This window comes from Molossus molossus, unplaced genomic scaffold (assembly GCF_014108415.1).
Source record: "Molossus molossus isolate mMolMol1 unplaced genomic scaffold, mMolMol1.p scaffold_m16_p_13, whole genome shotgun sequence".
Lineage (NCBI taxonomy): Eukaryota > Metazoa > Chordata > Mammalia > Chiroptera > Molossidae > Molossus > Molossus molossus.
This window is the reverse complement of record NW_023425348.1, coordinates 64,172,541-64,460,898: the sequence shown is the minus strand read 5'-3', so window position 1 is coordinate 64,460,898 and position 288,358 is coordinate 64,172,541. Positions and strand designations below refer to the sequence as shown.

At 39.4% G+C, this 288,358-nt stretch overlaps 2 protein-coding genes across 3 annotated transcripts; both read right to left on the bottom strand.

The window, feature by feature from the left end:
- Nucleotides 1–79,488: 79,488 nt before the first annotated feature.
- SLC17A6 (solute carrier family 17 member 6) lies at nucleotides 79,489–116,451 on the bottom strand. The gene is made up of 12 exons (XM_036258562.1): nucleotides 116,043–116,451; nucleotides 113,135–113,387; nucleotides 111,487–111,605; nucleotides 96,696–96,810; nucleotides 95,170–95,257; nucleotides 94,360–94,446; nucleotides 91,329–91,471; nucleotides 86,224–86,373; nucleotides 82,106–82,238; nucleotides 81,598–81,708; nucleotides 80,983–81,110; nucleotides 79,489–80,268 (listed from the first exon to the last, which is right to left on the bottom strand). The coding sequence occupies exons 1-12, from the start codon at nucleotides 116,126–116,128 to the stop codon at nucleotides 79,933–79,935; spliced, it is 1,749 nt and encodes a 582-aa protein (XP_036114455.1). The 5' UTR covers nucleotides 116,129–116,451; the 3' UTR covers nucleotides 79,489–79,932.
- Nucleotides 116,452–134,368: 17,917 nt separating this feature from the next.
- Nucleotides 134,369–213,187, bottom strand: ANO5 (anoctamin 5). 2 transcript variants are annotated; one of them, XM_036260119.1, is made up of 22 exons: nucleotides 212,789–213,187; nucleotides 203,621–203,667; nucleotides 196,758–196,808; nucleotides 194,688–194,729; nucleotides 191,812–191,925; nucleotides 186,219–186,287; nucleotides 184,820–185,104; nucleotides 179,178–179,291; nucleotides 176,104–176,219; nucleotides 170,994–171,128; nucleotides 170,524–170,629; nucleotides 170,358–170,418; nucleotides 159,524–159,675; nucleotides 157,379–157,453; nucleotides 155,336–155,558; nucleotides 153,307–153,476; nucleotides 152,542–152,639; nucleotides 145,988–146,118; nucleotides 143,447–143,652; nucleotides 140,454–140,632; nucleotides 138,922–139,027; nucleotides 134,369–135,927 (listed from the first exon to the last, which is right to left on the bottom strand). In XM_036260119.1, exons 1-22 carry the CDS (start codon nucleotides 212,826–212,828, stop codon nucleotides 135,715–135,717), a joined length of 2,733 nt encoding a protein of 910 aa, XP_036116012.1. In that variant the 5' UTR covers nucleotides 212,829–213,187; the 3' UTR covers nucleotides 134,369–135,714. The 2 variants fall into 2 exon arrangements, with proteins under 2 accessions (XP_036116012.1, XP_036116013.1); XM_036260120.1 differs by having other exon boundaries at nucleotides 196,758–196,805.
- Between the last annotated feature and the right edge of the window lie 75,171 nt (nucleotides 213,188–288,358).

The window sequence follows — 288,358 nt, the reverse complement described above, 5'->3', positions numbered from 1 at the left end:
CGATTCTTTTATTTACTTCGTCTTCCTTCTCTGCATTACATCTTGCGTTCCTCAAGCTGTCCTTAGAAAATCAAAATGCTCACATTTCCTTGGAAGATCTCAAGCCAACTCAAATTGTAAAGTCATTGTTGTTGCAGCATATTCACAAAGCTACGATTTGGAAGCAGCCCAAGTGCCTATCAGTAGGTGAGTGGATAAAAAAGTAGTGGTACATTTACACATTGGACTACGACTCAGCCACAAAATGAAGGAAATCTTACTTTTTGTGACAGCATGGACAGACTTGGAGAGTATTATCCTAAGTGAAATAAGCCAGTCAGAGAAAGATAAGTGCCATGTGATTTTACTTATATGTTGAATCTAATAAACAAAATAAGCTAACAAACAAAATAGAATCAGACTGATAGATACAGAGAACAGACTGACAGTTGTCAGAGGGGACGGGGGCTTGGGAACTAGGTGAAATAGGTGAAGAAATTAAGCAAAAAAAGAAAAAACCTCATAGACATAGACAGCATGGAGAATACCAGAGGAAAAAGGGAGTTGGGGGAGGTTGAAGGGGGTAAAGGAGAGATAAATGGTGATGGAAGGAGACTAGACTTGGCGTGGTGAATACACAATACAGCACACAAATGATATATTATAAAATTGTGTACCTAAGCCCCATCCGGTTTGGCTCAGCAGTTAGAGTGTTGGCCAGCAGACCAATGAGTCTCAGGTTTGATTCTGGTCAAAGGCAAATAACTCAGTTGCAGTCCATCCCTGGCCCTGGTTGGGGTCATGTGGGAGGCAACCAGTTGATGTGTCTCTCTCACATCAATGTTTCTCTCTCTCCCCCTTTTGCCCTTCCTCCCACTCTATCTGAAGATAAATAGAAAAAAATATATATCCTCAGGTGAGGATTAAAAAAAAATTATGTATCTGAAACCTATATAATTTTATTAACCAATGTCACCCCAATGAATTCAATAAAAGTTTTTTAAAAAGAAACTGTTATTCCTGGAACTCATTTAAATACAGTGAGCCTAAGTATTTCTGGACAAAACCAAACCAAAATGAAATATAAACATGAAGTTGACATCATAGTGGCCCAGATAATCATGGTCAAACTCTTCTATCACAAAGTCTGTCTTTCACCCAGACATGTTCCTCAGACTTATCAAATATACACGGGGCACTCACCCAGTGGAGAGAGACCGGGGGGTTGGGGGTGGGGGGGTGGAGTGTCAGGGTGAAATAAGGTTAACTGCAAATACAAAAGCCAACAAACAGTGGCTTCAAAAAGTAAAGGATTTATTTGGCTTGTACAAACAAAAAAAGCCAAGGGTGGTGTTACAGTGCAATGACGCCATCGGAGATTTCCCTAATGTCCCATACTTAACATGTAGGTTTTCAGCATCGAGCTGTTTTTCTCTTAGGCACATCAGGTGAACTACATGAACAGCATGCATTTAACTCCTGGGGTAATTCTTGAACTCTCCCTTCAAAGTTATTTAAAATTTCCTTAAGAGCCCATACTGATCGTGTATCTCATGTCCTGTTGGTATTTAGCCACAGAGGACTTCTGCCCAGTTGGGCTGCATTTTAGCCCCAGAACACCGAAGGCTGCCACCAGCCTTTGGCATGTTTTTGGCCTGGGCATCTCATGAGTGACATTTCCCACTATCAGGCAAGGACGAGGCACCAGGCTCTTTCATAGTCATTTGACCTTCCTGGTAGAATGCTCGTTAGAATGTTTATACTCCATTGACTAATATGTTTATTATGTTGAAATTCAGATGGTCACAACTGATCTCATTTTGGGTCACAACCTTTTTGCTTTCTCAGATAAACCAAGAATGGTTTTCCCTATTCAAGGATAATGGTTACAATGAATGAATGTCTTGTGACTCATCCCCTTGATACAAACACCACTAGGTGGGAATACGTCAGCCCTAAATTTGGGGCCCCTGGAGGGGAGTAGGTAAGAGGAAGAAGCACAGTGAGACTACTTCCCTCAGCCTCAGAATTTGGCAGCTACTTACATTTCAAGAACATGTATTTCTTATTCAGAAAACAAGATGGTGTTCCTACACCATCCAGGGTGGCTGCATCAGCTTTACACAGAATCAAAAATCTGTGTCTACCACGATCATAACTCATTTCTCTGGCCTAACAGGTGGCTGCTGACCCTCTTGGCCACACCTTAGGAGGACTGGGAAGGAGCTGCCTTTCCAGAAACCTGCAGCCCGTTCCCACCTATGTCACTTTGGTAATCATGTCGTCACGTGGTCACCTCTCGTTGCAAAATAATTTGGGGACCGAAATATTTTAGTAGAACAGTTTTGCTTCTATTAGTAATGAAGAAGGAGAGAATAGTGGTAGGGTAGACAAGTAGCAACATCTGTCATGTGATAAACTGGAACGTGAGATTTTGCTAACTTTGATAAATTACCACTGCCTCCACTCATTAGCTATGGTCACATTTCGAATTATTATTATATATTTTTTTTTACTGAATCCAATGAATGGACTTTAAATCCCACTCAAGTTTTAAAGTTGAGACAAAAGTCTCATATTGATTCTGTTATACTCGTCATTTTCCTCAGATCCTGAACGCCATTCCTCACCATTAGGTCCCCTGCCATTATGCCCAAAGTCTTCAGTCACAACACACTGACATTCATAGCAGTCAAATGGTTAAAACCATAGTTCCTAGAAAATTCACCTGTAGGTGATTAGCTAAAGCAATCTGAAAAAGTAAGATATTTCACTGCCTGCCACATAACATTTCTCCAGCCCCAGCCCCTGTAAAAATAAAATATCTTTAATGGAAGCCAACTCATTACCCCATAAAATTACTACAACACATGTGCTTGAAAATGTAAGACAGATATTCTTAACTTGGCATTCCATAGTAAACCACAGAAATGCTCTCCAAGAAATGATTTCATTTTGTTGGTTTTATATTTAAAGTCACATTTTTGGCAGTCGATCTCAGACACAAAACTTTGAGAGCGAACTGGTCTACGGGATAGAACTCAGACTTTCGGTTGCTCGTTTGTTTAAAGAGTTTACCTGTACTGTGTACCTGACACATCGATCTGGGAACCTGGCTCTGTGCTTTCGAACGGGAGTCCTCTCGCTGGCTTTCCTCCTGCCCTCCGCACTCAGTCTAGTTTATTACTTTAGCATACGTGTGTGGAGTTATAAAACAGTCTGGATCTGAATCGCTACTCCCGCATTTTATAGTAGTATGACTCTGGACAAATTACATCACCCCCTTTGCCTCAGTTTACCCATATATAAAGAATCACAATAACATCTACTGCATAAAGCTGCTATGAGGATTAAATGAGTTAATATGTTAAAGTTCTTAGAATAGTGCCCAGACTGTAGTGCTACAGAAGGTGCTATCTATTATGACTATCACCCAGCCGGATGGCAGGACGTGACCTAAATTAATTAGCCAGCAAAATGACTGCCCAAAGCAAGCCTTTCAAGACCAGAATAAAAGAACTCTGTAGAAATATATGCAGAAGGGAAGAGAGATTGATAGAATAAGGGACCTAGGAAGCTGACTGATCACGGAAAGTTGCTTGGGATTGAAATTCATTACTTCCGCTTGATGCTTAGGGATTACAAAATTTTACAGACCAGAAGAACTTCAGAGTTTTTTAATACAGTTTCATTACTTTACAAAAACAACAACAACAACAACAGGTATGTGAGTTAATACAAGGCTACGTAAGTAACTAGTGGAGAGCTGGTACTGTAATCCAAGTTTCCTGATGCAGTGATCTTTCTCCACATGGAGGCAAGAACATCTCTTCATTCCCACGGAGGCGAGCATGGAAAGAGGAAAAGTAACAAATACCAGCGATATTCTGCTTACAAAGAGGCCCATCGGAACTTGGGAATGTTTACGCAACACATCTCAGGATTTTAGAAGTCCTTGTGCTTGGATCTCTATACCCATTTATTCAGCTAATTCTTTATCTCCATTTTGTATGGTGAAATTTGTAACGTTTCAAAAATAGTGTGCGTGCAGCTTGAAATCTTCAAGATAGGCCAAAAATGTCCGTTAGGGTCTACCATGTGGAGGCCAAACTGACAACCGTATCTTGTTCCCGTTCTCGTCTCTGCTCCTGGAATGCAACCACTGATTTGAGAATGAATTCCAGCACCACGATACAAAAGTGTAGGACATTTTCATGTCCCAAAGTTCCTAACTCATCTCATTTCGCCCTCCAGCAACGCCCTCATCCTCGCTTGGCCGACGAGGAAATCAGGGCTTAGAAGGGATTCAGCGCCTCTCTTTCCAGATCACATACTGGGGCAAAGGGAAGCCTGCTTTTAAAAAAAAGCAGGTTTTCTGAGTCATTCCTTCTTTTATTTGGTTATTCTACCAATATTAATGTATGAGTTCTGTATGTACTGAGGATACAATGGTTAAAAAAAAAAGGTCACTCAAGGTTCTTGCTGTTACGAAGTTTCCCTTTTATCTAGATCAGTTCATTTTCACTCTAACACACAGTACAACTAGACATTGTCATCAAGGAGCTTACAAACTTCTCAGAAAAGCAAAATATACCTAAGCGATCAGTATAGAGAAATACAAGTATGTCTAAGATAAAGATATAAAACTAATGATAAATGCGCTGAGGTGACTACAGTAGCAACCAGATGATTGTAAGAGGGGGATGACTGGGAAAGACCTCTGGAGAAAGTCCCCCCTCACTCTGTCCCTCCCCGCCCCTGGCCCCAGGCCCTCTATACGTCCTAGGCACAGTCTCATCAGACGAGGGTCATCTATTTGTGAGTTTGTATATTCACAAAACACACATATGACACTCTTCGGGTAGTTTATAATAATGTGGCAATGGCCAAGATAAAGACCCTAAAAAGAAAAGAAATATCTGTCATCTTTCGGGGGGACAGAAGGAAGCTGTGTGGCAACAGAAGACGGAATGAGGAGGAAAAGGGGAGGAGAGCAGGTTGAAAGGCAGACAAGAGTCAGGTCCTCTAGAGTTCTGGAGAGCACAGTAAGGGTTTTAATCAAGATTTACACAGAATCGCCATATCCCTTCTTTGAAAAGTACAGCAAGAATAGAATTTTTAGATACTCCTTCTTTCTGAAGTTATGGGTGTTTCATGACATCCACAGCAAAGAGCACCTCAAATGTTCTCTAGCTCCTCTAAGCCTTTCTGGAGCTAAGACCCACATCATAATTTTGAGGATCCTAAATTATCCATCTGATGAAACACTGAGGACAACACATCCTTCTTACAGTCATACACGCCCATAGGATGGGATATGAGCAGAAAAGCTGTGGTTAAAAAAAAAAAATGGTTTTAAGAAAAATGGAATGGAAAAAGAGAAAGTCAATACCCAGATTTCTAAGCATAAAAACAATTCTGCCTTAAGGTAATTTTCAAATATCCAGAACCAAATGGCGAACAGAAGGTCAAACTATCACTGTTTACCTTCACGGTTTGTTTAATATTTATGAAATTGTCTAAATCCTTAACATATAGGAAAAACAATTGTTCCCTACTTTATTTCAATAATATAATACTTATTTTTACTCATCTATTTCAAAACTTTTATTTTAGTTATGTATGTACAAGTCTGTCTTCCCCAATGGATTTTAAGTTCCTGAAGGAGAAAAACAACTTCACAATCCCTTTTATATTCCCTCGTCATCTAACAGTTTTATGAATATAACAGAAGCTCAGTACCTTTTTGATAAATTAATGACTCCTTAATTGCTATTTGACACTGTCAGACAGAGATGCATCCTAAGATTTCATTTTTTAATAATTGCATCACATGGAGTGCACATTACGTTACTTGATTCCAGCGGTGTGACAAAATTTTATATAAAGGGACACTTTTCCTTTGGCTTTTGAATAACTGCAGTTCGTTACCTATCATAGAACTCTGACTGCTGCCTAAGTTCCCCAGCCAGTGTTTCCTCCAGTCATTTCCTAGAAACAACTATAGTTGCTATACGTGTAAAAAATGTACCCTTCTCCAGAGTATTATTCAAACATTAGTTTCCTTAAAAAAAAAAAAAAAAAAGAGCCCTGGCCGGTTTGGCTCAGCGGTTAGAGCGTCGGCCTGCGGTCCCGAGAGACCCGGGTTCGGTTCCCGCTGAGGGCATGTACCTCGGTTGCAGTTTGTCCCCAGCCCTGGTCAGTCATGCGGGTGGCAGCCACTCGATGTGTCCCTTCACATCGATGTTTCTCTCTCTCTCTCTGTTCCTCTCTCCCCCTCCTACTCTACCTGAACAAAACAAAAAAAAAAAAGAAATCAGCTTCTGGCACCCAAGTTTGCTTTTGATGTTCTTCCTTTGCACTGCCGGAGCAATCTGGCTTCTATAACTAAGCTTCTGCGGCTCGGTCTTACTCTGGTAGGCACACAGTACCTATCTGGTTGATGGACTAAGAAGCAGTCAGTGACATCCAACTCCCTCCCACCTCCAAGCTCTTACCAGGAAGCGAATCAACAAAAAAACGCCTGCTCTATATCTCTGATACAATAAATAAATATAGATGCATGTTGTAAAGTCGCATACATTGTGCTAAGAGCATTCACACATATTATTTCATTTTGTTTCATCCTCAAGACATGTCCCTCCAAATCCAGGGACCCTTTCCCATTCTTCTCTGTTGCCGTCTCCAGCCTGCAGCAATGGAAACTGAGACTCAAGATGATAAATCAGGAGGACTCCTGGAATGAGTGTGTTTTAAAATTACTCAATATACTTACTCACTGGGTCTAAAAATTCCTTGCGAGCAAGGGGGATTGTTTATTTAGGGTAGTCTCTTTCGTCTCCTACTGGCATGGCCCAATAAAAAGGCAATTGAATCTAAGGCAGGAGGATCATATTTTTTTAAGCTGGATTTTCACAAGTAAGGCTAGAAATGGAAGAAAAAACAGCTTGTTTTCCAGCCAAATAAAAACTTTCTTGCGATATTTCTTTTCCTCAACTCTTCTGCTTAATCAAGATCTGCTGGAAAAAAAAACAAAACAAAACCATTAATTAAAACCAGGTTCTCTTGCAGACTGGTATTTTGAGTTTCTCTTTTGTTTCTTCATTAAGAGCTCCAAAGTCAGCTGTACTTTTTGAATTCAAAATGTAATATATGACCATGTTTATTCATGGACATTTTAACAAGCAAACTTGATTCATATTCTTGCAGCAGCTGAGTGATCTGTGTGAATGAGGACTAGCTCCCACCATCAATTTCTGAGGATTTATACCTGTCAGAGGGAAACTGCAAATGACTTCATGTCTGGAAGAATGTCAGTGTCCAGGCTAACATTATCCACCAGTAAGCAATCTCAGGCCCTCTCCTCAGTCCCAACTGAAATAAAAATGGAAAAAAAAAAAAATTCTTGTTCTGCTTCTGAATGTACCCCATTTCCAGAGGGAAAAAATGACTAAATTAGTAAAGTCTCCACTGGGTATATTTTAAAGTGTGTGTTCACTGTTATTTAAATATTGCTGTGCCCTTGGAAAGCTAATATTCTTTACAAACTTCTGTGAAAGTGCAGGTTTAGATTTTTGTCATGACTGGGTTATTTGATGTTTAATAAGGTGGAACAAAAAGGTTTTTGTCGGTTTTAAGCCGATGAAGATAGAAAAGCTGCTTCCCCCTTTCCTGATTCAGTACGTGGTCGCTGTCACACACAGAGAAATGAATCCAGCCTCTGACATCTGGACTCCAGTGCCCACGGGCGGGTCAACGAGCAAACAGGAGCAAATGCGCGATTCACCTGGAACTTGTCGATGTAGGTCTTATGTTGAATTTGTTTCTAGAATTCCTTCTGAAAGGTGAGCCAGTCATTCTGGGGAAATTATTTGGGATCTAAATGATGAAAATAGCATATTGCTGTTAGTTTAGCTTTTGGTTTGAAAGGTATCCTTGGGTGCCTGAGAAATAGAAAAGCAGCCGAGTCCCAGTCTCTGAGGGTTCAGGTTCTTTAGCTCTAAAGCCAGCGCGAAGCCCAGGGATCACACTGCTGGGCAGTCTCATTACAGGTAACTCCCTAGTCACAGTGGCCATTTGTATTTTTTCTTGGAGTCATTTTTTTTTTTTTTTAAATAAAGCTTCTCAGAGATGTTTTTATTGTTTGTGTCAGGCGTTTTATCAGGCAAGCAACATTCTCTGGCTCCCCTAAAACATCTTGGTGTAAAGATGCACAGTCACATGTCACTTGAACTCGAATAGCTGTAACCAGACCATGAAATCCCTCCATCACGGAATCATAGACTTTCACAACCTTTGGGGAACATCTAGCCCAATTTTTCATTTTAAGCAGGAAAACTGGAGACCAGGGAGGTTCGAGGACTTTTCTGAGATCAGAGAATGTATTAGTGGGTTAGAAACCACGTTTTCTGCCTCCCAGACTCGTTTCTAAACTCATTTGCCCTCAGACGTTCTCCTTGCCATTCTGGTGTGCCGCTTTGACAGGCTGGCCTCTCCTAGGCTCTGTTGTCAGCTACCTTCTCCTGGTTTAAGACACTGGGAGGCACTGGTGGAGGACTGGGAGGTGGGAGAAAAGGGGAAGCAAAGAGGGTCTTAACAATATCCATGAACGGAGATACCGTAGTATTTCATCTTCCGCCCAAGAGAATGATACAATCAAAATGTAACCATTGCTCACGGGATGAAACACTTCGATGCTGTAATGGGCTGTAGAGGTCACATAAATGAATGAAGCAGGCCCCGTGGGCACCATCGAGAGCCTCAGCCCACCTAACAGGACAGGCGAGCACACAGGTCCACACGGCTACTGCCACGTGCAAACACTGAAGTATGCTGCCAATTTTCTGTTGGTTTTTGTTTTTGTTTTAATGCAAATAAGACATCCAGAATTGTGTGTGAAACTCTCTTATTTTTAAATACGAGACAGCAGTTGATTTTTTATTTTTTACACTCTATGGGCCAAATACAACTTAACTGTGGGAGGAACCTAGCCAAGAGTTTGTGGTCCTGGCTTTCGGACAACTGCGTTTAGGTATTCACAGTGAAGTGCAGGGTGACAGCAACTACCTGGGTCTTCTCCTCCCTGCCCCCCACAGGACAGCTGGTTATTTCAAATGATCATTTTATCTCAGCACAGTTGCTTAAATATTCCACTACACTGGGCATATTTAAACATAGACCAACCACGATCCTATATGGTTTGTGAGACATACAGGGTAGCATTTGATAAAGAACGTGAAACTGAATTGCTAAAAAGCAAACAGACCCCGTTGTAAGTACATGGCATACCTTCAGTTGTTATCTACAAATAAACCCCGGTAATGAGGTTTGGGGTTCCTCTCGATTGCATGTTGGTGATGAAGTCTCTGTGGAACTGACACAAACCCATTAAGCATGCTCACTCCTGCCACCGGTGGCTGTTAATTTGACAGGACACTGTCACATTAAGTAGAACAAACATGTTTTCGCCCAGCCAGCCATCCAGAACCGACATGGCTGTTACTCTAACAACTGGATATTGATTGGAATCACTCACCCCTCCCGACCCTCCACTGGGAGGCGTGAGCTGCTGAGGACCTGATTCTTTGGCACACATGAGTAGCATGTTAAGGATAGCTACAAATTTCCAGCCATTTAGCTCCTTGTCATGTTCAGCCTCAGACGCTGTCTGGTTCTCATTTTCATCGGTGGGACAGAGGCCCTGAATAAATCATGGCGTTTGTTAATTTTATGGATCTACACATTCGTTTAAGAGGGATGTTGCTTTTAGCATTTACAGCTTTTTAAATGCAAAACATCCAAAGGCACTAAAAAAGGATTCTATAAAAAGGTCCAAAAAGAGACTCAGAGATTTAAAATCCTGTGAATTTATTTATTTTTTAATCCTCACCAAAGGATACGTTTCTATTTATCTTCAGATAGAGTGGAGGGGGGGAGCGAGAGAGAGAGAGAGAGAAAGAGAGAGAGCAAGAAACATTGATGTGAGAGACACACATCAGTTGGTTGCCTTCCGCATGACTCCAACCAGGGCCGGTACCGAACCACAACTGAGATACGTGCTCTTGACCGGAATCCAACCCGCAACTCTGTGGTCCCTGGGCTGGTACTCTAACAGCTAAGCCAAACCAGCCAGGGCTAAAATCCCTTGAATTTCAAAAGGGAGGATAGACTCTAAACTCTTCTTCATCTATGTAATTATGAAACATCTACTTAGTTTTCAAATGACCAACCCATTTGCCAGATATAATTTTAAAGCCTTCGCTAAGGCAGATTCACTGGAATAGAACTGATACTTAACCCATTTTTAATTTTTGGTGATTGTAAACCTACTTATTGCTATATGTACCTAACATTTAGCAGAACTGGATTTTCAACCAATAATTGATTTATTATCGATAGAATTTAAACTGCTGGGCTCTCATTTACCTGTGCCTCTGTGTCAATCTGAGTTTATTTGGTGCCTGCTCTGTGCATTGAATTCCACGTTCATCGTGGGATCTCCTGGTTGAAAGGACCTTTGAGTCCATTGTCTGCTGAGGAACTTTCTTAAGCGGGAATTTGATATTTGCTTGGATGCCTCTAGTGATGGTAAACTCATTATCACCCTAGAAAATTCTATTAAAAAGTTGCTGTTGCATTTGACAAAAAGATGATGGCATAAAGCTTCCACTCATTGGTCCCAGACCCTCTGGTCACACAGTATAGGTCAAACTCCTTTTCTATACGTAATTAATTAAAACATCTAAAAATAGTGACGATGTTTCGCTTCTGTCTTCTCCAAGCTAAACATATAAATCTTTAAAACTGTTTCTCCTGTAGCAGGAGTCTGCAAACTGGTGTGAGGGCCTCATTCAGCCTGCCGCTTATTCTTGTAAATAAACTGTCATTACATCATGTTCATTCATTTACGTATTGACTGTGGCTTCTCTCATGCTACCGTGCAGAAGTGAGTAGTTGTGGCAGAGACAGTATGGCCCACAAAGTCTAAAATATTTCATTATCTGAATACACACACACACACACACTTATATGGTGTTTATTGGCTCCTGTCCTCTGTCCTACACGATGGCATGTCGAGCTCCTTCATTGTCTTTGTTCTTTCAGTTTTTCACTTTCCAAGACTATGACACCCCAACATTGAGAAGCATGTGGAACTTTTTCAAAAGATTCTTTCTATGAATGCAGACAGAAATCCATTGGCTTACCCAAATTCTCCAACTTGAAGCACCAAGAAATTCTCAGTTAAGCTTAGCCTGACTTGCGGAAGAAAAATATAAATTTTTGTAGGTTTTCTCCCAATCTATTCTTATTTTAATGTTTCACTGCTGCTTTAAAATGTGCTTTTGAGTACGTCCCTATTCTAGCACAGCACTGTTGCAGACACTGTCTGAAGTGCTAAATAAAACATGGTCCTTCCAGAAAGGAGCCCATGTCTGGTTGTTTGGAGGAACTATTTAGGAAGTAATGTGTTAGTTTTGTTTGTTTCTTTATCTCCCTGCAATAGATTAAGTCCCTTCAGCCCCAAAGAGGCAGGAGATTCGTCTGCTTGATTTTTTTTAAGTTTTTTTCTTTTCTTTATTGATTTGAGAGAGAGAGGAAGGGAGAAGTAAGGAGAGATAGAAACATCGATGAGAGAGAACATCGATTGCCCGCTTCCTGCATGCCCCCCACTGGGGATTGGGCCCACAACCTAGGCATGTGCCCTGACCAGGAATCAAACTGGTGACCTCTTGGTCTATGGGTTGACGCTCAACCACTGAGCCACACTGGCCAGGCTTGTCTGCTTGTTGTACAATATTTCCAGAGTACCCAGAACAGTGCCTGATGTATGGTGGATGCTCAGGAAATACTGGTTTTCTGAGGGTACTAATTAGAAGAGGAAGACAAAATATCAAAATTTAACTAAGTATTAAATTATGTGACAAAGAGTATAAAACATAGAAACTGTAGGTAGAGATAGCCAACATGGTCTGGACATGGAGCGAAATGGAAATTTAAATCTAACTTCTTTAAAAGTAGAAATCCTGTTTACAGTCTTCAGGTTAATATTTCTCACTACATGGGAATCTTCTAGTTCCCATCTTAAAAACAAGAGATTCTTGATACCCACGATTGGCCAGAATCAGAATCTTTGGAAACCAAGCCCAGAAATATGCACTTTCGGCAAACAGGATAAGTGAATCTCTTGAACCTTAAAATTTGGAAACTACCTCTCTCAGCAGAAGGTGACAACCTCTTTTTGGACATCTTTAGTGATGAAGAAACCACCATCACAGGCCAACTTCTATTCTTGTTAGCTTTAGTTGTTGGAACAAAATATTTATCAAACTGCAATCTACCTCCTATAATTCCAGCCGTTGGTTCCAGTTGCATCCTTTAAGGTCCTATGGAACAATTCTATTTCTTCTCTTCCACATGAGAGTCCTTCAAATGCGTGAAAATTCCTATAAAATTTCTTCACTAAGCTAAACTTTTATCAGATGCTTTTATTTTTGTTGTTATTGTTCACTGGCAGAACTACTTGGTGTCTATCCAGGATTCTCAATCCGTGTTGCCAGAGGAACCTGGTATCCACCACAGAAAGTAAGTGGCTCAGGAGTCCACAGATAAATCTCTTTTTCCCACTCCAAGCAAAACAGTTTACCACAGCCCCACTCCTTGTCCACACCTGAAACCACACTATGTGCCTCCCAGTCTAGCCCTTGACGATGAAGCTCAGCAGACACATTGGAAAGGGGCAAGGGGAGCCTTGCCCCATAGATCATGGGTCCCAATCGCCACACTATTCATGGAACTATTATTCTGATAAGTTCCATATTTCTAACATCTGTCTTAAAATGTGTCTCCCAGAACAGACTAGTATAGTGATTGAGCTATGCAAGTCACAGCATCAGACATAGCTACTAACTCTGCAACCCTGCGTGAACATTGTTTAACCTTTCGTAGCCTCTGCTTGTTAGTTCAATAAAACAGAGGGGTAGAACCAGTGGTCATGTGTATAAAGTATTTAACATAGAACCTGGCATATGGTGAGTTTTCAATAAATGTTGATTGCTATTACTACCCTCCAGGTAGAACGAGACCATTCCTTCCCAGAAATCCTGTGAGTGCTATACTTTTTAATTTACATTCTTGTCTCCTCTTGCAGATGGTGAACTTCTCAGGGAGGGACCCTTTCTGACTTATCTCCAGCTACAGCTACTAAAGGGCCACTGGGGAGAGCTCAAATAATCCAATACTCTCTAAATACGTTTTCAAACTTTCCAATACTTTGCTTATTGCCAACATTCTACTTTGTGCTTCTGAAGTAGACCAATCCCAATACACACAACTCTGTGGGCAGCCAATATTAAAAAGCCACCATCACACCAACCCAGTTTCGGGTAATTGTCTTAAATCCAGCTTCCCAGCCCTCGCTCTTACTCTATTCTGAGTCTGTAACCCTACACTTGATCCTCCGGCCTGGTTATAAGGTTTAATTCTGCACTTGCTTTATGGACATAAGAACGAGGTTCCTGATTGTTTCTGCCTCTAACCTCTGGGAGTAGCTACCCTGCCTACCTCAGTTGCAGTTCCTAGAGCCCAGATGCTTCGACATCTGGCCAACACTCCAGCCATGACCGCTCAGAGAAGAGTAAAGCAGATAAGAGAGATGCCATGTTACAGGATTGGTATACACCAGTCTGGTCCGACTGCTTCATTTTGGTTTCAACTATTCCACTCTGCAGGTAGAGAGCAAAAGTAACACATCATTCATATTTCATTGCAGTATCAGTGATGAAGTGTCGATAGTGGCTGGCTCAACAAGACGTGGGATTATGTGAGTAAAGCCCTGAGGATTTCATCAGCACCAGCTCTAGAAATCAGAAGAAATGATGATAGTATCATGTCTTCAATGCAAACCACAGGTGCTGAGTTTGACCTCCTCTGTCTTTGTGGAGGTAACCCAACACCCAATCAATCTCAGAACGGGGGTGTGAGGCTCTGCAGGGAAGAGGTTGGTGCAATTCAGCTGAGTGGGAAGGTTGATGGAAAGTGACTCTGGCATTGCCGAGTTCAAATGGAATTAAGGATTCATGAGAGTGCGCAGGCAGGCAGGCATAGAGCCCTGGGTGAACACGGAATGAGTCACAAGGGACAACCGGCTGGGCTTCGAATCCCAAATAAGCAAGGGATTGCTTTTTGATGATGCCAAACTATAAATATCATCACCTCAGAAAACCAGGTTCTCCTTTGACGTCAGGAATGAGCAACGAACACTATGAGGCCAAACGCGTTTGTTACATAGGCAGGCATAACATTTGCATAAATAACACTGCTGGTCTGAATCCATTCTTGAAAGAATTTTTAAGAAATATATTTTTTAAGCTGTTATTTTAATGGTCTTTTCATGATTAAAAATCACAGGTGTAATTCAAACCAATTCAGTTTCTCTGGGAAAATTACCGGGCAATAAAACTACACGCATTTTCTTAGGCCCTACTCGGAGTCTGGTTATGTGATCACTGGTGTTTAGGTATCACATGTTGTAGAAATGACAGTATATTTCAGGTCTGATTGTGACACATCTCTAGCTCCTTATACTCTTTCCAATTGTGTTCTTCAATTGAGGACAGAAAACAGGCAATAGCATTTATATTTTGTCAGAATTTTCTTAAAAGCACTGAAAAGAATGTGTCTGGAGTCCTTGGGTGTTAAATCTTCAACGCCGCTGTGCTTGTCACACAGAGCTCTTGCAGAATCTCTCACTGCGGGATTTAATGAATTAGTGCAGACCTTGTTCACAACCAAGGAAGGTCTCAAGTGCTGGATCCTTGTGATCTGTCCAAATCCCGAGGGCAGGTGGGCCCCACTTTCAGTCGAGCAGTACCCAGATACCCTGCCAAAATAGAGGAAGCTGAAATCCTGCTGTAATCCAATACTGTTCTGTATTCACCGTGTGCACAGGAGGAGGTGACATGCGTTAACACGGAGCCAAGCATGTAAATGCCTCACGGACATAGAGAAACACATGCCCACATGCACTGCAATACTGTAGTCTCACCATTGCAAGCTTTTAATACAACGTGTCAAACAAAGGGAAACGAAGACCTAATTTAGAGGAAGTAAGTTATGCATGTAGGAGCCTGGCTCAACATGGCTCCATATACTCTAATGTTTGGAAGCTGATTAAACAGAAGCAGGTCTGAGCTCTGGGCTACGTGACCGGAATCCCATTAAAGCAGACTCTGTGCATCATCTGGGAAGAACTCACCTCCTTCCTCTCGTCTCGTCCAGTTTCTGGCTGGTGTTTCCGTGCTTATTTGTGAACTAAATGGGAAAAGGCAGATCTGCCGGCTACTTTGTGTTCCTATCGTTACAAACATCTACTAGAAAAAAAAATATTCCAGCACCTAACCAGACAAATGCAAATAAAACTTTATCTATTTGATTAATCACAGCAATATCACAGAACATTCATCTTTTATTAAACAGAATCGTTAGCTTTCCGGAATTCTCTGAGAATTTTCTTTGTCTCCTCCATTTATACGGTAATGTGAAGGAAAGCTATGTGATATAAATCTAACACTGCACTTGCCCGTCGATGTAATTTACACCATGTAAACTTCACAACTCCCTTCCAATACTTTAAAATTACACTGTAGGCTCCTCACCTGGGATTTTTATTGAATAAATGAAATACTCTCTGACTTTAAACTTGAGTATATATATTTTCTCTTCTCTGAAAAGAATTACAGCATGAAATGCACGACACTGACATATTTTTATTCTTTCAATCTTTTCCCACAATATCCCTATACTTTAGAACCAGGTTTCGGCTGCACTAAAATCCATCTGTAACTGTGATATATACTTTATACATATATTCCTTTTTTTTCCTTAGAATAAAAGCACATGAAAAGTGACTTGGAATCTGTGGATGAAAATAATAGAAAAACAAACATCTGAGGAAGAGCATGGAATATCAGAACAAGATGTAGACAAAAGAAGTCTCTCCTTCAGGAAGCTGTGCATAGGTTCAAGCCCGATAGGCCATCAATCTAGCTTCAGTCCATCTTCCTGGGCTCCCCTCTTGTCTATGTCCCTTCCACTCACCTACCTTTCTAGACCTATGGTTCCCGACTCCCTGACTACAGGTACTATCTGACTTTGACCATTGGTTCCCTTCATCTTCCCACCTCTGCATTCCTTCTCTACCTGCTAAGAGCTACTTGGTCTTCCAGACTCAACTCAGATGTCATGTACACTTTCTGTTGAAAGTCTCCTCCTTGCACAGCTCAAAACAATGTCAGTCCCTGGCATTGTTGGCACAATTTATCTCTAAATTCCTTAGCCCCTAGTACAGTAACTGGCCTACGCAGTGAATGAATGGCTATGTTATCCAATCAATTATCAATGAACAAAACCTGAAAACGTTCTTTGGCTTCAGAGACCTCCTCTTCTGAATCACTTTGCCATTTAAATTATTCTTGCCCTAATTTTCCAGTGAACCCTCACTGGTGATTCAAGCCCTAGACCTGTCCTATCAATGTCTACATTTTCCCATCAACAATCACACCGTATTTTCTCTGAGACCTTCTGACATGATTTAAGCCTAATTTAAGTAGAGAGCGCCAGATCTAATATGAGCCAGGAGACTACATTCTGTTCCCAAATAGTTTACTAACTTACTGTAAAGCCTGAGCAAATTTTTATTCCTTTCTAGGTCTCTGTATGCTCAGTTGTAAAATTAGGGGGTCCATGGAGGGCCTTAGGTACCCCTCAACTTCGGAAAGCACTGTAGTTGACAATGTTTATAAGAGTTGCACCCCCTATAGGAATAATTGCAGTTTAATAATTGCAGAGGCTTAATTTATTCAACAAATACTTAACTGTGCCTGCCTCTTGCCAGGCATTTTTCTAAGATCTGGGACTATAACAGTCAGCAAAACACCAGTGCCATCCGCAGAGCTTACCTTCTGGTGGAGTCGGAAAAGAGATGATAACTTATCTATGTTTATGTATCTATTAAAGCAGGTGGGGATAAGCAGCAAGTGCTGTGGAAGGAAAAACTTAAAAGAAAGATTTATATGGAAAGGGACTATTGTTGGGGTCAAATTAGAAGAACAGAAGGCTTATGAGTTTATATAGTATGTCCAGTGATGGCCTCACCTATGAAGGGACAAGTGAGTTGAAAGGGAGAAGAGAGAGAGAGAAAGAGACAGACAGAGAGAGAGAGAGAGAGAGAGAGAGAGAGAGAGAGAGAGGTGTTCCAGTTAAGAGACAGCCATTGCAAAAAAACAAAACAAAAAACCCGGGGTGAGAGTGTGACTGGCTTGTTCAAAGAAGAGAAAAAGGTCCAACAATGCAACAGAAGTAGAGACAGGATGAGACACAATGTTGAAGGGGGTGGATGAAAGGAAACAGATCATTGGGGCCTTGTTGGCAACGGTAACTGGCTTTGTGGGTGATCAGAAACTGTTAGAGGGATAAAGGTAAAGAGTGAGAAGATCTGATTCAACATTTTGGGTCGGTTGAGAAGAGATGGGAGACAGTCAGTGAAGCACATAGCTAAAAAACTATTATAATAATCCACATACGAAACTGCAGGTGGCCCTGGCTAAGTAGCTCAGCTGGTCAGAGCATTGTCCTGATGAGCCAAGGTTGCAGGTTTGATCCTTGATCAGGACACATACAAGAATCAGCCAATAAATGCATAAATAAGTGGAACAACAAATCGATGTTTCTCTCTCTCTCTCTCTCGCTCAAATTAATACATTTAAAAATTTTTTAAACTGCAGGTGAACTTGAGCAGAAGCAGTAGAGATGGTGAGAAGCTTTCAGATTCCATATTTATTTTAAAAGCAGAGCTGAGAGAATTTTTCCACTGATTAGTCTTATGCAGAGTGGGACAAAAAGGCATTACAGATTACAGAGTTTGTGGCCTCAGCCGGTGGACAGACAGGGTTGGCGCTCAGAGAAAATTGCAGGAACAACAGAAGAAGCAGGTTCAGTCTGGCAGGAATACTCAGGAGTTCAGATTTCGGCAAGGTATATTTGTAATGCCTCTTCAAGTAGATATGTCAAGTAAAGAGTTAAGTAACAGCCTGGAATTCAGGAACGAAGTCTGAGTTAGTGACACACATTTTGGAATGATCCAGAGAGAGATGGTTTGAAAGATATGGGAATGGGTGAGACTAGCAAGGAGATAAATATAGATAGGAAAGAGAAGTGCCCAAATACTAGGACCCAGAGAACTCTAAGGCTAAGAGATTGAGGTGTGTAGGGACACCAGCAGAAGAGATGGAGAAGGAGTGATCAGTGTGGTGAGAGAGCCAAGAGACATGTCCCGGAAGCCAAATGAAAATGTTTTAAAACTGTCAAATACAGCTAAGGGGTAACATGTTGTAGAACTGGAATCCACTCTCAATTATTGGGAGTCTATTTCTCGCTGTGGTCATTTTATTTCCTGTGTCAACCTGAAACACCATATTCTCATAGTGGTCTGTGCGAATTCATGTGTCCTGGAGTTATGCTGTACAAAGCCCAAGAAGATGCATGTGACAGTCTGAGTCAACTATAAAGGGCTTTCTGCAAAGCCCCTTAAATCAGCTTTGCTAAGTGGCTGGAGAATGATCGGCAGGTCTGTTTCAGATGCACACAAGTACTTCCAGTTCACCTCACTGGACTCCCTCCCCATCCCGCACTTTGTCATTCTGAATGCAGAGAATGGCATAGTCTCCTTGCTCTTCTTCTGACAAGTAAGTGGGCTTTGTACAAAAAATGGCACTAGTTATTGATACTACTATTGTGTTATAACTGTTGACTGCTTACATTTATTAGGTGATTAACAATTACTAGTTATTATTTTAAACATTTTACATATATAATTTTGTTAAATCCTCATGCTACCCCCTGAGTTTGGTATTAATATCATCTTGATTCTCAAATGTGGGCATTAACAGCCTTACAGAAGTGGCTTATCTGAGGTCACAGTAAGTAGTGGAAGATTCTGTCTTTAAACCCAAAAGTCTATCTGTGGGGCTCTAAGGCAAGAAATAAGAGAGAGAACATTGAGTTCTTTTAAGTGTCCTGTTCCTTGTATAATACATGTACTTTGAACTCTCTGTTATCAACTGTTCCTTTTTGTGATTCCCAATAACGTTGGGTTATCTGGAACCAAGCCCAGAATTTTCCTGATGTTTGACGTGCAGGCAGTAGCTGAATTTGCTATCCTCTTAGACTATTATCTATTGATAAAACAAGGTGTCTCATGGTCAAGCTGACCAATAACTAGCCATGAGCCATTTGAGTGATAGTCTTCCATTCCTTCAGGCCTATAAAACTGACCCCAAAAAGGGTTATTAGCTAACATTTCTGCAATGTCATCACTACATGATCACTAGTCTCCAAGTTCACTTTCTTTGGTCATACTCCAAAAGTTAGATACCAGACTTCCAATAACTGGGCAGCAGTTGAATGTATTACCATCTTTGTTATAACAAGTATTAACTTGGTAAGAAATAATGTAACATTTTTTGTATAAGTGACTGGTGGCTGAGATGGCTTCTTTAAAAAATTCATAAATCTGAAATGTCACATCATTTGTTAGAGAAAAGAATAATTCAAATGTCTTTGTAGACAAAAGACCTTTTTTCAAAAACAAATGTCTGTGCTATTAAAAGAAACTGATTTAAAGCTCCTCTCTGCTCCCCAAATAGACATACATCCACATAAATTTAGGTTATTTGTTTGCCTCCTCGTTCACTGAAAAAAATATTCTTGCAAAATCTTATTTCATGAGAAATATGGTGAAATGACACTAAATCTCTATGGTTAATGGATACCAGAATGCTTACATGGACCGTTTCCATTATTCTTGATGCTTTTCCATTCCCTATGACAACCTTGATCACTTCAGGTAAATCTGTGATGTGTCAGGGAAGAGAAGAAACATCTGACTCATTCTCAGCAATAAAAGTATGCCTTGGAACTGGATTTACTAACCACCATGATGGGCTGTGCTAAGTCATCCGCAGCCTTTTCTGCCTTCTCCTGCTCCTCACCCAGAACCTTCCATGTGCCTTCAGAAGTAGCCACACTGAGATCAGGCATGTGGCCTCTAGCTGTGATTTAGTGTGTGTGTGTGTGTGTGTGTGTGTGTGTGTGTGTGTACATGAGCATGAGGGCCCCTAAATCCTACAAGGAACATGCCTAAGTTCCCTACTTCATCAGCAGAAGAGTCTACCTAAAAGAGTTTCCTGATGCAATTTAAATCTGGGCTCTGACCTCACCTCTCCTTTCTCGATGGCATAGGTAAAAAATATACCAGGCTTGAAATCAGATACAGTCAGGTTCAAATTCACATTGTACATTCTCACTCCTGAGCCATCTTAGGAAATCACTTACACTCTCTGAGTTTGGGTATTCTGACTCCATCAAGGGGGACAAATGGACCTGTAACCTGTGAAATGTATTTGCATTTAGCAAGCACACACATGGTCAGCCTCAGCCCTTTAATTTGGACATCGGTAAAGCTTGAAGAGGAGTATCTTCAGTTACTTTCTTTAACATTAGCATGCTGTCCTAGAAAATAAAGTATCAAGCTGCTCTATATAAAGTGAGAGAATTTAACTCACAGCCAGTTCTGAATTTAGAAACTACGTCACAATCAGGTTAAAGCAGTCACCTAAAATACTTTATCCAGCTTTTGCCAACGGGAGAGTCTCAGGAGACGCCAATGATAAGATGCGTGTGCTCTTGTGCTTCGAAAGGCCTTTCACAACTGCTGAGAGTGAATGAATAATCACAACAGCGAATGTTTCTCGAGGGCGTATTGTAGTAATCTACTGTGACATAATGCATTGCCCCCAAACTTACGGCAACAAATATCATCTCACGCAGTTTTGAGGGTCAGGAGTCCAGAAGCTGGGGCGGGTGTTTCTGGCTCAGTGTCTCTCCTGGGGTTGAGTGAAGATGATTGCCAAGCCGATCACCTGAAGGCCAGAAAAGCTGCTTATAAGCTGCCGCACATGGTTACTGGCAGCCAGATTCAGTTCCTCGTTGGCTGTTTACCGAAGGCCTTCACTTCTCACCATGTCCCTCTCCATTCGGGAGCTTACATGTCCTAGCAACCTGGCAGCCGGCTTCCACGTGACCAAGCGAGCAACTGAGACACAATATCATGGAAATGACACATCATCACTTCTTCTATAATCTGTTCGTTGGAAGTCAGTCACTAAGTCCACCCTAGTATTGAAGAGATGGAAATTGAGCTCTACCTCTTGAAGACAGGACTATGAAAAAATTTTAGACTCACCAGCCGAAGTGGCTCAGTGGTTGAGCGTGGACCCGTGCACCAAGAGGGCGCCAGTTTGATTCCCAGACAGGGCACATGCCCAGGTTGTGGGTCCAATCCCAGTGGGGGGCATGCAGGAGGCCGCCAGTAGATGTTCTCTCTCATCAATGTTTCTATCTCTCTCTTCTTCTCCCTTCCTCTCTCTCTAAAATCAATAAAGAAAAAATTTTTTTAAATTTGTAGACATATCTTAAACCTACCACACTTAACATGCCAAACACTATTTTAAATATGCAATGTAAATTATTTCTACCTAGTTTGCACCATAACCCTGTAAGTTTAGAAATTATTGTATCTCCCATTTTATAGATGAGATAACTGAGGCTTAATAAGTTTAAGATACTTAGGGTTGTGGTCGTGCTGGGATTTCAAAACAGGCAGTGTGAATGTAAAGCCAAAACAGTTGGTTCATAATAATAATAATAATAATAATAATTTCCTTCAGTAAAAATCTTAATAATTTTAAATTGATAATCTATATAGACTATTTGACAATGCTTTAATAAATAGAAGTTTAGATTAAGCAGAATCTGGTGATACCAAATAATTAAAAATTGACTGCTTATGAATTAAGATGACTTGTGACAGGTAAATATGTCTGCAATATTTTGCTGTAGGGAGTTGTACTTCATTCTCAAGCACCGTTAGTTGCAGAATACTTAAAAAAATATACTCAAATTTAAGGTTTTGGCCATTTATTCATTTTATTCAACCAGAATGGTTAAACATGCTAAGAAATGCCTAGAAATCTGGTGTGAAATCATCTTAGTATCTTTTTCATCCTCTTCTATTTTTGTATGTCCTCAAATTTATTTGTAATATCTCATAAACCTGAGGGGTAGAAGCTGAGCCCTGTTGAATAATAACTTACACTATTATCTAAGAGCTTCTTTTCTGCCAACAATGTTTTCAGTTTAATTTATTAGGGGATAAAATTGCAGTTGTTAAGCAAGTCAAACCAGAAGGGAGAAGAGTCAATGATCCAGATCACTGCTTCCGTAACAGGCAAGGAAAAAATGTCAGCGAAATAGTAAGTAAATAAATAATAGATGAGAGGTGGAGGGGAGAAGGAAGAAAGGAAGTAGAGTGAACAAATGAATGAATGAACAAAAGCATGAATAAAGAAATGTGTGTGGAACATAAAAGAGGGAAAAGAATGGTGTAGAATAATAGTGTCACAGTTTTGTGCGAAAACCTTCCACAGATCTCCATTGTCTACAACAAGGATAGACAAACTATTGCCTACTGTCTGGCTCCAGCTGCCTGTCCCCAAGAGGGCTGGCATCGGAGCGTGACAGTCAGGGCGTCCCAGGAGCCTGGAGAGTAAGTTCCTCAGTTCTAAAGGACGACCTTGGAGGAGACACAGCACACAACCCTTCCCCTCTCCAATCACCCTATACCGTTTTAGACAGTGCACTTTGAATTCTGATATGTCAATAAAGGGAGATAGTCTAATTAAAAGATACTAAACCCAAATCTCAACATTTATCTGAAAGCTAAAGATAATATACATGTTTACCAAAAGTATTATAATGAGGATTAAATGACATAAAGCAAGTAAAGCCTCTAGCATGATATCAGAGAGTATCAGCTGTATTGTTGTTGTTATTATTATTAATCATATTTCAGGCTCTAGAAACTCATTATTTCAGCAAATGATCAAAAGTTAAAAATGAATGTGTAGTTTAAAAGATATTAAAAGTCAGGGGTCATGGCTATTGAGATTATTAAGCATGCTCAATAAATGGCCCTTCTATGATCATTCCAGGATCTGAACAAATGAAAAATAAGGCCAAGGAGTGGCAGACAGGTATCCAAGTACCACAGTTTGACAGATAAGAGCAGGGCCAGTAATGCATGTCCCAGAGGATGAGGCAGGCTTCTTTACCCAGCCACGGCCACACTGAACTGGGGCAAACTTCCTACCCTGTTCTTTACAGGGACAAAACTAGCCCCTGGAGAAGCAGAGCAGGAAGACTGTACCCCAAAATAGAAGGGAATGGCTGTTCTGAGTATCCTTATGCTCCATTCATTTGTCTCAAGTGTATTAATCAAACTCATTCTTCTTCCTCTACATCAGAGTAAGGAAGAGGCAGACCAGGTGGAAAGTTATGGTAACTGGGCTCCTTTTACATGGCAGGAAACATCTAGAATCAAAGAGAAGTATTTTTTATCATTTCATAGAGAAATTCTGACGGTTCCAAACCTTGGTCAAGTTTCATCTGGCAAGAACACTGGGCTTGGGAACAGAGACCCAAAAGATCCATTTGAAAGTTCTTAAACTCTCTAGGTATGATATGGTATATACTCTAGACAAACAGTGTGTTTTAGTAATGCATTTTAATTTTTTGCAACATATTTTTGTCAGGAAGTTTGCTATCTTTTTAAAGCCCAAATAATTGCTGTATAAACAATACCTAAATACATAACCAGGGAACTTATTGCATCAACAATGACCACAATCAGGGAAAGCCCTACACATGTAACGTGAAGATCTGATTTTCAGTCCAAATTCATCCATTTCCTAGCTAAATATCTTTGACCAGTCACTTAAACTAAATCTCAGTTATCACATTTTTTAAAATGCAGTTGTCAAGTTGCCTAAGAGGTTTCATATGATGTTGACCAGATCACTAAAAGATACATGCAAAGCACATCGAAGGTACTACACATGCAGGGATGGCATCTCCAAGGGCTTCAAATGTAATTTAATTTAACGGAAAAACAAAAGGACCTTGTACTTGGGAAGCGTAGGCAGAGGAAAAGACACCATCCGTTTTTAACAATATGTGACAGCAAAGCAAAAAGAGAAAAGAAAAAAAGAGATTCTGTTTTCTCCCACTCATAAATCCATTACTTTTTCACTGTGGGCTCAGCCTTGAAGAGATTGTACATAAAGACGAGGTTTTCATTTTGCAGTCCAAGGGACAAATATTTCAGAATCAACCTGTTACTAAACAATTGGATATTTCATATAGATGTTATGCCACTGTACTTATTCTGTTTAAAAAGTCAGGCTGAATCTACCATGAGTATCTCCTTGTAAATGCTTTTCATTCGAAAATGAAACAAAAGATGTACTGCTGCTAAGAGCTTCAAGGTCTAGAATGCCTCTGTGCTCCTTATTATAATTCCTTTCTTCAAAATAGGCGTTTTGTATCCCTGAAGGACAAGCCTAGTGTTCACTCCATTCTAGGAATTGATTAATGTCTCAGGATGTGATGTATATTTAAGCCAGACTCATGGCCTATTAGCAATTCACAAACCATGACAGTGCACAGTTTTGTGCTCAACTCCATTATGCATTTAAAAAAATGCTTTAAAATCGGCCTCCATGTCCAGAATGGTAAATAAACACGTCAACAAATTGCATGTGTGTTGCGGGAAGGGAGGTAGAAGGTTATGCATTTATCATAGCCTTAGGCTGTTCCGTGACAAATTAAATATCACTCTGGCCACTGAGGTCCTTACCAAGCAGTTGGTCAGAATGAGCTATTGATAGATTGAACCTCGTTTATTGGTGACAAGTTAGCAGCTCACCCAGACATAAATTGTATTCCCCACACTAGAAAGAAAATTACACTATGCTAAAAGTAAGACTCTCTTTTCTACAAGACTGCAGTCTGATAATTTCCTTAGAAGACAAAGAGATTTTATGGCAAAAGAAAAGTCACAAGACATAAGTCAAAAGCAGGGAAGAGGGACGGTGGGGATATTACCTTAATTCTACTGCCGGTACCTGGGAGGGTGGTTCAGATGAAGTGAACATACATATTCTCTTTATATAGATGTATCCTGTTTCTTGAAGGTGCATTCTTTCCCTCTCCTTTTTGGAACCTTAACACGTTCCAGAAAGTGGAAAGAAAAGTAGCCCCCAGGCAAAAGGCTCACAGATTTGCCAGGAATCTTACCCCCAAGAGATAAGTGACTAGATTATAGTTTTCAGCTGGATTTAGTCATAGGCAAACCTTATTTTTTTCTTAATCTAAAGGTGTGCAATTGGGCTCAAAAAGTAAATGGTCTCTTTTTGTCCTGTAATGGGTATAGACATGCTTTGAGATGAACCAGTTATCCTACAAGATTCTACAACTCAGTTAAGAGGTTCATCTCTTCAAGCTTTAGCTTATAAAATAAGGTGTCTTATTTTATGTTACATATACTTTATCACAATAAATAAACTAAAAAGAAACAAGGTATTTTCTCCCAGAGAGACTCACACGTATTAAGTAGAAAGGAGAAAGAATTTCTGTGACTAGGTCATAGAATTAAAGACTTTCAAAAATTGAAAGGGACCTCAGGAAAATCTAGCCGCTACAGAAATTTTCAGAATGCAATTCTACAATTGTTACAGCTTTTACAAGAAGAGAGAGTTTCAACATCACAGTGGTTATTAGTTCTGCTCACCACCATCCTGCCTTCCTCTCCTCTGGGCACCATCTATATCTCTTATAGTTGACTAGGGTGATTTGACTAGTTCTGGTCAATGAATTGTGCATGAAAACTATATGTATCATATTTGGGCTGTAACATTTAATGGCTGATTTGAGACCCTCTTAAACTTCCTGATCTCTTTCTGGCAAAATGAATTGCAATTTTCATGATGATGTCTACTCCAGCAGCTGGTATCCCTGAGTGACTGTGAAGAAAAGAGTCCCTCTAAACTGTCATTAAACATATTGGATGAGAGAGAGAAACTTTCCTATTTTAAAATCTATGCGATTTGGATGCATATTTTCCTCTCAGCATAACCTAGTCTATCCTCACTGATACAATGGTTCAGATAAGTTTGAGGAACACAGATTAACACAGAAATGGTCAAGGCTTTAAAATGTTAATAAAAAATATGAGTCTTCAAGAGAGGAATTATATTGGAAACATTTTTCCTACCTATTTGACAACAGAAGTTTTTGCTTTGTTTTATTTAGTTATTGTGTGCTGTGTGTCATGACCATGACAAAGATCTCAGTGTTGCACAGAGCAGTTAGGAAATACCTTTGGTCCAATCTCTGCAGTTTACAAGAGTCCGGCAAAACCCCAAGGAATGAAGGTCTTCTCCAGGTGGCGTGGTCAGTTAGAGGCAGACATGGGAGCTGATGCCCAATGTCCATGCCCTGGATTGGGCAAACTGAGGAAGCAGCACAAGTGAATCAAATGTTTGCTAGTGTTCTAACCTTGCACCTGAGTCATTAAAGAGCCAGTCCAATAGAAGCACCCATACCACCTTATTACAATACCATACAAATGAAAATCAACCCACAGTTAGCATTGGTCCACAGATCATTACAAGGAAGAAACCCGTAAGAGAAGCTCAAAAGTTTCCCAACCAAGGCAAAAGCTTAAATTAACATTTTTGGAGATGTGAGGGGAGAAAACATCTTCTGAAGTAGGACTCTCCAGGCCTCTGCAAAGAATTAATTTTCTTACTAAAAACCAACAGTGTGAACCTCAAGGACATATTGCCTGCCTTTTCCTTGGGGAGAGCTTTGGCCAAAATGAGATTTCCGCCTGACACGAGAGGACAGTATCTAATTCACGGAACTTGTTAAGCCATGGAAGCTACCTCTCTGCTTTGAAACCATTAATTCTGACTGGTGCTGGAGGACCTAGCAGCATTTTTTTCTCCCCAACAAAATCGCAGTAGTTGGAGTGATAGCTTTGAAGTTGTGGGAGCAAAGATCTCCTGAAACCTCATTTGGATTTAACCACAGCATTAGAGGAAAAGAGGAAAGGCTGTTTGACCCACCTCCCTCTTCCCCCCAAAAAACCCAAAAGTGAACTGCTGCATGGATATTGCTAGGAATTGATTAACAAATGCTATGATAATTTTTTTTTTTAAGTTACCTTTTCAGCAACTCCACACTTAGTCTCTGGGCTTCACCAAGGCACTTTGTTTCACAGATTGGGAAAGGTGGTCAAAGGTATGCTGTGTCCTTCCGGAAACACAGTCCCCAAATGCAGGCTCTCGGTGGCTGCTTCGAAATTACTCGAATTGTATTGGGTTCTTCACTGGAGTGAAATGAGATTTTTAGTTAAAAGTAATGCAGTGTAATTGGAACATAAATAATGTTTTAAACGTTTTGGTGCAGGTCTGAAAACTGGCACGTGAATAATTTTGAGTCACGCCCCAGGGTGTAGACTGGTAGGCACAGGTGGGGAGCATGAATTCCACATCGTGCCTCGAGGGGGCCAGACACAATGCTGGGCAGACAAACCTCTGCTTTGTCCGAGAGCCCGGACAGAAAGCCTTCTTTGTACGTGCCGCTCACCCCGCGTGCACAAGCCCGCAGCCTCTCTCCGCTGCAGAAGCAGGAGCAGCCCAGCTCAGCAGAGCTCTCAGCCACAGCACACAAAGGACCGCAGTGCCTAGCCCGAGGGCGCCTTCCGAACAAACAGGCGGTGAAGTTTGGTAAACAGAATTTGGAGAAATCATGAATTGGAAGCTGCTGTAACAGCTTCCTTGGAGAACCGAATCCAGAGGGAGGCATCTGTTAAAAGACAGAACCAAATAGTAAACCAAGCCCCGAAGCTCAGGGACCCTCCTTCACCTGCCACTCATTTGCATAGCCCACTGCTCCAGAAACAGCACATCTGTGCGTGGCATGAGGGCTACTTGTGAAATAGCAGGCAGGCACTACACAATGACTCAGCATCATTGTCTGCCTGCAACACAAAAAAGTGATTTAAAAGATCTGATTGGAGCCTCTTTTTTGGCTCCTCAGTTGTCTGAACCTTACAAAGAGGTTCATCCCTAAGTAAAAAAAAATACTAATAATAAAATAAAAAACAAAGACTGTCATCCTACCTTCCTTCTTTCATTTTCTCTTAGTCTCTGATTTGATAAATACATTGCCAGAAAAATATTCTGGATTTATCAGCTTATTCTTTCCAGAGCTGTGGCTTCTAAACAGATCATAAAAATCATAATACAAAAAGAACGAATCTCTGCTGGTGGGCTTTCTAGATTTCTACCATTGATTGATAAGGAAGAAGGAAGGCCTGACCACTAACTTCAAGCTGAGAGCACAGGGTGTTCACGAGTTCCATTCTCTCTCTCATTCGTCCATTGACTTAACAAACGTGTTATCCATGCCCACAAGCAGAGCACTGCGCTCATGACTGACCCAGGTACACAGACCCTGATTTTAAAAAGACAGACATGTACACAAATATCTGTAAAACAAAGCAGAAGCACATAACATATATGATAGAGGTGGCAGCAACATACTACAGGATACAGAAGGGCATATAAATAATTCTCCTAGGGAGACACAGAACAGATTTAAGCCTGGAAACAAGAGCACTCAATTCGTGTGTGGGGAGGTGAGTGCAGACTTACTGGGCAGAGAAAACAGCATGAGTGGTGGACAAAAGGTGTCGTATGTAGCATTTCCATTAAAAGGAAAAATCTTCAAGCATGGATTGCCTCTATTTGGTATACGCTCTTCCTCCTTCACAATACTATTTTTTTAAGTTGCCCATTCTCACTATTTTTACTCCTTGATTTACTCTTCTACCCCCAGTACTCTGCCTTCCACCCAAACATGTACTGCAAGTACCCCTGCCCAGATTATCAAGGACACATCCAAAGATGCCACTGATATAACTAGTATTTGGCACAGATGATTTCTTCTTGATACCCATTGTTTTGGTGGTTTGAAGGACGTCAGTTTCTCCTGGTCTCCTTCTTACCTCTGTAGCTTCTTGTGTCCCACTTTCTTTTTTGAGCACTGATTTCTCTGCCCATAATTTATATTAGTGATTACCAAACAGGGCATTATGAATCCCTAATTACCAGATACAATGAAAAAAAGGGTTTTGATAGGTGGCCTCGAAGATGACCCCCTCCCCAATGATTTCCGCCTCATGGCATGCATATTCTTGCATAATTCCCTCCTCTGGAGTGTGGAGTAATAGACTGTACTTACTTGTAATGAACAGAATACTGAAAATGTGATATGATATCATTTCTGAGATTGGGCTATAAAAGGACTGTGGCTTTCATCTTGAAAGAGTTCGTATTGCTCTCTCTTGGATTGTTCAACCAAGAGAAGACAGCTGCCGTGTCATCAGGCAGCCATGTGGAGAGGACCAAGTGACAAGGGACAGAGGCCTGCCACAACCCATGTAAGTGAGCTTGAAAGAGGACACTCTGTCAATCAAGCCTACAGATGAGACCATGGGCATGGCCGACAAGTAGACTGCAACCTGAGAGACCCCGAGCCAGAGGCACCCAACAAAGCCTCACCCCAATTTCTGAGCCACTGAAACTGTGAAATAATAAATGTTTGTATTTAAAGCTGCTAAATGTTGGAGTGATTTGTCACACAGCAATGGATAACTAATATAAGAACCCTAACTATTGGCCCTTACTACTCACCCACAACTTTTTGCCCCCATTTCAGGCCCTTCCTACTGCCCCCAGCCTCCATTCATAGCCCCGTTTCTCCATGACTACCAGAAACATGTTATCAGAACAGGTCCCTTGTGATCTCTCCTGTAAATTGATTTTTCTTATACACTTTTACTTGCACAACTATTTCCACTGCTAAAAATTGGTTTGAAAGCCAATGCTCTACCAGGTTTTTGTGTTTCCCTTCACCCATTCTTGCTTTGAAAATGATGCCTATGTCTCTATCAGCAATCACACTCCCTATTTTTATAGTTCCTGAAAGCACATTTCTAGACTTACTTCAAAACTCAACTGACCATTGGCTATCTCTACTTGAATGTTCCACAGGTATCGGGAAGTGAAAATGTCCAAAACTGAACTCATTTTTTTTTTCTCGCAAAATACACTTTTATTCTATAGACCCCACTGGAATAAATGGCACTTCCTTAGAAAACCGAGACCATCCAGAACCGATGGCCATCACCCACACCATCCTTAATTTCTCTCACTACTAACTGTTCTTTCAATAACCACTTAAAATCCCATCAAATTCACTTCCTTAATATGCCTTGGATCTATATCCTGTTTCTCCATGATTACTCTCTTACTTCATGCCACTATGATTTCTCCTTGATCATTTCAATACCCCGATAATGTAATCTGCCCACATTCACACAACACAGAAGTTGGTATCAGGTCTTCCTTCAGGCTGCCTCATTTGAATCTCACTTCTGTTACATATTCACTGGGTGGTATGGGCCCATGAGCTACCATCCCTTAGCACAGCATTCCGCAACCTTCATGAACTTGCAAATATCTCCAGCTTCATCTCTCTCTATTCTTCCCTACAGAACCTTAAACACCAATCAAAATAAGCTACTTAACCTTCTTCAACTGGGTCAACTTCTCTCTGTCATTGCAAATGCTGCCCTTTCTACTATAAATACCCTTTTTACTCTACTGACTTGGCTAACTCTCACCCATACATCCGGATTTAGCCAATGATATTAAGTTTTCCAGGGAACATTGTCAGCCACCACAGACACCCCAGGCAGCACGCACGTACACACGCATCAACATACCTCTGCGTGTAGGTAGACCCTCCCATGAGAACCCATAGCTCTCTGTGCACATTTTTATGTCTAATATGCAGGAAATTGTAACTGCTCGTGGACATTTTTCTGTCTCTCTCCACCAGACATGAGCTGTATGCTCCAGCAATGTGCAGGAACATATGTAACACTGTAGACCCTCAATAAATATTTAAACAATAAATAAAAGAAGGCTCTAATCTACCATGTCCTTTTTTTCTTTTACAGAGTGTATGAACTTTCTGTATCAGGTTCCCATCAGTGACTTTTATAGCACTGGCTTGATAGACTGTGGCAATAACTAGGGGGATTTTTAGTAAAGGTCAAACAAGAACATGGTTTCTGGACAACGAGAAACTCAGAGAAGCACCAGAGACTGTGTACCCACGTGTTCAACCTGGCTTGAGGGAGTGAAGTCATAACAATCTCTTCAAGCCTGTCTATTCTGTAGCTTCAGGCAAATGCATACCAGAGTAGAGTCTATTTTTAACTTCCCAATCCCACAAAATTCCACAATAGTTATTATGAAATTGACAGGTTTTGAGTTCATCAAGCAAAATCTTCAGACCAACACCTCCAGTGAGGTAGGTTTTGTCTCATCTTTCAGCAACTCTCCAAGTATTCAGGTGCCTTGGGTTGGGGCCCCATTAGTCAGTGTATTGATTTCCAATTGGTGGGAGGGTCAAGGTCTGAATCATTTCAGTAAGTGCCAAGAAAGGTAAGTGAAGAGACCAAAGAGTTTCCTGTCTTTATAGATTTAATCAAGTAACTGCTAAGTTTCTGGTTCTTAAAAATACAAAAGAATGAGGAAGTTATGCTTTTTTTCTGCCTATACAGTTTTCTCTTTTGAAATACCCCGAAGAAGTAAAATAACTGTGGGGAATGACAAGTACTGCAGATAGAAAGGGGAGACAGTCTCAAGAACTCAATAACAACCAGAACGAATGAGCAGTGAGTGTATTACTAACGAGATCTTCTACTGAACCCACTCATTTCATAAAGGTTCTAATACGTGAGATGAGCAAAGATAGTTTCCTCAAACAGAACCAGGAAAGAGAAATGAAAAGTATAGGTACAAAACCAATTAAGAGGATAAAGAAAGAAAGGACTCTTTCTATTTCTGACAGAGACAAAGAGAATCATTTTTCAGGAATGCATTTTCATTACTCAAGAAAGGCGGCATTGATCAGGCTAAGATTGAAAGAGAGTATTTTTATTCTTGGTAAGGTACATATATTGAAATTTTGGCATTTCCTTTGGCACCAATAATTTTCCCAGAGATGTTGGCTGGAAGTTTCTATGCTTCTGCAGAAATAGGAAATAGAAGCAATAAACAAGTGATTGGAATATCTAATGTAAAAAAAATAGTACTTATAAATAGTGGTGACGAATAATAGCCTAATGCGTTAACCTAAGAAAAGAGATGCCAATTTCAGTTAACAACTGAGAAGTTATGTGTTCTGTGAATGTGAGCCCAATCAGTACAGGCAAGGCTACACAGTTCAATTCCACTTACCTGGCACCCCCAAAACACTCTAGTCCTGGCTGGGTGGCTCACGTGGTTGAATGTCAGCCCATACACTAAACGGTTGTAGGTTGGATACCCCGTCAGGGTTCATATCTAGGTTGCAAGTTTGATCCTGGGTTGAGGCGCCTATGGGAGGCAACCAATCAATGTTTCTCTCTCACATTGATGCTGAAGTATTTAACAGGAAGTACTCTGACTGTATTTTTAAATGCTTTGAAAAGTAGGACTGATTGATGAATAATTGCAGGTGGATGGATATGCCATCAGGCCAGTATGGTAGTCTTAACAGCAGAGTGTAGGTGAGATGTACAAAGAGGTTTACTGTAAAAGGCTTCTGGCTTTACTGTTTGAAAATTGTTATAACAAGATGTTGGGGGGAAAATCAGTCTCTCAAAATAAGTTACCATATCTTTCCTCCATCAACCAACTGCTATCAAGCTTCAGCCCCAATGCTGTACCAAATTATTCTCATCAAGACCACCAACCTCGATATTGCTATGTGTAGAGGGCACTGTTCTAGCTCTCGCTATTTTAAATATTTTATATTTCAGAGAAGGTGGCTCTCAACGTAAATGCTCATCAAATACTTCTTTGAAGGGAGTATTACCTCAACTTTAAGTACTGGCCTGGTTTTCTTCACAACCACTGATCCCGTTTCCTTTTCCTGAGCAGAAAACTATTAAATGTTAACTCTTTTGAGCTGTCCGTGACCTGGAGCCTTGCTAGTCTTAGTGTGAATCAGCAACACTGGTGTTACCTGGGAGTTAGTTAGAAATGCAGAATCTCAGGCTCCACCCCTGACCTACTGACTGAGAATTCCTATTTTAACAAGACGGTGATTCACATGCATATTAAAGAATGGGAAGCACTAGCTTCTAGCTTAGCTGTCTGAACAGCATCGGTCACAGACCCCACCGTTTCCTGATTTACCATCTATGTATGAGTCCTCTCTCCAAGTCTCTGCCAAAGGCTCCTTATCTTCTTTCCACCACATGTAATTGGAGTTCTGTCCCCAGTGTTCTGATGTTCTTCTACCCTTTGAGACAAGTCTCTCTCCCACCTCCATTTTGGAAATCTTGTCCACCTAAGTGTTGAAACTTCCAAACCTTGAACTCTATTTTCTCTGGAAGCTCAGGCCCATACATTCAATCGCCTGTTGGCAATTTCTCTCTGAACTGTCCTAAGCTACCTCAGGCGCATTATAACAGATACGGAGTTAATCTTCTCTTTCACTGTAGCACCCCATGTTTCAGTTAACGGTGCCACTTTCCATCCAGCCCTCTGAGAGGGGAGTCACACCAGATTCCCTTCTCTTCCACTCTGTATAATGACCAGGTACTGTTCACCCAGCTGTCTAACTATCCCTGAGATAGGTAGGTCCCTGTCTCTCCCTTCCCACTGCCCTTCCCATTCCACACCTAGGCTACTGGAACTCCTCATAATAGAGAAGGCTTGGGGAAGCACTTCTTCATTCAACTTTGCCAAAGTGGTTGACCTAAAACTGAAATTTTATACCTCTTCTTCGTGTTTAAAATCAATAATCCTCATGCTCAGTGTGAAATACAAATAACTTAGCTCATCCTTGCAAATGAGAAAGACGTACAGTAACTGAAATGTTCTCTTACATCCCTGTGCTTCCTCTTACTGAGAAGCGGTGTTTTAAGAGTGGTGAAGACCATGTGATCTGGAGTTAAGTGACCAGGTTTCAAATCCCAGCTCTGCACTTATACCAGTTACGCAACCTGGTTATGTTAAACAATGTCTCTCAGGCCAGTTTAATCATGGAATGGGAATAGCAAATGGGATTTATGTGTGTATGTGTTACATACCTGTGTGAATAAGTGTTTAACGGATGCTAAGTATGTAATGTGCTGGCATGGCTATCATTCTATTACCCGAAATGCCTTTACCCCATACTCTTCTGGTGACTAAGAAGGCTTTAATAGTCTCCTTAGCTTCACTGATCTTTAAATAGGCGTCCTCCTGGCCCTAGAGCCTTGGCCTTTTTTTTTTTTTTCTTTTTTTTTAGAGCATTCACTTTAGAACACTTGTCATTGTAAATCCTTTCTCTGTCCATCTGAGATGTGGATCTATCTCCCTGCCTCTTGTCAGTTTTACAACTCAGAAATATCGTTCCCAAGGACTTGGGAGCAATCCCCTTGCAATGGAAGTAACAAGGCAGATAGTGTCTCCCTATCTCCCAGCCTCTGTGGGAGAGCAGGTGCCCAGCTTTGATGAGCACCTTGCTACAAGGTGCAAAAACCATATTCTGCCATGAAGATGTGAGAAGTCCGTTACTCATCTTTCAGAAGTCAGCTTAAAGGTTACCTTTCTAAAAAAGACTGAATGACCTCCAGGCCGACTTGCCACCCAAAGATTTGGTTGCCTTTCTTCTGAACTTCCACCACACTTGGTACATACCAAAATAAAGTGTTTTTTTTTTGTTTATATATCACATCTCCAAGACTGGGTAGGGATTCCTTAATATGCAAGTATGTCTTGCATCTCCATTTTTACAGATTCTAGAAGAACCTGTTGTCCATAATGAGCATCAATCAATGGTGGTGAATGCATGATTATCAAATGAACAAAGATATCGAATCCAGATCTTGCCATAACATGATGCTGAACAAAATATGGCCAACAGGCTACTTACTGCCTATTTAGTGTCGGAAGTATCTGAGGCAATCATGGAGAACACATTCTTCGATAGATGTAACACAGACACACAAATCTATACTGAGCAAGTGGTCAGATAATATCCCTCTCACTCCTGGACTGTATCTCATTTTATGTCATCTACTAGTTTCTAGAATTTTGGGATCTCAAATGTCTTCATATTCACTAAGATAAACATTTAGCTTGAGAATCATTTATATGTTAAACAATTTTTTAAAATTTTGGATACATAATAATCTTGTTTCTTAGCTCAGTTGTTTAAGCTATACATTGAGTGATCTGAATGTTAAGAGTATTGTGAGTTTCATGCCGGCCTTGATAGTGTTTTCCTAAAAAGGAAGACAATGACCTCACAATTTTATGCACAAAGGCTTGTACATACCAGATTGAGACAGACTTCAAGGTTTATAGAGCAATATTTTCATAATAATACTAAGATGTTATATGCCTTTTTTTCTGTATTGAAATTTGCACTAATGGTGCAAAAAATGGTAGGTAAGACACTTAACATGCCTTGGTATGAATCAAGGCACTGCCATCAAACTCGACTAGTTAGTGGTCAATGTAGTCTTCAACACTACGCAGACACAAGCTACAAAAACAACAAAAAAATACAAACAAAAATGTCTCTTAAAAAATAAAATAAATAGTCCAGCTGGTGTGGCTCAGTGGTTGAGTGTTGACCCATGCACCATGAGGTCACCGGTTGGATTCCCAGTCAGGACACATGCCCATGTTGTGGGCCCGATCCCCATTGTGCAGCATGCAGGAGGCGGCCAATTAAGGTTCTCTCTCATCGATGTGTCTATTTATCTCTCCCTCTCACTTCTCTCTCTCGAATCAATAAAGAAAAAATGTTTTTAAATTAATAAATAAAAAATAAAAATGTCTCTTAAGAATATCCTTGATGAGAGCTAGTAACTAAAATATATAAAGAACTCACAGAACTCAACAAGAACAACAACAAAAGTACAATGCGATTTAAATCATGGACAAAGGGCCCTGGCCAGTTTGGCTCAGCCATTAGAGCATCAACCTGCGGACCAGAGAGACCCGGGTTTGGTTCCCACTAAGGGCACGTACCTCAGTTGCAGTTTGTCCCAGGCCCCAGTTGGGATTGTATGGGTGGTAACCACTTGATGTGTCTCTCTCACATCAATGTTTCTCTCTGTCTCTCTTCCTCCCTTTCTCCCTCCTGCTCTATCTGAAGATAAATGCAAAAATGCCTTCGGGTGAAGATAAAAAATAATAATAATAATAAAATGGACAAAGGACCTGAATAGATACTTTTCCAAGGAAGACTATACAGACACAGTGATTCTCAAAGTATGGTCTGAGGAGTCCCAGAAGCGGTGGTGTGCTGGAGCAATTTCAATCATCTATAGCACCAATTTTCAAATTTTCAAGAATTTTACGTCAGTTTTTAAGTCTACCATCACTAAAAATCAAATTATAAAAATTTACTATTAGATTATATTAAAATAAAGGTGAAAACTTATCACTTTCTAAATATTTTACTGTTTATAGGCCCTTGAGGTTATTTAGCGCTATTATATGTACAGTGTGGAAATTTTATGTGATGATGTGCTGCTGAGCATTTCTTCCCAAACCTGCATTATCAGCCATGTTGAGATTATTTACACCAGGGAAATTGGCAAATAACACAAATTGGGCTTTTCTTCCTTCCCCGGTGAGTTGGTTATCATAATGTTTAAGAGCATACCACTTTCTGAGAGTTCCCAGAACTCTTTCAGGTGGTCTACCAAGTCGTCCCATAATGTGAGAGACTATATTTTCTTCTTACATGTTAACTGAAACATTTTAAAACAGATTGAATGCAGAAGCAGACAAGTCTAACTGTAAACTAGATATTAAAGTAATTTTTTTAAATGTAAAAACTAAGTCCTTCTTACTAATTGTTTTCACAAAAAAGGTATTAAAATGTAAACCTTCTATTTTAAATGTATAATTAAGAATTTTTTATTCTTAGCTTTAAATTCTAATGTGATAATTGTTTAAGAGTTTCAAGGAACCTGAGATCAAAACTTTGAGGACCACTGATTTCATAGTGTACTGAATAAATCTCTTAGAGTGCTTTTATGACTTAGTGTAATCAAACTACGAATGTAGGTCTGTATTCTGATGCCTTTCTGACCTTGGGAAATTAATTCTTGACCTTTTTAAATCTTTATTTCTCAATTTGCAAAGGCATTGCTAGACAAGAGGATCTCAATGCACCATATTTAGCTCTTAGATTCTGTACCTATGAAAATTATAAATGAGCTTTGCGTAGTTTGAAGGCAGTAGAAATGTTTTGCGTTGTCATCTTTTTACCTTGAAACCACATCATCCCTGTCGGTTTTAATAATGTTTTCCGCCTAAGCTCCTGACCCAAAGGGATTTAACATTCAGTTGCGTCACTGTAATTACAGAAGTCACTACTCCTAGTTTTCCAAACCGTAGAGCAGCCTTGGATTAAACTATGACATGCAGCAGACACAAAAACGCAATGCAGACCAATAAAATGCCACGGTTGCAGGTCTATCCATCAGGTAGAAAATGAAATGCCTAAAGCAGGCACTGAGACTGAATTTAATAAAGCAAATTATTATTGCCCAGGCCCTGCTTTGCATCTCCACACAGCAGCAGAGTAAAATGTGCTTGCCTGAGTATTCTATATTTTCTGTGCAAACACCACAAATTAGCATGTGCTCGGTGTCCTTAAGAATGTGTGAATTAGCCTTCTTCATTCCAAGCAAGCCCGCACCGGCTTTGCCTCCGCAATCACTGCGGCAAACGCAAAGGATGTATGAAATAAAAGGCCTGGCCACTGCGCGGAGGCTGCAGCCTTCACTTTCACATCACATCTGCGCCTCCTTCCCCCTGGCGCACCCGCAGCCAGAGCGGAATGTGAATTCCAGTCCCAGGCTGCTGGGGATTCAATTTCCAGACCCCCCCCCCCCCCCCCCCAACGCCAAACAAATCACCAGAGAAAGCAACCGTCCCGGGAGCAAAGCTGCGCCAGACGTGAAAAGGCCGAGAGTGCGCACGGGTGAGCGCGCACGGCTGGGCTCATGTGTTGGGCGCGCACGGGTGAGCGCGCACAGGTGGGCGCGTGTGTGTTGGGCGCGCGTGTGTTGGGCGCGCACCGGTGGGCGCGCAAAGCGGGGCTGAGCCCCCTGAGACCTGGCCTGGGAAGGGGTGAAGGGGGCCTGGCCTGGGAAGGGGTGAGCAATCTGGAGCTGCGCTAACATGGCTGCCAACATCACTGCTGCTGGGAAGGGGGTTGCGCTGGGCCAAGGACTGGATGCCCTCCCCAAGCCTCCCAGTGTGCCCTGGGTCCACACAGCCTTACAGCTACCGCCTCCCAGCAGCAGCCTAGGCGCTTCCTGACTCCCCGCACTTGGGGCACTTCTCAAAAGGCCAAGGAATGGTGATCGCCATGCCTTCATTTAATTCTGCAGAGGGTCACCTCAGCACCACCCTCCTCGATGCCACACGTGCGGCAAGGCATCGCCATGGCAACCTCCCTTTCTGGGCTCTCTCATTATTGAACAGCTGAGACACAGAGCGTCCCTGAACTTGTTACTGCACAAGTTAATGCAGTCCGCCGAGGGCTTAGTTTCCTAACTATTGTTCTTTGTGCGGCTGACTGCTTTCTGAAGCTGGAAGAACATATCCTATGTTTCATGTTCTCCCACCTCGCTTGGGCCAAACATGTCAGTGAATCTGATCTTTCTTCTTCACAACAGAATACACTGGAAAGAGAAGGATTCAACTCCAACCCCAATTTACTGACATTAACCTTGGAACCATTTTAAAATCTAGAGGCTTCTGTGTCAAGAGATATAAACCAGTAATACTTATGCAGAATTATTATAGATTATATATAAATAATTATATGACTACCTTCTCTCCCTTTCCCACCTATAGTTAATGTTTGAAGGTACACTATTCTCTCTAGGAATGGCTCATCAGAATGCCCAGTGACATGGCATTTCAGGGGAGTTAACTGATAAACAATTATTCCTTCTAATGTGAGTAATTGAAAATAATGTGTCCAGTCCAGCTAGTGTGGCTCAGTGGTTGAGTGTGGACCCATGCACCAAAAGGTTGCCAGTTCAATTCCTAGTCAGGACACATGCCCAGGTTGTGGGCCAAATCCCCAGTGGGGGGCATGCAGGAGGTGGCCAATTGATGTTCTCTCTCATCGTTGTTCCTATCTCTCTCTCTCACCTCCTCTCTCTCTAAAACCAATAAAGGAAAAAAAATTTTTAAGAAAATTATGAGTCCAAAAACAAAAGTGTGTGTTCTCATTAATTAAAAAATGCAAATTAAAATAGCAAAAGTATGCTGCTTAGTAAGGATTTTGTTTATTTTTAATAATAGCCAGTGCTGACAAGAGGGGGCAAAGCATTCATATATGGCTCGTGAGTTAGCCAATTGCTACAGTCTTCCTGGAGACAATTTTTATTTTCAAGAAATAATTAGAGATCTCGACATATACACCCAAATACACTGCTACAAATGTAACAAAGAATAAAGAAATTATTATCATGAGCTATTGAGTATCTTACACATGAAATGAGAGGATATGTAATTCCTTGAAAGATACTTTTAATGATTTGTTGCTGAGTGAAAAGTAGATATTAAATAGTGATTCATTTGATCCTATTTTTATTTCAAATGTATTTAAAAAGGAAACTGCTAACAATGGTTATCTCTAGGTGGTGGAATTCATTGTGTTCCTTTTTATTTGACAGTGACAAGCATTATTTTATATAACAATAAAAAACAAAACACATTCTTTGTGTGTGTGTCAACAGGTCTTATGTGTTTTATAACTAAGTGAATATACATATTTATAATATAATAGTATAATTATTATAAATAATCTACACAGATTATAATTGAATATATTTTCCTCAAAGGAAAGTATGTGGACTTAAATAGAGAAAATAGGTTGGAAACACTCTGATTATTTGGTTTTTCTTTTCAGATATCCTAGTATTTTGTTTTTGCATTTGGTTTGGAAATAAATTAAAAAAAAATTTTTTTTTTACATTCTCCCAAAGGGAACAAAAATGAGTTTCCACCGAAAACATAATGGTATTAAGGAATACTCAAAAACCTTTTAGTGTCATAGACCTTTTAGTGTCATTAAGGATTGAGACTTTCATTTTGCTCTCCGTCTCTGGCTATGGAGTGCACATTGAAAAGCGGTTGTTGGTTTAAAGTGGAAATTCATGAGTGATGCTGAGAGGACAGGCTCCGGGGCCAGGTGCTGCTTAAAGGGGCCCCTTCAAAACCACCCTCTCCGCGGTCCCTGCTCCAGGCCCAAGCGGAGCAGCAGGGAACGGCCTGTCATCTCATCCCACGGCACTACTTGGTCCTTTGGGGAAACTGCTCTCTTCCCACCCTGGTGAGAGTGAGCCTGGCAAGTAGCTTGTGAGAAACCCTAACTCAAGTCACCTCGTTGCTGGGGAAGGTTCAAGAAGAACCCGGACCCAATGGTCGCAATAAAATCGGCCTCTATAAAGCTTAACTGCTTCCTGTGAATTGTCCCAAAAAAAGATATTTCATAGACCTGGGCAAAGATACAGCTATAAGAATGCCTGTTTCTGTAGTATTTTTTGTGAAGTTTTGGAATCCACATAAATGCCCAAGTGTCAGAAAAATCCTGTTACAGCTGGATGATAAAACTGCATGCAGCCATTAAAATGGAAGATGGAGAAGAATATTCAGTGATGCAGGAAAGTGCTCGCAGTGTTAAAAGGAAGAGAAAGGCATGCTATATGTGAAGGTACTATGTGACCTCGAGTTTAGAAACAACTTCATATTACACACAATACTCTATGTATTACATACATAATTAAAGCTCCAAAATTATGGATTGCCAGTTATTTTTCTTTTAAAATCTCTTATTAATCCATTAATAATAAGCTATTAGTGGTTAAGTAATTGTTAATATGGTATTAATTAGAGAAAGTATGTTTTTGTTTATTTTATATCCTCTCCTAAAGATATTTTTCCATTCATCTTCAGATAGAGTGGGAGGGAGAGAGAGAGAGAAACTTGAATGCGAGAGAAATACATCGATTGATTGCCCCCTGCATGACCCTGACCCACAGTCAGGAACTGAACCAAAACCAAGGCACATGCCCTTGACTGGAATCGAACCCACGACTCTTTGATCCTTAGGCTGACACTCTAATCACTGAGCCAAATGGGCCAGGGTGAAAGTATGTTGTATTAGAAGCCAGGAAATGGTACTATAAGCTCTGATGACTTTTAGGTATGCATTTTGCAGGCACTGGGAAACATTTCAAAGTGTACATTTTATGTCCGGGGGGCGTGGCTCAGTGGTTGAGCATCAACCCGTGCACCTAGAGGTTGCCAGTTCAATTCCTGGTCAGGACACATGTCCAGGTTGTGGGCTAAATCCCTAGTGAGGGGCATGCAGGAGGTGACCAACTGATGTTCTCTCTCATTGATATTTCTCTCTCACACACTTCCCCTCTCCCTAAAATCAATAAAGGAAAAAAGTTTTTTAAAAAGTGTACATTTTATCAGCTCAGCAATTAAAGGATGATACATCACCTGGGTCACATTACCCATCCAAAATTCATTCATCTGGACTAAGGTTCTGAACTCTGTCTTTCTCTACAACCTAATTGTTAGAGCAGATAAACATCATTCACCTGAGGACATCTGCTTACAACACTGAAAAAATTCAATCAAGATAAAGGTTGTCCAGGCTCTGAATGAGCACATTCTATGTCCTCCCTGAGTATATGCAGGCTCCGAATTCTGGTCTGGTTTTCCCTCCTTTATAAGTGAAGAAATGGCGGGCCACATGACTCTCTAAATGACAGTCTGTAAGACCTACCCTATCAGGGTGTATGGCCAAGCTTCTCGGGCTTGGATAGCCTTGTCCCTCACAACCACTGCAGCCTCAAGTCTCAACATACCTTTCCGACCTCTGTGCTCAGCCAGAGAGAGACTCCATCAGCTAACACAAATGGAGTCGTATTACATATAGGACATTGTTCTAATTCTCCCAGAAAACCTATGGCACAAGAATTACTCTATTATTTTTCTTCCCATTTTACAGATAAAAAAACTGAGGCACAGAAACATTAAACAATCTCATCATCCACAGTTAATAAGCATTAGGTTATAAACCCAGGAAGTCTGGCTTCAGCTCTTAACTGTGATATCATCACCCAGATATATAGCTTGCTAAGTAAGTCCTTCATTTTAATAAATCTCTGCCTTAGCCCTGGCTTTTCCCTCTGTGTAGAAGGCCCTTCCACTTTGTCACATTCTGACTCTCCTTTCAAAATGCAGAGGTACTAAATCTCCTCTGAAAAGTCTTCGTCAATCATTTTAGGATTTCCCTCTATGCTCCCATAGGTACCTCAGTTACAGAACTCAACATACCACTGACAGACATATTTATTTGGCTCTTTCCACGAACATTAATCAAAGCCAGAGTTTCCATTTTTGTTCATCTTTATACCTCTACTGCCCCCACATAGGATCTGACACGTAAGAGGCTTAGTGACTGATGTATATATATGAATGATTATGAGGAGTACCATATAGTTCTGCTTGCCCAAAACCATGGTCTCCAGTGTCCCACCGTGACAGCCACCTGCCACCCCTCCAGTGCAGGGGGCGCTAGGTAGATGAACACTGGACTAATAGCCAGAAGACCACTGTGATCCAGCCTTGCTCCTAAAGTGCAGTCTTTGCCTTGCTGGGCTCTTAAATGTGGACCTCTCCTTAGGGAGAGAAGGGAGAGTGTTAAGAAGACCTATTAAGATACTATCAGGTATTAATTTTGACGATTTGCCAGCTATTCTATTAGGAAAGAAGGTCCCTTTTGGGGTGGGACAGAGGATGGCTAAATGCGATAAAGGGCTACGGGCTCAGCACGTGGTCAGTACGTGCACATCTCGATGAGGCTCTGTACTCAGGAGCCTGGAAATATCACCAGGTCTGTCCACTTCGGACAGTTCACACTTCCCCTACCTCACAACTTTCACCGAGGCAGGAGGGAAACTCACGGTCTCTCCGTGTCAACATTTCTTTAGTAGTAAGAGATTACTCTTGCAGGTTTCGGTCAGGCTGCTCGTGGTACTGCGTGAGGCAGGGGATGGTCACTAATAGTTGTGCATTAAAGTCGATGCATAATGAATATTTAACATAAAAGTGTGTTTCTGTTGCATCCATCTCAGTATCTGCATCACCTTGCTGCTGTGCCTGCACCTTTGTTAAGTTATGTCAAATTTCTTTTGAAACAAACCTGGGAATAAATCAATAGGTAAGATGAAAATAAACACAGCGCTGATTCACTTTGAGGGTCTGGTTAGAACTTTGTTTTGGGCTTCTAAGTTTATTTGCGACTACATTTTCCAGGGAAGGTAGGATATCCTCACATATACCAAAACAAAGGCTTTGAAGGGTCAACATCCCAGGATCCTCTTATCCACTCTTTTGGAGGGAAATAAAACCAATTTCACCCCGAAGTGTTTTCAACATTCTAATTATACATACATATTGAGGTTTGGCTGTTTAGATGTTCATTTGACCATCATGGAAAATTTTGGTTCATGTTATAGCACTATTGAATTTTTAACTCAGGTTTCTTTTTTTTTTTTAAGTTTTGCAAAGTTCTCATAGCTATCTAGTGACTCCTTGTGGAGTTTTCTCTCTACATGTAACAATTCACTAAAACGTTATGAAATCACAGAATCTCAGAGTTGAAGGAGTCATAGAAGTATTTAATACTAATTTCCACCCAGTTAGCAATAACCATGAAAGAGGGTTGAAACCTCTCAATTGAAAAGAAGGCATCTTTTGGACTACTGCCTCTACGCTTCTCTTATAGTAATAGATTCACAAACCGTGTTGCAGTTTTCCTGGTATTTTGCCACAGAGGTAACCATTTCAACAGGGCTTAAAATGAAAGAAAAAAGGGAAGAGAATTATTTCACATTGGCCAAGGTTGGGGATTTCCAATGTGACTCTGTGGGGGAACTAGATCCTCAAAACAATTGGAAAACAATGCTTGCTTTGACTGCTTGATTTTCCCCACTGCCAACCCTAGGACCCCCATGATTACGACTTTATGCCAGACATATAATATAGAGTCATATTTTCAGCTAAAAATTATATCTAGTTCATGTGACATGATGTCCTATGTAAACATTTCATGGCATTACACACACATACATATCATTACTTTGTTTTTTATTAATAGTCAACAATCTTTTTAGTAGGCATTTGTCATTTAGGTCTGAACACTCAGTCTCTTGCCCTGTGAGCACTCTACTTGTGTTTCGTGGAACTTTCTTCCAGGCTGTGTGTAGTCTGGATGGTTAAGTGGCCTACTCTCTACTCTTGAAGCTTCAGTACAGTCAGGTGGTCATCAAAGACAACCAAACTGTTTCTCCTGGACACTGTATCTTAAGTAGGGAAGCAGAAACCCAAGAAGCCCATTTGAGACTGACGATGCACAGAGGTGCCCTACGAGATTCTCCAGCTATAAGGCCATCTCCTCGCACTATAGCGCTAGCCTGGATCTTGGCTAGTTCCAAGCCTGGTTTTATCATTTCTTGGCATCCCTAATATCCTTCTAATAGAGTCACCTTTAAAAACATTATCCAGATTCTAAACTCGATTGTGGTGATGGTGGCACAACTCTGTAAATATACTAAAAACTATTGAATCATCTATTTCAGTGGGTAAATTATTTGGCACATGAATTATATCCCAATGAAGCTCTTGCCATCCCCCCTACCCCCGTCCTGCCACCACCACAGAGTCAGCTAGAGTTGGTTTCCTTTGCTTGAAATATAACAAGATCTAGGTGATAAAATCCTCCTGTCAAAATGCAAATATCAAAGCTATAAAGGGTTACACACTCTTGTCTCCTTAACATTGAGTTTACCAAGAAGTCAGGAGCACTAGTTTTGATGGGGGTTGAACCATCTAGCACATATATACTAGTCCAAGGGGGCAGGCAACGAAGAGGCACCATGTGGGAGAGATTTTCAGTGTCCGCACTAGCACAGGGCATTGAGTCGTGGTGATAGTGAAGGCGGAGTTGGGCAAGTGTGCTGTGGTCATCCACACGGGGAATTAATGTTTTTGTCACTTGTAAATATTTGTCTTAAATCATAAACCGAATTATCACATTTATTACTCCCTTCTTGCAAATCAGCTCAGCAATTAAAGGATGATACATCGCAATACCCGTTGATGAATAAAGGAGTCAATCATTCAGTAGTTTGGAAAACTAAAATGTTTTTTTCCCCAAATTCTAATAAATTCAGTTTAGTGTCTGATAGAATGTGTAGGTTAAACAAATAATCTGTATCTACATCATAAATGTTATTTAAAAAATCATATTATAAAATATGCAAAAAATCCCTCCACTAAATATAAGTTAATTTCTCCTTGACAAAATAAGTTTTGATATTCTGATCATTGAGGACATCCTAGGCCCTCATTGCTGGCCACCGGTAGGCATGCTTCAGCATCATTTAACAAAGAGATCTAGTGAGCAGCGTATCACATGCCAAGGAATTCGTTATATAGTGATGTCCTTGTTGTTATTCCAAATATTGATCCAACCATATTTCTAAATTTAGAGGGGGAAAAGGCTTACTTTGAAAGAAGCTGTAGAAATCACATTCAGTACTTTTTCTAGATATCTTAATCTTCTGATACTGTCGCCTTGATTGACTGACTTTGACAAGCATGTCACCAATATTAATGTTGTCCTAGGCAAAAGCTCATCTCCCGCTCGGCAGCGAAGCCAATGACCTCCTGCCCAATCAGACCCAATGTACTTGTCACAGTTCTATCAGCCATGTCCTAACTCTAGGTTTTGTATCTTGACTTGATATTCTATTTCGCCCCCTCACATTTTATAACATTTCAGACGCTATCCCTGGCATTTAGGGTTTTCTCTGTGGTGCTCCTGTCTTTTGACATTTCCTGTTGCCTACAGGGGGGACACTACTTCAGTCCCCAGTGGACTTTTCTTTTCCTGGGCCACTCACTGGCTTCCTCCAGGAGAGTGCGGGGGGATGTACTAGAAGGCAGGGGTTTGACAAGATGGCTATTCCTCGCTGCCGTAGAAATCTATGACCAGTTCTCTATGACAGAACCCAGGTGATTCTTGGTTAAATTTGAATGACAGGCAATTAGCAGTGAACTTTATGGGGAAAAACTGTCCTCAACTGAACTTGCAAACTTTGAATATTTCTGTGTGGGCATAGACAAGACACTTATCTTTTGTGTCTTGATGTCACTATCTATAAAATTGAGAACAAGAACAGCATTCTCCTAAAAATATAGATGCTTAGATTAACTCATATGTGAAGAGTTATAACAGAGCTATAACGGCCTCTGTATACTAAAATGATGGCTCTCTCCTGTTTTATTGGGGGGAACACCAGGAGGTCTTAATGGGATTTTAGTATGCAGTGTGCATATGTGTGTAATGCCATGAAATACTTACATAGCACATTATGTCACATGAACTAGATATAATTTTTAGCAGAAAATGTGACTCTATATAATATGTCTGACAAAGTCATAATCATGGGGGTCTTAGGGTTGGGAGTGGGGAAAATCAAGCAGTCAAAGCAAGCATGATTTTCCATTTCTCATTTTTCCACATGCTTGTTCCTCAATCATTCCCCTTTCTTTGAAAAGGCAAGCCATAGAAAGTATCAAATATCAAGAAATATATATGGAAGAAGTTTTTAAACTTGAGCCAATGCTTGTCTCAGAAAATCATTGCTCACTTTTGGGAGCAGAATGCTCCATTTTAGTTCAAGGAGCTCTTAATTTCCATACCAGGATAGTTTTAAAACCAGTGTGCTCACATACCAAGATTAGCCTCTAAAAGCAACGATTCCCCTTACATTTCTTTCTTCAAATGAACTGCAAGTTAAAATAAGATGGTTTTACTCAGATGGAGATTAAGATGCTAATATTTCCAAAGAGAATGAATCTATAGTTTAGTATAAATACGTAACATGTACATTTTTCATTTTTAATAGCCTTTTAAATGTTGACATAGAACATTCACACCACACTCATTCATAGTAATGATGCCTAATTTAAAACATATTTTCCATTAGAGAAATGATTGTATATGGAAAAGGAAATAACTCCCTGAGTCCCTCTGTGTATATCGAAAGCGAAATCTGGAGCCATTATATAGTTTATACTTAAGTTTTGATTAAAAGATACCATAAAAATCCTATGAGAGCTCAACCCAGGGTAGAGGATTTGATTTGAACATATTGAAAAAAGATTGGTGCCCAAATACCAGCTTTAAGTATCTGTTCTAACTGAACGATATAATAAACAATCCGCATGAATGTAAAAACCAGCAACTTCCCAAATAACGGTCACATCTGTTTTCCAGGCAAATTCAAATCCCCTATCTCTAAATTTAGTGAATAATTCATTTTGGAGCTGGAAGAGAATGTGCTCCAATTCCCTCATATCATACTTGAGGAAATTGAGGCACAGAGCGACTTCTCCTTAACAACCCCTCCTAATCCTTCCAGGCTCAGCCTGAGATCAACTCCTCCGAAAAGCTTGCACCGATTCCCACCACCACAAAAAATAAAGAAAATGAGGCGCCCTGTTCTACACTCACAGATTTCTCCGCAGTTTCCCTTCACCGTCTGAGGCATGACTTGTAATTATACAATTATCAGGTCTCTTTGGCTTAGACTGTGTTCTCACAAGCGAAAGCTCCAGAGGTTCTGTGAGCTGGATGCTCCCCGGCCCGCCCGTGCCAAGCAGAGAGCAGGCCCAGTGAATATTTAACGAAGCAACGTTCAAGCGATACATTAGGACACAGATATATGTATTGCTTCGTTTATGAAGTGAAAAAGACTAGCTGGTCTGTAAAGTTTAAACCAGCTCAACAAGATTTACGAATGCTCAGTGAAATCTGATGTTCTTCCCACTGTGCCACAAGCATCAGACGAGACGAATCTCGGGGCTGTTCATAGTTTGCTCCGTGCACTGTTTCTGCGGCTTTGGACAAATTTATTCGCCTATTGATGCTCAATTTGTTTGATGGGAAAATGATACTAGAAATCTCTTCCAACACATTTATTTTTAAATTAATTTTTTAAGTGGTGGTAAAATATATGTAATACAAAATGTATCTTTTTTTTTCATCCTCACCCAAGGACATTTTTCCATTTTTTGTTCAGATGTGGGGGGGAGGGGGGAGGAGAGAGAGAGAGGGAGAGAGAGAGAAACATCAACATGAAAGGGACACATCGAGTGGCTGCCACTGAACAACCAACCAGGGCCGGGGACAAACTGTAACCGAGGTACGTGCCCTTAGCGGGAACTGAACCTGGGTCTCTCTGGACCGCTGGCCGACGCTCTAACCGCTGAGCCAAACTGGCCAGGGCCAAAATTTATCTTTTTAGCCATTTTGAGTGTTCAGCTCAGTGATATTAAATACATTCACATTGTTGTGTAACCATTACCACCATGTAACACCAGACATTTTTAAACTTCTCAAGGTTTTTTGTTTATGCTTCCACTTTGACATTTTCCTTCTCCTTCAAACTTCCATCTCATTGACCCTTTCTCACCATCCATCACTGACCTTGTATCAGTTATCAATTGCTATGTAACAGGCCATTTATTCTAGGTAGCTCTTCTGGTCTATTCTGGGCTCAGATGACCTTAGCTGGGCTTGCTCGTGAGTTTGCAGTCAATGTCCAGTTGACTGGGGCTTGGCTGGACTTGGACGGCCTCAGTCACAGACCTACCAGTGGCTTGGCTGTCGGCAGGTGTGACAAGAAGGGCGGCATCGTGTGGTTTTCATCCTCCCAGTAGGACCATCCAAGCTTACTCACAGAGTGGTGATGGCGGACTCCCGAGACACCGAGAGATCCAGCCCCGGTGCCCAGATGCTTTCCAAGCCTCTGTCTATGCCACATTTGCTCATGTTCGACTACTCAAAGCAGGTCAAGTGGCTGTAATCTGTGTAGCAGAAACTACTAAGGAATGTGTCAGGTAGCCCAGGATAAATTGTGGGACATTACTGCAAAAATATATCACACCCTTGTTAAACAAACTGCATTTTATACTCTTATCATTATGATCCTTGCTTTCTAAACATTACCAACATTTCCCCCCAACCCCAATTTTTCCTCCAAAGTACTCAACTAGAAAAATATCCAAACTCTGGTCAAACCCAACAGTATGCCTATTCCAACCTATATTGGAGTCTGCCTATTCCACCATATATTATATGTCACTGAAGAACACCACCCAAACATCCTGAAATCTCTCATTCATAATTTATGACTACCAATCTCATCTGGGCACTGAATATTACTTATCAGTCCCACTTATTTTTCTGATTAATTCACTTTGTAATTCTCCTAGATGATAATCTTACTTCATAATATACATCACAAACACACATGTAGAGAGAGAATATAAATCAAAGAATCACTCGTCTTCCTAATAACAACTTTGATATCCTGCATCTATTGGCATATTCATGACCTCCCTTCTAGATGCCATTTAAATTGACATCTCCAGGTTTAATCTATCTGTCATGCTCCCTTCCCATATATCCGGTTGTTGACTTGGCATTGCACCTAGATGTCTGCTAAGCAGATCAAACATAACATGCCCAGCCAGAACACTGGATTCTGTTTGTTTCTTCATCATCACTCTCCAACACATTAACCTCATCTCTCTCCTAATTTTTCTTTATTTATGATGGCTCTCTCTCCTTGTTTAAATTGTTTATTTCAGAGAGAAAGGAAGAGGGAGAGAGAGATAGAAACATACATGAGAGAGAAACATCAATTGGCTGCCTCCTGTACTCCCCCTACTGGGGATCAATCCCACAACCCAGGCATGTTCCCTGACTGAGAATTGAACCGGTGACCTCTTGGTGCATGAGACAATGCTCAATCCACAGAGCCACCCCAGCTGGGCTATTTTTGATGGTTCTTAATGTTGGTCAAGTCAGTAACTGGAATTCATTCTTGTTTTTTGGTACCCCTTCACAAATTCATTACCAACTTCCCGTCCCCTTGCTCTGCCCCTTCTTCTTATGCCTCAATCACTCTGACCTGTGTTCTACTGCTTGATCACACCAGGCCTGTTTCTGCCTCATGCCTTTGGTCCTTTCGATTTTCTCTACCTTGGATGCTGGTCACGTGTTGAGGTGTTGTTGTAATTCAGGCCTCTCCTCAAATGTCTTCTGGCCATCCTCTCTAATGTTGTTTCTCCCCCACTCCCACACATAGTCTAGCCATACTTCTGCTCACTCTCCATCACACCACCCTGCTTTTCCCTCATAGACTTTCTATTACTGGAAGTTCTTTCTTTATGTGTCTGTTCCACCAGAATATAAAATCCACAAGTGTTAAGAACTCATCTTGTTCACTGTTTTATTCACAGCTTATAGGACAAAGCTTTAAAAATAATAGGTGTTCAATAAATACTTGCCTAATAAAGAGAATAACTAAGTCTTTTACATTGCATGGTTTCTGTGAGAAATTTCTTTAGATGCATTTTATTTATTTATTTTATTTTATTTTATTTTTTGAGATGATTTAACTTTTTATTTATTTTATTTTATTATTTTATTTTTTTTTATTTTTCCACATCTTTATTGTTGGATGTAAAAGGTATTACAGATGTTCCACATTTTTCCCCCATTGACCCCCTCCTCCCCACTCCTGCCCCCCTCCCACCTTTTCCCAAACTATTGTCCGTGTCCATTGGTTATGCATATAAGTTCTTTGGTTTATTTCTTCCCACCCCCCCCCCCAACCCCTTTCCCTTTGAGGTTTGTCAGTCTAGCAATGAATTTGTGCTTCTTAATCCCTTCACCTTTTTCATCTATTCCCCCAACCCCTTTCCCAACTGGCAACCAACAAAATGTTCTCTGTATCTATGAGAATGTTCCTGTTCTTCCTGTTCATTTTGTTTGTAGATTCCATTGTTGATAGATATGTATTCATTGCCATTTTGTTTGTTCATACATTTTATCTTTTTCTTTAAAAAGACCCTTCATCATTTCATATAATAACGGTTTGGTAGTGATGAACTCCTTTAACTTTTTCTTGTCTGGGAAAGTTTTTATATGGCCATCGATTCTAAATGACAGCTTTGCAGGATAGAGTAATCTTGGTTGTAGGTTCTTGCTTTTCATCACTCTGAATATTTCTTGCCACTCCCTTCTGGCCTGCAAAGTTTCTTTTGAGAAATCAGCTGACAGCCTAATGGGAACTCCCTTGTAAGTAACTAGCTGCCTTTCTCTTGCTGCTTTTAGGATTCTCTCTTTGTCTTGAACCTTTTGCATTTTGATGATGATGTGTCTTGGTGTGGGCCTCTTGGGGTTCATCTTGTTTGGGACTCTCTGTGCTTCCTGGACTTGTATGTCTGTTTCCTTCACCAAGTTAGGAAAGTTTTCTGCCATTATTGTTTCAAACAGGTTTTCGATTTCTTGTTCTCTCTCTTCTCCTTCCGGCACCCCCAAGATGCGAATGTTGGCACGCTTGAAGTTGTCCCAGAGGCTCCTTACACTATCCTCATTTTTTTGGATTCTTTTTTCTTTTTGCTGTTCTGGTTGGGCGTTTTTTGCTTCCTTATATTCCAAATCGATGGTTTGCTCCTTGGATTTACGTACTCTATTATTGAAGCTATGTAAATTATTCTTTATTTCAGTTAAAGCCTCCTTCGTTTCTAACTGTGCAGCGATCATTTCTGACTGGTACTTTTTTATGTTCTTGAGGCCCTCACTGAGTTCATTGAGCATCCTTATAAGCAGTATTTTGAACTCAGCATCTGTTAGGTTGCTTATCTCCATTTTGCTTAGTTCTTTTCTTGGGGTTTTGTTCTGTTCTTTCATTTGGGACCTGTTTCTTTGTATCCTCATTTTGGCTGCCTCCCTGTGTTTGTTTCTGTGTATTACTTAATGAGAGGTATGGGGCTCGCTGAGACCCGATGCTGCTCATTTGAAAGAATTTAGGAAAAACCTGAAGCAGGATCAAGACCGGCCAATCCTATGGTTAAGCAAGTAGCAACAGCTTGGGTGGGCTTGAAAGTTGTGTGGGGCGGGGTGGGGCGGGGCCTCAGGGAGTCAGCAGGGCGGGGCTACCAGTGTGAGCCAGGTTGCTGGAGTCCCAGATATGGCGACTGTCTGCCGCCCCAGGGAAGGGCTCACCAAAGGAACAAAGGCCTCTTACAGCACGTTTGTCCCCAAGAAAGCCCCCTCTCCAGCCCTCGCTCCAGTGCCAAACAGCTCAGTTCTTCCTGTATGTCTCTGGCACCCCTGGAGCTGCCTCCCCTCCGAGCTTAGAGGGAGAGAGTCCGATCAGTCCGTGCGCGGGCCCTTTAGGGATCTGCCTGGGGCTCCAGCCAGGTCAGCTTCCCTGAGCCTCAGTTTCTGCTGGTTTTTCCAGCCAGAAGTTATGGGGATTCTCTTCCTGGCACTGGAAACCTGAGCGGGGCACCTGGTGTGGAACGGGGACCCCTCAGTCCTCAGGAAGGACCTTCCCAGCCGCGGGAGCCTCCTGATTTTTATCCGCCACACTTGGGTGTGGGACTAGCCCGTTGCACCACCGCCACCCCTCGCGCCACCGCCCCTCCTACCGGTCTGGATGTAGCTGCTTTTTTTTTGTTTTTTTTTATCCTCCCCCGAGGACATTTTTCCATATTTTGTTCAGATAGAGTGGGAGGTAGAGAGAGAGAGAGAGAAACATCGACGTGAAGGGACACATCGAGTGGCTGCCACCCGCACGACCAGCCAGGGCCGGGGACAAACTGCAACCGAGGTACGTGCCCTTAGCGGGAACCGAACCCGGGTCTCTCCGGACCGCAGGCCGACGCTCTAAGCGCTGAGCCAAACCGGCCAGGGCTGCTGCTTTTTTTTTTTTTTAATTCCGTAGTTGTAGGACTTCCATTCAGCTTGATTTCAGGCGGTTTTGGATGATGGTTGTTCTGTAGTTTTGTTGTAACTTGGATGTGGTTGTGGGAGAACGCAATACTGCGTTTCCCTACGCCGCCATCTTGACCGGAAGTCCTCTTTAGATGCATTTTAAACACTCTGGAATATAGTAGTCACTCTATAAATGTCTTTCATAAAAACACAAATATGTGTTTTTATCCTGTCTCCTTAGCATCTAGCAGTATCTAAAAATAGTATGCATATAATAATTATTTTTTGTATGAAACCAATGATTCCACCATAAATAGCACTAACTTTGGTTAGTACATATTTCATGGAATATTTCAACCAAGGTTCTTTTTGGTGACAAGTAACAGAAATCTGCTTACATTAACATATATATGAGGAAGAATCATTAAAAGGAAAAAAATTGTTATCATACATCTGTGCCCAGAATGTACAGCCATGACCTCTCAGGTGCTTAGAACCAGGAACTAAACCATCTCCACATTCTGTGGCTACTTCCTCTCAGGTAGCAAGACAGCTTTGTTTGCACCATTCTCTCTCTGCAGATCAGTGCTCTCTAGTTTTTCGAGTAATGGCTATCCCAAATCCAGCTTTAGATTAGTTCACAGTCCTGGTGACCAAAAGAGAGTAAACTAGTGTCCGAGAATTGAATTTTCAAATCCTTGCAGAGAAAATCTGATTGACCCACACTGGGTCAAGTACTTACCTCTGCTCAAACATGTATAATCAGGAGTTGTGGTCACATATTATCAGATGAGTCTGAAAGTCTACACCTCTGTGTGTGTGGAAGGGAAGGGAGAATAGAGTTCTAAGAAAAAGTGGAGAAATAAATGTGGAAGGAACAAATACCCTACCATGCATCTACCTCTCAAGGTGCATAAGTTCAATTTACAGAGAAGTGGAGATTCTACCTCCAGTGGTAGCTTTAACCTTCAGGTCTACACTGGGAGAACAGACTTGGCTCAGACATGTGTGGAGGGTTTACCTTAGTTTCAATGACGAGTGGGAATTCACACTCCAGAGGCCTGAGAGTGAGCCAGTGTGTGATCTGTGTAAATTATAAGTCAGATACACAGAGCTCTCACAAGATGGGGGCAAGAAGTCTTGTCTGATAATGCTAAGGGAGCAAATGTAATTGGCATTTGGATAAGGATACACGTGTTCCCAGGAAGAAGCATTCTGAAGCAAGCTACAGGGTAAAGATTGAAACTGAGATGCAAATAAACACCACTTTCATCTTTGACCTCCAGAGACACTTGATTTATTAAGAGCACAGGAAAACAAAATGATTTGATTCCTGGTGTTAGCATAGGCATTGCAGTAGTCATGCAAGGAAAGGAAAGTGGACATGTTTTAATCCATTTTGCCTTAGCCCTCCCCAGGCAAGCCTACAGGTTTCTCGTGCATAAGAGAGAAGCGTTAATTGAATTTTAGGATATAAATCTCCTGCCTGCCACCTCCCACTCTGTGACTCTCTCATGAAGAATGAACACCATTTAAATTCAGAGAAAGACACACAAGAGAGAGAAAGGTGACAACTGAACTGATTTCTTTGAACATGGAAAAAAGCCAGAAAGGTAAAGAGAAAATGTAACTGAACGCTGCCTTGTATTGTGGACTATCCAGATCAAAATGAAAATAGTTGTTATGTTTCATACATCTAGCTTCATTTTAAGAACAATCAGGGAAAAATACAGTAGTGCCCCTTTATCCTTTGGGGACCATGGATAGTACCGAATCCTACATATGCTATGTTTTTTCCTAAACAAACATACTTATGATAAAGTTAAATTTATAAATTAGCATGCTAGGAGATTACCAACAACTAATAATAAAAGAAAACAATATACTGTAATAAAAGTTATGTGAATGGACGCGCACTCTCTCTCTGTCCTGCAATTATCTTATTACACTGTACTCACCCTTGTTCTTCTTGTGATGATGTGAGATGATAAAATGCCAAACTTATTCCTAAATCTGTGGAACCATCCCTTACTAGCAGCAAATGGCTCATTTCAGGGGATCCCTTGCTGAAAGCTTCATATAGACTCAATGCTTTCTGGTGTAACCCATTTCTGTTCATCTGAAAACATTTTCTATTGGACTTGCACCCCACATTTAATGCCTTTTCTATGTTAATTAAGGCATTTATCACACACTCTGGCCATAACTTTTGAAGTCTGAAGTGCAACAGCAAAACTAACAAATTTCTTTTTGCTTCTTCACAGTTTCAAGGATAGATTTGTTCTCACCACAGATCTTAACTGTTATCAGCATGCCATTGTTTTTCTTTATTAAATAAAGGACTTTCACCTTTTCCTTTGAAGGAAGCACTTTTTGGTTCTGTTTGGAACATCCAAATTGCCAACATGACTACTCTTGCACTTTGGGGTCATCGTTAAGTAAAATAAAGGTTACTTGAACTCAAATACTAGGATACCTCAAGAATCCATGGCTACTAAGTGACTAATGGGTACATGATGCTCGTTCCAGGTGAGACCACAGCTTTCATCGGGCTACTCAGAACATGGCACAGCCTCGAACTTATAAATTGTTTATTTCTGAAACTTTCCATTTATTATTTTTGGACCATGGTTGAGCACAGGCAACTAAAACTACGGAAAGCAAATCCCAGGAGAGGAGAGACTACTGTAATTAAGAAGGTATAAATGTTTGATATGCCAAGACGTTTTCTGCTCTGAGCAAGTAAAATAGTTATACAGAGAACACAGTATTTACACTTATTCCTCAGATTTCAAACATTTTTTTCATGACCATTTGTTAAGACCTGAGCTTGTGGACCAGGAAAAAAAAATAAAAGATACACACTAGACTCTGTCTGTTATTAACTGTTGTGCCATCTAGCCAAATTCATTGCCTTAAGTATGCTAGCCATTTTGAAGGGTCCATATATCAGCTGGTTGCTAGCAAGAACAGTTTTATTTTATTTTGTTACACATTCAACTTCTCAAATGATACTGTTCAGGACCTTTCAAATTCTAGGTTCTGTTCTAGAAATTTAGGCTATAATAAAGCAAAAACTAAATTAAGAAGAATAGTTAATCAGGACTTTGCAGAGTACTTTGTTTCACTGAGCAGTTTTTCTAGATATTAGTTAATTTTCTGTGTCAACATGGCTAGGCTATGATGTTTAATTGTTTCCTCAAATGCCCGTCTGGATATTACGGGAAAGGTATTCTGTAGCTATGATTTAATGTTTACAATTAGTTGACTTCAAGTAAAGGAGATTACTCTTGATAATGTAAGTGGGACGCATCCGATCAGTTGAAGGTCTTAAGAGCAAAAACCAAGGTTTTCTGAGAACGAAGAAATTCTGCCTTCAGCCTGGAACATAGACGTCCTTCCTGGACTCCCGGGGCACCATCTTCGCCTACGACGTTCAGACTGAAGGTCGCAACATCAGCTAACTCTTCCTGAGTGTCCAAGCTGCTGTCCTGCACTGCAGGTTATGAATTTGCCAGCCTCCCAAATCATGGGAGCCAATTCCTTAAAATGTCTCTCTCTCTCTCTTTTCTTCCATATAAGGCTTTCTATTTACTTTATAGCTCATTTAGTCTTTGTAACCAGAGACAGAGCCAGATAGTATGAGGCCTGAAGGTAGTCAATATCAATTATCATCAATTAGGCGGCCCTTCTTAAGAAAAACAAAATTAGATACTAAATTTGGAGGCAATCTGTACAAATGATGCCTTAAAATTTACCCTTTATTAGTGTTATAGGAAATCCACCTCTTTTCATAACAACCTATGCGATAAGTACTATTATTTTAACTGACATGAGGGAAACAAGATTTGGAAGAGTGACTTGTCCCATGTCTTCAAGCTCAGGATAGACAATGTGAAATTCTAGGGTAGATTATAAATCACGTATGAGGTTTAAGTTTCTTTGTGGTAAGTATACTAGGTAATAATGCAAGCAGGCAGTTTCTATTCTTTTGTTGAAGAGAGGAAAATCTGAGGAGTCTGTGCCTTCCAATTTGATATGTCTTTTAAATTTCTAGCTCCAAAATGTACCACCACAATCCCTGACCAGACACAGAGCATAGAAAAAGAATGTTCATGTGCTCTTGAAACACACATGGTGTTGACACATTTGGATTTATGGGCACAAAATGATAATAGTGCATTAAAAAACTGAAGCAAAATAAAGTGGTTTTAGTACTATGGGAATGAAAATACATTTCCTTTTCTCTTATTCTTCATCCCCAACCAAATGTTATACATTATATTCAAGATACTTTGCTCTAAAACAAATGCTATTGTACCTACAATAAGCTTTAAACAAATCTTGATATTTTTGCCATATTTGCTTTGAAACTTTAAAATAACATATTTCAGAGAGAAGTAAAACTACTATTATATCCCCGCCTCAATCACATTTTTCTTCAACTCCATAACTGTTTGTTGAATCATTGAATAAGTGAACAAATGAATAAATACACTTGCCATCTATTTTACCCCTTTTCTTTCATCCTCTGCTCTACAAAAACACCAACATATGAGCACACCTGCAGATCAGAGTGAAGAAAGTTGAGGTAGATGTTCTGATCCACCCAGAACATCAAAGAAAACTATTGGGAAATACATTCATTTATTGTAAAGCCATACTGAAAAATCTCAAATCAACTCACATTTTGCCCCATTCATTCATCCGTCTATGATCAGTTTGCACGTGATAAATGCATGTCTTTTAAAAATTGCTATCAGAATCTATCCCCGCTCCATTTTTAGAATCATAGCATCACTTCTCTTTCATTTCTAGTGAGATCTATATTTTGAAATGAGGACTAATATCTCTAAAGTTCATGAAAAACCAGCATCCATACGTGAAAGTCACTTTTAGCATGAAAGGTGTGATATTTAAACTCTGTTGGAACGAGGAAGATGACATGGACATAGGTAACAGAATCACATCAAAGTTTTATGACCTACAACATCTAAAGAGCTCCTGCCTTTGAGTTATACTCTGGCTTTCATGTTCACGGAGGAATTGCTTGCCATCTCTTGCTGGCCCTGAACACTGGGGAGATAGAAGAAACAGCTATTCAGCACATCACCAGCGTTCAGAATTCTTCTGTTCAGTGAAGGGAAGTGAAATTCTGACTTAGAGCTGAAAATAGACATTTATCAACTTAAATGTCAATAATTGTCAATAGCTCAGACTCTAAGCCAGGCTTGGTTTAATATCCTGGTTTTTCGCCTGACTAGCCTTATGAAGCCTGAGCAAGTGACCTTTTCTTCATAACTTAGTTTCCTCATCTGTGATATGGAGATAATGATAGTAACTAGCTCATTAGGCCGACATTTAACTGTCTATTGCATCTAATGTTCTTTGCATTGTGCTCCAAAGGTACATACCTTTAAAAAGTATTTTTTAAGAACCAGAAACTGAGCTGCCTCTCCAACTCCCTCGCCCTTCTAGCAACTCTATCTTCACAGTCAAAGTCACTTTAGGAGCCACCAAGTGAAGATATTATGACTTCACCTGGTGGCCACAGTTGGTGGTATAGGGTGGGTATCTGATCAGTCCTTTCCTGAGAGTTTTGGCACTAGAACTCAGAGAAGAAGACTCTCTTTGAGTAACTTCTGCCCCAGGTTTACAACTCAGGAGCTGACTTCTTGGGAGGCCATTATGATCACGGTAATGAAATACTGGTGTTCAGTGGAAGGAAGTACAACTTCCACATGCAAAAGGAAAGAGATATGAGGAGCAATAGTGTCCTAAACATTTGAATATCAGTTGGTTTTGAGATACAGCCCCATCCCTACATTCTGTAAGGCCTTCATGTTTTATAGCATATCTCAATAACCCTCCAATACATTGCCCTTTATAGTTAAACTGGTTGAAGTTGCATTTTTATCTTTTCCTAATAATGGCAGCACTTTACACCTATCTCATTTACTTTTCAATAATGCTGAGAGATAAATATTATCCACATTTTGCAGAAAAGGAAATGGGGGTTCAAAAAAGATAAATAGTTGTCCAAAGCCAAACCACTAATAAATTATAGAACCAGAATAGGATATGAGTCCTCTGCCCCAAATCTTTTATTCCTGACTCTCCCTTCCATCTATCACGTTCTTGCCTTTTCTCGCCGTTCTCCTTCCCTTCACCTAACTTCTGTTTGTCCTTTGGGTGCCAGCCTATCATTCCTTCGGGAAGCTTCCCTTGATTCCAAGCACTGGGGGAGTGTTTCCATTCCATGTTCCATAGCTTCTAGGTTTCCCCTTATTATAACATATGTCACCTTTACCCTGAATGTCTTCTTTTCCCTTCTGTAATCTATCTAAAGATAGGAGGGGTCTATTTTCCATCTTTGTATCTCATGTCAGGCTCAGCCCTGGGCATAAAGTAGGACCTTTATACATGTACTTCGAATGGAATGAATACAGCATATATTTAGAGGACGATGAAGGGAAGTTTTCTGTGTCTCCAAATTCACATGAAAAGAGTCACCCACCTTCTTATACAGATGATTAGCCCATCAGTAAGACTGTCTTTTCCTGGACTCGATGCTCCAGGTCCTGTCTTATAAAATAGTACAAATCATCCTTTGGCATATCTGTCCCCTCTTTAGCTCCCAGGAGCCCCTACCGCAACCCCCTGCAGCTTTGCTGCTCTGTTCTGATTGGGAGGGGAGGGTGAAATAACCAATAAAGACAATTTAAACATTCTGGGCCATCACACGACAGTTCGACAGCATGGGAAAAGTATGTCTGGGGATAATAATGTTCATAAAACTTCTGGTTTAAATTCAGCCATGCTGTCCTTGTAATCTCCAGGAATAGAAGCTATTGTTTTTCATTAAGTTTTACTTCAGAATATAAAAAAAATTGTCTGGTTTTTATATATTATTTCTTGACATGCAAGGAAATATATGAATAAACATAGTACACACATAGTGAGAGAGAGAATGTATACTTTGAATAAAATAAGTAAAATCTAAAATAATTATATGTAAAAAATTGTTCAAAATTAAATCAGTCATAACAAAGAATGTTGAAAGAATAATATGTAAGAAGATAAATTTTCGATGAACATAGTCTATACTGAATTAAGCTTTTCTCCCCAGACATGTTCTCATGCAAAGGGACAGCCATTGGAATGAATGCTAAAATGAGCTATCAGAAGTGTGTGTGTGTGTGTGTGTGTGTGTGTGTGAGTATGTGTGTGTGTGTGTGTGTGTGTGTGTGTGTTTGACTTGATGAGCCCCCCTTCTCAGCTTGATGGAGAAGACAGTGTGTCCTTTTGTAGAGATTGTACCAAAATGTTTTGAATTATTAGGACTTCTGGTGAAGTGTGTCTATTTTAGACAACTGAACTGTTCTGAAGCTGTGTGTCTGTCATCTTCCTCATTAAATAAAATAGTGAAAGATCGAATCCTCATGCAGGTTGAGTTCAGAATATTTCCAACAGCTGCCGAGCAGTGAGGGGCCCACTTTGTGGCCAACAGCCATCCAGATCGTCCTTTGAAAGCACTGTCCCCTAAACGAATGGAAGGAAGGGGACAAGAGTTCTTCAGCACTACAGAGGACGGAGCAAACAAAAAGATCATCGTGTGAGTCACGATGGTCAGAACAGTGGGCTTAGCTCAGAATACACAAGATGTTGCCTTTCTTTCCGCAGGCTGGGGGAGGGAGAATGGAAGACACAGAAGCACAGAGGCTAACCTCCGAGAACCAGAGCTCTAATAACATAAGGAATTGAGTGTGAGGACAGGAACATATTCCTCAATCACTGTCAAAACTCTTCCACAGGAAGCTTTGTGTTTCTCAAGCCCAGAAGACGTATTGTATTGAAAACTTTCCACAAGCTCTGTTCCCCTTCCATGAATCTTTTTTTTTTTTTTTTCACTGAAAGTCGCTATTTCGAAATGTTGGTGAGATGGAAGAATCTGTTCAGCTGTAGCTCTTTACTTGCTGATTACAACAAGGAAAGGGTTGTTTCACAAATATAATTTCTCATGAAAGGTGCTAACTCAAAAGAGATAAATTCGATTGATGTTTGCATTTATTGCCATGAAGATGAAAAGAGTTACTTGGAAATAAGCTGCAAACCTGCTCCAATCAGAATGCAAGTGAAAATCAATAATTCAGCCTCATACATCTTCTTGCACATTGCTGGCAATTGCAGACAAAATTAACAACAACCCTGACAGCCAGAAAGAATGATTCCCATGTTTCCCCACGAGGCCTACACCATTCTATGTCCTAGTGACAGAGTCTACATTTTTCGCACTTGGGCTCTGGACACTTAGGAGTCAGCTATTTCCAGTGCCTTGGCTTTATCTATACCTGGGCAACTTTTTTTTTTTTTTTTTCACATAACCAAAAATAATGTTTTCTTTTGCAAGAAACAGCCATTTCTTGGGTATATCAGAACCAAAACTCAATACAGTTAAATCAGGCAACATACTTATGAGCTGAAGGAAGAGGCATCGATATTTTACAAGGTCTGTGGGCCACGGTACATGAGGGGCCCATCAGGTGTCAAAGCGGACATCACTTGGTTTCTAAGAACAGAGAGCCGTTCACACCAATCTAGCTAAAGTCGAGTTTAGAATGAGGCTCCTGGAAGCCCTCTCGCAAGCACCTAAGGACAGAAAGCGGAGCAGATATATGTCCAAGAGTGATCACATGTGAGAAACTGCTCTCTCTTTTTCTGTTGTGGTCATCTCACAGAAAGAGAATAGACCCCCTGTTCAGCCCTAGCCAGTTTGGCTCAGCGGTTGGAGCGTCGGCCTGCGGACCAGAGAGTCCCAGGTTCGGTTCCCGCTAGGGGCACATACCAAAAAGAAAGGAAGGAAGGAAGGAAGGAAGGAAGGAAGGAAGGAAGGAAGGAAGGAAGGAAGGAAGGAAGGAAGGAAGGAAGGAAGGAAGGGAGAGAGAGAGAGGAGAGAGAGAGAGAGGAAGGGAGGGAAGAAAGAGACTATGGAAAGATACAGTATTCACATAATAAGGCTTTCTGGGGAGAGTAGGCAGGGTCTCAAGCAGTTCCAAAAAATGGTTCGAGAAAAGAGGGGTGGGCAAGTGGTTTTGGGGTTCTTCGCAGTTAGGGGTTGGGGCTAGAGCTAGGGGTCTCAAACTGGGTCTTGGATAGTTTAGACTTTCTCCACTGCCAAGGGAGGGGGCACCAGGGCTCTCTTGCCAGGGTGCCTAGATGTAGGGCAGAAGAGAAAAGAGGGGGATGCTTGAAAAGTGTCAGCGTCCAACGTGAGAAATGTGGTGAGACCTCATTACCCTCTCCCTGTCCCACTGGGCCCAAATATTCTGTGATCTCAGACTCTCTCTGCACATCTGTTTCTTTATCCTCTTTAAGGACCTGCTTAAAGAAGATATAAAAACTATAGCCATAACTCTTAATATTAATGCCTGTCACCCTGTAAATGATTAAAACTCTGTATCTAAATTCAGGAGTGAGAGAAAGGGAGACAGGGAAATAACAAGACAAAGATAGAGAGAGTGAATCCTATGTTTGGTTTTCCCCTGGGCACGATATCTACTCTGGTCCATTCAACTTTTTCCAGTGAGGTAAAGTCATATGGTCCAAATATGGCCACTCAAGGGCCTTCTTTCTGAAGGTCCTGTGGTTGGAGTGAGTTTTAAAGGAATGCTAACTCAGGAGTACTTCAAAATATGTTGGTGGTTTCCTTTAACCAAGTCCATACTCTGTAAATAACCCCTGTGATAAACCCTTTTCATTTTCTTTGTTTGTGCTGCTTGCTGATGCAAACACATATAAACATATATCTTAAATATACTCATATTAAAGCAATGAATAGAAACATCTGGAAATTACCCCTTAAATAAAAGCAATGTTAATTTGCTTTTCCCCATCAGGTGGGATAAGCTGAAAAATTTAAACTGGTTATGCAATGATCAGAAAATACTTTCCATTTATAACAAAACCAAATAGTAAACCTTTCCATGGTTAGCCCTGACATCTTAAAAGAGTAAACACTAGTAAGTAATGTAGACATCATTGTGTTCATCAGAAACACTATTCTGAACATTAAAAATGTTCAGGTGCTTAAATATTTATTTTACTCTGTGCAGTATATCTGATTTACAGAATTGCCATTTTTTATTACTTTCCCCATAAGTTCAAAGAGAAGACATTTTGTTGAATTTTATTATCACTGCCACTGTCAGCAGAACTAGTGTCTTATAGAAAGGAATAGACAAGAAGAAAAAATTGTTTTCATATCCAGGCTCAGAAACACTGTGAATTTGACAAGGTTCTGAGCTCCGCCTCCTCATTGTGCGCCTAACATCCTGTTTTTCTCTGTATCCGCTTTCTCAAAACTTATTCTCAAACCTTACATTCTCATTCAGATTTTACTAACCGGTAAAACTTGAAATTCCACCTCAAGCAATTTATTCTAATACTTTCCACTATGTTTTTGAATTTTCTTAATATGGGCCCATCAAAGACCCCCAAGAACTTAACTATATACCCATCTCTGCCCTAAACCCTTAATGCAGTCTCTCACATTTAATCTTTACAATTGCTGTCATATAGATACTCATATTATCCCTGCTTCATGGATGAAGTTTCTGGGGTACTAAAGAGGTGTTTTGCTCAAGTTCCATAGTTTTTAAGTGGCTGAGCTAGGGTCAGGAGAGAGGGTACATATTAAGCATGGTTTGTCTCATGGTCCTTAGCTGTCCGGTGCATGTATATTTAATGTATAGATTTTAATGTCAATTAGCAGTTCACCCTGATAAAAAAAAAAAAAAAAGTGTGGTCCCAGCTGGTGTGGCTCAGTGGTTGAGCATCGACCCATGCACCAAGAGGTCCCTGGTTCAATTCCTGGTCAGGACACATGCCCAAGTTGTGGGCCGGATCCCCAGCAGGGGGCGTGCAGGAGGAGGCCAATGGATGTTCTCTCTCATTGATGTTTCTATTTCTCTCTCCCTCTCACTTCCTCTGTCTCTCTAAAATCAATAAAGAAAAAAAATTGTGGAATTCTTAGCTAGAAAATATTCTCTGTGCCAACAAGACCTGGGTTTCTCTTCTTTATTCCAGTTATTTTTGCAAAGCAGGGGAAAAGCACCTTAAGAACCAAAGGACTAATTGTGAAAATTCTCTTGATCCTGATTTTATAGACCATGCCGTTCACATCAAGTGGGTTTGGAAAATGGCTGAACTTTAAACTGTCTTAATCAAACCTTTCCTTAAATATACACTCTTTTCTAGTATTTAAAGAGCACATATTGCTGTGGTCCTTAAGCTTACCAAAAGGTCACACCAAGATAAATTGTAAGTGGAACAGGGAAGAAATGGCAAGGGAAAGGCGGAGGGATTTGAAGCACAGGGAAATAGCAGACCCGGGGGAAGACATTTGGCCCAGTGGGGGATAGAAGAGGTTGATAAATGTAAGGAGGAAAGCAATCTAATTTCTATAAATGACCATATTTGTAGCACTGAAAAGGGCAAGTCCAAAGCACAGTTCGTCCAAAGACGACTTTCTTCGAGTCTAGGAAAAGACCCTGCCTGAAAAGAATCTGAGTCCTCCCCATAAGCCCTATCAGTCACCTAGCTGACAAAATCTTCCTTCAGGGACCGCATCTTACCTCTACAAGAGACTTTGTATCTAGACTGCAGTGGGCTGGGGAGCAGTCTTGGCAATAGGATATTTTTCTTGTTTTACTTGGCTGCCTTTTAGATTATGTGTTTGTTTCTCTGAATCTCCTGGATGAAAAAAAGGTGAATGGTTCGAAGTTTCCAGATATCCCTTCTGCTCCCAATTCTTCCAAATGCAGATCAGCTTTTGGAGCTAATTAGATTTCTGCAGGTTCAGGTTTAGAGTAGAAAATTCTCCACCAATACTATCATGAGATGTTTAAGCAAGATTGCTCTTTCTTTCTCCCTCACCTCGTCATTCTATCCATGGGGAAGTCTGTCAGTATTTCCTTCAGAATATTCTGAAACTCTAACAGCTTCTCCTTTTATTATGGACCCTGTCTTAGTCCGAGCTCCATTATCTGTCAACTGGAGACTGCAGTAACCTAACTGGTCTCTTGCCTCTATTCATGCTTCCTCTACAATGTATCCTCCACGAGGGAGCCTCATATCTTATTCTGAAATATAAGTTCGTTCCTATCACTTCCCACTTAAAATCTTATGATGAGTTTCCCATAGCACTTACCTAAATATGCATACATGTCCTGGTTCCCATCTGCTCCTCCAGCTGCATTTCATCCCCACTGAGCCCCAGAAGCTCTGGCCAAGCTCATTCCCATGATGGAGAGGGTCTGTTGCTTTTCCTTCTGCCTGAAATACTCTTCTTGCAGATATTTGCATGACTGGCTGTTTCATACTTCCAGGGCCACAACTAGATAAATAGCACCCCCAGTTGCTATGCTGAGGCACACAGGGCCAGCTGTTGGCTGTATTGGTTGTTAACAGATCACAGCTGCCACCCTTTACTAAGAATTTCCCTCTAGCCCAAGAGGCTGTGCTCTCCCACCAGCGGATGGATGGAAGCCAGTAACTAACGGACAGGAGATACAAAGGGCCAGCCCTCTTGCCTCAAGGTGGTACCGATTGTGTGGTGTAATTAATGTTCTAGAACTCCTGCTGAGGCCATGCTTGAGGAACGCACAGCTGAGACTCTATCTCTGTGTTGCTTTCCCTTCCCTCTTTCCCAGCTCCCCTTCACCTGAGAGCATGCTTTCACCAAATCGCTCAGGAACCTACCTCAGCCTCTGCTTCCACGACAGCCTACTTAAGGTTCTCCTCAGAGAGGCTTTCGTGACAACCAGGTCTAAGGAAGAACCCCATCCGCCCACCATTCTTCTCTGTCTCATTACCCTCTTTTATTTTTGCCCTAACACGTACCGTTCTGAAATTATCTTTTTTTTATACTTGTCTTCATTATATTAATTTTTCTTAAAAAGTCTAAAGTGGGCTCGCGCCGCCAGTGTGGTTCAGTGGTTGAGCGTTGAAGTCACCGGTTTGATTCCCAGTCAGGGCACATGCCCAGGTTGTGGGCCTGATCCTCAGTGGGGGGCGTGCAGGAGGCGGCCAATCAATGTTCTCGCTCATCGATGTTTCTATCTCTCTCTCCCTCTCCCTTCCTCTCTCCCTAAAATATATCAATAAAGAAAAAAATTAAAGTAAATAAATGAAAAAAATATAAGGTGGGGTTTTTTTGTTTTATTTTTCATTAAATGTATTGAGGTGACATTGGTTAATAAGATTATATGGGTCTCGGGTGTTCATTTCCATGATCCATGACCTGTGCATTGCATTGTGTGCCCAGCACCCAAGGTCAAATCATTTTCCACCACCATGTATTTGGCCTCCTTCACCCTTTACTAACGCCCCGACCCTGTTTCAGTCTGGTAACCACCATACTGTTGTCTGTCTATGGGTTTCAGTTTTATCTTTCTTATTTATTTATTGTTAAAAAGTCTGTCTCCTGGACATGTAATAAACTCCATGACATATGTACATATACTTCAAATAGTGCCTGCCTATGTGTGGTCACACAGTGCATATCTGTCGAACGAAGGGAACACAGGCTTCAAACTCGGGTGAGGAGGGAAATGCTCTCTTTCTCTCAAACCTGGTCTCCGAGGAGGTAGATGTTTTTGAGCACAGCTTCAGGTTAAGGGGGAAAGTGATCTCAGCCACCCGGACATAGGCCAAGAGCAGGGCAGGAAGTTATCCCTCGATCTTGCCAGGAAATCCCGCCTGTAATGAATGTGGAACATCCTATAAGAGATGCCTGAGGAATTTCCCAGTACTATAGCCCCCAAAACTGCCAGCCCAGAGATTTCCCAGTGTAAGCCAGAGGGCCAAATTGGCCTGGCGATATTTTGTTTAGCTCATGTTGTTAAGTTGCCATTATATTTGCTCACAAGAAGAAAAACAAAAAGAGTTGTGAGATGCCACAGAATACCTGCATTTTCAACCTCTCTTGGATAAAAGTGACCTTATGTCCTGTCAGAGACCAGGGGTTGCAAGGGGGTTTCAGCCGTGAGATACCCAAGGTAAAGAGAGCAGAGGAGCCGGCATCAGGAAGGTTCCACAAATGGCAGCAGCTTTATTCAAAACAGCTAGCTGGTGGCTTTTATAGACTCGTGTGGCGGGCCACTCGGCTGGGGCAGTGCACGAGACCGTGCGTGGCGTGTGCGTCCTCAGCTTTTGCAATATCATGCTTAGATAATGGTAACGTGGTCTGCGTCTGCGCAGCCAGTCCTGAGTCATGTCCTGGACCACGACCTCTATCAGCAAGCTGGTTCCCGGGCCTTAGCATGTCCACATAGCTCCAGTTAACTGCAGCTGAGGAGCTGCTGCCCCTTTTTCGCTGGGTGTGAGTTTTCCTTGTCACCACATCCCCACTAATCTTCCTCCTTCGTTTGCATAATATGCTTGGTCCTTATAAACTTGCGTTTCTAATCCCAATAGTGACCAGCTTAAAAACCTGTATTGAACTCTTCTATAATCCTGGGTCCTTTCTTTGTTAAACCTTTGTAGAATCTTCAGTTCGTCTTGAGCTGTGAGTAACTAAAGCAAAGAAGGGAGTGGTAACCGGAGCAAAGGGACAGGCTGAGGGAGCTATTAGGGTTGACACCCAGCCAGAACTCTGCATGCCAAGCAATGGACCCTGACACCATGCAGCCAAAACACAAGGTGTCCCTTTCAAATCTCATCTGCCTTGTTGTCATTCACTGGCCAAGAGCAGGCCATATGTAGAAGCAAAGGCAGTGGGGGAGCACACCCCTCAAGCCAGCATGCTCAGAGCGGGAAATATTCCGGCTGGAACTTTTAGTAACACTGGGTAATCAGCTCTCTGGCACCAAAACAGCAGAAACCCAGTCAGTGACGCAGATGGATACGACAGCCCAAGGGAAGCTCCCCAAAACAAAAGTTGGGCATTGGAGTCCGGAGTAGACTTTAGGTTTAACTGTTACGTGACCTCTTTAGATCCCAGAAGCACAATGACTTAACATGGGTTCTGCTTTATTGACTTTCAGGCAACTTTTCAGTTTCATACTCTTTGGAGATCTCACACTGAGTTATACACTGTTGTCAATTCTTTTTTTTATTTTTTATCCTCACCCGAGGATATTTTTCCATTTTTTGTACAGATAGAGTGGGAGGGAGAGAGAGGAAGGGAGAGAAAGAGAGAAACATCGACGTGAAGGGACACATCGAGTGGCTGCCACCCGCACGACCAACCAGGGCCGGGGACAAACTGCAACCAAGGTACGTGCCCTCATCGGAAACCGAACCCGGGTCTCTCCAGACCGCAGGCCGATGCTCTAACCGCTGAGCCAAACTGGCCAGGGCCGTTGTCAATTCTTAAATAAATAAATAACTCTAAATTGTAGCTCTGCCTTGTACAGTGACTGAGTTGCCATTACATTGCATTGCTTCACTGACTTTTCTGATTGACGTTAAGCATAGACGAAGACTCCAGCTGCCAAGTGGAAGAAATTAGACTCGTGAATGATTTGAGATGCCAGTCATGCAGCCAGATACACTCGTTGTATGCCCTTGTCTCCAGGGCTCATTTTATTTCGTGCCCTTTGATCTAGGACTTCTGCCATCTGATTCTCGAGGGGATCGACAAGGTGTCTCGTCAGACCGACTCCTTGTCAGCAGACTGGCCGCACAGCATTTCCGTGATGTCTTTCTTGCTTCCCAGAATGCGTGCTCACTCTCCCATTTCTGGCTGTGTTGGTGATGGGACGCTGGAAAACCAATGGCCACAATAAGCTAGGTGTGACAACATTGCACAAGAGTCGTATTACCCAGAGTAAAGGGGAGAAATCGGAATATTGTTAAGAAAAGCTGCTTTGTGGTCACTAATCACACAAGCTCTTAAACACTGAGAGCCTGGTAAGTTCTCGTAAGACCAGAGGGAGATCTTTATGAGTTGAATTGTGTGCCCCAAGTTTATCCGTTGAAGTCCTAACCCCCAGCACTTTAGAATGTGACCTTATTTCGAAATTGGTCCATTTCAGATGTAATTAGTTATGAAATCATACTTGACTAGTCGCTAAGCCAATATGACCGGTACCATTATAAAAAGAACACCATGTAAGAAGACAGACATGCACACAGAAAGAAGAATACCATGTGGAGATTGGAGTTATGCTGCCATAAATCAAGGAACTTCCCAACCCTGGGAGCCTGAGGGAAAGGCCTGGAACAGCTCATTCCCTAGCACCTTCAGCAAGAATAGGACCCCATCCATACCTCGATTTCAGACTTCTGATCTCCAGAACTGTGAGAGGATACACTTCTGTTGTTCTATGCCACCCAGTTTATGACACTTTACTATGACAGTCCTAAGAAACTAATACAGAGGTGTTCTGAATTTCCCTTCACTTCATCCTGTATTTATTGTGTAGTTTGGGTTCTGTGGGAACATATGAAGATAAATAGGACATGATTCCCAGCTTCAGTAGGTTTGCTGGGGAGCAAAAATTTAAGCATAAAGAATAAGATACTAATAAATAAGAGCTACATGGAAGTAAAAGTAGTTTGCTGTCAATGAGCAGAGCAAAGAATGACACACCAGCCTTCCAGACCCATCCCCTCCCTTTGCAAAGCTCCCTTTCCCCTCCCCCATACCGGGCTTCCATTAAGTCGTGGGGCTGCTCCTGCCCACATCCACCCAGGGGTGCCCCTACTGAACCCACCCTTCCCGAGGGCAGCTTTCCAGTGACCGCCCATCTTGGGATTTACTTCCCTTGGGTTTATTCCAAGAATGAGTACTGCAGTGTACCTGAAGCAGCACTATCCCTGGGTTCTTAACCCAAACTGGATAAATCAAAGACTGTCACTAAGTCTTGATTTTTTTTCTTATTTGAAACAATTTGAATAAGGAGCCTTCTCCATTCTCTGTAACAGCACTAGAGTGAGGATCAAGTAAGAGAGGATATCTGGAGGCATTTAGCAGCCCTGTAAACATAAAATATTCATAGTTACTAATGACCTAATGTGTTTACATCCAGTTAAATACTTCCCTTTTGCTGGGAGCTTCTTCCAGAGACTACTACCTTCACGCAAATGAACAAATTGAAAATATCTGCATTTGTTTGCCACCTTATAAAGATTTACAAAGCTTGCAAATCAAGTTATCTTACTTGGTGTTCACCACAAATCATGAAGCTATGTATTGTTATGCCTGTTTTGCAGATGAGGATACCCAGCTCAAGAAATGAAGTGGTTTGCTCATAAGAAGTTAGAAGTGTTAAGTAAAGCCAAATCCAATGCTCATTTCATTGTGCTTCGCAACCCCTAGTGAGGGGGATGTTTTTGAGCACCCAGCCCTTTCTAAATTTTTACAAATAAACCCCTAATACAGGCAACTATAATGTCCACCATTACTGATGAAAAGGTGTAACCTTGACAGTGACAGCCCTCTAGTGATACATCAAATTTTTATTTATATTTCCAGACACATCACAAAGAGTCATGTTAGGTCAAGAAAAGATAACGAAATACAATGAGAGAGAAAAAAAAAAAAAAAGCACACAAAGTGATGAGTATATGATCAGAGTTTAAGTTGAATCTACCATTAAGATGAGTCTATTGTTCCCTGGGTTGAGTGCATTGCTTTCTTGAGGAAAGAGACTAACTTGGTGAGGGATACTGCTAGAATAAATAAGTCCCTAGATATGAGAAAGAAAACAAAGTGAAAAATTGAGACACTCTGTCTTCCCCTTGTGTATAACCTTGAATTTCAGACAAGATTTTGAAAGAGAAGGGAAAAAATGTGTTATCTCCTCAATAGTGCGTGTGGTTCTCTCTATGTATTTATGGAAGGCAGAGACAAATGGAGTGATTATGCAAGGGGCAGAAAGCATGAAACATGTATTTGTGAATACATTTTGATTATCCACATCTGCTCTTGGGTTTGAGTTAGGAATAGGTAGCTATGAAAGGAATGAATATGCCAAACTCTTGTCTTGACATCTGGAAACACCATGGTCACCAAGGTAATAATCTCCCTCTCCCCCACCCAAGTCTTCCATGGCACTCCTGTGCAGAACCTGCTTCCAGTCTCTTCCCACTCCTTGCAACATTTTACAAGACAGAACTGATCATCTCAGGCCCTACTAAAAAGTTATCCAATTATAAGATAATAACTGAACACTTTGGTCTGGTATTTAAGACACTGCACAGTCAGCTTAATTGTCTCATCCAGCCTCATATATTCTCTGAAGCACACTTAATAGTCCACTGCACCATCTGCTTACACCTCAAAACACACTGTGATAGCTCCACATCTGTAATCTGCTAATGATTTAGCCTCCGCTTCTGTGCCTTTCCTCTAGTTATAAAGTGGACAGACATCTATTTCACTTTCAAAGTCTCAGTCAATGTCTTCTCTATCTTTCTCTGATGTCCCTTCTGAAAAGAAGAATCAATTTAATAAGGAGCATAATATCATTTTGCTTGCATATCCAATATGGACACTCATTCTTCCATTCATTACTTGTTGAGATTCTAATCTATGTTAAGCTGTGGATACAGTATGAAAAACAAAAGATATGCTCATAGTATTTATGAATTAACTGAAGAAAAAATATGTGAATGTTAAAGTCATAAACAAACAAATAAATGCCTAATTGCAAATTGTGATAAATCACATGTGAAAGTGCTCTGAAAATTCTAAAATGGTGTACCCATAAAAGCAATGGGTATGAATATATATTAATATGCAGAATTTGTTGCCCAAATGAGAGAATTTCTCTTTTATTTGCTCTGATGACATTTTGTACCATTTTTATTTATATTCATATTTCTTCAAAACCGTAAGTTTCTCAAGAGCAGAGACCATACCTAATTTATTTTTGTACCTCCATATTATAGTCAATAGGCCTACTATACATAGTTTAATAGATGTTGAATGAAATAATGATGGGCAAATATTGTAGCTCTTGGAGAGCTGATTTAGTATGCTAGATTTATGCTTAGCTGATTTGCATTTCCACATAATAAATAAATTCCACTTTTTCTATATGTATACCACTAACATTTGTGTAGTGTTAATACTAAAATACCAAGTTCTTTCTACCTTGGGGTATTGACAAATGCCATATTCTCTTTCTGATACTTTCCTCCTGTCATGCTCTGCTAGGCTAACTCACAGTCACCTCTGAGGTCTCACATTATATGTCACATCCCTGAGGAAAGTTTTCTCAACCCATAGACTAGGTCAAGTTCCCCATTTGGAATTCTCAAAGCATCTATCACAACTGTAATTGATTTTTCTGTTCATTTCTATATGGTCACTTCCACCCACTGTACTTAGAGTTCTATGAAGGCAGGATCCATTTAGTCTTGTTCCCTGCTATAGTCCTAGTATCTGACACATAACACGTTCTCAATAAATACTTGTTGCTTGTCAGACTCTCTAACTTAATGAGATAGTGGTTCTTGATGATCTCAAAAGCCCTGTTGTGAATCCCCAAACGTAACTTCATGCTACCACTCTGCTACTGGCTAGTTGGGTAGACTTTAACTTTTCTAGCTACAGTGCATGTATTTTTATCCTTTTCAATGGATGGACTCTGTAATACATACCATTAAAACTAATAAAAGTTGAGTGTGACCTGTTATTAAAACGTAGACTCATGTTTTTCACACATAAGTATTTAAACTCACGGCAGGGTATCTCATAAATAAAGGACTCCATGACATCCTCAAATCCAAAGTTCTGTTAGAATGTGCAAGGTGCTCCCTATGAGTCAGGAGGAAAGGACATTACAGAAAGAAGCCAACCAGGATGAGGGGAGTCACCAATTTTGTCATACTGTTAGCTACTGAGATGGATGGCTGATTAAAAGATAAAGAAGTCAACAGGAATGTAGGCAGAAAGTAAACATTTTGTCTTATATTTAGCGGAATTCTGAGAATAATTATAATACTTCTTCAAGCTGACTTGAGGAACTCAGCTATTTGTCAGCAAGAATAAAGTTTTAAAAAATTCAAAGCTTTGGAGCTGGGAGGATCTTTAGAAATGATCAAGGCTAACCAATCACTTTATTTTCCAGATGGGGCAGCTGAAGCCCAGAGAGCTGACATGACTTGCCTTGGGTTCTATAAAGGGCAGCGGCAGGTTTGGGGCTCGAACCCAAACAGTTCTGCTTTTTCTGCTATCCCATTGCAACTGGAATTGAGAGAGTTAATATTCCTTTAGACTAATGGCGACCTACTGATTCCCACCCTGCATTCATGGCCAGAGACAAGTCCCACAACACCTCCTTTTTCACATCTTTCAGAAACAGTCCAACAGACCCTGACAGGATCTGTCAGAAGGAAGGTTTTCTTCTGTGACATTTGTTCCCATGCAGACTTCTGTTGGCTTTGTGCAGAAGAACTTCATTTGGATTCATCAGCCTGTTCATAAATGTAAAAAATTCTACCTTTGCCTTGACTTTATAAAATATGATTCTCTCAAAGTGGTTGAATTAAATTATACAGCTTCTGAAAACTGTCAAATAGGCTTGAAGATCATGACAATTTCTTCATCAGCAGCCCAAATACAAAAAAAAAGGGAGGGGGATAAAACTTGTGTTCTCTGGGAAAAGTATTTTATCTGGTTTGCTTGCTTTTGCATTTTACAACACTGAAAAGTACATGAAAAATGTAATTGAAAGCCATACATGAATTCTTAGAATAAACTAATGTTGATATTTTCTCATAATTGTTTCATATCTTTCAAAATTTTTTAAATAATAACTTTGTAATGTGTTTAATGCTTTTTCCAAATTTATTCTCTTCCTTCCTCTCCAAATGCAACCACTATGAATACTTTTGTGTGTATCCTCCAATCCATGTCTTTATCCTCTTAGTATATAGACTATAGTATTTTATATTTTTATAAATGTATATGTTATATTTTACATATAGCATCCTATAATATCTGCTGTTCTGTGCCACATAAAGTTTATAAAATCCAATTGAAATAATAATTTAGGTAACCAACTTGAGTAATTTTTTATAAGAATATAAATATCTCAAGATAGTTTCCAAAATGGCCCATTGTGATGAATCTGCCAGTGGAGTTATACTTGAAGAGTTAATACCTTACATTTACTTAGCATTATGGAAAAGGAGAAGGGGAAGTCACATTTGTTAAATTCTTACTAATGTGCAGGGTGCCGAGCTAACTACTTGATATGTTATTTTATTTCATTGCAAAACCGGATACCAGTTTGGTATTAGAGTGCCATATGACAGATGAGAAAACTCATCCTCGGAGAGATTAAGTATTTTACCGAAGTCACACAACTACTTAGAGACAGTGATGAGGAGTACAAGGCCTGGAGCCAGGCGACTTGTATTCACATTCTAAATGTACTCCATTAGCTGTGTGACCTTGACAAAGGTCCTTCACTTCCCACTGCTGAAGTGCCCTCATCTATACAATGGAGTTAACAATATTACCTAACACAAAGCGTTATGTTGAAGATTACATTATAAATATAAATAATATACATATAAATAGATAACCCTGAGAACAGTGTCTGGTATTTCGTATGCCCTGTATGAATAATTCCTACTATTATTATTGGATCTCTCATTCACTTCCTCTTTTAAAATAAAATCAAAGGTAAATAACAACTAAACAAGCAAACAATTAAAAAAACACAAAAACTAAATAAAACCGAAGAAGGGAGAGGAAAACAGCAATTGAGCCAAAAAGTGCATCTCTAAAGCTTTTTGAGGAGTCCTAGGAGAAATGGTGGCCCATGTCCCTTCATACCTAAGTATTGATAGTGCTGTAATTGACGGGGTAGTATGCGTCCATCTTGTAGAAAGGCAAAGATCTTCATCTACTGCACACTGAGCAAAGTAATTAGACAGGTCCTCAAAAGGGATTTAACAAAACGAGAGAGATTTCTTCATCGTGCTTGCTCGTGGGGAAATCCACGGAAGGTTTCAGTCAGCAAGCACTGCTGAATCTGGATAAGGAACAGGGTAATATATCCTGATTAGGCAAGTCTTAGATGCCTGGCTGTGTTCAGGGGGGATGAAGAGTACGGAGCATGGGGAAGCTTGAGCATTTTAAGGAACTGAATAGTGTAGATCAACCTACATTGATAACATATTTTTGACAGCAGCTGACTGGAAATTCAAGTTTAAGGTCTTGCATGAGAATGGAGAGAAGAGAACAAAAAAGCTTACCCTGATCATTGCATCACTATCGTGAGAATGAACTCTCAAGAGCCACTATGTGCGGTTAAAGCTGAGGGAGGCAGCATGTACACGAAGGGGGGAAAGTGGAAACAGAAAGTGTATGGGTCACCAGAGACCCAGGGGAGAAACAGAACAGAAGACAATTTGAACTGGATGGGAAATGTGTTTAGTAAGTGCAGCCCATCCATCTCCCCTCCTGCAGATTCAAGCGCTGGAGAAAGCTGATGCTGGTCTCCCCAAGGCCTAGACCCCCTGCAGAGGGTGTCCGAGGTTGAGAAAAACTTCATCACCTTAAACTTTTTTTTAATGACATAGGGAGTACCTCAATGGCAGCCAGATTTTGGAAGTTTTGGGGATTAAGAAAAATCCTTTCTTAGGAAGGTTAGCAGGGGCCCCGTGTCCAAGAACCTCTTGTCTTAATCACATCTTTGTGTCCTGATGGGGCAACAGCATGTGCTGCAAACACCTCAGGGAGGGGGCTGGACTTTAAGATCCTCAATAGTGGAGACTAAATCTGTTTTCTCACCACCGTAGGCCCAGAAACGTCCACAGTATAGGTGCTGAATAAACACTTATTGCGTGAGTAAGTGAATTAGTAAATGAATCCCAGCAAAGTCAATAGCCAGTAGTAGTAGTCTCTATAGTCAAACACAGGAATAGTAAATTACAGATAGTAACTTAAATATCCATCATGGTTATAAGGATTAAATGTGTATATTTGTGACTTTCATTTCCCCAAAAGATCCACCCATGCAGAAAGAAAAAGAGAAAAGGGTGCTAAGAAAAAATGTTCATAAGTAAGGTATTGGATAAATACATACCTCAAATATAGCGGTCTGATGTAATAGAATGTTAGGCTAAAGAACTCAATTACTCAAATAGAAATAGACACATGCTAAAATGTCAAATGGAAAAAGTAGTTTGCAATAATAGATCAAGTATGATTTCAAATTTGTAAATTACAAAGTATATGTGAGCTTTCTGTATATGTGGTTTTTATAGAAAACATTCGAGAAATCGTTGAACAGTGATTATGTCTAGACATCAAGATTATTGACTTTATATTTTATTGTTTTTAATCGTCTTCTTTACCTAATAAAGATCCCCTTTTACCCCATACTACATTTATAATCAGAAGAGTAATAAAGTGATTTAAAGTGAAAATAAATTACTCTGGTGCTGTGGCCAGATGGTATGTATCTTTGTTTCAGTCCTGCCTGGGGAATCTTTAGGAAATTAATTACACCCTGACCCAGTCCCTTATTTAGAAAAGAAATACTAATATGAATATGTGGCTTTTCAATCTTACAAGGCAGTTGTATGAACAAAATGGGCGATGCATGGAAAAGCATTTTGAAAATTGCAAAATACTAGATACATATAATGAACAGATGTGGATGGGCGTTGGGAGGGGAGGACAATGTGAAAAAGGGGAGGAAAGAAGTGGAAGATGACTTTGCATGACTGAGAAAAGAGAAAATGAATATGGCCAGTGGTAATATTAGGAGACATCATTAGAGCAATTTCCTACAGCAACTGTGAATGTTTGTCTTATGGAATTGGGGAAATTATATAGTGTTAGATTCAAGGCATTTTCATTCCTGCCATCAAGTTATGCAAAGATGGCCTGTGAGCCTCCCTAAGAATTAAGCTTTGTCTCTGGCCATTGTTTCTTTAATCAGTTTTTTTTTTTTATTTTTTTTTATTTTATGTGAGAGAGAAACATTGATCGGTTGCCACCCACAGGCACCTTGACCCAAAACCTGAGTATGTGCCCTGATCAGGAATGAAACCGACAACTTTTTGGTGCACAAGACAATGCTCAACCAACTGAGCCACACTGGCCAAGGCTGGTCATTGTTTTTGTTTCTTTTTTAAATCCTCACCCAAGGATATTTTTCAATTTATATTCAGAAAGAGTAGGAGGGAGGGAGGGAGGGAGGGAGAGAGAGAGAGAAACAGTGACATGAGAGAACACATCGATTGGCTGCCTCCTGCATGACCCTGATCAGGGCCAGGGACTGAACTGCAACTGAGGTATGTGCCCTTAACCAGAATTGAACCCGCAACTTGTTGGTCTGCGGGCCGATGCTCTAACCACTGAGAAACCGGCCAGGGCTGGCCATTGTTATTTTTATGCAGAGGAATGCAGGAAGAAAAATATACTCCCTTACCTCACCCCCATACCTACTCACATGGACTGAGGTTATATTAGTGGTGGATATGGGGTAGAGGTTGAAGCAACAAATGTTTTTAACTAATGCCTTAAATAAAAACCTGGTTTAAAAAGAAAATAAAAACAAAACTATAATTAATCATAACAACTTCTTGCCAAATCCATAGCATCCTCTTGATCAAGTCAGTTTCTCTCATTGACCTTCAGTGTCCTTATTTGTTAAATAAGGGGTGTCAACTAAATCACTCATAAATCCCTTTGAACAGTCAAGTTCTAAGGGTCTCAGATTCCAATGCTGTAGGATATCTGAGCTAAGGGATCGCCTTTCAGCTTCAGTTTTTTCCTTTGTAATCTGGAATAACGTGCGTTTCTCCTTTGGAGGGTCACTGTGAAGTTACATTAGAGATTCTGCATAAAATGTTTGGGGCAGTGCCCAGCCCAAAGTATGTGTGCAATCAAAATTAGGTAGTATCAGTGACCTGACACGTTTTGAGTTTTTCCCTAAATGTTTCTTTAAACTTAGCAGAAGCTGTGGAAGATAGAGTGACTCCCAGACCTATTTCTGGAGGAAAAGCTGTCTCAACAGAACCCTGTCCCACACAATCTAAAGAATGTCATGTTTTTCCATTTAATCCCAAGTGGCTAAAAAAGTGTTCTGGAGCCTAGATTTGGCTTCCTTGGATCACAAGCTGAATTCATATTAAAGCTATAAACTAAATAAAATAAACCCATGTTAATGCACTGGCTTTTTTTTTTTTTTTTTTTTTACAAAAGAATAAATAGAGCATTTTATTAACACTTTTTTTTTTGCAGCAAAAATGATAGTCCATACCTTTCCATTCAACACAACAAAAGCTATGATCACATTATATCACTTTGAGACACAAAGCAAAAGGTATTTTTATTTTCTTAAGGTCAAGAATGGTTTGCATTTTTAAAACAAACTTTATGTTTTATATTTGCAGTAGCAGGGCCTCCAGTCACTAGCACAATACAAGGAACAGATCAAATATCCAGAATAGACAATTAAATACACCAATAATATTTTAAATTGAATTGGGAAATGCATTATTATCATTTTAGAACATGATAAAGAGGTCTGATGTTAATTAAAAAAAAAAAAATCATTCCAACCACCCAAAAAGCTACCACAAGCAAAATAAAGATAATATACAGACAGGAATTTTATGCATTTGCACTTATTGCTTGGTACACAAATGTTGCAATTACTGTTGAATTATATTAAGAAGTGACAAGCAAAATGCCTCTGCCCCATCTAAAATTCTATGACTCTATGAAAGTAGAAATTGCAGTCCCCTAACCCAACGTTAGATGTATGCTATTTTGTGTGTGTGAAGATTATTTATTATGTTTCTGTGTATGGATATGTATAAGATATACAGATATATATAGATATAATTTTAATATAATTTGTTGTCCTATATAAGACAAATATACTTTAAATGGGACTTTAAATAATAAAATTATCTACTTACAATCTCTCTATTAAATTTATCTTTTTATATTATATATATAGATCTGTGGCACAAGTTTCATATAGTATTTAGTTATTATGGAAGAATAATCTCTAAATCATTTCCTATTTTTGTTGTTGTTAATATTGCATTTTCAGGGCTCTATTTCCATAGTAAATTTCTTATTAGATTCTTTATGGTGTGTGCATCTTTTTGTTTCTAATGCAAGTTACAACCTGTACAAAGTTGTAAAAAAAATACATCGAAGTCTTTTTTTAAATTTTTTTTGCAAAAAAAGTTATGTGATATGCTACATGAAAAGTCCGATTTATTAAAATGTGAAGTGTTTTATACTGTCAGGTAAATGAATGGAAGAACATGAAGCATACTCCACACTTGACAAGTTCTGTTTCACAGATGTGCTTGTGTCCAAGTGTTTCACATAAACCTCTGCAAGACATTCCTTTTGATAACCAACAAAATATCCCACGTTATAACAATAATTATTTAGTACGCCTTGCTAGTTGCTAGCCCACACTATTTTTTCCTAATTGAGAGATATCCCGACTTCATGATTTACACCCAATATATATTGTCAACATCTGATACAGCCAACATGACATTATTATTATTATTATTATTTTTAAACAGGACTTCTGCATGAGATCTTGCAATACAGTGTAACAAATATATAAGTGCATTTTACACCCTCAAGTAGCTTTGGCTTCCTAACCTTTGTAGGATGAAATGTGCCAACTGCCTTAGTTGTGCTTTATTAAATGGTGATGAGTTCTAGCTCATATGAATCCAATGAATAACTGCTTGCTTCTACCGCTTTTGACCAGTCAACCTGTAAGTCGCAAACGCAAGATGACCTGAATGGAAATGATGGACTTTCACAACTTCCACAGATTGCACAGGATGGTAACTTCAGGAGTTTGTTTTCATTTCATGTTTACAGCAAGACTTGCCTGGTTGATATGTTTACATGTTTACACCACGTATTTGTAAAATTTGTGTGCAATCACAATTAAGTTAATCACAAACACTAAAAATAAATCCAGCAAGTTAGCTTTGTTATGAATACTCATCTCGGTCCTTGTAGGTGTATGTGTCTTGTCCTTCTTCTTGTACAAATTCCTCTTTCTTTTCCCAGCCATTGGGCCAGCCTCCATTGGCCTGTGTCGTGGCGCCGTACGACTTGGTGGTGCCATAATTTATGTAATTTTGAGTAATGTCCCCCGTTTCCTCATCCAATTCGTCTTCATGGATGAATCCACATTTTTCTTCGCTTGTTTCCTCGGGGTCTGCCCAGGGCTGCTTCTCTCCTGAGGCGAATATTGCGTAAAATATAACTCCGCCGTAGTGGACCAGGGCGGCGATCAGGAACACGTACTGCCACTCCTCGCGCGACTGCGGGGACAGAAGGGGGCGTGAGAACCGGCCCCGTGGCCGGGACACCTGCAGGCGCCTCCCCGCGACGCTGCACGGGACGCGGCTTCTGGGGAGCCCCTGTGCGGGTTGCCTGAAGCAACCCCTGTGACAGAAGCTTTCTATAGTACTGTCACTTTCACTGTTTAAAAAACATTCAAACCTAACGTTCTGAATTCATTCCAAATATATCTATGGTCCACTGATCTTCAAAATATTTATAATTGATTTAATATTTTTCTTTCAGTCCCTTTTTTTTTTTTTTTTAATTTTCTTCTAGTAAACCAAAAATTTGAAGCTCTCTCTATAAGGATAAGTAGCTGGTGATTATATTCTTCTATGGATAGTCATTCCAGAAGAGTCTGAAATGAGGTTTGTAAATAAAGCTCAGAAGATTTCTGCTTGCCTGTTCTAATAGGTTAAGAGCAAAAGGTTGTTTATTTTGTTTGCTTGTTTTTAACTGCATCAGGGGTATCAGAAATATTAAAAGGTGTTGAGAAGCATGTTGTTTGTTTATTGGTTGGGCAAGAGGGCTCACTCAGAGTTCTTTGATATTTTCTTCTGACTCAGTCACCTCGCCTGCCCAGAAGTGTGGTGAGTGGACCAGAAGAGCAATGCCAAAGAGAATATATTAACCCTTTCCCCAACCATGAGGGAGAATACCTATAACTGGGCATCCGTTTTATTCCATCTTACCTTATTCTTTGTCATTGCACCCACAATGATAGGGCAAACCATTCCTGACAATGTGCCAACACCATTTGAAATGCCCATTAAGATACTGGCATATCTTGGAGCAATGTCCAGGTGGTTAACATTGAAACCTGAAATACACACATAATCTTTGACTCAGAGAATCTCAAACTTCTTCGAAGTACCTATAGAATATTCTCTACCACTCTCACCACCCTCCTTAAAAGATACTAGGTACACAGCAGGTGCTTAATAACTACATTTTGATCATTTAGCTCAGGGATATAATGAGAATAAAATGAAGTATAATTTCTTATCTATTGCTTAATATGTGATGCTCACTCCATGAAGGAGGTATGTTCTCTTAACCAAAAAGTAAATGAATTAAATAAAAAGAGTAAGAAGGGAAAAAAGTGAGTAGTAACAAACTTAAATAATGGTTTATAAATGTTTTATCATTTTTAATATAATTTTTAGTGGGAATACATTGAGTATACTTTCTCAAGTCAAATATTTAACGAGGAAAGTAGAATATATAGAGATAAATGGATAGATCATCTCATTACCACGAACCAAACTCAGATATCACAAGTACAAATTTAAAAAACTGTAAATTACCAGATATAGCGAATCCGCTGAATCCCACGGCAAGTACCAAGAATGAGATAGCTACCCCTCTAGTGTGAGAATAGCCGACCACCAGAAGCAGGGTCGCTTCCATGCCAAAACCTTCAGAAACGAACACATGAAAACACTTCAGAAATCTGTTAATTTTTCCAATGAGCCCGAGCCACTAGAAATGCCCCCCCAAACCACTTCAGGCAGTCTGGCTTCAAATAGTAACAACAGTTACCATTTATGCACAAAGATCACTGAAACCTTCCTGGTGTTTGAATGAACACATCAAACACAACCTTGGGTTTGAATGGTGGAAAAGGTCAGGTTAGTTATGCAGTTATTTAAAACGAGGAGTTACAAAAACCTAAAGTGAGATGGGAAAATGATTATAAATGAACACTGAAGACACATATTGAGCTGCATATCAGATATGTAGAGAAAAAGTCACTGACGCAGATCAGAACTTCATGAACTAAAAACATGTTCTTAACATCACTTATGTACTTACCACCACAATTCATGATCTTTCTTACTGTAGTAGTTGAAAGAATTTGCCTGCTTCTCAGAAAGTCTGCAATCTGCCCTCCAATAGGCACAATAATTGTCATTACTAAGTGTGGCACAGCAGACAGCATACCAACCTGGTGGGAAACAAGAGAGGAGAAATATACATGACCCTAAGGAATGTGGGCAATTTAATGGTCTTTGTTTTCGGAACCCATCATAAACTCTTTGTGGACAAAGGCAGGAAGAATACTGTCTCCAAATGGCCACTTACTTATTCCTAGAACAAGTAATAACTTCCACAGAATAAATGAGAAAAGCCTTTTATGTTCTAGAAGAATACTTTTCTTCTGTGCTATGAGTCAGTAAATTTTGCGTTGATGAATAAATTACCTTGAATATTACCACAGAGTGATTTGTACTTATGTACTCATTTTGCATTCTTTTTTTTTTTTTAATCCTCACCTGAGGACATTTTTTCCATTTTTTGTTCAGATAGAGTGGGAGGGAGAGAGAGAAAGAGAGAGACATTGATGTGAAAGGGACACATCCCAACCCTCACAACCCAACCAGGGCCGGGGACAAACTGCAGCCGAGGTTCGTGCCCTTAGCGGGAACTGAACCCGGGTCTCTCTGGACCACAGGCCAACACTTTAACTGCTGAGTCAAACCGGCCAGGGCTCATTTTACATTCTTAAATGTGTTTTCAAAAATTTATCCTTAGCAAGAAGGGGATAGTAGGAAAGAGGGAGAGGAGAAACACATTCGATAAAACCTTAACGAGGCTATATTTTAAAAAAGTTATTTTTTTCTTTATTGATTTTAGAGAGAGAGGAAGGGAGAGGAAAAGAGAGACTGGAACATGGATGGGAGAGAACATCAACTGGCCGCCTCCTGCATGCCCTGCACTGGGGATTGGGTCCACAACCTGGGCATGTGCCCTGACTGGGAATCCGGGAATCGAACCAGTGACCTCTTGGTGCATGGGTCGACTTTCAACCACTGAACCACACCAGCATAATAGAGCTGCCCTGGCCGGTTTGGTTCAGCGGTTAGAGTGTCGGCCTGCAGTCCAGAAAGACCCGGGTTCGGTTCCCTCTAAGGGCATGTGCCTCGGTTGCAGTTTGTCCCCAGCCTTGGTTGGGTCCTGCAGGAGGCAGCCACTCAATGTGTCCCTTTCATGACAATGTTTCTCTCTCTCTCTCTCTCTCTCTCTCTCCCTCTCTCTCTCTCTCTCTCTCTCCCTCTCTTTCTCCCACTCTATCTGAACAAAAAATGGAGGAATGTCCTTGGGTGAGGATAAAAAAAAGTCATAATAAAGCTAACAACCTTTATTGCATTTTGAATATATGTCTCTTATGAGTTTTATATTCAGTTTCTATGAGTCCAGAAGAATGTAGATCAATTCTTCAATTTTAGGGTTTTTTTAATGTTAAATATTAATATTTGGTCACATTGACATACAATGAAATATACTTTCTATGTATATTTAACCAGCATCAATTCACACATTTTTTTTACCAATAAATTATGTGCAAAGCACTATTTTCTAGAAATTATGGAAGCAGAAATAAAATGCATTTTAACTATATATTACCACATACATGGACTTAGTAAATTTTAAATATAAACATACATGGAGGTTTTTTACTAAGTATAACTTGAAACACAGTTCCTGGAAAATTATAGGTGCTAGATAAGTTTATTATTTGATGTAAATATGTCTTTCAAATTAGATTATTAAAGGCTCGAGACAAAGGTTGTATTTTATTTTACAATGGTGTATAACATGGTGTCACAACTGTGGACCTGGGTTGTTTTGATAATGGAGATATTGATGATTCGAAATAAGTCAAATGTCCAAGCTATTTAAGTCTTTCTTTCACTTCAGATAGAAGTGTTTTATATTATTATTATTACTATTACAGTTTATTATAGAATTTAATTTCTGAACCATGTCAGCCTAGATCCAAAGCCCATGTTCTATTTCCTCCTTTACATGTTTTAGAGGTAAGTCAAGAGACTTTTATTATTATTATTATTTTACCAGCATAATTGAAATCTTCAAGTCAATTTGTGTGTGTAGAATTTATCCACAATTTTAGTTAAAAACATAATAAGTGAATCAAATCAACCCATCTGGTTATTATATTTAGTTTTTGTAAAATATCATTGCTTTCACTCAAGCATTTTCAATTAATTGGAGCTACAGGGCCAGAATGACCATACAGTTCCATTAACATCAGTTGGTTTCTTCACTCTCCCCCATGAGACCTGACTTTATTAATAGCCTCTCAGTGTCATATTTGGCCTAGATTATGAAAATGGACTCACACCTCCAGCAGCCTTTGTTGGGAAGTATAACACCTCTCAGAGCTCCCAAAGGCTACCCTGCAATGTCTGCTTAGCCCCAGAGAGAAGAGCCCTGTCTAAAGCAACCCTTCTTCTCAGTAACGGAGGAGACAGTTTCCTTAGAAACAGGGATTACAAAAGAGCTTTTAGAATAGCTACTCCTAAACTCAGGTTTCCTTCAGCTCCAGGCCTCGAATAGTCTTTCAAGTAGAGACATAAAATGAATCGTGAGCCCAGCTGGACTTATGTAATGACATGAAGAGAGATGCTAAGTCCATTGAGAGCACAGGCAAGTGTATTCAGGACTCACAAAGGGCTTGACACAGAGATGACATTGAACAAATTCTTGCTAAATGCTTAAATGAATATATAGTTTACCTGAATTTAAATGGCACAGTAGAGAGAATTGAAACAAATCAAAGGATCTGGGTTTAAACGTGATTCTGTCGTTTATTAGCAGCTCAGCTTCAGGCAATTTAAATACCATCCCTAGATTTTGTTTCTACATCAGTTCAAGAGAAATGGTGATCCTTATACCCAGTTCAACCACACGAGGTTGTTCATGAATATGAAAGAACCTTGGAGCCCTGGCCGGTTTGGCTCAGCGGTTAGAGCGTCCGCCTGCGGTCCGGAGAGACCCGGGTTCGGTCCCCGCTAAGGGCACGTACCTCGGTTGCAGTTTGTGCGGGTGCAGCCACTCGATGTGTTCCTTTCACATCGATGTTTCCCTCTCTCTCTTCCTCTCTCTCCCTCCCACTCTGTCTGTACAAAAAATGGAAAAAAGTCCTCGGATGAGGATTTGAAAGAACCTTGGAGATTTCAAACCCTTATGTAAATATGAAGTAGTATTATTTTGTTCATTTTATCCTTAGAGAAAATCTCAAAATGATTATATTTTCATGGCTATGAATACATGTCTGTAGCATTTAGCTTACTCTGCTGTAATTGGTAACTATTTTTTTTTTGTCTATACCACCAAGCTATTAGCTCTTGAGGACAAGAAACATGTTCTTATTTCTGAATCTAACACAAAACTTCGCATATCATGTTCAACAAATGCTTGACAAGTGAATAAATTGTATAAACAACATACAAAATGTTTTCAGGTATGTTTTGTCATCCTCCAATATTTTAGCCTGACAGATTTCTGAGAGCACTGAAGAAAAGTTAGATTGGCAACTTCCACCTTGATAAAATAATTTTTCATTCACTGTTCCATTGTCTCTGACCTGACATTTAAAACAAGTTATGTTTGCCCTGACCGGTGTGGCTCAGTTAGTTGGGCACCATCCCATGAACGGAAAGGTAGCAGTTTGATTCTGGTCAGGGCACATGCCTGGGTTGCGGGCTCAATCCCTGATGGGGAGTATGCAGGAGGCAACTCTCACATCAATGTCTCTCTCTCTCCCTCTCACCCCTCCCCCATCCCTTCCTCTCTCTGAGCATGTCCACCGGTGGAGATTAAAAAAAGAAGTTATGTTTAATTGTAGAGAGAAGCCGACACTGCCACCCCAACTGTGATATAAGCTCCATGAGGGCAAAGACTAGGTCTGTTTTGTCTGCGTTTCCCACAACAAAGAGCAGTTTCTAGCAGACATTTGAAGGCAGTACACAAACACCTTACTTAGTCTTTGTTTGCCAGAGGTTATTTGTTGACCAAATAAATAAAGAACTCATGAAATTTAGAAGATAAGATCTTGACATAGGAACTGAACATTCGCTTAAATACAAAAATTATGTACTAGTTAAATAAAAATCATTTTTACATACCTTGCTGATTTCAAATCCAAAGACTTCTTCAAAATATGCTGGCTGACTAATAAGCAATAAATAAAATGTCCAGCTTCTGCAGAAGTTTGCGACAATTATTGCATAGACTGGCATAGATGTAAAAAATTTCCTCCATGGAGTCTTGAATTTCTGAAATCCCAAAAAGAGAGCCATTCTGACCATTTAAAATATATTCTAACTTACATAGGAATGATAGATGCTTTGCATTTTCAGGATGTGTATGTCAGGGCATGAATAGGAGGTAGGCAAGCAGTGAATCATTAATTGCAACAATCCAGTTAACCTTAGTTGCATGAATAATCAATGGAAGAGAAAAAAAGACACCAGCCTCTATTCCGATAAAATTGTTTCAGTGTTGGAAATATACAAGCTTCCATATTTATAAAGAACTAATTTCAAAAGTATAGATCTCAGTCCCTGGCCAGTTTGGCTCAGTGGTTGAGTGTCAGCCTGCGGAATGAAGGGTAGCAAGTTTGATTCTCATTCAAGGGCAGGTACCTGGGTTGTAAATTTAATCCCCGGGCCCCAGTCAGGGCCATGTGGGAGGCAACCAAATGATGTGTCTCTCTCACATTAATGTTTCTCTCGCTACCCCCACCCCATCCTCCTCCCACTCTATCTAAAAAAAATTAATGGAAAAATATCCTTGGGTGAGAATTAACAACAACAGAGTATAGATCTCAGGTTCCAAGATTTTTCTCAGCAGTGATAAATAACACTCAGCTATAACTCACTGCCAAATCAGTGACCTTGTTGGTATCCAAACTATTTTATCTAAAATAGTGAAAATTCAATATAGTTAGGAAAATAAAAATAAGAAAAATTAAGAGCACCATAATCAAAAGCCTATCTGAAGATAAAGATACCACTAGCTATCTGCAAGTTCTCTTGATGGTCAATGGATATCAGTATAAATTCTGTGAGACTGGAGTACAAGGCTCTAAAACTCACGTGGTATATATCGGGTTAAAGCGTTCGCCACCAGCACACCGTGGACACATTATAACGACAGTCATGCATTACATAACCACATTGTGGTCAGTGATGTACCACACATATATTATGATGGTGGTCTTATAAGATTATAATGGAGCCAAAAATTTCCGGTCGCCTAGTGATGCCGTAGCTCAACACATTACTCTCACGTTTACAGTGACGTTGTCATAAACAAACCGACTGTGCTGCCAGTCATGTAAAAGTACAGCACAGCCCTGGCTGGGTGGCTCAGTTGGTTAGGGCATCGTTCTGCACACCAAATGGTTGCAGGTATGATTCCCAGTCAGGGCATATTCCCAGTCTGAGGGTTTGATCCCTGGTTGGGGTGCATGTGATGTTTTCCTTTCACATTGATGTTTCTTTCTCTCTTCCTTTCTCTAAAAAAATCCATAAACATGTCCTCGGGTAAGGATTTTTGTAAAAAGTATATAGCACATAGGAGTAGTAGCTAAGCCATCCGGGTTTGGGTAAGTGCACTCTATGATGTTTGCAGAGCAACTAACTCGCCTAACGCCGCATTTCTCCGAACGTATCCAGTCATTAACTGGCACGTGATTGTAGTTATTTATGATATTCAAGACATTCAAAATTAACAACCTAGATATAATTGGCTTTGCTTATGACGCTCATTTTAAAATTGCATCTAATATACTTAAAGATCCTGTATATGCCCAAATAGAAAACAAGTATCCTCCCCCAAGACTAATTTTTACACCTTAAAATGTCTCTCAAGTTTCCAAACACTTTTCAAATACTTTATTTTGAACACCAGAGCACTGGTGAAGAATCAATAGACTAAAATAACGTTGATTAATGCCAGTTTGGGATCCTTGACCTGACTTAATTAGTGAAAGAGGAGGCACTCATATGTGGAATATGAAACTGAAGGCAACAAATGAACAAACAAGACAAACAAAAACACTCACGAACCCAGACAACAGGATGGTGGTCACCAGAGGGAAGGAGGGTGGGAGGGGTAGAGAAAGGTAGAGGGAGTCTAGTGTATGGTGACAAAAAGAGATTTGACTTTGGGTGATAAATAATGCAATATACAGATGAGTATTATATAGCCGATATAATTTTATTAACCAATGTTACTCCAATAAATTTAATAAAAATTTAAAAAGAGGAGGCAAGGATTTTTTTCACACAGATTTAGCAATTATTTCTGAATACAGAACCTCATCATTGCTATTAGTGATTGTGATTCTAATTACTCCTTTTAAAGGTCACTTTAAAAGCAATATAGTAGAAAGCTATACCGTGGTGATCTCAAATATATGTAATGTGAAGACGAATCAAAACAACACCAAAGCCAGTCCTAATAACATAGAATGAGTTCTATGGCTTTGGATAAAAATTTCAAGGACAGCATCATGGATGGGTTCAAAAAGTACAGGGGTTTTTCCCTTAAATATGTCCTGGGAAGATGGTGCCAGGTGAAGATACTTATTCACTGATAATAAAAATAGCCAAATAAGGAATGTCTGCATTATAGACATTTACATAAGAAATAACTTCAGAATATTATTAGAAGTAAATCATGTTTTCCTGTTCAATTGGTATTTCTTTTATTTACACCAGGATCCTCTCCACTAAAAACCTTATTTTTAGGTTGCAAAACAATTCAACAAGTAGAAAAGTATTTAATTTTTTACCTTAAAAATTATTGGGGGTGCCCTGGCCGGTTTGGCTCAGCAGTTAGAGCGTCAGCCTGCGGTCCAGAGAGGCCCGGGTTCGGTTCCCACTAAGGTCACGTACCTCGGTTGCAGTTTGTCCCCGGCCCTGGTTGGGTCATGGGGGTGGCAACCACTCGATGTGTCCCTTTCACGTCAATGTTTTTTTCTCTCTCTCTCTCTCCCCCCCCCACTCTATCTGAACTAAAATATGAAAAAATGTCCTCGGGTAAGGATTAAAAAAAATATTATTGGGGGCTGTAGGAGGGTTTATAGTATTGTGATAACATTCTACTAACTGCACTGGCTGTTTGCTTCACAAGTATATTTAGTTTATAAAAATTTAGCAAGCTATTTGCTTATGATTTTGCGCACTTTTCTGCATGTATATTTAATTATGTTTTTAAAAAGGAGAGATTTAAGAAACATTATAGTCAGCTGCAGTGTGTGTGATCTTTAACTGGATCCAGACTCAAAAAAATAGCTACAAAAGACTCATGAATATAGATTAGGTATTAGAATTTGGACTGGGTATTAGAATTTAAATATCTAGGTATTAAACAATGTTAAGTCATTATTGTTAATTGTGTTAGGTATGATAACAGCACTTAGATTGTGAAAGAGAATATTCGTAGTATTATAGAGATATATGTGAGGTATCTGTGAATAAATTTTTATCTCATATATCTTAAAAATTATTCAGCAAAAAAAAGTGAAATAATTAAGGCAAGATGTTAACGATTGCATCTACGCGGTGGGTATATGGCCGTTCCTGTTGCTGTTCTTGCATCATATTATATTTGTTCACAATAAAACATTCAAAATAAAATATAAGGTCTATTCCCACCTAATCTCATTTTGAAAAATTTACTTTGAAGCTATAAAATATCAATAAGACATTAAATATTATGTGTAGAAAAGCAGTAAGATACAGAAAATGGGGATTTTGAGATTATCTATGCTGTTTTATGAACCTACTGGCTGTTCTTTTGGGTGTCATTTTAGAAAATTTATGCCTGAACTAGAAACACAGTATCTCAAGAACTGATAAATAAAAGAAGCACATTTAACTAATGAAGATACAGACTGATCAGGTTGTTTTTGGCTAGAAATTGAAGCTAACTTCGGAGTTCACCCTGGGTCAGCCTATTTTTAGCTTCTGCTCACAGCAGCTATGGCTCCTGGGTCAGAGCACACTGCCAACACCCACCCACCCCCACATCACCACCTGTCTTTTGAGTAATCACCATTAGAAAGAAATTATCACTCCATTCACAGAAGGGGAAAGTTCTAATGCCAGACTACTTATCTCATGGAACAACTATAATGTAAGGAGTATTTCCAAGAACTGAAGTTCTGAATAATATCCAACATGAAATTTTTCTTTTCCATTAACAGTCAAGATACATGTCCTCAGCAACAATGGGTGACAGATCTTTTACCCAGACTGAGATGTCAAAGAAGGGTCTTCTCTAACAAAAGTTGTAGAGAGCAGAGCTGGAATAAAATACAATGAGAATGTGTGGAGGAGCCTTTAAAAGAAAGAGGAGAAACATCATGTATAAGGGTCATTGTCCTCAGCCAGTGCATGTTACCTTCCAACTCTTAGCATAAGGAAGCTGAGTTACTAAGTGCTGAACTACTGAACCTGTCTAAATACATTACTTTCGTTTAGTAGGTTCTTTTTAATAGTATCATATGGCTGTTTACTACTTGCTATTTATGATATATTGATGTCACATGGACTAAAATATTTGCATTATTGGCACAGAACTGCATTTCACACTCTGTAGGCGGATCCTGTCCAAGAAGCCAAATCATAATCAGAAAAAAAGGCTTTATAGCATTCTCTGTATAATATTTGATCTTTATAATAATCCTGAAAATGATAACATTTTATCTATAAAAGGATTATGTTATATTAAGAATATTTTTCACGTCAGTCACCTGTTATTGGCACCCTAATGCTTTAGTATTTACTAAACCACACATAATATAAATACACATGTATAATATCTACATTTAGACTATTTAATGAACAAAAAATAGCCTCTTCCATGACTTTTAGGTGATTTGGACATTTCCTACAATCTAAAATTAACTATAGTTGAATTTGTTTAAATTATGGACCATATTGAACTGTTTTTAAAAATTCACTTAGGTTTACAGTCATAGCTATAACATGGGACAATTTGAAGATGCTTAACAAAGACATAGAAAAAAATATAGATTTCTGAAGAAGTAGCAATAATTCTCAAGTAAGTCAAGGACTATGGATGAAGTAAAAAAAAAAAATCATGACTGAAACCAAATCAATTTTGTTGAATAGGGACTCATAAAATAATTTGGTTGATTGAAAGGAGATGAGATGGAGAATAAGAATAGAAATATACACCATAATAAAAGTCTTACTTCCATTGCACCTAAAAGATTTGCACTCTCTCCAATGCTTTCTTCTATGTACCTACGTTCTTCATCTGTAATGGTAGGATGCTTGGCAGGACTTTCATAAGACACCAAAAGCCAAAACATGTACCAGACCATCCCAAAACTTCCTGCAAGTAAGAGTTCAAAAGGAGGAAGTCAAAGAAAACCATTATAAACTTTTCCATTTAACAGTCATTTGCTGAAATAAGACTACAAAACTCTTGCGACAAACTTGTTCGGTAGAATGTGAATTTGAGTTTATGTTTCTACAATGGACTTTAGCCATCTCTTCTTGTCTGTTGCCACCAGACTTCAGTCTTCCTGAAGGCTGGTAACTGTACGTATCTCTTTGTCTCTTTACATGATGCTGATACACAAGAAACTCTCAATAAGTCATTACTGAATGGTGTGGTTTAGAACACATTCACACATCCAACAAATATTTACTGAGTAGTTACTTTTTCAGGCACTCTGCTGAGTGAGAAAAATATGATGAATAAGACAAAATTTCTGTCCTCTGAGAATTTAATGAGGTTAATCCTTTTGTTATCGGCCTATCTTGAATATGAGAGTGGTCTTCATTTGCAGAAAAAAAGAAATGCTTGTTTACCTCTCCTAATAGCACTTCCAGATCTAATAAACAGACTATTAAATAAATAGAAAATTATTTTAGCCTGAGTGGCTACTGTACATTAAAAAAAAAAAATGCTTCTTCTGTAATTAATGAAGTAACATTTCCCATTTTATGTGACTGAATACCATATTATTTTCAGCACATGCTACTGCCTACTGATAACTTTTTGGCACATGAAAATTACAAATTTCAGTACAATCAACTGTTTGCAAGTTCCTTTCAACTCCTTCTTTATTTAGCACTCTCACCATTAATACATGTCCTTATTGTGCAATATAAGTCTGGAAGCATTAATAATAGAAAGAATTTCAAGTGATTTATTCTTGTTTCCTCGCCGCTGGCCACTTCATTTTTGCTTCATGCTGTTCTTTTCCTCGTGGGTGACAATCTGAATGTTTCTGATGTCCATGGATTTTTGTTGTGTTTTTTTTGGCTTGTTCAATCTCTAAAAAATGTTCCTTAATACCATAGCTTCCGATGTGCCACGCTTCTTTTAATTACTGAACATGACAGCAGGTACAATATTGGGTCAGACAGTGAAAATTCGGTCTAGTGTAGTGGTTATGGAATATGGCTCTCCCAGATTAAAATCCTGGCTGTGTCATTCATTAGCAACATAATCTGATCAGGAACTGAATCTCTCTAAACCTCCACTATAAAATGAGATGATAATTCATTTTTTATGAGATTGTGGCAAAGAAAAGTTAAGGGAGATAATGCATAAAACAACTAGCACAGTGGAGGGCTCAAAATAAGAACTCAGTAAGTGGGAGCTCTTATAATTTAAAAATAATCATCATTACCACTCCGAATGCATCTAAAGTGCCAAATACTCAGCTAATTGCTTTTTACAGGGTGGAGCAAAAGGAGGTTTATAGTTGTGAGTACTTGAAACAGAGTTTATTGTATTATTATTTATTAATTATTTTGTTATTTTCCATGCGAATATCTATCTGTAAGCCTACTTTCCCCCACCCTGTATGCATTATCTTATTAAACTTTAGTCACGGTCCTGGTCTTATCTTACTACTTTTTAAAATTTAAATATTAAATAGGTGGCTCAAAGACTCAACTTTTGTTATACACAGCAAGTAAGCAATATAATATGATATTTTCAGATGATCTAATGTTTAGACTTTATATCATTCAATGATGAACATAAAATAAGTTGTAACTTGAAATAATGAGACTGTTTTTCATAAATGCTTTGTGGAAATTAGTATCCTTACTTTAAAGCCACATCATGTCTTCAATTAAGTAATGGAATAGGGCACAAATCAGAGGATTTAATAGATGGCCATCCCAACTTGTATGATATAGCCTATAAGTAAATGCTTGAAACATCTTTGAATTATGAACTCTTGAAAACCTAATGAAGAATATGGGTTAAAATGTGATAAAAAGATTTACTCAGAAAGAAAAAGTACAAATGCATGTATGGCTTACAGTTTAGAGCATTTATAAATCCACGAGCCATCCAGGCCTGGCTTTTGAGCCAGGATAAGAGCCCCTCCTATACAGTATATTTAATAACATTCTGCGAACATAAGGATCCACTCTGATGAGAACATGTCAAAATGGAAATGGATCACAGCAAATTTGGAAGCAGCCAGATCACTGTTCTGCTCAACCATGTGACTTCATTAATCTTTCAGGATCTCATTCCCATGTTCAAAGATGGCATTAATCAGTGACAATATCAGTTGGAATCCAGTTTTCTTATATGTTTCCTTTCCTCACTATTAAAAAGACGTCTCTTAAGAGAGGAGACTTTAGGGATACGTTCAGGTGGTAAGCTTTCGGCTGCCAGCTAGAAAGTAAACAGAAAGGGGGTTTGAACTTGGGGTTTCTTGTCATTTTTTATTCCCATTTGGGAGCTAACCTCCTTTCGTTCGGAGGAAATGGGCACTCACATGCGCCGCTGCTGCAAGTGACCGCTGATATTTCATCACAAAATTGAACCGTTTCATTAGCATCACTATCGCCACTCAGCTCTCTCACCCTGTTCCGTCTTCAGGAGGCCGGATCAGGGCAACGGCCAAGGAAACGGTACCAAAGAGGTGGGGGCTGCCTAGCTCTTTCCTCCTCATCACCTTTGAATTAAGAGCTAACTTAAATTTTTTAGTCATAATCAAGGGCAATATCCATCACACATCACAAAGTCTCCACATCAGTAATGTGGTTGCTTTTGAAACATTAAATAGCAATATAGGGAAAATCATAGAAATAGAACATTTTCCTTGATCTTCTCGGAATATAAGGAAAGAATTCTTAATGGGGGGAAAAAAAGTAAGTAGACACAGAGGTATATTTGATGATCTATCTCATTGTTCTCACTCTTGCATATTTCTTTGAACTTTATTGTATAGACGTGTAACATACCGTAGACGTAGAATACTGAAGACCAGCCAGTGTATTGAACTAGAATACCAGCCAAAGGCATTGCGATCACCGCTCCAGCATAGGAACCTAAAGTGGAAGGGAGAGGGGAAGAGAAGTAAGTAAAATTAATACAAGTTTTATCTCTTGTTTGTTGATTTGCTCACACAAACACATACTTGCACACTCGGGTGCATGGACACTCTCACACATATACCTTCAAACACACATAGATGCCTACATATTTAGACAGAAATCCAATACTTCACAAGTGGATATAACTTACCAAAGACACAACAAAGATTTAAAAATAAGACTATAATAAAATTAAATTTAAAAGAATAATAAAAATTATTCATACATAGATATGAAAACCTAGATGAGATGGATGAACTAAAAACAAAAAAACAAAAACATACTACAAAAGCACAAGAATAAATAGAGGATTTAAGAAGACTAATAAGAAATAAAGAAATTGAAACAGTGGTCCCAAACCTTTCCTCGTGTACACACTTTCTCTCCAAATCGTTGAGCTTTACCAATTTTCAATTCTTTTTTTTTAGATTAATTAATTTATTTTTGTTACAGATGTTTCTCCTCCCTCCCCACTGATCCCCCTTCTCCCCCTCCCCACCCTGTCCCCACTTTTGTTGTCCATGTCTATTGTTCATACATACATGCATGTAAGTTCTGTGATTTATCTCTCCCCCTGCCCGGCATCCCCTCTTCAGGGGATTGTCAGTCTGTTCAATTCTTATTCAAGTGGTTACTAAACTTTCACTTGTCATGATTACATCAGCACACAGTACTTACCACAAAAGGAGGTGGTAGCCAATCTACTCCTCTCTAGAGGAGGGGCCCATTTGCTCCATATTCCATGACATGCTGGATAGGTGACACCCTGTGATGGGGAAAGATATACATCACCATTGAGGATCCAGGGTCATTGGAAAATAAGCACATTCCCTTCTCTGATGCTGTTTCCTTAGAACAGGCACAAGAGAAAGCTGCTATTCATAAGATTTTGCTGATTCCCTGAAATTCCTTTTTAAAACTTTCAGCCCAGACTGGGTAATACATAGCCTCTTTTTAGTGACTTGTTCAAATTCTCCTCATCTTTCAAGTTTTATTTCTACAGGTTTCTTCTGATCAAGGCAATATAAAAGATTCTATATTACTCAGTTCATCTGCAATTCTCAATGGTATGAGAAGTTTGGAAGACCTTTTAATGAGGCATTAAACTAAGTGATGCCCAAATATAAGGAATCCATACAAAAGAAGGTAAAGCTTAAATTCTTGACTAAATACTTCCTGAAAGCAGTGTCTAGAACATAAGACCCTTAAAATATAGTCAGCCCTCTGTAGCTATAAGGTCTGCAACTGCAGATGCAAGCTCAGATAGCAAATAGTAGGGGGAAAATTGTTACATTTGTTGTTGACATGTACTATGTAATTAAGCCTACCATAGTTGTGTCTGTGTTGAAAACTGTAGACTTGTTTTTCTTGTTATTATTCTTTAAACAATAGAGTGTAACAACTACTAACATAGTATTTACATTATATTAGGTATTATCATTAATCTAGAGATGGTATAAAGTACACGGGAGGATGTGCATAAGTTATATGCAAATACTACGTCATTGTATATAAGGGACTTGTGCGTCCATGGATTTTGGTATCCAAAGGAGGGTCTTGGAACCAATATCCCTCAAATCCTAAGTAACAACCATAATTATCCTTTTTTGTTGTTGTTGTTTTGATCTTATCAATTTTTTTCTTCTTTTTGGAGAGAGAAGATTGTTTTCAGTGCCTTCATATTTTATTTGATTTATCTATTCCCACATGTTCCATGGAAAAGAGAAGGGGCAACAGGTAGACTCATCTCAAGTTTTTAAATGCTATTCTTTCAAAGGCATTTTGATGGTGCAAAAGTCGGTTACTAGACTTAGATGCCCAAAGAATAGAGTCAACAAAATGCATTAGTGAAAACTCAAATAATGATTCAAAGCCAATAGAGACTTGGTATAAAAATCCCAAAAGATATTAATTCAGTGTTACCACCAACAAAGAACTCACACAGATTTATCACAACACATTTACAAAAGTGTCTGTTGTTTTTTTAAGTCAAATAGTCACTAAACATTTCCTTAACACCACTCAATTCTAGAGAAGGGGAGGTAAGACAAAATATCTGATTGCCTAGCTTTTTCAATATTTTACACAAGGTAGACAAAACTGAATAAGTCATACAGTATTTGTTTGTAGATCAAGACAAAGAGTGTCTGCTGGTTCTTAATAACATGGCAACCTTAAAATGCTTTCATCCTGCAGTTCCATACCTCAACAAGCCCCTGCAATATCCTAACAAAGATGACACACCCATAATGCACTCTGGCTGCTGATGGGATTAGCATATTCAGGGTAGAGGTAAGAAGTATGGCAGCTCCAAAAACTCTGAAAAACAAAAGGAGTTAATAGATCTAAATTTTTCAGGTTAAGTTAATCACAAGCAATCTTAGAATGTTTTTTTCTAAAAAAACAAAATATGTTCGGAACTTGATTGACTAGCATCATTGCAAACAGATTCTTGGACTATCTTGAAATGCTAGAAATATGAGAAATAAAAGAATCCAATAAATCTGATTATACTTACTTGTATTTATTGTCTTCGTAGATGTACTTACAAATTGCAAATATTTAATGAATCATTGCATATGTTTTTGGTCTGCATCTCAGCCTACAACGTAAGCTGCTTAAGGGGTAGAGCTTGTTTTCAGATACACTGTTATGTCCCCAATACTATGTGTTGGGCACATAGTAGATACTCACTGAAGAGCTGTTGAAAAAATAATAAATGCCTGAATAGAGTTGTGTCCCACACTGTACAACTATTTTTAATGTCCTTAAATCAGTACACCCATAAAAATTTTATGAATTATATCATATTTTAAATGCCCCAAGAAATCTCATGATCAGATCCCACAGCACATGTTTGTATAATTGAAATAACTATTACTTATTATATGTGTCTCAGTGTTTTTTTGGGGGGGGGTTGTAGGTGGGTGGGGAGATTGTGTTGGAGGCACACCACTAGGTACAAACATATACATAATGATTCAAGAAAAAAAATGCTGGAACTATGACAAACATTTTTTATACATCTGCAAGTAAAAAGTCCATTTCATCACTAAAAAAATGATGTTTATACTAAGCATGAAAAACATCCCTATAACTGGGTAACTTTAGAAATATTCTCTTCCATGGAACTTTTGGGACATGCTATCTCTAATGAGCTTAGCTGTATGTTCTGGGCAAGTTTTCTCAAGTCAAACATTGAGTCTTTATCTCAGTCAAAATTGGCTGCTCAGAGAAACTCTAGTTCTTCCAGGGGACACATTTCAAGGTAACTGAAAGACTTGAGTTTTTGAAAGGAGCCTTGATCGCTATTCATCTGCTACTGCAATTTGAGAAATGACTTTACAAGAGTTGAAGTGGATCAGCTCTTTTTTGACTTAGACCGAGTCAAAAACTTTTGTTTACTTGAGCCAGCCTAATAGCCCATCTTCAGAGCTTTCTCTCCGCCGAGGTAAACAGTGACGCTGAAGGTGAATGTTCTGCGCCACTTTTCCTCTGTGCTGTTGGCTCAACAGGTATCTTTGCGTTTGTGTCGAAGCACAGTTTATTTCCTAACCAGTTGACACAAAATAGACAGTTGCTATTTCTAGAAATAAGTATTCCCATGAAAATGCCACACACTTAATGACAATAAACTTCTGCCAGAATCCCATAACCTGTCTTTGTAAAATAAGAATCCAAAAGTATTATACAAATTGATTTAAAAGGCATTTTAATTCTTGATTATTCCTTTTATTTTTAAAAAATATGTTTTAATTGACTTTTTAGAGAGAGAGGAAGGGAGAGGGAGAGAGAGATAGAAACAAAGATCATTGCCTCCTGCACGCCCCCTACTGGGGATCAAGCCCTCAACCTGGGCATGTGCCCCGCTGGGGAATCAAACTGGACCTTTTGGTGCATGGGTCCACACTCAACCACTGAGTCACACCGGCTGGGCAATTATTCCTTTAAATTGAAATAATTTTCACCTGTCTTAGGTCTACACTCTAGATGTTCTTGTGTGCAATCCCCAGAACACTTTGGAAGTTTCCTCTAGGGCTCCGAGGAGACAGGAGAAAGTACATGGAGCGCGTTTCCTGGACCTAGTTAGATGGGGCATGTTCCCAAAGGCCAGGTGGCAAACGAATCTTTCCCTGTCCTGGGAGCTTGAACGTGGTACCTGTGCAACAGACAGAATGAAGGTGGAAAGGGCAGATGGCACAGGGGTTCTGGTCGTGTGAGTATGCTGTCCGGGTATGGCAACCCTGTGCTCACTGTCTTTCTGCAGATCCACTCGACTTCGTTTATCCTCATTGATAACAGCGAGACTGAGTGTTTCAGCCTTTAAGGATCAAGAGAACCAGAGCTACCTAATGCTGCAAGGTTTTTGAAAGTGTTTATAAGCCATGAATCCACTCTATTCGGCCCTTTGGAAGAATCTTTCAAACTGTCATCTATAAACCGGCTGCACCAGAATTCACTGAGTGCTTCTTAAAAATGCAGATTTCTCACTCCAGACTTTTCAAATCAGAACGTGCTGGAAGTGAAGCCTGGAAATCTGTGTTTTAATAAGCAGTCCAGGTGATCATTTTGTGTGGGGGAAAAAACAGCACAAGGTTGTTTTGTTAAATCCAGATTTATCCAACTTGTGTGTTTTATTTTCTATTAATTACTTTGAAGGTATGAAGCATGGAGTTTATTTTCTATGACTATACCTTCAAATCATCCCTTTATCCCCTTTTGAAGGGTTTTAAAATACTGCTATCTGCAGATAAACTAGAGAGAGGTTCATTTTACGCATTGTTTTCTCCACTTCCACCTGCTACTTCAGGGTGGAGAGATGTTTCTTTCTGGGGCAGCACTGCCTTTTGGTTGCGTGATGTTTAGCAATACTGCTGGCCTGTACGCACAAGAGGCTGGTAGCACACCTCCCTCCCCACCAAGCTGTGACAACCAGAAATGTCTCCAGCAACTGCAAAATGTCCTCTGGGGAACGCAATCACCCATGAGCATTGCTCAATCCATTATGAGCTACTTGTTGAGTGCCCACCCGAGTCAGATCTCAATGTGATGAGTGCTATTCAAGTCGCCGCCCACCATTCCGACACTGCACACGCCATGAAATCCACAACCACCTAACACCCCGTGGCATCGGCACTATTGACCTACCCATTTTATAGGTGAAGAAACTAAGCCTGAGATCAGTGAAATCACTTACACAAGTTGTTAACCGTTCTAACCAGGGGAGCCCTGTTTTAAATCTAGTCTGATTCCGAAGCCAGTGGGTTTTGCCACAGGGATTTACATCTGATGATGCGCATACTGTGTCGTTAGTTACGTATTTTAGGGTCCTATCTGTAGGTTTGCATAATAATTTTCTCAGAGCTACTTGAAATTATCCTACTATCCCCGAAATAAATTGTCTACTAGATTGCTTTCAATGTTTACTTTCCTCTCTTGCCCTGGAGAGTGTATCAAATGATGTAATCTTATTTCTAAATGCTTCCTACTTCTAAGTTTCTTAATTCCTTTAATACTTTTCAATTATAAGCATCATAAGAATGCAGTGACTTTTGTTCTAGCTATTTAAGAATAAAGTCCATCAAACTTCTCCTTACTTTCTTTTTTTTTTTTATCCTCACCCACGAACATTTTTGCATTTATCTTCAGATAGAGCGGGAGGGAGAGAGGGAGGGAGAGAGAGAGAAACATTGATGTGAGAGAGACACATCGACTGGTTGCCACCCACACAACCCCAACCGGGGCCTGGGACAAACTGCAACCAAGGTACGTGTCCTTAGCAGGAACCGAACCCGGGTCTCTGTGGTCCGCGGACTGTTGCTCTAACCGCTGAGCCAAACCGGCCAGGGTACCTCACTTTCTTTTTAATTTTCAGGTACCCGGTATATAAGCCAATATCCAAGTAATTAAAGTTCTGATTATCAAAATTCTTGCCCATTATGGGGAGCCTTTACACTTTGTCTTCCTGTACAACATAGCCAAATTGAAGCACCACTTCATCCAACCTTTATTTAGGCACTCACTGCAGATCCTCGCGAGACTCTATCTAGAGCAGGGCACTGTGCTGAGAAGGAAGCTGGCATTTACCGGGCACTCCACTTTCTCTGCACTGTGTGTTCCTGCAATCCACACAACAACCCTGAGCACCACGTTTCTCTCAGTTTACAAGTATGAAAATGGACAGAAAGACGCTGCAAGAGAAAAAAGCGAGCAGCGGAGTTGACATTGGAATCTATGCTCTTTTCGTGATGTTACGAGGCACTCAGAAAAAGACAAGGATGGTCCTTGGTGTAGCTGGAGAGAAAGAGAGAGACAAATAACCAAGAGACAGCTATGCCAAAGGCTGTCAGGGGAGTACGAAAGGAGACCGAAGGAGGAAGAAGCCCATTCCAGCTGGGGGGAGCAGGAAGACGCCCTTGAGAGAGAAACTTCCAATTTGGGCCTTGGAAGATGAATACAAAAAGAAGGAAGAAATTCCAACACAAGGAACTGGATTTGCAAAGGTTCAAAAAAATGGAAGGGATCACATTCTATACCAGAAACTGGGGCAGTCTTGAACATGGCCGCATACGGTGGTGCAGGTCAATAGAAGTAAGAACACCAGGAGTGAGGCGATGAACAAGGATGGTGTGAAGGAGGTTTGAGGGAACGGTGATAGGACAAGGAGGGGAAGAGCAGGGTCCATGTCCATGGCATCTAGGAAATGATGGGGTTCCGGGTTATAGAGGATAAAGTGAAGTAAGTATGAAACTTGCCAGAAATGAGGGGAGAGGGATCTATGAGGTCAGAGAGAGAGAGAAGCTGATTAAGATTCATGTGAGATCAGGCAAGATGCTGTCTTGCAGAAGAACAAGGGGCCAAAGTCATTAATGGTGGTAGAGAAGACAACAACAACAAAAAAAGGTGACATATGTATAGTACAGAAGTTGTTATAAGACCCTAGTTTTATTACGTAATAGTGATGTGACTGGAACGTCACTAACCTTTCTATCCTTCTGATACTTCTCTATGAAAAGGGTAGTGCTGTGTAACAGTCAAGAGCATGGTTTCCAGAGCCAAAAGGACCTATGCTTTATTACAAGTAAAACACCCAGAAAAATGTCCGGCATATCCCAAGCATTTAAGGGGGTGTTAGGATTTGTAGAGAGATAATCTTAATATATCGTATTTTTTAGGGTTGCTGTGAAGCTAAATGAAATAGTGCACCTAAAAGTTTTGGCTGGTGACTGACACATAAAAATAAATCCATTAAAGGAGTCAGTCAAGTAGAAATAATTATAGCCAATTGTTATTGAATTGTTGTTTGTGTACAAATCACTGTTCTGGATTCTCACTTTAAACTAACAACAATATTAGAAAGGGACAATGTTATCCTTTTTTCACAGATTGAATAACCAAGTCCCAGTGAGTTTCGATAACCTGTGGGGGTCTCATAGATACGAGGTAGAACAATGTTTGTATTTACTTGGTCTGGGTGTAGATCCCAGATGTTAACCTAAGCTCCACTGTGCATGAATGGCCGTGGAACCAGTACCAGCACCAACAGTTCCTGCAGCAGCAGAGAGAAGAACAAAAACTGCAAGAAAAAAACACTGTGGAAAATGGATGGTCCCAGAAATGGGGAGCAAGAGCAGGGCTCTCTCCCGCCCCTCCTGTTTTGAAGGAAGTAGTTAAAAGAGAGGGTCCTTTAAGGAGGATTTTGTCTTTTTGTAAGGAAAAAAAAGTCTAGGACTCAAAAAAGAAATAGAATTCAGTATGGGAAAGAGGTTCCAGAATAGAAAATAGTTGAGCGCAGCGGTCTCCAGCTCGATCCTATGGGAGAATCACCTCTGGGGCTGGCCAAGCACCGATCGCTGGGTCAGTAGCAATACAGAGCTTCTGAGTCCGTAGCTTCTGAGTCAGTCCCCTTTGTGAGGGGACTGAGACTTTGCATTTCTAACAAGTTCCCAGGTGATATGACTTACTTGTCCGTGTCTAGGAATCATGGGTTTAGCACCACTGTGCTCCATAGTCCCCCTCAACATCAGAAAAGGACAAATCGGAGTGAGAGGCAGGCCTAGAAGGAACAGAGCTAAAAGAGGAGCTTACCTTCATTAGAGATGGGTGTAGCAAGAGTCGAATGGAATCACCTACTAACCAAGGCTGGGGTGGGGGATGGGGGGTGGACATCTGCAATAGTGTCAACAATAAAAAATTTAAATTGAAAAAGAAAAAGGGGACGATATCCTTGACAATACACAAATCACATTTGATCAAGACCCAAAATGAAGTTTGCTGGCCTGGGTTTAAACTGTTCTCATTAACCAAATAGAGCAAGCACCTGCCATATTTTTTACAGACGTATAAACAGCATGGCATAATGTTAATTAAGAATGTCGTGTATGAATTCAGACTCCAACTCTAATTTCTTTCTAGGTATGACATCGGGCAAGTTACTATTACTTAAATTCTCTAAGCCTCGCTGTCTACATCTGTAAAATTAAGATAATAAGTTTTCATGCTTCAAAGGATTGTCAAGATTCGATGAATTATGAAAGGGGACAGTGTCTGGTTCACAGTAAATGGTTTATAAATATCAACTGTCATTACATAAAAATTTCCTAACACTCAATAGGGTTTTCAGAGAATTGTTATTCTTTGTCCCTTTCTTCCAGAATGTTTCTGTCCTGAATAAATAATGCTATTTTTGTAACAATGGATTCAGAGTGGTTCCATGTCATCCTGAAATTCTAGCAGCTTAAAATTCATGAAGACATATAGTGGGAATTCTATCTCCCACTTTGAAGGCACACAGAATGAGTCAACATGCATTAGCTTCTCAATCTGTACCTCCAAGGGCGATCTAAACTATCAGACAGGAAACAATTTTTAAAAAATTGATAACCTTCTCTAAATGAATTATACCTGTATTGGTATACCCCACTCTTACCCCCAATACTTCCCTTACACACACACACACACACACACCTCTTTCCCAACTAATCTCCTCTCACAAATAATCCTAACGCATCATAGGGCATTTTTATAAGATTTAACCTAAGTTACAGTATCATGTGTTTCTCCACCCCCTATGTTATTCAAAGTTCTTGGAGAATATAGTCTGGGTCTCTTATTCACTTCTTCAAAACCCATGATACTAGCAGAAGGCTTTGTATATGGCATGTTCTTATACTTTTGTATAAAGACCTCAAACAGAGGGCAATGATAACGCCCCTTCCTGGCGCATTTCTTCTTTTAAGCTGCTTTATCCTGGTATCTTGTTCAATCCATTGACCATTTATTTTTTTCTTGTGCTTTTAATGGGGACAAACTGCTGTTCTTGGTGTACTAACAATTCTAAGAAGCTGAGTGACTGAATAACTGTTGGATGGCAGCTATGGACTAGAATTTGGAGTACCTCTATGGATAAATCCTCACTTGAGATAGTCACTTAGTTCAAGTACATGGCCCAGTCTGGCCACATCCTTAAGTCTTCCAAACAACACTGGAATCTCCTGAAACCAACTGCCATTACAATGTCTGTTCATCACAGTGCCCTGGCCACCCTCTGAAACCACTGTCTCCGAAACACTGCTTTCAAAGTTAGATTAGGTCATAATGCTGGAGAGGCAATACATTCTCCTCTTAAAGAACCTCCTCATTCATCAATACTTAATGTGGTTGTGCATTTTGTATTATGCACAACAGTCACCATTTTGTTTGGCCTGATGTTACAAAAACAAGCAAACAAACATGAGCAGTGAATGTATTTTTGATATCTCAACAGACAGAAGAAAATAGCTTATTTACTAAGAAACACTGAATATTCTTGTGGCTTTTATGATTCCTAGCACATCATTTTAAATCAGACACACAGCAGTTCATACCCCACTTCTTCCTCTTACCAGCTAGTGATCTTTGGGAAAATAACTCTGTACTCTGTGTTCAGTTCTCTCATCAATAAAACAGGTATAAGAGTGTCTGCCTTATAGAGTGGCTAGGAAAGATAAAAAAAATAAAATAAGGGTCACTTGCTTATTAAGATAGCTTTTCAGAATGATACATCACTTGAAAGCTCCTGAAAATGTTTCCCTCATGATTCCCCCTTTAGAAAATGACACACTAAAGTGATTTCAATTTGCTTAGTTTCAAGTTAAACCCTAATTTTTACGTGTATTTTCTCTGCTTGTTCCACAAACACATACATACACCAGGGATTTTAAAGTGATTGATTATATGCAGGAAAACACAATCATTTCACAGTGAAAGACAAGAAAGAGAGGAAAGAAATGTGTGTATGTGTGTGTGTGTGTGTGTGTGTGTGTGTGTGTGTGTGTAGGTGTGGTATAGGAGGCTCTATATTACTAAACAAATTGCCAAAATTGAGAGGCATATAGTATCACTGACATGGAAATGTTTGGAAAAGCAAAGACTGCTGTTGAAAACTGCTCCACGCCTCGTCTGGTGATTGACCCTCAGCATGTTCCAAAGTGAGTTAGCTGTGAAATTTCCCCAGTCATATCCTTTTTCTATGAGCCATAGCCATAAACACCCCCATATATCAAACCCACCCCACCAGGATTTGCCCGGAAGAACTGACAGAAACACTGGTGACTCGTCACTTCTATGGATTATATCCATTTTCCCCGAATCAATCAATCAATCTCCATTTGGGCAGTGGCTTGTCACTTAAAAGGGAACTAGTGTTCCTCACCCCAGGTGTGGCACTAATCCTCTCGCAGGGATAGAGTGATTCGGGCTGTTTAATCTATTTAATCTAATCGAATCAGTGCTCAGGCACCTCCCTTTGTCACATCTGATGCCCCCACTCCCATATTAAATAAGGACTACGGGAGCACAAGCCAGCCCTCTGGGTCCCTTGGTACATCATTAAGTTGTAAAAATGACTTCATCACTCATGACAGAGAAATTACACAGCCCCAACAGGGGCATATGGCAGAGTGAAAATCATTCTACCAGCTGCCCACCTGACTCTCTCCTCCCTCAAAATTACGTCCCTCCCCTCCAGAGGCTGCCTCTTCACTGCGGTAGTAGGACGTGGCAGCCACAGGGGAAGCCAGAGCTAGCGAGGGGTGAGACCGGGAAGAATGGAGGCCAGAGAAGCTGAGAGAAGCTCATGTCAGTAAACCACGTGCAAGCCCTTAGGGACCCCTTCCCCTCTCGATCCATCTATTCATCTGGCGGAAAGGGGATTTTCTTTTGTCAGAAAAAAGAAGGCCTCTCCTGCATTGCCCTAGATACCTAACCTATAGGGCTCACAATAGGAAGCAGCTAGATGTTGGATAGGCAGCTAGATGAGTAAGATAGAAAGAGTCACCTCTGGCCCCAGAGCAGGAGAGTGGTCCCTTGCAGCAGGCTTTATGTTCATGGTCTGAATTATTTTCTCACACAAAAGGAATTTGCAAATGTTTCTCACTGGAAAGATTAAGGAACCCTAGCTTGCAATGAATGTTGCAGTAGATGCGTAAGTAGAGAGGGGAAAAAAGATAATAGATGATAGATAAATAAATAGATAAGCATATAGAGTGTATTTGTATGTGTGTTTGGTGATGAGACTTAAGATTTCTAATAAATACGTATTCCAATAAATATAACATGCCTTTATTGTTTTATTTCTATGAAGAAAAAAGGCAGAATAGCTCCAGTAAAAATTATTTCTTTCTGACCTTAACATATGTAGGCATTGTGTCTAAAATATCTTTGTCCCTCTCTCTTCGAAAATCATTCTCACTGGGGCATTTTTCCTAATTAGGTTAGCAGAATATTTACCTAAAGCACATCAAATTTCCTTTCTAGAAATGCAAGTGCACATTAGTAAACAGTTTTAAAACCCATCCATTTAAATCTGTTCATGGTTAAGTATACATTACTCTCTCTTTTATATTAGTAGTATAAATTGAATTGGATCTTTGGAAATCCCCAGGAAGAACCCTTCTTCTTTGAAGAAAAGTCCCCCCACCCCAACCAAGCCATGCTCAAACCTCTGCAATCTTCTAGGAGCGCAAATTGTCAAAGGGGCTGGGTAGGGAGGAAAAGTTCTAAATGCCATGTTTTTCTCTACAGATAATCACACTCCGTGTTTAAGTTATTATTAGGTTTGGATATTACTTTTTGCAGAGAGAAGAGCAGAATAACTCATGTTGTGGCCAAATAGTGGGAGTACACACACACACACACAGTGTCTTTCTTCTGCCACAAAAATCTAAGGATCCCTTGGGTCTACTAAAGGCTTCTGTCTCTAATTCATGGATTTCTATCCAGGATTTGGGGCATGATAGATTGTAGGCACTGATTCGAAGAGCAGACAGCTAAGCCTGCTGCTGACAGTGAACTTGGCCATGAAGCACATAGTATCAGGGAGATACATTAAATTTCAAAGTAGATGTGGCCCGTAGTCATGTGCTATGGGACACCTGAGTTGTAGTCTCAATCTCTTTGTGACCTTGGGCAAGTCACCACCTCCCTGATTCTCTGTTTCCTTTCCTGGTCTATAAAAGAAGGGAACTGATTAGATGAGCTTTGTCCAGTTCTAATGTATGTTCTTTCTGTTACAGGAAGTTCACTCTATCTGAAAGACACATGCAACCCTCAGTCTCTTTGAATAAAGAATTACTTTCCTTTAGTAAAACTCAAGTTCAAAACCCAAGAGATACCTGAAAAGACAAAATGTTGTGCTAGGAACTGAACCCTCTTTAAATAAAGGATGGGGCAGGGGAAAATAAACAATAACTTTCAACAGATGAGTCTGGCCTCCAGCTTAAGGATTTCTCCGGGTGTGTTCATAATGCCTGGCATGCAATGAAGTACCAACACTCTCAATACTGTCAGTTAAAAATATTTTTAAGACAGTTCTTTAAAAGCCTTCAAATGAGACATGACATTTCTGGCGAACAATAATATGAATAATGTGTATGAGAAAATTATTTTAAAGGTAGATATCTGATGTGAAAAGAAGCATTTTTATTCCAGTAAAATAATTCTTTGCATTACTGACACTTAAGGCAAATTTAAACACAAGTAGTGCCGAGTGTTCATAAGAGCTTTTTGCTTTCAATGTTATTTTTTTTCTGAATTTAAGGTTTTATTAATAATGAATGGTAACAGCAAACAATTATTGAGTGACAGGCACTTGTAATGATTTTACACATGTTCTCTTATTTAGCTGTCATGAGAACTATACCAGGTAGGTATTTCGGTTAGTCCTCTTTTACAGAATGATAAACTGAGGCTCAGAGAGGTTAAATAATGTTTAGTGTCGTTCAGTTTTTTAAACGGCACATTCAGCATCTGAACCTATACAGTTTGCTTCAAAACTTATATCTTAACCACATCCTACTTTTTTCTTTAAGCTGAAAACATTTTGCTGTGATGTTCATTTTATTTATTTAACAAGGATCTGTCATGGGCCAGGCACTCTAAGATGCTAGGAATGGAGCAGTGACAACCACATGCACAAAACTCCTTGTTTTGTCGTGAAGCTTACATTTTATTGGAGAAAGGCAGACATTAAACAAAGAGAAAAACAAATAAAATACTGGTCTGGCAGGTAGCATACATACTATGTAAAACACTAAAGCAGGGCTGGGAAATCAGGAGAACAGGAGCAGATTAGGAAATTTTTAAAAATAGGGCTTAAGTAATATTGTCACTTAGACTAAAGAGGCAAGAATCGTCTTTATGTATATAATCTCATCCATTACAAATGTAATGTTGGCCAAACTTCCTTTGGTAATTCTGACCTTCTCTGGTTATGCCCACTGCAAAATTCTGTTGTTTCTCACATTAAATATTTGCCCAGCAAGGTTCCTCCTCACTCTCTCAATGCAAGGTACAAAGAGTCCTTAGACATTTCACAGTTGTAAATATCTGGACCACTGTAAACTCCATGCCTTGTATTGCTTAAATGCAAAATTAATGGTCCCCAATACATTTTAATCACCATATTAAGTGTGTTCTCCTCTGAAAACATTACAGAACTTGTGAGGAGTCTTTCTTGGATTCCCCACCCTAAAGTTCTCCCTGGAGGTGACTAAATTCTCCTGCCCATGATGTGCAATAGCCCTTTAAGGAAAGACAAAGGAAAAAAAGATACAAGAGCCATCCTCTGAAACAGAGGTTTCTCTCCCCAGGACTCCCTCATTTCCTCCTCTGTGTGAGCAGGAAGCCAAGAATTTAGAATTTGACCAGAAAAAGAAGCAAGAACCAGTATTCTGCCAAAGGATGGGGCTGTTTCTGCTTCATTCATACAGTGGAGGAGGCTAATCACTGCTGGTTGTTTTCATTGAGAACTTTCCCCGTGGTGTAACCAGGAGCCCTTCCCTCCTGAGGAGTTGTCTCCATACAGCTCAGTTCCTGTATTCCAGTTCTGCCCGTGACTGTAATGGCACACACTTTCCATAGTGAGCTTCTTTTGAACCTACAGGGAAAGGACTCTGTCCCCAGTATCCCACCCAAGGGAAATTTTGTTCTATTATTAAATGACCTATAGGGAGAAACTTATTTGAATGAGCACCAATACTTGTAAGGTGGAAAACTGGCCTTGCTGTGTTGTTTTTACTGTTTTTGAAAGTGATTACAATAAAAAACACATCTTTCAAACCAATTCTAAAAATCTCTCAGATTCTGTGTAAAAAAAAAATTCTATGTAGCATGTATAGGACCAATTAGATATTCACCAATGTGTTAATAATAGGCGTCCCTGAGTGATTAAATTATTTATGATTTTATTATCCTTTCTTTTTTACATTTTTTATTTAGTATGTAATACTTATATAATTAGAAAATGGAATGTTACAATTTTTAAAACCTGTTTTCACAAGAGGCTTCAACTGTATTTGTAATGTTTCATCATATTTTTTAAATGTAGCAAAGAGGTCAGAATCCTAAGATAATAAAGAAGCTAGTCTATAATCTTCTATCTATTCATAATACTTTACAATGAATTTTAACTTAGTTTTCTCAGTCTTGTAGAACACAAAACATTGCATGTGAAAATATTAAGTTTCTCTCCCTTGAAAGCCCATTTAAAGGTAAGGTGTATATATACAGATCCAAATAAAAATTCAGAAATGTTTCCTTTGAGGAAAATGTACCAAATAAATTAGAATCTGAGTCAGCATCAGTCATTTGTTTGCTAAACATAACGCAGATGATAGCAATGAGATCACTTTTTACAAACAAACCAACAAAAATAGAAAAACCTGTTTACTGACTTCCCGGTTTAACAACCAGGAAAGTTGGGACATCCCCGGTGTTTTTCTCTTGGCAAGAGAATGTTAGCATGCTAACATTTGGCAAGCTGGCGGTTTTGACTCGGAAAAAACTTACAGGCACAGCAGTCATACAATATTTTCATTTCACAATATTGAGTTTCCTATATCATTTTTGGGTTTTGGTAAATTGTTGGATATTTATCCCCTGAAGTAAAAATATTTTATGTATGTATTTGGAGTATATTTCCAGGGAATTTTGTTTTGTTTTAGAAAATATTTTATAGGAGGGGGAAAAAAAGAGAAAGATTCAAGACACTATATATTACGGATATGGAAGCCAAAAATGTAAGAAGATCATTACAGGTAATATTTAAGGGAATGTTTTCTTAGATTTTTCTGCCTAATATCATTTTTTTCTATGATTTATCCCATTTATAAAATTTAGTTCTCTAGACAGTTAATGCCTTTCATTTTAAATAGATTCGTTTTTTTAAAAAGAATTATTTGTCTCATGTTGGGTCTAAGTGCTAACTATCCTAAATGTCGGGGTAAAAACAATATTCATAGGGCACTATTCTTTATGTATTGCACTCTCCTCTTGACATTTTGAAGGACTGTCCCAAAATACCTACCCTAGAATCATTAAGCCTAAAATAAATTTCCAAGAATGCCTTCCTGTGCCTTGGAAACGACTGGAAAACCTTGGGTAGGAAGACACCTCTGGGAATGAGATTGTAGGTGACAAAAGCCACTGGAAGTGGCCTGGGAAATTTCACTGAGAGATGACAGGGACCACTTTACAAAAGCAGACAATAGCTTGGACTAGAGAGATGCCCAGTTCTACATTATTTGTCACCTTTTGGGGAAAGGGAGAAGGGTTACGTCATAGGTACATGGTGAAAGAAGACCAAAAGTCTCTATCTGGGATCTCTATGCAGCAATGCTTGGAAGGGCGAGTGCATGTGTTCTTTATCAGCTTAACAGTTCAGATTCCAAGAGCACTTAGTTTTATTTATCATAATACAAACAGTGAAGTAAATGAAGCCTGCCTCTCGCCCTTGAATGGCTATGTTTTTTGCATCCCCACCCCACCAGCTCTTATGCCCCAAATTTCGGGGTGCCTCTGCAGGTGGCGCTGGGACACTCCTGAGGACTGACACTGAGACCTCGGCCTGCAGCCGCCACCACAGCACCGCAGGAGGCCGCAGGCCGCAGCTGAGCGCCATCTCCACCCCGCCCCTACTTGGCGGAGCTCATTAACAGGTGGAATCGCCCCCTGGGCGCCTGAAATCCCGCCTGCCTCCATAGAAACAAATCCTTCAGACGTAGAACACCATCTGGGCGGGCTCCCCCACCGGGCTTTCCATGAGCCCCGAGGGGAGGTCAGCGCTGCAGGGAGCCTCAGCACCCGGGACGCGACGGCGAGAGCACAGCACGTGACACCCCCACCCTTTGTGGGCCAGGCCTCGCAGTCCCAGCTTGGCCTGCTCCCCGCCAGGCCTCAACTCCTTGCAGGCCTTAAGGCACGTCGACTATTTTGCGAAGGGTCGATTCAGACTGGGCGAGAGGAAGCGACCTCCTGCACCCTCCCCAAGAGCCCAAATCCTATTGGACGCTTTATTTTCCAAGGAGGCACCAACAGTTGGGGGTGCCAGGGAATTAGGGGACCTGGCCCAGGAATTCCCAATCCCCGCAAGGCTGCCTTCCCTGCCCCCAGATTCCACTACCCTTCTGAGGGTACACGCCCCATCACCCTGAGCACAGGCCCCGCCGGGCGCTTTACCTGTTGGCCGCCAGCCGAGACGCAATGTAGCCGCCAGGAATCTGGGTGATGATGTAGCCCCAAAAGAAGGAACCGTGGATCATCCCCACGGTTTCCGGATCCCAGTTGAATTTGGCTTTCTATGAGAGTAGGAAATTTTTTTTTAAAAAAAATGAAAATTAACTTTAAAAAGGGTGGAGTGAGAGAAGATTCATTTTCAGTAGTTCTCCAGCCAAAGAGCCCTCGACCCCCGGGGACTCCTGCATCCCTGGTGGACGGGTGGCTCGATTTTCGTTTTCTAACAAAACAGAAACCATGCCTTCTTGCAGAGAGGGAATTTGGAAGCTTTCTTTTAACTGAACACCCGTGCTCATTTGAAACGGTATTGTGATTAATAGCAAAGCTGGGCTCCCTGGCTTTGCGCTCTGAACCCCATGTCCTCGGTGGATGAGGAATCCTCGGGGCTCCAGTTTGGGAAGTTCGCTCTCCCAAGGAAGAGAGTCCGTTAGCCGGCGGGGGTAGGGACACCTGGCTGGGTGCATTTAGCGTGTGCCCGCCAGTGCCGGCAGTAGTGGAATCGATTGGAGAACGGAATCCAATCCGGGAAATTCTGGGGAAGGAAATTTGGGAGTTTGGGAGGAGTTAGGAAGGAGGATGGTCCCAGCAAAACGGGGATGGGTGTGGGCCCGAATGAATTGGAATAGCCCTAGGAATTTGGGGAGTCACTGGGGAGGGAGGTGTTGCTCAGGGGTGGTCGTAAAAGCCTGGGAGGGTGTCCCTTAAGGTCCGGGCCTAACTCCGCCCTCGCCTGCCTGGGCCGCAGCTCCGAGTGAACCTCAACGTAAACTGGCACGAAATATCTGCATCGGATAGAGGAAAGAGCGCTTATTCCGCCTGAGGAACTGGGGCCTCCTTTTCTCCCTTTAAATGAAATTTTGAAACCAAGCACACTTTGCAGCACCGCCGGAATCCCCAGCACCGGTCAGCTCTCACCACTTCCCATACAAAGGGAGTGCTGAACTAACCCTCCCAACCCTCATCCCGCCTGGTTTATGGTCCCTCAGATCCCTAAACAGGATTTAGGGACCCCACTGGTTTCTGTGACCTTGACATTGGCCCTTCTCTTCCTAGGGCTGATCCAACATTGTAAGATTACGGGACTGGGTTCCAGAGACCCCCCAAGATAGGCTGCGTTGCAGGCCCTCTCCCTGCTGGCCAGGTTGGAGGCTCCTAAAGGTCCCTGGGAGGGAACTGCCAACGTGCACACAGTTGATTTGATTCGTTTTCCAGTTTTGTTTCATTTTCATTATTAAAAATGTTTGGCGGGGATTGAAGGAATTCGGCGTAAAATTATAAGAAAAATATTTGGATTTAGACTTAGCGGGCGTTACTAAGTCTCAACTTCTTGTGTGCAGTTACTCTTCTCAAAAACCTAGAGGGCTAAACACTATTTTCCACTTTGCCCGTGAAAAAAGGAAGGCCCAGAGGGCAGAAGCCACTTGCTTCAGGAGCAAAGAAGGGAAGGTGATGATGCTCCTAGAAGGGTCCATCCTAGAGGGGAGCTAAGAGCACCCAGGCTTCGCTCTTTCCGTGTGCGGGGCGGGGCGGGGGGACCGGGCTCAAACTGGCGAAGTGGCTTTGCGCAACCACAGGGCCGGCTGTTGCCCACCTCCTTGATGACCTTGCCCCCGCGGTGGATGGTGCTGTTGTTGACCATGTCCACGATGGCCACGCCCAGGTTGCAGCGGATGCCGAACGAGATGCAGAAGCCTAGGCCGCTCATGATGGCGATGATGTAGCGCCGTGGCAGGCCGAAGCACGTGCAGTCGCACAGCGGCGCCTTTTTCTCAGGCACTTCCAGCGGCTTCCCATCCTCCGTCAGCTCGATGGTCTCCCCGGCCTCCTGCTTCTTCTCCAGCACCCTGCGCGGCAGAGCGGGTGGGGGGCAGTTAGGCACCTGTTCCCAATTCCCAGGGCCGAGGGGAGGGGCGCTAACCCGCTCCCCCGCCCTCCAGGCTGAGGGTGCTCAGCTGACGCCGGCCCTCAGCACCTCCTGGGCCCTCCAGCCTCTGCCCGCGCCTTCCCCGCAGCAGCATCTCTTCACTCTAACACCTCTGGCCTCGGGCACCTGGTCCCCCTTCCCTCGGGATCCAGCCCCGACGCACTTCCATTCACATACACACGCCACTTGGGCCTAACTTTCTTGCGGGGTCTGCAGTTTGAGGGTTACCCCAAAGGCGCCTTCTGAGCAACTATGTCGACGCCTCCCAGCCGCAGTGCTTCACCCCGGCGGCGACAGGCTGTTTTATCCTGCTACCCAGCCGCCGACAGCCGCTCAGCGGCGGGTGGGACCACCGCGACCCCGCATCTGCCCTACCCAGGCGAGTGAAAGCTTTCCCAGACGAGGACGCCGGATCCCGCCCCTCGACTGAGCCCGGGCCTCCAGGGCCTTGGGCCTCTCCCGTCTAGCGCCCGCGCGGAGGTGGGGAACGCTCTCTCGGGGAGAGCCACGCTCTCTGCGACCCTTCCTCCAGCCCCAGGCTTCCATCCAATTCTACGTTTACTGTCCGGTTACACATCTTACTCCCCCTCCACCCTCATTACTCGAGTTTGAAACAAAGGCTTCCGCAACATATGGCCGACACCTAAGCTTCCTACTGCCAGAACATGAATAATTAATTATTCACAATCTTGCGTCATTACTATCTCGGTTACAAACACCGAAAAATGTCCTCGGCCCATTACCAAAGACTTGAAATGCCACTCCGAGGCATTCAAACGCGTCCCCAAATCGACTCTGGTAAGATGTTCCACACCCAGGTAGAAGGTCTCACATTTAGTTTTTGTTTTGTGTTTTTTAATTAGCATAGTGATTTCACAAAATTTCACCTGTCTGATTTCTTTCAGGCTTTTGTCCTTGGGGGAGGGGGTAGAGGAACGCGGAGCGATAGAGAGATTTTATTAAAAGGCGATAGTGTTCTAATCCACAATATAACCCTGAAATTTCCGTTTAAAAAAAGAAGACGAATGTGAATGGTAACAATACCGTGGACCCTGGAGATGAATACTTTCAATATTTAAACAAAGAACCTCTCTGTTTACAATTTGCAGATGCTTTCAATCTATCCCATAATTGATTTCTAGGTGTGCCCTTTTAAATGATATATCCAAACACAGTTGTTTTCATACACACGGATAAAGCAAATGAAATTCTAAGATCAAATCCAAGAATGTATAGCTTGGGAGACGGGTGTCAAGCAATTTGAGGCTACCAGGAAAAAAAAAGTCAGACTTCCAAATTCTACAGAATCACACCTGAGAATAGGTCACAAAAGATATTTGCGGCTCTTTTAATGCTTATTCCTAACGTCTAATCCCAATTGTTAAACATAGGGCAATATATACTGGGAGAGAAAAATTCAACTAATGAGATATTGTTATTATTATTTACATCGGCTTTATATACTCATAGTACAAAGTTGAACTCTGCACCTGAACTCCCACCTGATGGTAGTTGGGCTGGGAAAGAACAGCTCTTTCCAGGGCAGCTGCGGGAGGACTGCAGGGCCCTTGCGGTATCTACTGCCGCATAGGTACATGATGGAGCCTGCAGGAAGCCCACCAGAACCAAAGAGATCTGGACAATTGGGAGGCACATTGGTCATTTTCTTTACATTTCCTATACATTTCCAAAGGCTTCAATTTCCCCAAATGTGAAAAGTAGCACTCTCTTGGAATCGTTTATTCTTTTGTTTCTGCCCTCTCTTCTTGATTTTGCTCATATTATTAAGAAAAGGTGTATTCATACAATATCTTAAGAGGATTTAAAGTTGTGAAATTTACAGCATAATTAGTAAATGACTATAAAGAGGATTAAAAATTTAAAAATAATTTTCAGTACTTTAAAAGTCATTTTGCTGATTATTATTGTGGTTTTTCTTATAAGTACTGTGACCTTTCCCATGCAAGAAATAGACTTCTAGGAAAGGTCAAATAATAAAAAAAAATACATATATATTGTTTGGGGTTCAGAGAGGAAAACTGCTTCAGCTATCAATTATTGATATATTTTTATTCTTATTCCTTCTTTACAGAGGGATGATTCCACTGGGGAATTCAAGACTCAAGTGGTTTTGGAGCTAAGATCCAAATTTCTTTTTGCCATTACTGTTTGGAATTTCTTAATTGTTAAAGGTGTTATATTTTTTAAAAATACAGTTGTCTGCATCAAAGGAATTTAATTTGGTGTCACTATAAACGCCCCCCAAAAAGATTCTTTGAACAGGTACTGGTCATTTTTCAATTGTAAGAGGATAAATCCTGGGTAGGAAAGGATGAGAATCTGCAGGTACCAAACCAAAAATCACACACACATACACAAAGCAGACAGGTTCATTTAGAGCAACATTCCTGAATAAATAAGCAGGTTTCCAGAGCAGCCCCGATCCAGCAGTGAGCAAGAAAAAAGACTTTCCGATCATATTACAAGCTCTCTAAGCAACCAGGGTTTTCGGAAATAGCCCTGCAGATTTTTTTCATGCTGAGCCCCAGGCAAATATGGGTTTGCTTTCTCTTACCTGTAGATCTGGCCGAGAGATTTTCCAGCAAAATTCTTTAGCCCCTCTTTTCCTGGGGTTAAAACCCTTTGTTTTACGGACTCCATTCTTGCAAAGACTGGTGTCGGGCTCTTGCCAGATTTAAATAGTGATCGCTATAGAAGTCCAGAGTTGCGCATATTGTCTTAACCCCTTAAGGTAGTTGTGGGCTTTTTCTTCTCAGCAGAATGGTACTGATGTGCCTCCAGCAAGAGTGCGAGCGAGAGAGGGGAGGGAGAGTGAGAACAGAATACAACGGAATAGCTGCATGCAACCCACGGGTTTCCTAATAGGAGAGTTGGTAGGCACAATCAGAAAGTCTCATTGGAAGGGGAGGTTCCGGTGGCAAAGGGCGCACGCAGTGCCATGGTATTTGGGCGGGTGCCGATGAGTCCTTGTCCTGGAAGTCAGTCCACTGGAAAAAAAAAAAAAAATTAAATTCCCGGTATTGAAAGCCTTATTGCTGTCAAAGCTTCTGGCTTTCAAACGGAAGGGTGGAAATATCACAGAACCCTTGAGTAAGGACAAAGGCAAAATAATAGTACTTTTAAAAAATGTGTGTATTTGCTGTAAGGAGCAGAGCACTTCCAAAACTCATGGGAGCATCTGAGGTCTCAGGTGAGCAATGCTGCTATTAGTTTTTTCTCCTTGCCTATGATCTCCTCCCATCACGCCGGCGCAACTCTGCTCTGCGGTAGAGTGAATTAAGATGGAGAAAGCTTGCTGGTCTTTGAGGACGTGAGTAAATAACAGATACACTGTTCTGATTTGGGCAGCTTCAGGGAAGATTTTTTCAGTACCGCTGACAGCGCTGTCTGGGCGCATCTCAGCAGAATGGTTCAGCACCATGGACAGAGCACGTTTCAGGAAATGGGGAAGCTTTTTTTTTTGGCTGACCAGATTGCCAACTTTCTAGGGGAGTTGGGCGGATTGCCCTGACCAAGAACCCTTCTGGGGAACCTTCATAAATGAATGCTATTGAGACCAAGTGGGAAGATGTCATCATCTCCAGAGTCTGCAGAAAGAATGGTGCATTTGGCTCTGCAAAGAAGGAAGACTTTATTAAAAATTGACAAGTTACTTCTAGTCTACAGTTTTCCCAGCACACAAAATCTGTTTGTTGCAAGAAAGGAAGGTTCAAGATATTTTACATATGTTTTTGGTATTCTGGGGCACCTGGGCTCCCTTGTATATAAAATATATGTACGAAAATTGCATAATTGTATTGTTCATGTATTTTATTTTAACCTCTGATAGGAAGGGAGGAAAAAAGGAAGGAAGGAAGAAAGGAAGGAAGGAAGGAAGGAAGGAAGGAAGGAAGGAAGGAAGGAAGGAAGGAAGGAAGAAGGGAGGGAGGGAAGGAAGGAGGGAAGGAGGGATGGAGGGAGGGAAGGAAGGAGGGAGGGAGGGAAGGAAGGAGGGAAGGAGGGATGGAAGGAAGGAAGGAAGGAAGGACGGAAGGAGGGAGGGAGGGAAGGAGGAAGGAGGGAAGGAAGGGAGGGAGGAAGGAAAGAAGTAAAGAAGGAAGGAGGGAGGGAGGGAGGGAGGGAGGGAGGGAAGGAAGGAAGAAAGGAAGGGGGTAAAGGGAGAGAGAAAGGAGAGAAAGGGAAAGAAGGGAAAGAGAAAGAAAAAAATATCTGCAACTCCAGTGTCCTTGGTTAAATGAAAGACAGGTAGTTTAATATATAACCCTTGGAATTTTATGATTCTTTACTTAACAAATTCACAGTACACTACTGAAATATCAATATACTCATGAAATTTGTGGTCATACATTGTGCCTGTCAATAAATAATTACTAAGAATATTTTCAAAATTTACTTTAAATTACTTATATTCCTTTAAAATGTGATTTTTATATTCTTTTATCCTAAAGGAGGATTATATTCATGTTAATACTTTTGTTTTCACATATATAGGTATAGCATCAATGAATGTATTTCATTAAGTAAAGCAAGAAGACTCTGCTAGCTTAATGTTAATTACTAATGCATTTTACATGACTCACAATTCTCTTAGATGCAACTCAGGCAAATGAACAAAACAGTTTGCCCTTGAACCATATTCTCAAGGTTGAAATCTTTGGATTTTATTTAAACCAACAGGGGGAGTAGATTTTTCTTAGGAATCCTGGGACCAAATCTCAGAAGTATGAATCTAAATACGGAATCATGGAAGAATGTTCCCTGAATAGGCCAAATAATACAATGGAGATTTTATATATATATATATATATATATATATATATATATATATATATACACACACACACACACATATATACATATATATGTGTACACACACACACACATATATATATATACACACATATACATATATGTGTACACACACATACACTTACAGAATGGATAGCTGAAAAGAGTTGTTAAAAGTAACTAATACCGTCTACTATTGTTAAATTTGATAGTTATCATATAAATGTGAATTAAAGTATATCTTCTATAAAACAATGAAATATATTTCTAAAGCTCTGGAATGCCTCAAAATAATATCTCTCCCCAAAGGTGATCAAGCACAAGAAGAAAACAACAACAACAACAACAACAAACCCAACACATTAAACTACCTTCTTCCAAACAAAAGATTCAAGCTAGTCGGGATGTGGCTCATCTAGGTACTTTTCAAAATATCTGTTTTTCAAATGTTTAGTGACAAAATTTATTACATGTAATTTAGGAATACCTATGATTTTGAAATTCTGGAAAGTTGTGCAAAAAATAGAAGTTAAATATCTGTGAAGTTTGGATGATGATATAAAAATGATTCTTCTAAGCACTCCTGTTTAAGGTTTACCACAAATGTCTAACAATCTAAGCCATCTAATTATTAAGTATGCACTATATATATCTGAGGGGGCATCAAGCAATACAAATCCAACATAAAAGCATTGTTTCTAGAGTCAAATATTACATTCACCTTTATTGAAATGAATGTCATTTGTATCTCTCCTGCATTCTCTTAATAACAGGGTGGGGTGGGTGAATAAGAATACTGCGAATATTGATTTACTCACTCTAAAAATATTCATTTAGTGTCTAGAATTCCACTAGATTCTGGGAATGTCCCCTGAAAAATCTCACAAGCCACATGGGAAACAGACATAAATACAATTACAAATAATTGCAGATAAAATCGAACAAGTAATCCAGCCTGAGAGTGAACATATACAGACAGAAAAGATTTTAGGAGGTGATTTTTTTTTTTTTTGTCTGTCTTAAGCAAAACAGCCCTAGGAAGAGGATGGCAGCCTAGTGGAACTGAGTGGAGACAGGTAATGGTACGCGGAAAGCATCCCAGCCAGAGGGGACATCTTGAGCACAGTCATAAACAAATGGAAAATGCCGTATGTGGAAAATTACAAGAATTGTTTCTAGGCCACCTGAGACCAAAGAATTCCATTTAGGCCATTCTTAAATTAATAGCTACTCCCAAAATAAGAGACATCTACTCAGACACTACTTACTAATCCAACAAATTTTCTTCGAGTGTGGTTCCAACATCCAAACACTGACCAGGTGCTTTTGTGACTTTAAGTCCACCAGATTTGTCTTTATGCAAGAAAATATTAGTAGTTATACATCTGGCATTAATTTAGTGATATTAAAAAAGTCTTTCATTCTCTGGACACTCTCCTGTCTCACCAGTATCTTCCATCCAATTTTAACAGTACCTTCAATTGAATTATTAGACACCTCTTCCTATAGGAGAATTATCCCCTCCTACCAAGCATTCTTAAAAATAAAAGGTTTCATTGACTATAACTGATGTGTGTGGCATATTGCAGTTTACAAATGACTTTCACTTACATGATTTCATTTATTCCTTATAATTATTCTTTGAAATAAACTAGTTTTATTCCCATTTTATTGCGAAGGAAAATGAGATTTAATGAATTGCCTGAAGTTATGCAACCAGCGATGAAGAAGCAGCTTGTGTTACGAGTAGTTTGTCACCATTTAAGATCTGGTTAAAATACAGATTCTAACTCTTTGGGTCTACAGTGGAGCCCAAGATTCAGCAATTCAAATAAGTTTCCAGAGCTGCTTGCCCATAGATCACACTTTGAATATCAGCAGTGTAGAGCGTGAAATGTAAAAAATCAGCTGACCTGGATTTGGGTCTTGACTTTGCTGGTTATCATCCCTATAACTTTGAATCAATCACTTAGCTTTAATAAACTTCAGTTTTCTAATTTGTGCAAATGAATGCTTGTAGTAAGTAATCTCTATCATGACTTCCACTTATAAAATTCTATGACTTTTTTATTAATCTATTCACTAACGTAATACCATGTTTCTTTGTTTCTTTGACTCTGAGGTTTTATTATGTATATAATCTGAGTATTAATAATAAACTGAGAAAAATGCCAATTATATAAGAAATGTGCTTCTTTTTCAAAGTTCTATCTTATATAGTTAGAGGAGAATAAAATTGTTTGTTTTACTATTAGTAGATTTTAAGATTTATATGCAATTGTTTAAATAATTTCTTTATAGTATTCTTTAAAGTTCACATAAGATATTACCTAATAGCACTGTGATGGGTTTTCATTTGTTTATGTCTTTGTGTGAGGAAATACTTTTGAGAGATCATTTAAATGTCTTGCTAATGTTGCCCTCTGGTGGAAAGATATGTTATTATTTTAGAAACAATCGTCCTTAATTACATAATTAAAACTACTGAACTGTTTTCTTCTTTTTCTCCTCCTCATCCTCTTTTTTTTTTTATACTTTCCTTCTCCTTTTTGATACCTGTTAAATTAAAATTTATAGCTAAAAATATAAAGTATTGTTGTGAGCAATATATTTGCTATTACCTGACCAAGTACTAAATGTCATTTAGATTAAACTTCTTTTATGAGAATCTCTCAATTAACCAAAGAGTTAGTATAAGAAACTTTACTCCATTAAGATTTAGAAATGGCATAGTAATCACATGAGAAAATGAGTTAAAGTTTTCTAATCATAATAGAGTGAGTTGTGATAATTTTATGACTATTTAAAAATTATAATTTGTTTGAAAGTTTTCTTTTCTGTCACTGAGTGTATGTATATACATATATAAGGCATTATATTTAGTGCTATTTATAAATATTGCTAAGGTGTTTTTCAGGAAAATTTATTTTAAAAATATTTCAAGGTGGTTAATTCTGAGGCTGTTTTAAATGCAATGTTTTCTATTTATTATTTCAACAAATATTCACTCAAGAGACATTTGCATCTATTGTGAATTTGGTTCTTTTCAGAGGTACAGTAAACCAATTAACTCAGCAGAGTCTTATAGCTTTTTATAATAAATGTAGAGAGTGCACATTCCTAGAGAGAAAACTGCTTTGAAAAACTTTTAAACAACATGGCTTCATTTGAGTTTGAATTGCTACCTTGATGGGATGCTGATAATCAGACAGTTCTTTCAGGTTGAGGTTATACAAACAAGCTCTATGATTCAGCTGTGGATTTTTTCTTATCATGGGTTTTTAAGGGGATGGTTTTTAGTTCGGCTTTATTTGACTTTGCAGTGTTGGCCTCAGTGATATTTTCAAGAAATTATCATTATATAATTTTTTAAGAGCCAGAGATAGAAGAAACAATTTAATCTGTCGTACCCACATCTGTGTATACAATGCCCAGTGGTCTGCACTGCTACATTTAGTGACCTAGTGTAAAAATGTAACTAGTATAAAAGATCTTCTGATTTCTCAGGTCTGTCTGATTAAAAAACTGGAAGCAGGAAGTTTTAAATAGATGTACATTGTAATCTTAAGAATATATATTTAACTACCGCAAATGTAAGTAATCACATACGCAATGTGTCCTGTTGTGTGCATCTTACTCTCTATAATTTACCCTTAGAAAGATTTATACATTTAATTCCAGTTCTTTATTTCTGTATTCAAGGGGGAAAAAAGCCAATCCTATTCACAACATACAATTGTGCCTTGGGAAAATCCAAGTTTTAAAGTGAATGGAGACCAAATATTAATTATCAGAAAAGTTTTTCTAATGTTTTTGAATTTCACACTATATACATATACTAGAGACGGACTTTGAATGCATTAGTGTCTTTGAGGTCTCAAAAATATTTTTCTACAGTACAAGGTTTGATTGTATAAGGGAATATTGAGGAAAATAAGTAACTTGTAAAGAGGATAAAAGAACGACTATATATTTCAATATGAAGACCAAGATACATAAAAAGATTAAATGACAAATAATATATAATATTTGGGAGTCTTGAAGAAATCATTCCTGATTAAAATGTCTCTCTCTTTCTGGGACCTATAAAATCCTAGTCTGCTTTCATTTTCCTGGGTTACTGATTCTCTTCCTCTGGGTACCATATGTTTGTCATTCCAGGTTGCGGGATACTGTCTTCCTTGAAGAAAAGCACCTAGAGATTTTCTGTTTAACTTCTTCATACTATTTTCCAAGTTGGTTAAATTATCAGAGGCAGAATGTGGAGGGATTTCACTTATAGAATATTTAGAGTGACATTTTCCAAAGTAAAGATCTAAATACATACTTAGGTAATGAGACAGAATATTTAAAATACAGAGTATGTTTGCTGTAGTAAGCATACTTTAATCATAATTTTAGAGAAGTAAAAATAATAACAACAAAAATATAACAAAATACAGTGGTGACTATAAATATTTTCTAATGGCTGCCCTTTAGTGGTAATAAAAAGAAAATTTTTTTTGTGTTAAAAAGGCTGACCTAAAGCAGGTTGATTTAAATTGTTTAAAAGTAAATAGGTAAGCCCAGCCGGTGTGGCTCAGTGGTTGAGCGTCGATCCATGCACCAAGAGGTTGCCAGTTCAATTCCCAGTCAGGGCACATGCCCAGGTTGTGGGCCCAATCCCTAGTTGGGGGCATGCAGGAGGCGGCCAATCAATGTTCTCTCTCTTTGATGTTTCTATCTCTCTCTCCCTCTCCCTTCCTCTCTCTGTAAAAATCAATAAAGAAAAAAAAAAGTAAACAGGTAAGCATGGTTCAAATAATATTCGTGTTATATGTGTGGCATTTTTACTAGCATAAAATGTAAAATAGCAGACAAACTGGTGTTTAAAAAGTGGGCCACACCTCGCATCCTTTTTCGTGCCTGCCTGAGGGATTATGGTGATGGTAAAGACACTCTTATGAGAACCATAGCTGATAGGTCTTATTGTGCAGACTCGAGAGGCTGTGGTCATTCACTAGATGGGTGGGGTATTCCGTGCCAATCCTGTCTGTTACTTATTGTGGAGGAAGAATCAGAGATCTGTCAAACCACACCTTGGACCTGCTCTGTAACTAGACCGACTGCCCAGATGTTTTAGTCAATCAATCCCTCTTTATTAATACATAAGCCAGTTTGAGCTGGGATTTCCATTACTTTCAATGGGGAGAATCTTAATACATCACCTGAAATGTATTTGGATAGATGCATGAATGCGTGAAACAAAAATGGACAAACAGAGCCAAGTTTTAGAATCTAAAGTAAAAACACTGGAAGAAGGATGGGATCAGTAGGGTCAAGAGGGTGATTATAGAACAAGATATTAGAAAGATTGAAAGTATTGGCTTCTTTAAAGACTTCAAAATTTTTTCTTAGAATATGTAATATCATAAGGAATTTTCCCAGTTCTTCCTGCCACCTTCTCATTGGCCGACAACTGTTCTGAAGCTCCCGTTCCAAGGTGATTTTTCTCTTTAGTGTTCTCCACACGCCAATGAATCAGAGCACTCTGTGGCTCACAAAAGCCCCACCCCCTGCTCTTCTGCCTGTGCTCACCATCGCTGTCCTCCCAATGCCACTTCTCTTTCCCTCGCCCACCAGTGTCCACATCACTCATCATTCAAGACCCAGGGCAAATGCATTCTCTTTAACGTAGTGCCTTCTTTCATCCCCTCACTGGACACTGAGATCCAGCACTGTCATGGGAAGAAACGTACATCCGCGAGCACTGTAATTATAGTTCCTCGTGCTGTTGTTTCTTACCTGTTAAATGGAATAAGGTAGAGCTACCTTTAACAGAATCGCTTAAATAATGCACGTTAGCCACTTTTCACAGTGCCTGGTACATACGTACTTAATATATAAGAGCAATTATTATATTCATGGTTATTATTTATCTAAATCTCTTATTTGACATTCATCACTTTCTACCATTGACTGTTTGAAAACGGAGTCCTTCAGGGCATCCTGTGCATTTTCCATAATTCTTGCCATGGTGTCTGACAAACATTATAAACGTGAACAAGGTTGAATAAATCAATCCTCCTAATCTTTATCACTAGGCTCCTCTTATGGCAAAGGATATTGTATAAGTTTCCTAGGGCTGCCATAACAAATTACCATGATAAATAACAGAAATTTATGTATTTTTCCTGTTTCAGAAACCAGAAGTCCAAACTCAAGAAGTCAGCAGGATTGGTTGCTTTTGGGAGGGAGAGGTCATCCCGTGTTCCTCTCCTAGGTTCCAGCGGTCGGGGGCAATCCTTTTCCACTTATAACACTTGTTAATGAAGAATACACAGCTCAGCTGCAGGGGTCCACGCCCTGCCCTACTCTGACTGGATGGGTGGCTTTGGTTACATTACTAATTATGCCCAGTGTCAGTGTCTGCATACGTGAAATGAGGATTATAATATTACCTTAAAGAGTTTTGTGTGGGTTAAAAGATATAATCCTTATAAAGGGCTTAGTATAGCCTGGTTGTTATCAATATATCAACAAATGTTGGCTTCTTTTCTTTTTTTCTTTTTATAGGGCAGGTGTCGCTGCCTGGAAAGTTCAAGGTGCTCCCTCTTTTCACTTAACCCTTCTAAACATGTGCACCTCAGTTTAGGCGTCACTTCCTCAGGGAGGCATTCTCTGACTTCCTCAAGAAAATCTAAAAAGTCCTCCATCCCTCTTTTCAATCCCTGTCACAACTGTGTAATGATAATTGTTGCCATCAAATAATAACTGAATGCATTACAGGTAATTGACATTCAGTACCCGGCTTCCCTACACATCCACAGGGACAGGAACTCTCTGTAGTATGAATAAGGACTCAGGGTGCCGGGGACTGAAGCCTCCTAGGGTGAGTTTCTAATCTGCTCAAGTCTCAGTTTTCTCATATGAAATGGCTAAAATAACATTACTTACTTCAAGCAAATGTTGTGAGGATTACATGAGATCCGGTATGCAAAACACATAGCTCACAATGCCTGGCACATCCTATGTGCTTAAAAACTGCGATTAGTATTAACATATTTTTTAGTCTCTGGCATCTAGCTGGGTACGTGGATGAATGAGCCAGGTAATTGGCCAAATCTAGGAATGCAGCCTGTGCCACAGAAGAGTGTGGCAATTCCAGTGACCTTGTTCTCCAGAGATTTTCTCTAACCAAAAGAACTGGACAGCCGCTTACCACCACTGCCCCCAGGTAATTCCCTCTATTATAACCTTTACAATTTCATTTAGAACCAGAACTTTTAACGTTCAGAGAATTCAATTGGTCTCTAGTCCTGGGGCGGGGGCGAGGGTGGGGGATGTTGGCGATGGAGAAAGGCTTCTGGAAGGGCAGTGGAGAAGATAAGGCGCAGCAAGTCTGGTTCCTCAGCGGATAGTGACCTCAGGCGACAGCCCTCGGTGTGAGGAGTGTTAGATGGTGTGAGGAGTGTTAGAAACTCATTAGGACTTTGCAGCTGTTATGTGCTTCTCTGCAGTCCAGAGAAAAAACAATGTTTCGTGCACATGAAAAGGCGGCGTTAAAATTGTTCACCACCCTAAGAACGCATTGGTGTTCTGGAACAGAAATGCCCATTGAAGAGCATGGAATACCCACTCTGCCTCCAGCAGTAGTGACAATTTTAGTGGCCCCGCTTCGCCGTCAGACTGACCCAGTTTAAAACGATGGTGGAAGTGTCGCTTCCTTTTTAAAGTGAGTCATGAATCACGCAGGTTTTTAATCTACTTTCAGGGGGCAGACAGATTCCCCTCGGACCTCAACTCCCAGGGACTGTGACTTACATTTCCAGGATGGGTCAAGGATTCTAAATTTAAAATATCAGGAGTTTGGTTTTTTGTTTTGTTTTTGTTTTGTTATCTGTGGCAATTCTGATGCGGATCTTCAGACCTTATCTCAAAGGAGCGAACGAAAACATAAAAAACACAACAGCAGGAAAATGCTGCTGCAGACACTTGGTGTCGGCATAGAAAGGGTCCAGGTGGGCGTGTGTCCTCGTGGCAGACGTGGCTGGTGGACCCCTCCACGGATATCGTGCAAACTTCCTCTGCCCCCTCACCCTTTGAGGTAGACCTTTGCTGTGTTCATGACTGCTCCTTATCTTTTGAATTTCCTGAAGCAGAAGCCGGGATGCTGTACCTGGACGTGCAGTTCCAGCCCCACGGACGCCCCGTCCACCGCCGCCCTCACCCGAACGACCTGAGAGGCGGTGCTCCGGGAAACAGCGCCCACGTGGGTTCCCGTTTGTTACTGCAGGTGATTGATGGCTGAGAAACCTGGGTTTTGGAATCGTCAGTGGCAACGATGGTCGTTTCCTAGAGGTGGCTTGCCAAGGGCTTTCACAGTTTGCCACTAAAAGTCTCAGGTCCTCCGGAACCTGCTCAGTACTCGGCAGACCTGGACTAGTGGTGACCGTCTGGCTGGGGTCACAGAGTGGATGTAAGTTTAGTGGCAAACTCAAGTTCCAGTGAACCAAGTTTCTGGAAGCTTGTGGTGTGTCCTGCAGTGGGATTTTGAAATGTTCTCTAGGGGCTGAACTCCCCCCCATCCCCCACCCCCTTCCAATGGTTGCGTGAGTTGCTGAAGACACCGTATATCACTTTTAAGGTTAAACCAGCATGAATGAATTTACTGCCTTGAACTAAGGTTCCTGACTAACACACTCTCTTCTGCTTCAAACACCACCGTAACCATTAGAGATATAATGACCATTTTATACATGAAAATGAGAATAAAAATCAACAGTGAAGGATGACGACAGAGTGGAAGGAAAGGAGGAGCTGGCGTTTTTGCTGGCATAGGTAAAACAATGAGCAAGGGCCGAAACTGCCCATCTATAAAATATCTTGTACCTCAGGTAATAAATGTCTAGTTTTAGGTCATTATATTCCATTAAGTAGCTGTCTTCACTGACACGGGCTCATGTCAGTCATGCTGTTATGTAACCTTCTTGTTTGTCACTCAGTAGTATGTGACTTCATATTTCTCTGCCAATAATGTAGATTGGCAGTATCTATGACGGTGGCAAACCTTAATTGCCTTGGATTTCCTGTCTTCTTTTCCCACATAGCCTCATTCATCTGTGTTTTGAGCTGTTTTCTCATTTTTGTGTGTGTGATTCTATCTCATACTAGTTGCTTGTTAAAATTTTAATGAAATATGAGAGTAAAGATATTGCTATATTTTAATATATTATAAACTAAAGATATAAAAGAATTTTAAATGGTTAAAATTGCTATGTAAAAGCTGGTGGATAATTTCTGCTGCAGCACAGATTTCTGTAGAGCTAAAGAATTATGTCATGTCTTTTTTTGTTCCTTCAAAACTTTATGTCCTGACTCTGCAGAAATGGTCCTAGAAAAGATAGGTTAGAACATTTTATCTCTCTTCCAAACAAGGAATGAGACAGTTATCAGTGGTGAGAAGTTACATTGGGTTGTGTTCTGATCAGATAATTGAAAGAGGAAAAAAAATGATGGATATAAGAAAGAAAAGAGTAATAAAAGTTGAAAGTCCAGTATGAAAAGCAAGTGGTTAAGAACACACATTACCTGACTTGTGTTTTTTGTTGTTGTTAATCCTCACCCACCGAGGATATTTTTCCTTTGGTTTTTATTTTATTTTATTTTATTTTATTTTATTTTATTTTATTTTTTTTATCCTCACCGGAGGACATTTTTCCATTTTTTGTTCAGGTAGAGTGGGAGGGAGAGAGAGGAACAGAGAGAGAGAAACATCGATGTGAAAGGAACACATCGAGTGGCCGCCACCCGCACAACCGACCAGGGCCGGGGACAAACTGCAACCGAGGTACATGCCCTTAGCGGGAACCGAACCCGGGTCTCTCAGGACCGCAGGCCGACGCTCTAACCGCTGAGCCAAACCAGCCAGGGCTTTCCTTTGGTTTTTAGATAGAGTGGAAGGGAGGGAGGGATAGAGAGAGAGAGAGGAACATCAATGTGAGAGAGACACATCGACTAGTTGCCTCCCGTACAACCCTGACCAGGACTGGGGACGAACCGCATTCGAGGTACATGCTCTTGACCAGAATGGAACCTGAGACTCTTTGGTCCACGGGCAGTCACTCTAACTGTTGAGCCAAACCAGCCAGGGAAGCAAACGACTTTGCCTTAGTTTCTTTACATATGATATAAAGATATAATCCCTATTTTACAGAATTGTGTTGACAAATAAGTGGTATATAATATGTCAAGTGCTTGACTTAGCATAGTGTCCAGCAGCACATAATCAAATGCATATTTCTCCCTTCTGATTCCCACTATCCTGGCACTAAAGTTTCTAAGAAAGGCTAGATTTTGCCAGAGTACCAGAGTGGGTCTAGAAGTCTTCTTAGAACATTTTGTGAGAAACAAAATAGCAAAAAAAGACTCAAAGAGTCTTAGCCTGGGGACAAAGAACATTTTCAGGGATAGGAGGTACCATCCGTTGAAACTACCTGCTCTACCGGAAGATAACATTGGATCATTATCACTAAATTTTATTTTTCAGAAATTCAGGTTTGATCCCTGACCCCAGTTGGAGTCATGTGGGAAGCAACCAATGGATGTGTGTCTCTTACATCGATGTTTCTCTCTCTCTCCCTCTCTCATTCTCTCTCTCCCTCCCTTCCTTCCACTCTATCAAATAAATCAGTGAAAGAGTATCCTCGGGTGAGGATTAACAACAACAACAAAAAAAGGGTAGAATATTTCCTTTATCCCTAAATCTTTCCTCATGACTTTTTTCCTGTAAGTCCTTTCCCTACACCTAGCCGTGTCCTTGATCTATTTTTCTGAAACTATACATTTGCCTGTTGTAGAATTTCATATTATTGGAACCATACAGTATATACTCTGTTATATGACTTCTTTCACTAAGAATATTTTTTATATTCATCCATGTTGTTCAAAATATTAGTAATTAATTCCTTTTTTCTATTCCATTGTATATATATGCCAGTTTATCATTAATTTTTGTTGGACCTTGAAGTTTTTTGTTTTTTTTTTTTTGGTACGTGCCCCTAGTGGGAACTGAACCCGGGACTCTCTGGTCCACAGGCCGATGCTCCAACTGCTAAGCCAAACTAGCCAGGGTCTTGAAGTTATTTATAGTTTTTGGCCATTAAGAATAAAGCTGCTATAAATATTTGAGTATGAGTCTTCAAAGTATATGTTTTTATTTTCTGGGGACTGCTAGGTCATATAAAAAGTACCTATTTAACTTTTTAAACACACTGCCAATGTGTTTTCCGAACAATGGTAATTGTACTATTTTATATTCCCATCAACCGCATATGAGAGTTTCAGTAGCTCCATCTTTGCCAACCCTTGGTACTGACTTAAAACAAAACAAAACAAAACAAAAAATTTGCCATTCTAGAGAGTGTGCTAAGGTATCTCACTGTGGTTTTAATTTGTATTTCCCTGATTACTAATAATTACGAGTACATTTCCAAGTGTTTATTAGCTGTTTTACACAGACTTACCTCTCTCCATTTTTCTCTCCTTTCCTAGATATTGGTCCTTTATGGCTACAAGTCTCCCTATGCCTTATACTTTTCTGATACTTTCAATCAAAATTTTAAAGCATTTAGCCAATCCTTCTAGTTGTTTTCAGGGTTTCAGTGGTCTGAACAAAGTTCCGGGTATTATTAATAAAAGTGTAATTTATTGTTTCTGATTATATAGGGATGAGTCTAATATATTCTATTGAGAATAAGGTTTTCTGATCCTTTCCATGAATTTTTCCTCCTAAAACTGATCTTTCTTTTATTTACATTGCTATTCTCCAATTTCTTTCAATGCTTTGAAGTTTTTTATTTTATTCTCTTTAATAGATTAATTAGAGGCTATGCATTACCCCTAAAAACCTACAAGTATTCAGTGTACTCACAAAATTTGAACTATACAGTATATTTGATACCATGTAATTAAAATTATTTTTTATTACCTTTTTGGTATATTTCAAAATTTGTTATGTAATTTTCCTAGTTATCTTCTTATTGTTTTCTAGTTTCACTTTATTGTGATCAGAGAAAATGATCTAATTGGTTTTAGTCCTTTGAAATTTGCTGAGTTTTCTTTTCCTTTTTTTTAATGACCTGGTATTTGGTCAGATTTTGTACATGTTTAGAATGTGCTTGAAAGGAAATCCTATTCTTCAGTTATTCAGTACAACATTCCATGAAGGCAAATTAAGTCTATTTTTTAATTACATTGTTCAGAAGACCAAGAGTCAATAGTTTTGTTTGTCCATACGGTAGTTTGTACTGTATCAGCTTGGTTAAGCTGGAGCTCCTTTTCCAAGTAGTCTTTCTTATATGGTGTCAGGTCAGATTTGCAAGAGCAAGACAGAAGGGAAGTAGCAGCTATTTCTCTCTGAAGGAGGCCAGATACAGTGATTGACACACAGAAAGAGAACCATCCAGTGGGCTCCTGCTTGATCTCACTGTTTTCCAGTCCACACCCAGGCTCCCTGACCAGCAGTGGCCCGAAGCCCGAGTGTGAAGTGTGGCTGCAGACTCACAGCAGTAGCCTTACAGAAGCAACGGCTTCCCATAGGCTTCTTCAATAGCTTTCCTTCCCAGACCCACGTCAGCTCTTGAACTCCCGTGTGTGCTGCGATTTGTCCACCTACTGCAGCAGAGCGGACGGTATCTGTTCTCGGACCCTCCAGGTCTCCCTTCCGACCATTACTTCCCGGTTCCTTCCACAATTTCAAAAGACCTCTCTTCTATAACAAATCCTTTATTCTACAATATTTGTAGTCGCTTCTATTGTCCCGATAAAACCTGTCTAAAAATCTGTTTGGTCTTTCACACACTTAGAATGGCATGTATTCACTTTGGTTTCTGGCTGGTATATGCTTTTCTTTTCTTGAATATATTGATAAAAGCAAACACATTTTTCTCTTATCCTCCCCCCCCCCTTTTTTTTTACTAAGTAGAAACTACGGGTTTAGGGCTCATAGGGTGTAAGATTTCAATTACTTCTGCACTCTGCAGAATTAGAGGGCTTCTACAAATTTGGAAATCCCGAGTCTACATGACTTGGTATACTTCCCTAATGGGTTGGAATGGTAAGTGCATGTTTCACATTATTACAAAAAATGTTTGAGGGTAGGGAATTTGGCATTTTTATGAAATTCTCATCAGCCTTAAGCCCCCAAAAGATAACCCTGAAGATTTTTTTTTAGGTTCTCAAGTATATTTTTATGACAAATGGCTCACACACCTACTATAGGTATTACAGAATATGGTTTTGTGAACCAATGTCATCCCAATAAATTCAATTAAAAAATATACTAGCAAATTATAACACTATGTTCAGCCTAATGTTTTTCAGTAAATGCAACTCAGTTATTCTGTAACCCTGAAGATTTTTCCAAGGTTCCTTGCCCAGAGTTCCTTTAGCTGCTAGCGAGCTAGGGTGGGACCAAGGGATGTACATTTCTCACAAGTAGTCCAGAGAAGTCCAACAAAAGTGGCTGTGGATTTCTTTTGGGGAAAGACAAAATTAGAAAAAATTTCAGAAAGTATCCCAACATACTATTTATGTCCCTGGGCCTTTCTATTCACCTACATCACCTCACAAAATAGAAAAAATAAAGAGGCAAAAAAAAAAACAGCCACCATCTCCAATTTTTCTGGGCCATCTGACCTGTTTCAAAGAATTTGCATCTCTCAATGTAACAAACATGCAATTTTGTGAATTACACATGTTGTATGTAATGCATTTTAATGTTTCTAAACAAAAAAAAAATTACTAAAAACCCTCTTGGAACACTCAAATTCAGAAAAATCTTATCAACATTTTACTGTAAGAACAAACTGAGTTCGTGTCAAAATATAGTTTCAAAGTATAACTTTAGTCACTGAGTGAATGTGAATCTCCTAAGAGTTGTTCCTTAGGAGCAACTTCCCTGTGTACTTGCATCCTCACTTCCCCATGTACACGTTGTGCACACACAAATTGAAAGAATGAAAAGTAAAAAACAGAACTTATTATTATTATTATTGGTCGACAGCATGGCCTATATTCACTCATAGGAAAGACATACCCAGTCAAATATTTGGGGGGGGGGGGATGAAAGCAGGGGTCTCACACACATTGAACCACACTATTTATAAAAAAATATTACCATGAATATTTACATAATACTGGAATAACTCCTTCTTCCTCTGTCCCTCTCCTCTTCACTCCCTCTTCTCCTTGGTAACTTGCTTAATGGCTTACATAAAAGAAGAAGGTTAAATCCAGGAGGAGTTATGAGATAACAGCAAAAATAAGACAGCATTCCATTTAATTAAGATTCTCCCTTCTTGATGGATTACTCTAAATGTTTTGAAATGGATTCTGTTTCTTATGTTCTAAGTTAAACTGATGAAAGCAAGGATTAGAGATGACATTTGAGAAGAGTTCTGTATTTTTCAGCATTTGCACCTTAAAATGATTTCAAATAAAATCTCAAATGTTTCCTGGAACATTCCAGGAAAACTAACTATGGGTTTGATTGGATGATAAAAACACCTGTCATACTGATACATATCAACATACACTTAATAGGCATGTGGTCTTACTTCAGCCCTCCCGTAATAACCAACAGGTTTAATTAGATAAGACAAATCTATCTGAATCAATTCTGCTTCAGACTTGGGTTAGCAAGCTTTTAAGAAAGTGATGAATACTTGTAATTCATTTTAAAATCTGTGAAACTAGGAGAAACTTCTTGGTAGAACACTGAAACATAACTACAAATTATCAATAACATTTTATTTTTATTTATTTATTTATTTTTTATCCTCACCCGAGGACATTTTTCCATTTTTTTTTTTTTTTTTGTACAGACAGAGTGGGAGGGAGAGAGAGGAAGAGAGAGAGAGAGGGAAACATCGATGTGAAAGGGACACATCGAGTGGCTGCCACCCGCACGACCAACCAGGGCCGGGGACAAACTGCAACCGAGGTACATGCCCTTAGCGGGAACCGAACCCGGGTCTCTCAGGACCGCAGGCCAACGCTCTAACCGCTGAGCCAAACCGGCCAGGGCTATCAATAACATTTTAAAAGAAAAATATATACCAATCACAAGAATGATTTCTTTTAAAAACTACTATTTCCTCTCGTCCATACATTCTAGAAATCCAACACTTGAGCTGGTTTAGGATTGCAAAGTACAGACAACTCTGTGAGGTAAATATGTCTTTCTTACAACCTAGCTCTATAAATACAGTTAGGCCATAAAAATGAAAAGCTGTAAGAAACCGATTTCCACATTCTGATGTTTATTAGCACCAGGAAGGAAGCAGTAAGAGCTGTGTACAATGTATAACATCACAGTAATGCAGTTTGTTTGTTGTTTGTTTTTGCAGTTATCTTCAGATGGAGCGGGAGGGAGAAAAGAAGGAAGAGAAAGAGAAACATCGATGTGAGAGAGACACATCGAGTGGTTGCCACCCACACGACCTCAACCAGGGCCGGGGACAAACTGCAACCAAGGTACGTGCCCTTAGCGGGAACCGAACCCAGGACTCTCTGGTCTGTGGGCCGACGCTCTAACCGTTGAGCCAAGCCAGCCAGGACAGTAATGCAGTTTTATTTAATAAGCTGAACATACTGCATCTTTGGCTTGTTTCATAGTAACACTGACTGGTTTTCTCAAGCAAGAAATATATCTCCGCCACATATGAAATCATGCTTCAATAATGAGATCATTTCAAATTTTGCAAAAACGTTCATAAAATCTACCCAGTGGATGACAAATCATTACTGCCAATATTGGGATAATTGTCTCATGGTTTCATAAAGTTCATAATCTTCAGGTCTAAATGCTTAATATTGATAATTAGTTAATACTACCTGCTATATACTTAATACTGACAATTCCACAAAAATAATGAAATACTACTTCAAAAAACATTTTTATGATAAAGTTTCTTCCTTCATGTGCAATTAAAAAACACTATTCTTTTGGAACTTAAGTGTAATTTAAAACTAGAGATTCAAGTATTATATAATCGAGTTTATCTCTCACTCTATCATTTTATTTATATATAAAATTATATACATGGCATTTTTAAGGGAAAGAAGAATAAGAATTAGCATACATGTGTAATAGACCTAAGTATATGAGAAATATTCAACTTTTTTTTTTTAACTTAGCTATCAAATCCACCACCTCATTCTTACTTAGTTGATCGACTTCTGGTGTTTAACTCTGTGATTGATGTGAAACCAACAATTTCTCTAAAGCAGGCTTACATTTCAGATGCTACATCACATCAGATCAACAGCCAACCATACCACTGTGCATCAGAGACATAGGGACAAGGCATGGAGCATCGTATAAAGGGATGAATCAATACAAAAGATTATAAACACATTAAAAGATTGGAAGTTGTTTTAAACAACGACAAAAAAAAAATCAAATTTCATAAACAACCTGTACCTAACTTACAGAAATAGCTAATGCTCAAACAAGCTTCATGATGCAAAAAAGGCACTGTGGAAGACAAATAATTTTTTAAAATAATTCAACAATTTTTATATTAAGGTCAATAAGTTAATCAATATACACTGTCTTGCATTTCTTAACTGCTAAGACTAGACATTTAGGGCTCTAAAATATCTTTCATTTACTTGAAGTCCTTAAGCAATCTCAGAACTTCTTAATGCTCTTTTCCAGATAAGATAACTCAGTTTTCAACCTATTTTTACCAAAACATTATCTCTAAAGAAGTGAGTTGTTAGTCCTTTGTTGAAACACACATGTTCGGTCTCCTGAAAAATCAATTTTGCATTTACCTGGAGAGACTATCTGGGATTCTGATGGAAGCGTAACTCATTCAGGACACTTTCAGAAACACACCCTCGCCATGATATTTACCCGATATGTTTAAAATGTGAGGTTTTTTTTTATGTCATCTGATTTTGGGTTTTTATTTGCATAGTCTAAAATGGCAGGATAAATGTGGCCCTTTAGGGCCCTTCACTTCTTTTCTTTTTGTGCCAACATTTTTCTTGATGGGAAAGAGACGTAAAACCAGCCAGCAGAAGACCATGGGAATGTGCAGGTGCATGGGGCTCTGGGGCAGCCTGAGGCCAATGTTGGATTATAAACTGCAACAGTCCATGATTTTCTCTATTTTGATTCCACATGCACTTTAAACAATTATTTACAGAATCCCAGAAAACAATATCTAAGGGGGGGGCCCAGCCATGGAGCAGACAAGTGGTACTCTTCCGACCTCACAAAGTTGGCCTCTGCAAAACTTTACAAAAACTTTGAGTTGAAAAAAGAAAAACGAAGAAGAAGGAGACAGGGTAAAACTGACGCCTGGCTTCTGGCCTCTGGCCCTAACCCAGGGCAAATGGAAGCCGGCAGGCTCCCAGCTCCTCACTCGTCTTGATGACTAGACCGCTCAGTTAGCCAGCTGCACTTTGTTCTCCCGAAGTATGACTTCCTTGGCAAATTCACTAGAATCAACCATCAAGTTCTCTTTTAATTTTTTAAGCTCAAAGTCATGGATAATCTTGACTGTCATTAGCTTTTCTCGCTTGATTCTCTCCAGAACATCTTTCGGAACATCGGGGATCATCCAAGCCAACAAAAATTTAACCAAAAACACAATGTGCTAGAGAAAACATAAAAAACAAAACAAAACACTGTTAGAATTGTCAAATGTTCAGCAGGAAGCTCTTACAAATCATTTCATTCATTCAGTAAACTCTGCTCAATGCAGGAGGTACAAGGGAAATAAAATAAAAAAGATATGGTCCCTGTCCTGGAACTTTCCTACAAAGACCAACAGTAAACAAATAAACATATTCTAAAATATGGAATACAGAATCTGAAGTTGAACATGGTTACTGAATATACTCTTTACCTATGCTCCCTCTTGAAAACCTTAAAAGTATTTGAAAATGAATTTTAAAAAATGATGTAACTCACAAAGACAAAAAGAAAAGGGAGGGAACAGTGATCAGACCCCAGAATAAAGAAAGCAGGCACTTAAACTGGCAATTGGTGATATAGTGATGGTAGAAACCAATAATACAAAAGCCAGTTAGTTTTAGATCACCAGAAAAGCTCAGGAAAGGAAGTACTAAGGGCTTTGAAGGTATAAGTGTGGATGGAGTTGAAAACAAGAGGATTAATTAAAATTTTGTATAAGGAGCAGTTGAATTTCCAGAACCTCTCTACCATCTGCATCCAGGAATTACTTCTCTCTAACCTTACCCTGGAAGCAACGGAAATTAAAACAGAAATCCGTGAACTCACAGACACCAGAAATCGTGAAGGGTGGAGATATGGCATTGTTGAAAACAGGGTAACTAAGTGAAATTCAGCAGACTGAGTTCTGAGAGCCCCTAGTTCCTTCTGCCTCGCTCAGCTGTCAGAACACAGGTGGCCATGAAGTAACTCAACAAACAGGAGGTTGGAGGATTTCTCCTCTGGGGAATATATTCTGTGAAATTAGAACTACAGATATCAAAATTCTGTAGTAAAAGGTCCCCTCACTACCTTATCACACTACAGTGAAACCCACCAAGCAACATTTCTCATGTATGCACACAGAGCGTATAATCAGCTCACACTGCTGCACTGTTTTTAAAAAATAGGTTTTTACTGATTTCGAAAGAGAGGGGAAGAGAGAGAGAGAGATAGAAACATTGATGTGAGAGAAACATCAATCGGCTGCTTCCTGCACGCCCCCTACTGGGGATCGAGCCTGAAACCCGGGCGTGTGCCCTGCTCTGAAATCGAACCAGGAGCTCTCAGTCCCTGGGACGACGCTCAATCCACTGAGCCACACAGGCCGGGCTCATTGCTTCACTTCTAAATATGAGACAATTACTAAGAACCACCAAGCATGTAAGCAAATATCTAACGTGAAAGAAAAAGACCAAACACAAAAACAGGAACTTACAGGAAGCAGAGTAATGAATGGAACGAAAGAATAGTAGACTAAAGGTACAAAGATATAAATTCATCTATTTATAGGAAAGAAAAAAATGATAATTAAAATTACAAAACAGGAAGTGTGACATCTGAATAACAGAAGTCTCAGAAAGATAGAACAGAGAAAAAAAAGAAATTATCAAAGAAACAAGACAAGTAAATTTTCTCAACTTGAAGGGTAAATATATTTTTTTCCAATTTTTAAAAGATTTTTTATTTTATTTCATTTTTTTCATCGTCATTTATCACCTTGAAGGGTAAATATGTTTAAGACCCACAGGGTTTAGGGAATGTCCAGAACAATAAATAGGGTCCAATATAAAGGAACTGTCTTATGAAATTTCATAAAAGAAAGACTATTGAGAGATTTCTCAGAGATTATTGACATATAAAAAGATCATAAAGACTGAGGAATCAGAATGATACTGCATTTTATAGCAACACTGGAAGCTGACAAAATGAATTTGGTTGAAAAAGTTTCAGGGAAAATGACTTTCAATCTTGAGTGGTATACCAATTAATCATCTATAAGGAAAGAAAATAAGTTTTTAATATGCAAGTTTTCAAAAACTGATGGCCCATAATTTTCCTGAGCAAATTACTGAAAGATGTGCTTCATTAAAATAAGCTAGCAACCCAAAAATGGGAGAAACTTAGATTGCAGAAAATACAATATTTAATTTAATTAAGAGAAGATGAAGAGAAGTCCCCATAAGATGGTGAGTCAGAGCCTGTGATGATTAAGAAAATTAGTAAGAATAATGAATAAAAAACAAAAACAAAAAAAATCAGAATCCTAGTGCAATTTACCAGACCAAAAGGTGTTCAAAACTATGAGAATAAAAGAGTGAAAAATTCATAAAGAACTGAGAGAGAGAGAAAAACATGCAGAGCAATATTATATAAGACGGCTCTCTTTTTTTTATCATGTAAAATTATTTGACTTTTTAAATTACTTACATGTATACAAAATAAAGAAAAACTGATTAAACTTTGTGTGTGCTTGATTAGACCTTTCCATTATTGGAATTCACTGCAGAGTGAAGAAGAGACTTACACTGACTTGTCTCTCCCTTACTGGCTTTCATGCTTTATGATTTGTAGCAGTCAGGTTCTGTCTTAGTCAAATACCACCTCTGTATTTGTTCTTCTTTTATTACACATCTTGTATCTATAACTGTGCTAGAAAGTCCACCAGGGAGAAACATAGTATAGTGGACAGAGCAGAGGCTGGGAGTGAGACATCGATCATTAAAATCCAGGTTTCATATGAGCTGATTATCTTTAAACCAAATACCTCACTTTGCTAAGTCTCAGATTCATGTTTCAAGGATGAATAATAAATTCTAACTTATAATTATTATAGCCTCTGGAACTGATATATAAAGGTATTCAGTGAAGCTGGTGGGCCCTCTACCCTTTTTCTGACCCTCAAGGTATGTGGCTATGTTTCCTCTTTTCTTGCACCTTGATATTTTCAGCAACAGTAAGTGAATAATAGGCAATCATTATACAGAAATTATCTCTAAGTTGCTTTTTATGACAACAAATATGTCAAAACAATTTATTGAGATAATGCTCATTTTACTCTGAGCTGATACTTTTAGAAACACGTGACTAAAGGGAGCAGAGAGACTGCCAGGGGTGAATGTTAAGAAGGGCTTACCTCCATGACTATGATGAAGGTCATTTTGGCAGCGAGGACATGCCAGAACTGCATATTATGAAAGTATTTTTGTTCGTGATCAGGAGGGTTTCTGTAATCTCTATACCTGAAAAATAAAAATACAAAAAAAATTAGCTACGGCTTCAAATAGAGGGAACTAGAATACATTCTTATTACTCCTTTTAAGAGATCTTTTTTATTGACCTCAGAAATCAAGTCACAGAAAGATAATTACTACCATGAAACAGTTATCTTTCTTGTACAGATAAAAATCATGGCCAAATGTTGCTTATGCTGCTATAGCGGTGGCAGGAGACACAAGTGAAACTTCTCTCTGACCACTGGGATACAGTTTGCCACTTCTGTTCCCTTTCTTCCTATCCTTTCGCACAGTTAGTTCTCCCCATCGACCCAGTGACAAAATTGTGTCCTGCCATTAAATTGAAGGGGTTTTAATCCTCATCTTATTGGATCTTTCAAGAATAAAACTGAACATTGTTGGCCATTTCTACTTTCTTGAAGTTCTATTTTCTCTTGGCTTATCTGAAACTGCATTGTATTGTTTGGTATTTTCCTTACTATCCTTTTGGAGTGTTCTTAGCACTCAACTTTGTGAGCTCATTGTTTTCCACAAAGTTGCTAGAGGTTGATGTGCTTCAAAGTTTTAATCCAGTGATGACATCAAGAAATATGACACAAGTGTCTGTGCTCTTAAAAACTATGCTATGATTTCCTCTAGATGTAAATACAAAACATTAACAGTGCTTCTGTCTACCTGTATTGTAACATTTTGCTGTTTCTTTGTTGGAAAACAAGGTGAAACAACTGGTTTAAGATTTAAGTGAAGGGGCCTTGATGTTCTTTCTTTTCTTTTCTTTTTTTCTTTCTTTCTTTTTTTTTCTTTCTTTCTTTTTTTCTTTCTTTCTTTCTTTCTCTCTCTCTCTCTCTCTTTCTTTCTTTCTTTCTTTCTATCATCTATCAAAATAATTAGTACTTATATACATTAAATCCTAGAGTAGTAAGATCCTTACAGGACATGAGACATTAAGTGTGGAAAGAGTAGGTTTATAAATCCAACTTCACACTCACTGCATAAATGAAACTCTTTAAGTGGGATGGATGGTAAGCTAATCATATTTTTACTTTTTTTTCCAGTCTATCTTTTTTTGAGGACATATAATTAAGTTCAAATAGATTAAATGCACATATAATACACTTATGCTGTATAGTCTATAGATATTAAAACTTGGAATCAAGGGGCATTTGTTGGTGAGAAATCTTTCCAATAAATTTAGAAAATAAAAAACAATTCAAACTTGACATTCTCTTTGCCCATAATATTCTCTTAGAGACATTCTACATTTCTAAATCAGAATTATACAATGTGTGAATTTTAGAATTGATGCACTTGATTTACCCAGGATTTTTAATGCCCCAAGTAAATCCTTCACATTTTAAGGCATGAAGGAAATAGAGAAGTTAAGACATACACTTAGTGGGCATAATTAAAGCCTAAGAAAACAAGAAGAAACCTGCATGTGGTGAAGTCTCGTTTTTCTGAAGGTGCAGTGTTGTTCGGTAAATCAGCTACCAGGAACATTGACAGGCTGTTATTGACATATCCTTTAAACGGATCAGTAGCATTTGTTGAGTAAGCATAGTAGTAAACTAAACGGGGAATGATGTCCGATGTATATGCAACAATGAAAGCCTAAAGGATAAAGCAAGAGGAAGATCATGAGCTAGCAATCTAGTATTAACAATGTCTTATTTGTGCTCTGGCTGGTGTGGCTCAGTTGGTTGGGCATTGTCCCATGCACCAAGGGGTTGCTGGTTCGATTCTTGGTCAGGGCACACGTTTGGGTTGTGGGCTCAATCCCTGGTTGGGGGCGTGCAAGAAACAGCCAATCAATGTTTCTCTCACATTGATGTTTCTCTCTCTCTCTCCCTCTCCTTTCCTTTCTCTCTAGAAATCAATTTTTAAAAATATTTTAAAAAATGTCTGAGTTGTATCTCCCTCACTTCCATGTGCCATATGGATGCAAAGTGATTAAAATCCTATTATAAATCATGTTAATATTTGAATCTTTAGCCTAAAATATGAAATACCTCATTTACAGTATATAACTAGTAGTCCCAAGATTTCATAACTAGAAAGTCACTAAGTTGAAAATTGAACCTAAGTGTATCTGTCTCCAAAATCCATGTTCTTTCCACATTGCCTTTCTATTCCCTACAGTTCTTATTGTTTCAATGTGCAGTTCCACTGTTCTTAACCAAATTCATTTGCCTGAACCAACTCCCAACTCCATAAGCTAGGACAGAGTGTGTGTGTGTGTGTGTATGTGTGTGTGTGTGTAGGAGGTTGGTGGGGAAGGAATGGAGAGATACAAGACCATGAGCTGGTAAATTTTCCACAGTTCAGTGCAATTAATATCAGTATTTTATATTATAGGAATGGTATTTTTCCACCTTTCCCTAAGCTTCAAATAGCATAAATATCATGCTTCCTTTAGATTAGATAAGTCAATTAGGCCACGTGGCTCTGATATCAACATTTTTAGTGGCAGATTTTTTTTTTAATCCTCACCCGAGGACATTTTTGCATTTATCTTCAGATAGAGCGGGAGGGAGAGAGGGAAGAGAGAGAGAGAAACATCGATGTGAGAGAAACACATCGAGTGGCTGCCACCCACACGACCCCAACCAGGGCGGTGGACAAACTGCAACCAAGGTACGTGCCCTTAGCGGGAACCGAACCCGGGCCTCTCTGGTCCACAGGCCGATGCTCTAACTGCTACTGACTAGGGCTTTAGTGGTAGATTTTTATTTTTATTTTTTATTTATTTATTTTTTTTAATCCTCATCCGAGGACATTTTTCCATTTTTTTGTACAGACAGAGTGGGAGGAAGAGAGAGAGAGGGAAACATCGATGTGAAAGGGACACATCGAGTGGCTGCCACCCGCACGACCAACCAGGGCCGGGGACAAACTGCAACCGAGGTACATGCCCTTAGCGGGAACCGAACCAGGGCCTCTCCGGACCGCAGGCGGACGCTCTAACCGCTGAGCCAAACCGGCCAGGGCATAGTGGTAGATTTTTAAAAACCTTTTAATATTACTTCTATAGCTACTGGTCCATTCAGGTATTTGATCACTGAATACATTTTGGCAGTTCTTACTTTCTAAAAAAGTAATAATTTCAAATATCAAAATATATTCTAATAAATATATACATAACAGTCTCTCAATTTTCTCACCTATACCTTTTAACTCTTTTTCTCATTTGAGATTTTTGGAGCTTTGCTTATTCTATTTATTTTTTTCAGTGAGCCAATTCTTGATTTAACTAGCAATTATATTGCTTTTTTTTGTTTGTTTTGTAATTTGATATTTCTATTTATAACTTTATTAATTCTCTCACTACTTTGTATTGATTAGCTTTATGTTCTTCCTTAGTTTCTTAAATTACATACTCAGCTCATGCTTCCCAGTATTCTTTTGAAATAATACGATCATTTATTTATTTATTTATTTATCCTCACCCAAGGATATGCTTATTGATTTTGAGAGAGAGAAAGAGAAACATCGATTGGTTCTCTCCTAACACATCCTGACCGAGGATCGAACCCATGACCTAGGTATGTGCCCTGACTGGGTATGGAACTCCCAACCTTTATGGTGTACTGGGCAATGCGCCAATCAACAGAGCCACCTGGCCAGGGCAAATATTTACTGCTATAAATTTTTGTACCTGTGATTTTAGCTGATTCTCTTATGTTTTCATTTTAACAAATGCTCTTACAATTTCATTTACTCTTTACATAATACAGTTAGTTAACTTGGAAGTGTGAATTTTAATTTTTTGTTTTTTTCTTTACTATCTTATTATCAACTTAATTTTCATAATATTATTTAAGTGAATATAGTCATTGTAAATTTTATGCTTTGGGGAATTATTTTTAATTCTCAGCCACGGATATTTTTATTGGTTTTTAGAGGGGGGGAGATTGACATTGATGTGAGAGAGAAACCCGACTGGGCCCTGACCAGGAATCGAACCATAAACTTCCGTGTATGGGATGATGCTCCAACGAACTGAGACACTAGGCCAGGGTGGAGTAATTTATTTTATTTTTATTTTTTATTAAGTGCTCCATAGACATAACAGGTAAATATGGTGTAGTGTCTATTTGTAGTACACAACTTTACATATAATCGAAATGTAATCGTATTATGCAAATCCTTTATATCATTACTTGTTTACTGTCTACTTTGTAATGTGCTATGAAGCAATATTGTGGTATTTTAATGAGAGCAATTTTACAATTTTCCTTGTATATTTAAGAGTTGCCATGTCACAGATTTCTCTGTTATTTACTGCATAAAAATGTTGGGATGTTTTACCTTTATGGACTGTCACCAGGTGAAATCCATGCAAATGAAGATGGAGCTAAGCATCATTCACATCTCCCCATCCCCAAGAAAACAAAATACAAAATCACCGAAAATAGGTCCACTTACATTAGTTGCAACAGAGAGGACAGCCATTGCATAAAGAATGTCTTGCCAAACACCTATGCAATGAGCTTTGGCAGCTACCGGTCTCCTGTACTGAGTAGTAAGTTTCCAGGCATCCACTCGGATCTCTATAATATTATTCATGAGAGCAAGAAGAGGAGCCAAAGGAAAAGAGGCCACAAATAATGTAACAAATCCAAATTGGATAACTGTAGGGAAAAAACAAAAATTTGTGAACTCCTTATTGTGGAGGGAAAAAGAGGGAACATTCTGCCTGACTCCTGCCACTTCCTGATTTTGGCAGGATCTACACTGGTGAAACAACCGAGTCTCTCCATCTGCCCCCTTCCTCCTCCCTACAAGAAGCATGCTGGCTTATTGCTTACTAAAATAGAAGGAGACACAGGGCATGCATAGCTCAGCTGTGTCCTCGGTCCTCGTTATTTTTTTTGAGATCTGCTTATCTAAAGAAAGCATCTATTCTTATTAGATAAGACATTCTGCTTAAAACATAGTCTTTTATTAAAGTTTACGTTTAGGGGTCTATGCCAGTCCAGCCTTTACAATGGTACTGCCACAGCAGTGGGGTAATCATTTCTCTGTCTTGCTAACCTGAGTACTTTGCGAGATCAGGAATAATGACTGATTCATTTGTATGCTTCCAATAGCCAGCGTGTGCTGGGTATATAAAAGGACTTAACTATAAGCCTTATAAATGAATGCATTATTTAATATTTGAAGAAGCCAATATATAAAAAGGCAGTGCAAAACAAGATATTTGACAGTAAAGCATAAAATGAATTATCTAAAGCATCAGAAATATATATGAATTATATGTGAGCAGAGGTAACACATTATCTGGAAAAGAAGTATTTGTTAGGGTCCTGATCTTTTGTGATATCTTGGTTTCTTTCCAAATAAGTTTTACTCTTCTCATAAAGACTTAACACCTGGTAAGCTAACTTCTCTCCCCATTTTTGCTTTGTTTGTTTGTTTCCAACAATGCTTGGAATAAAAAAATACATGCAACTAGCAATCTGGGCTTCCTACATGAGTAAAAATAAATAATAAGAGATGTAAGAATGACTTTCCATTGAAGGAAGAACGAATCTCCCATTAGTCCTCTATTTTTAGATGTTTCTTGAGTATTTCTGGATTTCAGCTTCTCTTTTAAGATTCTCTCATAAAAATCAGGCTTGTCATCTACTAAACCAGGTGAATAAATTGCCTCATTTCCTGCCTTCCCTACTGACCCCCAAAAATAAGAAATTAAGAGGAAGTAGTACATAGAAACAGCTTAAATTTTCCATGTTCAAATTCTACATCTTTACTTAAAATCTTTGTGAACTGTGGAAAATTAATTAAACTATCCACATTTTAGTATCCTTTAAAATAAAATGTAGTGAATAATGACTACTCTGTAGAGTGTTTCAAGATTAGAGATCCTCTGTGTAATATATCTAGAATAATTCAGTGGTGTCACAATAAATGGTAATCTTGCGAAACCTTGACTTTATCTTTTAATTTGAGTGATAATCTCTAATAAATAGACTTCTTTCTGTTTGTCCTAAATTTGCCTATTTCAACCCAGGTATCACATGTATGTACTACAGTGGAGAATCAGTAACAACTGCAGGCCATCTCATCCATTCCACTGTGATTTTATGGGCCTTAAGAATAAGAACTGTCCCCCTTGATTTCACCGAGAAGCAGGAAAATGTCACTGGAAGGAAACTGAGTAGAGTATACAGGGCAGTGTCCACCATTTTCTCTCCTAAAATTTCACCTCCAGATCTCTTCTCTGTTCAACTCTTAGACTATGTTATACACTTGTTGCGTTCAGTTAGGGTTTCCTTTGAATAACTGCTGTTAGCCTTCTTCTTTTCAGCATGAAATATAGGAAAAACTAAATGTATGCCAGTCGCTGGAAATGTTTTTCAACTTATTCTCTCTCCGAGCTGTCACAAAAGGAGAGAGAGCTATTTAAGCTAATCCGAGCCAGGTATTAAAAAGTAAACTTCAGCCCTGGCCAGTTTGGCTCAGCGGTTAAAGCATCGGCCTGCGGTCCGGAGAGACCCGGGTTCGGTTCCCGCTAAGGGCACGTACTTCGGTTGCAGTTTGTCCCCGGCCCTGGTTGGTCGTGCGGGTGGCAGCCACTCGATGTGTCCCTTCACGTCGATGTTTCTCTCTCTCTCTCTCTTCCTCTCTCTCCCTCCCACTCTATCCGTACAAAAAATGGAAAAATATCCTCGGGTGAGGATAAAAAAAAAAAAAAAAAGTAAACTTCATTTTATTTTGTTCAATATTAACAATCAATTGATAGAAAAAATATATCTAAGATTGCTATTTTGAAACTAAATTTCAATCTACATTCTATTGGGTAGGTAAAGTCAATATTGAACCAAACTTTCCTATATTCATCCATCAATCTTCTCATCCCCTGTCCAATGATTCCAAGGCAGGAAGAAATACTAAGAGCAGGAAAAGAAACACTTATTTTACTCAGCCTTACGCTGTGTTTCAAGACAAGTGGTTGAAAATTACCTGTCTCTAAGTATTCATAAAATAGCCCAAGAGATCCAAAAGTTTCAAGGTCATGATCCTGCTCCCATCGACTATATAACTTTTCAGAGTTAGTCCGAGCTTTTCGGCGTCTCCACCAATTCAGAGTCAAGCTGTTGGAAGTGACAGAAGTAAACACATTAAATAGAGTCTTTAAAAAGGGTTACAGAGCCCAGCAAGTGTGACTCAGTGGTTGAGCATCGACCCATGCACCAAGAGGTCACCGGTTCGATTCCTGGTCAGGGCACATGCCCAGGTTGTGGGCCCGATCCCCGGGGGGAGGGAGGGGCATGCAGGAGGCGGCCAATCGATGTTCTCTCTCTTTTATTGATGTTTCTATCTCTCTCTTCCTCTCCCTTCCTCTCTCTCTAAAAATCAATAAAGAAAAAAAATTAAAAAGGGTTACAGGATCAGAATGTTAGGTCTAGAAACTGGCAGTAAGAGAGGCTAAGTTACTTAAGATCACAGAGCAAGTAGAGCTAAACTCCGAATCAAAATCTAGTGGTCTTTACACAACACGTGCCAAGGTCAGAAGTTCTTCATCGGGGTGATTAAGAAAATATAACAACCCTGAATCTCCCCATAGAAATATATTTACCCAGACACAGTTCTGTTAAAGAGCTTGTGGAAAACAGGGTCACCACAGGATCATTTTTTCTATTTAACTAACCTTTATGTTGTATTGATACTAAGGAAACTCAAGAAAATGAGAAATTGGTTATAAAAGAAAATGCGTGACAATGGAAATGCAGAGGCTTATCTAACACATAAAAAAAAAAAATTGCAAGGATCTTAAACAAAATATTACCTAACTAAATTTCATTTTATATAAAAATAACATATCATGCCCTGGCCGGTTTCACTCAGTGGTTAAAGCATTGGCCCACGGACCAGAGAGTCCCGGGTTCGGTTCCTGCTAAGGGCAAGTACCTCAGTTGTAGTTTGTCCCCAGCCCTGGTTGAGGTTGTGTGGGTGGCAACTACTCAATGTGTCTCTCTCACATCGATGGTTCTCTCTTTCTCTTCCTCCCTCTCTCCCTCCTGTTCTATCTGAAGATAAATGCAAAAAAAGTCCTCAGGTGAGGATAAAAAAAATAATAATAAAAAAAATAAAAATAACATATGATAATGTTGGGTTAATTTAAGAAACAGAATGTTTTTTATTTTATTAGAAAATCACTAGTGTAATAAACCACATCAATAGATTTAAGGAGAAAATATAAAATCATGTCAATTATTGCAAAAAGTATACTTGATATATTTCAAGCTCCTATTTATGACAAAAAGGTAGAAAAACAAGGAAATTGCATCAATCTGATCACAAGCATCTACCAAAATTTTGGGCGAACATATTCTTAATAGGGAAAAATTAGAAACATTCCCTTCAAATCCAAGTACAAAATAAGAGTGCGCACGGTCACATTTAAGGCTCTACTAGAGATCATAACAAGCACAACAGAAAAAGAAAAAAAAAAAAGAAAATAAAGGCATAATACATTATTATTAACAATAATGTGATCTGATTGTCTGATAGAAAATCCAAATGGAGGTAGACAAATTGTAAGAATTAACCAGTAGAATATATTAATATATTCATTCCTATATACCTATAAAACTCAGGCATAAAACCACAATTTTAAAAAGATGCCATTTATAACAGCAACTAAAAAGAATATAGTACTTAGAATTAGATTTGACAAAAAAAATGTATGTAACCTATATGCAGAAGTTTAAATCTTTACTTAAAGTCATTAACATGCAAAATAAATGTTCATAAATAAAAACACTTGCCACTATAAAAATGGCAGTTGTTTTTATTAAAACAATTGCAATTCAATTTTACTGAAAAACATGTAATTTTAATTTAAAAAATCAAAATATTTTTCATGTCAAATCTGACAAGGTGTTGCTAAAATTTACACAGAAAGACAAAAGACCACAGATAACCAAGATACTTTTATAGATGAAGAATGAGTTGGTAAAAACCTATCCTACTAGGTATCAAGATTTATTATAAAGCAATACTAAGAGAGTGTAGTACTGGTACAGGAACAGTCAAATCATGGAACAGAAGGAAGATCTAGTAATAGCTTTGATCTTTTTACATGGCATAAATGGTATTACAAATACCAGGAGAATAGGGAAAAGGAACTTCTCGATAAATGGTAACAAATTTTTTATTTTTATTTTTAAGTATCAATTTTATATTTTCCTCATTGATGCAGATGATAAGCTCACTGTAACATTAAGTCTTGAAAAGTAAACAAATAAAAAAAAATCAGAAAGCAAAACCAACCTCAAACAAAACATTCAAGCATGACAAAATTTTGTCAACAATCTAAGCTTAGAAATTTAAGAGGCTTGGAAGAAGAATAAAATATTCTACTTTCGTTAGGTCTGTCTTTGGACTTCATTAAGATGATTTGGTAGAACATTTTTTTGTTGTAAGCTGATGGTTACATAGAGGGTATAGGGAGACACAAAGAGGAACCTAGCTCATTGGGAAAGAGAATGTTACTGATAAAGGGAGGAGGTAGGTGTGTGTGTGTGTGTGTATGTGTAAGAAATTAAATTTGAACTTCATATCAAACACAAAATCTTTTCCATATATATTAAAAATTTAAAAGAGAAAGATGATGTTTAAATTAAGAAATAAGCATGTTAAAATATATTTTTGATCTTGGGGTAGGGAAGGATTTATTAAATAAGACAAAAAATGCTAACCCATAAAAGAAAAAAGTAATCAATTATACTATATTAAAAGTATGTACTTTGTGAACCACTATGGCAGTGGTTCCCAAATGGGAGTGATTTAGCCCACAAGGGTACATTTGCAGTATCTGGAGAACACTTTTGTATGTCACAACTGAGGAGAAAATGGTCTATTGGCATCTACAGGTAGAAACCAAGGATTTTGCTAAATATCTTAGAATACAAATAGCCCCACAACAAAGAATTATCTGTCCCCAAGTGAGTATTGAGATTGAGGAACTGTGATCTAAAGACACTATTAAAAATAAAAAGACAGCCATGGCTGGTTTGGCTCAGTGGTTAGAGTGTCAGCCCACGGACCAGAGAGTCCTGGGTTCGGTTCCCTCTAAGCCATGTACTTCAGTTGCAGTTTGCCCCCGGCCCTGGTTGGGGTCATGTGGGTGGCAAGCACTTGATGTGTCTCTCTCACGTGGATGTTTCTCTCTCTCATCCTCCCTCTCTCCCTCCTGCTCCATCTGAAGATGAATGCAAAAATGTCCTCGGGTGAGGATAAAAAAATAAAATAAAATAAAATAAAATAAAATAAAATAAAATAAAATAAAATAAAATAAAATAAAATAAAATAAAATAAAAAGACAAAACATATGTTGGGATAAAATTTTTGCAATACATATAACCAAAAGAACAAAAACACAGTAACTAGAAGTTATAAAGTATTCCTACAAATCAATTAGAAAGACAGACAAGTAGAAAAATGGTTAAACATGAACAAGCATTTCACTGAAGAGAAAACACATATAGCCAAAACATGCATATTCATGTTATTAACCAGGGAAGTTAAAAATGAGACTAAAATGAGATATCATTTATATCCTCCAAATGGACAAAAATGAACAAATAAGACAAGATGTACTATAGAAATCTGGATTAAAAAGAACACTTGTATACTGCATATATCCAAACTAAAAGAAATAAGAGAATGTCAAGCAGGTAACAGAACACCTGAGAATTTTGAGACAATATCAAACAGATGGACATACATGGAAGTATAGTCGCAAGAAAAACGAGACCACCCCACTTAAGAAAAAGAACTTTGCCAAGATGCCTAGAAAGGCTTCCATGTGCTTCTTTCCAATTACAAACTCCCCAATCCCCATAGAGTAACTATATCTTGAATTCCATAATAATCACTTTTTTGCTTTCTTAGAAAGGGTTTGTCATCAGGACTTACTTTGAGATCATATTTGAATGAGGTAGTGTAAGATTTACATCAAGTTTCATTATTTTGCATATGGACATCCAATTGTTCCAGTACCAGTTAAGAAAACTTTGTTGTTCAATGAATTGCTTTTGTACTTCTAGCAAAAATAAAATGACCATATTTGTGTATTTATATCTGCAATCTCTACCCTGTTCCACTGAGCTACATATCTATCCATTTACCAATCCCGCGATCTTAATAAGTTTCATAGTAAATTTTAAAATGGAGTAGTGTAATTTCTCCAATTTTATTCTTCTTTATGAAAATTGTTTTGGCTATTCCTTTGCCTTCTCTATAAAAGATAGAATCTGCTTGTCTATATCTATAAAATCTTGCTATTTTGATTGGAATAACAAATCTATATATCAATTTGATTGGAATAACAAATCTAAATATCAATAATTAGCATCTTTACTGTGTTGAGTCTTCCAATCTAATTCTTTTCATCAAGATTTGTAGTTTTCAGCATCTGAGTCCTCTATATTTTATAGATTTGTACCAAAGTATTTTATTTTCCTGGAACTCACAGTTTTTCTATTGACAATGTTTCTTGCATCCCACATTTTAATTCTGAGTCCCCTTCCTGCTCAAGTGCATCTTGCAGTATTCTTCCAGTGAAGTGCAGGACTAGGCAGGTAACCCCTTAGTTCTTTCATCTTTAAAATGCCTTAGTTCTACCAGCAAACACTTTATACAACAGTGAACCTGATTCTAGAAATCTAGGGTGAACATTATTTTCACTAAGAATCTTCAAAATACTCTACTGCCATTTGCATCTAATGCTATTTAGTAAGAAGTCTGTTGACAGTATAGATGACATTTCTTCCTCTTTAGAACAATATTAGTATAGCCTCCTGGCAACTTCAATTTTTTTAAATTCTGTTGTCCCTCTGTTATACTGTACAATGTGGAAATGTCTCAGTACTATTTTTGAATTCACTAATTTAGTCTTCAGTAGTGTCCAGTCTGTAACTAATTCTATCTATTGTATTCTTTATTGAAAGTAACTTTTTTCATTTATGTATAATTGATTCTTTTTCATATTTATCTGTTCTTGGTTCATTTAAACCTGTTTTAATTTAAATTATTTCTTGATCATTTTTAATGACCATATAACCTCCTTTTATGTTTTGAGGCTTTGCCAGAATCTTCTAGCTAGAATGAGTTCACTTTCTAAAAACTGATTTTATTAGCAGCTTTGGTAGCATTAAATCTCATCATAAGTTTTAGAATTTTGGTTTGTAGGCTTAATTTTACTCTTTTACTTCTTCGTCTGTCTCTTTCTCTCTCTCTGCATATTTATTCTCCCTCTTGTGTTTGGTTTAGGGGATACCTCTATTCTGCCCTCACAGGTTCTCAATCTAGAGCTAGGACATAAAACAACATTTTGGAGTAATTATTCTGTGGCAATATTAGGGATGTGGTTATCAGTACCATTTGCAAGGAGAAGTCTGTGTTTCTCCTTTGTCAGTACATGAACTAGAACCCCAGGGGCACTATGGAAGTGTGGGAGTAGGTGGGAGTGAAGGGGGGCGGTGGTTTCACCCTTCTTTCATGAGTAAGTGAAAATAAACTCATTCCTTGGCTTAACATAAACAGGGGTGGGCAAAAGTAGAGTTACAATTATAAGTACACAAAACATAGATTTTATTCTTGCATTATAATTTATTAATTATTGTATAATTTTCCATACAAACAACTATAAGCCTACTTTTGCCCACCCCTGTAGTAAAGCTGGCCAGTTACCTGTCTTACATGGAGCGCTTTTAGCCCATTTTATATTGCAGGTGCTAAATACACCTGACACACTGTCATTGCCTAACTGGGAGGCTTGCAAGATTACAGGCTTATGATTCTTTCTCTTTTTATCCATGGCAACTTTTTTTTTTATCCTCACCCGAGACATTTTTCCATTTTTTGTTCAGATAGATTGGGAGGGAGGGAGAGAGAGAGAGAGAGAAACATTGACGTGAGAGGGACATATTGACTGGTTGCCACCCGCACGACTCAACCAGGGCTAGGGACAAACTGCAACCGAGGTATGTGCCCTTAGTGGGAACTGAACGCAGGTCTCTCTGGACCTCAGGCTGATGCTCTAACCGCTGAGCCAAACTGGCCAGGGCTCCGTGGCAACTTTTATCTCGTATTTGAGATCAACTTTTATAATGTATTCATTATTGCTATGCTTTTGGAACAGAGAGCAAACCTTTCATGCATCAATATTTTATTCATGGCCAATTTTTGTACTTAACTGAAAAATAATACTTCTACAGAGTCCAAGTTTTTGTTATCTTGAGAATGCTAACATGCAATAATCTACAGAGGATATAATGCATAAATCTTCCCAGGAGAGGGGCATAATTACCTTTCCCTCAACTTCACTCAAACAACAGAGATGCGCATTTAAAAGCCTGTATTACCTTAATGAATTCGACTGAAGTTTTTATTTTTTTTATTGTATAAACATTTGCTAACAAAGGCACCATGATAGTCAAAGAATTTCATCTTCTCCCAGATGAAATCTCTCATGGTTAATCAAGCAAAAACTTTGAAATCATACATACGGATAAATGGCTTCTTGAATGTTTCCAAAGATCTGTTTCCCGGTCATTATGATGGTCAACTGGGTTGTCAATTCTATTAGACAGCCTGCAGGGTCACACTAGTCAGAAGCAAGGAGTGAAAAAAAAAAAAGGTGAATGATGGCAGATGGAACATTTGCAACAAAAGAAACCCTACACCAGAAGATGGGAACCTGAAGATGTGGGGTGAACTGGACACTGGAGGGATATATAGGGGTATTGGGCTCAGCAGTCCAAGCCTGACCACAGACCAGTGCAGCATAGCTGTGTCCGTGTCGGCGGCGGAATGTGTTTAAGAAAGATTTCTGGGTCTCATCCTTAGAAAATTCTGCATCTTTATGTCTGAAAGTGGTTCTCTTCTCCATGTGACCTGGGTGCACAGCCAGGTTTCAGAACCACTGATCTGGCCTAACTCTTACCCGCGGTGGAGCCCTTTCTGCTATACTTAGAGACAGCTTTCATCCTTCCCTTGCACGAAGCCTTCAGGAACACAGAGCTCACTCACTCCACTTCACAGCTAATATTTTGCAATGAATAATAAGCACAGAATAACTTCTTGCCCAAAAGGAACGGGGATGTCTATCAGATGGCAGAATTCTAAGATCAACATTCTCTGTTGACAGAGTCAGTGTCTTACACTTCTCTTGCAACGTGAATAAATCGGAGTTTGTGCTGGGCACAAAAATGGTATTTAGTTCACACCGAGTTACTGAAAACACAAACCTCACCTCTCAAGAGAGTTCTTACCTCTTCACTTCTCCACACATTAAACAAATACGTGTACTTTCCAGGATAGCCCACAAACTTCCCTTTAAAGAAAGCTACGTAGAAGCAGGACGAGTAAAAATTTACAAACTGAAACAGGAACATTTTCAAGGTCAGACTGCTTTCATACTCCTGGTAAGTTCGAGGAATTTCTGGTAAGTAAAAAACACCAAGGTTTAATGATGCACCTTCCCCTTCTTTAAGTTTCCCTGGGACAAGTGGATTTCTAGCCATGTGTTTCGGAGAGCCTGTTAAAATGTGTCCCACTCTGGTCATAACAGACCAATATTAAGTTAACTACAGATTTGTGCTAGGCTTTCTACTAGAGACTTTGTATGACTCGAACCACTGGAGAAGCCTAGGAGCGGTCAGCAGTACATTTACGTGCCACAGTCAGAGTATGGAATTCGCACCCATACCAGACTGGAGAGCCTTGTGCCTATACCCCCACACTGTATCATATTCTGTAAACATATCAGACCTCTCTCTCTCTCTCTCTCTCTCTCTCTCTCTCTCTCTCTCTCTCTCTCTCTCTCTCCAATCAGGTTTAAACAAAGAAAACTTATATTAAGGGCAGAGGATAATGTACAAACCAAACTGTATTGTTGTCTCATGAATTAAATGGTTGTGCAAATTTTTAAATCATGTCACACAAATGGGGGCAGTAATAGTACACATTTTCCTTCTCCTTATCATGCTCTATTATTTAATGAATTTCAAAGATAAAAAATATTCCAGTCCGGCCAGTGTGGCTCAGTGGTTGAGCGTCGACCCATGCACCAAGAGGTTGCCAGTTAGATTCCCGGCCAGGGCACATGCCCAGGTTGTGAGCCTGATCCCCAGTGAGGGGCATGCAGGAGGCGGCCAGTTGATGTTCTCTCTCATCAATGTTTCTATCTCTTTCTCCCTCTCACTTCCTCTCTCTCTAAAATCAATAAAGGAAAAAAAAGAAAGTATTTGATTCTCTTCACATCACAGTAAAGCATCATGATCTCCCAATCCAACCAAATCTATACCTTTTTCAGTGATGCTGAAATACACATATTATTCTAAAGACACAGATAACACCTCCAATTTAATAAAACTTAGTCGCATTCTTACAAAATCACAAAAGTGAATAAAAGTGATTTTTCTCATAGAAGAAAGCTGCACCTTTTTAAGTACTTCACTTTTAGGTGTTACCTATGATGTTTTTGTTGCTGCTGGCAGGAAAATAGAAGTAACATTGAGGAAAGAACTCCAGATTGGAGAATCACGTTTAATGCAAGTTGCTGCCCAGTGCTTACTCCGGTGCTGGGTGAGAGGTGCCCTTTTGGGTGACACGGGGCGTGTCAGGGGGCAGGCTCAGAGGAGGAGCTCCCGGACTGAGCGCGCTCAGAGACGGAGCTGGGGCCGTGAGCTGGGTCTCTGATCTACTTCAAACTTGCTGGACGCAAGACCAGAAGCAACTCTGCTCTGTGCTACTCTCCCTGGCTCAGTCTCCCACTTCACCTGGGACCCCTTCACCTTCCCTCATGGCTCTAGAACTTACCATATCTGAAACAGAAAATAATCTATGTTCTAAGACTCTACAACTGGAAAGAGAGGCACTAAATCTGAAATGTATTAAGGAGAAGCTGATAGCTCTGTTTTTCTCATGGCGTCTTTTCAAAACCAAATACCTTCTTAAGACCATATACATAAAATAAAAACTATCTGTGCCTTGAGAAAAGTAAGGATTGTACTTAGGATTCTGCCAGCCCCATCAAGGGACGATTAAGGTAAGAATACACAATAAGATCTACAGAGTCCTAATTCTTCTTTTTTGTTCTTCCTCCTGTTTCCTTCACTATGGCCTGCATGTAGCTTTTAGGGGGTTCAAAAGTACCAGGATACGGGTCTACCTAAAGAGAAAAACTGCCTTAAAATGTACCTTTTAAATATTAACTCCCTGAGCGGTGACCCCAAAATGGATGTGTAGCATTGGTAGGAACCTTTTCTCAGAGTCGTAGGCATGGTTTGGTCAGCTTACCCATCTTTGTAATCCAGGCAGATATCTTTTCATAAAAGAAATTCAAGATCAAGATGACAATGAAGTTCAAGCATGATCCAGAGAGTGCTGTGGTTATCTGTGGAGTGAGGAAACTTTTGACCTGCTTTAAGGATGCGTCACTTTCCACGAAGCTGGCAAAGGTAGCAAAGACTGACAAGCGGTATACAATCACAGCTACCATGCACGCAATGACAAGAGCCATCTGTGGGAGGAAAACACAGAGATGGTCACGCTGGTCCTCGTATCTCTATGCTGCATACGTATCTGAAACATACTGTTCTCTCCATCTCATTATATACGTTTAGCAGCTCTGATATGGAAAGAAAAACATCAGTCTCCCTCTCTACCGATGGCAGGTTATCTCTGAACCTTTAAGACTGGTAAGGTTAAAGGGTTAGAGATAAGGCATATGGTAACAGCTGGGTGAGTCTAAAATAGAAAAGTATTCATGGCCCATATTCTAGCAAGAGTTAAGGAAACTAGCCAGAAGGCCAAATCCTGCCTGTGGTCTTACTGGTTCTGCATGGCCCTCGAGTTAAAAATGTGTTTTGCATTTTTCAAGGTTGTAAAGAAAAATAGAGAGGATTATGTACCAGAGATTATTTGTGGCCCAGAAATTCTAAAATACATTTGGCATCTTTACAAAAATTGTTTGCTAACCTCTGCTCTAGATTGTAGTTAAACATGTAGCATAAACATGAATTACTTCTCCAGGAAAAATACATTTAAAGATTGCATTTTATTTCTCCTCCTAATGTTGCCATTAGTGGCCTGATATGCCTGACAGTTTAGATATTTATATCAATTTTGCATACTTTCCATACTGCAAAAACACAAAGATCTAGGGATGGCTTTATATCAATGATTGGAGAATTTTATTCTGAAAGTCGAGGAACTGAATCAAATTGAATAAATACTATAAATAAAAGATAGAATAATCTTTATGGAACCACTCCAGAATATTTCTCAAGAAGTGTCCCAAATTGATTGTCTTCCCCTTTATGCTATCCTCTTTCTTTAATAGGTTTATGTCATCTAAGAAAATGCATATTTAAAATAGAAAAATCAATACTTTTTTTTTTTTTTTCCTCACCCAAGGCCATTTTTGCATTTATCTTCAGATAGAGTGGGAGGGAGAGAGGGAGAAAGAGAGAGAGAGAAGCATCGATGTGAGAGAGACGCACTGAGTGGTTGCCACCCACACTACCCCAACTGGGGCAGGGGACAAACTGCAACCACGGTACATGCCCTTAGCGGGAACCGAACCTGGGTCTCTCTGGTCCAGTGGTCAACACTCTAACCACTGAGCAAAACCAGCCAGGGTGAAATATCAATACTTTTAACAAGAAATGTTAAAGATAAGAAATTATGGGACAATATGGACTGGTGCAGTTAAGCTATAGTCTATAATTACTAATTTTTTAATATTTCAACATACTTTTCCTAAAGGTCAAGTCCAGCTGCGGGAGGGCACACATTTGGGAAAGGAGGGCGGGAAACGGACTAGCTGACCGAGTACTCTATTCGTTAAAAGCCATGGAAGAAACCTGGCTCCCTCGGAGTGGGACATAATAATTAAACTCAAGTAGATAAAATGATGTTTTTTCTCCTGTTTACCTAGACAAGAAAATACACTTTAATAGTATAAGGTGGTTTTTTTTCTCTTTGTGCAGATATTTTAAGTGGAGATAAAGGGAAATGATTTAAAAAACTAACCAAATAACCTGCAAATTGTTTTAAGCTCTTCTGGCTCCAAGTTCTCACCTAATGAATGAAAAGTTGGCAGAGGGAGTGACAGGCTCTAAGATAAGCACCCCTCTCTCACCCCAGCCATTTTTCCAAGGTTCGACTATGGTGGTCCATGCTAATTATAGTTTATTTTATATAAGGGCTCAGTTCGAGATAAAAAGACTGGGGAGGGAACAGGAAGGAAGGGACTGAATAGCCATTTGAGATAAAACTGTTGAGATAATCCTAAGACGACTGCATGTCCGAGAGATAACAGTTTTTTAAAATGCTCACCCATAATGTCACTGTGGCTCCAGATAAAAAGTACCATGGAATCCGGCTTTGTAGAGGCATATAAGGTTCCATCTCCTGTAATTTGGAAGAAATCACAGGAAAATTAAAAATCTACTTTCAATGTTGGGACTCTGAGCAGTAGTCAAAACTGCCAAGCCCAGTTCAACTAGAAACCTCCCCAAAGCCTGCACTGCAGCTCAGGGAAGGCTCCATTCTGGTGCTAGCTCCTTCCCTTTAGGGAGAACACCCCAGGGCTTTTAGCTGAGATAGTTCACACATGGTATGAGACAAAATGGGTACACGTAATTTCCTGAATGTTGGACTAGAGTGGTATTCAACTAGATAGGAAATGGAGCAAAAATCTGAGGGTGGTTGCTTTAGGAGACGTGCTTTAATGATGTTATAATTTCATTCTAACTCAGTTGAATAGAGTTGAATTGCATTTCTCTGTAATCGCTCTGCACGATATTAGATAGGATGCTTTCTTTATATTTGTAGGATTAATTGTGTTCTTTCACACAGTTCAGGGGCCCAGACTTTTCCATTTTCACGATTTTTAAGTCACTAATGGAAAATATTAATTATATCGACTGATATTCTTAGCTGCATAAAGAGTTAGACTTTGCCTGAAAGAATACTGCCACACAGTAAAAAAAAAAAATAGCTACAAGCAGAAATCTGCATTATATAATTCTATCTAAAATATAAGATTTTACATCTTGTGAATTTTTCAGAGCAGACTGAGTGGAAACAGAACTCAACAGGTAGAGTACGCTGTCTGAGAGCTCTATCGAATCCCAGGATGGGTGCATATGTGTACATGTGTGCATATAATGTGTGTTCTTGTGTGTGTGTGCAAGTGTGTGCGTGTCCAAATATGGATATGTATGTTTCCAAAATGGACTCAAATGTGAGAGTTTTGGTTGCAGTTAAGCACGAATGATGCACTGCAAGTAAGTAAAAAAACTCTTGATTTCAAAACAATTACGGCTAAGTGGATGACTCACAGTGAACCAATACAAACTGTTATTTCCAACTGGTTTGAAAAGTAATCCTTCAGTACGTGTGGTTTTCACGTCAATAATGTTTGGCAAAGCCAAAAGGCCTGTTTTTATTTTCTATTTCATCCCATGAAATATAAATAGATAGACATCATGTCATTATCACAACAACATCTCTTTTAATATAATTTTGTAATTTCAAACTGTTAATTTCACCCAAGTTGTTAATGCATTTTCTCAGGTGTTTTCCCCCTTTTATTCATTTTCTGAACTTTGTAATGTTTCAATGCAATTTAATAAGTGTTAAATGAATGCTTAAACTGTGTAAAAAATTTTGAGTATTATACTGCAAGAATACTGTACTGAACAGAGTAGGGGATTCTACTGAAGAGACTGTGTTGGAAACATAGTCTACTCTCCCTTTAATAGCATCTGGTAATAAAGTGATAACGAATTATGGAAATGTAGGGACTCTAAGAATAAGCAGCCAAAACTCTGGTGTTTGATGGCAAACTACCTTCCACTTTCACATGAGAAAAACTGAGGTACCAAGAAGTCAAATCACTCAGTCAACATATAGCGATTAAGGATCCCAAAATATAGCCTTTCACCCTGGACAGCAGTGCAGTGATCTTTGCACTATAATCAATTAAAAGGGACTATTTGAATAAAATTTGATCTAATAAAATAATCACTCATAAGCCCACTATCTTAATACCAATTTAATTTTTTGCATATTAACTTCATTTCCATGTATATATATTTATATACATATTTAAAGCACAGAGCATACACACTATTTTTCATTTTTCTTTTATTTCATTTGGTATTAAAAATAATGTCTTTTATGATATGATGCCTTGGATTTATTTAAAAATAATCGAATGACTAAAAGGAGTAGGTACATAAATAAAATAAGATTGTCCATGAATTAATATTAGTGGAAGCTGGCTGATGGGTCCATCATATTTTTCTACTTTTGTATATGTTTGAAATATATCATGAAAGTAAGTAAAGAAGTTAATATGATTTATATGTTGGAGAATATCTTAAAGGCGAATTACAACATACATCATCATTTAAGAGAAAAACTACATCAGCGAGTCCATAGAGATATAATGCCCACTTCAGTTTCTTAATCTACCTTAGTCACGGGATTCATTTTCCTGTGTTTACACATAGCTTCAAATTCAGGTCTCAGCTGAAGCTGCTGCTGTTCCTCCTCAAAGTCCACCAGGTCCCACTCATATTCCAGTCGGGCCTGACGCTGTTTCCAAAACTCCAAAAACAATGTGACTATAGAGAAATAAATGTATAAAAACAAATATAATCAAGGTAAATAATGTCTTTTAAAAGACATTAAAATAATGTCTTTTCTGATATGATGCCTTGAGTTTATTTCAAACTAATCTAATGATTAAAAGAAATAGATGTGTAAATAAAACAAGATTGTCCTTGAATTGATAGTAATGGAAACTGGGTGATGGGTCCAACCTGGGGTTCATTATATTTTTCTACTTTTGTATGTGTTTGAAATATATCATAAAAGTAAGTAAAGAAGTATATATGACATTAATATTTTCCTTTATTTTTATTTATTTTATTTTTTATTGAATTTATTGGGGCAACATTGATTAAAAAAATTATATAGGTTTTAGATGTACAAGTCTATAATACATTATTTGTATACTGTATTGTTTGTTCATCATTCCAAGTCAAGTAGTTTTCCTGTATTTTATTATATGTTTTTATTAATTTGAGAGAGAGAGAGAGAGAGAAATCAATGTGAGAGAGAAACACTGATTGGTTGCTTCCGGGACGGAACCCACAACCTAGGTATGTGCCCTGACCTGGAATTGAACCCACAACCTTTAGTGTGCAGGACGATGCTCCAACCAACTGAGCCACCCATCCAGGGCCTTTATTTTCAAATATCAATTTGGTTACACAGTGGTTCTTCTGTCACTATGATTCGATGATAAAATTATTAATATTAGCATAACTATGTAATAACATTGAAATAACTCATATATAAAATATCAAGTTAATTTCTTACACAGCAGTCCGTGCAAAAAAAAAAAAAAAAAAATTCCCGTTCATTATTCTCTCTCTTCATTATGATAATTTGAAAGAATAAACTTAATTTTTTTCTAACACCTAGAGTTTTTTTTTTTTTTTGAAAAATTAAGTCTTTTATTCAATTCATTCAATCTTTTAGCAAAATTATTCAAGCATTATACCTTAGTAAAATTTAAGAAATATGTAAGAGGCATTTCACAGCACATTCTCTCTCTCTCTCTCTCTCTCTCTCTCTCTCTCTCTCAACTTCAACATTGTTTACAATAGTTATATCATGAAAACAACCTACGTGTCCATCCATGGATGACTGGATAAAGAAAGTGTGGCTTATATACGCAATGGGATATTATTTGGCCATTAAAAGAAGAAGAAAATCCTGCCATCTGTGACATGAATGGACCTGGAGGGTATTATGCTACGTGAGATAAGTCATAGAGAGAAAAAGAAATACTGTATGGTCTCATATGTGGAATCTTGGAAAAAAGAAAAAGCAAAAGCTTGGAAAAAGTATAGCTTGGTGGTTAGTGGGGGTGGGAAAAATGGGTGAAAACGGTCAAGAGGTACAAACGTCCACTTATAAGATTTGTTAAGTTCTGGGGATATAATGGTGACTATAGTTAAATATACTGTATTGTATATTCAAAAGTTAGTGAGTGGATGTTAAATGTTTTTATCACAAGAAAAATGTGTACTTATGTGAGGTGATAAATGTTAACTAAAATTATTGTAGTAATCATTTCACAATATATACATATATCAAATCATTATACTGTACACTTTAAACTAATACAATATTATGTCAATTATATCTCAATAAAACTAGGAGGGAAAAGTGGAAGTGACCTAAATGTCCAACAATAGAGAAACGATTAAAGTGTGATAAATTCATAAAAGGCAATTCAATTCAGTCATAAATACATACATATACACACATACAATCATAAACATATTCATTGATATAAAATGAATCCCATCATTCATTGTTCTTTTAAAAAGTAGCCTAAAAACTATATAATATTATAACATTTATGTTAAGTTATATGAATGCATATGCTCACACAGATACATAAGAGATTCTGAAAAATCGTGGCCAAAATAATAATTCGATTTCTGGTAATTTTAACATTATTTTCTCCCAGTTTCAATGTACTGCTTGCATTTCCTAATTTGGATATATATTTACATTATAAACAAGCCCAAAACATTTTTTTTTTTAAAAAGCATTTCTACCCTTCAGAACAAAGCATAGTATGCATTAATTGCAGGTCTCATCTCAATCCCTTGGATGAGTGTTGTTTCTTCACATCTACTCTGCCAACTCATCCTTTGATTCAGCTTAATTGTTAATTAGTATCTGTATTAAAACTAATATCCTTGAGTTTCCGTTTTCATAAAATTTGGCCAAGATCCTCAAAATTCAAAGCTAAATCAATTCACTGCTACAATGAACGTTTCTGAAAGAAATGACTGATGGTAGCACCTCCTCAAAACACAGCATTGCTGGGAATTCTACATATGGTTGCTTCTCTGTGATGCAATATAGGGCTGGTGTTGCTGCACAGTCTCTCTCAATGGAAAAACTGAAAACGACTACACAGGTTTTCATTTGTGCACCTATCATTCACTTCTGATTTCAATTAACAACAGAGGCAGGATTTGGCAGACACATAATGAAGAGAGTCTGTACACCAACTTTCCAAACTTGGAATTGCCGCAGAGTTGTTAGTAAGATTTCTCTATCCTCTGCTCTCTTTGAATCCGGGCTGCTCTCTTTAACCCACGGCAGCCAGGCAAAAGTGACAGACACATTTAAACGCCTCTTCGCATACACACTAACACATTTTGTTGTCTTTTTGCCTGGATCAAGCTACCCTTGTCCTTTGCCCAGTTTTTAAATGCACGTATTTGTGTTTGCTAAAGATTTTTTTAATTGTAATGAAAAACTTATATTTTTCCCCAGAGTCCTCTGAATTTTGGGACGTGTTTTAGAAGTCTGCAGGCCTCCACTGGCTGAGTTACTGTTTTATTATTATTATTATTATTATTGAAAGTATTACAATTTCCCCCCCCTTTCCCCCATTGACCCCTCCTTTCTGCTCCCGCCCCCACCCCTCTTCCCTTCCCCAGCCTAGTGTCCCTGTTGATTGGGTGTGCATGTATGCATATATATTCTTTGGTTCATCTCTTCCCTCCCCTGGCTCTGAGGTTTGTCAGTCTGTTCCCTACTCCCGTGATTCTGGATCCCTTTTGGTTGACAGCCTATTTTGTTCATTATGTTCCACGAAGAAGTGAGATCATGTAGTACTTGTCTTTCTCTGAATGGCTTATTTCGCTTAGCATAATACTCTCCAGGTCCCTCCATGTCATCTCAAAGGGTAAGAGATCTCTCTTTCTTATAGTTGCATAGTATTCCATTGTGTATCTGTACCACAGCTTTTTCAACTACTCATCTACAGATGGGCAGTTGGGCTGTTTCTAGATCTTAGCTATTGTAAATAGCGCTGCTATAAACATAGGGGGTGTGTGTATATTATTTCTGATTGGTGTTTCAGGCTTCTTAGGATATATTCTAAGAAGTGGGATCACTGGGTCAAATGGCAGTTCCATTGTTAATTTTTTGAGGAAACACCATATTGTTTTCCATAGTGGCTACACCCATCTGAATTCTAAACAGCAGTGTGCTAGAGTCCCCTTTCTCCACACCCTTGCCAGCATTTGTTGTTTGAGGATTTGCTGATGCCTACCATTCAGGCAGGAGTGAGGTGATATCTCATAGTCGTTTTAATTTGCATCTCTCTGATGATTAGAGATGATGAGCATTTTTTCATATGACTCCTGGCTATTTGTATGGTCTGTTTGGAGAAGTCTATTCAGGTCCTCCACCCATTTTTAATTGGATTGTTTGTCTTCCTTTTGTTGAGTTGTATGAGTACTGTATATATTTTGGATATTAACCCCTTAGCCGATGTATCATTGGCAAACCCAGAGACTAGGTTCCCTTTTCATTTTGATGCTGGTTTCTTTTGCCATGCAGAAGCTTTTAAGTTTGATGTAGTCCCATTTATTAGTTTTTCCCTTTGTTTCTCTTGCCCTAGGTGATATACCAGTGAAAATTCCACTACATATGTCTGAGATTCTTCTGCCTGATTTTTATGATTTCACGGGTTACATTTAAGTCTTTTATCCATTTTGAGTTTATTCTTGTGTATGGTGTAAGTAGTGGTCTAGTTTCTTTTTTTTTTTTTTTTTTTTTGCATGTAGCTGTTCAATTTTCCCAACACCATTTTTTGAAGAGACTGTCTTTTCTCCATTTTATGCCCCTGCCTCTTTTGTTGAATATTAATTGTGCATACTGTCTTGGGTCACTATCTGGGTTCTCTATTATCTTCCAGTGATCTGTATGTCTGTTCTTCTGCCAATACCAGGCTGTTTTGATTGCAATGGCTTTGTAGTATAACTTGATATCTGGTATTGTAAACCCTTCCACTTAGTTTTTCTTTTTCAAAATTGCTGTGGCTATTCAGAGTCTTATATAGTTCCATATAAACTTTTGGAGTGTTTGTTCTAGACCTGTGAAATATGCTGTTGGTACTTTTATAGGGATTGCATTGAATCTGAAGATTGCTTTGGGTAATACAAACATTTTAATGATGTTGATTTTTCCAATCTACAAACAATGTATATGCTTCCACTTTTTTTATATCTTCCTCTATTTCTTTTTTCAATGTGCTATAGTTTTCTGAGAACAGGTCTTTTACCTCCTTGGATAAGTTTATTCCTAGGTATATTATTTTATTTAATTTTTTTGCAATGGTAAATGGGATTTTTGTTTGTTTCTTTCTTTCCCTTTCGGAGTGTTCATTATTGGTGCATAAGAATGCAATTGATTTGGGGATGTTAATTTTGTATCCTGCTACTTTGACAAATTCATTGATTAAATTTAGTAGATTTCTAATGAAATCTTTAATCTTTTCTTTAAGGTTTTCTATGTACAATATCATGTCATCGGTGAATAATGACAGTTTCACTTCCTCCTTTCCAATTTGGATCCTTTTTTTTTTTTAATTTATATTTTTATCCTCACCTTAGGACATTTTTCCATTTTTTTGTTCAGACAGAGTGGGAGAGAGAGAGAGGAAGAGAAAGAGAAAGAGAGAGAAACATTGACGTGAAAGGGACACATCGAGTAGCTGCCACCCGCACGACCCAACCAGGGCCGGGGACAAACTGCAACCGAGGTACATGCCCTTAGTGGGAACCAAACCCTGGTCTCTCGGGACCACAGGCCAATGCTCTAACCACTGAGCCAAACCAGCCAGGGCAAATCCCTTTTATTTTTAATTCTTGTCTAATCGCTGTGGCTAAGACTTCCGGTACTATGTTAAATAAGAGTGGCGAAAGTGGGCATTACTGTCTTATTCCTGATCTTAAGGGAAATGCTTTTAGTTTTTGCCCATCGAGTATGATGTTGGCTGTAGGTTTTTCATAAATGGCCTTTATTATGTCGAGATATGATCCCTCTATTCCCACACTGCTGAGCGATTTTATCAGAAATGGGTGCTGGATTTTATCAAATGCTTTTTCAGTGTCTATTGATATAACCATATGTTTTTTTTTAATCTTTCATTTTGTTTATGTGGTGTATGACATCTATTGATTTGAGAATATTGTACCAGCCTTGCACCCCTGGGATGAATCCCACTTGGTCACGGTGAATAATTTTTTAATGTATAGCTAGATCCGATTTCCTAATATTTTGTTAAAGATTTTGGTATCTATGTTCATCAGGGATATTGGCCTGCAGTTTTCTTCCTTTGTAGTGTCTTTTTCTGGTTTTGGAATTAGGATTATGCTGGCCTCATACAACGAGTTTGGAAGTCTTCCTTCTTGAATTTTTTGGAATAGTTTGATGAGAATGGGTGCTAGTTCTTTGAATGTTCAGTAAAACTCCCCTGTGAAGCCATCCAGGCCCAGGCTTTTGTCTGCTGGGAATTAATTAATTACATTTTCAATTTCTTTTGTTGTTATTGGTCTTTTCAAGTTTTCTGTCTCTTCCAAGTTCAGTTTTGGGAGACTGTGTGATTCTAGAAATTTGTCCATTTTGCCTAGATTGTCCAATTTGTTGGGAATTATTGTTCATAGTATTTGTTAATGATCCTTTGTATTTCTGTGGTGTCAGTTGTTATTTCTCCTCTTTCATTTCTGATTTTGTTTATTTGGGTCCTCTCTTTTTGTTTCTTGGTCAGTCTGGCTAGGGGTTTATCAATCTCAAGGACCAGCTCTTGTTTCATTGATCTTTCGATTTTTTTTTTTTTAGTTTCTATGCTGTTTATTACTGCTCTGACTTTTCCTATTTCTTTCTCTCTACTTGCTCTGGGTTTTTCTTTTTGTTTACTTTCTAGTTCTTTAAATTGTAGGGTTAGATAGTGAATTAGAAATTTTTCTTGTTTCTTGAGGTAGGTCTGTAGTGCTATGAACTTCCCTCTCAGAACTGCCTTCTCTACATCCCACAGATTTTGTGTTGTTGTGTGTTCATTTTCATTGGTTTCCAGGAATTCTTTTATTTCTTCTTTGATATCCTTGGTAACTCAATCATTGTTTAATAACATGCTATTTGGCTTCAGATGTTTGGATATTTTTTAGTGTTTTTATTGTAATTAATCTCTAGTTTCATGCCATTGTGATCTGAGAAGATGCTTCATATGATTTCAATCTTCCTAACTTGTAGAGACTTAGTTTGTGTCCTAACTTGTGGTGTATCTTTGAGAATGCCCCATCTGCACTTGAGAAGAATGCGAATTCTGCAATTTGGGGGTGTAATTCTCTGTAGATATCTATTAAATACATTTAATCTAGTGCATCATTTGGAGGCACTGTTTCTTTGTAATTTATTTTCTAGAGGATCTATCCACTGATGTCATCCAGGTGTTGAAGTCCCCTGCTATGAATGTATTGCTGTTGATTTCTCCTCTGAATTCCTCCAGAAGTTTTTAAATATATGTTGGTGCTCCTATATTGGGTGTATATATGTTTACCAAGGTTATATCCTCGTGTTGGATAGATCCTTTCAATATTATGTAGTGAACTTTGTCTCTAGTTATGGAACCTTTATTTATTTATTTATTTTTTTATTTTTATTTTTTTTTCTATCCTCATCCGAGGACATTTTTCCATTTTTTGTTCAGGTAGAGTGGGAGGGAGAGAGAGGAACAGAGAGAGAGAGAAACATCGATGTGAAAGGAACACATCGAGTGGTTGCCACCCGCAGAACCGACCAGGGCCGGGGACAAACTGCAACCGAGGTACGTGCCCTTAGCGGGAACCGAACCCGGGTCTCTCAGGACCGCAGGCCGACGCTCTAACCGCTGAGCCAAACCGGCCAGGGCTGGAACCTTTATTTTGAAGTCTATTTTATCAGATATGAGAATTGCTACCCTAGCCTTTTCATTTCCTTTCTGTTTGCTTGGAAATTTTTTTCATCCCTTTACTTTCAACCAATGCGAGTCTTTTGTTGTGAGGTGGGTCTCTTATAAACAGCATATATATAAAAGTCATGCTTTCTTATCCATTTAGCTACTCTGTGTCTTTTGATTGGAACATTTAATCCATTTACATTTAAAGTTATTACTGATATGTACTTATTGCCATTTTTGTTTATTATGGTTATGTTTCTCTCCCTATTTCTTCTGCTTATTACAGCAGTCCTTTTAACATTTCTTGCAGTTCTGGTTTGGTGCTAATATGTTTTCTTAGACCTTTTTTTTTTGTGTGTCTGGGAAACTCTTTATTTTACCTTCTATTTTGAATGATAGCCTTGCTAGATAGAGTAGTCTTGGATTCAGATCCTTGTTTTTCATGACATTCCCTTCTGGCATGTAGTGTTTCTGCTGAGAAATCAGCTGATAGCCTTTTAGGGGCTCCTTTGTAGGTAACCTGTTACTTATCTCTTGCTGCCTTATCTCTGTCTTTAACTTTTGGCATTTTAATTATGAACTGTTGTTGTGTGGGTCTTTTTGGCTCTTTCTTACTTGGGGCTCTCTGTGCTTCTTGAACTTGTATGCCTTTTTCCTTCACCAAAGTAGGGATGTTTTCTGTCACTATTTCTTCAAATATATTCTCTAACCCTTGCTCATTTTCTTCTTCTTCTGGAACTCCTATGATACAGATGTTGTTCCATTTCATATTGTCCCATAATTCTCTTAAGCTGTCCTCCTGTTTTTTAATTGTTTATTCTTTTTGGTTCTCTAATTGGGTGATTTTTTTCTACCCTGTCTTCTAATTCATTGATCTGATCTTCGGCTTCCTCTACTCTGCTGGTTATTACTTCCAATGTGTTCTTTATTTCTGCTATGTCATTTTTCATTTACGCTTGATAGTTTTTCTTTTAAAATTAGTTGATTTTCATTGTTTGTATATATTTACTCGTGCTGTTGAGCTTCTCAATAATCATTACTCTGAACTCTACCTCTGAAACTTGCTTAATTCCATTTCATTTATCCCTTCTGTAGAATTCTCTTGTTCTTTCATTTGGGATTTGTTTGTTTCACCATTGTGGCTGTCTCAGTGAGTTTTGGAACCTGACAAAATTTCCCTGTGGGTGTTGGTGTTCCACTGATTGTGGCTCCCTCTGCTGGGTTTGGATGAGTGTGGGAGAGCCCACATTAAACACCAATGTCAGGTCTTACTTTCTTGAGTAGATTTGCAGGCCAAACAAAGATTGGATATAGTTATCCTATAGCTTTTGCCTGCAGGTTATTAGTCTCAGTTACTTGATGAGCCTCAGGTTGTAGAACCTTAGCTGAATAAAAAATCCTTCAGGTGGACAGGGTAAGAGAATTTCCAGTGGGTGGAGCAATTGCTTTCTCCTGGGTTAAAGTTGCTTTGATAAGAAAGTGGTTTCTGCCTGGCCAGTGGGCTCAGCAGTTGAGCATCAACCCAAGCACCAAGGTGTCACCAGTTCAATTCCCAGTCAGGGCACAAGCACAGATTGTGGGTGAAAGCCCCAGTAGGGGGCATACAGGAGGCGGCCAATCGATGCTCTCTCTCATCAATGTTTCTCTCTCTTTCTTCCTTCCTCTAAAATCAACAAAGAAAAAATATTTTAAAAAGAAAGAAAGTGGTTTCTGAGGTGTGGACTATTTGCTCAGTGCAGGGTTCTAGGTCTCTTCCTTCACAACTCAGTCCCAGAGCCACAGGGTGGTACTCAGTTTCTGAGGGAGGGACAAATGCTTCTCCCCCAGGCTAAAACAGAGTGCTACTTGACAGAGATGGCTACTGAAGCCATGGGAGAGGGGCTCAGCATAGAAACTCAGGCCTCAGCCTTCACAGCTCAGTTCTCAGAGCCAGGACCCCCAACACAGAGAACCTGGTCCACATTTCAAAATTTTCTTGGAGGCTTTTTTATTTTTCCCCTCCTTGCTTGCTGGTAGAGGATAGCTGTTAATTAGTCTCGATTTGCATTTCTCAGCTGGGTAGTGTTAAATCCTGAGGGAGGGGCTGTTGCTTCTCCCCAGGGCTCTGAGAAGGGGCTCTTTGAGTAACATGGATACTGTCCTATAGGGGAGTGATTCAGCATAAAAATTCCAGTGTCCTCCTTCCCAGCTCTCCCCCCAGTGCCATGAACCCCTGACTCTCTTCACACAGTTCCAGACCAGCCTGCCCTCCCTCTGCCGGAGCCCAAGGTAAGTGGCTGTAGCTAATTTAGTACACTGGCTTTTCAGGGAAATGCCGGTGTTCCCAGCTCCTCTGCTCTAGTGATTTTCTCAGACAGGTGTCATGGGAGCCTTTCCCTGCTTTGCCACTCTGTGCTGTGGAGCCGGCTTGTGGTTTTCACCCCTGACTTCTCAGAAGGAACTGCTCACAGCTAAGACAGGCCTCAGCTGCTGCCTGTGGGCACACAGCCAGTCCTCTTATACCTGCACAGCTCCTACAGGGCTCAATTTGGTGTCCTCTTTACGTCCCTGGTTACATGGGTTCTCTCCCCCTGCTCTTCAGTTGGTTTTTCCCCATGACTTGTCTTTATTTTAGTTGTAATTCCAGTTTGGTCCTGGGAGATGATCTATGTAGCTTCCATTCACTTTACCACCATTTTTCCTTCTCCTTTGCTGAGTTACTCTTACAGAAAGTATTTTTCTATCTGATGGTAGGAGCAAATTCATAACACTTCCACTTCCCACATGAAATGAAGACAAAATCCTGGAACATTTCCAAAATTAAGGGTCATTGCACCTTATACAGAAAACTTTTATCAAATAGATCTGGAAGCTGGCACTAGAATTAGCCCAGGGAACTTAGACTCAAACACCGACTTATTAGCCCTCTATAAGTTTTTTTTTAAAATGTTTTTAGTGATATTTTTAGAGAGAGAGATACAAACATCAATGTGAGAGAAATACATTGATTGGCTGCCTACTGCATGCCCCTCCTTGGGGATTGAGCCTGCAACCTGGGTATGTGTCCTGACTAGGAATCGAACTGGGACCTCTCAGTCCATGACATGATGCTCAATCTGCTGATCCATACCAGCCAGGCAAGCCCTCTACAGGCTTTTTTAGATTCTTATTCCAGTTTGAATCCATGATTCAATATCTTCTAGCCACCAAATATTTGTTTATTCTCTCCTGAATTAACTACTTATTGACCCTGCTTTTGACCATAATACAGGAGACAGTGTGAGCTAAATACATATGAAGTTTCAAAAATTATGTTGTCTCTCAGAGAACTGAGCAAATGATTAATAGAGACATTATTTTGGACCAAGAACTAAAGACCATGATGTGGACTCCATCAGTGTATTGATGCTAGACACAAGATCTAAAATCATGTTTGGTATTTTCTACAGACAGGCCATATAACACATAACACGGAGAAATTTGTTTTTTATATGACTATATACTCACCCCAAATTCCCATGAATATTGCAAAGAACACTGTTGACTCATTATCAAATAAATAAGAGAACTGTAAAAAAAAAAAAATAATAACATCACAATGACTTTTGTTTCAAATGTAATGCAAAAGGAGGGCAATTCCAAGTCTTTTCAACCTACCAAAATATATACATACTTTTGAAGCTAGACATGTAGAATTTAGTCTCCAATAATCACACACTGCATCACAGAGTGGGCACATGATAATCTGACCTCCAACTTCGGGGTCACAGATTTCATTGCTGTAGAGAGAACAGCAAAGTTATTTTAAAAGTGGTGTGTGTTTGGGTGAGAGTCCAAAGCTGTTATTATTACAACAACTGTTTACACAGCTTCTCACATATGGCAGAAGGAGGAATAGAGCAGCAATTTCTGTCCTAGGTCAAGTCATGCTTTGAGGAACAGAATCTTTAGAAGTGGTTATTAAAAACAGATTTTTCATAAAGCACCAGGTGAAAGGCAGCTGCTTGGGTCTTTTTCAAAAAATATCAATTATCTAATGCCATAAAGAAATTCTGAAACAAACGCCAGGAAAAATAATAACACCAGTTTCAATTAACATAAAATCGAACATTTTCTCTACTTGGACAAATTGGCAGCACTTACCTGGTTGGGCTACTGTTCATTGAGAATAAGCCATAAATAAAACAAGCTAAGCCAACTACAGCAGCAACGAACAGCATCTCTGTGTAAAATCCGAGAAAGACAAAATACATGCCAATTTTTTCTCCATAATAATTCCTATAAAAGAGGATAAAGATAGAATCAGAGGTCGGAAGAACAACACAGTCCAGACAGCCTTGTTTTGCATTCACACAAGCCTGCATTCTAATTTTGGCTCCACAGCTTTCTAGATGTATAATTTTGGCAAAGTTACTAATCTCTCTAAACTTCAGTTTGCACACCATAAAATGCAGGTTGATGTTTATCCAAAGAAACAGTGTAAGGATTAAAAAAGATAACACATAAAGTAGGAAGCCAACTGAGTGAAAGTCAAGTTTTAATTTTGAAATAATACGGAATTTGAAGTTTCTAAATTTAAAGAGTTTGCATGTTAGAAATTAAACTGGAGAAGATTTTGCAATGTAACTTCTAGCAATTAATTTAACAAGTCAAAATTATATGCACAATCTGCACAGACTTTTGCTTTATCTCTCTAAAATTGAAGAAAGTACTCTGATCATCTATTAGGAAAGTTTGGATCTCTGATGGATAATTATTGAATGATGAGGTAAGCAGGCTGCACCCCAAGGAATTAAAAGTGGCTGCTTTGTAAAAGTTCCATAAAATATACAGTTCAGCTCTTGTTTACAGAGGTGAAAAGTGACAGCATTACTTGGCATAAATGTTCAAGTCTTACACCAAGTTTTTGTTGTAGCTGTCATTTATAATTTTAACCCAAATATCAGGCCTACCTAATTTGATTTATAAACTTAATGTGATCCACATAAAAATACCAACAACTTTTTTTAGTAAAGAACTAGACATATTTATACCAAAGTTTCTATGGAAAAATAGATATGCAGAATGTACAAGGAGATGCTGAGAATAAGAGCTGTGATAATGTATTAGCCCAACTAGATATTAAAACATACTACAGCAAAATCATAATAATTAAAACAACCTGGTACTCATGCATGAATAGTAGCTAGAGCAACAGGATACAGCAAAAATATCCAGGAATAAACTCAACTGCATATAATAAAGGTGGTAACTGAAATCACTGGAGCAACAATTACACTGTTTAATAAATGATGTTGGGACAAGTAGACAAAATTAGATATATACGTCACACAATATGCAATAATAAATTCCAAGATAAAGAATCTAAATATAAAAAAGGAAAATGATGCAAGTAGGAAAAAAAAATGTGGGTGGATTACTCTACAACTTGTGCATGTAAAGAGGCATTCTATCATTAAACATTCAAATACAATAAAAAATAAAGTTGACTTAACCTTTTGTGGCATGGTTCTTTTCCTTGGCATACTGCCTTTAAGATTTAGTCCTTCACGTTGCATGTATTAGGAATGTATTTCTTTGTATTTATGAGATAAATCTACTGTATGAATACACAATGATTTGTTTATTCATTCACCAGTGGTGAACATTTGGGTTTTTCCCAGTTTTTTATAATTATGATGAGTTAAGCAGCTATGAACTTTCAAATAATGGTGTTTCTGTGAACACATGCTTCATTTTTCCTGGGTAAAGGCTTAAAAGTGAAATTGCTGGGTCATATGAAAAGTGCACATTTAACTTTATAAGAAACTCAAATTGTTTTGTAAATTTGCTATACCACTTGCATTTCCACCAGCAATATTTGAAATTTCAAGTTGTTCTGCATTCCTGACAACACTTATTGTTGTCAGTCTTTTAGGTTTTAGCTATTCTAGTGGGTGTTTCATAATTTCTCAATGGTACTTTTTATTCTCCTGGGGAATAAAGATGTTGTGTGTTGTTTAATGTTCATATTGGCCATCCATAAGTATATATTTTTTTTGGTGAAGTATCTGTTATAATCTTTTGTCCATTTTAAATCATTTTGTCTTATTACTGAGTAATAAGCTACTTAAATATTTTGGATAAGAGTCCTTTATTGATATGTGTGCTGCAAGTATGTTCCTCAGGTTGTGGTTTGCTTTTTTATTTTTATAAGAGTGTCTTTCTAAGTGCAGACATTGTTAATTTCAATGAAGTCAAATTTATCCATTTCTTAAATTGTGCTTTTTGGGTCTTATTTGAAAAGTCCATTCCTAAATCCAGGTCACATATATTTTTTTCCTACATATTATTCCAAAAGTTTTATAATTTTATCCTTTACACTTAGTTCACTGATCCCTTTCACATTAGTTTAAATTTTTGTACAGGAAAGGATCAAGATTCCTGTTTTTCACATAGATATCCATTGTTCTAGCATCATTTGTCAAAAGACTACCCTTTCCCCAATGAGAAACCAGGCACCTTTGTCAAAAGTCAATTGACTATAAATGGATCTATTTCTGGACTCTTTTATTTTTTATTAAAGGTCTTATTTAAAAATAATTTTAAGTACATAAAAAAGTTGCAAGAGTAATTCTAATAATATCCACATACCCTTTAATTATTTTATTGTAAAATATATTGTTCCATTTGTACTCTCTTCATGTGTACATTTCTTTTTACATATATATATATGTCTCTAAACCATTTCAAAGTAAGTTGGTTGAATATATCATGGTCCTTAGTACCTAAATACTTCCTTGTCTAGTTATAAAAATAAGGATACTATTATATAACCACTGAAAAGGAACCTTAGAAATAACAGCTATTTTTTGCAACTGCTACCTCTGTGATAACAGTGCTTTCTTTTTTACCTTTACAATTTCTTAGTTTAAAACTTTATACACAGCTATTAATTCTTTACATTAAATTTTGTTTATAATTTACAATTATTTTTAAAATTTTCTCATTAAAATAGAAAAGGAGTATAACTTGCTATAAATGAACAGTTACTTTAATATGATTTAAAAAACTTAAAAAGTTGATAAAGTTTAGCTTCACATCATCATCTGGTAAAAGATATGAGTTTCTACTTTGTTGTAAAAAGAAATTAGCAAATTCTAAACAAGGTATTACAGTACACCTTCAATGACCTGAGATGTAATATGTTTGTGTGTACCCAGGGTTATAAATATAAACCTTTGGGGAATACTTAAAGCATCAACACATGTAGAGAGTTTAAAAATGTTAGATGAATAATATTCTCAATATATTCTTTTTTTCCAATCCTCACCTGAGATATGTTTATTGATTTTATAGATGAAGGGGGAGGAAGGGAGAGTGAGTGAGAGAAACATCAATGTGAGAGAGAAACATTAATCCGTTGCTTCCCATACATGCCTTGATCAGGGATTGAACTGTCAACATAGGTATGTACCCTGACCAGGAATCAAATCCACAACCTTTTCGTGTATGGGATGATGCTCCAACCAAATGAGCCACCTAGCCAAGGCTCAATATATTTTGAACAATGTAAAATATGTAAACCTTATTTTGACAACTTCGCTTTTTTGAAAATACACTGTGAAAATATTCTCCAAAGAAACAATGTCTGCAGCTGTTCTTAGCAGCCTTGATCTTACTGGAAAAATCTGGGGCAGCCTAATGTTTTTCAACAGAAAAGTATATACAATGAATTATGCAAAACGTATAACATGGCACTCTGTGTTCTGTTAAAAAGCATGAGATAGATCTGTGTGTATTCACAGGGATGAGTACCAATAACATATTAGTGGAAAAAATAAAATCTCATCAAGAAAGTAAGTAATGATACCACTTTTCTAGGGGAACAATGTGTGTGTTTTATTATGCATGCACATAAAAATAAGACTGAAAGGCTATTATCAAAAGTAGTTACTTCTGCAGAATACAATGGAAGTAAAATTTAACTTAAAACTTTGTATATATCTTTATCATTTTAACTTTTTAAAAATAAATATACTATTTTATAATTCGAAAACTAAATACCACTACTCCAAATCATTAAAACATCCATCCAACAATAAGTTCATATAATGATTTACAGAAAGCATCAGTATGTATACTCCAGCTGCATTTCATGCTTTTTCCCCCATTTATTTTCATATAGAGCAGGAATGAGAGAGGGAGGGAGAGAGAGAGAAACATCGACATGAGAGAGACAAATCAATCGATTGCCACCCACACGACCCCAACCAGGGCCGGGGACAAACTGCAACCGGGGTACGTGTCCTTAGCGGTAACCGAACCCGGGACTCTCTGGTCCGCAGGCCGATGCTCCAAGCACTGAGCCAAACCGGCCAGGGCTGCATTTTATTCTTAAAAGTTCCCCTTATTTGCCTTAAACAAAATCATTGATATAACATTTCAGTTGATTTGGATGTATGCATCAAACTCAGTCTCCTAAAAAGGATGCTGTGATGAGGTGCAAGCCTCTCGGTAGAAGCATAAATCACCAAATGAATTGTTCTAATCTGATTATTCCTTGACTGAAATCACAGCAGGAGTCTCCTAACATCCTGTATGTATATAGTATTGTAATGGTTCAAAGCAGAAGCCTACAGCCATTGTCTTCTTGCTTAGCCAATAAAACTGTCTAAGAAATTGGTTGAGAGCTTGTCAATTGCCTGAGCCCAAAGATAAAAGAAAAAAATTTGAGGTTACAATAAGAACAATTGTCTTCACAGTTCTCTGACACACACACACACACACACACACACACACAGACATCCATACACAACCTTTCTGCTATCTTCTAAATTCCTGGACTGAGAGGAGAGGAAAATAAAACAAAAGTATTGTGCACTCAGCACTCAGCAGTAAGTGCTAGCTCCTATGCTAAAAAATGTACATCTCATTTAATAATCAAATAACCCCATAAAGAAAGTACTATTGTTACTCCCATTTTACAGATTAGCCTCATACAGGTTATGTAACTTGAACACGTTTTGATAGCTTCTAGGAGGAAGAACGTGGATTTGAACTCAGCCTACCCAAATACTAAAGCCCAACCTCTGAACCACTGAGCAATCTCTGCAGGGTAACAGCATCGTGTTCTCAAATGAATGACTAACTGACAGTGTAGATACAATACTGGGAAAGTGTAAAAGGTAGTGGGTGAGAATAGTAGTAAAAAAAAATGGAAGACGATGCCATTGTAAATGAAAATCACATTATCAAGTTTTAACCAACTTACCTAATCAAGTCTAAAGGCTGCTCCTTATAAAAATAGGAAAACCGAGCCCAATTCTGGAAAAGTGTGTACCTTTCATTGACAGGATTAGGTGGTTCTGATGGCTTCCAATACTGACCCTGCAGATATTCAAGGAGAAAGTACGTTAACGACAAAGCAAAAGACGGTGCAAAGCAAACCCAACACTGCTTTTAGGAGGTAGGAGGTGATTGTTCTTTTACTTTTAGACTTGTGTTCCATTCATGTGAAATTATCTACTAAAATCCATAATAATGGTGATTTATTTATTAAATTCTCATACCCGATCATTTAAAAATGAAAGTTTAAAGTTGGAAGCTTTGGATTTACTCAAGCCGTTCCTTTCACCTGGAATGCCCTTTCTTCTCTACTCAAACCAACACTGTATGCACGGCTCGGGGATTCATATGTCTACCTCACTGGCTGCGACTTTAGAAATAAGTTAATACTTTCATTGTAGAGGTTGAAAAATAAGCCCCCAGAGAAGTTAAATGAATGATCCAAAGTCATACTGCTATGACAGGAATCTCCTCCAAGGAACACATCTTGTCCTCACTGATACTCATTTCCCGAAGAACCTAAAATATATACAACTTTAGCACTTAGCCTCAGTACTGTTTCATACCTAAGTCTTTTCCCCACTGTTAGGTACTGAGCAGGTTTTTTAACATCTCTTCAGGGCCCAGCAGAGCACTTCCTACACAGCTATTCAATACATTCCATTTTTTGTTTGTTTGTTTTTTTAAATAATAAATTTGATTCTTCCTCTTTTTAAAAAAAATTTTAAATATGTTTTTTATTCATTTTTTAGAGAGAGGAAGTGAGAGGGAGAGAGAGATAGAAACATCAATTGGCTGCCTCCTGCACGCGCCCCACTGGGGATCGAGCCTGCAACCTGGGCATGTGCCCTGATTGGGAACTGAATTGATGACCTCCTGGTCCATGGGTCAATGCTCAACCACTGAGCCACACCGGCTGGGCTCAATACATTCTTTATAACTGCCCAGCCTAGACAAGTGAACTGCTGAAGACAACATTGAATAATTACCCAATTTTAAATTAAGCACATGTGAAAATCTGGATAAGGCATAATATTTTATATCACCGAGATTTCAAGTTTTCTTCTTCTGTAGCTAATCCTACTGAATCTTGAGAAATGAAATAGAAAATAAATCAGCCTATTTATGTAGCTGGAAACATGATTCTTTCAATACATAAGGGAAAATCCAGTACCTAAACTTGAATTCAGGGGAAAAGAAAGACATAAAAACTAAAATTAATGGTAAATTAAATAAAGCTCTCTAACAACAGCTCAGTGACGTTGATATTCTAATAAGCATAAAGGACTCTACTAGAAGTCTACATGTATGGATTAAAATTTCTAGTGACTGAAGATATTTGGTCATTTTAGTTTGGCTTTATGATCTGGTAATGGGAAAAACAGAATTAATGTCCTAAAAACAAACAAACGAACAATCCTCAAAATCTTCCACAACTGAATGAGCCCTTTGTGAAATAAGAGTGACAAAGAATGCACTGCCAGTGTTTACTAACCCACTATAGATCTCTAGATTTTATGCCCATGTTATTTTTTAGAATCCATAATCTTCTAGAAATTATTTTGCTCCAAGGAAAATATATGGGGGAGAAAGAAGGGGCCGGGGTTGAAGGTGTGGGGAGAATGGTTTCACCTGAATTGATAGTCCTGTTTAAAACTTCTTTTCATTTTGGAAAATTCTGTTGTACCCTTATAGGAAACATATCAAAGACAATCAACTAACCAGTGCTGAACTGACTAGAGTCAATTACCATACTGCTGAATGAATAATGACAGAGGAAATCTGGCACAATAGTTTAAGCCCTGGAAAAGAAAGAGTTCAGTTTGGGCTTTTGGAAACTACTACAATAACTTCATCTTCAGAAACATGAGCAATGCCCTGGCTAGTTTGGCTTAGTGGTTGGAGCGTTGGCCTGTGGACCAGAGAGACCCAGGTTTGATTCCCACTAGGGGCACATACCAAAAAACAAAACAAAAACAAAAACAAAACATGAGCAATGGTTTAGATGCCACCTGTTTAAATGGAAATACTTGGTTCTTCTGTGTTCCTAAGGAATGTGTTTCTCAAAAAGAGAGCATGTCATCAAAAAGTTTTCATATAAGTATGAAAGAATAAAACAGGACTAAACAACAAAACAAAACACAGAAGTTCCAAGGAATGATCTCAAAATAGTTTATATATATTTAGCCACATGATGCTACTGCCCACGGGTGGTGACATTTAGACATGTAATACCTAAAAGGAAAGGTTTCCCTCAGAAACCCCCAGCAACCAGGCTGCCAAGCTTTCAGGTTTGGTCAACCCGGCACATCATATAAAATGTCACTTCCTTGTTGAGCTTACAAAGCTCAACCATTTTGTACAATGACCCAACAGTCTCGAAGAATCTCTCTTCTGAATCTCAGTTATCTGAACTGCTCGTATGGAGTGAAGTCCTTAGCTTGTCTTGAAGTTGTACACATGCTTTATTTCCCAGAAATTCCTAGTCTACGAGTGACTCATGGATGCATTCCAATAATACCTAACAGAAAGCTTCATATCTAATTAAAACAAATTATGCCTTTGATGAATGAATACATGAATGCATTTAACTCATGCATGTAATTTAAGTCCTTTACAGCTTTAAAACTGTTTGAGAAAAGATCTGATGAATTCAGATAGAAATTCCAAACATTATGTTTTACTACAACTGCTTTTTTCAATATGGGTCCTAAAGAAAAATCATGTGCAAATGTAATAATTTTCCCTAAATAAATTTCCATTAAAACTTCAGCGTGAAGAGGTATTAACTCCGTGTTTCATCATTGCTGGTAATGCTCTGAGCTTGGAACTAGAGTGCCTTTGGGGATTTTCCCAACAAGTGAGAGAATTAAGCAACCTGTCAAAAAAAAAAAAAAAAAGCAAATGGAAGATATGGAAGATTCTCTCTCCCCAAAAGCAGTCTCTGAATGCGTGAGAGGAAACATGGGCTCGGTTTTTTGAAATCAAGCTAATACTTACATCATGGAGTGGATACGCAGATGAATAAGTGTGAGAAGTTAGCAGTCTTTCAATCCCAAACTTTTTCTTCCCATCTTCTATGGCAAAAGGACATCGCGAGAGAATATAATAAACCTACAAAGGTAAGCATAAAGAGACACACATTTCATAACTTTATGCTTTCCACATCTCTTTTTTCAGTCACAATTTAACAGTGTCGACCTTGCCTGAATGCAGATAGGGTCTCTGATTATAGAAGGCACTTTCCCTTTGTTGTCTGGGGGGAGCTGTGGAGGGTGGGGCTATGTGGAGGTGGCCTGCACTCCAGCTCTTGGGTGTGAGAGCCCCCTATTCCCTTGGGCAGAGCAGAGAATGAGTCATACCTTATTTTGCTTCTCCTATTACATGCTCCTCTGGAAGTCTATTGTGCCCGAATTTCTACTATAATTAGAGCTTCAAGTTGGAGTCTAGTATCACTACTACTAACAATTCAATTAGACTCAGCAGTGGTTCTCAACCTGTGGGTTGCGACCCCTTTGGGGGTCAAATGACCCTTTCACAGGAGTCGCCTAAGATATAACAGTAGCAAAATCACAGTTTTGAAGTAGCAATGAAAATAATTTTATGGTTGGGGGTCACCACAACATGAGGAACTGTATTAAAGGGTCACGGCATTAGGAAGGTTGAGAACCACTGAATTAGAGGAATATGGAGTAGAATTGATACCTGGGCAAGCTGTCTTAAATACTGCTTTATTTAATTACTCTGATAAGTTATCTGGCATTTCCCATGACCTGAATTTATTAACTCAGATATTCATGTCTCTATAACTATTTTGCAGTCACTTATATCTTTATATCAGGTTTCTCCATACAATTTGGACTTTGGTGTCCGCAGCTCTAGTACTTCTGTCAATTCGATCCCACCTACATTTTGTGTTCCAGCAACTTTTCAGAATTTCTGCTTTTCTGATTGTTGAATGTGATCCTTTTAGTGCCATTTTCAATGCATTTCCCTTCCCCCCCTTTTCATATCTCATCATTTAAGAAAGTGCTGACTGGGATGGTTGATGTCCTTGCTTCACCGTTACCTCATCTGCTTATTCACTTTGAGCACAAGCTTACTATTCTACCTTGGTAAATAATTCATAAGTTACGTAAGATAGTTTTAATTTTTATAAATAATGTGATAAATATCAAGTATTCTACATACTTTGATTTATTTCTTAGGAAAGATTCACCAAAATAAGAATTCTGTCTTGGCGTGTTAACAAAATAGAAAATTTATTCTACTAGATATTAAGACTTGTTATAAAACTACGGTGATAAATTCAGCATGGTGCTGCCAAATAAAGACAAATCCAGACTTAGGAAAACTTTTATTCCAAAGGTTATTGTAAGAGGGTGAGGTGGACTACTGCGGTGGGGGGATCTGTGAACATCTCTGCAGTTAGGTAGGAAGGGGCTTTTCTTTTACGGGAGAAGTGAGCGGGTTCAGGGAGTGGCCTTCTCTGTGTTAAGGAAGGGCTATTCTACATGCCAGTGTTGGCTCGGGTGGAGGGTAAGTCAAAGTTGAGGGTCCTGTGGGGAAGAAAGTAGTTTAATTAAAGTTGGTCAATTCAGGTAACAAGTACTTTGTTTTTAAGAAGTAATGGGGAGCCCTGGCCGGTTTGGCTCAGCGGTTAGAGCGTCGGCCTGCGGTCCTGAGAGACCCGGGTTCGGTTCCTGCTAAGGGCGCGTACCTCGGTTGCAGTTTGTCCCCGGCCCTGGTCGGTTGTGCGGGTGGCAGCCACTCGATGTGTCCCTTTTGCATCGATGTTTCTCTCTCTCTCTCTCTGTTCCTCTCTCTCCCTCCCACTCTACCTGAACGAAAAATGGAAAAATGTCCTCCGATGAGGATTAAAAAAAAAAGAAGAAGTAATGGGGATACATAATTTAGCTACACTTTCATAAAACAAAAAATGAGAGTGTGCAGGGCCTTGGCTGACCCTTATTACTCTGAAGGAATGACAGGGAGAATCAGAAGGGTAACGATAGGTGCATGGGAACAGGCTTCCCTGGTTCCGAAAGGAAGGGAGACTTCCTCCTGCTCGCTTTTCTTAGAGCAATTCCTATAAAGTACTTCTAACTATCAATTATTTGTCTCTCCCTTTCTTGCATGTAAATCTTCTTAAAAGCCAATTAAGCCTCACACCACTTTTATAACCCAGGAGTGTTTTTCTTGTCTTCTCAGAGCTGTCTCTTTTCAATGTAAACATCAAGAAAGACAGCATCCCTGTCTTCCTAGACGTGCAGCCGGGGTCCCTGGCCCAGCTGCAACCATCTGCTTGGCATAGAGATATGGTAAGTCTTATTTTTGGATAAAGACGACTAACCCAGATGAACGCTTCAATTGCCAGGTGAGTTCAGGATGGACAATGTGGCAAATGGTTCTGTCATGTCAGACGAGGAGTTGGGTCAGGGGTCATAAATATTCTCTAAGTCCCACGGGGAAGGGTGGCTCTCTACAGTAAGCAGTTTCCCAGAATGAGAAAAGCGGGGGAAATCTGTAAGTGCCCCTGTTTTCCAGGACTACAGAGCTCAGGTAAAGTTCAACACTGTCAGTGTTGATGCAAAAATAGACAAAGAGGTCAAAGCCACAGAATCAAGCCCAGCAGCAGACCCATGATAGAGATACCTGAGTTATGAAAGAGGTAGAACTGTAAGACAGTACAAACAACAACTGAATGTTTTCAGTACTGGAGCAAGTTAAACGACTATATATGGCGGAGAAAAGGCCTGCACCTCCCACCACGCACAAAAACGAATTCCAGGTGGATAGTGGTTCTCACTGTGGAAAGCAAAACTGTACAATTCCTAGAAGATAATATAGGAAATTAACCTCATGATCTTGGTGGTAAAGTTTAAGAGCATTATTTGTAAAGGCTTGAGAAAATGGACTACATTAAAATTAAAAACACCTGTTTATCAAAAGAAACCATTAGAAGAAAAAAAAATAGGAAGCACAAACTAGGAGAAAAATCAGTAAAATATAAATGAATAAAGGCTCATGTAAAAATATATAAACAGTTCTTACAAATCAATCAGGGAAGACCTAACTAAAAAACAAACAAGAGACTTTAGCAGGGATTTCATAAAAGTGCTTATCTAAATGCCCAATAAACATATACAAGGAGATCAGTCTCCTTCCTATCAGAGAAATGCAAATTAAAACCACAATAACGCATTCTCAAATAGATTTCCATACGAAACAACACACGTGAACGGACAGAAGCTCATACAAAGCTAAGTTAATCATCCAAAAAAAATGCTGAGCCAAATGCTGTGTGATTCCTTTTCTTTCACATTTAAAAACAGACTAAACTGGTCTCTGCTGTGAGGAGTTAGACTGGACCTCCTCTGGGGAGAATGGGAACAGTGACTGGGAGAAGCACTCGGACATCGGGGGCACTAGAAAGATTTTCTCTCTTGATATGGGTGGTGGTTAGATGACTGCGCATTGGTGAGAGCTCAGCGAGGTGTACAGTTATGACTTGTGGGTCTGTCTCTATGTTATCAGGACTCTAAATTAGTGCATCTTTTTATAAAGCATGACAGTGCAATATATATATAAAATTTTAAATGTGCATGCCTTTGGATGAAATTTTATGTGGCACCCATTTTGCAGGAAAATTTACATATATGTTGAAATATGTAAGTACTAGGTTGTAAACTGCATAATTGTTTGTAATATCAGACAAGTTGGGAACAAACTCAATAGCTGTCAGAAGTGAAAATGTTTAATGAAATTATGTTACATCTATATAAAATTTTATGCAATATATCTGTGAGGGGCATACATCATGATGGTTGTGAAGATTCTTTAAAAAGTATAAAATTCTATGCCCAGCCAGTGTGGCTCAGTGGTTGAGCATCAACCCATGCACCAAGAGGTTGTCCAGTCAGGGCACTTGCCTGGGTTTTGGGTTTGATCCCCAGTATGGTGTATTCAAGAGGCAGCTGATCGATGTTCCTCTCCCATAAATGTTTCTACTTCTCTCTCCCTCCCCCTTCCTTTCTCTCTAAAAATCAATAAAAAATATTTTTTAAAAGAGTATGAAATTCTATACCAATATAAAATGCTCCTGTAATACTGTTCAATTTGTACATAAATAAATTATGTCTGAATGCGGATCGTAAGAAAGGGACTTATCTACATTAACCTTCCAAATAACTTCCTCAGTAGAGCAAAAATAGCATTGCTCTAGGAGGGGAAGATCGTTGTGCTTTAACGCTAAATAGACCTAAGATAGTGACATTCTTTACAAGCAACAAATAAAGATAAATGAATACTGACATTTCTATTCCTCATCAAGTTCCTACTTTGTTCTTCCAGGTTCACTGGCCTTTTGTTAGCAAGTGTTTGATGCAACAAGGATATCTGAAGTACATTCCAGTTTGCAGAGTGTCTCACATACATTTTTTCATGTCATCCTCCCAGTAATTCCAGTATTATCATTTGTGTATTTTAAGAGCGGTTATCTTATTTAGAAAAAAGCAGAGTTATGACCTGAAACCAGGTTTTCTGACTCCATGCCATGTGCTCTTTATTTATTCTCTTATAGGTTGCCTCCTAGATTTGTTGTTGTTTTTTTAATCTTAGTTTTTTTAAAAAAGGAGAGGTGGAATGCAATTTTTAGTTTGTAGATTCACACTTGTATACATTAATTCTAGGCATTCCATTTTGTTTAACATTCCCGTCAATGAATTTTTTAAAAATAGATGTAGGAACCAGAAAAGATGATTATTTCAAAATTCCTCTAATACACGTAAGAGTACAGAACTTGAAGGGAATGAAGTCTCCAATGGCTCAGGGAAACAGAGTAAGTACAATCAAGGGGAAGGGTCCCGTGATGGTTCGAACCCTGGTAAGTACGCTCATCGGCAACAGATAGAGGGGGAAGAGCAACAAAAACCGGAATTTTCCCCTCTGAATTCTTACCAACAATATCTAACATTTATCGATCACTTACTTAGTATGTTCCAGAAACTGTTAAAAGCAGTTCATACCTAAACTCAATTACTCAGGGTAACCTGTGAGGCAGAAATTATTCCTTTATTAACACAAAGAAACAATGGCACAGAAACCATGATTCTTTAGGAGAGAGGTTTTTAATGGTAAACTTAAAGATCCTAGGACTACAAATGGAGAGAAAATATTATTATTCAAAACACTGAAAATGGTTTTAATGAAAAGAAAAAGCTCTGTGGTTTCTTTAGTGCTATCTATATATAAAGAAATTAAAACATTCCATTTCCATTTGGAATAACCAATATCCCTCCTACTATGCCCCTGAACTCACAAAACCAAACTCTAAGATCATAAAATCATTTTGTAAAGGTCTTATAAAATCTAAGTCCTGTATCTCAATTAAATGCTTTCCCCACGATGCCTGTGTGTTTACGTGTCCACGTCAACCATTCATGTTTAGACAACAGTTTGAGAAGCAGGGAGGTTATGAACACATTTAAGTGGTCCAAGTGGATTTTCAAACCTGCCCAGTACCACTGAACAAATGATCCAACTTTACACAGAAGCACCTTGCAGACACAGCACATGTCAAGGGAAACACAGGCACACTTCCCTTACTTGAAGGGATGCGCCCAAAGGTCTTCTCTACCTACAATTCTGTTTCTTGATGAGGATGGAAAGAAGCTGGACTGGTCATCAATGAGGAAGAGTTCCTGGCGATGTCTGGAGAACTGGGCAGTGTAATACTCAGGATGAGGATGCTTCACTCCCCTCGCGAGCTTCAAAGGCCCAAGCATGCAGGAAAAGGGGAGCTTCTCGGGTGGGAGAGAATCACTCTCCTTGATAGGCATTTTCATTCCCAACACTTCCGCGTAAGTAACTAACACCTCCCAAGGGGCATGGATCTTGACAAAGTAAGTTTTTCCATCTTCAGAGTTCTGTATAAAAAGGAGGCAAAATAACAGAAAGCTTACTAATCTGATTGTTGAACTCATTAAGAAACAGAATTGTATAAAATCATGAACAAATTAAAGATGACACAGCATTTCGATTTATTGAAATTTTCAGCAAAATTTTTAGAAGAGTAAATGCACAAGAGTTATATATTGTATATTATACTTACATATACACATATGTATATGTTTTATATGTGTGTGTGTGAGAGAGAGAGAGAGAGAGAAACAGTGACACAGAGAGACAAAGAAAGAATATTTTGAATAATATATTTCAGGGTCAATGTATACTAGCCTGAAGTCCACAGATACATATGTGTTCTAGACAAGATCTTAAATGTTTATTTAGCAACCAGCCTTGTGCTCAGAAGTGTGCTAGGGTATAGGCGGGACACATACAAAATATAAGATGTACTTGATCTCTTAACCAAGCTTCTATGTATGGTCTACACCTAGAGGAAGAACTTTCCATAATAAGGGTTCATTAAACAGAAGAATAATTAATTATGTTATAGATTGTGTGGTATAATACACACTTATCAATTCAGTAAAACAGGGATAAATAAGAACTAAAGAGTGTTAATTCAGAACTAGAGAGCTTCACGGACGGAGTTTCATGGACAGAGTAGAAACTTAAGAATGTCTTTCAAAACAATTTTGCAGGAAATCCTAGAAAGCTAGTAAATGGTTGGGGGTTAAAAAAAAATTAAAAAATAACTTGTCATATTTATGGGTAGCAAATGTTCCTTGACTTAAATATCAGTTGTGCTACCAATTAGACAGATTAACTAGATCGGGTGCTAGATAACAGGCAGCCTTAAAAATGAGTCAAATCTGAAACAAAAACCATGTCTTCATTTTATTCGTGTCCTGAATATAATTATTTACACCTATTTAAAAAGTGTTCCACTCATCATCTCACAGAGCAAAGACCAACTTACTGGAACAACCCAGGCATTACCATTCCCAGGGTACATATCGGTAGCCAAAGAAACCTACTGTGCTGCTCCCAAGCACAGAGTTTATCTAGACAAAGGCCCGAGTAGAAGAAAAGAACATTTAAAACACCAAGATTCTGATATAAATGAAAAACTTTTACCATTTTGTCTTCAATTTCCAACTCAAGACCTGTTTTTCTGAGATTCTGTTCAAACTCTTTTCTTCTTTCCTATGGAAAAATAAATCAGTGGAATGATGTAGAATGCTTTCATTCACACAATGACTGTGTCTCTGATGGCCCTCTGTCCCTCCCATGGATTCATAGGAAAGGACTCTATGTACTGCCTCCATGCTAGAGCCAAGTACTGCTTTTCACCTGGACTATAATTCACAATATAACTAGAAAAATCCAATATGTCTAGGAATAATCTCCAGGAAATGTACAGGATCTCTATCTGGAAAAAAAATGCACAAAGCTTTACTAAATAATATTAAAAAACACTTAACAGAGAAACAGCTCATGCTCCTAGTTGGGAAGACATAGAATTGCAAAGCTATCAGTACCCTTCAAATAAACTAGATACTTAACGCAATTTTAAGCTAAAATATCATCATGACTTTTAAAAAATTTAATTTAATTTTTTTTCCTCATCGTGGCTGTTTAATCTTAAAGAATAGAACAGCTTCACTTAGAAAAAGTAAAATTAAATTAAATGCAAATAATCATTACTTGTGGGCTTCACAACGATGCACCCCCTGCTGAAAAACCTTTTGGTTTTAATTACGATTGAACTGTAAAAACTTCATAATAACTGAAATTTTAAAAGGCCTTGTTAGGATGTTAGAGGACACTCCTTTTCAAATGGATATGTCTACCTTGAGATATAACCGAACTTTACAAGGAATAAAAGATCATAGTACTGTGTCCCTTTCTTCCTCTTCCGATGTTTACCACCTGTTAACTGCACGCGAGAGCAGGCCCGCGGCAGGAGTGCAAGTTTGCCTTTTTCAGCTACTCTTTCAAAGCTGCCCTTCACCTATATTACCCAAATCAGGCAGACAGGGAACCCGAAAAGGGGCAGGGACATTAAAATATTCTATCACGCCCTGGGCGGTGAGGCTCAGTTGATTGAGTGATGTTCTCTGCACTGAAAGGTCACCTGTTCGATTTCCAGTCAGGACACATGTCCAGGTTTCCACTGGGTCACTGTCGGGGGCGGGGTGTGCAGGAGGCAGCAGACTGATGTTTCTCTCTCACATCGATGTTTCCCTCTCCCCCCCTCTCTCTAAAATCAATAAAAAAAATTTTTTTAAAAAGCCTTTCAAAAATATCATATCAGTATTGAAAAAGTTAATAACTCTTCTCATTGTAGTAATAAATGCTTTTGCAAGTCATATAGGCACCAATGACGAGTTGGACAAAAGTGAAGGCTGGGACAATAGGAGTGATAGTTCATAGACTATTAAACATTACTTTTATGGTAAATCATTTTGTAATTTGTATAGTTCAAGATTTCAGAAAAGATCAAAACTGCTCCAACAATACTTTTTCTATTCCAACCTACTTATTTATCTGAACAAGTTTAATTAACACAAACATAAAAACAAAACAGAAATATATTTAAAGCTGAACCGTCTCATTCTAGGAATAATTCTCATTCATCTATGAACAAGAAAAAATATTTTTAGAGCCCTGCTGTCCATCTCATATGGTGAGTTTACTTTTGAAAAACAATTTTATTTATTTGTTCATTTATTTATTTATTTATTGAATTGATTTTGAGAGAGAGAGAGAGAAACTTCAATGTGAAAGAGAAATACTGATCAGCTGCTTCCCACAGGTGCCTCAAACAGGCAGTTGAACCTACAACCTGGGCATGTGCCCTGACTGGGAATCGAACCTGCCACCTTTTGGTGCACGGGAATGACCTCCAACCAACAGAGCAACACCAGCCAGGGTGATGAATTTATTTTTTATGTTTGATAATTACTTGTCAAATTTTGTAAAATGTTTAAGGCCTAGACTGCTACAGTTAAAGAAAATAAAACATTTCACTGAAAATACATATATTGGCTCTAGCAAACTTATTCAACAAACATTTAAAAAAATTTAAAGATAAAACATTTACATTAGGAAAAATCTACGTGTGAAAGAGGAATAGAAATTTTAGATGAAGGAGAAAAATAAATGATGTGAAATTTCAAGTGTTAGAGAAAGGTTTCTTCATATCATTTATTTTTTTAAATGAATAAGGTTGGGTGTCAAATTTCTATGGCATTTACTTTCTATGAATAAATGCTAAAAAATGATTTAACTGGACCATTTACAACATAGTGTAAGTGACATACTCTGAAACTATTGAAATGTATGATGAATAATGGTTGATGGGGAAGACTTTTAGATGGACCCAGCTTTTGGAGGAAGTTCAGGAATTCATTTTAGACCTGCCAAGTCTGAAATGCCTATGAGACCGCCAAGGAGAGGTACAGAATAGCACATGGGGGAGAAGTACGGACTGGAAAGGTAAACTTTGGACTTAACACAGATATGGCTTTAAAACTGTGAGACAGGATGTACCACCAAAGAAATCAATGTAGGTTGAGAAAAGGAGATTAAGAACTGGACCACAAGGCAGCACAATGAGGGATCGGGGAGAAGAAAAGATTGAGAAGGAACAATTGGTGAAATAGAAAATTGAAGACAACGTGGAGTCCCGGAAGCCAAGTGAACACACACAGTGGAGAAGGGAATGGTAAACTGTAGCAACTGCTATTCAAGGTCAGGGAAGGTGAACCACTGGATTCCACTGAGCTGAAGCCCTGATAAAAATGATTTTATGAGAAAATTGGTCAGAAAAGGATTCGAGAAATAAACAGTAGCTGGTACAGAAATTGAGATCAAGAGGTGGATTTAGTTCTTTTTTTTTTTTTAATATGGAAGCATTAACAGCACATTTGTGCAAAGACATGGTCCAGTAAAGAACAACACAAAATGTAATTTAAGAAAGAGAGGAAAGACTTACAAAAGCAATATTCCTAAGCAGATATACAGAATAGTGTATTGTAGGCTTGAAACCGTTACCCTTAGAAAGGTCTGCTTGCAAGGGCGGCTCTGAGGTCTGGGAACTTGGTCTTGGGTGAGTTCCCACAACTCCCATAAGTGATAAAAGTTGCTCACTTTACCTTAACTATTTGTGCAAACAACGCAGTTTATGTTAAACACCTGCTTTCTTGCTGGGACTATGACATGGTATATACTAGGAAGAGGTGAAAAGGTGATCATCCCCCAGTGAAATCCTGGGGCACCGAGTCCTTAATGATCTCCCCTGGTAGATAACACTTCACACGTTACCTGAGGAATTAAGTGCATTCTGTATGACTCCCCTGAAAGAAAACTCTTGTACGCTCGCTCTTGGTTCCCCCTGGGCTTTGCTCCATGCATCTTTCCTCTGCTGATTTTGCTTTGTATTATTTCACTGCAATACAACATAGCCATTGAGTATGACTATGCGCAGTGTCTGTGGGTCCTTCCAACAAGTGACCACACCTGGGGTGGTATTGGTGACTCCTGAAGAGTAGGCAGAAAGAAAAGGGGTGCAGGGCACAAGTGGAGGTGTTGGCTTTAGGCAGAGGAATAGTTTTTCTATGGTAACAGGAAGAATGGCGGACTATACAGGCGAAGATGCTGGCGAATGGACAGATGTGATGGAAACTGGGAATTTCTCTTCTACCTCACTTCAGTGTTTCCAGTGAAGTAAGTGAAGTAGAAAAGTGTGGTCAGCTAAACTTGAAAATGGGGAGGAGGAGGTACTGCAGGTGGGAGGAGAGAGAAAAAGTTATAAAACCCTCATCTGGGAAAGTGGGGAGCAGAATAAAATGAGGAATTAAAGTATGAGTGCCAGATAGTGTTAAGGAGCTAGCTGAGGTCCAAGGGCACAAACATGAGACAAAATCAGTAAGTGAACTTCCTTCTTTCCTTCTGCATGCTTCTGGCATATAGTAGGTGGAGGGTTGGGTTTAACTAAAGTTGTTGTTTTGCCAAGTAAATGTAATTAAGAGAGGGGCAAGGGATTTGATGGCGTAATTAGTACATTCACTGACATGAGACTTCAGCTGGATGAGCATGGGAAAGCGTGGATATGGACCAGGAGCAGAAAGATGGTTAAGATAATTGATTCTTATCTGCTGCACTTGAAAAAAGAAGGGTATTGGTCAGAAAGATTTGAGGGGTTGGTCAGACAACTGTCTGGGATGAGGTTACAAGGAGTTGCAGTTATCACCAGTATCACGTTCCATGGGAGTGAATGGCTAAGTTAGAGACTAAGATAGTTGGAAATGGGAGGTTAGAATGCCACAATAATCATCTATATACGCATTGAGATCATCAATAATTAAAAAAGAAATATTGGTGGAGAGTGTGCTAATGAATCAGGGGCTAAAACTGTTGAGAAATAAAAAGACCCAGGGACAGATTAATGATAATAACAAAGCACGGTAGTGACCACTCAGATGAGATTTAAAGTTCAGGAGTTTTAGGGATAAGAGGGAAAATGGATCATGATCAACAATACGCTACAAGTGTGGCAGGACAGTAAGAAGCTAGGAACATTCCTTGGCAAGTGGAAGAGGGAGACTAAAACAACAAAAATTCAACAAAGCCAAACAATTTGGGCAGCTTGCAGCCAGCCTGTGAATCTCAAGACCTTATCTTCCCCAGCCAAGGATACTTGAGAGCAAATGGTTTATTCCTCCCCTCCCTAACCAGAGAATAGGTAGCTTAAATCACCCTGGTCCGGGAAATAGAGAACAAAGATCCAATTAATGTCATTTATGGCAGCTAAACCCAAGGACAGATGAAGTCAGGGAACAAATAACAAAGACCCCATGAAAGCCAGACAGACCTCAGGACAGACTCCAGGCAGCTAATTCTAGAGCATGCCCATGCCCCTTCCTAGGCATGACCTTTTTATTTTTCCTTAACTGTAAGGGTCCCCAAGAGACTTGCAACCCGGGGAGCAATGGGCAATGGCAGCTTGACCCAGGCTCACCCCCTGATCCTGTCTCCAAGGCCTTTTTTGTCTGACTTCCCAGTGAGCTAACAGCAGCCCACCTGGGCTCACTTTTTTCCAATGACGTTCCTGTGGAACCAAAGCAGAGCACGCCGGGGCTCTCTCCTGTTGCTTCTTCTGCTCTAAGTCCTTCCTTTGTTTCACTGTGCCCAGCTTTAATAAACGTGCTCTCACAACCATCTGGAGTCGTCTTGTGAAATCTTTCCTACAGGAAGTCCAGAACCCACACACTGCAGGCTGGCCTGAGACAGACCTGCTCTGCGCCAGTCCCTGTCCAGTAACCAGCAGGGCGGGGCACCTGCCCATCCCTATAGAGAGGCTCTACAAGAAAAACACCACCACCACTCGAGAGGACTGTGGGGAGGGCAAGGAACCTCAACGAAGAGCTGGATGCAGGGGACATTCAGAGAAGAGATGAAATAGTGGGTACATTTCAGAGGACTGGTGGGAGGGATTCCAGGGCAAAGGTGAGAGAAAGGGACAGAAATAGGTATGCATAGGGTCCTATGGGGATGATAGCTATAGTTTTTAATTTTTATCTTACATGACATTTATTTCTTATGTGAGTATGTTAGTATGTGTGTATGTACTTCCCCAAATGGATTAGTTCATGGGGAGCATCCCTGTGGAATTACAGAATGTGCTTCCTTTTATTCCTCCCATTTCTTTCTCATAAGTACTTACCGCCTTTATTTCTGCTTCTTTCTTTACTTCGTCAACATAGGAAAGCACAAAGTCAATTTGCCTGATCCCATCTCGGAAGAAGATAGAGTCCTTGCTCTGTTTATCTTTTTTAAACTGCAGGAGACATGGATGACAGAACTTTAAATTACAGTTTTATTTTCAAATGGCAAAAACATGATATCCAAAATTAGCTAAAATTGGGTTACTATCGAATTTTTTTCAGTCCTGAAATGATAGGTAAAGACAAATAACCCGAGATTTCATCAACAGAGAATTAATGCTTGTTTCAGATAATGAAACTCCATAAAGGAGATATATGTTAAACAATAAAGACTCTAGATGAAACTAAGTATAACAACAACATGCACTCAGAACAAAAATGGTGAAATCAGACCCAAGTATAAAATGAAGATATGTACACATTGATCCCAAAATGCATGTTCAGAGAGAGACTTGTTATTTTCATTAAACAACATGCCAATTAGTTCAACAAATAATTAATAGTCACACACTACTTTAGGTGTAAGTAATTATAGACTCATTAATGAATCTCACTATAAAAAAAGAAAGTTATGATTAATAATTATACTATGATTTCATAAAATTGTCACTTTCTAATTCAGCTTTTGAAGTTTTAAAATAAAATCAAGGTGCAGTTAAAAATTAGAAAGCAGGTAGCTTGCAGCTGGCTTCACTACAAGTAAAGTCTCATGCAAATCTCCTTTCAACATCAATTTCTAAGGTGTGTCCAAGTCAACCCTTGGTTTAATTTGGGTTATCAATTCTCTCAGTATAATGATCAAATTTTCACATGGTGTGCAGTTCACTGGTGTGTCCCTTTCAAAACTGCAAAGACAGTAGAGTGCTTCAGAAAGAAAGGATTTCATGTTTGACAGATTCGGTCTTCTTCATAGTTTATATGCGATCTGTAATACTTAATACTTGGAAGAGCCCACTTATAATACTGAGAATGATGCAGAGATGATGCAGTGTTTGTCAGTAATCTCTCTAACCCTGTGATGCAAAGTTATAACGTAGAAACTTTCCAATTGCTGTACTTAACCCGTGAATGAAGAACTAGATTTTTAAAATTTTCATAACTGGTGTTTATATCAGTTTACAAGTTTCTTTTACGGTGCTCTATGCTGTTTTTCAGCCCAGCTGGGCCAGCCAGTCCTCCCGCATAAAGAAATGAATGTGGATCAGTCATGTAGGAAGAACATCTTGTGTATGATCTGTGGTCTGTGAACAGAGTAACTTGCCTGTTGTCTACATGAACACGTAGCTGATGTGTCTGAGAAAGCAGCAGCTCCCAGTGCACAGAAGGAAATGGGTGGGAAAACAGATTCAACAACAAAAAATATTTAGGGAGCCTAGAGATTAAATATCAAAATATGATAACTCAAATGTTATGTCTGAGTTTTCTGTACCCCAAAGGATTATATAATCATTTCCCTTTTCCTAAAAGAAAGTAAAACAAACTAAGAAAACTCAAACTGTTATCTTATACATTGATTATAAATCACTAAAAAAAAGTAAAAGTAAACAAAACAAGTCATTTGAGTCTTCTTGGAAATCATCAGAGTATTAACATATGCAATTCACTGAAATTTGTGGAAGCCAACCAAGACAAAAAAAACTAATTACACTAAATATAATCAAAGCATAAAATTCCAGGGAAGAAACCCAATATGTTCTAAGTCAGTGGCAGCTATATTTTGCATGGTATTTTATAAAAAAGACCAGCATATATTTACAAATGCTCTTACTGTTTGTACAAGCTAAATCTAGGTGCACAGAGTTCTGGTAACACAGGATGTGCACATAACAATAAAAAAACATTACACTCAGACTTATCTGACTATTAAGGAATACAAGTAGTTGGAAGAGTCCAGCTGGTGTGGCTCAGTGGTTGAGCATCGACTCATGCACCAAGAGGTCGCTGGTTCGATTCCCAGTCAGGGCACATGCCCAGGTTGTGGGCCAAATCCCCAGTTGGGGGCATGCAGGAGACAGTCAATTGATGTTTCTGTCTCTCTCTCCCTCATCCTTCCTCTCTAAAATGAAAAAAAGAAAAAAAAAAAGAAAAAGAAAAGAAACGGGCTGGGGCACAAGATTAAAACAAAATAAAAAGTAGTTGGAAGAACAGTGACTTCAATGGTTTTCCCAAGGGTTCACTCAAAATGGGTATATAGACTTCCCTTCTGCTGAAGCCAAAGGCTATATGGAAAAACTCAAACTTCTATCATTATGTTGTGCCCTAATTATAAACTAAAAATTGTTGAAAATATGGAAAAATTACAGTTAGCCTTGTAAATCACCATGAGGTACATGTCGGGACTGTCAACAAAAAACAGTCGAAGCCACTGGGGCAGAAAAACCAGAAAATTTTGTTACACCTAACCAAATACTATTAACACCCATCACTCTTTTGTTTCGCCCAAGACATGGCATTAAGTTATTTTGCAGTGTGTATACAAGTGTGAGTTTGTGTTTATATTTGATTTACTCTTAGAAATGCCTATAATGAACCAAACATCTGGATGCCTTTTCTTTGAATTAGGTAGTTATTCTGAAGTCCATAGACTTGGATTCCTGATGGGGGTTCATCATCAGGATGTAAATTGGTATGTAAATTGTGTGTTTGTATTATGTGCGTGTGTACATGTATGACACACGTACATATACACATTTTTAAGAAGAGGTTCCATAGCTTTAATCAGATCAGAAAGCAAAAACCGTTAAGATTCACCATTCTGACACCTCAGGTGACAGGGGAATAGGCATCAAAACAAAGACACCCCTCGCCCCCAGTGACTTCGACTATCACTACAGCCATCCACAGCATAAGCAGCATCATTCAGCACTGCTTTTACCATAAGACGTCGCATCAGGAACAAATTGTATCTCTTTGCAGGCTGTGAAGCAATCAATCGAGAGTTAGCAAGTCCTGCACAGGATTAAAGAAAAGATTCCAAACATCATGAATGGACCTGGAGAGTATTATGCTAAGTGAAGTAAGCAGTAAGAGGAAGACAACTACCATATGATTTCATTTATATGTGAAATCTAATGAACACAATCAACAAAACTGAAACAGACACAAAGATAATAGAGAACTGACTGACAGCTGTCAGAGGGGAGGGGGTTGGGGGCTGGGTAAAAAGGTGAAGAGATTAAGCAAAAAAAGCCCAAACACCATAGACACAGATAACAATATGGTGATTACCAGAGGGACGGGGTGGCGGGTAGGTAGAAGAGGGTATAGAGGGGATTAATAAGGATGAAGGGAACCTACTTTTGGCGGTGAACACAATATAATAATATACAGATGATGTACTATAGAATTGTATACCTGAAACCTATATGTCATTCCAATACATTAAAAAAAATATTTAAAAAGGAAGAAATAAAAAATAAAACAAAAAACCAACAGTAATTTTTTTCACTCATTTGCCATATTGACAATACAAATACAAATTTGGTCTAAACGTACAGACTCTCAAACAACAATGTACGTACGGGCTTTCTTCACCCTCCATGCTAAGTGATGTCAAAGTTTAAGAGTCAAAGAATTTTAAAAAAAGAAAAGATTTCCAACAAAACCGACATACAAACTCTCAGTATGATCACTGAAGTGAATGTGCAAATGTAAGGGATATTTAAAGTTGGAGGGTTGGAGAAGTCAGAAAGAAGGAAATAACAAAAATAGAAAGAAAACAATAAAGAATAAAGACAAGAAAAAAAGAAGACTTCAGTCATTTTCCCTAAGTCCTTTATACAAAACATTAAATAATACATATTTGTGGAACTGAATTAAAGAAGAAAGGACGATGTAAGGAAAAAGAATAATGAATTAGACCTCAAGAAACTTGAGTTCTAGTCCAGGGTCTGCTCCTTAAACATGTGGATAATTTTGGTCAAAACAAGAAACCTCTTAGACCCTTCATTTTTTCATTTGTAAAACAGAAATTAAATTTCAAGCAAAGTGTTACGTTTCATGTGTCATCCTCATCAATATGTCTGATGTTTCTTATTTCCCCATAAGAAGCTGATTTTTTCGAAAGTGATAAATTCTCAAATGTCATGTATGAGGACCTGAAAAATAACTGTGATCTGAGAAAGAGAGCATCAACATCACTGGCTTAAAGTGTGGGGAAATAAAGGGACATTTGTAATACTGTCAACAATAAAAACTAAACTTAAAAAAATAGCCCATTTGTGTCTATGCAAGAAACTATAATATTAAGATGTCCTTTGATAGATGATGGTCCAATCATCTATTTAAAGATGTGGTACAATGAAATACTACTCAGCCCCAAGAAAAGCTGAAATACTGCAATTTGTGACAACATGAATGGACATTGAGAATATTATGCTAAGGGAAATAAGTCAGAAAAAGTTAAGAACCATATGATTTCACTTATATGTGAAATATAAAAGTGAAACTCGAAGACACAGACAACAGCATGGTGGTTACCAGAGGGAAGGGGGAGGGGCAGTAAAGGGTAAAGGGGGCCAACTATATGGTGATGGACGATGATTTGATTTTGGGTGGTGGACACACAATGCAATATACAGATAACGTATCAGAATGTATACTTGAGGCTTAGGCGGTGTGACTCAGTTTGTTGGAGTGTTGTGCTGTTCACCAAAAGATTGTGGGTTTGATTCCCGGTCAGGGCACATACTTGGATTGTGGGTCCAATTCCTCGTCTGGGCTGATACAGGAGGCAGGAAGGCAACCAATCAGTGTGTCTCTGTCACACTGACGTTTCTTTCTCCCTCTCTCTCTCCATTTTCTCTCCCCTACTCTCTCTAAAATCATTTAAAAATTGCCTTTATTAGAAAAAGAAATCTACACTTGAAACCTGCATAATCTTATTAAACAATGTCACCCCAATAAATTTAATTTTTAAAAAAGTCTAGTGCTGATCGCTGCTTACCGTTGAATCTTCACTGATGAGGAAGCTGGTCTCTCTGCTGCTCAGGCTCTGCTAATAGCACCAGGGGAAGACACGATGCTGTTAATAATGATGCAAGTGGAGTGCACAGAACTGTCAACAACAAAAACCCTGGCTTCTCTCTGGGAACTACGAAACCTGCAATTCAAGGGAGCTATCCAACACCTGTAACTACATGCAAAACAATGTGTATATAAGTGTACACATGCGCATGTGTATTCATGCAAGTGTGGGTGTATATATGTATATGTGTGTTTGTGAAGAGAGAGGGAGCTTGAGAGAGAATGAGAATGAAAATTTTGGAGGTAGCTTTATCAAATCATAAAAATAAAATTGAGACGCAAGAAATGGTTAAGAACTACTATGTTCAGAGAAATAGCAACGATCTCCATTCTTTTTATCATGATGAATCCTCAACATGACCAAAACAAAGGGCAGAATGAATTGACTATTATAGGCCTTTCAACCATTTGATGACATTACTAAAACAGTGGGAAGAGCTGTGGGAAAAATGGGTCTATAAGTAAATAAATGCTCAAAATCCGATTTCACTGATATGTGATTCTATCTGCCTGTGGATCTTGAATGAATTCCATTAACTCACTTAAAAAAGTCAGATATCAGCACTGTTTTGGCTACAACCCTCAAATGTTAATATGTTGCATTTTTACTTTTATTCAGTTCAATGTTTTGTGTTTGTTTTTTTCCTTGAGAATTTCTTTGACTCATGGATTATTTAGAGGTATGTTGGTTAGTTTCCAATTGTTGCAGATGTTCCTGCCATCATTCTATTACTGATCAGTTTGATTCTATTGTGGCCAAGGAACGTACTCTATGATTTCCATTATTTTAAATTTGTTGAGGTCTGTTTTATGGCCCAGAATATGGTCTATTTTGGATACGTTCCATAGGTATGAAAGGAATGTGTACCCTCTTGTCGAGTGTAGTAGTTTAAAAATGCCAATTGCATCCTGTTGGTTGGTGTATTAAGCTAATCTATATCCTTGCTGGTTTTCTCTTTAGTTGTGCCATCTATTGTTGAGAATGGAGTGCAAGTCCCCAGTTGTAACTATAGATTTGTTTATTACTCCTTTCCATTATATTATTTTTTGCCTCACATAGTATGACGCTATTATTTGGTTCATGCAACTTTAGCATTGTTATATCTTAATGTTGGATAGGCACTTTTAATCATTTTATAATGTACTGCTCTGTCCATGGTAATTTTATTTGCTACAAAGTGTACTTTATATATTAATTAAGCACTCTGGCTTTCTTTTCTTTTTTTAAAAAATAAGTTTTTATTGATTTTTTTAGAAAGAGAGAGAGGAAGGGAGACAGAGATAGAAACATTGATGTGAGTGAGATACATTGATCGGCTGCCTCCTGCACGCCCCCCACCGGGGATCGAGCCGGCAACCCAGGCACGTGCCCTGACCTGACCCGGAATTGAACCGGGACTTCTCAGTCCATGGGACAACGCTCAATCCACTGGGCCTTGCTGGCCGAGCCAGCACTCCTGCTTTCTAGTAAATGCTTGTCCATATCTTCAGCATAATATTTTAATCCTTTTACTTTCATGTTTCTAATCCACTTTGCAAATCTGCCTTTCAAATGGTATGTTTAGACTATTTACATTTCATATAATTATTGATGTATTGGGATTAATTCTGCCATTTTATTTTTCGTTTTGTTTGTTCCCTGTGTTATATTTATTTTATTTTTCATGACATCCTGTGGGTTTTGGAGCTTTCTTAATAATTCCATGCTGATTTATCTAAACCGTTTTTGAGTGTATCTCTATGGATAGTTTTTTAAGTGGTGGGTTTTTATATTACATCATATATACATTACTTATCACAAGCTACAATATGTATGTTTTATCTGTTAAGTGAAGTATATCATCCTCACATCCATTTACATCTCCAAAAGTCTTTGTAATTGTCTTAAATATTTCTCTGCATTGATAACATCAGAAATTCTTAAACATTTTTACTTTGCTGGCTGGTTTGGCTAAGCGGTTAGTTAAAGCTCTGCCCTGTGGACCAAAGAGTCTCGGGTTTGATTCCTGGTCAAGGGCATGTACCTTGGTTGCAGGTTTGACCCCCAGCCTCTGTTGGGGTATGTGCGGGAGACTACCAATTGAGTCTCTCTCACATTGATATGTCTTTCTCTCTCTCTCTCTCTCTCTCTCTCTCTCTCTCTCTCTCTCTCTCTCTCCCCCCCCTCCCTTCCCCCCTCCCACTCTACCTAAAAATCAATGAAAAAATATCCTCAGGTGAGGATTTAAAAAGTAAATAAATAGCCCTGGCCAGTTTGGCTCAGCGGTTAGAGCGTTGACCTGCGGTCCAGAGAGACCCGGGTTCGGTTCCCGCTAAGGGCACGTACTTCGGTTGCAGTTTGTCTCCGGCCCTGGTTGGTCGTGCGGGTGGCAGCCACTTGATGTGTCCCTTCACGTCGATGTTTCTCTCTCTCTCTCTCTCTCTCTCCCTTCCTCTCTCCCTCCCACTCTATCTGTACAAAAAAAAAAAAGGAAAAATATCCTCGGGTGAGGATAAAAAAATAAAAAATAAAAAGTAAATAAATAAATAAATATAAAAATAAATAAACTTTTACTTCAATTATCAAATATAATTTAGGAAACTCAGAAGAGAAAGTCTATTGTATTTACTCATATTTTAGTGTTTCTGTTTTTTATTATTATTATTATTAGTTATCCTCACCTGAGGACATTTTTGCATTTATCTTCAGATAGAGCAGGAAGGAGAGAAGGGGTGTGAGAGAGAGAGAAACATCAATGTGAGAGAGACACATCGACTGGTTGCCACCCACAAGACCCCAACCGGGGCTGGGGACAAACTGAAACCAAGGTACATGCCCTTAGCGGGGACTGAACCTGGGACACTCTGGTCCGTGGGCTGATGCTCTAACCCCTGGGACACTCTGGTCCGTGGGTTGATGCTCTAACCCCTGGGACATTCTGGTCCGCGGACTGATGCTCTAACCCCTGGGACATTCTGGTCCGCGGGCTGATGCTCTAACCCCTGGGACACTCTGGCCCGTGGGCTGGTGCTCTAACCCCTGGGACATTCTGGTCCGTGGGCTGGTGCTCTAACCCCTGGGACACTCTGGCCCGGGGGCTGATGCTCTAACCCCTGGGACATTCTGGTCCGCGGGCTGATGCTCTAACCCCTGGGACACTCTGGTCCATGGGCTGATGCTCTAACCCCTGGGACACTCTGGCCCGCGGGCTGATGCTCTAACCCCTGGGACACTCTGGTCCGTGGGCTGATGCTCTAATCACTGAGCCAAACCGGCCAAGGCAGTGCTTCTGCTTTTCCCCTCCTTCTACATGCTACGATATTCCTTGTTGTCATTTTCTTTCAGTTAAAGAAACTATGGCCAATCTTGTAGGGTAGATGTGCTGGTAAAATTGTTCTTCCTCCATTTGAGAATATCTTGATTTTCTATTGATTCCCAAAGGATCCTTTCATTGGCTATGGAATTCTGGACTGGCGGTTTTTTGAGCACTTGGAACAATGGTACCACTTCCCCAGACTTCTGACGAGGAAGCTAATGTCATTCTAATTACTTTCCCCCTACAGTTAAGGTGCTTTCTCTCTCCCACTGCATGCCGGATATATGTTTGTGTCTTTAGTTTCCTGATCTAGTTTTAGTTTCATTGATGTGAATTTCTTTGAGTTTATACTCCTTGTGGTTCTTCAGCTTCTTGAATTGGTAGGTTGATGTATTTTGATGAATTGAGATATTTTTCCAGCTATTATTTCTTCAAACATTATTTTAGTCCACTCTCTCATATCTGAGGACTTCAATTACACAGATATAAGATCCTTTGTTACAGTCCCACAGTTGCCTAAGGCTTTGTTCATTTTTTTTTTTTTCATTTTCTTTCTCTCTTCTGTTTAGATTGGGTAATTCCTATTCTATCTCCAAATTCAGTGATTCTTTCCTCTATTCATTCCACCTGCTGTTGAGTTATTAATTTTCTAATCTCGGTTGTTTTGTTTTTCAATTCTAAAATTTGCAATATGTTCTTCTTTAAAATTTCTGTTATATTTTTTGCTGATACTTTCTATTTCTTCGTGTTTCAAGCATGTCCACAATTGCTCGTTGAAGCATTTGCATGATAGTTGTTTCAAAATTCTAATCAGATCATTCTAACATCGGTGTCACCTCAGCATTGGTATTTGTTGTCTTTTCTCATTCAAGTTGATATCCTTGTGGTTCTTTGTTATTATACATGATTTTCTATAGAAATCTCAACTGGTAGGGTACCGTGTTTTAAGACTCTAGGTTTTACACAGCAAAACAGAAGACTTACTAAGTCTTCTCTGACACCACTCTGGTGGGGTAAGTAGAGTGATACCTTACAACCCGGTGGGAGTAGAATTCCAGGATCCCCACTCAGCCTCTGTGGATGTGAGGCGTGTGGAATGGGGGACGGGCTTCTCATTACTGCTGGGTGGAAGTTCCAGCTCACCATTGGGCCCTCACTGATCCCAACCTGCCTGGAAATGGCATGGTGCCTCCTTGCTGCTCCCTACATGGCCTAGTGTCATCACGGCAGGGAGTGGTGTGGAGGTGGCGTCTCTACTTCTACACAGTGGCGAAATCCTGGCTTTCCAGCAGGCCGCCCCTGACAGCAACCGGCCCACACGAGCCGAGCACCTTGTTACTAGGGATGAGAGGGGAAGTCAGGCTTCCCACATGTGCTCCTCTTATTCCATGCAGATGAGTATGTGGGAGGGACACATTCTCACAGGACCTGCCTTTTCTTTTCTTTTTTTTCTTTTTTTTAAATATGTTTTTATTGATTTTTTTAGAGAGAAAGGAAGGGAGAGAGAGAGAAAGAAACATCAATGTGAGAGAGAAACCTCAATCAGCTGCCTGTAGCACCCCCCCCCCCACTTGCGACTGAGCCCACAGCCAGGGCACGTGCCCCAGACTGGAATCGAACCAGGACCTCCCAGTCCATGGGGCATCAATCAATCTACTGAGCCACACAGCAGGGCTCGGGGAGAACCTGCCTTTTCAAGTGTCAAACCCTTAAACTGTCTTTTCCAGTGCTAAGTATATTGAAAAGAAACTAAAGAATAAATATTTCAAATCAGAATATCCTTCCTATGTCCACCAGTCAATAGTTCGATTTCAGCAACACTAAAAACGAAAACCTGAAAACTATGACATATGATATTACTAAAATACTATGGTTGAGTTTCTGAGTGTGGCAAGCCAAATCGAAAGTCTTAAAAATGTGAGCAAAATTGTTTGGAATAAAGACCCTGCTGAGGTTGAAGCCACAGAAGCAATATCCATTGCTCTTGAAATGTGCAAAGGGACAAGGAACATCATAAATATGACATGAACTTACTTTTCTGTTATAGAAGTTTAAGTCTGGAGTATATATAAATATGAAAGATACAGAAGCAAAGAACGTAACTGTAACTGAAGCTAACTTGAGAACTACATCTAAAAATCTGTGAGCCTATTATAATTATGTCAATGTGAACAAAATGAAAATGATAATATATTTATTATCATTTAAAATGGTTCACTTTTATAAGATAAATCTTTCCTCAGACTGCTCTAAAGACATGGAAGCTTGAATTTTTCATGTCCTTTATTTTCTAGATAGTTGTCTTGATTCATTTACTCAATAAATATGTTCTCTGTGTCACATGACATCACTTTAGTTGTGGAGACTCTACATTACGACAGTGGTTTTCAAACTTTAATGGCAATAAGAATCACCTGGGTGCTTTTCAAAAATCATGACTTCTTAACCTTATCCTTAATAGGACTGATTAGTATTCTGAGGTTGGGCCCAAGAGGTTGCATTTTAAAGAACTTTTTTGATATAATTCTCGTTCAGGCGGTCTTTGAACTACATTGTAAAAGTTATTGGACAATATGATTTCCATAGTCCCTCCAGATCTCATATTTTGTTTCTCTCAGCATTTTGATCATTGAGTTTTTAAAGGAATCACAGAACTTATGGGAATCTTAAGTCAACCAGCGTATTCAGCCAGTTTACCCAGCTAACTATGGTGATAGGCTCTCTTTCCCGGGGTGAGGATTTCAGTCATTCCTAAAATGCTGTTTTTAAAGAATCTTTTTTAATCTTGCTGGACACTCCTAACCCAATTCAAAGGCACGGACCTCTGTGAGGACTGCTGAGGGTCAATCAGAGCCTACCAGAAAGATGACTGTGTCTGAAACACCTTCAGAATCCTTACATTCTCTATACAAGAAATCCTAATTGTTGGTATCTTTCTGCAAGTTTATATAAATAAAATAAGGCCTCTGGTCAAGAAAATTTTGTATTTTTACAAGTAGTATTTAATTTTATTATTTATTATTTTATTTAATATGTTTACTTAACTCAGGTTGAGTCACTGGACCCCGGCACAGTCATCAATAAGCACTAATCACATACTAATAACTGTAACATAAGAAGCTGTCACATAAATCTACATTACACTCTAGCAAAGTGTAAGACAAATACTATTACCTTGCATATCAAGTCTTAGCTTTCTGAGTTTATTTCACAGGGAGCCTGAAAACAAATCCAAGCTTGTGTTTGCTCACTTATAACATCTAGAAAGACCAAGTATTAAATCTGCATGAAACATGGAATTTGCTTTACTTACTAAAAAATGAATAGGTTAGAGGACAAAATAGAAAGAATGTAGTATGAGCAAATACTACATTCTAATAACTAATAACTGAAGTACAAAGACCTAAGTATTAATATGAAGTATAGTTCTGACCTAGCCTCGGTTTTTCGTTCTGACTTATAGAAAGCTAATATATATTTAACTTACCTCATTTGTTTCAGAACCAAAGTCTGCAGTCCTACTGGTTCTTCTTTCTAAATTAAATAAGAAAGAAAAAAAAAACATGATAAATGGCCACTTGATCAGAATATGTTAAGAGTCTGCCTGTAAAGAAAATAGAAATTCAAAAATCAAACAAAAAGGTTCAAGGAAAAAAATACTGAAAGAAAATGCCCAAGATATTCCTGAAGCTAAGTTGTTCAAAACAGCCTCCAAAAGAAGTCAATACCAAAACCTGTCTATAATCTAGGAGAAAACCATCAAATACTGATATGTAGGATATAATCACACCGACTAAAAAATAAACTTAACTCTGATAAATGTGATTACTAAATACATAGCCACAAAACTTTTGAGAGAAAAGGATTCCACAGGGATGTCTATCACTATCTTTGTTCTTATTGTGTAATACTTAATATTCTATCAGCATGTTTTCCTGGAGTTGACCCGAACTGGTTGCAAGTAAAGCAACTTAAGAATACAACATAAATTCAAAGCTATCAAACATCATTTACATGGCATTAACGTACATCTCACAAGGTGTGTGAATTTTTAAAGAGATGATAATGCATGTAAAGTGCTTCATGCAGTTGATACTGTTATTATTATTATCAGGATTTGTTCTATTCTTTTGTTAAACTTTAAAACTTTTAAATTCTTTGGGATAACTTTTAGAGTGTCAGAATAAAGGTGAAATAATTTCTTTTGTATTCAGATCTTTTGGTTACAGGATCTGTTATTTTAAAAGTTAATAGTTATTACAAGCAAAGAAGGAAAACAGACTGTACCTACAGCTACATCACTTAACTTTTTGGAGTGCAGAACTTCTCATCTATAAGATTAAAAACATAAGTAAAAAGCATTTGAAAAACATAAAACATTATATAGTACCATCATGAGTACTGTTTAGATGTACAGTTCAAAACTCCATAATGCTTTAACCATCTCTCATTGTATTTTTTTAATGAAAAGGACACCAATCTAGCAAACTCTTATAGTGAGTTTATAAAGAATTGGCCCTTTGCCCTGGCCGGTTTGGCTCAGCGGTTAGAGCGTCGGCCTGCGGTCTGGAGAGACCGGGGTTTGGTTCCCGCTAAGGGCACGTACCTCGGTTGCAGTTTGTCCCCGGCCCTGGTTGGTCGTGCGGGTGGCAGCCACTCGATGTGTTCCTTTCACATCGATGTTTCTCTCTCTCCCTCCCACTCTACCTGAACAAAAAATGGAAAAATGTCCTTGGGTGAGGATAAAAAAAAAAAAAAAGAATTGGCCCAGCCGGTGTGGCTCGTAGTTGAGCATCAACCCATGCACCAAGAGGTCGCTGATTCGATTCTTGGTCAGGGCACATGCCCAGTGTGTGGGCCTGATCCCCATTGAGGGGCATGCAGGAGGTGGCCATTCGATGTTCTCTCTCATCGATGTTTCTATCTCTCTCTCCCTTCCTCTCTCTAACATCAGTAAAGAAATTTTTTTTTTAAAAAATTGGACTCTAAGAAATACATGATTTATCTCCCAATGTATGGAACTTGAGAACTGACTTAGGGAGGTGTTCACTACTCTCCAGGACAAAAACAGTCACCATTATGCAAAATAAGTAAATAGAGTTCCAAGTACAGAGTAAACAAGTTCAAGCCTTAAGAAGCTCGTGGCAGATTAAACAAACAAACAAATGCCATTTCTATACAGGAGCCTCTCATGCAAATCACACTTCAGGAGAAGCATGCACTAAGTTCCTCCCATCGGAGCCAGCCCTTATAAACAGGACTGAGACGCTCCCTGTCCAGGTGGAGCTGTGCAGCTGTAACCCCATCAGCATCTTCACCAACCCATCACAGTGCCTCTATTCTGACCAATTAGCACTGAACTGCTATGATGTGGAGTCCTCATTTGTAAGAGGATGGACCAATCAGCGACCAAGGGCGGGGACTTCTGTCAATATAAGCCAGCTTCCTTCTGGCTCAGAGTGCACTTTCCCTTTCCACCAAAAACTGAAGACTGGATACCTTGGCTGGACCCGAAAACCAAAGATGTCTTACTAGAGCAGACTGGAGTGGACGCGATGGGAACAGAGTGAAGCAGTCCAAAGAGCATATCAGAGCTGTCTCTCAGCAGAGGGGCCTGGCCTTGCCCCAAGGTCACCTGGCCCCAGAGCCACCTGCCCCCAGAGCTGCTCCACAGCTGTGCTGCTTCGTAATTGAGCTGAATAAAGTTCCCTTCTTCACTGAACCCCAAACTGGGGATTTCTGTTGGCAATGAATTGGCACCAATGACCATTCGTTGACAAAGAGTGTTTTATAATTCTATTTTTTTGAAGAGAAAGTTTTTGAAGCACCTCCTTCATCTCGTTATTATTGCTGCATTGAACATATCGTTAAAAAATATCTTCAAACCGCTGTTGGAAATCGATGCGATGCGTTTATTTGAGAATGTGAAAAAAGGTCAGTATTTTTCCTCCAGATTATCTCCTATCTCTACTAATACTCTCTTATACTTTGCTTTCCCCTTTCAATTCGCTGTTTCCTTTCCCTAGAAGTAACAACTATTTTCTTCCTAGGCTAACTCTTGCTAACTTCTCACACTGTATCAGGCCTGGCTTGAAACCTCCTCATCTGCCCCCTGGATTAGCCTCCTACCTGCTCCCATACCACCCTGAATGTAGCCCTCTCTGGGCACCTAGCCCAATGATTCTTCCCTCAAGACTGAAAGGTCCCTCTGAGAGCAGGTGTGTAAACTGTATCCTTTCCTGAGAGCGGAAAGATTAAAGAGGGAAGACGTACTACCTCTTGGACTACGCTCCCTCTTACACACAGTGCTCACTTGCTCCCCATCGCACGGACACACAAAATCAGATGGGCACACTCACTCACAGAGTATAGGATGTAATAACTATGCATAACTTCAAACCCCTGTCAAAACAGAGGCCTAGCTGAAGAGGCAGGATTTGAACCCAACAACTCTCAATCAGCTTTTTGTTCTTCCTCCTTCCTCTAAAATCAACGGCCTTGACTATATTCTTCCTAATGGACTAGAAACCACAGATAGGAAGGGCTTACTTCCAATTGTTGTAGAGAGACATAAAACATGAGCTGAAAGTAAAGTCAGCCCAAAGAGTGAGCTCTAAGTTTTCACTGAGAGCACATTACTAAGAATACACACTCCAGCAAAAACAGAGCCCCGAAATAACCCCGGTATTTTCCAAACGATCGTCTCAGTTTACACTCTTTCCAGCAGCATAAAAGGAAAATACACTTGACCCTTGAACAACACCAGGATTAGGGGCACTGATGCCCACCCCCCACAGTGAGAGGTCTTCGTGTAACTTTGGACTCTCCAAAAACTTAATTACTAATGGCATACTGTTGACAGGAACCCTTATGAATGACATAAATTGTTGATTAACCCATATTTTATATGCTATATGTAGTATGCTGTATTCTTATAATAAATTAAGATAGCAAAAAGAAAATGTTATTAGAAAAATCATCACTGACAATATTTACTGAAAAATATCCACGTATAAGTGGACCCACGCGGTTAAAACCCGTGTTGTTCAAGGATCAACTGTATATGCAATCAGATATTCACATTACCAAAGGATAGGTGGTTTGGTTAAATACAATGTTTAACATGGTTGTAAAGATGCAAGTAACTATACATTCAACTTCAAAGCTGCCTGTTCCATTGTTAATCCGGTAAACTGTCTTTCCAAGGCTGAATGTATCATAAATCAGCTAAAGAATGAATATTTCAAATCAAAACATCTTCCCTGTGTCAACCAGTCAATAGCTCAATTTCAGCAACACTGACATTTTACCAGCCGTATTTGTTTACATAACTATTTAAGTGTTCTATTACATTTTAAAAATTACTAGATAGTGATAAAGCAGCTAACTGTAGATAAGTTATTGCTGATGTCAAGAATATAAACTGAGAAAATGTAACATTTCTAATAAATATTAACTATTCCGAGTAAGGGCAAAATGCAAACATTCTTTCTCTGGGAAGAAATCTTATCACATGTAAATCAAGAGTTTGCTTTTCCACCCTGACTGTTTTGGCTCAGCAGTTGGAGTGTTGGCCTGTGGACCAGAGAGTCCCGGGTTTGTTTCCCGCTAGGGGCACGTACAAAAAAAAAAAAAAGGGAAAAAGAATATGCTTTTCTAATATTTACTCTTTTAAGGTGATTTAGGAAATACATAATATAAAAAAAGATCTAGGTTTACATGTTTAAGTAAATTTACTCTAAACATCTGTTTATTTTTTAAAACAGAGAAATAAAAATAGCTTCTAAAACTTGATACTGTGTAACACTATTTCTCAGCCTTCTTCAACCAACACTTTTGTTGTCATAACTGTGTCACTAAACTCTAGGAAGAAACATATTTTTAGAACCAGGCTTCCAAAAATCCACTGAACTATTGATGTTAAAAAATACATCCTCCTTGCCCAGGCCAGTTTGGCTCAGCAGTTAGAGTGTTGGCCCTTGGGCTAAAGAGTCTCGGGCTTGATTCCATTCAAGGGCATGTATCTCAGTTTTGGTTTGATCCCTGGCCCTGTCTGGGGTCCTACGGGAGGCAACCAGTCGATGTATCTCTCTCACATTGATGTCTCTCTCTCTCTCTCCCCCTCTCCCTCCCTTCCTCCCTTCCTCCCTTCCACTCTACCTGAAAGTCAATGGAAAAATATCCTAGGGTGAGGATTAAAAAAAAAAATGTATCTTCCTTGATTAAATTTATTCTTAGGTCGGGTTATTTTTCATGTAATTTTAAATGGGATTGTTTTCTTAGTTTCCCTTTCTGATAGTTCATTATTTGTGGATAAAAATGCAACTGATTTCTGGATATTTATTTTGTTTCCTGCTACTTTACTGAATTTATTTTTCAGTTCTAGTAGCTTTTGAAAATAAATTCAAAATAGGTTAAAGACTTAAATGTAAGACTCAAAACCATAAACTCCTAGAAGAAAACATAGTAAAATCCGGGACTTTTTTTTTAGAAAAGAAAAAATAAACAAATGGGACTACATAAAACTAAAAAGTTTTTGCACAACAAAGGAAACCAACAAAATGAAAAGACAGTTCACTGAATGGGAGAACATAGTCAACAATGATACATCAGGTAAAGGGTTAATGTCCAAAATTTATAAAGAACTCATAAAAATTAACACCAAAAAAGCAAACAATCTAATTAAAAAATAGCCCTGACCGGTTTGGCTCAGCGGTTAGAGCGTCAGCCTGCGGTCCTGAGAGACCCGGGTTCGGTTCCCGCTAAGGGCACGTACCTCGGTTGCAGTTTGTCCCCGGCCCTGGTCGGTCGTGCTGGTGGCAGCCACTCGATGTGTTCCTTTCACATCGATGTTTCTCTCTCTCTCTCTGTTCCTCTCTCTCCCTCCCACTCTACCTGAACAAAAAATGGAAAAATGTCCTCGGGTGAGGATTAAAAAAAAAAAAGAAAGAAAGAAATGGGCAAAGGACCAGAATAGACACTTCTCCAAAGAGGACATACAGATGGCCAATAGGCATATGAAAACATGTTCAATGTCACCAATCATCAGAGAAATACAAATGAAACCCACAATGAGATATGGCCTCGCACCTGACAGAATGACTATCATCAATAAACCAACAAACAACCAGTGTTGGCGAGGATATAGAGAAAAGGGGACCCTCGTGCACTCTTGGTAGAAATGCAGATTGTTGTAGCCACTATGGAAAGCAGTATGGAGGTTCCTCAAAAATTAAAAAAATGGAACTGCCTTATGACCAAGCTATTCTACTTCTGGGTGTTTATCTGAAGATAAACCCAAAACTGATTCAAAAGAACATATGCGCCCCTATGTTCACTGCAGTGCTATTTACAATAGCCACAATACAGAAGCAACCCAAGTGCCCATCAAGAGACAAGTGGATAAAGAAGTGGCGGTACATATATGCAATGGAATATTAGCCCCAAAAAAGAATGAAATCTTACCATTTGTAACAGCATGGATGGATCTAGAGGGTATTATGCTAAGTGAAATAAATCAGACAGAGAAAGACAAATGTCACATGATTTCACTTATATGTGGAATCTAAAGAACAAACTAAAGGAACAAACAAAACAGAAACAGATGCATAGATACAGAGAACAAACTTATGGTTGCCAGTGGCGAGGGAGGTTAGGGGACTGGGGGAAAAAGCTAAAGGGACTGAAAAGCACAGATTGGTAGTTACAAAATAGTCATCGGAATGTAAAGTACAGCACAGAAAATTAATACTGTAATAACCATATATGGTGCCAGGTGAATACTGGAAATATTAGCGGGAACACTTTGTAAAGTATATGACTGTCCAACCACTATGATGTAAACTGGAAACTAATATAAAATGATATGGAATGTAAACTGTAATTTAAAAACAACATCCTCACTGCAATGCACTTTTCATACAACCCTAGTAATAAAAGAGGTCTTAATAAGGGGAAGTAAAACCAACCCAGCAATATAATTGACATATTGAAAAACATTTAGAAAAAGAAGTATCATCTGAGTGGCTCAGACCACCCTGCTCATTAGGCCCCACCCCACCCTCACCAATCCACATTGCTCTGCTGTATTTGGACTCTGGATCTATCCAAAAAACAGGCAATAGGAATTTGGGTAGGCGAAATAATCAGAAACACCATCAAATATATATGGTATTCCATATCAATATCCTTTTCTCCTACCTTCACCCAAATTGGAGGCATAGTTTCAATCACAATAAGAGAAAATATAAATAAATTACAAAGGCCTTTGCCCAAAAAAGGGAAAACAAATTATTTTGGGAAAAGTTCTAAAACCTTCGTGGGATGAACTCAAGCTGCAATATGATATACATTGAAGTTATACTAGTTTAAGTATACATTCCAATAGGCAAAATTATCCTGAGGCTAAATCAGATCACACTTCTAACGTGTGAAGGAGAACTATGGTCAATCTCTGCAATGCCATATTGATTTTTCCCCCATTATATATAGGTAGTTACATACTTTACATTTTTTCCTCCACTCCTTCAATGAAGGACATATTGTTGTATCTTCTAATAGCTTTACTTCAGAAGGACTGATTATAAGGAATAACTGAATGCTTTAAAATTTTAAAAGTATCTATTAAGACCTTTGAATTACTGAAATTACAACAAAAAGTAATTCTCAGCAAAGGAAGAAACTATTAAATAAGTATAGAAAGGGACCTCTAATTTTATACATTTGAAAGGCATTTGACTTCCTTTGCATCACTGAACACGAATCATTTTCCCTAACAAATAAACTTACTGCATCATTTAGCAAAGCCATTAATTAGACAATGCTAAAAGATTTCAATTGGTTTATTTCCCTCTATCTTTAAATTATTTTTCGACTTAAAAATGAGGACAGTTGCTTTGCACAGAATTGGAGAAAATACTTGCAAATCATATCTACAGGATATATAAAGAACTTCTACAATGCATCAATAAAATGAGAAGTAACTTAATTTTTTTATGGCAAATTTAATTTTAATAATTTTTTGAATAATTCCAAAGAAGACATATGAATGGCTAATAAGCATTGGAAAATATATCTGACACATCAGTCTTTGGGAAAATGCAAATCAAAACCACATTGAGATACCACTTTACAAGCACTAGGATGGTGATACCTAAGATAATAAAGAATGTTAGTGAGGGTGTGGAAAAATTGCAATGATGTATACTTAGAAAACAGCTTGGCAGTTTCTCAATATTTTCACTACACAGCTACTACATGATCCAGCAATTCCACTCCTAGGTATATACCCGACAAAAATAAAACACATAATTTCATACAGAAACTTGTACATGAACATTCATAGCAGCTTATTCATAACAGCAAAAAAAAAAAAAAGGGGGAAACAACCTAAATGTCAACCAACTGATGCATGGAGAAAGTGTGATACACACACACACACACACACACACACACACAATGGAATATTATTTGGTAATAAAAAGGAATAATGCACTAATATAAGTTACAACATGGGTGAACTTCAAAATCCTTATGCTAAGAGGAAGAAGCCAGTTATAAAAGACCACATATCATATGAGTGTGTTTACATGAAGGGTCCAGATAGGTAAATTTTTATAGTAAATAAATGAGTGGCTGCCCTTAGCTGGAAGTAGAGAATAGGAGGAAGGGAGATGGGGAGTGATTACTCAGAGGTTTCTATTTGGGATGATGAAAATCTTCTAAAATTAGATTATGGTGATGATTGCAAAACTCTAACATACCAAAAACCATTGAATTGTATACTTTAAATGGGTTACTTTTATAGTATGTAAATTATATCAATAAAACAAGAAAGTGGAGGAGGAGGATGCAATAATGCATTGCATTTCTTGGTACCATTGTGGACTGGCTAGAAAGACTGAATAGATGTTTTATCACTTAAAATAATTGTTTCCAAATTCAGATCTAATACGAAATAAGAGAAGAAAACAGTGTCATCAAGGGAACTTAGAGTCACTGAAGGTAAATGTTTAGGAAAACGTGTGTGCTAAAGCAAAATAGTTCCACAGGGCATAGGTCTGTGCAAAGGCCTTAGCAGACAATGGGCGAATATTTCTCCAGTAAGATTCAATGAAAGCTGGTAGCACAGCAGAGCTCCCAAGTGGATCTGCCCCACCCATAATTAACCAGGATCTCGAAGTTTGAGCAGTAATCGTGGAATAAAGAGAGGCAAAAGCACTCAAGGACCAGATCCCCACACAGAAGTCTGCTGTCATACCTCGAAGCTGTGGCTCTTTTAGGAGGCTGTGTTCCCGGTGCCTGGGCACCTAAGCTCACACGCCTGGCGCGCTCACCTCGCCTCCTAGCATTTTCCCAGGGTGCCTTGTATACAGAGAAGCAAAAGGAGGGTGGTCTCGGAATGGCTGGGGATCACAGGACCTAGGTCGGGGACTTGCAGGAGCGGCGGAGGAAATCATGGGGCGCTGACACCCACCCACCAGGGCAGGGTCTGTTCGTCTTGCTGTCCCTGTCTCGCACAGGGCACATCACTCGGCGAACGTCCCCGAGCCCCAGGCCGCAGGGCCGCCAGCATCCCCCGGCTCCCTGCGCCGGGGGTGGTTGGTTCTGCGCGCCGAGCTCGACCCTCCTCCCGCGCCACTCCTCCTGCACCTACCTTCCTCCCGCACCATTTCCAGGACCAGCGGGTCGCCCATCTTCGCCAGTTCGTTAATGACACTGACCGAGTTGGCAGAACACAGAGATGAACGGCCAGCTCTCGGGCAGATACTGAATCTGACCTTGGGCGACCGGACACGCTGCTCCAAATAGTAGTCCTTCCAGGGGTCCCTCCTTTCCTTTTGGGGGATCTCTTTCTCCTTCGTCTCCGCCCTCGCCGGGATCTCCAAACACTTGGGCTTCTTCTCCAGCGGATACGGCCCCTCGACCTGCTCCGAGTCCCTGGCCTTCCGCTTCGTCACCCTCTCCCGGTGGCGTGCCTGGGACCCCTCCCAGTACTTGTCTCGGATCCTGAGGGGATGCCCGTCCCCCGGCTCCCTCTCCTCGCCCTCGAGATCCCCACTGTCGCTGTCCGGCAGCTGTCCCCGCCAGTCCGCTCTGCCCCTCTTTCCCCGCCTCCTTCTCCTCCCCCGGACCTCAAGACCCGCCGTCGCCCCGCCCGCCGGGGCCGCCATCGCCCCGCCCCCCGGCTGCGCAGGCTGGGTGCCGGCCGCCTCCTCTCCGCGCCGGCTGTCCCTGTCCCCCGGCCTCGGCTCCGCCGCCACCTCGGGGCCGCTGTCGTCCCCTCTCACGTGGGGACCCGCCGTCCCCTGTTTTCTCTCGGGGCCCGCCGCCTCTCGGCTCCCTGGGCCCGCCAGCTCCGTTCTCAACAGGCCTTGCTCGTCCCATTCCACCGGGCGGGTCCACGCCCAGGACACCCGGTTCTCCAGGGCTGCCGCCTGCCCGCTCTCCCGACCCTCCTCCTCGGATCCGCGCCGAGCCGCCAGCTGCCCCTTCGGCCAGCTGTCCTCTTCCATCTGCCTAGCCCCCGCCTTCAGCGGTAGCACTCGGAGGGAACCCCCTCCCGGTGGGGAGAGTTCTTTTTTGTCGGGTGAGCAAAGCCCCTCCTTTCTTAAGGGGACCCTTCCCCTTAAAGCCGCTTTCTCGGAGATTCCAGCAGCCCCCTCCCGCTGCGTCCCGCGCGGGTATTAACTTTGCTTCCTTTGCTTCCTAGCAAGGCCGGCTTCCCGGACAGGGAACCAGAGCTCTTACCTACTAAAGTGGAGGGAAAGTCATACATTTTTTGTCCTGAGTTCGAATTTAGCCTCTGCCCCTAAAAGTTGGGTGGCATTGGCCAAATTTCTGTAAGCTTCAGTTTCCCTGTCTTTAAAATGGGAACAAGGACAGCACCCACCTCGTAGGGGTGTTGTGAGTGAGGAGTACAGGGCAGAGTTCGCTGCATAATGTGTTAAAAATGTAGCCCCTATTGAAACTAACTCTCATGGGTTTGGGTTCTGCCCCACCTCGAAGGGTCTCAGTGCCTTGAGCACGTCAGCCTCAAGCAGAGTGAAGGGTCCCCTTCTTCACAGGCTCCTCTGAATTCCTACTATGTTGTTGAGACCCCACCAGCTGCCAGCTCCACAATAATTGGGAGATACGAAGAATTACTGTCTAATGGGTGGATATACATGAGCAGGGATGAACTCAGGGGGAAGGAGAGAGGAGCTGGAGGGCCTAGAGAGCACTTCCCAGGGACTGGGGCAGGGGTGGGATGATTTAAGAATGAGGAGGAGATGACCAAGGAAGACTTACCTTTTCTTTTTTAATTATTTTTTTATGCTGTTTCATCCCCCCCCCCTTTTAATTGACTTTTTAGAACTAAGAATTACCTTTTACAAATGAGGAGAAAGGCCTAGAGAAAAGTGTTTTGGTGAAGGTTGTGGTTAACTGTGGAACTTGAATCACCTTTTTGTGTGTCTTTTTTTTTTTTTAAATATCTTGCTATTTGTACTCAAACCTCTAGGAATATATCAGTTCTGGTCATGTGATTTGAGACAAGCAATTCCTTACTTGATACATTTTGGAATTGTGTTTGAAATGTGAGTCAGCAATGGACTTACATATAATTACAATAAATTGCTAGTTTCGATGTGAGTGTTCGGTTTTTACCTCTTGATTACTAATCATTATTTGATTCTAATAAAATGTTTACAACATGATTTGTTTCATATTCTTCCTGCATGTGTTTCATATTCTTCCACTAGGTGCTGTGCGTATTGTGATTCAACAGATGAGTGTCATCTTTGCTTTATGTAGATTAAATAAAAAACACAATAAAATTATTTTTCTATCAGTTTATATAATTATTAGTTCTATAGTTCTCGATCCTGCACCATATCTGAAGTGACATATATGAGAAGGCACTTAATGCTCTTGATTTTGCACAAAATTAAATGGAATATTTTGATACTACAGTGGCTGGTATTTTATTCAACTTTCTGTAAACTTTGTTAATGAAACATCAAAGGCTCCCTGTGTTCTTTAGATAAAGCTCTGTATCTTAGATCTTCAGAAGTTTTCTCTGTAGTCTTAGCACTGTAATATATATATTTTAAATCTTCAGCAGAGGATATTTTTTCTATTTATCTTCAGATAGAGTGGGAGGGAGGGAGAGAGGGAGAGAGAAACATCGACGTAAGAGGGAGACATCAACTGGTTGCCTCCTGCACAACCTGGACCAGGGCTGGGGATGAACTGCAACCCAGGTACGTGCCCTTGACCGGAATTGAACCCGTGACTCATTGTTCCTCGGTCTGACTCACTAACTGCTGAGCCAAACTGGCCGGGGCGATCACTGTAATATTTTATCCATTTATAATTGTACGATTTTTTCATGTTCTCCATTACCACACCCTGCCTCTTTAGACACAATCTTCAACCATACATGTTGAGGATTATGTTCTAAACAATGAATACATGTTTTCTTGATGTAATTGAACACACGGTTAAGTACAGCAGTTCCCCCTTATCTGTTGTTTTGCTTTCCCCAGTTTCAGTTACCCTCCATCAACAAAGGTCCAAAAATATTAAATGGAAATTTCCAGAAATAAACAATTACTAAGTTTGATTTTTTTCTTTTTAATCCTCACCCGAGGATATTTTTCCATTTATTTTCAGACAGAGTGGAAGGAGAGACAGAGAGAGAGAAAGAGACAGAGACAGAGAGAGAGAGACAGAGACAGAGAGAGAGAGAGAAACATCGATGTGTGGACTGGTTGCCTCCCGCATGACCCTAACCAGGGCCAGGACCAAATCACAACTGAAGTACGTGCCCTTAAACAGAATCAAACCCAAGACTCATTGGCTCGAGGGCCAGTGCTCTAACCGCTGAGCCAAACCGGCCAGGGCACAATTACTAAGTTTTAACTTGCAGGCTGTTCTGAGTAGCATGATGAAATCTTGCACCTTCTCTCGTGCAGTGTGACTTGCACCACGTGAATTGCCCCACACCTGCCTGTTACTCACTTGGCAGCCGTCTAAGTTACCAGGTCGACTTTTATGGTATGTCAGTGCTTGTGTTCAAGTTACTGTTATTTTACTGAGTAACGTCCCCAAAGCTCAAGATTGTGATGCTGGCAATTCGAATATGCTGAAGAAAAGCCCAAGAGTGGTTCCTTTAAGTGAAAAGATGTAAGTTCTGGATGTGATAATGAAAGAAAAAAACTCTGTATGCTGAATTTACTAAGATCTGTAGTAAGAATAAATCTGTGAAGTTGTGAAGAAAGAAAAATAAATTCATGCTAGCTTTACCATCATACCTCAATCTGCAAAAATTATGGCGGTAGTGTGTGATATAAGTGACTTAGTTCACATGAAAAAGGCATTACATGTGTGAGTGGAAGACATGAACAGAAAATGTTTTCTGATTAATGGCAATGTGTTTCGGCAGAAAGCACTGAGCCTATAGAAACGTCAGCAAGGGATCCTTTGAGACAAGTGACACCAAGCCTTCACTGCAAGGAAAGGGTGGTTACAATGAGGTATTTTGAGACAGAGACCATAGTCACACAACTTCAATACAGTACATTATTACAATTCTGCTATTATTAGTTATTGTTATCAATCTCTTAATGTAACTAATTTATACATTGACCATCATCATAGTTATGTATGTTAAATCATTTAGGAAATTAGGGCTAAGCTAGTTAACTGCCCAGAATTGCATAGCTGTTAAAAGACAGGGCAAGAGCTTGGATCCCAAAGAACCTGACTCCCCAGGTCATGTTCTTAATCACCATATAGCTTGCAAACTAAAATCAGCTTTGATTTTGGTCAATATTTTTATAAGTAGATGTAAATTTCCAGTTTTCTGTCATGTCTGCTTTGGAAATGTCTCTCATCGGTTATTGAAAATGATTTCATATAGCTGGGAGCTACAATGGAGAATTTCCTATGGTTGTCACTTTACACCTCCCTCTTTGGTTCCTATGACAGCCTGATAGTTAATTCTTTTCCTTCCCATTAGGCAATGTCGTTTATGGATCAGAGTGTTGGTTTGGGGGTTTGATGGAACTGATTTCAAATTTGAGCTCTCCCAGTTCTTAATTGTGTGGTATTTGGTGAGACTTTTACCCTTTCTTAGCCTCAGTTTTCTTATAAAATGAAGAAAATAAGTCCTCCCTGAGGTGTTTGGTGCAATAAATGTAAGAACTCCTGTGGTATGCCATTTCAGTTTTATTGCATTTGTTATTATTGTTGTTGAGTTGGTTTTAAGTGACAGAGTTTTGGAGAGGTTGGAGCCTTTTATCATCAAATGTATATTCATTCCTTTAATTTTCGTGACAGAACTTATTTTTATTAGTCTGTAATACTTCTAGTAGTCTAAGGAGCAAACGCACAGATTACTTTGAAGTCAAGTGTACAATGTATAAATATCAATACAAATATTGCTTGAAGCAATGAAGGAACTCTTAAGGACCAATGGACTCGCATATTGATTGAAGTGCTCCATTATGTAGCATTCAGATGATCCTTAGGGCTGTGCCAATGCAATAAAAGCTTCTGAGAAATAGTAGGTTCCCGTTAAAAGATGATTTAATATTTGGATTGAAATATGCTGTCAGCCAACTTGTGTTCCTTAAAATATACCCACTACTGAAAAGAGACCTTAAAAGTTGGGTTAAGTACAAAACCAAACGATTGAAATACAGGAGCTTCTAGTTAGCAAAAGCATATAATTATGTACACTAAAATTGGTCAGGCTTTTTATAACGTGTATGAAAATATAGTCTATTTTCAAAGTATCTCATTTGGTTATAATTTCAACCACAAGTACAAAGAAAATACAATTAGAGAGTTCAAGTGCCTCAGTAGTTACTTCTGGGGTTTTATCCACCTAATTAAGTCCTCTTTTGTGTACTCCACCCAGTGGCTCCATGGTTTTCAACACCAGCATAAGAAGCATCTAGAATATATTTGACTTCCCCCAAATCATGTGTATACTTGTATCTGAGCCTGCTGTGGTTTGTAATTTCATGGTTTAAGGAGAAAGTTGTCAATCACATTCTTTATTTAGTTCCCCCAAGCTAGAAACTTATTTGTAGTTGCAAACAGTCACTCACAGAGAAAAAGAGCCCACCCTGCTTAATTACATAGTTGCTTGACCTTAAAGGGTGGTTCTAATCTTGAATTGCTAGAAAAGTCATCTTCAAAGAGCAAGAAATGGGACGGAGTCTGTAAAATAATAACAATCTGCTTCAAAACGGATTGATCAACATCCACTCCTGAGGTTAGAGAAGGCCCTGCAGATGGACCCCAGGGGAGGGTCGGCAGAATCAGGACTTATCCAAGTAGGGTATTTAGCCAGAAGAGAAAATAACTGATGGCCACTTTGAGAATGTTTTACATCTGTGATTATTTAACTATTTGTTCACTATTCTCCCCTCTGTTGCTCCATGAGGACATGAACCAAGTCTCTCTTACTCATCACTGTGTCAGCCAGCAGTAAGCACAGGGCCTGACCTATGAACACCGATTGATGCCATCTGAATCTCTCCTTCATTGTTTTCCTCTCTGATAGCTTCCTTTGTGATTGTCTTATCTTGCCGACTAGATTGTAGTCATCTGATACCAGAGACCATATTTTATATTCCTCCAAAATCCTTCCCAGTGATGTTCCATTCAAACCTATGTCAATAGCTATATGATAGGAAGGTATGAATTCAAGAAAGTAAAAGGAAATCCAGGCAAGTCAGAGTTGTTGTAAGGAGTTGTGATGATTTCTGCACAGCACATCTCTAAGCATACAGTGAATTATATGAAACGTCCAAACTTGACCACTTTTGACCTATTAATCTTATATTAATTTTATACAGTTCCATCTAACTATTGGAGAGAAACCAGGAAAAATCCATGGTATTTTGGGTGGGGAAACAAGTTTAAGCCATAGCCCTGCTACTTACTAATTTAGTAATCTTGCACAAGCTTCTATTTCATGTTGGATCTCAGTTTCCTCAGTTGTGAAATGCACATCATGCCTTTTGGAGAGTTGTTGTGAAGATTAGGTTAGCCAAGAACTTAAGTCTCCATAGCCTATTACAGATGCTCAGTAAAAGTAGCTTCCAATCATCTTGTGCAAGTATACTGTGTCCCCCCAAAAATGTATACAGTGTGTTTGTAGATTCTATTACATTTTGAAAATAAAATGTATTTTAATAACCACTAGCTTTATAATTACACTTTTTTGTGTATACATTTTGGGGGGACACCCTATATTGACGTCTCCTTGTCTCAAACTGCCTATTTGCAAAACAGATAAAGAAATTAGGTGTGGCTCAGAGCTCATGCTCATAACTACTATACTATAGTATTGTTTTTTCACTTAGGTTTTAAATTCAACTTGTATAAAAAAATTAAAAAAAGAATAGTAGTCCTTCAGACACCAAGATAAGGTGAATGTGTGTGTGTGCACATGTGTACCCATGCGTTGTGTGTGTGTGTAAAGGGCGTGGCCGATGTCTGTGTCTGGCTTGGGTTATCTATTTTTCTTCTTAATGCATGAATGAGTGACTAGTATGTGTCACAGTCCATAAATCTTTGTTTGCCTAACCTTCCTTTGGTAGAAGCAAGAGGTGTTTATCTCTGAGTCAGTTGGCAGGTCTGCTCCTACTGTAGGCTTAGCTCTTTGAATAAAAGAAAATTTATGGCCAAGCATATGTATCATTTTCTTTATATTTAGGATCATTTTAATTAACTGATTTCAATTTTGACTCTGGCACTGTTCTAAAGACTTTACATGTATTGATTCATTTAATCTGAATAACAACTTCACACTTTTTCAGATAAGGAAACTGAGGCACAGAGAGCAGTTGGCTTTAGTAACTTTCCCAAGGCCACACAGTAGGTGAGTGGCAGAGCCAGGATTTTTAAGAAGATCATGCTCTCTGCGCTACTCTAAATCCTAATGATTTATTAATTTTATACATTACAGCTGAAAACCTATTACCTAGAAGATGTATCATAGGCAAGAGTGATTACCCCTTATTGTTATTGAATGCACCTGGGGAATGCCACGCACTTCATAACTCTTTAACTGCCTCTAATTGCACCATTAAAATTTCATTTATTTGCATCACAAGTTACCTTTTGTAAGATATGTATGGGGGTGAGAACATAAAGCTGGGCATGGGAGGGGGAGAAGGAGAGAAATGAATCCTGGAACATTGGAGAACTGCTGGGAGGTGAGGTCAGGCCAGGACTTGCTGCCCCAGTAAGAGGAAGGTGAGGGAAAGAAAGGAGCTTCCCCTGTTAGTTAAACTGTCACAACAGTGAGGTGGTTATCATGAGTCCCTGGAGGAAACTGAACATCGGAGGTGAAGGACTTGCCCGTGATCTCGTAGCTGGTAATCAGCAGAGCATGGATTAGAAATCGTGGCTATTTAAGTGCTATTTCCTCCACCCTGGGTACCTTCTAGGGAAGCGGGAGATGTGTATCCAGGGTCTTGAAAGGGGAAACGAGAGAGGATGGAGAAAAATAATCCCCTTTCTAATTTTATAAGGTTGCTGTGCTCCTTGACTTTTTATTTCTTTTATTATGAATTCATGCCAACTTGTTATGCCCTATATTGTGATTTACTTGGGGAAAAAAAACTTTATTGATTGAGAAGTACAAAGTACTGTGCTCACTGCTGTGCATGTCTGTAGTTAGCTGTATGGAGTAGGGGTGGGTGGCGAGATAAATGTTTTATCCTCTAAGCCTTCATGAACTTATAATCTGGTTAGAAAAATAATGGGCACATTTTCTCCTGGATAAAACCCAAAGTTTTGAGCCTGACACAAGGCTCTTCCCAACGGGACCGTAGCCTTTCTTATTGCCCTCCAAACCCTGTCCTTCTCCTCACCTGGACCTCACTTGAGAACACCCAACGACTCACCACGTAGGCTCTTGCCGTGGTTAGCACAGTTTTCTGAAGTGTGTTTCTCGTTTGGGGGTTTTCCCCTAACTCCTGCTATAGCAGCTGATGGAGAAGCCGCCAAGGAGCACTCACTTGACCTAGACTTTGCCAATTAGATGCTTGCATTTAGTTCCTTGACAGGTGAGCAAATGGCACAAAAATGAAGATACGGATTCATTCACTGCGGTGGTAGGAGGAACGAAACAGAGGGGCCAGGCTCAGGTGTACCGCAATAGCAGCAACACTATTTAGATTGGCAGGGTGTCCTGGCTGTACCGTTCCTACCCCAAGATGGTGGTTGTTCTTTTTGTTTCTGGGCCCTTTGAAATTGCTTTGATTTCCATATCTTCCCTAAGCCTGGCCCTCGTAGGAAATGTTGAATCTCTGAGCCCTGATATTCTTTCAGTAAGTCTCCTTCTGTTGCTGCAACCCCAAACAGCTAATTGTCCATTCTCTGTTCTCGAACTGTGAAATCTTCTCTCAAGTATTTTCTGGTATTTTTATCTGAATTAAATATTCTCTTCTTTGTGAATTGCGCCAGTTACTATGTGAGGTACATTGAAAAATACAAATAAGTAATTGGAAAGAATATTATTCTCTAAGAGTGCAGTACAGTATATGTTAGGTCCTTTAGTAGAACAAAGGAGATATACTGAGGGCTTAGGAACGTTTATTTTAAGTATCTAAGTAATTTTCTTGGGTGTTCTACCATTTTTTTTCTTTTTATCCTTTCTCTCCCTCTTTTCTCTCATTCATTCATCTATTCAACAAATATCACTGAGTGTCTTCCGTGTTGATGGGCAGGTATTGTTCTAATAAGGTCTGGGGATGCAACAGTGACCAAGAAAAATAAGGTCCCTATTCTAATGAAACTTCTGTGTCTGGGCAAGATAAATAAACAGGTCAAAAATTAAAATACAGCCGTCCTTCTCCACTTCGCGCTTTGACTTTTGCAGCTTCACTCTGTCGCGTTTTTTTCAAATATATTCATTAAAAAGTTGATCAAGATAGTGAAAATGATACAGCGCATGCTCGGTTGTCTGAGTCAATTATACGCCTCTGTATTACAATTACTGTACGTATGGACTGTAGGCCTATGTATTCGAGCACCCCAGGAATCCTTCAATGCCAGGTGCAACCACTAGAGTCTGGAACAGATTAACCGAGCTAAATGAGGGACAACTGTAATCATTTTAAAAGGTTATAGGAAAAACAACAAAGTAATGTGATACAGAGTTATTGGGTTGATGGTGTGAGAGAGGTTGCTCGATATGTAGTTCACATAGGGACATCTAGGAAGGCTTCTTTAGGAAGGTGATGTTTAAGCTGAGGCCTGAATGATGAGGACAAGCTAGTTGCAAAGAATTGAAGAGTAATCCAGGTAGCGAAAGTAGCATACACAAAGGCCCTGTGGTGTATTGAAGTCCAAAAAGAGACCACTGTGAAGGGAACATAGAGAGAAGGGTATAAATAACAAGAGATGTGCTAGGAGGGGGAAGTAGGGCCTCTTTTATTAAAATCTAATGTATCATGGAATAACCTTCCTACCGCCTTTCTGTGTCTCTGGATTTCAACCTTCCTAATTAGGAAGAATCTGATTGAATAGGTTACTCATCACCTTAGTTGCCTGTATTAAGAGAATGTTTACTCCTCTTGACAGTCCTCAAAATTTCAGTGACTCAGTAGTGAGTGGAAGAGAAGTGTATTTCTTACTCCATTAGATTCCAAAGAAGAATCCATTAGATTCCTGATCAGAGCTGAATAGCTCTATTTTACCCACTCATTAAGGGAGCCAAGCCAATGGATGATTCACTGCAATAAAAGCCTGGCTTTGACGTTTTCCCTGAATGTAGATATCCAAGCTGGGCTGGGTTGGGGCGTGTGAGTGTGTGATCTCACCGGAGGGTTCGATGGGCCGGTAGGAGGTCCGCTCACCTCCCTTTGGGCAGAATTGAATTGTAAGACCTCACCAAACTGCAAAGGGGAGCGAAAAAACAAACTGTAGTCTGGACGGTGCCCAAGAAGAAAGAAATAGTCCGTCAGGCACGGCCTGTGCAGTGATGGCCTGAGGCTGCCTTTCTTGGCGTCAGTGGGACACAATGCGACGCGCAGGCATTTCGAACTTCCTGCCCAGTAGGGATGGGAAGTGGGTAAAGAGAGAATGTAGTCTTAACAACTCAAGAAAATAGGATTTTGTTTCAGAAAATGAAAAACACTAAAGTTTTGATAATACAAACTGCAGAAAAGAAAGCTGGACAAAATGTTCTTGCCTGACTGGGCTGAGCAGAAAATACAGCGATTCTCCGCTGAAGGAACACTTCCGTAGGGCAGTGTAGTGGGTTGAATAGGGTTCCCCCCGCCCCAGATATGTCCAGGTCCTAAGCCCTGTATTTGGGGATGAGACCTTTTTTGAAAATAAAATCGTTGTACAAGTAACTACGGTGAGTGACTTGGCATGAGATCATCCTGGATTTAGGAGTTCCCTCATGGACACATGAGGCAAAAAGGAAATACATTCCCAACTTAATATTGTCCCCAGTCAGTACTTCCAAAGTATCCCCACACTCTCTTGTCCAGCAAATTGCCTCCCCATACCATTTCTAGGGATCTTTAAATAGCACTTATAAAGCATGCCCAGCCCTGGCCAGTTTGGGTCAGTGGTTAGAGCGTCGGCCTGCGGTCCAGAGAGACCCGGGTTCGGTTCCTGCTAAGGGCGCGTACTTCAGTTGTAGTTTGTCCCCGGCCCTGGTTGGTCGTGTGGGTGGCAGCCACGCGATGTGTCCCTTTCACGTCGATGTTTCTCTCTCTCTCTTCCTTCCTCTCTCCCTCCTGCTCTATCTGAAGATAAATGCAAAGATGTCCTCTGGTAAAGATATTAAAAAAATCATAATAAAGTGCCCAAAATTTAGTCTCTCAACTCAGCCACAGCCAGCAAACTGCTACATCCCTGCATCCTGCTCTGCTCTCTGGTCAAAATCCGTAACGTCACAGCTGCTTGAAGGAACATGCGCACGCCTGTGCCCATACCCAGCCAGTGGAGATGGAGCTGCTGCCGGTATTCCAGGAGCTGAAAGCAGGGTATTTTTAGGAAGGGATACAAATGATCCTCTCCTCAACTTTCTGGCAACTGAGATGCAGACAGGCACTGCCAGTTCCCAGACTCTCCTCAGTCCCTCATGACGGGGCTCCCTTGCGCTCAGGTCCTACCTCCTCTCTGCCCGGAGGCTCTCATGTGACCCAAGGGGTGTGTTCGGAAGCAAACCCCATCCCACTGCCTCTGCTCTTTCTCTCTCTTCTATTGCCTTGGCACCTCTTTCTAAAAAAGAAAAGAAAATGTCTGCGTTTCTCTAGCTAAAAGCAAAGCTCCATGTATAACACTTATGTAAAGACAACCCTTGACAAAGAGTCATGTCACCTAACCACACACGGCTTTGCTCCAGGTAACATGCTCACTGCATAAAGAAAAACAATACATATAGAAGAAAAGGAAAGATTTTTGTTACAGAGCAAGTGTGAGGGCAAACAGCCCTCCCCAGGCGGATCCTATTGTGCTGATGAGCCATCAGAGACTTGGAACCTGTACTCCAGCTATCCTGTGACTTGTTACTATCTCCAATGCCATGGGAAGGAAGTTCACGTCTCCATGTCTGGGTTGGGTATTAGTTAATGAGAATTTTATAAGGTGTTACTGCTGGGCTTTGGTTCAGTGCAACCCCAGGATTCGGATTTCGGATGGAAAGGATGGGGTTTGGTGGTTTGATCAGCACATAAAAGAGGTCTCAAGGAAAGTGACAGCATCCATTTACATCTGTTTGTTTTGTAGGAGAGGCTAAAAGCAGGCAATTCAATAGAAGGGGGGCAATTACAGATAAGGAAAGAAGCCAAGAATAATAACAGAAGAAAATGAGAGTGGATTAAGTTGAGAGATGAGTTCAAGGTTAGAAACAGAGACCAGGAAGGTGTTGGAAATTGTGTGATGTGTCAACTATATAGGTGACAGTGTATTCGTTTCCTAGAGCTTCTATAACAAAATATCACTGACTGGGTGGCTTAACAGAAATACACTTTTTCCTAGTTCTGGAGGCTAGAAGTTCAAGATCAAGGTGTCCGCAGTTTCAGTTCAGTTCAGTTTCTGCTGAGGCCTTTCTCCTTGCTTGCGGATGGCCGCATTTTCTCTGTCCTCATCTGGTCCTCCCTCTGTGCGGCACATCCTGGTGCACATCCTGTGTACCCGACTTTCCTCTTCTCGTAAGAATATCGGTCATGTCCTGGCCGGTTTGGCTCAGCAGTTAGAACATTGACCTGCGGTCCAGAGAGACCTGGGTTCGGTTCCTGCTAAGGGCATGTATCTAGGTTGCAGTTTGTCCCCGGCCGTGGTTGGGTTATGCGGGTGGCAGCCACTCGATGTGTCCCTTTCATGTCGATGTTTCTCTCTCTCTCCCTTTTACTCTATCTGAACAACAACAAAAAAAGGAAAAATGTCCTCAGGTGAGGATAAAAAATAATAATAATAAAAAGAATATTGGTCATATTAGATTAGGACCCACTTCACAGTGTCATTTAATTTAATTATTTCTTTAAAGGCCTTACCCCCAAATAGAGTCACATCATGAGATAATAGGAGTTAGGGCTTCAACATATAAATTTGGGGGCGGGAAAAATTCAGCCAATAACAGATATACAGGGTGGGGCGAAAGTAGGTTTACAATTGTTCATATGGAAAATAATACAATAATTAATAAATCATAATGCAGGAATAAACTCTGTTTTGCATCCTTACAACTATATACCTACTTTTGCCCCACCTTGTATATTCAGCATAATGAATAAATAGGATGTTTTGCAGAATTGAAACACTAACTCCTGTTAGTCTTCTACTGTTCCTTAAACATTTATTTAGTGGAGGTAAATGTTGCTCGACCCTGGATGGTATTTGAAATGAGTCTAACACTTTTTTCAAAGAGATAAAAGATGTCTTAAATTTACAAAACATTGTTTCAGTTCAGTAATTAGGAAGTGATCATTTCCAGATGTTATTGAATGATTCGATCTTGATCAAAGGTAAGGCTTTCTACCTCTCTCCATTCTAAGGTCTGTAGATGACAGCGGGCTGCGCACGAGAAAGGCGTATGTGATTGGACATTTCATCTCCTTGTCCCCCTCCTACCCACTTGCCAGCTGATGTTTCTGACTTCCAGAGGCAAAGAGAGAAGAAAGGAAGTAGAAGAGAGGAAAGGCACTGTCCGAGTCAGCTTGGGCTGCTATAAAAGAGTACCACAGCCAGGGTAACTCAAAAACAGACATACATTTCTCACATCTCTGGCTTCTGGGAAGTCCAGGACCAAGGTGTCAGCCAATTCAGTTCTTGGTGAGGGCTCTCCTCCTGGCTGGTGGAAAGCTGCCTCCTCACTGTGTGTTGGTATAGTCTTTCCTCAGCCTGTGCACAGGAGAGAGGGAGAGGGAGCAGGGTGGGAGACCTCCCCTCCCCCTCTTCTTATAAAGACACTAATTCCATCATGAGAGTTCTACTCTCATGATCTAAACCTAATTATCTTCCAAAGGCCTCACCTTCAGATACAGGCACACTGGGGGTTAGGGCTCCAATATATGGATTTCAGGGGACACAAACATTTAGTCCATAACAGGCACAGAGGCATCCTGTCTAGGCTGGATGGCTTTGTGGTATCAGCTGGAAAACATTGTTTATCCTTAGTGATCACCACCTCTCTACCAAAGTGATGAGCACCTCTCTACTGAAACTCCTTTGACCTCGTAGATGCTTCCTTATTGCAACTGGTTGCTTATAGCTCACTCATTTAGCCCCCAGGAAACCATTAGCCGTATCCAGCTTTTTGCAGCTAGGGCTCCTCTAACCTTCCACACAGCTTTATTGACCAGGACCTAGGATAACTCACTACCGCCCCTCGATCCTACATGGTTTACATCTGGTTCGTGGGAAAACGTTTTCATTTTCCTTGTTTCAAATAAGTTGGAGAGTTCAGACCTATCCCAATTTGCTTTGCTGCCAGGCTATGTTGGCATTCTCAGACACCCACAAATCAGTTATTGGTCCTCAAAGCTTCTTAACTGCAGAAACACATTTTAAACCTTGTGAGTGGTCCTATGAGAACCCCCCTGTTTTGATAAGCTTCAATATTTATCTGGGGTGAAGTCAAATGAGAACTCACATTATAGCAACAGCTTTTTACCAATTCTTCTGCCTACTCTCCAATGCTTCTGTGTTCTTGATTCAATTGAAACATTAAAGTTAGGTAAAATGTCACATCTATTTTATTTTGGGATCCTGGTCAAATCCTACATATACTTACCCAAAGAGAGTCAGAGAATGTAAGAAACAGAAAGAAAAGTATACTAAAAGTATTGAAAGAGATAAAGAAGAAATAGAGTAATAACTAAGGAGGGAGGAAAAATAGGAAGGAGGAAAGGGGGGAGCGGGAGAGACAGAGAGAGAGATGCTAAAAATATTAAAGGTATTTATGTAGAAATGGTACAAAATATTATTTTCTTCTTTATACATTTTGCATTTCCCAAATAATCTACACTGATTTTCAAAATAATTTTTTTTATTTTAGAATAGCTTTAGATTTAGAAAAATTATAAAGATAGTAGGAAGAGTGCCTTATACCCACAAGCAATTTCACCTATTATTAATATCTTAATATTATTAGAGAACATTTGTTACATTAATGAATCTAAATTGATGCATTGACATTAACTAAAGTTCATACTTGTTCAAATTTTCCTGCTTTTTACTTAGTGTCCTATTTCTGTTCTAAGATCCCATCTAGAATACCGTATTACCTTTAGTAGATCATGTTGCCATAGGCTCCTTTGGCTGTAGTAGTTTCTCATTCTTTCTTTACTTCTGATGAGCCTGAAAGTCTTGAGGCGTACTGGTTGAGTATTTTACTAGAATGTCACTCATTTGGGATTTGTCTGATGTTTTTCTTATGATTAGATTGGGGTAATATATTTTGGGGAGGAAGATCTCAGAGGTAAAATGCCATTTCGTTCTATCATTTTAAGAGTAAGAACTATTAATGTGACATCATTGTTGATGTTAACCTTGATAACCTGGATGAGAGTGTTTGGTAGATTACTTGACTGTAAAGTTACTCTTTTTGCCTCCTTTTCATACTGTGCTCTTGGGAAGGAAGTCATAATGCGCAGCCCACGCTTAAGGATAAGGAGTTATGCTCCACCTCCTTGAGGAAAAACTACATAAATTATTTGAAATTCTTCTGCATGGGAGATTTGTCTCTTGTCCACATTTATTTCCTTAATCATTTATTTTATACTTTTGGTTAAATGATGCTTTCATCCTCAGGAAAAAATAAATATTATAAAGAAAGCTAAGTAAATAAAAATATTTTTAATTTGGCATTGAACTGAAATGCATTAATAAGTCCAGAAGAACCTTCGAATTAGCATATTCACATATGCTAAATTTAATCAAATATCATTATCTTTGTAAAATTAATTTTTAAATAACATAAGCACACTAAAGGGGATCAAAGAACTAACCAAATACCCTTTAAAATGTTTTTTAAACTAAATAAATCGTGAATATACCTCTAGTCTAAAGACAGAAAGAACTGTGAACTAATCTTGAACTCCTGTAGGTTTGCATTTCCCAGTCGCATGCATTAGCTATTCTCAAACTACTCACTGTGCTGCAGGACTGCGTAAATGAGTAAAGACACTGATGATGTTCAGAGCCAGGGTTTTCACTCTCAGAGAAGGGAGATACAAATATGGACTAGAGGAAGGTTAGAAAGAATCTTCTGGTGTTAGACTGGAATTTTCCTGAGTTGAGATAGGAAAAGTACAAGATGACCTGAGAACATTTTGTGGTGCCACAGAGTAAGAAAGAGCTCAAAAAAAAAAAAAAAAAAAAAAAATTAAAAAAAAATTATGGGGGCATGTCAAAAGGATAAAGGGCCATATCTGGGTGACTTGGTTGGAGGGTCCTCCCTAAACTGAAAGGTTTCGGGTTTGATTCCTGGTCAGGGCAACTGATTGATGTTTCTCATCTCTTTCTCTCTCTGCCTCTCCCTTCCTCTCTCTCTAAAATCAATAAAAACATATCCTCAGGTGGGATTAAAAAAAAAATACTGGTAAGTAGATTGTAAAATAGGGACACTCATACATCACTCGTATGTATCTTAATAGATGGATGGACAGATAATCAATATCAATATATCTCTTTGCCTGAAAAATGTCAGCTTTGTAAACTTACCGTAATAAGAGATTTTTTTTAAAAACTATTTTTGAGCCCTGGCCGGTTTGGCTCAGCAGTTGGAGCGTCCGCCTGCAGTCCGGAGAGACCCGGGTTCGGTTCCCGCTAAGAGCACGTACCTCGGTTGCAGTTTGTCCCCGACCCTGGTTGGTCGTGCGGGTGGCAGCCACTCGATGTGTCCCTTTCACATCGATGTTTCTCTCTCTCTCTCTTCCTCTCTCTCCCTCCCACTCTATCTGAACAAAAAATGGAAAAATGTCCTCGGGTGAGGATAAAAAATATATATATATCAAAAGAAAATTAAAAGTATCAAATCATTTTATGTAAATGTAACCACCTTTTATAAGAAACTCTTAAAAATATATTGGAAACTTACTGTGTATATAATTTTATTTTCTGTTTTGTAAAATTTTCTAGTATAGTATGATGTTATCAAATGTTATTTAATAATTTTTGGAGACCAGAATTCCAATGAAAGCATCATATTTTTGAAATAAAAGGAAAGCTATATTTTACTTTTTCCTTTACATTAAGTTTAATTTTGCTTTTTTACTGCCATACTGCTCTGTCAAATGGATTTGTACATTTATATTTTACATATTTTTATGGTTTTCTTAAGGTAAATTAAAACAGGTGAACATTTTCAGATTAAAAAAATCTATCATCTATTTACCTACAAACATGCATTTCCACATTTCTTTCTGGAAGATTTTATTTTAACTGATTATTACTTCCTCAGTGATGTATGAGAATACCTATTTTGCCATGTACTTATTAGCATTAAACACTATAATTTCTTTGTTTTATATTGCTGAATCACTATCACAGATGAACATTTTTTCCTTATAATTTATTTTGCCATGCTACTTCTGTGAATTCTGTTTTTATGCTTTGCTGACCTTTCTATTGAATTCTTAGAGCTTTTATTATTTGCTTTGTGTAATATATATCTATTTTTAGATTGATATGAAGATATATATATATATATATATATATATATATATATATACACACACACACCTAAAGGTATAAAATTAGTTAAAGGTATAAAGCTAGAGGTGGAGATAGAAATAGAGGGATGTGTATAGAGGGAGGGAAGGAGCCCAACAGAGAGGGAGAGAGGATAGCAGTGATATATATAATAAAAAATAGGTTTACCATCACTTTAAGATTCCTGAGGATGCCCCGATGGGTTTGGCTCAGCGGTTAGAGTGTTGGCCCTCAGATCAAAGAGTCACAGGTTCCATTCTGGTCAAGGGCACATACTTTGGTTGCGGTTTGTCCCCAGCCCTGGTTGGGGCCATGCAGGAGGCAACCAGTCTCTCACATCAATGTTTCTCTCTCTCCCCCTCACACTCTATCTGAAGATAAATGGAATAATATCCTCAGGTGAGCATTAAAAGAGAAAAAGATTATTGAGGAAGAGATTATCTTTTCTGGTTGATTTTTATTATAATCATCCACATAGTAATGTTTCTTTAGGTTAAAATAATGTGCTCCCCTCTCTTAAAGAATATATATTCTATTTAGAGAGACTCTTTCAAGAGTATATATAGTATATTATTTCAATTTAACATTTTCTTTGCTCCCTCTAGTGAGAAAATCTATTTATGTACTTGTAAAATTTCTGACGGCTTCTTCAGTAGTTAGTGCCCTCTGGTGTTTGCAAAGGGTCAGCGATATATTTTGCCTCCAATTTGTGTTCTGCTTATTCGAATTCCTTGGCACTGAAGAATTGTATCTATGCAGATTTATATAATGTTTGAATATACTCAAACCTACTCCAGAAATAAAAATAAATGACAGTCAATAGTTATTTGGGGAGAGTTCTGACGTTGAAAAATATCTGGTATTTTCATGTGGCAAATGTGAATAAATATTGCCTGGGAAACTTAATGACCAGCGGTTCTCCTTTATAAAGTCGCAAAACGAAATCTTCACGTTCAACCTGTGAAGTCCATCTCCTGATGCTCTAGTTAATATTGTGAAAATAACAGTAGTGAAAAAGAAAAGGGGATCCCAAGGAGGAGAGGGAAAGGAGGGGTTCCTCTTGGTTACTAGAAAACTACTGTATCCTTTCCCGGGGGTTTTCCTCCTCCTGAGGATTTTTTATTTTTAAAATCTATTATAGAGATTTTATATTAGCCATTTCTGCAGCTTGAGGTTATTTCACTCATTTAATGTGGGCTTCAGTTTTCTGAACTGTACATTGATATTTATGTAGTTCAGTAATTTTCAAACCGTTTTAGGGGGAAGAGGAAGAGTAGGCACTTAATCAAACAAAATATTTCATGGAAGTTGAATGTAAAATGCAGGGAAAATCAAAGTTACTCTGGTTCAAGTGGAGCAGAGCTGGGAGGAGTTTCGGTTCCCTGCCACCGCAGCTTCTCACTGGTTGACCTCTCAGTTCTCCTCTGGGCCACCTCTGAGGCCTCCCAGGCTCTTGAAGAACACATTTTGATCAAGAAGGGGCAGCAAAAAGGAAACTTACAAAATGCTTCTTCCCCATAAATGGTTAAATGTTACCCTCAAATGCAGAAAGTCTGCTCTCTGTGAGTGGTTTTGTATTTCAAAAATGAGTAAACTCTCTTTCATTTATTTATATACTTAACAAATAACTTAATGATGACCACACTCTCCCTGTCCTCCATGATTACATAAATAAGTAGAACACTGTGGGAGTGATACACGTAATGAGGGGGATGCAAATGGTGGCATGAGAACATAAGACAGGAATATTTGATCCAGACAGGATTATCAGGAAGGTTTTCCAAGGGAGGTGATGAGAGAACTGAAATCTAAAGATGAGTTAGGAGTTACCTGAGTACAGCAAAGAAGGATTTCATGCAGAACTCAGGGCAAGCAGCAGCATAGCCCTTCCACTGATTGAAGATGGTCAGCGTGGCTGAAACAAAGAAAGCAATGGGCAGAGGAGGAGTGGAATTAGCAGGGGTCAGGACACACAGCCTGTAAACTCCAAAATTTTGATTTATATCTTAAGAGAACTGAAAGCTATTAAAATGTTCTAAGGAGAGATTAATGGATTAGGGTGGTGGAGGGTGAGAAAAAGTACAAACTTGGACAGGGATACATGTGAGACTTCTCAATGTCTGGTAGAAAGATTATGGTACCTTGGACTTGGATATGTCAATAGAGATTTTTTTTAAAGTGAATACATTTAAGAAATTTTTAGGGATAAAATTGACTCAGCTTGGTGATGGATTGAATATAAGGTTTGTGGGAGAGGACGATATCAGGGATAATCCCCAGATTTGTATTTTATTTAATCGCACAGGTGAGACCTGGACCATCATAGGATAAAATTTTGGGTTAAAGAAAGGGAATCATGAGTGATTTTGGATGTGTTGTATCTGAAGAGTTTCTGAGACAGTTTGTCAAGTTAACCATTGCACATTCTAACTTGAAGTGCAAAGAAACTATTTAAGCAGGAGGTATAGATTTGGGAGTCATGTTTAGGAGCAATGGAGACATGAGCATAGAGGATGATGATTCTAAGAAAAAAAGTGAAAAGTGACAATATAATAGGGTCTTTGACAGAATATTAAAATTCCACATTAAATGTCTACGTAAAGAAGGCAGAAGAGTTTAAAGTGAGCAGCCATAGTTGTAACCACATCAAGAGAGTATTATGGTTATGTCCTAGGATGATGGGGAAGAAAGTATTTGAAGAAGGAAGGAGTGCTCAGCAAACTCAACGCTGAGAAGTTAAGTAAGATAAAGCCTGGATTTAGCAACAGGGGGTTTTGAGGGCCCTGTTTCAGTCAAATGATAGAGGACAAACTCTAGATCAGTGTAGTCAGAGGAGTGAGTTCGAGGTGAGTTGCAACATTTTTTTTATATAAGTTTAACCTTAAAGTGGAGGAGAGAGAGGCTGCTAATTAGTGTAGGATACAGAATTGAGGAAAAGATTTTAAATTTTTAAACAGGCAAGACCGGAGTACGTTTAAACACCAATGGAAGAATTCAGAAAGATGTTTCAATAGATGAGAAAGAAAAGGAATAAGAAGAATAATCAATAATGCAACTTTGTGGATAAGGGTAAAGATGATGAGATTGAAAATATATTGGAAGGCACTGCCCTTAGACAGGCAAATGGGTTATATGTCATTTTAACCACGGGGAGGCATCGCTAGCTTAGTGCATTATATAGAGCAAGTCAGACTATTGGCGGCAAGTGGAGGAGGCCTTTGTGTGTACAGGTGCATGTATACACATAATTCTTACACTTTATCTGTAAAGTAAATGGCGATATTTTCCACTTAATTTTAAGAACGAGAAGGGGTGAGTTAAGATTTGAGGTTAGATTAGTAGGTCGAAATAATAGAAGAATCAGAGTTGACCAGACAAATCTAAAAGGTTGGCCCGGCAGTGTTGACTGTAGGTCAAGGCTGGTTACCATGAATTTATGGGCAGCCAATCTGCTTTCCTTGACTGACTTCACCTTTATTTTGATTTGCCTTTTACCATGCACAGTTTAGCTGGAACAAATGTAATAAGAAGTCAACCATGGAAATACAATTTTATGTCTATTTCTAACAGTCTACACGGTGCTCTGCCCATTCACTATGTGCAATAACCTTTTGAAATTCCCTGGAGCCACCCCTGATGTAACTGAATAAGTACACACGTAAAACAGTGATCTAATCATTTAGAATATAAAACCACTCAGGACAACCACCACAAAGAGCGGACAGAGGCGACCACAGAACCCCAGCCTCTGACGGGGCAGTGATAAGCATTTTGATAAGCGTATTAACCCTTCCTGGGGTTGGGAGGGATGAAGCGGCCCAGATGGTTCCTCCACGCTCTCAGAGGGAGCCCTGGGAGATGCAGCATGCTAGTGTATGTAAGTGAAAACCTTGTTCTAGAAAAGGAAGGAAATGGGGATTTCATGTGACTAATTTCATTTCTAAATCAATTTGTTATGCCCTTGCCTATAATCGTGGGTCCTAATGCAGAAAGAACAGGTAAAAGAAAGGATGAGGTAACAAATCTTACAGCATTTTGCGGTTGCCTCTTCTTTTCTATATGCAATCTATTATACTTTTTTTTTTTTAATCCTCACCCGAGGACACTTTTTTCCATTTTTTGTTCAGATAGAGTAGGAGGGAGAGAGAAACATCGACGTGAAAGGGACACATCAAGTGGTTGCCACCCGCACGACCAACCAGGGCCGCACGACCAACCAGGGCCGGGGACAAACTGCAACCGAGGTACATGCCCTTAGCGGGAACTGAACCTGGGTCTTTCTGGACCTCAGGCCGACGCTCTAACCGCTGAGCCAAACCGGCCAGGGCTAATCTATTATCCTTTTAATGACAGGACTTTATGTAAGCAATACAATCTGGCTTTAGTGTAATAATTACTATAGCTTCTTTTACTTCAATTCTTCAGTGTATCTGGTGCTTGTGTAGTAAGGAATTTGACCAGCCCCAAGAGAGAACTGGCCTTTGTTTGATATTCCTGGAAGGTAACCTCTAAACCCCTGTAATTTCCTGAGTGATAAGAGTATCTTTATTATTCATGGTGGGCCCCCTGGCCTTCACCTGATAGTTTCATGCTACCTAGTACCCAGGTGGTTCATGGTGGGCCTCTCTGGCCCATGTGATGTTAGCGCAATCTCCAGGGAGGAAGTAGGTACTGGAGACCGAGTTCAATCAATCAGGCCTACATAATGGAACCCAGCAGAAACTCTGGTTGCCAAGGCTGGTGTAAGCTGCCCTGGTTGGCAGTCCCTGTGAGTCTATCACACACCGTGGCCAGGAGGAGGTAAGGCTGCTTGTCCGTAAGTCAACGGCTGGAAGCTCTGTTTGACCCTCCCGGACTTTACCCTATGCTTCCATTCCTTCCGCTGCTTCTAACTTGTATCTTTTCTCTGTACTAAATGTGACCTTGGGAATAATAGTGCCTTCTGTGAGTCTTTCTAGTGAATTATGAAACCCAAGGGTGGTTTTGGGAACCCCCAAACTTGCAGTTGGTGTCGGCAGTCTTAGGCAGACTTGGCTCTCTGGACTGTGCCCTTAACCTCACAGTTTGGCTCAACTCTGGCTGTGCAGAACCAAATCAAAGCTTTTGTATGTCCCTCTTGGTTGGTTAGATGCTTTGGGGCTCTAAAAGGCATATTTCCTTTGCATCCTAAGTGAGGGTTTATCTGTCCTTCAAACACAGTTCTCCTCTTATTAAAAGGCTTGCTTTTCTCTACTGACATCTCACTTCAGAAACAATGCCCTACCTCTGGGAGGTTTAGCAATGAGGTTAGAAGACCTCATTTCTAATAGCATCACCTCTGAAATCAGTGTTTCCCAGCCTCAAAATCTTAGAGCTGTGCATCAGTCAATGCCACTCAGAAGATAGAAACGACACAGTATAAAATGGGGAAAGTTTAATTTAAAGAATTTTCAGCTGCAACAGAACTGGAGCAATGAGGGTTTGGTGAGTAAGAAGTAAAGAGAGTTCTGAGAGGATGGGAAAAGCAGATTAAAGGAGCAGCCAGCACCTCCAGTGCCGAACTAGAGCCCCAGGCGAGAGGGTCCCCTCAAGCCCAGGGCTGAGAGCCAGACCTTGAAGGCTCTGCTGTGGCTCCCTGGATGGAGAAGTGACTGTGGTGTCCCACTAGTGGAACTTGCTGGGAACTCACCTTCTAGGGGTCGGGGCATGCTATTCACAGAAAGTTATTTCACCCCAGGCACTGAAGTGCGAAACTGCCCGGGTGAGAGGATTCTGGGGGAAGCTGCTGTCCTCTGCAGGGCCCAGGACCTGGGGAAGCCACAGGTGCTGCAGGAGCCTAAGCGAGCACAGCTCAGCCCAGAGGGACAGTCTCTTCTCTCGGCGTGTTTCTCTGCGCTTCCTACCCACACAGCTTAATACTGTGCCAGCCGGCAAATGTGATGTTTAAAGGGCCCAGTTCCATGTTCACATAGCAGGCCATAAACTACGCATTTAGATCTGAGAAGAAATAGATTGATAACTAGCAAGAACTTAGAACTCTAGGACAGGTTATTTTACTCTCTGAAAGGTTAAGGGACTTGCCAAGATTCCACAATGAGATGGGACTAGGTCCCAGGACTTCCGGTTCTCAATCCAGTACAAACAGACAACAAACATATTTGCAGTTGGATGAACTTATATATTTTTACTATGGGTTCATCCAACTTAAAATTTCCCTTCAAATTTGTTTCTTCTGGAAGAATTTTCTCTTTGTGAAGTTCGAACAAGAAAACCAGTGGTGATGTTTATTGGATAGAAACTATGTACTCCCAAAAACCCAGAGAAAAATGTAATATTATCCTCATTGTGCAGATGAAGAAATTAAGGCTTAGGGAGGTTAAGAGATTTACTTAATGACAGACAGTAAGTGGCAGAGTAATTTGTCTGATTCCGAAACCTAGCTCTTAACCGTTGTGCTAGTTGAATTAAATACTTTATTAATTACAGCCAAGACATTCTTACCTAAATAGAATGAGAATGTTCCTAGGATTAGGGGAAAGAGATAATTATAGAGCAATTATGGAAGGGAGAGTCAACTATAAAGCAAAAGTTATACAGTGTGGGTGGGCTGCTTACTAGCCTATGTAGGGGTGGGAGTAATTGGTGGGGGGATTGTTGACCCTGCCAGTTGAGAGAACACTGATCCTTGACAGTTGGGCAGAAGCTGAAGGGCACTGGGCAGCTGGGGTCAGGGTAGGACTGCAGGAGGCTGGTGGTCTTTACAGATGACTAATGCCTCTTTCGCAGCTGGTTAAAATTATAGCTCTTGGCTTCCTCCCTTCCCTGTGTGGGATCCAATGAGCTATGGTAAGGTTTGGGTATATGTGAGTGTGTGTGTCTGTGTGTGTTAATCTCCCCCTGTGTGTGTTAATCACAGCTGGGTTTAGGGACCACTGAACTAGCACATTTCCCTAATTTTACAGATGAGAAACTGAGGTCTCAGAGAGCAGAATGACTTGCCCCACACCATGGAGGGACTGTATGAGATGAGATGCATTCTCCTCCTCTGCTTCCGTGCCTCACACACAAAGATCCTGATCTATGGGCTATCCATTCAGCTGAGTTGTGAGTTTCTTCTTTCCTTTTTGCTTTGCTTCTTTAGTTGTGTATTATAAATTTATTTGTATATTTGGAGGTGGTTTACATCATTTAGGTAGTGGCAGGGTATGGATCTTGAGCAATTCCTCTGGCTTTATAATGCCACCACCAATTGCATTCCCAGGGCTGAAGGGTCTGGACATTTTGCCAAGTTCCTCAGGGTACATGCAGCATAGGTACGGCCCTTTTCGTAGTGCATAACCACTTACATGTGGTTTTGTGTCCTTGGTGAGGAAAATGCATTTTCAGTGAGATGAATGAAATGTCACTCGAAGTTGGGCAAAGAGCACTTTAATATTCTTGAGTCTGCTATATTGAAATCAGCCTTCCAGTAAAGGCAGATCTTTAGTTCATTGTTAGTTGAGGGACTCAGATGGCTGCTTCTGAGCCTCTGAAGTGATCTGTGCGTGGAGATGTGTGTGTGTGTGTGTGTGTGTGTGTGTGTGTGTGCGCACACGCAAACATTTTCTTGTGAGTTTACAGGAGAAAATGTACAGAAATTAGTAAGCATACTTACAGTAGAGAGAGATGAGAAAACTGAAATACTGTACAATAAAAACTACACAATTCTACAAAAACGACAGTTCTACAAAAACACCATAGAATCATAGAATTGAAAAATAGCTTAGATATATTCTCATTCAGCTTCTTAATTTCACAAAAAGGCAACATGAAAGTGGAGTTTTCCCTCCAGTAGACAATGTTGCCTTCAGAAAGCCTTCTAAACATGCAAATATATCACAATGGGATGTATCGTATGGACACAGAGTTGAAGTTGTAATTACAAATGCCACCAAAGCAAAACCACAAATTTAGAGCTAAAGGGGGCCGAAACCTCACTTAAGTCCTCATCTCTAAATTGGGAAAGGGAGCATGGTTGAGATGGAGGCCTCTCCAAGCAAAGACCCAACTAACTTCTCCTGTTTTCTTGTTTGTAGCTCTGCCAGTTGCTAGGTGTAAGACTTTGGGCCCTATCTTCAGTGACTTTTATTTATCTCCTTTGCAAAAGTGGGATAATAATTTTTCATAGGATTGTTGAAGGAATGAAATAAATTAGTAGCTAGAAAAGTAGTTTCAAAAATATGGAGTACTACATATTCATGTAAGTAACAATGAGTATATTGTATACTAATATATACACGCAATATAAGTATTATTGTTTATGTGATTTCAAAGGGAAACTCCTAAATGAATCTAAGCGGTGAGTAGAGCATCTACTTTCACGCAAAGAAACTCTGTTTTTTTGAAAGAGCTGACTGGCAAAGAAAACAGGCAGCATTTAAGGCAAATCCACCAAGTACACAGGATACAAATTGATAGGAACCAGCACTGCAGGAGTAAAAAGTCACTGTCTTTGTTTTGAAGTTTGCCGAAGGCTCTGTCACTTTTAGTACTCAATGGCAGATTATTGATCACTTTTAAATGATCTTCTCAATTAAGCTATTAGACTTAGCACAACTTCTATTACTGTGGCAAAACCTCATTCGCCAGAGAGCAAGCAGAATATGGGACATGTTTATCGTGATGGAAAGTGCAGCTTTGGGCCAACTGTGGAAAAGGCCTACTGGCGTCTGCCCCCTCCCATTATTTCTACCTCTGTCCTTCTCTTTTCCCTTATCTTCCCTTAATTCAGCACTTATAATCACTTCATATATATTCAGATACCTGTTTCTGTTTGTCTCCACCCAATAACCGGAAACACCTTGAGAAAATAGATAAACAGAAAGAGTCTGGGCATTCTGGCTGCGCAGGAGTCACCTGCTGGATGGATCTACACGTTGGCCGTGTGAGAAATCAATGAATCAGCTGTAAGCACCGGTTACTTAAAACATTACTTTCGGAATTCCAAACAGAGTCTTTACTTTCTGTGTTTTTGCTCATTCCCTTTCAGGGAACTTCAGCCACCCTGCTTCCCCTAGGGATTCAATGACGTTCCACATGATCCAACTGCAGTTCCAAGTAGGTTTCACTTTGTACCTCCGTTTACCTGGTGAGGGTTATTTTGGGAGGCAAGTGTAACTCTTGGCTCATAGTGAGTCTGACTCCACTGAAAGTTGCAGGTGTTATTCACCTGGAATGATGTTAGGTAACATTTCTATACTCTTGAAAATGTATGTTCTTTTTTCAGATCTAAGTATAGGATTTTACCCGGTTCCCATTGCAACTTGTCTAAACCTTTTCCAGTATATTGGCCGTCTTTCGGTAGCGGACATCTGTTGTTTCTGCCTGGGATTAGCCTTTTGGACACTATTCCCAGTTTTCTCACGTGCGCTTGCCTACGTGCAAAAGAGTGGCCCTGACCAGGGGGACCTTAACACCCGCAGCTCGGCTGAACCTCAGATGGGCTTCTCCCTGACTCTAGTCCTGACCTTCATTTTCTTGGAATATTTACTTTGGAAAATGCGTAATCCCAACTCCCTGCTCCTATGAGATGTGAATCCTTTTAAAAGCTTATTGCCAGTCTTACAACCCAACAGTGATTTTCGCAAGGACTTGAGAATCTTCTCTTCCCAAGGAAGACATGGCCCCATGTCCCTGTTTCTGTAAAAAACTTCAGCTGGCCCCTTGCTCCAAATTGTAAAACTGTCTCTGTCAGGAAGGTACACGAATGTTTGCTTTTCCTTTGAGTAAGGCCAGTAGCAAAGACAGATGGCTGGCCTATTCCCCAGCCCGGCTCTTAAATACTCCAGCTCTTTCTGTGAGGGAAGTGGGGCATCCAGATTAGGTCTGTGGTTTCTCCCCTATTGCTGGAAATGGTATTGGAATAGTCTCAGCTTCTGTCTGGTCACCTCGTCCAATTTTTTTCTTTAAGAGTCCTCTTTTCTATACTTGTTTTCAAAAGCAGAACTCATTAGAATGCTCTGTGTGGTCCCCGTTTGGGTTCTCTGGACACTTCCCTGTTTCTTCCTCATAGTGGAGAATATGGCAAGGATTTTCTTTCTGGAAACTTCTCTTTGAATTTAGTGCTTTTTTTTTTCTTTTGGAGCTTCCTGCGCACTTTAGCTATAGATGAGTGTTTGGAAATATGTTTCATATCATTATCATTATTTACATTGGCAATGGCTGTTTAATGAAATAGTTAATTTTTATGTAACACTTTCACACAGTGCTTTATATAATGCTTATACATATAAATCTCCAGAAGACTATGCATGTGCTCAATTAATTTAAAAAGTTTTGTTTGGTCCTGGCCAGTGTGGCTCAGGAGGTTGGAGCATTGTCCTATGCACTGAAGGGTAATGGGTTCGGTTCCTATTAGGGCACATACCCAGGTTACGGTTCAATGCCTGGTCAGGATATTTACAGGAGGCAACCGATTGATGTTTCTCTGTCATATCGATTTCTCTCTCTTTCTCTCCCTCCTCCTCCTTCTCTCTCTAAAAAAAAAGAAAAGAAAAGAAAAAGAAAAAAGTTTTGTTTGACTGACCTTCTAAGTATATTAATATTTGGGGGGACAGTTGTCTGATTCAAGTTTTAGTAAAACACTTTTTAAAATTTAATTATCCAAATTTTCAGGAATCTTATAGTTTAGGGTAATTCCATTCAGCTAAGAGCATTTGAGAAACAGGAACAATATGAATCACTATTTGGTGATTATTTTCTGAATCAGTGAAATGACAGGAGGCCACATTCTTGGCAAAAGACACTAGGGAAATAAGGCTTATAAATAATACTTGTCCTGGAATGTTACTGAATGCAAATATAAACAAAGGAGGGAAAGTAAACTTCCATTAACTAACCCTCCAAAAACCCAGCTTAAGTGTTATTAATTTTCTAGTGACATTGTAAATTCTTGATCTCAAGAATTTTGCGTACCCTTTTCTTTTATGTCTCCACCCTACCCTCACCCCAGCCTGGAGCAATACTTGGTTAATAGTAGGCCCTTATTAAGAAATGGAAAAGAGTCTCTGTTTTAGTTTTATTTATTAAAAAAATCTTTTTTTCCTTTATTGATTTTTTTTTTTAATCCTCACCCGAGGATATTTTTCCATTTTTTGTACAGATAGAATGGGAGGGAGAGAGAGAAAGGGAGAGAGAGAGAGAAACATCGACGTGAAGAGACACATCGAGTGGCTGCCACCCGCACGACCAACCAGGGCCGGGGACAAACTTGCAACCGAAGTACGCGCCCTTAGCGGGAACCGAACCCGGGTCTCTCCGGACCGCAGGCCGACGCTCTAACCGCTGAGCCAAACTGGCCAGGGCTCCTTTATTGATTCTAGAGAGAGGGGAAGGGAGAGGGAGAGAGAGAGATAGAAATATCAGTGAGAGAGAACATCAACTGGCCACCTCCTGTATGCCCCACACTGGGGATTTGGCCCACAACCTGGGCATGTGCCTTGATTGGGAGTAAAACTGGTGACCTCTTGATACATGGGTCGATGCTCAACCACTGAGCCACATCGGCCGAGTTTTAGTCTTATTTTAAATTCATAGTTGATGGGACTGAAGCAAAGGACTCATTGACATATTTTTCTTCTAATGATGTCAGATACATCTAATGATGTCCCTGGGAGGGGAGTGTACTATGGAGGTTAGCTTTTTCACTGGGAGGACCATGCAGCTACTGTCTGGGGAAAATTCTGTTATAAAAATATAATAATAGTAATCATTCACTGGATACTTTGACGTACCAAGGGCTCTACTAAATACTTCATTTGAGGTATCTCTTTTAATCTTCATTAACGGCACACCATATTGAACCTATTATTACAGAAGAGAATGCTCTGCTTGTTGTCTTGTCCTACACTCTATCATGAATCATTCCCTATTCCCTTGCTTTTCCCCCACTGTGACCTCCCAAGAGTTGGAATCGATAAGTCTACAAAGGAATATGAGAAAGAAGAGACTAAATATTAAACAACCTGAAAGGTTTTACTAACTAGAAACCTCATCAACAATGTCAGAAACTGTGAGCAGAGAGCTTTTTGGTAGGAGGAGAAATTTGGATTAGAGTGTTGTGCCCCCCTCCACCCTCCTAATGTTTACAGTTAGAACAGACTACAAATATTCAGATGATCTTAAAATAGATATTTAATTGTTGTGCTTTACTTGCCTTTTTTGCTAATCTAGGAGAATTGGATGCAAATTCTTCTCTTTATCCCCTGGATGGTTTGAAGATTAAATCATCTTTTCTCTCAAAGAAAGGGGAATAAATTAGATCTGACTTTAATGAGCCACCAAAGTCAGTTGAGAAAAATGAATAGAAAGGCCACAGTTTGATGAAAGAGGCTAAGCGAACAGGAGAAATTGAAAGCAGAGACGGGCTTCCCTCCGCACAGGGCTAAAAGAAATAGTGCTGTGTATTGGTTTAATATTATTTCAAATCCATTTGTTTGTGATGTAAGTGAAGCTGTTTTAATCCGCTTTATATCACAAAGAAAAGAAGTTGCTTTTAGAAGGAAAGTTATTCTGATATGAGAGTGAAGTAAGTCCGGTCAGGATGTCATCATCTCATCTGTGGTCATTGATAAACACTGAGGAGCTCAGCTGTTGAGAGGCCCTACTGGGGGCTTTTCTCTGAGAGCCTGTGGAGAAGCAATTACAGCAAGAGGACAGTTAGCCTATAAATGCTGAGAGTTTGTGAGAACTACTGAAGAGTCGGTCTGGGCAAGGCACACTTTGCTGACCTAAATGGCTCTCCAAAGACCGTGAAATATTTGTCCTTGCTGTGGCCACAGTGATTCTTTGGTGGGTGGTGGTGGTGCTAAACCTCACGACAGTCCCTGGAATGGTGACCCTCAGAGCAGCCTTGGTCTGTCTGCTACACTGCCCCTTCACTCCCTAGCAACCTGCTCTTAGCAACATGGGACTTCTGTTTTCCCACTGACAGCTGGAAGTCAGCTCCCAGTAGGTCAAACCTTCTCTCCCCTGAGAAATAAAATTTGCATAAAAAGGCACACCTCTGTTAAATTTAGACTTTGTTCCTTTCATTTCCCCTTGCCTGTCATTTGTTTGGAGCATGTTTTCCCTTTACTTGGCTTGGTAATATATATCCTTCTATATGTTATGGCGTATAACATTATTAGAATTCCCATAGCAATCCTATGTTAAATAAGTGGCTGGAAAAGACAAAACAGTCTGAGCACAATTTTGCTTCCTAAAGTGAAAACAAAACTAAACAAAACAGGGGTGTGTGTGGGTCCTGGGGCTGTGGTGATCAGATCCCTGGAAGTTCCCTGGAGAGTCAACAAATCCATAGGGAGAAGGGCTGTGTGATGATTCTAGAGAGGAGAGTTCTCTGTTCTGTTCCTTCCTCTCACTGTGTTGGTAGGACTGTAAAAATCCCTCCCTATGTCTCCCTGCGTTCAGTATAGCAAGAAATGGTGTTTGCCTTTTTCAAGTCAGTGTGAATTCAGCAGGAGGTGATGTAAGAGGCAGAGCTTGAGAGCAGGATCCCCGTGGGGTTCTGGTGAAGAAACATTCTCTCCATCCCACCCCCAGGGGAAGATGAGCCTCAGGACTTCTTGGACAAATTCCTTTATTGGGTGTCCCTTCCGATGACCACTATTGGTCTAAGTTTTGTTTTTGCTGACCTAGTACTATTTAGTCTCGCCCTCTTAGGATCCCTGACATGACATACCTACATTCTGAATTTAAGCGAAATACATGGCTGTTTATTAAGAGTCTTACAACCGAAGTTTTCTTCTTTTTTGGCTATGGCTGTGGGCAGCACTGAGCTAAAAGGGTATTCCCTGTGTTCTGAAGGAACCGAGAGAACCCGCGGCCAGTTCCTGTTCTGCCGTGTACCCACTGCGAGGCCCGGGCAAGTGACCGCCCCCTCAGGCCTCAGATTTGCCCATTGTAAGAACGGGGGGAGACACAGCACCAGTCAGCGCTGATGACTGTGGATCCCTTTACCCTCCCATACAGGGTCACGTTATGCAAATATTAAGCACAAGCTGCCAAAAGGGCCAGTTACTAAAGATTAAAAAATAAAATGGCATTTAGAAATTGCCCTGGGGATCAGTTCAGATTGAAAAGGGAGTAGGACATACCACAGAAGTGAATATTGAAGTTGTTAATTTGGTGGCTTCTGCTGCTGTGCCTTCTTGATGGAATTTTTAAGTGATGGGAAGGGAAAGAGAAAAGGAAGCCTGGGGATCTGGGTGCACAGCCAGGCTGGTGGGCTGCACCAGGGCTGCACCAGGGCCGCACCAGGCCCGCACCAGGCCTGCACCAGGACCGCACCAGGACCGCACCAGGACCGCACCAGGGCCGCACCAGGGCCGCACCAGGCCTGCACCAGGACCGCACCAGGACTGCACCAGGGCCGCACCAGGACTGCACCAGGCCCGCACCAGGCCCGCACCAGGCCTGCACCAGGGCCGCACCAGGACTGCACCAGGACCGCACCAGGACCGCACCAGGCCTGCACCAGGCCTGCACCAGGACCGCACCAGGCCTGCACCAGGACCGCACCAGGCCTGCACCAGGACCGCACCAGGACCGCACCAGGACCGCACCAGGACCGCACCAGGACCGCACCAGGGCCGCACCAGGCCTGCACCAGGACCGCACCAGGACCGCACCAGGGCCGCACCAGGACTGCACCAGGCCCGCACCGGGCCCGCACCGGGCCCGCACCAGGACCGCACCAGGCCTGCACCAGGACCGCACCAGGACCGCACCAGGACCGCACCAGGCCTGCACCAGGCCTGCACCAGGACCGCACCAGGACCGCACCAGGACCGCACCAGGACCGCACCAGGACCGCACCAGGACCGCACCAGGACCGCACCAGGACTGCACCAGGACCGCACCAGGACTGCACCAGGGCCGCACCAGGCCTGCACCAGGACCGCACCAGGGCCGCACCAGGACCGCACCAGGGCCGCACCAGGCCTGCACCAGGGCCGCACCAGGCCTGCACCAGGGCCGCCTGGCTGTGTGCAGCTCCCGGCTCAGCCCCATCTGGAAGCAGCAGGGTGCTCTCAAGCAGTGCACTATCACGTACCTGCGCACTAGGTGTCCAAAGACCTGCTTCATTCTTATGAGTAATAACAGTAACAGGTTTAGCATCTATTAAGAGCCTAACTAGATTCCAGGGCCAAGAGCTATTGCTACATGAGCTCGTTTCCTTTGTACAGCAACCCTGCGAAGTAGAGATTTCAGTCACTCGCTTTTAGAAACAGGGAAACTGAGGCTCTGAAAGTATTCATGGTTGACCCAAGGTGACCCAGCTAACTGCTTTTGTAATGGGTGAAGAATTTAATGGCCGTTATTTTGGAAGGGAGCATAAAGAAAATGGCCATCACGTCCCTAGTTTATCCCCACTCATACTCTCCTGAAAGTCCTTTCAACTTTTAAAAATGAAAACAAAGGAAGAACTCGATCCAAGCACAATTAAGGTGAAGGGGAAGCTTCAGAAGGGTGACAATGGGAGAAGGTCTGTGTGGTAGTGGAAAGGAGCAGACTTCTGGATGCAAGGGTAGGCGGAAGGGAAGTGACAGGGCTGAGTGTGCAGGGACATACAAGACTCGGGTGTTTTGCTCTGGCCAGTTTGGCTCAGCGGTTGAGTGTCGGCCTGCGGACCAAAGAGTCCCAGGTTCGGTTCCCACTAGGGGCACGTACCACACACACACACACAAAAGACCCGGGTGTTTTGTTTGTTTGTTTTTAATATATTTCTAGTTCTGTATCTTCTCTTCCTTGGTCAAAGTCCCGACACTCGTCCCAGTAAGTAGATGATCATTCTCTTCCAGTTCAGCAACGTGTCCTGCAGTGTGGAAGGCTCTGATTATAGAGTCATCCTAATAGTTGAGGAAAGATGAGTAGGCTGTAAATACTATGAAGAGATCAGGCTGGCTTTCTGAGTCAGTGGCTTCAAGGCAGGATTTCTAACCACACGTATCCATCTCCCATCCACTGCCTCCACTTCGCCTTCTTTTTTTTTTTTTTTTAATCCTCACCTGAGGACATTTTTCCATTTTTTGTACAGATAGAGTGGGAGGGAGAGAGAGGAAGGGAGAGAGAGAAACATTGACGTGAAGGGACACATCGAGTGGCTGCCACCCGCACGACCAACCAGGGCCGGGGACAAACTGCAACCGAAGTACGTGCCCTTAGCGGGAACCGAACCCGGGTCTCTCTGGACCGCAGGCCGACGCTCTAACCGCTGAGCCAAACCGGCCAGGGCTACTTTCCCTTCTTTAAAGGGATTAAAATAGGTTTAGTCTTCACCAAGCCCCAGTTAGAAACACAAATTCAGTATTGCATCTTGGGAAGTTGCTAAGAGAGTAAACCTTGAAAGTTCTCATCACAAGAAAAAAAATTATAATCATGCTTAGTGACAGATGTTAATTAGAGTTATTGTGGTGATCATTTTTCAATATCTACAAATATTCTATCGTTACATTGTACACCTGAACTTAATGTAATGTTATATGCCAATTGTACCTCAATTTAAGAAAAAAAAAGAAAGAAAGAAAGAGAATTCATAGGTGGGGCGAGGGGGTGGGGGGTCTGGTCAGTGCTATAATCTAAGTCTAATGATACACTTTAGGTTGACTTTCCCAAAATAGATCCCAGGAAATACTAGTCTCACAAGTTGCTCTCTAAATTAAAGGCTCTGTGGTCGAATTGAACTCTCTGCCAATGTCAATGAGAGGCTACTCGCATTTAAGATCAAACAATTCTTTGTTGTGTGGGACCCTAGTGATGCAGGGTGTTCAACATGCATGGTACCTGACTTTTAAATGTAAGTGGAGTTTCCTCAGCCACTATAAGAATCAAAATCGCCTAAATACATTTCTAAATGACCATTGATGGGAGGTACCAAATCTCATGCAGAACAAATGTAGCTATCACCTTTGCACATCCACAGAACATATTATATATTGGTATATTGAAGACTCTGAAAATAATTCTTTTTAAAACATATTTTTATTCTATTCAACATATCCTACATAGCAATAGAACCTCCTTATTCTCCCCATTCCTCTCACCCCGTTTTTCTTAGAATACCAAGTGAAACCCCCATGGAATACCTTTTGAAAAATACTGCTTTAGCAAGAAGGACCAGGAAGGCAATATTAGCATGTGAAGAGATACTAATGCTCACCCAGTAACTGGCGTCTACTGTTCACCCCATGAGCCGGATATGGCCTACGTGGCCCTGGGGATTTTTAGAATTTTTGTTTGAAACATGGTTACTACTCATGATCTTTGAAGCCACTGGGGACCTAACCACCCATTTCTCTGCGAGACTGACTGCCTGGGTGCAGGTTAAGTGGCTGAGATAGGATGTCATTTTATTTGATGCTGATAGTAATTCATTATACAGTTTGAGCTGTTCAGGTTTCATTTTGCTAACATTTCATCATAAAACAACAGGGGATCCTTATGAAAGATTCTTGCCAAAAGGAAAATAGATGTGCATTAGGCCGCCAATGCACTTTAGTAATGTTTGGGTCGTGTATAATTCTCATACACTAACTGTGGACCTTTCGACCGACCTCTGTTTTCAATTAAAAATCCTACACTAGGTAAGCACATGTGCATAATTGCCTAATTAAAAAGTAGTCACCAAGAAAAACAAGATGCATTTTCCTATTTTCTTAATTCTGTATTTGGCCAATGGGAGAAACCAGCCCAGAAGCCGGTCAGTGACAGAGATGTGGTTTGGACCCAGATATTCCGATGGTCAGGCAGGACTCTTTATTGCTATATTTTGTGATTTCTTAACAAAAGAAATACTGAACTGTGGGAAATGATGTATTTGCAGTGAGAAGCAGGTAAAAGAAAGGAACTAAACTTGATGGAAGAGCCTCATAACAGAAAGTCCCCCGAAAACCATTATTTAACTGTTCCAAGTGCCAAAAAGTAAAACAAAACAAAACAAAAAACCGCAACCTCCCCCCTTTCCGTTTCATGCCAAATATATAAGCAGAGTAAACGTAGCAACTGCTTTGGTGAAACAGAAACACCGGGAATCTTTATTATCAAGGAGCAGGGAGCCCAGATGGTAGGTCCAAGTCTCCTGGGGGCACATACTAACAGCACATAAGGCTTCGCGGTTTATCCAAATGCAGGGTCAAAGGAGGTTTGGGTTCCCTAAATTCCAGCCTGTCTCAGGCAGGTCTTGGTAAGATTATGTGGTCTTTTCTTTAAGGCCCTCAAATATTCTTTTCATCCATTTCTTGGTCACAGTGCATTCTTTCTTCTGCTATTTAACTGATACAATTTTTTGAATATTGCTCTCTCTTGTCTCCCTTGCTATAAGTATAGAAATGGATTCAGAAATGAAACAGTAACTCTACACTATAATATTTTGATAGTTTTTATTCATTCAGAGAAATCTCTGTGTGCACTTTTCTCATGTTTAAACACCAAGAGATAAGAGCTGTCTCATTGTAATCAGGTAAGTCCTGAATCAGTTTTCATAGAATACTTTCCCCCAGGCATGCTAGCCCTTTTTATGGAAAAATAACAACAACAACAACAACAACAACCTGAGCCTGAAAGGGGTTGAGGTGTGAGGATGTGGAGGAATAAATAGGAGATTTTAGAGAAAGCTGTTCTTAAATTATGTGTCAAAGCAGCATATTAAGACTCAAATGCCTGGTAGAGTCAGGGCACAAAAGAATGAGTGAAATGGGCCAAGAATACAAAAAACAAACAAACCAACAAAACAAAACAAAACAAAACAAACATCCATTCATGCAACTGCTCATGCCTGATGATAAGGGGCAACTGACATTTGGCCAGTGTGGATGAGATCATGGGGAATGCCAGTAACTATGGCAATCTAGTGGGTGTGCTCCATGTAAGATCCAACACTACTTACCACACCCGTGGGGCAATATTGACTCACTATTGTCAGCCTTTCAAGAGAAACTATAGATCTAGATTTTAAATATAGGCAACCAATTCATAAAACTATTAAGGGGATGAGCATATCAAACAGAATGGACTGAGCCTCACTGGTTCTTGGCTTAAACAGACTTAATCCTATGTTTGTATCTCTCTGCTCTCTGAAGGAGAATCTGCCAGCCCGGGGCACCATTCTGGAACTTTCCCTCTACCTGAAGGTGGTTTTCAGTGTACAGGTATCATGAGTGCTTTTTGCTTCTGATTCTAACAATGAAAGAACCAGCAGGGGGAACCCACAGACTGTGAGACTTAAAACTAAAGAACTAGATTTAAAAAAAATTTTCCACGGAAAAAATTATAAAGCAATTTTGAGGGACAACCACCAACTCCCAGCTGTCTCACCAGGAATTTGAGTTTATCTTATATACCAACTCTTGCTTGTACTTGTCTAATAACATATTGTTATGCCAAAAGTCATTTATATCATTGGAAATATTGAATGCAAAGTCTTTTCTGGAACTCAGGTCAGCATGTAGAATGTGGCTTACACGCTGAAAGTAAGAATCATTCCCTCTTCTGGATTTGGCTGAGTGATGCCTCAGTTGAGGGAGTGGGTGATGCGGCCTGCCACCGTCATTTGGAAGCAGAATGGACTTACATCAACCAGAATTTTATTATTCAGATCTTACTAGGAGTGGAGCAGTGTACCACACACCATGCGGTTGCAAAATTTTATGATATTGATTGGCTGCTCTCAAGAAATATTAGGAATGTCTAGACTAATTCTGAAAGCTAACACACGCGTGCGCACACACACGGAGAGAAAGAGAGAGGGAGAGAGAAATATCTGGATTAGTATGATTTGTCCTGTGGAGAAGGCTTAAGTAGGAATCCCATAGGCAAGTACTTTTTAATTTTTATTTTTCAATGGCATATGGAAAAAAATGATATCTGGCCCTGGCTGGTTTGGCTCAGAGGTTAGAACATCAGCCTGCAGACCAGAGAGTCCCAGGTTAGGTTCCCGCTAAGGGCAGCTTGTCCTTAGCCTCGGTTGTGTCTCAGTTGCAGCTTGTCCCCATCCTGGTTGGGGTCATGTGTGGAGATCACTTGATGTGTCTCCCTTGCATTGATGTTTCTCTCTCTCTTTTCCCCCCTCTCTCCCTCCCGCTCTATCTGAAGATAAATGCAAAAATGTCCTCAGGTAAGGATTAAAAAAAAAAAGTGATATTTGTAGGCACGTTGGGGAAAATGAATGAATATGATTATGTAAAAGAGGAACAGCTCTCTGACTGCCCAGCCTTATATGACCATGAAGCAGGGTGCGGCGGTCAGCGTCTGGGCAGACCTCAAGCCCACTGTGGCATTGCAGAATGTTAGAGAGCGCTGGTCTGGAGGCTTTGCTTAGGAATGTAACGAAAGGGGAGATGAAAACAGAGGCACCTTTAGGTCTGATTATCCTTCCCCATTGCACTTTTTCCTAATGTTGGTTTAGTTGTAGGTCATCAGCATTTGCCAAAAATAAACTCATTTGTCATTTTTTTCTTCACTTTGAAAATATAGCATAAAATGAAAGCATTGGTTTTTCAGAAATGTCCTACCCTTTCCAAAGTCCTAAGAATGATGCATCATATCCATAGAAAAGATGAACACTTTCCCCAGTATGTATTTATCCTATCGCAAAAGCTCGTTTAGTCTTGTTGGGCTCATTCACTGTGGTTGTACCATTGTTGTGGAGGAAGAGAGAAGTCAGCAAGGGGGGGTGGGGAGACAATAAAGCCATTGTTGATGTTATTATTATTTTTAAATGAAAGTCTAATGAATACCTCCTCTATGCCATCAACCTCTATATTCACACTTGGTCCTTTTTTAAAAAATGGGTTGTTACTATTTTGGAATAGGATAATGTTGAGTTATAATCAAACACACAGAAGTCTAATGATAGAGTTATTAGTGAACTGAGAAGGGAAGGAACGTTTTTTATCTTTATTCAGCACAGCATTAAATGGCTACATTGTTGCACAGTGGCTGTCCTTTGTTCCTCTCCTAATAGCTAATCAAGTTAGATGGCCCCCATTACACAAACGGGCTTTGAACCTAGACACACACTCTGTAAACAAAATTAGAAGTAGGAAGGTGAAGACTCTCACTTTCCCACAATTTGAAAAACCAAATTGTAGACTTTTGGATTTGTGATGTTTTGCACAAGCTGCCAAGAGTTCTGATAATAGTTTAGTTGGAATTTAAAAGGGTGAGACAAAGCCTTAGGACACGGGGACCATCATATGAACTAGTTCTTCATTATCCTCTTGCTCTCACACCCCGCCCCAACTGCAGCTGGGATTACGCTGTTAGATTGAGAAGGGGATTGCATTAACTAGAAGGGACAGGAAAATCTGCTAAATTATAAAATTTTTAATAATGCTTTCAGTCTGAATTAGACTGGATCCAAGAAGATGCTGCTTCGCTCCTAAAAGGTGGGGAACACTGTAAGACCTGTATAATTTTCCAATATTCTTCCAAGCCAGTGGTGGCTGCCAGTCTTTAGCCTTCCTCCAAGTCTCTAGAGCTCATATGTATGAGCTACCAGAGTAATAGGGCCTCATTGTTGTAACAAAGAAACTCCTGAGCACTTTTCTGCAGGCTATTTTGAGTTTTATTTGAGTAAAATCTCTCCCAGTGGCCCCGAAACCACCCTCTCTAGGAGGTCAGAAGAGGATTTGCATCCGAGAAGAGAGCTCTACGGTATTTAGTTCTCTCCCTTGGTCTATTCATGCCAGCGGCCTTCAAACTCCTCACTTGAAGAATGTCACTCATTTTTCTTGGGTCATCAGTCAGAGCAGATCTACAGCAAGATTTTATAACTCCTGAGTCAAAGGAGATAGCAGTCATCATAGGAGTGATTGAAAAAATATATACAAGCATCGATTAGAGATGAATTAGGAAGCAGTCAGTAAAAGCTCCTGGGTGAGTTGAAGGCCATTTGGTGTCGTCGGGTCTATGGGGAGGATGGGTGGGAGGTAAGCTCATCTCAGCTCAGCCTCTCTACCAAATCATCATAATTCCCAACCTGGGATGCGTAAAGCCATAATGTGGGCTTTGTATAGTCACCTTCAAATTTAAAAAACCTAGTAGAAATTGCACATTTTTCATAATGATACCCTATAACTTAAAAAACAAAAAAAAACAAAACTTAAGTTTCTTTTTTTGGCTTGGGGTTCTACCTGCTGAGATATTTGCAATATCTGTTATCTGTAGCAGGTTAAAAACCCTGATCAGCTATTGGTATTGATCATGATGATTCATGAAGAAAGTAAAAATGCAAGGATTTGTTAGGGATGGAAAGATTGAGAAGGCCTTCACAGGTTAACAATGTAATAAACAATAATAATCTATATAGTGCATTTACAGTTTTATAAATTATCTCACTTGTATATCTCAGTAGTTCTGATGAAATGGGTACGGTAGGAAAACTGGGCACTAGAAACTGAAGTTATTTTCCAAATGTGAATACAGATACAACTTCTCAGACCACCATCACCATCACTGGGTACCAACCCTCTCTGACAGGTACTATATTATTCCTATATCATTGTAGTTATGAGTGTGAACTCTGGACAAAGATTACCTGGGTTCAAATTCTGACTCTAATCTAGATTAGCTGTGACCTTGGAAAGTTACTTAATCTTATTCTTCATTCTTCAGTTTTCTGTTGGGGATAAGAATATCTAGCTTGAGGTTGTTGTGATAATTACTGAGTTAATAGATATAAAGTATTTAGAAGAATGCTTAGAATAATAAATATTCAATAAATGTTAGCTATCATTATTATTTCAGATTAGAAGATTGATTCTCAGAAGCTAAGATCCACAACTCTTACATGGTAGATCCCAGATAATTTTTTCATTTGATTCTCAGACTTCTTTGATCAAGTCCTTTCCCAATCTAAAAAGTTCAAAATCATAGAAAGTGGTGGTTGGGAACATTAAGATCATGTTATCAATGGTCAGTTGATGATCCAAGACTTGGAATAATTAAGTGACTTTCCCAAGGTCGCACAGCTAATTAGTGGCAGAACTGGGAATAGAATCCACAGATCCTGATTTATAAGCCATGGCTTATTTAGTAAATTCACATCTCCTTACAATTTATATACCAAATCCTAAATTCCCTGTCATGCTTTAAAAATGATTTACCAAAGGACAGGAAACGATGGTAAACTAAAGTCTCTATTATACACCATCCATAAAATTCAACTTCAATAACACTGGCCCTCTGAGGACCTGGCAATTTTTACCATCTGAAATGCAAGTGCAGACCGGAATACTAATCTGACCCCTTCCTGCTGTGTCAGTGGTGAAGATGACTCATCAAGGCCACTGTTTGTAGAACACATTCTGGGAAAGTGAAATTGGGAAGGACCACAGCCTTCGGTGCTTTGTTTTTGAAACTGAAATGAACACAGGTGGAAACTTCCTCCATGTTTTTCCCTTATGGGAAAATTTTAAAGACTTGTTTTGATAATAATCATAGACAATCTGAGTTTGCTCTTTAGTGCCTGCGAAGGAAATGAGAAGAAAAGCTATTCTTTGCAAGACTATTTATTGAACATGGCAAAAGGATTAGAATTGTTATGCATGTTTTTAGGGGGCAGAACTAGACAAATGAATTAAAGTTATAAGAGGCAGACTGCCTTACTATAAGAATTATCATGTGAACGCCCTAGCTTTAGGCACAGTGCATAGCACACACAAGATATACAATTAGATTTGCTGAATTCTCCTGATGCATTTGAATTCATCTCTGTCTTGGTGCTTTCATTCTGTTTTATCTTTTCACTTTACTGTGCTTTAGGATATAGCTTGTAAGCTACTTGAACTTAAGGACTGTATTTTTTCCATTATTATATCCATAGACCTAACACAGAACGTGCCATATGTTAGCATTTAATAAGCATTGTGGAAAGAAGGAAAGAAGAAATGGAGGGGAGACAGAGGGAGGGAATAACTAGGTCAGAGTTTTCCAAAACCGGAATGAGATACTTTGCAACAAATTTTTGTAACCACTTCCTGGAACTGTTGTAGAATTGAACTGTAATTTTTCTGGGTGATAAAATCTTTCAGGTGGTATAATCATACACAGTATATGAAAAGCTATATGTGTCTTTTAAGATTTAGAAATTCCATTCAAAATGTGATATTTACTTGCCTCCTAAATTGTGGAGCTGTTATTTGTCGTAACATAGCTAATGAAGGCCGTGACATTGAAGTTACACGCATCTTTGACAAACATGGCATTTAAATTCTTGAGACAGAAATGCTCCATTAGACTTATAGTTTTGTAACTACAGGAGGAAGATATTTAGTCATTCTTGCTACAGGAAAGAACACTGATTTTGGTAGAACTCTTTTAATTATGCTTAATTGAAGCAAAATTGTATCCTGACAATCTGTGATTATATCTACCCCGTATGTGCCATTGAAGGCTTCTAGGGAAAGATAATTCTTTAATTGTAACACAGGCATTTTAGTACAGATCTTGAACTCACTTCAAGCTAACTCATTTCAAGATAGTGCTAAATTTTATCATAATTTACTATAAGAACTTTTTTACAAACATACAGAAAGATACAGGTCCTGGTCATCATTATGAAAGGATTGTGACACTTGATGTCAGTGGGAGTAAGGAAGAGTAAGTTTTTCGCAGGTGAATACCCTGAGCAATGTCATGTGTCTGTGGTTTCTTCCTCCAAGGTATTGCTTCTACTTTGGCTTTGCTTGGAGTGACTCGGTCATTTTCTGAGCAGAATGTTTTGTTGTGTCTCATCAGGGGTTTCAAAATCAGCATCCATGATCCATTCTTGGCAACACTTCTGAGAAACATGAGCAGATGCAATAATTCCTTTGTTGCCATGCTATTCAACCATCAGTTGATAAGTGGCCTTGTCACTCTAACTTCTTTGATTGAATGCATGAATTTCAATGATCTTAATTTTACCAAAGCTAATTCTTTTTTTTTTTTTTTTTTTAATTTTATTTATTTATTTATTTTTTTGTTACAGATATTTTACCTTTTTACCCCATTGGCACCCCCCACCCCACCCCCCCTCCACCCTGTCCCCGGCTTAGTTGTCCATGTCCATTGGTCATGCATACATGCATATAAGTTCTGTGGTTTATCTCTTCCCACCCCCCCACCCCCCATCCCCTCTTCTGAGGGATGTCAGTCTGTGCCCTACTTCCATGTGTCTGGGTCTACTGTATTCCTCAGACTGTTATGTTCATTATATTCCGTATATAAGTGAGATCATGTGGTATTTGTCTTTTTCTGCTTGGCTTCTTTCACTTAGGATAATACTTTCCAGGTCCCTCCATGTCGTCTCAAAGGATAAGAGATCTTTCTTTCTTACCGCTGCATAGTACTCCATTGTGTATATGTACCACAGCTTTTTGATCCATTCGTCTACTGGTGGACACTTGGGCTGTTTCCAGATCTTAGCTATTGTAAATAGTGCTGCTATGAACATGGGGGTACATATATTCTTCCTGATTGGTGTTTCAGGCTTCTTAGGGTATATTCCCAGCAGTGGGATCACTGGGTCGAATGGAAGTTCAATTTTTAATTTTTTGAGGTAGCACCATATTGTTTTCCATAGCGGCTGCACCAGTCTGCATTCCCACCAGCAGTGTATTAGAGTCCCCTTTTCTCCACACCCTCGCCAACACTTGTTGTTTGATGATTTGTTGATGGCGGCCATTCTGACAGGTGTGAGGTGATACCTCATAGTTGTTTTAATTTGCATCTCTCTGATGATTAGTGATGTTGAGCATTTCTTCATATGTCTCTTGGCCATTTGTATGTCCTGTTTGGAGAGGTGTCTATTCAGCTCCTCTGCCCATTTTTTAATTGGGTTCTTTGTCTTCCTTTTGTGGAGTTGTATGAGCACTCTGTATATACTGGAAATTAACCCCTTATCTGATACATCGTTGGCAATGATGTTCTCCCATACAGTGGGTTGCCTTTCCATTTTGATGATTGTTTCTTTTGCTGTGCAGAAGCTTTTTAGTTTGATGTAGTCCCATGTGTTCATTTTCTCCTTTATTTCTGTTTCCTTAGGTGATGTATCAGTGAAAATTCTGCTCCGTATGATGTCCAAAATTTTGTTGCCTACATTTTCTTCTAGAATTTTTATGGATTCACGGGTCACATTTAAGTCTTTTATCCATTTCGAATTTATTTTTGTGTATGGTGTAAGTTGATGGTCTAGTTTCATTTTTTTGCATGTAGCTGTCCAATTTTCCCAACACCATTTATTAAAGAGGCTGTCTTTACTCCACTGTATGCTCTTGCCACCTTTGTCAAATATTAATTGAGCGTATTGCCTTGGGTCCATTTCTGGGTTTTCAGTTCTGTTCCACTGGTCTATATGCCTGTTCTTGTGCCAGTACCAGGCTGTTTTGGTTACAGTCGCTTTGTAGTATAACCTGATATCTGGTATTGTGATCCCTCCAACTTTGTTCTTCTTTTTCAAGATTGCTGTGGCTATTCGGGGTCTTTTTTGGTTCCATATGAACTTTTGAAGTATTTGTTCTAGTTCTATGAAATATGTCGTTGGTATTTTGATGGGGATTGCGTTGAATCTATAGATTGCTTTGGGTAGTATGGACATTTTAATGATGTTAATTCTTCCAATCCATGAACAGGGTATGTGCTTCCACTTTTTTATATCTTCCTCTATTTCTTTTTTCAATGACCTGTAGTTTTCTGCAAATAGGTCCTTTACTTCTTTGGTTAAGTTTATTCCTAGGTATCGTAATTTTTTTGGAGCGATGGTAAATGGGATTGTTTTTTCAGTTTCTCTGTCTGTGAGTTCATCATTGATGTACAAGAATGCCGTCGATTTCTTGACGTTAATTTTGTATCCTGCTACTTTGCCAAACTCATTTATTAAGTCTAATAGATTTTTGATGGAGTCTTTAGGGTTTTCTATGTACAATATCATGTCATCTGCAAATAATGACAGTTTCACTTCCTCCTTTCCAATTTGGATCCCTTTTATTTTTTCGTCATGTCTGATTGCTGTGGCTAAGACTTCCAGTACAATGTTAAATAAGAGTGGCGAAAGTGGACATCCCTGTCTTGTTCCTGTTCTTAATGGAAATGTTTTTAGTTTCTGTCCATTGAGTATGATGTTGGCTGTAGGTCTTTCATATATGGCCTTTATTATGTTGAGATATGATCCCTCTATTCCTACATTGCTGAGCGTTTTTATCAGAAATGGATGCTGGATTTTGTCGAATGCTTTTTCAGCATCTATTGATATGATCATGTGGTTTTTATTCTTCATTTTGTTTATGTGGTGTATCACGTTTATTGATTTGCGAATATTGTACCAGCCTTGCATCCCTGGAATGAATCCCACTTGGTCATGGTGAATAATTTTTTTGATGTATTTCTGGATCCGATTTGCTAGTATTTTGTTCAGGATTTTGGCGTCTATGTTCATCAGGGATATTGGCCTGTAGTTTTCTTTCTTCGTAGTGTCTTTTTCTGGTTTTGGAATTAGAATTATGCTGGCCTCATAGAACGTGTTTGGAAGTCTTCCTTCTTCTTGAATTTTTTGAAATAGTTTGAGGAGAATGGGTGTTAGTTCTTTTTTGAATGTTCGGTAAAACTCCCCTGTGAAACCATCTGGGCCTGGGCTTTTGTTTGCTGGGAGAGTCTTGATTACCTCTTCAATTTCCTTAGTTGTTATTGGTCTGTTCAAGTTTTCTATCTCTTCCGGGAATAGTTTTGGGAGACTGTGTGTTTCTAGAAATTTGTCCATTTCGCTGAGATTGTCGAATTTGTTGCCATATAGTTGTTCATAGTAGTTGTTAACGATCTTTTGTATTTCCGTGGTGTTGGTTGTTACTTCTCCTCTTTCATTTCTGATTTTGTGTATTTGGGTTCTCTCTCTTTGTTTCTTGGTGAGTCTAGCTAAGGGTCCATCTATCTTGTTTATCTTTTCGAAAAACCAGCTCTTTGTTTCATTGATCCTTTGAATTGTTTTTTTGGTCTCTATGTCATTTATTTCTGCTCTGATCTTTACTATTTCCTTTCTTCTACTTGCTCTGGGGTTTTCTTTTTGTTTGCTTTCTAATTCTTTAAGTTGTGAGGTTAGACAGTCAATTAGAAATTTTTCTTGTTTTTTGAGGTAGGCCTGTAGTGCTATGAACTTCCCTCTCAGAACTGCTTTCGCTGCATCCCATAGATTTTGTGTTGTTGTGTGTTCATTTTCATTGGTTTCCAGGAAGTTTTTAATTTCTTCCTTGATCTCCTCGGTGACCCATTCATTGTTTAATAACATGCTATTTAGCCTCCAAGTGTTGAAATGTCTTTGCATGTTCTTTGTGCAATTGATTTCTAGTTTCATGCCATTGTGATCTGAGAAGATGCTTGATATGATTTCAATCTTCTTGAACTTGTAGAGATTTAGTTTGTGTCCTATCATGTGGTCTATCTTTGAGAATGTCCCATGTGCACTTGAGAAGAATGTGTATTCTGTAGTTTTGGGGTGTAATTCTCTGTAGATATCTATTAAATCCATTTGGTCTAGTGCTTCATTTAGAGTCTCTGTTTCCTTGCTAATTTTTTGCCTAGAGGATCTATCCAGTGCTGTCAATGGGGTGTTGAAGTCCCCTGCTATAATTGTATTGTTGTCGATTTCTCCTTGGAAGTCCTCCAGAAGATTTTTAATATATTTTGGTGCTCCTATATTGGGTGCATATATGTTTATCAAGGTTATATCTTCCTGTTGGATAGATCCTTTCAATATTATGTAGTGGCCGTCTTTGTCTCTAGTTATGGTCTTCATTTTGAAATCTATTTTATCAGATATGAGAATTGCTACCCCAGCTTTTTTTTGCTTTCCATTTGCTTGGAAAATTTTTTTCCATCCCTTCACTTTCAACCTATGTGAGTCTTTTGTTGAGAGGTGGGTCTCTTGTAAACAACATATAGATGAGTCATGCTTTCTTATCCAATCAGCTACTCTGTGTCTCTTTATGGGAGCATTCAATCCATTTACGTTTAAGGTGATTATTGATATGTACTTATTTATTGCCATTTTTGTTTAGTGTGGTTCCATTTTTCTTCCCATTTCTACTGCTAATTACAGCAGTCCTTTTAACATTTCTTGCAGTGCTGGTTTGGTGCTAATGTATTCCCTTAGCTTTTTTTTGTCTGGGAAGCTCTTTATTTGATCTTCTATTTTGAATGATAGCCTTGCTGGGTAGAGTAGTCTTGGATTCAGATTCTTGTTTTTCATGACTTTGATTACTTCATGCCATTCTCTTCTGGCCTGTAGTGTTTCTTGTGAGAAGTCAGCTGAAAGCCTTATGGGGTTCCCTTTGTAGGTAACCTGTTGCTTATCTCTTGCTGCCCAAAGCTAATTCTTAAGAGTTATTTTATTCAGATTCATGATTTTCCTGATTCAAATAAAAGAAAGAAAATAAAGAAAGAAGGAACGTAGAAAGACAGAATGGGAGGGGAGGAGGAGGTGAAGGGAGAGAGGAAGGAAGAGAAAAGAAAGTGCAGGACGATAAGGAAAAGAAGAAAGGAGGAGGAGGACAGGCTAAAAGGAAGAAAGCAAGAAAAGAAAAAGGTAGAGAAGAGAGAGAAGATTTAAATAATTATTTTGCAAATGTATCAGAACAAAAAGAAAGAAGTTAAAATGGGTCAAAGGTATGCTTGACGCCATGAGGTTCTGGATTTGGATGCTTCTCACTGCATATCCAATGAAAATGCCTAAAACAATCGGAAAAATGTATTATCTCATATAACAAAAAACCTAGAGCAGTGGCTCACCAGGGCCAGTGTTGGCAAGCAGAACATTTAGCAATATCTGAAGACCTTGTTGCTTGTTACCACTAGGGGAAGGATGGTACTAGTGAGCAGAGGCCAGGGATGCACTAAGCTAAGTATCCTATAACACTACAATGCACAGGTCAGCGTCCCCGCCCCCCATACACACACAACAAAAATGCCCGTGGTAATGACATCAAGTAACCCTGATCTAAAGGTAGAGAGGTTCCAGACAGTAAATTCAGTGGCTGCATGACCTAATGGAGGATCTGGTTTCTTTCTTTCCTCCTGGCTCTTCCCCTCAAGCTAACTAACCTCATGATGTCAAGATAGCTGACGTAGCTCCAGATATCCTTTCCAGATGACAATAATTCAGAGGGAGAATAAGGCAGTGTTTTGCTTGGCTTGTACTTACCAAACCTTTCTACCAACATTAGTTTAAGTCCATCACGATGTGTCCCTTGAGCTTGGAACAGGTTTAGATTTCTCTAAAGCACATGGCTGCCTGATACTTGAATACAGTCAGTTTGCTTTTTAACAAGGAAGAAAGAAAGCTCTGGTTGTTGGATTGGAAAACAACTCATTTTCCTTGAGTTTTAATACTCTGAGGCTCTTCTGTGCACCCCAGTGATACATAAGCCTGAAAGTGTCAACCTAAAGGAAGAAGTAAATGGAGACAAGGTTAAGTTACCAGGAATTTTGTTTATTTGTGAAGAGCAAAGGAATTGTAGTACATGAGATGCATGCTGTAGTAAACTACAGACAACTCTATTGAGGTTTAGGGAGGGCTGTTTTAATGGGTGAGGAATACAAAGAATGGGAAGTCCAGACTCTAAGCAGTAAGTTCACTGGCTTGGGGATGAGGAGGAAGTTTTGGTGGCTGTTCATTGGTTAGGGGGTAAGTCTTGGTCCTTCCGTAAATCAGGCATTTACAGGACATCTGTCTCTCAGTTGTTAAGTTTTGTTCTTCTGAGGGTGCCGGCATGAGATGATCTATTTCCTATCTTCTGCTTCTGTTTTAGACTGAGACCCTTTCACAGTGGAAGGATCCTTCAGTCATCTTGACAGGACACTCTCTCCCTTGGTTAGTGCTTGAAGAACATAGGCAAAGTATACCTTCCTGACTTTTATTTTTCTATGTTTTCATGACTACTTGATGCCTTTATATTTGACATTATTTTTTTTAGCTATGCTAATATCTTAAATTAAGTTACACTCCCATCTTGCTGTCATGGAAGCTATTCCTATATTTTCATCTCTATACTAATAGTATGGATCATATATTTTACAGGTTTAACTCTCAGAAAACAATAATATATTTTATTTATTTAAAGAGAACTTTTCACCAGTGTCTTTCCTTCCCCACGCATGAACACTTTAGCTCTTATGACTCCAGAAAAGCAAGATGTAACCTTTGTTAAGATAACCTTATATCAGTGTTTTTCAATCTTATAGCCATAAGACTCTTTTTCTTTCTTTGGAGTGGGCTGTTGTTTTAAGTAATAAGAATAAAGTCCTTTTTTAGAAAAATGTGTGATCCATTACCATATTTCTAGGTGGAATCATTCTTTAAATATTATAGCATTTTAAATTAAGTTAGCATCAATTATATTTCAATAGCATTATGACAATCAGGAATTAAGTAAGATATATTGCAAAATGACTACATTAAAAACTTGGTGAAAAGCATCAAAGTTGGATAACAATATTAATGTTCATTTTTTGCCGCTTCATATTTCCTTTTTTACCCCCCAAAAAAAGACATTAACCTACCCTCGATGACAAGGAGCAATTGGGATCTTAGGAGAAGTCACTTAGTGGTGAATACTGACCAGTGTAACTCTGCTTCTGTTTACTCTCCCGTACCCAGAGCAGATATCATGTTTGATCCTGGCACCTTACTCCATCCACTTTGCAAATAACCTCGAATGCTTCGTAGTGTAGATCTGCATTGCCTGATGCTGTACCCACTTACCGCATGTGACTACATTTAAAATGTTAACAACATTTTGCAGGTTCATTGACATTCAAGAAACTGCACGTGTTTAAAGTTTATAGCTTGATAAATTTTGACACATATATACACCCTATAAAAAATCAGCACAATCAAGAACTCATTTATCATCTCCCAAAATTTCTTTATGCCCGTTTGTCATTTCCCCCTGCCCCACCTCCAATCCCCAGGCAGCCACTTGTCTGCTTTATAGCGCCATAAATTAATGGATTGAAAAACATCTATATAAATGAAACCAAACAGTATGCACTATTTTATACTCAGCATAATTTTTGCTATGTAGAAAATTATGTCATCTACAATAGAGATAGCTAAAAGAGAGATGGCTTAAATTCTGCCTTTCCAGTTTGTCTTTTATTTCCTTTATTTCTTTCGGTTGCTTTATTGTACTGGCTAGAGCCTCTGAAACAACGTAGAATAAAAACTCTGAGAGCAGATATTCTTCCTTTGTATGTGGTTGTAGCGGGAAAGCATTTTGTCTTCCACTATGAATAGTGAAGTTAGCTGCAGGGTTTTCACAGATGCACTTTGTCAGGTTGAAGAAGATCCTTTCTACTCTTATTGTGCTGAGAGTCTATCAGGAATAGATTTTGAGTTTTAACAAAAACTCTTCTGTATCAATTTATAGAATTATACCTTTTATTGAATTTTCTAATACGGTGAATTATATTGATTTATGTTTAAAATATTAAACCAACCTTACATTCCTGGGATAAATCCCACTTGATTACCACGTAGTATCCATTTTATACATTGTTGGATTCAATTTGCTAAAAATTTGTTATGAATTTTTGCACCTATGTTCATGAGGGATACTGGTGAGTGATTTGTTTTATTATAGTATTTTTGTCAGCTTTCGGTATCAGGGTAATGCTGATTTTATAAAATGAGGTGGAAGTATTCCCTCCTTTTTAATTTTCTAGGAGATTTTGCATATAACTAAAAATGGTGGGTTTTTTTGTTTGTTTTTTTCTTTAAGTGTTTGGTACCACAGAAGCCACCTGAGTGTGGAGTTTTCTTTGTGGGCAGGTTTTTAACTCTAAATTGAATTTCTTTAAGACATAGAGCTATTCTGGTTATCTATTTTTTTTCTGAGTCAGCTTTGATAAGTTGGGTCTTTCAATTGTCCATTTTATTCAGTTGTCACATTTAGTGGTGCAAATTGTTCATTAACTTTAGTATAAAGTAATTAAACTGGAATACAACTTAAAATTTAGTTGATCAATCACAGCAATGAACATTAAGGACAAATCCTCAATAAGTACATATGGTTAACTGATGCTATATTGGACAGCACAGATATAGAACAATTTTATCACTGCAGAAAGTTCTATTGGAAACACTAGAGACAGCTATTAACAATTTAAGTTGCACTTATGATGAAACCCATTCTTACATGTTACTTACTATGGATCAAGACTGGGAATGTGTCTGCTCTAGGTGGGAAATATGATGTGTCCCCAAAACCAATTCAGTCTTAAGAATGTTTTTCTTTTTAATAATATTTAAAATATGGATAATCAATATTAATTATAATCACACACTCCTTTGCTTAGATTTAACTCGCTCTTGGTGTAGGGTTTACCAAAGAAGACAGTCTTCTTAACATTCAGAAAAGCAAGTTCTGGAGTGAAGCTGGTTTCACCCACTGGACTTGATAAAGCAACCCTAGGAGAAGTGCGGTAGTCCCTCTTATTAGCGGTTTCAGTTATCCACACTTCAAAATTATTAAATGGAAAATTCCCTTTGTGCAGCATATCCGCACTGTATACACTACCTGCCCATCGGTCACTTAGTAGTCATCTTGGTTATCAGATCCACTATCTGAGGTATTCTAGTGATTGTGTTCAAGTAACTCTGTTTTACTTAATAATGGCCCCAAAGTGCAAGAATAGTGATTCTGACAATCAGATATGCCTCACAGAAGGCGTAAAGTGCTTTCTTTAAATTAAAAGCTAAGGATGTATGGCAAAAAAAAAATAGTACATATAGGGTTTGGTACTAATCTGGTTTCAGGCATCCATAGGGCACCTTGGAATGTATCCCCGTGGATAAAGGGAATACTGTCTTTTTCTTGTTGTTTTTTATCCTTGGCTGAGGACATTTCTGCATTTATCTTCAGATAGAATGGGAGGAAGAGAGGGAGGGAGACAGAAACAGCGATGTGAGAGAGACACATCGAGCGGTCACCACCAACATGACCCCAACTAGGACTGGGGACAAACTGCAACCGAGGTATGTGCCATTAGCAGGAACCAAACCTGGGACTCTCTGGTCCTTGGTCTGACGCTCTAACTGTCGAGCAAAACTGGCCAGGGCTTTAGTTTTATTATAGAAAGAAAAAAAAAAAACATTTTTAATCTGCAAATTCTATGCTTTGACAAAACCACGAACTCTCTGTATTTTAGATTTTTATAAAGTTCTTTGGACAGAGTATTTTTGAACTCGAAAGAAATAGTTTAGCATATATTTACACTGAGCTGTCCTAAAATCTGTAGCTCAGGATTTCCAGGAAGGCCATCACTCGTTATAGGGATTGATATTTCTGAGCAAAACCTCCCCCTTGTTTTGTTGGTGCTTCCAAATAATTGGTTTCAAGTGGCTTGCCCTGTTGATGAGTATATATTCTAATTATTCACACCCAAGTAGAGATAATCAATTACATTTAACATCCTGACCCAGAGAGTAGGTGTTATCTCAGAACTGGTCTTGTTGAATGGAGAAAAATATTTTTTACATTTTAAAATTGGTAGGGACCTTTGCTTTTCTTACCTGGAACAGTAATCAGAGGCTCCTTTTCTAGTCAATAAATTGACATTGCTTAATACATTTTTATTTTTATTTTTAGCCATCCATATTCAGACCCAAGAGATTTGTTCTTAACAACGGAATGTCTGTTTATTTCCCTTGAGATAGGGTAATTTGGCACAAAATACATCTGGGTTTAAATATCCTTGCCTATGTTACTTAATGAATCTGACCCTCAGTTTCTGAGCTCTGTAACTGGTAATTAAACATACTTCGCAAAGAGATAGCAAAGCATAGTGATCAAGAGCATGCGTTTTAGAGTCAGACATTTTTGTGTCTATAATCTTAGGCCTACCATTTACTTAGCAATCTAATCTTGGAAACTTATAAATATAAGTGTTCTCATTTGTAAATTAATGTATATGTGGATTGCTATATGGGTTAAAATGTAATAGCATTTTAAAAGTACTTAGCACAAAGCTGGTTTAAAAAAATAAAAGTTATCCTTATTCTCCTCACTAGCTTATTGTCAAGTAGATAATATATAGAGCCTAGTATTTATAGGTACTTGACAAATTTTACTTCTCTTCCATTCTCCCCATCAAACCTATTACTTTTATTCAGGTTTTACTTTATAGAAAACTAAATAGATTAAGATCTATCTATCTATCTATCTATCTATCTATCTATCTATCTATCTATCATCTATCTATCTATCTCCATCTATGTCTTTTGCTTCCTTCCCCTTTCTCTTTCTCTAATCATATTTGAATAATCAATTCTGGAAATATCCATAAATACAGGGTACAAAAGTATGTTTACAGTTGTGAGTATGCAAAAACAGAGTTTATTCTTATATTATTATATATTAATTATTGTATTATTTTCCATACAAACAACTATAAATCTACTTTTTCACCATACTGTATTATCATAGGGGTATGCCAATTTTGGCCTTGTCTATATGAAATTTTTTCAGCAATTTTTATCTATACAGTGCAATTTGTTTAACAAGCAGAACCTAGGTAGCCAGCCACACAAGGAGGAAAGAAGGAGAAATACTCTTGAGCTATTAGTTGTAGAATGTGATAAAGTATCTTGGTGTTGTGTAATGATCAAGACGAAAGACATTTTCATTTAGGATTCCAGTACAGTCAAGAAGTGACATTTAGGAGATTAAAAGTGCCCTCCCATCATCCAATGCTACTGAACATTTATAGGGTTCAGGATACAGGCCAGGAAGCTCTGTCAGGTCGGAGAGAAAGAGTGGCAGTTCCATAAACCTGTCAGAAGAAGCAGAGGGCCAAAGTTGGAAGAGTAACGCTCTACAGATACCGATTTTCAACATTGTAACTAGGCGAAAAAATTAAGCAATGTGTAATCACGGACCGAGAACATCAGATAAGTAGTGGGACAAGGAAGGGATATACAGACACATGGGGACAAACGTCCTATTGGATGTAAGTATTTCAATTCTGTAAACATGCCAAACTTCTTCCTTAGTGGAGTTTTATAGCCACCCCATTTCACAGATTTCAGACTTTATTTTTAGTAGTTTTTATTAGTTTATTGTACAATAATATGAAAGATATGAACATAACTCATATTACATAGTTTGAATTAATTTTTTCTTGACAAGTTATTTTTATTTTCATAAAGTTCCAAATGAAAACAACCTTCCACATATTATCATAGAGATATGTTTGACTGGGTGGACCTTACATAATTATTAACAGTCAGAAATTCTGGTGCTTGCCTCTATGAAATATATTTTAAATTGTCAACTTAATTAGTAATCAAATGCATTTAGAGTTGAAACAATATGCCTTGTTAATATATCAAATTTGAAAAAAAATTTTTTAATTTGTTTTTTCTTTATTGATTTTAGAGAGAGAGAAAAGAACAGGGGGAGAAAGAGAGAAACATTGATGAGAGAGAACATTGACTGGCCACCCCCTGCATGCCCCACACTGGGGATTTGGCCCACAACCTGGGCATGGGCCCTGACTGGGAATCGAACCAGCGACCTCTTGGTTTGGTGTATGGGTCGATGCTCAACCACTGAGCCACACTGGCCAGGCAAAAATATATATTTTTTAAAGATTACACTCATTGCTAAACTGCAGGTGAAGTCATGGCCTCTGTCATTGCTGTTGGGAAGATGTATTGGTAAAATCCTGCTGGAAAGCAATTCAGGGGTACATTTCTGTGTGATCAAAATGACTTGTATTCTGTGATGTAAAATTTTATTTATAGGACTCTAACTTGAGGAAATCATCAGGAATATGAGCAATAGTTTATATGCAAGGATATTTTTATATTACTTTTAAGGGCAAAAATTGAGAAAAATATAAATGTACAACATTTAGATACTGGTTAGACAAAGCATGACATATGTATACAATGTAATGTCATATAAACATTTAAAATTATCATGTTTAATATTTAATGTGGAGAAATTAATAGAAAAAAATCCACAGTGCTGTCTTAATTATATCATGTATATATTCACATGTGTGTATATATATACAAGTATACATATATATAGCTACACATATATATACACCCATAGTATCATATCCTTTTATTTATATTAAATATATACCAAAATAGCAATAGCAGTTTTCTTGGGTTGGAGACTTTATGGGAAACCTTTGTTTTTTTTCTTTATAATTGCTTATGTTTCTATAAGGAGAATGTGCTAATTTAAAATTCAAAGGAGCAAGCATTCTGAGAGAGAGAAGTTCTGATGGATCAGGTGGGCATAACAGGTGGTCGGTATACCTTTCAGAATACAGTGTTATCCAGGTTGATTTCCTGTGTGAGTCTTCTACACCTTGCACACGTTTACCTTTGATTGAAGATAAGCATAAATTAAGATCTCTTTAAAGAAATGGCTTGCCTCATCTTCTATAAACAGAGACCAACGAGAGATGGTATTGAACAGCTAAGTCCTGGCCTGTCCCCAGGAACTTTGGCTGGGTTAGCAGCCGGACAACATCCTGGGTAAGTACATCACTCCTGCTGCGCTCATTCTGTGTTGAACTCAAAGTGCTATGGTAGAGTGCCTGGTATTTGAGGCTTTTAGCATTCCAGGTCACCTTTTCAAACTTCCTAAAATGCTAATGTGGGGTGACAAATTCTGGCTTGAACTGCCATCCATTACTATCGTAGACATATTGAGGCTGCTCCCCTTAATGATTCCTGGGCTGTGCTATTAAAAGCCAGGTATTCCTCTGCAAAGTTTATGATAGTAGTCTTGCTGAAACAAGCAAATACCTTCTATTACATTAATGTTCTATTTAAATAACAAATAGCTGGTCTCTGGCCCTGCTTCATCCTCTTATGTGTGTCTGGGCAGCTGGGCTTACGTGCTGGCGAATATTTTTAGGCTCCTTCAAGCAGCCAGAGCAACAGTTAATGCAAGCTTATCCTGACAGCTCTGTGAAAATCTCAACACCTGATGCTTTCTTTCTCTGAATGTTTTGTAGATGCAGTTTGTGTAATTCCCACCTCTAATACAGTCATAAAAGTGTGATGTGTCTTTTCAGAAGAGAACTCTGCTATAAAAAGGGAAAATTGAGTAAATTAAGTCAGGGGGCTTTTTAAGCCATCCAGTAAGATGTTGTATACTATCATGACATTTCAACCCACAATTTGGTGCTGAAGTTTATCAACTGAGCTGATGAGCTGTGTCTGCACAAAAATAAGAATCTAAGCCAGTCATGTACCTTTCTAAGCAGCTCGCCTTATCACGATCTATTTTTCCAAGTCCCTAATCAAGAGCATGTATTTCCTGTGGTTGTAGTTAAAATGGAAATATCAATGGAGAGCAATTGGTTATTAGAATTTGCTCAGTATTGAGCAGGGAAACTTGCAGGAACCTTGTTTCACCTATTCACCCATTTAGAAAAGCTTTATCCTTTAGCAAACTCCTCCATAATTGGAAACGTTTTGCAATAAAACACCTTTAGGGTCTATCCTCATATGGTTGTGGAAAGAAGGATTAACTCAAGTGGATACATGAAATAGACGATAATGGAGAAACTAATTGTTAATGAAATTGCTGTGCTGTAATAGTGACTAGCAACTTGCCTTTTTCTCCATGTCCTTTCCAGCGGTCCTCACCAGGGGAAATATTTCCTCGACCTTGGATTGAAACTTGCACATTTCCCATCATGTTACTCCTTACACTCAGGGAATAAATTAGATTTACAACTCCTTCAAGTTGCAAATGCTGCTTTAATTTAGAAATTAGATGGTCCCATTCAAGATATTAATTGACCATTTCAATCTTGTTTCAAAGGTGAGATTCCTCCTTCACCTGCCCATGCCCCTAAAATGAAGACTATAGTAGACCAGGAAAGGGTCTATAGTAAGCTTTGCCTTTTATTCACTCACCCCTTTGTCTTTCACACAACAGTGGGAAGGGGTAGGGAAGGGAGTTAAGGAAATCAAGCAGTTTTAAATCAAATGATATCTTTGTGTGAAATCACGTTTATGGTAATAAATCTTAAATTTGTATGAATGACTTGGATTTCTCTCACAATCTCTAGACTTTTATTTCCAGTTGCCTATTCAGCATGCTCACTTGGATTTATAATAGTCATCTTAAAGTTAAGATGCCAGCCCTGGCTGGTGTGACTCAGTTGGTTGAGCGGCATCGCTGCATGAAAAGGTAGCCAGTCTGATTCTCAGTCAGGGCACATGCCCAGGTTGCAGACTTGATCCTGGTGAGGGGTTAAAATGTAATAGCATTTTAAAAGTACTTAGTGTAGGAGGCAGCCAACTGATGTTACTGTCTCTCTCCCTCTCCCTTATTCTCACTCCCAAAAAATCAATAAAAACATATTTAAAAAAAACTTTTTAAGATGCCAATTTGAACTAAATATTTTCTTTAAAACATCTATTTGCAATCAACCCCACCTCAGAAAATCTACCTTACAAGTGTTAAAGCCAAAAATCTGTGAAGTCATTCTTGATTCTTTCTTCTTTTCACGTATCTGATTTGTTAGAAAATCGTAATGGCACTACCCTCTTTATACCTCCAGACTTCTCCATGTGTACTGTTACCAGTAGAGTCCAGGCCTGCATCTTATGTTCCCTAGAATGTGGCTTCCTACATGGTCTAATCATCTCTCCTCTTATTCCTTTGTTTTTAAGGAGCAGCCAGTGTGATCCTGGTTCAAAACCCTGAAATGACTGTTTCAGTCACAGAAAAAACCAAAGTTGTTACAATGTCCTTATGGCCCCATCTCATCCAATCCCATTATCTCTTTGGTTTTATCTATTATTAATTTTTCCTACGAATTCAGCAACAGTCACACTGACCTTTATCTTGTTCCTTAAACATGCTAGGAAGAGTTTTATCTTTTGGGACTTTGTACTGACTACTTCCTCTACACGGAGTACCTTGTTCATATCTTTGTGACTTACTTCATAACTTCCTTCAAATCTTTGCTGAGATTGTTCTCTTCTAAATGATACCTACCTGGTCTATCCTAGCATTCCTGATCCCCCTTGTTCTGACTTTTATTTTTATGTTTATCATCTGTGAACTCCCCCCACTCCCAACTAGCATGAAAGTTCCATGGGGCAATAATTTATGTCTTTCTTGTACAGGATATGTTCCCAATACCTAAAACAGTACTTAACATTGTCTAGGAACTCAACAAATATTTGTAGGTTGAAATGAATGATGTGCTCCCATAAGTTTATTGGAGGTATCCTCCCTCATAGTAGGTATTTTCCTGCAATAGTTACGACCTTGGCAGGTGTATAAGGTTTCTGGGAGAAAATTCTGAGATGTCTTACCTAAAATTATAATAGGCTGGAGGGTGGAAGGAAGAGACAAGAGAGGTTAATCAGATAACAACAGTAGGGCAGAACCAGGAAAAGACTGCTTAGCTTCCTGAGTATATGTTGAAACTTTGAATTAACTTGCAGGTGGCTATTTCTGCAGTCATCTAAAGACACTAGCCAAGCCCCACTGCCTACAAGGCACCACTGTCCACTAGATACCACTGCATCCTACTTATGCATGAGCCTTCAGCCGGTGGCTCACAACCCATCCATAAAAGCAGACACTTCTGTCTTACGGATGGTGCACCGATCCCACTAGTCGTGCTTGCCGTTCTCCACCCCCTTTATCTACAGCCAAGATAAAAATCTTTCAAAACAACTTACATCTTTCTTCCTTCTATATGGTATTTAAAAAGCTTGTCAATTCCAGGATGGTGGACAATGTCGCCTTCTCCACTTAGCCCTTCATTTTTTAGTCTTAAGATTTCTCATTTTTGAAGGGAGAAATAAAATTTAAATTCCTTGTAGAGAAATTAGAGTGATTCAATGAGAGATATGGATACAAATCACCTAGTAGAAGGTCTGGCACATACTAAGACCTGAATTAAAATTGGTTTCACATTTGTCCTCCGACTCATAGCACAGGCTAGGCTTTGTGCATCTTTGCATGCCTCAGCAACTGAGATGAGGCAAGACACCTAGCATATATCTATCAACAATTGAATCTACAAAGTGACCAAGCAGAACAGAAACAGACTCATAGATACAGAGAACATTTTGTTGCTTGCCGGATGGGTGGGGGCTGGGGGGATAGGTGGAAAAGATGGAGGAATTAAGAAGTACAAATTGATTGTTAGATTGATGAACCTCAAAAGGAAGGGGGGAGGGAGGGCTGGATGAGATAAACCAAAGAACTTCTATGCATATATGCACAACCAATGGACACAGACAATATGGTGGGGAATGCAGGAGGGGGGTGGGTTTGGGGAGGAGGGGGTCAATGAGAAAACAAAAGGGAGACATCTGTAATACATTCAACAATAAAGATGAGTTAAAAGACACGTAGAACACGTTAAATGTCCGCAGAATGAACAAATTAGTCAATTGCTATAAACACACAAAAGAGAATAATTAATCATGAATTTACTAAGTTATCATATTTATTTTTCTTTATCTGTGTGCTTACTAAACAACTTTTTAAAAATATTAATTCAGTTCTCAAGAAAACATGCACTATTCATTTGACTTCAAAATTTTGGTCCATGACCAAAAAAATAACTCAAAAAATCAATGAAACAAAGAGCTGGCTTTTCGAAAAGATAAACAAGATTGATGGACCCTTAGCTAGACTCACCAAGAAACAAAGAGGGAGAATTCAAATACATAAAATCAGAAATGAAAGAGGAGAATTAACAACTGACACAACAGAAATTCAAAGGATCATTAACAAGTACTATGAACAATTATACGGCAACAAATTAGACAATCTAAGTGAAATGGACAAGTTTCTGGAAACACATAGTTTCCCAAAACTGAACTGGGAAGAGATAGAAAACTTGAACAGACCAATAAAAACTAAGGAAATTGAAGATGTAATCAAGACTCTCCCAGCAAACAAAAGCCCAGGCCCAGACCGCTTCAGGGGATTTTTATCGAACATTCAAAGAAGAACTAACACCCATTCTCCTCAAACTATCCTCAAATATTCAACAAGGAAGGCTTCCAAACTCGTTTTATGAGGCCAGCATAATTCTAATTCCAAAACCAGAAAAAGACATTACAAAGAAAGAAAACTATAGGCCAATATCCCTGATGAACATTGATGCCAAAATCCTTAACAAAATACCAGCAAATTGTATCCAGCAATATATCAAAAAAATTATTTACCATGACCAAGTGGGATTTATTCCAGGGATGCAAGGCTGGTACAATATTCTCAAATCAATAAATGTGTATACCACATAAACAAAATGAAAGATAAAAACCATATGATCATATCAATAGATGCTGAAAAAGCATTTGACAAACTCCAGCACCCATTTCTGATAAAAATGCTCAGCAATGTGGGAATAGAGGGATCATACCTCAACATAATAAAGGCCATATATGAAAAACCTACAGCCAACATCATATTCAATGAACAAAAACTAAAAGCAATTCCCTTAAAAACAAAAACAAAACAGGGATGCCCACTTACACCACTCTTATTTAACATAGTACTGGAAGTCTTAGCCATAGTAATCAGATATTAAAAAAAAATAAAAGGGATCCAAATTGAAAAGGAGGAAGTAAAACTGTCATTATTCGCAGATGACATGATATTATACATAGAAAACCCTAAAAACTCCATCAAAAATCTACTATACTTAATAAATGAATTTGGCAAAGTAGCAGGATACAAAATTAACATCAAGAAATTGACGACATTCTTATACACCAATGATAAACTCACAGAAATAGAAACTAAAAAAAAAATCCCATTTACCACTGTGGCAAAAAAATTAAAATACCTAGGAATAAATTTTAGCAAGAAGTAAAGGACCTATTTTCAGAAAACTACAGGTCATTGAAAAAGAAATAGAGGAAGATATAAAAAGGTGGAAGCACATACCCTGTTCATGGATTGGAAGAATTAACATCATTAAAATGTCCATATTACCCAAAGCAATCTATAGATACAATGCAATCCCCATCAAAATATCAATGAAATATTTCACAGAACCAGAACAAATACTTCAAAAGTTCATATGGAACCAAGAAAGACCCCAAATAGCCTCAGTAACCTTGAAAAAGAAGAACAGAGTAGGTGGGATCACAATACCGAATATCAGGTTATACTACAAAGCTACTGTAATCAAAACAGCCTGGTACTGGTACAAGAACAGGCATATAGATCAGTGGAACAGAACAGAGAATTCGGAAATGGACCCAAGGCAATATGCTCAATTAATATTTTACAAAGGTGGCAAGAGCATACAATGGAGTAAAGACAGCCTCTTTAATAAATGGTGTTGGGAAAATTGGACAGCTATGTGCAAAAAAAAATGAAACTAGACCATCAACTTACACTATACACAAGAATAAACTCAAAATGGATAAAAGACTTAAATGTGACTCATGAATCCATAAAAATCCAAGAAGAAAATGTAGGAACAAAATTTCAGACATCATACGCAACAGAATTTTCACTGATACATCACCTAAGGCAACAGAAATAATAAAAAAAAAATGCACACATGGGACTACATCAAATTCAAAAGCTTCTGCACAGCAAAAGAAACAATAATCAAAATGGAAAGGGAACCCACTGTATGGGAGAGCATAATTGCCAATGATACATCAGATAAGGGGTTAATTTCCAAAATATATAGAGTGCTCGTACAGCTCTACAAAAGGAAGACAAAGAACCCAATTAAAAAATGGGCAGAGAAGATAGACACCTCTCCAAACAGGACATACAAATGGCCAAGAGATATCTGAAGAAATGCTCAACATCACAAATCATCAGAAAGATGCAAATTAAAACAACAATGAGGTATCACCTCACACTTGTCAGAATGGCCGCCATCAACAAATCATCAAACAACAAGTGTTGGCGAGGGTGTGGAGAAAAGGGGACTCTAGTACACTGTGATGGGACTGCAGACTGGTAAAGCCACTATGGAAAACACTATGGTGTTACCTCAAAAAATTAAAAATTAAATTGCCATTTGACCCAGTGATCCCACATCTAAGAATATACCCTAAGAAGCCTGAAACACCAATCAGAAAGGATATATGTATCCCCATGTTCATAGCAGCACTATTTACAATAGCTATGATCTGGAAACAGCCCAAGTGTCCATTAGCAGACGAATGGATAAAAAAGCAGTGGTACATGTACACAATGGAGTACTATGCAGCTGTAAGAAAGAAAGATCTCTTATCCTTTGAGACGACATGGAGGGTATTATCCTAAGTGAAACAAGCCAAGCAGGAAAGACAAATATCACATAATCTCACTTATTTGTGGAATATGAAGAACATAACAGTCTGAGGAACAAGGTAGACCCAGAGATGTGGAAGTAGGGTATAGACTGACAATCCTTAGAGGGGGGTTGGGGGACAGGGAAGAGATAAACCAAAGAACGTATATGCATGTATGCATAACAGATGGACATGGACAACAAAACTGGGGACGGGGTCTTGGGGGATGGGGAGGAGGGTGTCAATGGGGAAAAAAGGAGAAACATCTGTAACAAAAATAATTAATAGAAAAAAATTTGTTCCATGAAGCAGTAATGTTTCTCATTATAAAATTTTTTAGAAAATTAACTTTCAAGTTGCCAATCAAGCTGTATTGAGTTTGATTAGCATCAATTAGGTCCCTAGAATCTGATTAACCTTAAATAAATTAATAGGAGAGAACTTTTGACATTGAAAAGATGAGGATCAGGTCTTAGGCCCATGGAGACTTTACAAGGAATCATGTAAGATACCAACCTTTTTATTGGGAAGTTGGGAAGCTTGAGTTTAGCAATAGGTGTACAGAGATAGGGGTGGGGCCTGCCCTTTCCTTTTTCCTTTATTTAAATACTGCTTATGTTTTTGAGGATAAACTGCTACTGAATTAAATCTAAGTTCTGTTAAAAAGATTCTGTCCACAAGCCACATCGTTGGGATCCCTCTGTTCACATCAGCCATAACAGACTTCCTATTGCTCTTCCTGTCTCTACCCTTTTTACCCAAATAACTAAAGTTAAACAACTTTCAAGACCTTGTTTAAGTATGCTTCTTCCCTGGAGCCTACCTTGATGGAGCTGGTTCATTATACTTTGTTTTCTTTACCCTCATAGGTCTTCAGATCCTTTATCATGCTATATATGACAAGTTATATTATATTCAGGCAACTTGTGGATTCAGACAGGACTCTTCATAATGCAATGACAGAAACCCAGCTGTGGCAGTCAGCCTTCTAGATGGCTCCCAAATGTTCTCACCTTCTGATTCATCTTTTTGAATGGTTCTCTTCCTCTCTGAATTAGGACTGACCCTGTGTGACCTCTAGAATATGGCAGAAGTGATGGTGTATGTGACTTTGTGTTTTTTTATAAAAGGGCAAATTTTGGGAGGTCCTTACTGTATATTTTCACTGACCTTACCTCTGCGCTATTTTTATTTGTTTTATGCATTACATTCTCATGTAGTTATCCCTTTGAAGAAACAATTTGCAAATACACACAATTGAGACATTGACGCAATTATTTCTAAGTTCTAAAACTCTATGACTGTCCTCTTCTCAATTATTGGAAAGTTACCTATCATAAATCTTTCCAGTGTTAGAATTTTGGCTTTATGATGTGTTTTTTTTGTTTGTTTGTTTAATGGCTTGTGTTCTATTTATATCTAAGGTCATAAATACTTCATTAGGCTTTTTTTTTAGGGTGAATAGTAAAATTAATTGCTGTAGGTTGAGGTCATGAGGTGGTCTATACCATGAGAGCAGCTAAGTTAATTCAACCCTGCAAGATAGCCTCTGGGAAGTAGGGATGTAATGTGAATACTACATATAGAGGCAAAGAATGTATTAACATAAGACATTACCTTACATGGAGGAAGAAGTTCAAGAGTATATTCAATATTACTCAGGAGAGGAAGATATTTAATCAGGTGGACCCAAGCTAGCATATCTCTAGTGAATATAGAAATAATTTGTGTTTAACAAAAAATAAACAATCAAACTTGACAGCTGAGTTTAACTTTGTGGATGTCTAGTATCAATGACTAGGTAGAAGGAAATCCTTCCTTCCTTCCTTCCTTCCTTCCTTCCTTCCTTCCTTCCTTCCTTCCTTCCTTCCTTCCTTCCTCCCTCCCTCCCTCCCTCCCTCCCTTCCTTTCTACACACACACACACACACAATTTATTTATTTATTTATTTATTTATTTATTTAGGCTTTCTATAATGCCAGGCATTGTTCTGGGTGCCTGGTAAACAAGGCAGGTGTTTCTTTACTCTTGTAGTTTATATACTAGTCAAAGTAGAGACGAAAGAAACAAGAGGCAGACAAGAATTTTAGGAAGCACTATAATGAAAACAAAATAGAATAACATAACAGAATGTTACGAGAGGTGGAAATAATCTAGTTTGTATAGATGATAATAGAATGTCTCTAAAATATAGTGACATTTGATTAAGACTTTAATGAAGAAGAATAAGCCATGAAAATATCTGGGCAAGAACATTCCAGAGAGAGGAAATACCTTGTGAAAATGTCCTAGAGTGGACACAGGCCTGGCATTCAAAATTTTAAACCTATACACACTTAAACCTTTGTGGAATTAAATACAAAGTAATAGTAATTTGAAAATTCTAATTATATACTTGGAGGTTAGGTTAAGTAAATCAGATGTAGAGTACTAAACAGCCAATTTTAGTGGGGAGGGTAAGATGAATACAATGTATATTGTTTATGTGCAAGCCTTAGAATAGATTGAAATGTGATTTAGTAGATTTCTTTCCATGTTGTAATAAATGTGTTATCCTTGATTGGTTTATGCTGGTATTGATAAAATAATCAGATATAATATGTCAGTTTGTATCAGTATGGTTGTAAATTAGCAAAGCCTAACACAAGGTTGGACTAAAGTGGAAATTTATTGGTTCAAAGAATCAAATAAATAGTTCAACACAAACTGGCATAAGGGAAGGAAGAGCTGAGTCTCAGTTACTAACAGGATTCTCTCTCCTTTTCTCTTCTCTGCCTACGACTGGGTTAACTCCATTTTCTTCTACTGTCAATGGGTTTTTCATGAATGACAATTGACATAGCACCTGACAGCTGAGTTTCATGTTTTTACGCTTCAGCCAGCAGCAACTACCACTTTCTCTGAACACCAAAAATCCCAAAGATTCAGATTTGTTCACCATCAGCCCAGTACTGTCCTTGTAACAGGAAGCTGAAGCAGAAGTTGAGCAACATAGAAGTTGAGTTCTACTGGTGCATTTTGAAGAACAAAGGGCTGCTTCTTCCTGAGATGAGTGAAGAGTGGGCAGAGTGGAAGATGCTGTGTGGTTAAGACGCTTGATATTCAATACACTGTTATTTACAAATATCTGTTTGAAAGCCAACATGAAACACTATACCTACTCCAGCAGGGCTCTATTCCTGTCCACAACCATAAGAGCAACCAAAACAAATGTAACACCAAGGCCCAGAAAGCTCTTCTCATCATTCACCTTCAATCACCAGATTCGGTCTCTTTAGAACAAAGTTAACATAGACAGAGGAAAAAGTCTTAACATCCTAAAACTACCGAAATCAAGTGTCTAAGATTGAAAGCAGATCTCCCAGGTCTGATAAACAAAAACTAGGGAACTCTGTCTACATATGAAAGGAGGCATAGCTGTTTTGAATGGGTGGGTCACTGTACCAGATTACAGATGCTCCTCCACGGTTCTCAATAAATCCATGCTAAGCTGAAAATACTGAATCTCAAAAATGCATTTACTACCCCTAACCTACAGGACATCATAGTTTAGCCTAGCCTACCCTAAACGTGCTTGGAACGCTCATATTAGTCTACAGTTGGGAACTAAGTTTCACCTCAAGAGTAATTGCCTTCTTTGTCTCACTAGAAGCAGGAGACACAGACAGGCATTTTGTAGACATGATAGGATGCAAAACCACAAAGCACGAGGTCCAAAACGTGCTGGCAACACAGTGCTCTGTGGAGTATTGGTTGTATACCCTCATGGTCTTATGTCTGACTGAATGCTGCTGCCCAGCATCACGAGAGAGTATTGTACAACCTAGAGCTAGCCCTGGAAAAGACCAAAATTCAAAATTCAAGGTATATTTTCCACTGAAGGTATATAGTTTTAACACCAAAATAAATTTTAAAAATCCTAAGTCAAACAATAGTAAGTTGGGGACCATCTGGATTCACAAGAACTCAACTCTATTCTGATTGCCTGTGAAAGAGACAGTTAATTCTATTTATCCAGAATATTTAGACCCTCTACCTCCAATTATTTTAGGCTACAATGTATGTGTTTCTCTTTCAAACTTAAACTCTTTGCACAGTTGCCTCAATTCTAGGCTTTACCATGCTTGTGGTGCCTAATTTTGTGTCTTCTTGGCTAGGCTGAAGGACACCCAGATTGTTGGTAATATATTATTTTGGGGCGTGTCTGTGAGTGTGTTTCCAGAAGAGATTAGCGTCTGAATTAGTAGGCTGGGTAAAGATCACCCTCACCCAATTTGTTGAGCACCAGACTGGCACAAAATGGTAGAGAAAGGGTGAATGTGCTCTTTTCTTGTGCGGGGATGTCCATCTTCTCCTGTCCTCAGAAGTCTGGGCTTCCAGACGCACACTGAATTACACCACTGGATTTCTGATTCCACAGTTTGCTGATGGCAGATTGTGGGACTTCCTGGTCATTGTAATTACTTAGACCAATTCCTGTAACAAATATCCTCTTGTGTGTGTTTACATATATACAATTGGTTCTATTTCTCTGGAGAACCCTGACTAATATACCACTTCCCAGTAAAGATTTAGTGATTATGTAGTTGATTTGAACATTGTAGGTAAACATGATATACTTCAATTCCCAGAATAGAATTCTTCTATTCGCCATTCTATACTGACTCTACCCACAGGCTAAACACCAACCATGCTCGTAGTATGTGCAGTGTGCTTTTGTTTAGGACATTTATCCTGTGTCCACACACTTAGGTTTACTTAAATCCCACAAAAGAGATAATGTTTCATATAACTCCAACTTCCAAATCTCAAAAAAAAATTTTTATTGATTATCAAAACATCTCAAGATTTGACTGCCATTAGGGTGACTTAGCATTTTAGGAAATTTGTTGTTTATTTTTGGATTTGCTCAACTCTTTTTAGATGATAATAAAGTGGCAGCAATGAACAATAAGAAAATTATGCAATGCACAATTTCCTACTAAGTAATAATCACAGCCCAATTACCTTAAGGGAGCAATCTCGTTCTCCTCTTGCTTGCCCTTAGCTCCTCTAACGATCTCATTTTAGAAGCATATAAACTTTATGAAGATTTAAGCTACTTCAAGATACCATTCTATTTTTTATTTTTTCCTGTTAAGCTCCACTAATAGAGCCTAGGAAAACTGGAAGAACACATAACGTTTGTAGCACAAACTTTTAACCAAAAATGTACTTCTCTGAGAGTATCTAAATAACTGTGGGTTGGTCTATGCATATTTTAACAGACCCTTCACAGGGTATCTTTGTACACTCATTTCTTACAGTACCAATTATGAAGGTATTTGCATGACAATTGAGAGATGTCTAATCCAGATAAAGTTACTTCCGCTATGCCCTAGACTCTGTTCAAGGAAGGTCCCTCAGGGGTGTCTCAGGTGGTTGGTGCTTTGTGCACCATCAATCCTCTGTGTGGGTTTTACCTGATTTGCAAAACTCTAAACCATCTTGTCAATTGGGGGACTGTGTATTGTAGTTCCAGTGCCCCAGAGTTATGATTCAGAGTAGGTTAAAGAAAGATAGTGGTCCCCGATGGAGGCCGGCTGTTAACGGATCTAAATCAGTAAGGCAGTCTGCCGTGCATGCCCCTGAGGCGAGGGGCAGTAGACATTGTATATTTCCTTGCTCACAACCTGACAGTGGAATGTTGTGAGAATGTAAGGCCCTACCAACTTCTTATACTGCTTGTGTATTTATTTCTGAGCAGACACAAAAACTGTCGTTTCTGTAATGCGACACCCTCCTTGAGGACCTCAGGCACTCCACATGTACTGTGCGTAAATGGTTCTTTCTGATATGGCCTCCAGGTCAGCCACCTTCTAACTGCATAATGTGATACGAGCATTCATTAGACCAGGAACCCAGGTCCCAAACAGGTTTTAGATTGAAAGTGATGCTGTGGAAGTGCTGAGCCAATGTGTTTGGAAGATTTTTATGTGGTTCATGAGAATGCACTGGAGCTTATGAAATATTTCTAGTCAACAAGAGTCCCAAATGCCACTTGCATTTACTAATGGGGTAAATTCAACATTTCTTTTGTAAACTGACACCTCATACTATTAGAATATATTTAGGATAAATACTTGAAATACTAGCATAATCACTTTGGAATGTGGATTCTTAATTGCTGTACTTCAAGTACTAGCTAGCTGTCCCTGGGGTGTAAGTTAAAGTTAATGCACGTACATACACATGCACAGGGCACACACCCATAAACACACATACACAAACAATATGTTGTTATTTATATGGAAGTATTTTAAAGTATATTGTCATGCAGAAGTTATAACGAGACAATGAAAGCATATTTCAGAACCTCCCTAATCTAGAATTCTGTATAGTTATTTCCTTTTCTACCCCAGTAGAATGAAATATCACATCCTCTATGTATTTATAACCCAGAATACATAGGAATACACTGGGTTCCTGAATGTACTCTACTTGCAGTCTTTTTCCACTGACATTAAATGCATTTTTTGGGGGGGGGAGGTGGCAAATAAATTATAATTGAAGGAAAATTATGTGCCAGAGTGTCCTGTGATTTTTCCTTCATTCCTTCTACGATCTCTTAATTCTTCCTAACCAAGAGGAATTGTTGGGGTGGGTGAAAGGCAGGAGAAAGAATCAGGAAAAGAGTCACCCTTCAGCTACATGGCATTGATGTGGGAGGCTCACAGGGAGGCCACAGACCAGTGGCAGTGTCCAGGTTCTTGTCTCCCCACAAGAAAGAATTGGAGAGCAGCTCAGAGAGATTCAATAAAGCACAGACGTCTTATTACAGTACGTACTCATGTAGGGAATGCAGGCACACTAGAGAAATGAGTTTCTCTCAAAAGGGTCTCTGGGGCTAGGCTTATCCTTTGGGTCATTGTGGAGGAACTATGAAGGAGTGGATCTGGGTGGAGGGGAGGTGGAGCGGGTGAGGCACCACCTTCTCAATGGGAGGGGGAGTTTTTGTCCTTATTTGGTCCTTTCCAGAACTGCCATGACATCAGTACATGATGGGTACCGGTCTATCGCCAATGCTAATAATATCAGAGTGGCATTATAATTGGTTACAGGTCACCTTTGAGCAGGGTTCCTGGTCCACCTGGATAGAACTGGTCCTTGTCTGTCTCTGCGGCTTCCTCTTGCAAGTCTGTATGAGGAAGGAAAAAGGGGCCCAGAACCTCAATCTAGCTGTCCTGCCTCATAATCACAATTCAATACCAAGTTTGCCTCTTGTCCCTTTTCTACTCTTTCCCTTCAATTTCATCAAAGTTATCAATTATGCAACAGGTTTTGGTGGTATTGAACACTGAATAAGAAATCTCTTTCTATTACTGAGACACAAATATGAAAACGAGCTTGCTATTTAGTATGAATACTGACTTTCATCAGTGTAGCATGTCTTCTACTGTACTGGCTTTCTAAAAGTGAGAGTCCAGAATGCTCGTTTTACTTTTGTAATTCTGAGGACTTTCTGGAATAGTTTAGTGGAGAACTCCCCCACAGAAACAGCAGGTGGCGCACGTCACAGGATCCCTCCTGATACTTTGCAGTAATGTCTCTCAGTAGATAAGTGAGCTTTTCAAGACAGCACCTGGGTCTTATTCACTTTTGTATCTTCACCACTGAATACTTAGTAAGTAGTTAAAACTGTATATTGAATAAAAGAAAATAAATAAGTAAATAAACCAATAAAATACATAAATAAATGTCAGCTTATAGCAAAGAAAGAAAACTAGAATTCAAGCACCAAATGAAATTATTTAAATCATTGACCAGTAGGGGGTAAATTAAATCTACTTTCTTTCCTCTAGAGATAGAAAATGAGCAAATATTTACTTCTTTTAGAAACAGTAGAAGAAATGAATTAGACTTGTGAGGATACCTGTAAAGTGACTTTGGTTAAGATTTATTATGGGACTGGCCAGTGTAGCTCCGTGGTTGAGGGTTGACTCATGCACCAAGAGGTCGTTGGTTTGATTCCCAGTCAGGGCACATGCCCAGGTTGTGGGCCAAATCCCCAGTGGGGAGCATGCAGGAGGCCAATTGATGTTCTCTCTCATTGATGTCTCTCTCTCTCTCCCCCTCTCTCTCTCCCTCTCTCTAAAATCAATAAAAGAAAAAAAAAAGATTTATTATGTTACTCCTCACTGTTTTAAGCAACCAGGTTTAGTGACAGTGATTTGAGGGAAATAAGAGTGGAAGCATATCTGGGTCAGTACTGTTCCAGGCATTTGAATTTCAAGGGCACAGCCCCTGAAGCCTGTTAAAGAAGCTGTGATGAGGGCAGAGGAGTCGGAGAGAGGAGAGGGAGGTGCTCTCCAAGACAAAACTGGGTGTGGACTTGGTATTTTACAGTGAGTAAGGTAGGGAGACTTTGAGGAGTTTGAGTAGAGAAATGTAAAAATTGACTTACATTTTAAAAGGATCATTCTGGCTACTGTGATATCAGGGTAGAGACATGAAAATGGAAGTCATAAACCAAAGGGCACATGGTGTGGGGGGTTCTTGTCGTAGGGGATGGATAACAGATGAAAAAGATCATCTCAGGGAGTGACAAGCACAGAGAACAACAACACTGAGGTGATAGGGGCTGGGGGCTGGGTCATCAGGGTCAAACTTTCTTAGGAAGTAACATTTTGGCTTAGAGTTGAAGAGGAGGAAACCCAGCTATATGATTAAGCAGGGGCAGAGGATTCTTACAAGGATGAGCATTGATCGAACAGATCACACCGATAGTGCTTAATGACTTGTCAGCCGACACGAAGCCATCAGACCAAAATTTGAACCTTTAACGTGGTTCCAGTTTGGGGAGGTGTGTGGTATAGTGGAAGGATACAGGCTTCCGAGCTGGGCTAGCTTGACATCATCTCACAGTGTTCCCTTTATCAGTTGAATGACATACGATCAGTCACTGAACATCTCTGAGGGTCACTTTCCTCATTTGACAATGGGGAAAATAAAATCTACCAGACTGTGCTGTGGGAGGCTTCAAAGACATGCCACACACAACGCAGCTAGCATGCCCCCTAATGTATATTTTGTGTTCAATAAATAGTATCCCCTTCTGAAAATGAAGAAAAGGAAAATGTGTTGTAGCTGAATAAGATAAAAATGTCTTTTCTTTTTAGTGTGAAATGCTCACCTGGATCACAGGGAACTTTCCATTTCTACGTCTCAGTGTCTTGCTTTGTATGCAGACGGGCTCAGTTGAACTTGTATGAGAGGAAGTAGGTAGGTTGTACTTCACAGTCAGACAGCAGGAAAGCTGAGCGAGCCACCCTCTTTAACCCAGCCTTCTTTATGGCCAATTAGGAGGCTGGCTTAGGGTAGAGGATTGATCAGTTCAAGAGGAAATATTCCCGGCACAAGTCCAAGAGATGCAGCGAGTGTGGAAACCACCAGGGATATGGAGTGAAGGACTCACGCCTACAACAAAACCTAAGTTTTCACTTAGCACAAAACCTTAAGCTTAGGGATCCCAAGCCAAATGTTAAATAAATGACTAAAACAATTGCATTGGTTGTTTTACTCTGGAAAAGTATTTTTTAACATTTCAGTAGTGAAAATGAATCTCTGTCTACCCACAAATTCCAGCGTTTAAGAAACGTAACCTTGGTTTTTCCGTAACTCAGTAGAATTCTGTTTCAAAACCTCATTACCCTGATGCCAGGAACTAAAATCTCAATCAATTTAAGGTCCTGCCCCTCTCTCCCCAGGCTGGTGGTGGAATTATTCCATAGCTCCCATGGCAGGGCACAGAGATGTCTGGTTCCCGACTATCATCTGTCCATGCAGATGTCTCCTGTGATCTCTGTCATCTGGTCTGGTCCTGGCTCATCGACTGCTGCAGCTTGCTACTGTGCTGTTCTTTGTTCCAGACCTCGCTCTCTCTGCAGCCATAGAGCCCCTCTTAGGAGCATGAAAAACCATTGCCTGCTTTCCCTGCCTACCCTGAAGCAATGCGGAGCTGGGGGGTGGAGCCCGGCATGTTCCACACAGAGACTTCCATGTTAGCCTTGCTGGGGCCCCGAGCCAGGAATCTCACCCACTTCTCAGCTTTCTTCAGTGCCCTTTGACTTTCTTCTCTCTAGACTTTTACTGCTCAAAAGCTACAAAGGGAATCAGGCCTTCTGCTGTCATCCCACTGTTATAATAGTAAAGAAAAGATGCTCAGTTGTGTTAATTAGGAGAAGGGGTTGGGTAATATAGAATATCTTGAGATAACAAAACATTGATTAATGTTTCAAACTATTACTCTGCCTCACCTCTATAGCGAAATAACTCGGACAATTAATGAAATAACCTTTTATTAACTTTCATTAAAGCTGGTCATAAGGAGGATGGTCATCCATAAGCAGTGAGAGGGTCAATATTGATGGCTGTATCTCTGGCGAGTCCCCTGAGTTTGCTTCCTCGATGTGCTTTTATTTTTTTTTTTATTTTATTTTTTTAATCCTCACCCGAGGACATTTTTCCATTTTTTGTTCAGGTAGAGTGGGAGGGAGAGAGAGGAACAGAGAGAGAGAAAGAAACATCGATGTGAAAGGAACACATCGAGTGGCTGCCACCCGCACAACCGACAAGGGCTGGGGACAAACTGCAACCGAGGTACGCGCCCTTAGCGGGAACCGAACCCGGGTCTCTCAGGACCGCAGGCCGACGCTCTAACCGCTGAGCCAAACCGGCCAGGGCCGATGTGCTTTTAATTGTTCTTTTTTTTATCCTCACCTGAGGACATTTTTTCCATTTTTTTGTTCAGGTAGAGTGGAAGGGAGAGAGAGGAAGAAAGAGAGAGAGAAACATCGACGTGAAAGGGACACATCGAGTGGCTGCCACCCACACGACCAACCAGGGCCTGGGACAAACTGCAACTGATGTACATGCCCTTAGCGGGAACCGAACCCGGGTCTCTCGGGACTGATGCTCTAACCGCTGAGCCAAACCGGCCAGGGATCGATGTGCTTTTAAAGATAGACTTTTTCTGAGTGATTCAGATTACTGTGGTTCAAAGATTGCCTCCATCTCATATTCTTAGATGATTTTAGTCTAAATCATGTCTCCTAGTCAAAAAAAGTATCCTAGGCAAATTGGTTTATATTTATTTTGCACTGGTGAAACCTGGTCCCGGAGATTATGATTATAAAAGACTCCAATATATTCTATATTAGCACTTTTTTTAGCCAAAAGCCACAGAAACCTAATTTAAAATTCTGAAGCAAAAAGGAAAATTTGTTGGCTTATGTATCTGCAAGCAGCTTGATTGTGCATATCAATATTCAAGGACGCAAATGCTGTTACTGTAGTTTTCTTTGTTGGCTTTCTGTATCTTGTCTCCAGCTTTAACTCTTCCTTCTGCCTGTAGGTGCAATTTGCAGACTTTCTGTGGTGGGAGAGGTGACCAAGTTTATATCCTTAAGCTTGTGTCCTCAGTTTTCAAATCGATTATCTAGAAGGCTTGTACTTCCTTGGGCCATGTGTTCATAATTAGCTCAATCCCTAGAACCAGAGAGATGGAGTGCTCTGATTGGCTGGCCTTCATCCCATGCTCACAGTTATAATTGGCAGCTCACTGGACCACAGGAAATGTAGGAACATTTGTTTCAGATAGAAAAAGCAGTTTTCTGTTACCAGAAGAATGAAGGAAGTCTACAGCAACAATACCGGTCGTGGTACAAATGGCTGGAGGAGGGTGGACTAAGGCTCGCTCTGTGTGCTTCTCCAAATCTGTCTGGAGCTCTGTCCATATTTATGCCGGTTCATGCACTATGATTGGGAACTCGTCATACCCAAAGCACCATGTCAGAAAAGACAATGCCTATTTCCATATTGCTCAAGTAGATGTTCGCCTTGTTTTTGAAGATACTGCATGGATTTTTCTCATTAAGACATATTTTGTTACTTTTCTCCTCGCACCTCCTTCTTTCCACGTCATCACGTACAAAGGGGCTTTGTGACAGGGTTGAACAGGCTATTTACTTAGCCAGATAAGGCGGTGACAAATGTCTGTGTGTTTGGGTCTGATTTGATCCAGTATGTTTAAAGAATTATTTCCAAGTTTCCTTGGAGGTAACCTTATTCTAGGTGAAAAAATAAAAGGCAGCCGAACAGCAGAATTCTTCATCATCTATCACATTCATATCTCAGAATCAATCTCCTCTTCTTTGCTTTGTTTCTCTGGCACGGCACGTGCTCCTGCCAAAGTCAGAATTATCAGTAATATCGAGAAGGAGACTAAGTCAGATTTACTGTAGCTTGTGGATAAAGCACCTCCAAATCAGGCAGAAAATGTCAATATCATTGACCTCAAGGGAGATATGTGGTTTTTGCACAGTGTAGCTTTGGGCTCTTCAGTCAGCAGCAAAGCATCAAAATAGTAGCGGAGAGCAATTTTCTCATGATCAGAATGTAAAGTGCCGTCATTGATCCAGACCTAGGCGGGACTGTAACAGTTCCGAGCCTGTGCAAGTCTCCTGGACACAAAGCTAAAAATCTAAATTTCCAGCCCAGACTTTCTTCTGCATCTCTGGGTGTTCTTGCCTAACCACTGACCTGTTTCTGCTTCACTTTCTTCTTTATTTCATATGGACATAATAACAATAGTTGTCATGGAGTCTAGACTACACATAGCTATAAGGTTTCCATTAATATTATAGTTTTTTGTATTAATTTGATTGGACTAAGGGATGCCCGGATAGCTGTAAAACATGATTTTTGAGCTTGTCTGTGAGAATGTCTCCAGAAGATACTAGCATTTACATCGGTAGACTGACTAAAATCTTCCTCTCAATACCTGTAGACATCATCCAATCTGTTGAGTCCTTGAATAGAACAAAAAGGCAGAGGAAGAGGGAGTTCTCTCTCTCTCTGCTTGTGCTGAGACATCCATCCACTCCTGCCCTCTGACATCGCTGATCCTCGTTCTCAGGCCTTGGGGTTCAGTCTGGAACTTACACCAGAATCAGTTCCCTGATTCTCTGGCCTTCAGATTTGGACCGAATTATACCACTGGCTTTCCTGGTTGTCTGGCTGGCAGACGGCAAATGTGTGGACTTCTCTGCCTCCATAATCACATGAGCCAATTCCTATAATAAATATCCTCTTCTATGTATATGCCTATATCTTATTGGTTCTGTTTCTCTGGAGGACCCCGAATAACACAAATATCATCATTTAAAATTTCCTACCTGATATAGGTACCTTTCCAAACACTTTTCACAACAGTTATGCCATGTAACCTTTTCAAAATCCCAGTCAAGAGAGTGTTTTCATTCCATCTTTAGCAGCAGGAACCGAGCACAGAAGCGAGGTTGTTACCGGTGAAAATGAGTTCTCTTACAGTGTTGAGAGAAAAGAATTTCAAATGGCACACGAGTGGAGAAGTTTACACGTAATGGCGAGATTTTATTTGGGGTTGAGGGAATAAACACACCCTTGGGGACGTAGAGGGAGGGCAGGCTCTGGAAGCAACTGCTACGAGGCTCCTGTTAATCCTCCATGTATTTTCTTGGTTCACGGTAGAGATTAAAGTGCCATTTAAACAATCCAAATCAACTTTCTGATTCTTCCCAGACCTGAGTGGGGCCCTCCTCCTGTTACCATTGCATCTAGCTAGCTAATTAAAAATATAAAGAGAGCAAAGAGAAGGCCACACATTACACACATGATCATCTGGGTAGTTTCAACAGGAAGCTGGCTTTACACCCCTCCAGGGAA

What these genes read in the sequence shown, in the direction of transcription:
- SLC17A6 (XM_036258562.1), bottom strand. Translation starts at nt 116,128, where the DNA reads ATGGAGTCCGTAAAACAAAGGGTTTTAACCCCAGGAAAAGAGGGGCTA. An exon ending in GGCTACCACCTCCTTTTGTG is followed by an intron (nt 94,447 to 95,169) that starts GTAAGTACTGTG and finishes CTTCCACTTTAG; the next exon opens with GTTCCTATGCTGGAGCGGTG. An exon ending in ATCTTTTAGGTGCAATGGAA is followed by an intron (nt 86,374 to 91,328) that starts GTAAGACTTTTA and finishes TTGGGATTTCAG; the next exon opens with AAATTCAAGACTCCATGGAG.
- ANO5 (XM_036260119.1), bottom strand. Translation starts at nt 212,828, where the DNA reads ATGGGCGACCCGCTGGTCCTGGAAATGGTGCGGGAGGAAG. An exon ending in CCTCATCAAGAAACAGAATT is followed by an intron (nt 179,292 to 184,819) that starts GTAGGTAGAGAA and finishes TTACCTTTGTAG; the next exon opens with GTTTATTATATTCTCTCGCG. An exon ending in CCTTCATCATAGTCATGGAG is followed by an intron (nt 135,928 to 138,921) that starts GTAAGCCCTTCT and finishes TGTTTTCTCTAG; the next exon opens with CACATTGTGTTTTTGGTTAA.